This window comes from Saccoglossus kowalevskii, chromosome 5, assembly GCF_978046115.1.
Source record: "Saccoglossus kowalevskii chromosome 5, keSacKowa6.1, whole genome shotgun sequence".
Lineage (NCBI taxonomy): Eukaryota > Metazoa > Hemichordata > Enteropneusta > Harrimaniidae > Saccoglossus > Saccoglossus kowalevskii.
This window is the reverse complement of record NC_140645.1, coordinates 41,131,994-41,349,057: the sequence shown is the minus strand read 5'-3', so window position 1 is coordinate 41,349,057 and position 217,064 is coordinate 41,131,994. Positions and strand designations below refer to the sequence as shown.

Sequence of the window (217,064 nt, the reverse complement as noted above, 5' to 3'; positions counted from 1 at the left end):
TCCGTCATGCACGACAAACACGTTGTTGTCTCAATAAAAGATGAACGATATTGTTTCTTTGACAATGACAAATAGCACACCAGGAAACTGTTAGTTATTATTAACTACTTATGTATAATCGATATTAAAATGCACAATTATTGAGCTGCGTGAAAGGACTGTTCACGACCGTGTTTTATTTACAGCTACAATCGATAAAAGCATTGTTTCAAAACAATTTTTCGAAGCAGGGCAGCCGACTCCGACATGTTGGACGCAACCAACAGAAGCCGTCTCGTTTAGTTTGAACACTTATTTGGTCTATTTCGTACTAGCTTCCAAGATTGGAACAAACACACTTTCTCTATCGACCCAGCTAATTCCTAATAACAACTGATGTGCTGTGTCGCCTTATTCCACGCACACAGCCAGAAACCTAAGAAAAGTTGGGGGTCACCAGCCTTATTTTCGGGAAATTGAAAGTCGCCATTTTTTCACTATTAAAATGCCTTCACCATAGGTTCCTATGGCAGAGGTATTATGCAAGATTAGGCTGAAAAATCATATTTTGTTAAGTAATGAAGGACTGTTTTTTGTAGGACACGTTTCTCAAAAAACTTAACAGTAACGCAAAATAATGATATTTCATTGTACTATTAGCTTCATGATTGTACATAATAAACTAATGAACATTGTCATGCGATTTGTGGCCAATATTGTCAACAATTATAACACTCAGTCGACCCTGTGCACGCAATAAAAACCCTGTGTTCGAGGGGTCGATAAAATGTAATGTAAGTTTGGTTTGAGTTGGCTGCATGGTCGTGTCGGCTTGTTCGTATATACTGGCGGAAAATAACTATGAATCCGCAACCCAATTTTTGTTTAACACGTCTTGTACTAGAAATACCATGTTTGTCAGACGGTCAGATTTTTACACAGTAGCTTGTGTTCTACACCAAGTCATGGCATGCATTGGTCTGTTTTATACATGTTGTCTTAAAGAAAATTAGGACGACAATTCAATAAGTTAGTACTTGATTGGTCGTTACCGCATTGTTCATGGTTGGTATCAGATCATATACATTTAGAAAGCCACGTGGTATCGCTTCAAATCAACTTATGTTACTGATGGTGTACATGGAATTGAACAAATGATCACACGCCGGTACGATGTAATTAATTAGTAACAATTACCGTACTATAATTTCATATTTCAAATTAAAATTAATTTAATTATTTATTTAATAAATAATCCCAAACAATTAATACACCCTGTACAAGGACAATATATAATTGCATATAGCAAGACATATCGCACATAAAGTAGACAAATATTTACACACGTTTGGAATGTAAAATTTAGGTAAGTAATAGATATAGCAAAGTCAATTGACTAATTGAGAACAAATTATTATAACAATTTATACAAAGTTGAAGTGGTGAGGATTTAATAAGATTAACCATGCACGCATTTGATATGTTTATATACGTAGTTCAAATAATTAGATTGTGTATAAGGTAGATGTAATCTTACAATATATACGATGACGATACATATGAAATCATCCTTTTTGTCATACAGTGTATTATATTGTGTATTTCGTTTATAAAGATAAACTTTCTCATAGATTCATTTTATCGTTATGGGACCGGTATCTGCCACTCCGTGACCAATGCAATTTTCATTCAGTGATACAAAATATGATCCCTTGACGATAATAACTTGAATAGAGCCGAGGAGTACTCCATCGTAAATCATTCTATACATATGTGTATTGTACTTTTTCTAAAAAAGAGTTTTATAGTTCTGTGATTAGTTTTTCGCAACAGATGTACGCAAGAACCTCTTTTGGGAGTCATAATTGTTATATTCTGACAATATTTTGTATTTGGGCGAGGGATACAAATTTTCCTAAAGATATCAAGCAGTAGATTGGATCTTTGAAAATTTTGAGTTTGTTTCAAAGACGTTATTTTGAATATGTATCATAATAGTTGGATCAATAGTTACAAGTATTATACGATTATTTTTTTATATGAAGTAGGTGGCATATTGTAACAAACTATATGAGACTACCGCGTTAAATCCAGTATACAATACACACCACTAATAAAAGCAATGACTAATTCACATTCATGTGAACTATAAAAAAATTATCTTGAAGAGTATATTGCAAACTGAATTGAATACTGAAATGGATTTTCAATACGGATTTGCGGAATATGTAACTGTCGAGTTGCGGTGTATGATATTTTATTCATTTATGAGATAACACTCATATTTGAAAACCCCTATTATTATTTCATCCAACTGTGACGAATGGGTCTCGTACATTGCCGCTATATGACAAAACAGTCCTTATATTAAACATAAGCCGGATCGGAATAGAAAATAGAAATCTAGCATCTTATTCAAAAAATGTTTGTACGAACAGCCACAGTGACGCCATCAACTTTCAGCCTATCAACTGCATCATTTAATCCGGACGTGATAACCAGCAGTGGAGAAGATCTATGCCGGTCAGGCAACATCGAAGAAGACATTGACCCATTTGGTTGCTATGGGAACTACACATCATCAAGTGGAGTCATCAAATTCCCTTTAAGCGATGAAGATGATTATCCCAATAATATGAACTGTATATGGGTGATTTCCGTCAGTCAAGGTGGGTGCATGCAAGTGTTTAGTCAAATTATATTGCACAACTTTCTGAATACATTATGTGTTTTGCTGGGTTAATATATAAACATTTTTTTTTATATTGACACGTGACAGGTTCTCGGATACGATTGACATTTCCTCGTTTCGATATCGAGGGTGTCAATAAATGTATGCCCAATGATGAAAACAATTGTCGATATGACGAGTTGAATATTTATGACGTAATATCCGACACAGAACAAAATAAATTGCTACATTGGTGTGGAAACGAGCCACCTCATAAGGTAATTATGCACGCATTTGATACTAGATACAGGTCTTCTTCAATTAATCATCAGTTATGAATAACAGTGTAGCAAAAAAATCGTAAATGTCAATGATCAGGCATCTGAGGAATGTGTCTGAAGCATGTAATGGGTAAAGCATGAACTCGCGATGGTTACGGCGAGCAATGAGCTAAAAGGCGTGACGTTTATGTACCGTAACCACCAAATGACTGTGATTTAACTAATGTGTACCATGTTTTTCGCGAATTTGGTATCAAATTGTTGTGAATACGCGTGGTTTAATTTGTAGTCAATCGACATGAAATGTAAATCACGTCGAATTTGGATTTGTTTGAAACTTTTAGTTTTTTCGCGTTACATTTGGGACATTCGATTATAAGCAATCGTGATCAGCATGATATTGCTATGTTAGTAATATTATTGTTATGACTGTACCCAATACTACGCTTATTCAGGAACTGACGATGCCTTAGTATTGAGTGAGCAAAAGATTGAAATAAAATGCACTTTAAACCAAAATAGAAAACTCGTCCTAAAGAAAATCGAAAAATGGTTCAGTGACGTAGTTTTATTTTTGTTGTTTTTAAATTATGTAAAAATAATTACTAAATACTACAACAAGAAAACATATATTTTCAATGTGTTACATTTATTAAATACTACTTTCGAATACAAGCATTGAATCAATAAAACATCCTCGGAAAACAAACACTTCTACCGCATGTGGTGCACTTTTTACCGGTGAACAAAAGAAGGCGCAAAACATACAAATGTGTGAGCAGCGATGATGAGCACTACGGTCTAATCTGTGGTAGTTCAAGCACATATAATGCGAGGAATTGTTTACAAGTACAAGGCACGTTTTCTGATTCAAATATTATGAGGTTATTACGAGGATACCTCAAAGTATGCACGAAGACAGTACAGCGGGAGTATCGACCGTCGCGCAGCGATGTCGATGTGGCGGCGTACTGTCTGAGTGCAAAATTTGAGGTATCCTCGTAATAACCTTACTATTGTGCATCTTTTTCTACCAAGAATACATCATGGGTATGCCGAAATCTAAAAAGTTTAGAACAGAATCAGCGAATTTCTTTGTGTGGAATCCGGTCAAACCTTAGTGGCAGTCATGTTTGTTTTTATTATTAGAGGACGCTTACGCGCGTAATCATTCAATATTTGGAATTCGCATTTTCTAATATGGTAGGATGAAAATACCCCGTAAAATACCGCAAAATTACGGCACGCTGTAACTTATGGCGTTACGGTGACAGTTGTATAATAATACGCATAAGAACTGTGTGTATGTGACTCGATATGCTAACTAATTACACATTCGCTGCTATATGTTTTCTTCAAGGACATAATCTCAGATGGCAATATGATAATAATCAATTTTCTCAGCGACGACTCTGTACGTAAAGCTGGTTTTCATTTAAGCTATGACGAAATAAGTAAGTACATTGATTAGTTAGATAAGTCGTCCTATTATATCAAGTAGTAACCCATTTATATTAGATATTGTAATTATTTGTATTTGTACTTAAAGCGGAGGAGTCGTCACCTGCGCATGCGTCAGATGGCCATAGCGTTTCATTGTTTACAAACAAGCGTCTGTTATCGTCGCTTGGGACTCAATTCCCAAGCGTGCGTAGGTGACGACCCTCCCGCTTTAAATATTGAAGTTGCACATCCTTAAAAATTCTTTATAATACTAATGTCACAAAAGGGGCAAATGATATTTGACAGTCAAAGGTAGAAGCCTACCCATAAATGATGTTACCTAGGACTGTCTAATTTGCAATTTATTGTAATCATTGATATATTATAACATATAACTCAATGAACATTGTCATACGATAAACTTCCTCAAATATGGGCTTTTATCTTAAATGATATGTATCACATAATTTTAAAAGAAAATTAACCTAAATTTTGAAGAATTTAGTTAATTTGAATTGTTCGAATCATCCTCAACAAAATCGATATATTCATTTTTATCAGGTATCGATGCCAAATGCCCAGATTCGTTCGGACACTTGTTGCAGCCATCCTATCGAGAAGAACTCTGCTTCCATGATCATGCGCTGTACATTGATACCAGTTTGCGCATGCCCTGCAGCGGCACTGTGACTGGCTGGGAAACCTTCACGACAAACTTGAATCTTGGGAGTCAGTTGTCAGTGGGTATTTATAGAATGACCTCCGACCCCTGGATCTTTACCGAAGTTGGGATGAATGATATAGCGGTAACTCTGCTAATGCACAACGCCCAACAGGTCGTCCCGATAGAACGGAGAAAACAAATAGAATTTCAAAAAAACGACTTTATCGGTGAGTACAACAGTTCCATATAACTGATGTAGAATTAATTATTTGTGGGAAATGGATATTCTATGTAGTATTTGAGGTAAGGGGCGCGCCATTACGACAGTGTCATTATCGCTGTGAATAGTTGGTTATACGCATGAGAGTAACCCATCTGTTAGTTGGGCGGAGTCTGTGATGTTTACTAACCCTGTTTAATTCACTTCTACTCCGAAGGATTTGAAATCAAAGGTCAATCGTCCATTGCTCATACATATCACCACCAGTGCATGACAGATAACTTTCTTTACCGAATTGACGGTGATTATGCAAATAACGCGAGTTTTGACCTACGTTCTGCCCACGTGACCACATCAAACGCGGTATTTGCCATCCGGGCTACATTTACCGAGAGTAAGTATTCATGAAATGCAATATTAGTGTGTCTTATGTATACTTTAAAATATATATCAGATTTAACCAGATATACAGGCACATTGTAGCTTGAATAATTCAATAACATCATCACATAGCACGGGAAACAATTAATATTTGCCGAGGCAAAAGAAAGTAGAAACACTACCATGAACTTCTAATTAAATTTGTTTTGCTATATTTATTATGCTAGGTTGTGATTTGGACAGTTTTTCTGGGTGCGGTGGGTTACGTAATCTCCAAGATCCATCTTGTGGTCGTTATTTTGAAAGTATAAACTACCCGGAGCACTATATTGGTGATGTCACATGTTCCTGGGACATAGCGGTTTCGCAGGGAGCTTACGTCATGTTGAACTTTGTGACCTTTGACCTACAGCCACCAGACAATGACGAGCTGTGTTTGGATTACGTCAGTGTTTTTACTGTACATGAAGGTAATTGACCTCATCATTTTACATTCAGTTGCAGACATCATGAATTATTCGGCGACACATTTGAAAAGAAAAATTAACTACCTGTATAATATGTTTTGCAGAAAGCTTGACAGAACTTGTCAGATACTGTGGGTTCGGGGCGAAGACGTTAATGGCGCCAAGTGATAAAATCCATGTCAACTTTGTATCAGATTCCTCGGGTCATTACCCAGGATTCCGTGCTGTGATAGAAGAATGTGGTAAGCGACCTCTATTTTCTATTTCGACTCGCCTGCTGCTCGGTATACTTGGACCTCTCTTGGGTATCAAGCATAAAGTATCAAACGGGATTCAAACTGCATCTATTTTGCGAACTTATTTATTGATAAAAACATATTTTTTTTCAAATCGTCAGGCAGCACGCGTCGTGTATGTCCCATATAGAAGACGACGTGGTATTCCGATCGTGTGTTTTAGTTGGGCTATAACATTTACACAATAGTGTTTTTAGATGAATCGGTCATTATTACCAACAGGTTGTGGATGTGATTTGACCGTGAGTGTATCTGGCCAGTATCTCCAGTCTCCATCAACCGCATTGGCTGTTATAAACGACCCTATGATGTGTACATGGCACCTACGGCTGTCTCGTGCTGATATCGATCTTTATGTCGTCTTGCTTCACTTAACAAAGGTAAAGCTAGACAACACCGATAGTTGTCACAATTTCATCCTCGTGGAAGACGTATCTGGTGGTGAGAAGAAGACACTGACGAAGATATGTGATATTTCTGACGTCACGCAACTTGGTTACCAGTCGTCCGGTCCTGAAATGTTTATCTCATTCAAGGTAGTTTCCGGAGGCTTTCTTGAAAATCATTTCCAAGCTGTGCACCAGGAAGTCGAAAAAGTAATGCAATGTAAGTACTATGCTAAACGGTCTACAATTACTCACCCATCGATACACAAAACCACCCATCCGTTCATTCATCATCATTACTCGTTCGTACGTCCGTCCGTCCATCCATTCGTCTATTCATCCATTCACATGCCCACACATCCAACCATTCATCAACCCACCCTTCCATCCACCCCCCACACAGACACCCATTTATCCATCCACTATTTCGTCTAATATTTGCATATTGCTTATTAGCATATTGTACTAGTACGCATGCGCTGAATAAAAAGATGCTCCGGCACTTCTTGAAGTTTGTGTCATTCTTCCTGCAGTCCTTACTTAGCAAGCGTGTCCGTGTTAAATACACAGTCAACGCATCGTATACATCGTTTTTTTGAGTAAGGTGTCCGTGTCAACAAGAGACGGAAGATTAAATTCGTGTTTACAGTGTCGTCTGGAAGCAGAGCTCCGGCGCAAGATCTACCGATCGTCTGTAGTAACTTTTTGTCGTCTGTCACTGCCAGAATTCGTCTGAATCACAGGATTTAGGACATGGACACTGTAAAAATCAGTCGGCAGATTTAACGTAACGAACATTGTCATGAATTTAATTTTCAAAGGTGAAAATAACGAAGTCCTGGCGAATTTTGTAGCGACATTTCGGTAATTTTTTGTCAGGTGAAAACGACTTGGCTACTGGAGATGCTTATCTGGAAACTGTCTGTCCTTTCGATAATTCGTAAGAAGACTTTTATTTCTTACATTGATAGGTTGAAAATGTTCTTCGTTTCGAATGATAACCGAGAAGAAGATTTTAAGTCGGCGCTGTAGTGTATTCCGCGTATGACTATCAGTAGAATACAAAATCAATCAGGCCAGTAGGTAATAGAAAATTGTGACAATTTAATCCAAACAAAACATAATAATTATGACAGACTCCAGTTTGATTAGATTGTCACAGCACATGGGGTATGATTTAGATTTTACACTGCCTAACTATGCTGCATTTCTTAGCTTGCAGTGATATCTTCGTCGACAGTGAGAACATGACTGCTGTTTTGAAAGTTCCGCAGAATTCTGGTCAGTATGCAAATTACATGAACTGCACGTGGGACATTGAACTAAATGTCACTGGTGAATTGAGTTTCTACTTTGAAGAATTCAGTCTGGAGCCAGGTGCGTATTTAACGTCGCTACAAGTCACATGTGTACATTTGAGTGTCAGATTTGTTTTGTAATTGTGGTGGAACTACCTAGTCGTAATTTTCGTCAATATAGCTTTTCAGCAAGTCGGGTCATTTAGCGAAAACATTGTGATGACGCATATGTAAGTGAACAATGTCGTTAAAATAATCAACGTTGTTGTGAAGTTATTTATTTTTATATACCCTATATATAAACAAGACTCTTCGCGATGGGCTTCTTTCGCGGTCAGTAATATTCACGAACATTTTTATTCACTACTTTATAAACTGGCTTGGCAATTCACACCACCAATTATACAATGTCACGGCATTTCGGCTACTTTTATCGTGGATGCTTATCCACGTGTGTGTTTCTCGATTCAATTATATTTGTTGTTGTTTAATTATAGTTATTATTTTTCATTCGTATTTACTTTGTATCGATAGACAACCATTTTCTGTATTTGTTCGTTTTCGTTTCATTCGATTCCAAGCATTATTCTCTGAGTTATGTTTGTTAGAAGCCGTTTCATGCTTCATTTCACCTCACAATACATGTATTCCTATGACAAAGAAGCACAAATCAATTTATTGTAAGCCATTTACGTAATGTTCACAAACATGCTTTTATCACAGCGAACGCAAGAGAAGTCGCAACTTTGTAGCGGATTAAGCCGAAATGTTTATTCTATAGTGACCTTCTCACATGGCACACCAATCATAGCGTTTTTCCTCCAATTTTAAAATCCGCGGTGTAATCCTATTAACCCTATATAAAGGGTGTTTTAGTGCATGTTTAGTGTGGATTGTTCTAATTGTACTTTGATGCCAGACTTGTCTTCCGAAATAAACGACGTATTACAGTCTACCATAGTCTCTTGTTTTACCATTACACAATCACAGTGCTCACATTCTTTTTTGGACCTGATCGAATGTGTGCGATAGACAGTCACAACTTTTCCAGGAAATCCAGAATCACTCGATAATTTTGTTTGCTTTATTTACATTTGATCTAAAATAAGCAAAATGATACAAGTTTTACAAGAACGGCAAAACACTCACCTACACGTAACGAACGTCAGCGCCCGAACTCCTAGAGTCGCGAGAACACACAAACTGAGATCGATGAAGTTACGCGTACGCGTTCCCGTACACGTACAAATCTTAATCACTCTATTATGTATGTATTACTTTCTCACTGAATTGATTATGTACTGAACCACATTTGTGTTCTGTGCATATTTGTTTTGTGTAAATACAATTTGTAATTCGTGTACACCGGGGATTGTACTAACAAATTCGATCGGGATATAATACCTAAAGCCTCCAATGTATGCGCTGGTTTAAAGGGCGGCAGTCGTCGCGCCGCGTCCCGTTCGATATGGGACTCACAGCGACGTATACAACGCGTGTAAAATACATTGTTTATTTACATGAAATTCTAACACGCGCTGCGCGACGACCACCGCGCTTTAACCTCTGTTTATGTATATCTTTCAGATAGTGTACATACACAAAACTGCGTGCATGATTACATTGAAATAGTTGTAGAAGGACAAGGTGTCGGTCGTTATTGTGGCGACAGTCTGAGGAAAGAATTGTTGATAATCGAGTCCAGTAAGGCTACCATACATATGTACACAGATGCAACCGTTGTTGATGTTGGTTTTACGTTGTACGTAGTAGAGAATTACCACCACCCTACAACAGGTAACATAATCCTTGAAGATGTATGCCGAAGTTCGTGGTTGGAGGAATGTCATTATTCTATCAATACATATAGTTATGTAGGTGAATATTTGGCGAACATTGATCGGCAAAAAACATGGAAAATATGTGGGAAAACATGTTTGTTTTTTTACAATATTCGACTTGCATATTTTAAATTGGGGTTATAATTTTTAGTATGCAGTGAAACAAGGAAATTGGATTGCTCCACTGTATGACATACTTGTATTAACTACCACGAAACTAGCAGTAATCGCATCATAATTAATCGATATCCTAATTGATAATGGTGAATTGAAAACACAAACCAGGCGACTGACAACTAGTTAACAAATTCATGACAGAAAAACAAAAACTAACTGACAGATAAAGTATGTCGCATTTATGTATGTAATAAATAATACATACATATAATAATAATGCGTTATGAACAAAAAAATATTGAATAAAGTTTGCATTGAAGCAAGCATTCTCTTCAGAAAGGGAGTGTCGCATACGACTTATTTACCACTTCCGTGTCACTGAGAATGTTCTAGAACCGTACTGTGTCTGGGTGGAATATTCTATATTTTTTAGAAAATGGTTGAATAGGTAATAGAACACTGTAGGAGGCAATAGAAGGTAATGGAACATTTTAGAAATTTGTAGTAAGTTCCAGACTCATTATGTATGCTGATCTATTTATAGACAGTGGGGGTATATATAGGGGAGTTGTTCAGCACTGAGTTCAGATAGGAGATCTCGTTGAATTGTATTGGAGTTTAAGTAATTAGTTATTGGAGTAGTGGAGTTTTACCGCGTTATTGTACTTGATGTTTGCAGAGTATAATAATACCAGTACCAGTTTAAACCTCATCTGTTGGCTCCGTGTTCGTATTTTATCATCGCCGCCAGGGAAGTCTTTCTGTTACTGTTGCCATTTTGGTATTTGAACCATCACACCTGTACTATACGAATTACGGTAATATTACGTTGCGTGTGACAGGGAGCTTAATAATTATTTATAATATAATAATATACATTTACTCGCTTTCAGACCCTTGCCTTGCTGAGCACGAATGCTCGCACATATGTGTCAAAGACAACTATGGCTATCATTGTTCATGTCCAAACGGCTATTTCATCAGTGGGACGAATAAACATGTGTGTGAAAGTAAGTTTTAAATAATAATGATTGTTGAATATAATATTGCAAAATGTTGTTTTGAACCATAAGAATTCTAATTCCAATTTATTTTTTATCGTTTTTTCCCAAATATCAGGTATATGTCTGAGAATGTCTACCTCCTTTGCATATCCAAACTTAACGAATACGAACAAAGCATGCGTGTTTATATTGGAGGTCAGGAAAAACTGGCACGATGCCAAAGACGAATGTTCTCATCGTGGCGGCGACCTGTTCGATCCTCGAACTGTTAATGATATTGTAAGTGTGTTTGTAATTTCTTTATACGTTCTCACAAGTTATAGTTTGTGTGGTCATTGAAGTGTTAAATTTTATGTGATTGCAAAACGGAAAACTGAACAATAATAATAAATGATATCTCGAATATACCACATACTAAAGGATTATGATTCTTTTTTTAATAGGGTGATTGGATTGCTAATCAGACTGACATAAACGAGTTCTGGATTGGTGATACGACGAATGACGTCACAATATGTTCAATTTTATCCTTTTCTGGTGAACCTCTACTTTCAATCAAATCATGTGAAGAGAACTATGCGTCGCTGTGCTATTTACGTGAGTAGCGTTGGTCTGCACTCAAAACTGATTTGCGCAATAGTTGAATATTTTAAGTGAACGAATATACTTGATAACGACACTATATCTATGTAGAATGACATGTGTTCTCACGTGTCAACTAAACTGACTTTCCTACGATACAGTAGAATATCTGTTTCTAAATAGTATATTCCAAGTGAGCTAACCATTACAAACGCGTAATCGTAAAAACACTTTGAACAGACAAAGAGATTCTTGTTATCAGTTCACAGTCATTAATTACATGGAATGTCTGAAAATATTCGGAAAATTATAGTTAAACACAAGTAAGCAACAAAATAAATTCAGTGGTCCGAAAAAATAATATTTAAAAATTGTCCATACTTATTTTGTTTTCGGAAGCAATACTCTGAGCGAACGTGCTTTAATTCTCTGATAGCTTACAAGTTGTATCAATTCAATTAAGTAAAGGGTAACCAGACTTGTTTTCTTAGCAACAACACCTTCAAAAAACAGGATAAAAACTGAGATTTTTTCTTTGAGAAGTTTGAAATCGAAGCTGGATTATAGTACATATATGCTTCATTAAGCAAGAAAAGTTGTTTTTACAAATATTTTCTAATATCAAATACCTCTTATTTTGTGAATCAGAATAAAAACAATCTGGGACTTTTTATAGTCAATTATAAACAGACGTGTAATACGTTCTTAGAGATAACTATTATACTTAGAATCTAGAGATTATCGAACTTGTCAATCTGTTGTGTAATAATATGTGACAGTGCATCAATGACGTCTGATGCGTGACCTTTGTGTGACTGTCAGGAATACATTATTTATTGTATGATGTTTTGTCTTATTAGGTTATCAGAGGAGTTCGTGTGAAGGTCGTCGAACGTTGACCGCCCCTTTCGGTATAATAGAATCGTCAATATACTTTACGGATACATCTTGTAGTTGGTTAATACAAGGGCTTGAAGGAAGTCAACTGAGGTAACTTCAATAACTCAAATCATAGTAACAGTCATTTTGTGACGAGATTGTCAGATAACATAAACTATCAACTTATAGCACACTGTCTACTTTTGTCAAAAAGCGTTCAAACCGACCACATATTATTCTAATCAATTTTGCGAATCATAATTGTGCTCATACAAAAATATTCAATCAGTATTTGTCCGTTTGTCAGTTTAAAATGAACGTTTTATTAAACCCAACTAACCTGACCCTTTTAGTGCCAATGTTTCCCCTTGTTTAAATTTGGGTAAATTTGTTCACATTTCTTGTCATTTTCACTGAATTCATTCTTAAAGCAGGGGAGTCGTCACCTGCGCATGCGTCAGATGGCCATAGCGTGTTATTGTTTACAAACAAGCGTCTATTCACGAGCCTTTGCGTTCTTAACTTGCGTTGTTATTGTCGATTGGGACTCAATTCTCGCGCGTGCGCAAGTGACGGCCCTCCTGCTTTAATTTTGGGCCAAACAAACGAAGTGTGACATTGCTTCTAGTTTAAAAAAAAATTAAATTTTATATGGAAAAGAGCAATCTATAAATGCAAATATTTTGTATGTGGTGCCTAAAGTTGACTTCAGCGCTCAATAATAAATGTTTCATCTTATTTAGATTACTGTTCACCAAACTCAAACTACGATGTGTATCGAGCACAGTGTGTGTTGATCACGTGACCGTATATGATGGTAACACTGACTCAAACATGATTGGTCAGTATTGTGGGATGCTCGACTACGAATTAGAAGTTGTGTCTACGTCATCCAATCTGTATATTGTGTTTGTCCCTGGTATGTTCGACGAAGACTTCCAGCATGGTGATTACGGTTTTCAGGCGCTTTATCAATTGACAGGTAATTCACCTTACAGATTCAATCCAAATTGATCAACATAAATTGCACCAGTGATGTAAAAAGCTCAAAGAAATCCATTAACTTCCAATTGTTGTTATATATTTTACCATTTTTTATTGGCATTTCATACTCACAGCATGTCAGCTTTGTCAGCTAAATTTTTAAGCGATTTCGATCTCGACGTACGAGTTCTGATCTTTCCAGTTGCTAGGATACCACGCGTGAGATATTTTTATTCGTGGATATCACGCAATATTTGTTATGAATTGTTGTGAGAAAACATTCAAATATTCAAGTTTTCGACCATGTGACTTTGAGTAAACTTCGTTATTTGTCCCGTTTGGCGTTCTATTACAGATGATTCAGTTGGCGTGAGCACGTCGGGATGTGGCGGACCGGGTTATGTTACCGGAATGCGAGGAACAATAACATCTGGGGAATACCACTCATACAGCCGTTGTCAGTGGACGATACTTGGAGAAGTAGGAAAGTTCATTTCTTTGAAATTCAGGAATTTTCACTTAGCGAAAACAGAAGGCAAGTGCATAGACACGGTGAGCATCTACTCCGGTTACCATAGTGATTACAGAGAGATGGTTGGTGAATTCTGTACCGAACAAGCTTTAACAATAATCATATCAGAACCAGTTGTTGTAATCAGACTCAAAAGTGTGAGGGCGCCCGTCAATAAGGATGAGAATAACAATCATGGACCTAATAATAATGACGAAGATGAAGAGGAGGAAGAAGATTTAGGACCTTATCGTTTTGATTTGGATTATGAAATTGTTGGTTAGTAACATGGTACATATTTGAAAATGTTGTTTAATTATTAAATTATGCTATATAATATGTGTCGGTGTAAATAATGATTGTGAACGTACCTCTTTGTGCAGATTGTCCTGGTTGCGATCACGTCTTAACAGAATGTACTGACGTCATTTCCTGCGAGTCTGAACAATGTGGGATGATTGCATTCACCAATTATATCGAACAACTTCCGACGTCTTGGTATTTGATTGGTCCAAGGGGTAACTACGTCAAGATTACTATCCCGGCCGAACAATTCCAGGTTGAACCTAGTGATAACGGAGTTGGCTGCCAAACTGATATGCTGGAAATTCTGGACGGAGATTCAACCGGTGAAGTGATTGGACAGTTCTGCAACATCGACCCACCTCCCGATATAATTTTATCGAGCAAAAATAAAATGTTCATCCGTTTCTTCACCGAGTGGGAAGAATTTGATAAGACATTGTTCCTTTTGCAGTTTGAGTTTCTAGAATACCAGTCGAGTGGAAATCAGGGAGGTGGTGAAATACGCATAGGTGAGATTTTGTGATCTACCATATATGGTCATCTATTGTGTCACCTGCATGTCTTCACGTACATGTGTATTTTTCACATATAATGTAATTACTTCGTCAGGTGACTGCCCAGACAATGATTGGAGCTATTACAATGACAAATGCTATGTATTCATCCAAGAGGATAAACCGTTAACCTGGAACCAGGCAGAGCATCGCTGTGATCAACGAAATAAAGGCAGCCATCTTATTAGCATTGGGGACAGGAAAGAAATGATATTTATACATACAATGTTAACTACAAAATGGCTGAGTGAACTGCCGCAGATATACATAGGTATGCCAGACTGATTTGTCTACAACTTGTTATTATACGAGACATAGACTGATTTGTTCACAACTTGTTATTATACGAGACATAGACTGATTTGTTCACAACTTGTTATTATACGAGACATAATAATCACGTCAAATGAATGAAACATTTTTACGTACAAACACGACAGAGACATCAATAAACGATCGTCAGCCTCAGCAAGTTGTATATGGTTTGTTTCTATTGAAATTTCAGGTATATCCTGGACATATCATTACAATAACATTTCTACAACTGTAACAACGCATTATACTGCTGAAACTAGCGCATTTATACGTAGGGTTTGAGCACACTCTCTCTATAGAATAATGACCGTGACCTCTTGATGTATTAGCGCCATCCCACTACATCACATATATGACAAAAATATTTGTTGTACTATTCTACACTATAGGATTGACAGATCGTGAACGAGAAGGAACATACAGATGGAGTGATGGGAGTCCACTTAGTTATGCTGACTGGTAAGTGCGACTGTGTTTACAATGTATTGCCACTATACTTATATACATATATTGCAAAACAGTGTTTGATTTGATTTTGACACTAACGCTTTTCAATATAGACACAGTCGTCGCAATGCGCGGTGTTCGATGTGGGTCCCATGCGACCTATGTACAACGCGTGTATGATACATTGTAAGCGTTGCGCGACGTTGCGATTTAAATAGAACAACGCGAAACGGGATGAGTTTGTAACCAAAGGGCGGTGGTCGCCGTGCCGCACATGTGCGACATTTGTGTCACATGGCGCGACGACCACCGGTCTTTAAAAACCGAAATTACTAAAGGGACAGTAATTTATTTGATTTTGTGAAAAGACACAATCACATGACCAATTTACGTAAGTTAGTTAGTATAACTGGAAAATGTTTGCATAGTCCTTTCTCCTTTCTTCTTATACGCCATTGTTTACATAATTATACTCTTTCTTCCAATATCGTCGCATAGTGCAGCTATTTAGTCTCTCAAATAACAAGTGAGAAAGCACCAACACAACACCATTCTACGCAAGTTAGTTTCTACATCAAGAAAATGTCCGTATATTCCTCCCCTTCTTCTCATACGTCTAGTTTGTTTGTCTTTTATTTCCAACATGTCCACGATATATATCCATTATATTAATCGTAATGTCTTAAATAAACATGGAAATTAGCGTTTCTTCATCGATATACCTCTTCTCAGGGGCCTGAACGAGTACGGTACACAACAGCCATCGGGTGGTAGTTATGAAAACTGTGCCATGATAGATTTATCCAATTACTATTCAACAAGTCACTGGCAAGATGTACCTTGTGCTTCAGATAAGCTATCTCAATATATATGTAAAACCGAAGCGAATATACAGGAAGGTATGTAGTTTATAAGTTTATAAGACGGGAACATGTGTGTAGTATTGCTGTTTGATACTATATGAAAACGCTGTTTCTGTAGCACACATATAAGTTCGACATCTAACAATGATTTTTTTACCTCCATGATCACACTAATCGCGATTCTGAGCTTACGTCATGATTGTTTACAGATTATGACGTCACACATGAGACCACAACTTTATCTATGGTTAACAAAGGTAAGCTTATTGTTTCAAAATCAGTTCAACATTACTCAAGATCACATTTAGTTCACGTGACCTTTTCATAATCATTTGTTGAATATTCACCGTTCCCAGAATAAAATAGGCGATGAATCGCGCGTGATTGTGACGTCAGGAATGCTATAATAATAATAATAATAATAATAATAATAATGATAATAATAATAATAATAATAATGATAATAATAATAATAATAATGATAATAATAATAATCTTTATTGAAACCGTATCCCGGAGTGGGATCTTAGTTGAAAATACAATAAAGTAATACAAAAAAGATAGCAAACAAACAAACAAACAAAAAACACACAAGACAATCAAAGACAATAGAAAAGAAAAAAAAAATTAAATTATTTGGTGGTTGGTTGAGGCATCTGGCATTTTAAGATTTTTTCTTGTCGTAATTTGAAACAAGTGTGGATGAATTTTCCTAGTTCAATGATTGTTTTGTCATTTTTAATTTTTAGTATAGTTGTAAGTTTTTCGTCATCCTTCCCCAAGTTGCTTATATTGTATTTAATATTGTTGATCATGATTTCTCGTTCCTTCTTGTATAAATCACAATTGAGAAGAAAATGTTTTTCGTTTTCAATTTCCTGTTTGTCACAAACTGGGCAAATTCGGTCCTCCGCTAAAATGTTATTATATCTGCCCCTTTCGATTTGAAGGGTATGAGCACTTATTCTGAGTTTTGTCATAGCTGCTCTATGATTTGGATTTTCGATTGTGGTGAGATATTTTTCATATGCAAATTCTGTTTTAATTTTCCTATAGGTTCGTAACTTGTTTTTGTGGTTTTTACCTATATTGTCATCGTGTAATGTTTCTGTACTATGTATTTCAAAGGATTGTTCTAGTTTGCGCGTTACTGTTTCAGTGATTTGTTTTTCATCAATAGATTTATGGTTTTCCCAAATATTTCCCATATTTAAATTTTCTAAAATTTGTTTTATGTCTGTTACCCAGTTGTCTTTTCCTTTTTTATCAAGATGTATTCCAAGATTGTAACCTTCATGATGTACTAGCGAATTTGGGTTAGAATTATTTATTTTGATCCAATATTTGATCATATATTTTAAGCTTGTTGCTAGGAGAGGATATCTTCCCAACTCTAGTAGGCTTGCCAAATTACTTGCTTTGCTATTTACTTTTAGAAGGTATTTGCAGAAATGTATTTGTACTTTTTCCATTGGTGTTGACAGATTTGCCATTAGATGCGATTTATTGATGTTCTCACTCGTCCAAATTTCACTGCAGTAAAGCATAATTGGTTTTACAATTGCATCGAACATTTTTAATTGGAATTTGTTTTGATTGGAATTAGTTTTTCATTTTGAAACATGCCTTCATTGCTCTAGCTCTGAGGTCTTCTTGTGCTCCGATGAATTTACCTGATTTGTGTAGTTTAATGCCGATGTATGTGTAGGTTTTTGTATTTTCAAGTTCCTTTCCATCAACATAGAATTTTAATTTGTCCTGTGATTTTTTTGACCTACTAAACATGATGATTTTTGACTTAGAGATATTAATATTGAGTTTCCATTTCTGACAGTAAGTTTCAAGAGAATTTATGGCATTTTGTAAGCCAGTATGTGATTGGGATAATACTACAAGGTCGTCTGCATATAGCAGACATGGAGACTTGTGTTTAAGAGACTTGGTGGGTCATTACGAGCCAAGTCTAATGATGTTTTAATGTCATTTACATAGATATTGAAAAGGAGTGGGCTGAGTCCATCCCCTTGTCTAATTCCTCTATTAATTGTGAAGCTGTCTGTTACACCCTGTTTAAGTTTAACACATCCTGTTGAGTTCAGATAAATGGATTTTATGATGTTGTAGAATTTACCTGTAATACCACTTTGGATAAGTTTCCAGAAGAGACCTAGATGCCAGATGGAATCAAAGGCTTTCTGGAAGTCAATGAAACAAGCAAACAAAGTCTTTTTGTTGCTTAGGTATTTTGTGGTTAGTTGATTGAGGACAAATAAATGGTCTTCTATATGCTATATGTTGATAACATGAAGATTGTGAATTATGAATAGATGATCGACGACCGACAAATACCAGTCAAATGGCAAAATGTTGTTTTAAAATTGTTCACATACTTTGATATGCTTAGCAGTACTATTTCTGTCAATACATTCTTAATCATTGAAACTTTCCCTTTTATTATTATAAATATTTATAAATTCCAATGGCGACTGAACCCAATCAGCCAGTCAAACAGCACAGCGCACAACGATGTATGCTAGCACTGCAAACTGCTAACATTTACTATTATATTTATAAGCACACTTTCTAACTCAACATTGTAGCGATGTAGTATGGGTAATGGAAATGCACCAACCTGTTCTGTCTTTCTTACAACAGAGTGTGAAGAATATTGGTATTTATTTGGCGAGTTATGTTACCGTCTTTATATGTCACCAGACACGGTATCGCTGAAAAATATTCGTACATTTTGCGAGGAAAATGGCGGGGGCATTGCAATAATGACATCACAACAGCTTAAAGACTTCATAGTGTTCAACATAAAATACGTGTGGACTTCAGAGAAATTACGTCCGCGATTCATTGTAATCGAGACGATGCCAGAAGATATTAATACTGATGAGAACAACTGTCAAAGCTGCTTAGGAGGCAATGTTATTTGTATCATGATGGATGAGAAACATAACTGGGAAAGAATACCTTGTACCAATGATGAGCTCGAAGAGGGAGTTGGTGTGATTTGTGAGAAAGCTACGAGAGGTAAACGTGACTATAAACTCTTATATGCTCTTACGTGGTCCATATTGCACAATGGACTATTTTTCGTTCTCCGCGAGATTCCGTGTTATGCGTAAAATGCAACATATAAATAGGACAAACAAAAGTCATAGCGTCGCAGCGACGTCAATTCAAAATCAAATCTTTCGATTTTTGTGGCAGACGTTCGGTCCGCGCCTTTCACACAATACGCGAGATCTCGCAGTGCATGTTAAAGTACTTATTGAACTCGTGCGATTCATCCAAAATAAAATAAAAACTTATTTTGTTTTATATAAAACATACATGCTATACACATTACTACCACATACTAAATATAAATTATGTAAGTTTAACATGTGTGGTGTATGCTACATCCACGAACATTTATACATCTATGGTAACATTTTAACTTGTAATATGCTAACCCCCATCTCAGACAACTAATAGTTTATTAGTTGTCTGAACTCACATTGACCACGATTATTGTGGCGAGAGAATATCAATTAATTAATTAATTTATTTATTGGGACCTATAAGTTTTATATAAAAAATCCTTTACCATAATTGATAATGAAAATATGCGGAATATTTGTTTGCATCTGAATTCAAGCCCAACCCATAGAGGGACTGTTGTGTCAATATGTTTATATATATATGCAAATTCGGCTGACAATTGGTCAGTAATCATGGTCTGCTATTGGCCTGGCGTTATGTAGAGCTGTACATAAAAGCTACAAAACCCAACATCTGCGTTTAATGTACTAGTGTACATGGAATATACATATATGTGACAGTATAGTAACGATCAAATATGGCTTCAAATATTTGAAGTAATTAAACTGCTAGTGTATACTAGTATATATTCAAAAAATGTTCACGTCATGTAGTGCTCAGTATATAAATATTCAAACCAATCATTTATTTTGATAGATCACGTGTACGTAGATTGTGGTGAGGAATATCATCAGTGTAACAATGGAGAGTGCATTTTACCAATGATGTCATGTGATGGTCACATGGATTGCAGGGACCAATCAGACGAGATGAACTGCGGTAGGTTTTTGGTACATTTGCCTAAAGGGCTTTAGTATGTCGTGTCCGTTCCACTCTGGATCTAGACATAGAATTAGCATTTACAGAAATAAAAAATATAATGTTAATTGTCGGGAATATTGATGCCGCTATCATAATAGATACTGCATCGGACTCACGATCGTATAACCCTAATTATAAGCTTACCTGAGTGTACCATAGACTCAATAGGAAGGTCGATTGATAACCTCTTGCCGAGATTAATAAACTACCGGATGTTACTTTGGTCCAGGTGTGCAGGTAGTTGCTTGTGATCGATTGGGCTGAGTTGATCTAAACGAATGTATTTGCAATAATGTTATTATGATAGAATAATGTCCGAAACATGGCGCGAAAAATATAGGATAGATCAAGGTGACAAAGTATGAATTACTTTTAAAGAAATTTGGTAGTTTATGTATGTAAAGTTGAAGTGTACTACTTGTACCAAAGAGTGAATCTCTAATGACTATGTATAATATGAATGGAGCTGGCGCCCGAACGACACCATTTGATTACAATATATATATATATACAAGAAAATAGCTTTGGTAGACACCGAGTAAGCATATACAACATGATGACGTCACGCACGTAGAATATGCTTCATGTGACAAAATGTAAAAACACAACAGTCTATGAAAAAATCTCAACTAACGGAATATCTTAACTGTCTATAAACACAAATATTTTCAGGTGACAAATGCTCCAATACGAGTTTTACATGTGATAATGGACAGTGTATATCTATGTCGTTTTATTGTGATTTCACTAAACATTGCGAAGATGGGTCAGATGAAAGTTATTGTAGTAAGTATACATTACATTACATTGTATCACGCGATAAATGTATACAATGTGCACCGTACTAACATTACACATGACATATCATTTTACGATCGCAGTCAGGTAAGTTGAGCGCATCACGTCGTCTCGGTAAAATGTGAAATAGGGAAGGTTGAAATATGGCTCGAAAAAAATACTTATACTGATTTTAGACGACGTTTCCCCTTTAACTCCCAGCCTTGCAATTTTCCCATATTCTTGATTATGATAATGTGTATTATTTATTATTAAAAATCAGTCGTGAATTATTGAAGTGAAAGAAGAAAACAGTCCCAAAATAATTACGATTTTGCAAAGAGTCATTACAACATATGGTGAAATCAGTCATTGATATGCCCCGTCAAATTCCTAGATGGAATTCGTAATGTGCAATTTTATTACATAGAAGCTAGAAGGTAATATAATAATACAGATGTTGATTTAACATCTTACTGTAGCGTTATTAAATCGCTCAAAATTACGTTTTTCGAAGTACCCTATAATTACTTTTTAGAATATTTTATACAAACAACATTTTAAAGCATTTATTTTTTAGCGTTTTAATCAAACGTCACGGTATCATGATTTGTGATGCTTTTTTTCTGAATACGTCGTAATTATGTTTTAGCAGATGCTATAATAGTAACAATAAAGCGTTCTTCCAATATCGATATCATTATTTCTGGCATAGTGAGATTTCATTTGATAACTACGTTAATCAGATGTTTACTAACTAGGTTATTGTGTAATTTGGCAATGCTATCTATATGGCAAACACATATAGAATCTGCATCTCTAAGAATATCCTTGGGCGGACATCCGGGCATTTTCATCGCCTGGCGACCATCACGGTGAAAACCGGCAAAGGCCGAAAACTTCGGATAGTTGATGAGACTCTACTGAACAGTGTAACAAGATTACCCCTAAATGTACATCATATATACATTCTGTTGCTCAGGATTACTTCGAAGTTGAGTTTGTGCTGCTTTCTCGGCTTCAGCTGTTTTCACCGGCTATTCGACCGGCGTTCCACAGCAGCTCGCGCAGAGCCCATAGCAATGCATGTTAAAGTAGTGCGCACCTTAGCAACGTAGAACGTTCTGTGACGTAGCTCCGTCCCCGAGGATATGTAATTTCTATCTCCGGCGATGAATGCAATTGTAGGAGTTCCATCACCACGTGAAATACATATTTAGTATAGCATTCTGCAACTGCATTGCATTTCAATAACCGCATATAAGACCGTATATATATATATATATATATATATATATATATATATATATATATATATATATATATATATATATATGTGTGTGTGTGTATGCCACAGTCAGTTATTTTTCTATTTTAAAGCATACCCATTGTGTGGAGCTGACCAGTTTACTTGCCAGAATGGCGAATGTCTCAATCAGACTAAAGTGTGTGACCTTTACCAAGACTGCATAGATGGGTCGGACGAAGATGATGCAGTATGTACCATAACAGGTGCGTTAAAAATTACAGGGTTGAATTTATTTTTCATAATCTTGCTTCACTTGTACTTTGATAAAAGATGCAACTAGATTGTCATGTTCCAGTTACAATGAATACAAACCGATAATTCAACATAGACCAATGATTGACAAAAATGAGAATGAAACAAAAGCATAAATGTCGTCAATACACAATTTATCATATATATAAACTTGCTAAATCTCCACATGCAGATTGTCAAGGATTCCGTTGTTATGACGACCAGTGTATTCCATCATTTGCTGTATGTGATGGCATGATTGATTGCCAAGGTACAGTTGGTGAAGACGAAGACCAGGGCTGTGGTAAGCGATGTATGATACTAGGATCTTCAATGCACTAGTAATCTTTAATAAAATAATATGTAATAACATAATATGGTTGTCGATCGCCCACCCCTACACAAAAAGGAGAATGCAAACACAATCATATACCGTACAAGTGATAAGTAATGAATGCGATTGACTTACTGATATATACTATATGGGACAGTCGTCTTGAATGAGGCTTGAAAAACGTTTCAAATGCCCCAGTGAATTGTTTGTTTTAAACACCCCGGGGAAAGCGTTCTCCGTGTAATTAGGTGTTCGTGCAAGGAATTGTTTTTACAGGAAAACGAAGGCCGAATTTAATGCTGAATCACTCGTAGTTCTTCGGTAGGCAAGATAAATTAGGACAGTAAATAAACAGTATATATCTACTTATTACCTAATACATTTTGTATTGCTGATTCGTCTTAAGTTATTATGTTATAGGTGTCTGGGTCAAGTAATACGTGACAATTCTAGTTGAAACAAGCATTTGAAATTAACATATTTATGCAGTCTGTTGAACTGTTAGCTTGCTGCTGACCATTCCTGTATCTCACTTGCAATATTTTAACATAGAGTCTCACGGCGAAGAATAACCTGCTTCTGAATTAATTAATAAATCTTCGAAAATATAGATACCACTTATTTAATTTGACTTCATTATCACACTGCACTTCATCCACCATATGCTGTATTACTATCATTTTACAGAAATATCACTGTGTAGTAATATCACTGATCTTCGATGTGCAAATCAACACTGTACAGATAGAAAGCATTTATGTATCAATGATTACAACGATATAAAGTCACGTGACTATCAGGTTGGATGCCGGGATGTCACCCATCTTCGATACTGTGGTGAGTTTATCACATGTACTTTAAAACTGATATTTTAAAAATTCGCGTTTCAGTTTTCAATTATTATATCGTTAACAGGTTTATACATTATGCAAGTACACTGGGATTGATAGGCAATGTTATCATTTCAATACAATACAATAACAAAAACGACCAAACAAACACATAAGAAAAGCTAATATTCATGTTCTATATAATATTGTAAACAACGTATATTATTCCCGACCATCACCACACACAATGCAGTAAAGCCACAAATAAAAAAATATGATTTGGACTAATGCATGGATTGAAAATCAAAATCCTATCTGCACAGAGAATTTTTTTTGAGAAATACAATTCTTTGGGGGAAATTAAAAACATGTACTCATAAGCAATTTAACAAATGCATAAACAGGATAGCAAAACAAAATGTACGGCAGCTAGGCGAACTGTAGTTATATATCTCCCTGTCATTATTAGGCTATCTAATTATCAAACCATTAATTTACATATAGACGAGGAACTTTTACTAAACGTGGTTTTCTTCGACAGATGCCTTTTCGTGTCCGTTGAATACACTGAAATGTCCGAATTCTTACTGTATACCCCTGCGTTTACGATGTAATGGAGTTGCGGACTGTCCGCGTGGAGAAGACGAATTAGATTGCGGTGAGTGGAAACATTGTTTGATATTTTTTTTTCCCGCAGTTTACACCATTATGACGTGAGATTACATACATAACCGAAAGATTTACTTTGGCGACGACAGTTTTCTCTATTGAGGCATTCGAAACTCGAGACCGAAATATGTCTCAGTCTCAAAATGTCGCAATGCAATGTGCAACACGGATATGGGAAAGAAGGATGTAAATATGATGTAAGCAACAGGTGCATTTAGGCTATTCCTCAAATGTGGTTCTTAGTAAAAGGTTAATGTTCCTAATCACAGAAAGTAGCATATCACATTTGACCTTGTAGCATTAATTTTCTTTTTCAGACTCGTTCACGTGCCCTGGGGCTTATAAATGCTTCGATGTGGAATATTGTGTACCACTATTACAGAGATGTGATGGAATACAGCAATGCAAATATGGAGACGATGAACAGTTCTGTGGTAATAATTATGTGTTAAATTTATATGAACGATCAAACGTCATCATCGTCGTTAATCGTTCTGATTACTGCATGTCAATGTTTTTTTCCAATCCTATGCCAGCACATTAAGTCTTAATTCCCATCCACTGACTTCCATTCTTCTCTTCACATCTCTTTATACTATTCCCTGTTCTTTATACTATTCCCTGTTCTTTATACTATTCCCTGTTCTTTATACTATTCCCTGTTCTTTATACTATTCCCTGTTCTCATGTCGCTTGTTTTTTCTGTTCTGTTCTTCCATATTATTAAAACTGACATTTTGTTCTTTGTCCAATTCTTCATGTTTCTTATTGTTATGTATTGAGCATAGCTCTGTCCTAGATTCTTCGTGTGATAATATACTGTTTACGTATTAAGTTATTAAGATGATTTCTATCATTGTCATTATAGATATTACCTGTCCAGATGAATGTGAATGTCAAGGGTTTGTTGTGACCTGTCACATTAGCTATGGCTCGACTATACCACATAATATTCCAGACAATGTCAGAAAACTGTAAGTTGTAAATCGTCATGTTCAACGGATAAGACTGTACTTTACATTATTTTATTATGACGATTGTCCCATTTGAAGCAGGATCGGCTCTTTTGAAACATCTGACATCACCTTTGTGTTGTATACCTCGGGGTATCATTATTTCACTGATTTGACAATGTTTTGTAATGTTTGTTTTATAGTTGTCACGTGTTTATTGTATTTTCCCAATGCGACTTTTGATCTAGAGTTGGGTTTATCATGATTTCACATTCTACAATATCAGAGGATACATCAGTTAGCCATGGCACATTTATATGGCGTTAACGTTCAGTTAATATATTATAATAAATTTTGTAAAAAGTAGCATAACCTGGATAACAAAAGAATGTTCGCGACACACAACTGATGAAGGGCATGAACTTAAACGACACAGCTCTTCCGAATATTATTTTGATATGTGCTTTTATATAATTATACATATTTTGATATTTTCGTTGTAGGGCTATCGGCGATATGATGTCTCGAAGAAAAAGTGGAGTAAAAACTGTTGCCAATGTGACATATATTACATTAAGACACGGCGATTTTATGAACTATCACTTTCTTGGTGAATTGTAAGTTTGATATCAAATTATATTTGTACGTTGTGTGAATGGTTTTCTATGAATTATGTGTTCAATATAGCAAATATATGTTAGATATTTCCCAATCAGAATCTGAATTGTTCCGCAGAACGGGGACATTTGCATAACAGAGTGAGAAGTTTACATCGATATCAATTATGTTTGATTAATCAGTGGGCGTGTTTTTCATATAATGAAATGTGTGAATGTATAGTCTGACTTTTTATTATAATATTCTAAATATGTAGTATATTTGATTTTTTACTCACAGGGATATGTCACATACTGGTATTGAGTATATACCAGCTGGAATATTCTCAAATTTAAGTAATTTGTATCATCTGTAAGTAACACTGTATTTATATCATGTCTAGTATTTTTGATACACCAATATGTTCATGGTAAATAGATAAAACAAGGCATATACATTGTGTATAGATTAGTTAAATTCACAACAAATTGCACTATACTAGCATGTGTTTTCAACGAACATTGTTCTTTCGCTTATAAATTACCTTGAGTTGTTGTGGGAGTCATAACGTCAGTGGTGAACGAAAGCATTGAGTAGTGATTTTCAGGTGTACATGTTGTAATCACCAGAACAGGAAGAAACATTATTTTTATTTTACATTAATTTATGATTTGTTTTCGCAGAGATGTAAGCCATAATAATATCGAGATTATATATAGTTATACATTTACTGGGTTACATCAACTAAAATCACTGTAAGTATAGATCATTTAATATTTTAAACAATGTGTACGTAAAGACGGCTCATAACTTTCACTCATGAAACAGGAACATTGAATGTTATTTGTGGCTTCATTATATCACTGATACAATTTACTAACTTCACTATCACGTCTCGTAAGTTCGTGATACATAATGTTGATAATTTTAGATGCATTAGTATTTATATGATATATTTGCAGGCGTTTGCGTGGAAATCCGCTAAAGGTAATTGAAGACGTTGCTTTTGTCGGACTTGACAATCTACCAATTCTGTAAGTGTGTCTGTATATTTGGATAATGTATTATATAATTGTATTTAATTGGATATACGCGATTTTATATGAATAGTGTTATGTATCAATACTTATTATAAAGGGACATTGTGGAAGTTCCCTACTTTCACGATAATGTAAATATAAAACATGTAAACATATGTTATTCTGATGTTATATTTATCCGACATTGCAATTATCTTTTTAACTATCGCATATCATGATAGTATGAGTTTATCACGTGATATCACTCAGGTTCACGTGAATGGCATCAATGGCTTGTATTATCTGCGAACCAATGCCACTAGTTAGTTAATTGATTTTAATTAGTAGAAATCGTAATGTTACCAACACAACGTTAACTACCATTGAAAAAGTATAACTATAAGTTTAAGAATGTATTTTTTACAGTGATCTAGGGAGTCTTCAGTTACAGACCTTAACAAACAACGTATTTATTGGACTCGATGCTCTGAGGATACTGTAAGTAATAATTAAATACATGTGTCTTTCTACGTATCTGGCAATGTTGAGTGTATACGTCTTTTCTAGTATAACAATGATCTTCGGAATAATTTGTTGTTCCTAGGTGTGAATCTCTGTCAATCAGTTTCAACGTTAAGTAAATACAAAATAATGATAATTATAAATGCGATGATTATAATAATATATATGTTATTTGTGTTATTTCGAATCATAATAATATTACTTTCAATCATTAACGATGTCTTTTTTCAGTAATATTTCCGATAATAATATTGTGGTTGGAGAAGAGTCGAATTTCTTTTATCTTCTCGACAATATGAACACACTGTAAGTCCAACATTTTCATATCATTTTACACTTATGCTTTTGTATTAAATCATTTAAATCTGCTCTTTAATTTGAAAATTTAATATTAATTACAAGTTAAGGCCTCTTCACTGCAAACGAGAACGCGCTAACCATTCAACTGTACTAACTGACCAACAAATACTAGTATTTCTATTTCAATACATTATAAATGGCATAAATGGTTGAAGAAAATCGACAGCTATGTTTGATTATCTTATCGTTTATCATTTTGAATTGAGTAAAATCTCTCGAATTTTTTTTATTGATGAACGACTGCATATCAAAATTATTCAGACGCTTAGAACGGCTTACGTCTTAGAATTTTCTCGCCATTAAACGGCGCGATTTAAATGAAATGCGTGTTAACGGGGAATAGTTCGAAATGTCATTTTAATATTTCAATTATTATATTATCAAAACTATATATTCGTCTCAAATTGAAATCCACTAATCATTATTGTTGTTATGACCAAAATTAATTTATAATTTCCAAATATTAGTGTGTGAATTGTTCGTAAGTTTCCTTCTTGTAAGTGCCTGGTACATCGCAAGGATAAAATATACTGATGTGTGAATATATTATAATATTTTCAGATACTCAGATAAATACTCGTTTTGTTGCCTTGCCAACCGGAAGCAGGCAAACACGCCACTTTTAGAATGCACTCCACCCCCTGACGAGTTCTCGTCTTGTAAAGATCTGATGGCGAACTCTGTGCTCCGTAGCTGTATGTGGATATTGGGATTTTCTGCGCTCATTGGCAATCTGTTTGTAATAATATGGAGACTAAAGTCAAAAGAAGCGAACCAAGTTCACGCATTTCTCATCCTGAATTTAGGATTTGCCGATTTCCTAATGGGGGTGTATATGATTATTATAGCGTCTGTTGATATGTATTACCGTGGTATCTACATTGTGTATGACGAAATGTGGCGGCATAGCGCCCTCTGTCAAACCGCCGGCTTTCTTTCTACGTTATCCAGTGAAGTTTCTGTGTTCACGCTGACCGTCATCACTGCGGATCGCTTCTTTTCTCTGGTGTTTCCGCTGCGTATTCGACGTCTGACTGCAAAACGAGCAAAGATAATCTGTACAATAGGTTGGGTGATTATCATAACTGCTGCTTTTATACCAATTACACCCATCCCTTATTTTAACGGTGAATTCTACGCACGGGCAGGAGTATGTCTCTCACTTCAACTTACTCACAAAAAGCCACCAGGATGGCAATACTCCGTGACAATTTTTCAAATCATTAATCTTGTGTCCTTTATATTCATTTTCATCGCTTATATAATTATATTCAACGTCATAAAACAATCGACAAGAGCTGTTGGCAATAAACAAAAGAAAGCCGAAATAACAATGGCTCGAAGGATGATAGTGATTGTGATGACAGACTTCTGCTGTTGGATACCCATTATTATTCTGGGAATACTGGGCTTATCAGGAGTTCATATTCCCAGTGAGGTGTTTGCATGGACGGCTGTGTTCATACTGCCATTAAACTCTGCTATGAACCCACTATTATATACCATATCATCACTGAACACAAAGACTGTGAAAGAAAGACTATTAGTGCCAAGTAAATCTAGAATTGTTGCCAGCAATATTTCTTCGGATATATACAAGTCGTCAGATGAGTTTGGTAAGTCTGTACACGTTACCCACAATGCATGATCATAATCACATGAAATGCAATACTGTCTGAAAATCACGTGACCTTCGCGAGATTACGAAACTTATGTTTAGTAATTTGTTTAGCCTGACATGTAGGCATGAATGATGTCGAACGGCATCAGACCCCACTTGGGTTTGGAGCACCGCGGAGGGCGCAAATCACGCGACCTTGTCAGGCTGTGATTTGTTATACGATTCTGAATATTGATACATACACAACGTTCAGTTTTTATTTAATGGTTACATAATTATTATGTGGGATTACGTAATATAGTTTTCAGTACAGATTAAGACACTTGACTGTGAGTCTACCTGAACCACTCACCTCACAGGTTGTAAGAGACGTGCGTCGTTATTTTGAAGTTCGTGTTATAGATTTAGTTGCAGTTTTTCTGCATTTTCTGACACAAAAATTAAATCAGTTGTTATAATTATACAATATCGGATTGTACACAACGTTTGAGACGTGGGTTTGGCAGTACTTTTTGAAAAACTTTTTCATCCGGTTGAGTATGCACAAATAATCCCTCGGAATATCAAGAAAAAAAAAGACGGAAGAGTTATCCAACAAGCACCGAATAATCACTACCGCACATGATCGATATTCAGAATATTGAGAAAGTGGTTCATGTACGTTTTTCCTTTTTCCACAGATCAAGTGTCAGTATTCCAAATAGCGAAAGATCAACTGGGTAGTAATTTTATCCCTTACGTGCCTCATAAGAAAAAACAAATGGTATCTCTTGATCGTTATCTGAAATCATGTGACCAAAATATTGCATCTATATGGAAGATAAGTCGAGACATCGCGATGGCATTACAGTATTTACAGGAAAATAAGATAGTTCATAAAAATGTTAACGAAGTGCACGTACTAGTGGAAGTAGGGTCAAAGGTAAAAACGAATGTGTTATGTTGTACATGTGATCTGTCAATCGATGATAGAGCATACTTCAATAGGTGATTGCCGTTCAACTGCGAGATCTCGCGAATTGCGTGAAGGACGCTCGCCGAACTTCTGCCGCAAAAATCGAACGATTTGATTTTGATCTCGAATTTCTTTATTTCGTAGCTCAAATCGAAAGGCCCATCTTTGACAGACGAATAATGTGTTTGACGATGCAATGACCTTTGTTTGTCCTGTTTTTACGTTCGATTTCACGCATAACGCGGGATCTCGCAGTGAACGGAAAATCTTCTAGTTCATCTAGTTGCATATCTTTATATGAATACGTTATAATTGTTTCCATTTTTAATATAAGTGTTTCGAGTTTACGGGCGTGCTCTCTTAGAGGGGTGGGATGCAACTTGTCGTCGGAAGTCAGTTTACCTCTATGCTTCCCCCAGAAATAGCTTACAAAATGTACGTACGGTTACCAAAATGTTATATATAATATGTAGCAGTGCCGGTTACTGGTAGCATAGTGGTACCGTTGTTGCTTCAGATTCATGATCGGTAGACCTTAGGCTGAACTCCGAAAATGATTTGCAGTGCGTCCGATTATTGACGATTACTGACAATTACTGCTTAAAGCGGGATGGTCGTCACTTGCGGGAATTGAGTCCAAAGCGATGATAACAACACAAGCTAAGAACGCAAAGGCTCATGGATAGACGCTTGTCCGTAAACAATGACACGCTATGGACACCTGACGCATGCGTAGATGGCGACTCCCCCGCTTTAACTTTAACATTTTGGCCAGTGCTGACTGAATGATGTATGCTTTTCCATTGCAGGGCATTGTTTTAAATGCATATTTAACAGATCTGGCAGAAGCCCGAGAAGTGCGAAACGCAAAGACAAAGGTGTCATTTCTGGGCGATATTCTGGATTATGGACATTTACTTGAAAAAATGCTGGAAAGCTTGTGAGAAGGAATAAGTGATCGGAGACAGAGTCATGGCTATGAATTTGAAAGTCAAGTTTATCTATTACGCTATTGGCGAATAAAGCACACACGAATGACCATGTGACTTATATGCGTGTGTTTAGTAAATCAGTCGAAGAGAATTCCTTTGTAACATAACTATGTACGAATGAACTGTAATGTGTCACACGGACTGTAAATGCAGAAAAGTGATTTTCAATACACTGACAATTAGCCTGAGGATTTTAAACCGTAAATGAACTTTTGAATTAATAATTAACGAGAAATATGCAAATTATTATTATTTGTTTAACGAGCCCAAGTGACATATCAATAATTATCATCTACATGTATACTTATTTTACCAAAATATTTAATTAGCAGCAAGGCAGTTTTATTTTACATATACATGCATGTGGCTTACTGTGAGTGCAACAAAATGAACCAAAAACAGATCTGCCAAATTATTTGTATATTAGACATAAGCACTGTGTAATATAGTACCAGAGTATGGCCAACCAACTTTAATATGCGCTTATTTTGTTTACCAATATTTCTAAGATATTAAGCTGTCCTTTAAGTATCAGGAAATACATAACAAAATTGGATTGTATTTTTTGAAAACTATAAAAATATGAAATTGTCGTGCCGACTTCTTCAGACATTTTGTCATGATCAGTACAGTTACCTTGTCTTCCACATCGTCAGTACAAGATGACATTTCCGACATGATATTCACCACGAGCACAGTTAGGGACTTTGTTCTCGAGAAACAAAATGGACTGACGATAAGATTCCGCAATCTGTATTTTCTGAATTTGTATTGTTATTGTTTTTCAACTATAAAAGCAAAACGTTTGCTTCTCTGGTTTCTGTACTGAGTCTAGCCTACTGTAAAACGTGTCTTTTTAGCTGTTATCTTTTTATTTTGTTTTTACCTGAGAAACTGTGTGCGAGCGTAACTGTTGGTAACAAAATCGATTAATTACATAATTTAATATGACTTGTTGCCATGACAACAATCTAAATTGCTTAAAAATCCATAATATCCATACTGATTTTAAAATTGTGACTCCAGTTAATACATCTTTCACGAATATGGCATTCAGATTTGAATAATTAAATAGACACGTCACAAGAAAATTGTCGGCATTAAAGTTCTGTGATTGACTACTTTAGTGGAGATTGTTTTAAAATATTTGCATAATGATACATGGTGACAACAGACCGGTTATTGCAATAAAAAATGTATTTCACATTTTTCCATAATTATTTCCTTTATTTGATAATGCATGAATTGATGGTGTTCACTGGTCAAGACAATGATCGGTTTGCCCTGAAAAGTCTGCATGTAGCAATGATATCAATCAATCTATATTTTGGAGTTTTAGATTAAATAATGTTACTAAATTGAAATTCATATTTGATGAAGACCCATTGGCTATTAGATGTAGTTTAACAAGGTTTTGGATCAGAGATACACGTATGCAGAAATTACAAGCTTTGTTTAGCTGACGACATTGGAAACGTCTATATCCATTATCTTTTTTTTTTTTTTACACACTAACTCCACAAAATCCACGATGAGAAAGATTACAAATTGTTGAGATGTCATTGCAGTCAAATGCGTAGTTTGGGACTCATATCAAACGTGCGTAATTGTGTAAACTTCGACATTGAAATGTGTCTTTATGATTGCGACGTTCAACTTCAACTATGGCAATGACGGCTTTACTTTGTAGAATACTGTGTGTTCTATTCAATTCATTAAACGCTTGTATGTGCAGCCAATACTGAACGCCGAAATATAAAACAGCCGTCCGCAATTTACTTGTATTGCTGGTATAGTCGTTGAACCAACAAGAACAATACTCCTGAATCTAACGCCCTCTATTTTGAACAAAAGAATTACATGATTTCAACTTAGGAGGGCGCTATTCCCATCTAGAGTGAATATTATGGCAAGTTCAGCAATATTTGAAAGGTAAGGCAGAAATATATCCAAATTTATAGTCAAAAAATTACAAATCGAACACAAAACAATTTACTAACAGCAAGGAATTACAGACATAGTCAAATCGGTAAAGAGAAAATTATGAAGTGACATCAGTTTATTTGAATAGAGCGAGTACATCCTGCTCCATGTGTGCCCCCCCCCCCCAATGTTGGTATTCCTAGAATGGCTAAGGGGTAAACCAACATGAGACCTTTTAGATGTGAATATTCATGTCATACCTATCCAAATGCAATGCATTTTTGAGAGACCCTGGGGACGATGGTTGGGGGGGGGGGTTATTACCATAGGCTGGTGTCTCAATGTAAACAAAAATTACAAAATGTATTGACATTAACACAAAACTGCAAATGCAAAGAAACAGGAGATGATACATTTCTACCTTGTTACCATGGAAACAACACTAATTACATGCAAAAACATATTTGTTTGATGCAGCGCCCATCTATAATCCTGCTTATTAGTTGAATTGCAACCATCGAAATTTGGAGAATTCCTTAATTTCTTTGGTTTGCACATAGCCCCTAGACTTGTTGACTTCTGAAGTGTTTACCGATCACAAAATTGTGCCATTTTTGATTCACGAAAATGTTGTCATTCTCAGATTTTTCTTCTTGATTGTATGCTTCAGCAGTAATTTAGGCTTTAAATGATTAGAACAAAACAGTACACAGTTAGGGACAGTGGAGGAAACAAACATCTCACAAACAATCATGTAGACTGCTGTGAAACACTTTATTTTAGCTGGAATTAATTTTTGCTGAAAAGACTTTTTGGGTGTTTTGTATGAAATTAATTTTTATTTTCACTGAATTATTCCTTCAGCGAAAATAAAGTATTTTACAGTACCAGGTATATCCTACACACAAACCCGCTATTCTCAAAGTTATTCACCATTGTTATTCCTATGGTTTGCTATGGTGTATATATGTAAACTTAAACTTTGTTTTATCATGAGCGACTGTTTCAAAACACCATAAATTTTGTACAAAGCCAAGATCTGTTGTGACCTTTGACCTGTTTGTCCTTTGACCTGATAGAGCAATAATGCCATTAACGAATCACAAAGCTGACACTCGGCACCATATTTAGATGTTGTAATATGATATGCTCCCTTTGAGCTGGATTGCACAGCTTGGTGGTTCAAATGGCACTATTGTACAATCCGCTTCCTTGTGCACTCAGGTAATGGCGATTCAATACTAAGTGGGCACAAAATGTATGGCAGTCCTGCAGCAACATGCTTTTCAAACAGCTCAGAAATACTGCAACTATTTATGTATGTGGTATGAAAGAAGTCAGTTATGGTAGAATATTAAATTTATTGCATTTCCACCGTCTATTATCTTAATTAGAATTTATGATTTCCTAAACACGGATGATTTTGGGTTTACACAAAGACATAGAACACTTTCCGGGGTATCTGAAACCGAAATTGTCATCTAACTGTAAGGCCATCCCTGATTGGCTGCTGAGTTGGAATGACAAACACCCCAGGAAAGTGTTCTATGGTGTTCGTAGCTAGTGATTTTTTCCACACCAACAAAATTTGAATTCGACCATTCGAATATGATCCTCAATGGATTGTTTGGCTGTGAAAGATTGGCATTTTTTGTCCTGATATGTAGGAATCTGAAAAACACGTTTCACAACTTGTCTTTAGTTAGTTTCATGTCGTATTCAAGATGGCGGCCTCCATATAGTAATTATTGTATTTATTTTACTATCAATTGTGCGCCAGCTGACTGTGTTTGTATCCTACAACATTGATACACTCTGGGGCATTAAAATTATTAGTTATGTAGTTTATTGATTTTACTACATGCACTTGTAATCTAAATCAAGATATGAAAACAACAAAGCAGAGGAGAGAAACAAACACATGTACAAATGTTCTGCTTGCAACCGAGGTGTTGTAACTTTGCACGTATATTTCGGCGTTTCAAGATTTATTCGTGTAGTTTCGTGTTCGCGGCAACGTTGATGTATGAAAAAGCATATAATTCGACAAAATTTTGAAAAAACTAAATACAGACGCAGATATGTATTGTACGCCCAATCATGTTTTCACGAGCAAACAGCTACTCTGGGGCATTAAAATTACAAGTCAGGTTTTTATATATTTTTCTTTTCTAATATGGGATGTCCGAACTTTTCTACTTTACATCCTGCAATAATGAATTAATAATACTGGGTAGGCAACTGAAGCAACAATGTACAAGTAGCAGTCGACCAACTGCTTTAGAACCAGCTGGGCAATGGATGTGTAACATTGTCATCATTGTCTTTAGAACCATTTATGGAGTGGCATCTGAGTGAGAACTTGGTTGTCCTCAAAACGTGTTCTGGGAACACTTAGTTTTTGATATTATATCTAGGATAGTTGATTAAAGTACTTGGATCGTGGTGGAAAATCCATTACATACCAGATTTAATTTTTTTTTCATTGTTAGAAAAAACACATTGCAAAAAATTGGAAACTCAAATTGTAACTACCCAAGGACAACATTCAACAATTCAAGAGTCAGGTGCTAATTTGCATAATAAAAGTTAATCCAAAAATGCAAATGAAACTTCAAATCATCACAACTATTAAAGGAATTAAATTAATCTTTATTCCAATAAAAAAAAATAATTCAGTCCAGGATAAAAAGTTCAGTATCAACTTTTGTACTTGGCATGCATTGAAATAAAAATATCAAACACTAAATTTGATTTATTATAATTTCAGGAATTACTCAAACATTAAATTGAAGTTTGCAAGGACTTCAAAAACTCAATCTCAATCTCAAGTTAAAATAGAGCATTCTGTGGCTTCCTTAAGGCCAAAATTACTATCAGACAGGTCACAGTTGAAGACTGTGGTCACATGTGATCCCTTGTCAATCAGAATGTTATGGTTGCCTGAGCATCTGCTCCCCAGGGTAAGGGGGCACATGGCGTTCACACTAATTTGATTTAGTAGATTTGAATGTTTTTGATTTAACTGAAGAACCTGGTTCTCATTAGTGGTTGATGCTTTGGATTAAGTGTGGAATTCCTACTTAGGGAAGGGGCGGGAGGAAAAGGTGGATCCAGACCCTAGACAAGTTATTTATTAAACAAGTTAATTTATTGAAATCAAGACTTTTTAGCATTGTAAGATACTGCTTGTTTGACTAGAGATAGAAAACTGAATTGCCATAATTCATTGCGATAGAATGGTGGTCACACAGCCCTGTTATGTAGTGCTGAATATAAAATATGGTTTATGTGGCACGATGCACTGTAGGAGAAACAATAGTGTCAACAATAGCAAGTTTCGTGCTGATATTGTCCAAGAATTTCAAAGAAAAATTGTGAAAGCGGTTAAAAGACATGTCCAACAATAATGTGGTATCTTGCTTGGTCAGTTTACAGTGCCATTCACCAAAAGTCTGCTTTTTATTCAGAGGATAAAAAATTATCAACCAGATGCTTCATCTTTCAAGTTTTCTTTGTCAGCTTCCCAGGGTCCTTCACTGTCAATGTACACCTTAAATATAAAGAAAAATTTAAAGAACGCCTAGAAAAAAAACTTCCATATGCTGAGGGTATGGGAGGCATAGGGAATATTTAAAATTTATCAATTGATTGATTGATCAGACCTCAAACAGGAAGCCTATCAATTAATACAGATCTGCTCCACACAATATGATACTCATCTGATCCACAGTATTAAGTTTATAATACTAAGAGAAAACTCTAGAAATATTAAAATAAAAAAAAAAATTTGATTTATTTCACTCCATATCACTTACTTGGTATGTAATAAATTTCTTTAAAATTTGTAAACATGCTTCTTGAGATATCATTTTTATGCAAATTAGGTATTCAATATCAACAATGTTTGTGCATCATCACAGAGCATTCACGCATTAAGTTTCATTTAAATTTTTTTGAGTTGTTCTTGAGTCATTGTTGTATGAGCTGGAAACTGACTAATTCAATTATTATGCAAATTTGGTAATTATTATGCATAGATTACACAAAAAATAATCAGGTCTGTGCATTATCCTTAAGCATCTATGTACTTAGTTTTCTGGTAAATTGAATAGTGGTTCTTGAAATATCAGTGGAGAAGTGGACAAGCATACACACAGACAGGTTAACTACAAAGAATTTCATTGTGTGCTGCAATCAAATGTACTTAATTCTGACAGCCATTTTGCAATGGAGAACTGCTCACAGATCATCAGAAATATTGCGAAAATTAAATCGAATCAGAAAACAAACAGTATATTAAAGGATAAGAATTAATTGTGAGATCATTTAAAGACTTTCTCACAGAACAGTGAGTGGAGGTCTGAAAATTCACTATTGAAATAAAACTTGACGAGAAAGAATAACTTTTTTTTTTCAAATGTTTATTATGTGTCAATAAAATATTTGGCAAGTCAATCTTTGCAAACCAGTATGTCTTAATGTGATACTTAAGGTTTCTTGAGAAGGAATTCCCCCCCAAAAAATTCTCAAACTCATAATGTGAAAGAAAATTGCTGAATTTCATTAGTATGGATTTGGAGATTCTTTGAGTAATGTGTCGTTGTCGCTGGCACTGCTACTACTACTAGTACTATATTTAAAAATTCATAAATTGAATCAGTATAGCAGCCAATCAAAATAATTCAGGCACCAGAATACAAGAGTACCTAGATTTGCAATGTCATGTGCATAACTAAGATATTAAGTCGGCAGATTTGCATACTGTATGCAACACCCTATTGTACAATCAAGTTCTGTGTGTGTTATGTATCAATTTAACGTTCAGGTTTTTGTTCCTAAAAAAATTTGAAATTACTACGACATATCTAGCATGTAAAAATAAATTATTCAATAAAATGAATAATCTAAAATTTTACTGATATGCAAAGTAATTCGGTTTGCAAATTTTCTAACATTATATTATCGTATTCAGAGCCCTTGAAATTATCAGCCCTTGAAATGATGAATATTCAATAGAGAATGTATTCCTACTTACAGGTTTACTGGCCCTTTCTTCAATTGGTTCCCATGTTGTGTGATGAATCTAGACAAAATATGGGAAATACACTGTCAACACATTCTAGTGCAAATTATGAGTACCGTATTTGCTCTATTAGTAATGCAGTATGTAAATGATGAGGTGTATATGTACATAGGTGAGGTGTATAACACCTTGTCCTTTGATTACCAAGGATTTAATGTCAGTGTTTGGCATTCATCCCTTATCTTATACAAACTCATGTTAATAGACCCTTTTCTGAAGTCAAGACCCTTGCACTTTCCTGTGGGAGAGGCCTTTCAGGGAAACTCAAAAAAGAGACATAAAACTTGGGACTCACGAAAAAGAGTCTATAGAGTTGATTATTGCACGTCTTCCTGCAATAACTGATATGTAAATGTATATGAACAATGGGAACAAAGCCTGAACAACTGTACGTATTGATACCAACACAATCAGGTGAATGTGATTGATCAGTATGTAGTCCAGGTATAGTGGGGACAATTGTGTGTCATGCAATCATTTAGATATTTAACTTTATTTCGGCGGTCATTTAGTATCTGAATTCACATCTTTTAGGCCAAGTAAAATATGCGCATTTCTAGTAACAAAATAAACAAGCAGCCTGTCGGCTGAGATAGCTCCGCTGTTAGCAATGCACATTTCAATTAAAGAACTAAAGATATCATTAAAAAATGAACAATATGTATAGTATCAATGCAATGGGACTTGCTGTTTTCAACAGGAATTCAAAAATATCACTTTTTACCAAAAATGACAAAAATATTCACTAAAATTAGGGAATTGAAGATATCATCATGAAATGAACACATCTGAGAGAGGTCCACATGTAGTACCTATATATGTAATATCAAAGCAATTGGACTTGCGGCTTTTAACAAGAAGTCGAAAATATCACTTTTTACCAAAAATGACAAAAATATTCACCAAAATTAGAGAACTAAAGTTATCATTAAAAAATGAACAAATCTGAGAGTGGTCCACATACAGTACATATATTTGTAATATCAAAGCAGTTGGACTTCTCCGAACCCGCCTATTCACAAAGTTCATACCCACCATAGACTCCGGTCAGTAAAAATGACTATTTTGAACTGTAGGCATTAATCAGCGATTCTGCCGGTGATGGAGAGATAGAATCTAGATCAGGGGAAGCCCCATAACCTCAAGATTCTTTTACCCCTTACGTCACGAACCCACATGACCGAGGCCACATGGCAGCGCCATAGGTAGCCGTCAATCACTCTGGTTTCTTTCTCCGCCTCGAGGACTTAGACCAACGCGACGGAAAGAGTGGAGAGGTTGGGGGGTACCCGGAGTCTATGGTGGGTATGAACTATGTGAATAGGTGGGTTTGGAGAACCCTCGCCTAAATTTACTACGTTCAATTACCCACCATAGACTCCGGTCAGTCAAAATGACTATTTTGAACTGTAGTCAGACACCGATAGGTGGCGGGTTTTTCCGAGCAAACAGAAAAAATTATGAAAGTCTTTTCCCAGTCCGAGATGAAAACAAACTCAACATCCTAGTTAAGACCCAAAAAAGGATGGTGTCTTACCTTGCCTGTGCTGTCCCCAGAGCAAGGAGCCAAAATGCTGCTACGGTGACAGGGTTCGGTGTGCCCGAGAAAGTTAGACCCCAACCAAAGTCTGGGGGGTAGTAAGCTTTCGAAGTAAAGACCGAAACAGTTCTGCATGAGGGCATAGGCCGCAAAGCAGGACTTGGGAGCTCCCAGGGGAGTGCTGATGGTAGAGAAATCTGTCTGCATAAAATGCCAGACTGACTTATTGCCTATGCGCAGGGACCCTAGCAGTCGTTCGGGCTGGGTCAGCAAACCAAGACTGACCCGCTACGACGGGACTCAACCTAGAGAGACCTTTTTCAATGGATTCGATGTCTCATAGATGGTAGTTGATAAAGATGTTCTCCAGAAGCCCGCCCTCCATGTGTGCTCGAGGGGGGGGCGCCTGACGCTAGCACTAGCGAGTTAGCCATCACACAGACCTCATGCGCTCATACTTGGTGTCTTTGCGAGCTCTGTGTCGAGGAATATAAAGTATTAGACCTCTAATACAGTCGCAGTAAACCACCTGGTTATGGAAGTTGGGGAGGCCGGCCTATCCTGCCTGCCTGGGCCATAACACAAAAATGTGTGCCTGGCACCCCGTTCCAAATCCTTAGTACGGTTTGGTGGCAACTGCATGCTCGAACCTGGTGGAGAAGGCAATTCCTCCTGACCCTCCGGGGAGACAACATTTGACAGCCGGGGGATGACGATCGCGTGAGGATCATGTCCTGGGATTTAGTTCTAGGCGAGAAACCCGATTCGTGTCTTTAGCAAAACTTGATTGTCCATAACAGCGGTCCATCATCCTAGAAGGACAATGCCCCCCCCCCCAGCTCTGGCCGACGCCTACCTGAGGCGAGGGCCAGTAGGAAGACTATTTTCCACGTCAAAAATTTGAGTGGTGCTGATTGGAAAGGCTCAAAGGACGGTCTGCTTAGAGCAGACAACACAGCCGACGAGTCCCAGTTGGGTGGCTTCATTGTATGGGGTCCTGGCATCCGGAAAGCAGTAAATAGTCTCCTAATAATAGGACAATCGGCTAGTCTTGTTACCGTACATTTGAGTGGTTGGGGACAAGGCCGACCTGTAGCCAATGATCGCTGCGTAGGACAAACCCACTTCGTCAAACAGGTGGACGAAGGAGCCTGCTACCTTGCCAATAGAGGGGTGGTATGGATCAATCTCCCTTCCGCTACACCAATCAGTGTATGCTCGCAGCCTAGAAATGTAGGCTGCGTTGGTGGAATCCCTGTTCGCCCTGGCCAGGACATTGGCAGCCCGCTCAGATAAAGCTTTCGTATGTGCGGGTCTAATGAGAGCCTCTATGCGGGTAAGTGATACCCCCGCTGGGCTCGTTGGTAGTGTGCCCTCTGGTTGAGACGGCAGGTCCGGTAAGTCCGGAAGCACTGATGGTGTTTTGACTAGCATTTCCAACAGAAGTGGAAACTAGGCCTTGCTTGGCCAATTGGATGCGATCCATGATAATATACGGGTGTGCACCTGTCAAAGTTTTCTCCGGTGCCCGGTGAACTAGCGGGAAGGGAGGAAAGGCGTACACAACTAAGTGGGTCCACGGGGTTAGCAAAGCGACCCTGGCCCAGGCTCCTGGAGTCAGCAGGAGTGTTACGTGTGTCGGGAGCTTGGCGTTCCGGGGTGCGGCAAACCAGTCCAACCTTGGACCGTCCCACAGCCGAAACAGCCTGGAGGCTACCCACTGGGGTAACAGCCACTCCGTGCCCTGAAAGGGCGTCGCCAAACTGTTCCTCATCCCTGGAAGGTTGTGTGTGGTTAGCTCCACATTGTTTTCCAGGCACCAAAGGAGGATTCTTGAAGGAGACCACCGCTGCGTTGCCTGTGCGAAGCAGGACTCTGTGGTCTCGAACTACGGGTAGAAAGCGTGGTAGTGCTAAGTACACTGCTCTCAGTTCGAGCCGGTTGATATGGTAGTCCCAAAACTAATGCGGGGGCCATATTCTTGGGCTTGTTGGCCCAATAGATGCGCTCCCCAACCCTGGGGGAGGCATCTGTTACCAGGGTAGACGTCCGCCCAGAGAGGGTGAGGAGCCACCACCTGGCTCTTTCCTCCCTGGGGGCGCGCCACTACTCTTCCCTCCCATAGAAGGGTATAAGCGCTTGCCTCCTGGCTGACTCTGGCTAGCGGACGATGCCCTAGGGCGCTGTGTTTTCGGTGCTTGGGGTGCCATTCGCTATCCCATGGCAGGGCCAACTGGCTAGCGGATTCGATCTGAACCCTCTGGTTCATTGCACTTCGAAGCTCCGAGACTGTACCCACCATTCCCTGAACAAAGAAGGTGGAGAATGTCCAGTCTGCGTCACTGAGGTGAGGACGTACCCCGGCTCAGCTTGTCGGCGAAAACACGTGCATCTAAGGGTGTGTCTAAAGCCGCGTCTCGTAGCACAGAAGTGGCCCCGGCCAAGAGAGCATGTGTGTCGCATGTAGATGTGCGGTGGCCCACCAGTAAAAATGTCACCTGGTCTAGGAGGCTGGTGCGTTCTGCCTCCAAGGTCTCCAGAATCCTGGGCACGCACAATAATGCGCTCAAGCAACTCTGCCCTCAGGGCTGGATGGGTTGTCGTCAATTGGCAAAGACACCCATGGAACGCGGCTATCCCCCTTTGCCAAATTCGTGGTACCGGGTCTGGGGAAGGAGCCTTGGAATCCGGTTGGGGGAGTTTTGGTCTCATCCCACGCTATGGGGTCTGATCCCGGAACCACACCGACCGGGTAGCGTTTGGTCCAGTGGGAAGCGTTGCCTGATGTTATCCCCACCCGGGGGCCTTAAACATTACATCCTCCGTGGCTGACCAACGCCGCCCATCAACACCGTTTGCATGCTCAGCACCCCACTCCGCACTCCGACGGGCAGGGAGAGACGTGCCGACGGGGTTGCTTTGGATCCCGACGCCAGTGATTCCATAAGCGTTGAAGCAACTTTAGGTGGCCGCTTTAGGATCAAGGATGAGGGTATCTACATAGTATCACTGGGATTGATGATACTCCGCCTCACCCCAAAAGCATGGATCACCGAGTCATACAGATGGAAGACTCTGGGACTGCCCGGAGTACCGGCTGTATCAGACGCGACGGAACTGTGTCCTCTTTCATTTTAAATATGTGAGAGGGAGCGTGTTCGACTGTGCTTCTCATGACAGGGTCAGTAAGAAATGAATCAAAACCCACAGCAGAGACCGGACACAAGGATAAATTCGGTACCATTGCACCGGTACCGCGTGACGAACCCTAGCTGGCTGAAAGTAGGGGGGGGGGTCAACGTGTGCCCTGCCCTGCCCTGAAAGCCCTGCCCCGAGATCGGAGGCTTGGCTGCCAGCACCCCGTTGGCATTCAGTGCCCGAGGCTCCAGAGGGGGCCCGGTGCAATTAGCCTGAGCCTCGGCTTCCCCCCAAAATCGTGGGAGAGTCGCGACTGGGAACGGGGGTTCCCCGGAAGAGACGTGTTTGAATGCAAACATGCTTTCGTGTCTCTTCCTGCTTGCCCACCAAAGGGACACAGTGGAGACAGCTCGCTCCGACTGCGTCTGATCTACCCTCAACTCGGAGGCAAACCCGGCGCCGTGCGAGGAAGGGTCCACAAAAGGACTTGCAACGGGCTCCATAGGAGTAAACCACCACCTGAAAAAACAGACTGTGAGGATGCCCTCCGATCAGCTGGGGAGGCCGAGAAAAATATCGGTAGCTCCACCGTCGGGCCTCTTACTCAACGTCCCGGTACACGAAGTACCGGTAGCCGAGCGCGAGGACTTTCCACTCATGCAAAACACGCAACTCACTTTAACCGATTTGTTTACTGGACACGCGACATTGCTCTGAAAGAAAATCTCAGGCCTCAAAACTCCAGTGAAAAAACACACACCTTCACACAAAAAAACCCGAACCCCGCACGTAGCTACGACAAAGTATCTCAGATGCGGGTTCTATGATGGTAAATTCTGAATATAACTACTGCACGGTCGACTCGAAACACAAGGAGATCGGAAAGAAAAATGGCAACGAGCCCTGGTGCTGTCATTAAATCTATATATTGCTAAATACATTGAAAATAAAAGACGACATGCATGAGGGAAACGAAATACAGTTGTAAAAGGTGTCGCCATGAAACCAACATGTGGTTATGTAGTGGTGCCGGGTTTTAATTTCTTTGTTGTGGAAAAGCATAACACACAAAAGGGAAAACGACACGAGGGTAAAAAGACAAGGAAAACTTATCCTACCAGCTAGAATGTCGGATGCCGTGGCTGCGGCGACGACCCACGCTAGAAACCCGGACAGGAAAAGCAACAGAGCCGCTCAGAACCATTCCCCGACGAGGCAGAGAAAAATGAAGAGTGATTGACGGCTACCTATGGCGCTGCCATGTGGTCTCGGTCACGTGGGTTCGTGACCTAAGGGGTAAAAGAATCTTGAGGTCATGGGGCTTCCCATGACCTAGATTGTATTTCTCCGTCACCGGCAGAATCGCTGATTAATGCCTACAGTTCAAAATAGTCATTTTGACCGGAGTCTATGGTGGGTAATTGAACGTAGTGAATTTGAAGATATTATCATGAAATGAACAAATCTGAGAGAGGTCTACCCAAGGTACATATACACCAAGTATCAAAGCATTCAGGCTTGTAGTTTTCAAGAAGAAGTCGAAAAAGTAAAACATTGACATGGACGACGATGATGGACGACGATGGACAATCACTCATATGATAAGCTCCGCTCGACAAAGTCGACAGCAGAGCTAAAAACAAGTCATGATTGCTTTTCATGACAATTTTACAAAAAAAAAAAAACATGTTCATAAAAATACAATTTACATACAGTCCGAATTTATGGTGTAAAAATGGGTAGGGTCTGTGGAAAAACAGTTGAAGACAAAATCTTTATCATTATTTTCATTGTGGGATGTTTTCGATCGAAAGTAAACTCTTGATGTCAGGTCAATTCCTTCATTACCCAACTAAAATGCTGTGTTCTGGTGCTGAAGTGAATTACCACGATGTTAAAATGTGAGCAGTGATTTTTTACCCCAAAAAAATGGTGATTCACAATTTTCGAAAGGTAAAGTGGAGGATATATTTGAACATAAAATAGTTTACTTGTTCACACCCCATTCACCATAGTCTCAATGGATAGGATTATTCGGAAAGTAAAACTATGTCAATGACCATGTTTCATGACTTTACGGTCACATTTTGGCATTTTGAAAGCTACCACTCAAAGATTACTTCACTATTGCAAAATTGGGATTCATCCTGAGTAAATAACAGAATAGAAAAGGGGCGAACCATGTTGCGTACATTCACTATGTAGTTTAAAATTAATGCCAGTTTTCTCAAACGTATGAACCAAACTACTGTACCAATCACAATTTTTATGTAAAAATAGGAGTGGGATTATATTCGGGGAGGGGCTTATGATTGGGGAAGTACGGTATGTAAATAATCTATTTTCTCAGTCATGTTCTGGTCATCCACTACACAGGAGTAAACGAATAATTTTTTTATGTGCAAAATATATGTTTGTAAGGTTATAGGAATCATTGATTTCCCTCTCATTCTTCCTGGAAATTTAGGGTAACTAACATGGTCAAATAAAATACTAAATGAAGTGATATGTGTAAAGCACTAACCTTGTAAAAGTCTCTTGGTAATGCTACTCCCTGGAACCTCTGAAGGCAACCCTGCAATAGATTTGTGGATTTGCTATTACATCATTACATGGTGCATACATGTCATAGTAAGTGTGAAGTACATGCATCACTAATAATGTAAAACATATACCTTCCTCAGATGACATATGCACATGTTATGTAAATAAGGAGTTTTTCTTTTGTCAAAAAAAGTAATATTTTAATGATTCAGTAAAACAGATTTTTGGTTTATATGCGTTCCTTAGAGTAGGTATGAGAACACAATCACTCAACTTACCCTTGATGAAGTTTTACTGATGATGTCATGCACCTGTCAATTAATAAACAAAATATTAATATTACTGTTTACATAAGATTAATATCAAACTCTAAAATCATTAGGTATATTCATTCATTATTTAAATAAGTAACAATAAATTTAGTTTGGGAAACAAAAATCACCACCAAATCATCTTTGAATAATCTCTTTTCCACACGACAATGCCATTGATATTTTTTACATTGCAGGGAGTCATTTTGGCAATACATGTATTCACATCCTGCTAGGGTGCTATCTGTTTTATTGAGAAATTGCCCCCCCCCCCATTTGACCACTTAGGTCACTCTTTACAAAGCCAACATGGCTGAAGCTAATGTCACAATCTCTTTTGCATTTTGTCTTAATGATATAAGGAAAATAGATGCTTTTTGATTTTGACAGTTTGTTTTAGTAATTAAACCTTACTGCTGCTACAACTAAACACTTGCTTATTGCAACTAAACACTCGCTGCAACTAAATGCTCGCTGCAACTGAACACTCGCTTGCTGCTGCAACTAAATCCTCACTGCTGCAACTAAACACTCGCTTGCTGCTGCAACTAAATCCTCACTGCTGCAACTAAACACTCGCTTGCTGCTGCAACTAAATCCTCACTGCTGCAACTAAACACTCGCTTGCTGCTGCAACTAAATACTCACTGCTGCAAATAAACACTCACTTGCTTATTGCAACTAAACACTCGCTGCAACTAAACACTCACTTGCTGTAGCAACTAAACACTTGCTGTAGCAACTAAACACTTGATGCAGCAACTAAACACTCGCTTGCTGCAACTAAACACTCGCTTGCTGCAACTAAACACTCGCTTGCTGCTGCAAATAAATACTCACTGCAGCAAATAAACACTCACTGCTGCAACTAAACACTCACGGCTGCAACTAAACACTTACTGCTGTAACTGAATAATTGCGTGCAAATCCTGTATTGGTAACCATGGGACCATCACTGATATCTACAAAATCACCACACCTATATAACACTATAGAAGACCTTCCACATTCTTCTATTTGTTGCTTTTTATATCTGTAAAAAAAATACACATTGGTTACACAGACATGCCTGCAAGATACAATCAATGATATCATTCAATAAAATGAACCCCAAAATATGTTTATAAAATATAATACAGGGGTTTTCTGAACCGAGGAACAGGGGCGCAGCGCCCTGATACTCTCGGCTGGTGCCCTCTTACTGAAATGCCGATTGAGCTTTCAAGTCATAAATATATTTCTTGAGCCACACATTTTCGTGCTGCCTGACTACATGAAATCTTTCTCAAATATATTTTTCTCTGTGAAAACTTCCCAGCAACACCAGCTGACAATGTGTCTGGACACCAAATACACTAAAATTACTCCAAAAATATTACAATGGTGATAGATACACCGTTAAAACGGCGCAGAAACCTTCCAAAATGGCATTTCCAGGTCAATCGCCTGTGTGTGCTGTGTGTTTATTTTTTCTAGAAAAACCCCTGATAATACACATTTCCACATAAAATAATAAGCAAAAAAATATAATGGTCATGCAATAAAAACTAAACAATTGGTTTGAATTATCTATGAAGAATACCGTAAATATAAGCTCATGAATATTCATGAGCTAATGTCATTTTCTATAAGTTGAAACATATACGTATTATCTGGTCAATGTAATAATACATGTACATATTGATGGCTGGAACAGAACAAATAATTCAGACTTCCCAGCATCTTACAATTACCCTGTCAGAAACTAAATACGTTTTGATGTTCGTTTTGATAAATTCAGATAATTCTCCAACTTTCAGCATGATTCATAGTTTGTAAATTAAAAGTAATGTAAATACTTCCTGGCATGTCTGTACATGTTATACACTGAACACGAGCATAACAGTATCAGGAGTTTTTCTAGGAAAAAACTGCAAGAGGGAGCACTGCAATTTAGCGGCGCCACCAAGTGAGGGAGATGGGGTTCTCTCTACCAGGGTGTGGAGTTTTTGATAATTCTAAGTTAAAATGAAGCATTCTATGGCTTCCCTGGGGCCAAAATTACTATCAGACAGGTCACAGTTTAAGACTGTGGCCACATGTGATGCATGGTCAATCAGAAGTTTATGGTTACCAGAGGATCTGCTCCCCAGGGTAAAAGCCACATGGCCATGGCATGAGGGCACTGCGCCCCTGTTCCCTTGTTTAAACAAATTTCTGCAGTATTGAATTTACTAATCACGTGTATGACTCTACCACTAGACTTGTTAGCGAACTTTACTTACTGATTGTGTTTGAAGATCTGTAAAGCTATACTCGTGTCTACTTCTAATCTTTCAAATGGAAGCGACTGTTCATATAAGCGGAATCCCTCCTGACCCAAACACATCAATTCTTTGGTTGTAGGTTTCCAGGAATCCATTTTCAAATCAGCATCATACGCAAAACAACCGGCAGTGACTGCAATAACAAACATAATCAGAATTTTATAAATCATCAAAAAAGCAAAAAGACATTTATTTCCCCCAAGCAACGATCGATGAGATAAAATCCAGCAGTGCCAAATAGAATGAGAATTTAAATTGCAGAAATAACACTGCACAATGCTCAATTGGAGGTAGAAATACTATGATTTATAAATACGGTGTAACATACACAATAATACAATGCTGAATTTATAAATACTACATACACAAAAGACAACTTTACTAGGTTTGTCTTGCTAACAGATTTCATTGTTGCATATTGAAATATCTTACCAGGAATATCAGGAACTTTGACCAATTCAATAAAATAATCATTTTTAAATGCACTATCTATTATATTTCCCAACATATGTGAGCATGATCTCCAGTATGCCTACAAAAAAACAAACAAAATTTATTTAATTACATAAATACATGCAAATGTCATAAGCAGTGTAATTATGTGAAATATTATGATGGTATATCATTATTTCTATGAAAATGAAATAACTTGAACAAAATTTTAAGCCAAGAATTCAGATTACAATCATACTGCCATCTAGAGGTGAAATACACCTGATCTTTTGTTTATGCTAAGTGAAATGAAATAAAGTTTTACATTTAAACATTGCTCAAATGGTGAACTGGATAATGTGACTGATCATCTGAGCTAACTGGGGATTCTAGATGTAGATTTTACAGCTTGTAAAATAAGGTAGAAGAAAGATTCTTGATCTAATGAATTTAATGGTGTTTACACTAATCCAAGAATAAAATGCTATGCTACAATACAATTGCCAAAGCTGGCAACAATTCACTGAATTGTAAATGAATATAAAAGGTACAAGATAATTATATACTGCAATATGCTTTTGACACAGGAATTTAATTATTCACTTTCACCACAGGGAGTTGGACAAACTTATGTATTTTAATAAATTATTAAATAATAAAATGTTATATAACTTTTCTTTTACCCCCCCCCCCCCCTTCCTGGTATAGATTTCAAGTAATCACTGGTCTTTGTTTATACCACTCTTTCCTTTATCTCAATCTTTGTTACGCGCTAATGTTATATGTAAATTTTAATGCGCGTTGTAGACACACCCTATTATAGTAAAATATCCCACGGGTTGAAATGCGCCAGGACTGTGGCATAAGCATAGATACTGTGGAATACTTTATTTTCGCTGGAATTAATTTTCGCTGAAAAAGCTTTTTGGGGCGTTTTGTAAGGAGTTTATTTTCACTGATTTTTGATGAGTTTAATGTGAAATGTAGGAAAAAAGTGTATATTCACTGGATTTTATTTTCACTGAATCATTCCTTCAGCGAAAATAGTGAAAATAAAGTATTTTACAGTACATAAATATGAAATACAAATCAGAGAAATTATTCATAAACAAGTCCCTGTCCAATTTTTAATGACTGGAAACATTAGTGATAAAAAATCATTTACACTCATTACTTGCATGAAAATGACATAAGTTATTTTGAATCAGATTCTGAAACAGATCCATGTGCAAATGTGTTACATGGTGTATGTAGAAAGTCTGAACATGTTGATGCGTGTATGAAGTTTGAATGAAATCGACCCAGACATTATTGAGATACAGAGATTGATGGAGGCAAGGAGTTGTAATTATGAGTCCTCATTCTCAGACTATCTCTGTTGCAAGCGCATTTAAATTATTAAAATTTTGACCATGTGCATGTTAGGACAGTAATTCACTGGGGTTTTTGTTGACCAGGAATATCCGATCTTGCACATTTATGGCAGAGAAAAATAAACACAGAATGTGTAGAACGTGAAACTATCGTATTCATTTGATTGGCACCCAAGGTAGTCAATTCACAAGATTGTGTTTTAGGGGTGGGTGCTTAGACGAGCACCCAACTCAAAAAATTGGCTGAAAGAAAGAATTTCATTCATTAGGGTGAATAGAACATCTTAGCCGATCAGAATGCAGTTTTGTACAACATTCTATGAGAATTCCCAAGACATTCTGGTAACGCAATGTGCGGTAACTATCAATGTTGAAGTATGATCTGTTGAAATTGAATTCGCCAAAAAATGGGGTGGGTTGGACGCCCAGTCAAGCAGGGACGCCGAGTCAGGCAAATATGGTGAAATACTTACCTTATTGACTTCCCTTGGATCATCAGATTTGAAATGTAATAACGTGACTTCACAGTCATCTGTTAATGGTCTCAACATATCCCATAATTCACCATTTACTAATGCTAATGCCGATCTGTCTCGGTAAAATTTATTGAAATCTGAAACAAATATTTTATGATTTAATTACAAGATGTAAATTAATTTTGATCCAAAATAAAATGTAAATGGCATCAACACAGACCAACTTTAGTTTCATCTACGCTAGGAACCATAAAAACTATTAATATGTGCAAAAAAATAATATTAAAACTATTTTTTTATGATGTTCAAAACAAATATTCAAATTTGTGTGTTTTTTAACTTTTTAATACAAAACTTATCACACAAATCTTTGTCAAGTGAAATGAAAAAAATAGCTGTAAAATATGACATCACTTGACGTATGCATGCGTCATCTTGCATCTCCAGCGATCACTGACTGATCACAGTCAATGTGATATAATTAGAAAGCATCACTGACAGCTTGAATGACTTGTGCACCATTGAAAAGTTGAAAGTTCATTACTACCATATAAGAATACCACACATGATCCAATGAATGAATACACAACTTTGGTTTGATAGCTTTGATTTCAAGAACCGTCTGTGTTTTCAGACAGACACTTTATGTTTTGTCTGGCTTTGACAACCTCATGCCCCATGTTGCAAAGACACTCGTCTATGTTTTCTTTCCTGTAATTCATTCTGTTGTATTCACTAACATATACAACGCACTAGTGGCATTTATTTCACCTCGTATGCAAAGTAGGCATTTTGAAAATGATGCGAGTAGAGCTTACAGTGCCGGAAAATTCGAAACTTGATGGTTTTAAAACACATTTTTCGGCAAAAGTAAATGGTCTAGCTGTCAAATTCACTACTATTTTTATTTATGGCTTCCCTGGACATTCATGGTATGAACCACTGTTTCTTGTGTTTTTGTTGAGCTTTTAGACACCGTTGTTGATGTGGGCGAGGGTGACTTCATTTGACCCTTCATTTGAAGTCGGCTTGTGCCTGTTTATTTACCATGTCAGTCTTTAACTCTATGTTAATATAAACTTGCCAGATTTTGAATTTCTGATTGTTTTAAAATTATTTTAACAACAAGCTTGTATTATATTTTTTAGGGTAAACTATAGAGTATCTCATTTTTTTAATGTACATATTGGTCATAACTTTGTCAGTGTTTTTTTGTTTTGTTTTGTTTTGGTAGATTTGCATAATTTCTACAAAGCTCTACAGCACCAACACTTTTACACCACCCAAATTCTTCGTAGCCAATAGGGGAATGTATTTATTTGGTTCAAAAATTATCAAAAGAAATGCATAAATCAAAGAAAGCTTAGAAAGAACTCCCGTGTGCTGAGAGTTTTGGAGACACATTAAAAATTAATTCAAAATTACTTATACTTGAGATATTGATGGAATAGCTGAAAACTAATTATGCAAATAAGGTAACTAATATGAACAGATTTAAGTGTAAAACTAATAAGGTCTGCACAATGTACCAAGTTTCATTGAAATGTGATTAGAACCAAAAAAATATTAATTATTATACTAATTAGAGAATTAATATGAACAGATTTTAACCCACAATTAATCAGACTGTCTATTGTCCTAGAGCATTTATTTACCAAGTTTTATTCAAATGTGATGATCAATACTTGAGATATCAGTATTAATTAATTATGTTAATTAGATGATTAAGAAGCATAAATATTTACCAAAAACTAATCTGGTGCATAGTCTTAGGTTCATTGAAATGTGATGGGTACTCTTTAAAAGTTTCATTGAAATCCAATGAGTGGTTTTTAGACATCATAGAACAGCAAAAAATTAACTAGTTATGCAAATTAGGTAATTAATAGGCACAATTATTTATCCCAAAATTAATCCTAGAATATCTATGTCGCAAGTCTCATTGAAATGTGATGATTAGTACTTGAGATATCAGGTGAAAAGCTGAAAATTAACTAATTATGCTAATAAGGTGATTAATATGCACAAATATTTACCCAAAAACTAATTAGGTCTCTGCACAGTCCTCAAGTAACTATGTACCAAGTTTCATTGAAACGTGATCATTACTACTCGAAATATCAAAAGCTGAAAATTAATTAATTATGCAAATTAGGTAATTAATATGTACTGATATTACCCTAAAAACTATCAGGTATGTGCAGTGTCCCAAGTTTTATTGAAATGTTATGATTAGTACATGTACTTGAGATATCAGTGGAAAAGCCGAAAATTGATTAATCATTATTTAAATTAGGTAATTAATAATATTAACAGATTTTTACCCAAAACTAATCAAATCTGCGCATTAGTTCAGAGCATCCATGTGCCAAGTTTCATTGAAATCCAATGAGTGGTACTTCAAAAATCAGTGGAACAGTCATAGAACAGCTTAAAATCAGTTAATTATCATGCAAATTAGGTAATTAATATTCATAGATTTTCACCCAAAACTAATCAAATCTGCGCACTAGTTCAGAGCGTCCATGTGCCAAATTTCATCAAAATCCAATGAGTGGTTCTTCAGCGATCAGTGGAACAGTCTTGGAACAGCTAAAAATCAGCTAATTATCATGCAAATTAGGTAATTAATATTCATAGATTTTTACCAAAACCTAATCAACTCTGCGCATTATCCCAGAGCATCTATGTATCAAGTTTCACCAAAATTTGATTAGTGGTTCTTGAGATAACGGTGGAACAAAAAAAACAGACATACAGACAGGGTAACTGCAAAGACTCCCTTTTGTGCTTCGCACACGGGAGTCAAATATAGGTAATATGTTGTACTGAAATTCACAAAATAGGCAGTCCTGTTTATAAGTCTGCACTTTCCTTCAGAGGATTGGGACAAAAATAGCAAAAAATTTTTGAGTAGAAACTGAAAATATACTAAAATTTTGTCTGTTGGCCCTAAAATTAGGATTCCATGCATAAAACTGAGAATACAATAACAAAATAAATACCAAAACACCACACAAGTATTTGTAAGTATTTGATGGTCTGAAATTGTTTAAGAAATGTGTACAAAATTGGTCCACAATAATCGAAATGGTAAATACACAAATACATCCCAAATTTATAATTATCCAAAGATCAACATCTCCATAATCTATATGAAACTTCAAATGTTAAAATACAACAATGTCTTAGAATGGGATGTTTCTAAAATTACTCCTATATCAGAACTTTGTTGGGAATTTAATTAGCATAGCTCAATAATTAATCTCACTGGATTATTCAAAGTGTTGGTAAAATTCATAAAAGGAGAGCCAGAAATAGCCAACTTTTCCCGCATACATACTATTGTTAAGTATATACCGGTGGTAAATGTATAATGTAATTTTCAGGAAAAAAAAATAAAACAGAATTTACTATATTTTACTACATTTGCTAATGACAAAAACAGCATAGATGTAGATTACAAGTTATCTTTGGTGGAAAAAAGTCAGAACATATTAAACAGACTCACAAAAAACCTAGTCTTCATCTTAGAATGCACATTGCACATGCTCAGTAATGTAATGACTTGAAAATAAAGAGTACTGTGAAATGATTTATGTTAGCTGGAATTAATTTTCACTGAAAAGATTTTTCGAGCGTATTATATGGAGTTTAATTTCACTGATTTTTGACGAGTTGAATGTAAAACATTGACAAAAAGATGTATTCGCTGGATTTTATTTTCACTGAATCATCCCTTCAGCGAAAATAGCGAAAATTAATTACAAGCGTAAATAAAGTATTTTACAGTATTGTATAGACAGATACATATTTAATTACTTACGCATTGCAATATTGTACGGCGTTGATAAACCTTTATTCATGATAAGTTTACATGGATTTATGTCATCAACATTTTTAACTTGTATTTTCTCAACTCTTGTTACCAGTGCCATCTGTCTTTGTTTCTCATTCTCAAATATCTCATTTCTCAGTGCTCGGACTTCAGAATTTGACAGAGTAGTTTTACTGCAATACCCTCCTGCAACATACGAAAAATGTATTCAAGTTAAAAAAACTCAACTGAAAAAAAAATTGACTGAAAACACTTTTGATAAAAATATATCATTACTATTGAAAAAGGCACACATGAACCCTGATGCAGGAAAGAACGACCCTTAATCCTAACACGCCTGTCCCCCAATATAATTGTATATGCCCCTCCAGATAACTATACGTGTCCTAAAGAGGATTAGCCAAGAGGGTATATTGAATTACATTGGGGGCTGCAGTGTTAGGGATCAGGTAAGGGGTGAGGCAAGACAATAATTTGCATATTCGCTTTAATCAGTTTTGATGAAATTAATCCAAATAGCCATTTTTTATAGGATGATTGACGAATGATAGAGGCGTACTTAATATATAAACATAGTCTGGAAATGGACAAAACTTAGGAAGCACTAAGCATCAATCATTTTTCAGTGTTTTGTTTTGGCAAGGACAGGTTTTCAAACATCGTATTATTTACTAAGAGTTATACTTACGAACAGTAAACAACTTTGAAAAGTCCCTGAAGACCCGCCTACTGCACATTTTTAGTAGATATGTGCGTTTTCTTAGTGAATGTCAACCACAACACCATTCACACATGTGGGATGTTATCGTATTTGACCCCAGAAGTGACCTCTTGTCCAGCCTCTGTACTACAACGATTTCAATAAGGCTAGGTCTTTCCGGTACATTGTGATAGTTCAAGAGCTATAATGTTAGTACTTCGTCATACTTTAATAATTAATTATTGTTATCTGTTTTTATATTTATATGTTGGAATCTACACAAGTTATTAGTGTTTGTAAACGTTCCTATTGCATGAGGATGGAAACTTGTCCCTCAGACATTATACGACAACCCCCACGTGTAATATTATAAAGATCCATTTGTATTTCCGGTTTCCTTCAAATCTCGCAAAGTCTCGCAATTTCTCGTGATTATTCATGTGATTGTCATGGTGACGTTGGCGTAAATAAGAGTCTCCCATTGGTAACTCGGTGTCGAGCAGCTCCAACCATCATAACATTGCAATCGTTGAAAACACGACTATTATCATAATTTTAGCTGAATTTACAGATATCAGGCAACATGGTGAGTTTCTTCTATCTGTTATGCTTTCCTAAGCAGCGTTTGTCGTGGAAAATTCAACTATTTGTCGTCGAATTCGTAACGTTTTGCCAAACATCCAAACCGTGTTTTTTTACTCCATACACCGTTTTTAATATGTCGGCGAATAAACTAAGCCTACATCATAAAAACCTTAGTTCTTAAACCGACCTAAACCATCACTTCTTCGTGATCTATGGTCTTTTCGAAAGCATGGATAGCTTTGTTTTAAAATCGGTTATTTACATGTCAAATTTCGACGCCGAAAGTCGATCTCCAGACAAATCGTTCCAAAATGGCTGACTCCGCCACCTGGATGGTGAAATAAGTGTCGATTTATTTTAGTCGCAGCTTTACTCATGATTTTGTGATTGAATATTACATATATATGTGGAATCCATATAAACGCGTGTGAATTATTAACCATCTCTCATGACAAAAATACAATATTTCATTTTCAAATTGCATAAATATTACTGTAACTTTGCCTGAATTTGCTTGGTAACTTATATGAGACTCTACAAAATAACGTGACAGTGAAACAATGTTCATAATGTCATGTACAGTGAAACAATGTTCATAATGTCATGTACAGTGAAACAATGTTCATAATGTCATGTACAGTGAAACAATGTTCATAATGTCATGTACAGTGAAACAATGTTCATAATGTCATGTACAGTGAAACAATGTTCATAATGTCATGTACAGTGAAACAATGTTCATAATGTCATGTACAGTGAAACAATGTTCATAATGTCATGTACAGTGAAACAATGTTCATAATGTATTTGGCCATGTATATCTTATTCAGGCTATCAGAAATAGCATCTGCATAGTAGTTACATGTATATCAGCACCAAAACGAACTTGGCACCAAAGTGTACTGTAGATCGCGGCAACACAATACATTTATCCATACAGTTAAAATATAAATATGTGTGTACGTACTGCATACAAGAAAAGTTTAATTAAATATGCTAGCGGTGCAAGCCTTGCTACTGTAATTTCTGCGTGATATACATTTGTATCAATGATCAATTTAATACACTGTAAAATTGTGGCGAAATGATTGTACACGAAATGTGTATTTTATTTCAGACTTTTACCATATTGGCTAATACTTTGCTCATATACTATTTTATGTTTTCTTCCTCAGCCCCGCAGTGTGGTTAGTTCTGCTGGAAGCTCTTCTGGGGGCTCATCAGCATCCCGTAGAGCCAGAACTCGTCAGTATTACACTGTCAATAGAACCTCAGATGTTGATGAATCGCTGTTCGGTTCACCGCATAAAGACACCCTGATTAGACAGCGGAAAGAGAAGGAACACACTGAAGACATCTTTGAAACCAAACCAGCATCTGGTAAAACTTCAGGTCGACGAGCAAAGCCCAAAAAGAAAGAAGAGGTGCAAGTTATAACTAAAGATCTTATTCGTAAATTAATGTAAGTACATGGATTGGCTGTATGTGTAGTAAAAATATTAACTCATTCACATACTAGTACTAGTAGTATAATTTAATATAATGCTGTCTTTCTCCTGCAATGCTGTTGGTTGAGAGAAAAGGGGTACTGGACATCTCAACCAAAAAAAAATCTGTTTTTCATTGGACAACTCGACCCAGTACCGCTAAACATCTCAATCCACTGGGCAGGGACTGGTTCGATCAGGCTCTCTGTGGCCGATGTTTCAAATCATTAGATGACCATGTCAACCATTCAAATACAGCACGATGTATATTTAGTTTTCAAGGGCGACACTATCAATGTTGAACTAGATAGAGGTTTGCATCGGCACATTGAGATAGGATTGTGTCGATGCGGTAGGTCAAGATGTCCAGGGTGTTTGGGTCGAGATGTCCAATTTGGGTCAAAGTGTCTTGGGTCGAGGTGTCTAGAAATCAGAGAAAAGTGTAATTCCACATTCTGTCATAAATTACACAGGGTATTTATTATAATATGTATGCATTTTGTTAATATATGCATATCTGTTATAAATTATTGCCCGTCTATATTTCACACATTCTTGTACAATCCACTATTAAAGCTGTAAGAATTATCTCTGACTTTTTAGTGCTATTACAGTTAGTGAATGGAAACTGAAAAAGTTTTTATTTTGATTTCAGTGTACCAAGTGAAGATCCATCAGGTCAGTCATGTATCTTGGGACGGTCAGAGTATTCAAGAATCTTAAATGCTGCCAGAGTACTGACAGATGAAGAACGTGAGGCAATGTTTGGTAACATCAAAGAAGAAAAAGATGCAATGCTGGTAAGTGTCCAGCTTTTCTATCTTTACTAATGTCTCCAGCATTCGTCAGTAAGGACTGAAAACAATGATGGTTGAGGTCTGGGGACTGATAGTTATTCCAGTGAATCATCATAATAATTAGACCTACAGACTAGTAGGACTTGAACTTCATTATTTTGAAGGCACTCTTATTCAGGGACCATGCTTCTGAAAATGCTTTGAAATATTCAGTTAGTAAGGGGCAACTAGGCAATAGAATTTGTGACCCTGAACATTGAAAATTATAAAACTATTGGCTGCAATAGTTCGTTCTCATTTGTTGATTGGTACCATGTGCTGTCTAATTATCAGATACTACCATAGCTGAATAGTGCTCGAGGACATATTTTAATATTTTCAACATTTTGGGGTTTTGTTATTGAAATGTCAGACTCCGTACCGCTTACTATCATGTGATATCAGGGCTCAGACAGGAATGTTCACCTGAATAATAGGCTGGAGAGCCCATTACTGTGCACATCTGTTATCACACAAAAAATCATTGTTGAGTGTGCACCTTACTTAAAGTTAGAATAGAAATATTTTCCGACAATATACAATGTAGTTGGTGTAAATATCCTATTGTCAGATATCCATGTAAAATAATATAATACATAGACTCTATGTCATAGAGAATAGTTAAGTATTATTCAAATACTACTAATCAAAGTTCATTGTCTGAATGTCTGTTTATATTGAGTAATTATTAAGTAACTATTACTACTGGTATTACCATTTTCTATATACATGTAGATGTATTGTTCTGAAAACTTGCATTTTGACTCAATGTCCATTCGTAATTGATCTGTTAAAAAGCACACTAAGCCTTCAGTGAATCCTAATATACTATTATTCATGCCATGACAGAACTTGAACTTCAAAATTGAGAAGGCACCTAATTCCAAGGTCAAAATTTGGTTATAATGGCTTGGCATAGGCATGTAGGAATAATATGTTTTTCTAAGGGCAAAAAGGGAATACATTGATCATCAAGGCAAATATTGCTATTTATTTTCTATGTCAGCAGCTACTTCATTTGTGAGCCGTAGCTGACAGGATTTACACTCTGTATAATCTAATTTTTTATTGCAGGATGCACACAGTATATGTTTACTTTGATTTGACATTGTATTTATCATTTATTCAGTATTATTTACTTGCAATTATCATCTTTTGATGCTTTTGTCAACATAAAGCCCTGTATCATCAAGACTATATTTGACCTATTACATATGTGTAGTTAAATTCACCAGGTGTTTATACTGTTATTTGCAGGATGCTGTCGCAGAACGTAAAAGATTCATACAAGAAATGGACCGCAGTAGAAAGAAAAATGAGAAGTTATCAGACTTAGATGAGGAGGCCAAACGGCAGGCTGAGTATCTTTTAGAGAAGGCCAGAGAACAGAGAGAAGAACAAGAAGATGAAATTAAACATCTCAATGAGGTAGGCAGGCTATTAAAAATTTGTAAAAGTTTACCAGTACATGTACTCGTACAAGTTCACATGCTTCATATTTCAATTCATGAGAAATCTCACTGAACACAAACCAAAATGATTTAAGTTTTGATAGTTGATATAAACTAATGCATTTTGTGGACACATGTTTGATTACATTCTTGTTTTACTCTAGACTCATTCCACGCTATCATAAATAATTGTTAAATCCCCGACTGTCAATCAAACAAACTGGCTGACTTACAGATCATACTTACACATATCATCTTTCAAATAGCTACTTGATAGTGCCAACTATCATCTTGGGGGGGGGGGATCTGGGGACGTAACTTTTTGAATGTCAAATATATTCTAGATGTGTTTCTGAGTTAAAAGAATAAAAAACACTGCATGTATATGCGTGATTCACCTTGGGACTACATGTATATGTTCAAATAAATGAGATTTCTCATTTTCATAGTCATGGGGCAATCAGACACATATGAGCTAACACTGTTGCAGGATTGACTTTTGTTTTTATGTTAGTTAGTGGTCAAAAAGATATGTTTTAACCCATAGTCAAGGAAATGTAAGTAAATGTCTCTTATTTATCTGACAGCTTATCCTGAATGCCAAGTGCCATGCAATTAGAGATGCTCAGATCTTAGAGAAGGGGCAGGTGAAGGAAGAGATGACAGACGAGGAGAAACGCCTTGACCTAATGATGGAGGTCGACAGACAAAATGCCCTGAAACTACAGGAAGAGATTGAAAGCCAACGTAAAGAGGAAAGATTGGCAGGGAAACATGTTATCCTGACTCAGATTGCAGAGAGAGAGGAAGAACGACTTCTCGATCAGGAAAAGAAAGATCAGGAAGCACACCAGATGTTGAAATATCTTGAGAAATTACAAATAGAGGACTTGAAGGCTTTAGAAAGGAAACATGAACAACAATTAGAGTCACAGAAAGAAATTATGCGAGCGAATATAGAATCAGAGAAGACACGTGAAGTGAGAAAAGAACAACAGAAACTGGAAGAGCAGAAGGTGGTGGAGTATATGAAGCAGAAAGCTGAGCGAGAAGCTGCATTTGAAGCTGAACAGGAAAGAAAGCGAATTGAAAAAGAGAAGGAAGTTGCTAGGTTGCGCGCAATGCAGGAGCGTGCTAAAGATTACCAAGCCGAGAAAGATATGCTGCGTGCAAAGCGAAATCAGGAACAGCTGGAAAGAGAATGGAGAAAGAAGGAAAGGGAGGAAGCAATGAAGAAAGCAGAGACTGAGAAGATGTTGAAGGATGCTCGTGAAATTCAAGTTATGAACAAAGAACACTTCCTGGCTGTGCAAGCTGCCAGAGAGAGGGCAGAGTTTGAGAGAGTATTACAGTAAGTGTTTATTTTTCAATTTCTTGAATCTCATTTCTTGAAATAATTGTATAATTTGAGTTCATCAAAGAAACAAGGACCCATCCACATACACAATTTGAAGGTACCGTAGTCAGTACTTTCTAAAGGTGCACATAACAAAGCATGATAGATTATCTGTAGGATGAGTGATGTGATATACATTTTTTGTAATATGAAAATAAGATTTAATATAGTGGCAGTCTGATGAAGTACTTGGGGATCAACATTGGCTACTTGGTGAATAAAACTAGGAGCATGCAGACTATTCTAAGAGCATGTGGTTTCTGGGTATGTAGGCATGTTTGGCTTCTGGGATTCACATGGAAATGCAAATTAAGTATGAATGTTACTTTTTAAATTGTAGAGCACAGAGAGAAGAGATGGATGCAGAGAAGGCAAAGGAGGAACACTTCCGGTATAGAAAGCTTGCTCATGCAGATGATGTGCGTAAACAGATCCGTGAGAAAGAACAATTGAAAATTGCAGACAGAGATTCATTCTTTGAGGAAGGAATTAAATTGGATGAAGAAGCTAGAGCTAGAAGAGCAAAATTGGATGAAATTAAGAAAAAGAAACTTGATGAACTGAGGTATGTAATTGTGTGTACTGTACTCATTTGTAAAATATCATGGAGTATTTCCACAATCCTAAAAAAGAAAATGAGAAGCGTTGAAAGTGGAACTATTGCTGAAATAATATTGAATACAAATATATCATTGCGTACACCTAGTATGTTAATGCATTGGTTTTCTATTTACCAAATACCGTGAGTAGACTACTAGTGATTCTGCTCGATTGCAATATTTTCTTAAATTTGAAATTTGAAATTTTACCATAATCTATAGTTATATGGTCATATACAAATCCAGAAAATACTGGCAGCCCAGGGAACAATCTATTGTTAGTGGATACAATAAAAATATGTTTGGCAGTCATGTCACCTATGTGATATGTGTTTTATATATGTTCTATATTATGTCACGTGGAGATATGCATATTTTTTATTTGCTAGTTTTGCATAAATTACACACTCACATGCCCTTTAAAATATACCAGTAAGCAATCAATATTATACAGAAAAAATAAAATGCAAAAATTTGATTTGTACATGAATGTGGAAAATTTTTGTTGCCATTTACAATATAAAATTAACCGGGAACTTTTATTTTTGATATTTTCATCAATAACATGGAGACTCACTTGGTTCACACGGTCAGATTAATTGTATAATACACATCTTATCAGATATCTTCAATCTGGTGGAATACATCAGTTCAGTGCCTTCCACAGTGGGAATCGATTCAGCTCAACATTCTGCAACATTCTGTTTCTTTGGTGATTTAGTAACAAAATAATTGAAAGATTGTCAAATTAATAAGGATCTGTTGTCAATTATCTGGTGCTTATTTATCAACACTGGCAACAACTAGTGCATTTAGAGTAATCAAAATCGATTATGTTTATAATAGTCATTGGTTAAATTGTCTCTGGCTTTCTTTGAGTCGGGGTGTTTGTTATGTCTAAAAACTACATTATTTTGGCTCATGTGTCATTTTTCAATTATCGAATTGCACTAATTTTTGCTGTGCGGCATTGTCAGATTAATCTGAAGTAAACAATCTGATGGAGCACGGCAGTTCCTATTATACCAGCCTTTCATTCCAAAGATTTGTCAGTAAGAACTGTGGCTTAGAATATGTACACTTTTTATAGTGGTTTTTACTAGATGTCACACTAACATATTACCTGTTTGCTCTGTTTCAGGAATGCTGGTGTTCCCGAGAAATACTGTGCTGAAGTTGAAAGAAGGATAAATGCACCAACGGTTACGTTAGTTATGAAATAAGTCCCTTTCCCCAAATGTGTAAAAAAACTCAAATATATTTTAAAGACATTTCAATTTTGTTGATTTCACTACAAATGTATGTGAACAGCAAAAATTTTGTTGATTTTTTTAAGAATATTTCTGCGATATCCAAACTGTGTGAAATAAATTGTTGAGTTGTCTATATGCAGTAGTCATTGTAATTTAATTCGACTAAAATTGATATTTTTACAACTTATCGTACCTTCTGATTCATGACTGGGGCAATGGGACTCATCCCCCATCTGCTTTCAATCGTGCATTAACAATAAATAATCTACTTCTAGTTGTTTACATCATTTCCAAGTTGTTATTAGAATTACACGGTTTTATTTTGTAATATATGACGTGTAATTATTTCTAAGAGAAATGTTGATATGTGTAAATAATTTGTATAATATTAAACAGTTTGTTACCAAAATTGTCAATTGTTAACAATTCTTTTCCTTTATACCATATTTAGTACTAGACAACAATGTGTAAAGAGCAAAGTCTGTGAAGTTTTGAATATAAGTTCCCATTAACACTTTATTCAAACTTGATTGGGGTGGTTACATAATCAGCTGACTTTCAAACAGGATTTGAATATTTTGGGGTTTTTGCTACAAAATTTACCCTCTGATTCAAACCGTTGATTTGAGTCTGCAGACTGACATGATTTGCAAAAATGATCTATCCATCTCCACTGAGCATCTTTTAATTGTTCTCCATCCATAGCTGTACACAGTCCTCCGAAATCCCCATGGTAATTGGAACAAAGGTCGGAGTGATATTTACCGGCGAATCAGGAACTTTTGTAGCTTTTTTTCTGCATGACATCTCAATTCCATGAGTCTGAGAAATTCATTAAATATTGCAGTTGTGATAGAAACTTTGTAAAGTGTGGGCCTTGTGTGTACTGTCGAATTGTGGACAGGAGTTGTTACAATAGAGTATTGAATGATTGGAGTTTTGTAAACATCCAAGTCCGATTTTATTCCCCGCACAGATGTACGTAGTGCCATTTTTGTTTGGTATACTGCCCTCAACGGTTATTTATTTGCTGCGACAAGGGACTGCAGCAGAGTCTACTTTCGTCATCATCCGAATCAGACAGTTATGCTAAAGCCGACTATCCATGGCCGGCTTCTTGTTTGGAGATATTCATAGCGAACTAACTTAAGGCTTGTGTGAAATGTGTGAAATTTATTGTGACACGACTAATTAATATCATATTACCATGGTTTCGCATCTATCAAAATACAATTATTACTAGATGCCGAGTATTGCTTAAAAAAAACCATACAATTCATCATCTCATAAATTTGAAAATCAAATGAAATATTAAGAAACTAAAATACAAATTTTAATAAGCTTGGTGATAAAAATATTAAGTCTGTTTTTTTTTAAATCGCGTATTGTGCATGGTTTCCTCTACACATGTACGGTGGTTATGGTAACTAAAATAAATAAAATGGGGGCATAAGGTTAATTTGTATCCCATCACACATGACCAATAACATACTGAATGGATGGTTGATCATTCATACAGATCCACCTTCCTGGCCCTCAGACAGTACAATAAACTATTTTTATATGACAATCCTGAGACAGATAAAGGTGAATTTGCCAATTTCTATGGTGAATCGCATGTCATTATAATTTGATAATAATTGCAGCATCTTTTGAACAAAAGAATATTCGATGGAATATTGAGTTATATTATTGAAAAATCATTCCCGAGATTACTGTTTCCACGGTAACGGAATCTCTATCAACATTTAATGGATTATATCAAGGGTAACCTTTCCTTAAAATTCCTAGAGAATTTCCAGGGAGTGTTGCCTTTCACATGAAGACATTTGAGTCAATTACCGGTATATTTCATTGAATTTCAATAAAATTCTTAGAGATAACCCTTACCGTATGTACCAATCAGTTAGAGGTTGTCTGAGATATGGTTGCCATGGAAACAATAATATTTTCACTGACTATTCCGTGTCAGATAAACGAAGGTTACCCGTCAAACATAAACCAAGCAGTGGGATTTACGAGAAATCCAGACCCAGTTGCTATGGAGACAGCATGAGTAGTATTTATACGTAGGAATTTACGATATTTTTGCTTGAACTCGAGAATGCGGTGCAATTCCTTTATATCGACGGAGATATTATTTGTAATGTCTACTGAATTATATAAATAGGTTCACTGGTCGATATTTCATTTAAACTAGGGGGCATTTAATCTGTATAGTCAAGTGTATTCCTTGGATATTATTACAATTTCTTCATTAATAATTAATATTTCTTTACTATTTCTGTAAAAACCCTGCTTCACCTTCCCACAATCACAAATCTAACATTCCTGCATCCTAGTGTTAAATGATCCATGTCACCTAAAATTGTTTTTGAGAGATCGGGTGGCCAAAATTAGAATCCACTCCAAAAAAATGACGTAAATAATATATTTATGATTTTTTTTTTCAATTTTTATCTTAATTCATCTCTCGGTCAACATCTAAATAAAACTGGAGGCCGATTTGATCGCGTGATTTCGTGTCTGCTCATTTCTTTCAACATGGACATTCGATCATATGACATTGACCGAGAGATATTTCGCCAAAGGGTCAAGGTTAGGCTACTTCGGCTTTCTGCACTGAGGGTGTATACGAATTAAACAATCATCTACGAATTATGATTAAATTCAGTAGGTTTTATCAAAAAAATATTTACAAATTTACATTTTCTACATATCACGGAGAAATCTCCCGCCAATGTAAATGTCCCGACAAAGCAGATGACATGACGTTACTTCTAGGTGATGTATCAGCCCAGCTAATCAGAGAAGATTTACTAAATATAAAAATGTCTGTGAAGATAGCTACGGCTATTCACGTAATAAAGGAACAACGTTTATAATACATTTCAAAAATATGATTAACTTTAAAAAAAATACTTTAGGTAAAAAAAATCGCTGTCTGCTTTACTCTTTGTTAATTTTAATTCCAATGAATAAAAGTAACATACTGTAACACTAGAAAAAATACTTTTTAAATTATATTTTCATTTGATCTGATCCCCCTTTTCATCTCAACTATATACATTTAAAAAAATATTGTTACAAAATCAATACTCTATGTTGTTACAAAAATATTATTATTATAGATAATAGACACTAAAAGTAACAATCACAGTGGTTACACAATGTGACAAACAATGGACAGAAATACACGGAAGCTAGTAAATACTAAATAAATTGAAGTATCTTTCCAAGTTCGTCACTTCTATCTATGATTTATATAATTTTGATAAGAAGTTTAAGGATCCAAAACATTTTTTCTTAGAAAACTGTCTGTCTGTCTGTCTTTCTTAGAAAAATAACAAATTATACCGCCACAACCTAGCATCTACCATTATTTCGAATTGTCTTTAGAAATCAGTCGTTATCAGTACAGGTGAACTCATTAGAATAGATTTCACTGCATTAAATGCATGTTCCTGTGCTGACCAAACAAATTTTGCTCCCCTTTAAGCAAATCGGTCAAGGGACACGTCAATTCAGCAAATTTTGTGCAGAATTTACGATAATAGTCCACTATTTTTTTATTTTTTTTGCACGAAAACATGGTTTTAGTTATAAAATTACAAAAATACTATATGTGTATTCTTATCCTGGTGCAACACTTCTGAAATAAGCACCATCGATTCAGTCGTAGATCAGATTGGTATTGTGTGTGTACATGGTAAAGCTCAACTCATCACAACTACATACATTTCATCATTTCCATTTAAATTATATTGTTTTTATAATATTACACTTACTTAAGTATTGCAGTGTATTATATACCTTAATAACATAAAATAGTATCTAATTAATACAAAAAAAAAATCGACAAAATGCAATGCGCTGCAGTTGCCACGCAGAGTGCATTCGAATTTCATGTGAGTCACGTGACGCACTGACATCTTAAACATGCATGTATGTATGCAATTACTACTAAAATGGAATTTCACCAGATAAACGCGTAATTAAATAATCCGCATATAATGCTTGATTTTGTACAGTGAACATCAAGTGTAAGAAAAATATACTTTTTGCACACAAATACCTCTCACCTCAGATATGTTAGTAGTAACTGTTCATACTGAATATTTAGAATACGTCAACATTCAAATTTGTATTCTATGATGTCATGGGTGCACTAGTTCAAACCTTTTTTTTTTTATTATTGCTATTTTGTTAATTTACAATTAGAATAGTTTTTTTTTCTCAATTCTGTCTCAACTGGGTTCGTTACCACCAGGGTTAGCTGTTGCCACGACTACGGTCCATATCCACTAGACCTTGATCGACGACTTTCAGATCGGTGGCCGGGCTCGGAACGACTTCGTTGTCTGTCGCTATCTCTTGTGCGTCTGCGTGTCCGTCTCTCGGTCCTTGTGTACACATCCTGATTCCCGTCGTTGTCGGGATATCTCGCCTCAGATCGGGACCTCCTCTCGTTTTCCCGATCCTCTCGGCGTCTAGACCGACGTTCACCACCGTCATCATCACGCCGGCGACGTCGACGCCTACTTCGCTCGGTCCGGTCCCGATCTAAATCATCATATATATTATCTTCCCGTAACTTATCTGACACGCTGTAAGGGGGTGGAATGTCTAATGGCGTTGGTGGCAACGATCTATCTAACATAACAGCGTCCCCATCCGGATAAGGTCCCACAACTGGCTCCACTTGACGTTTCCTACGTCTACGATTATGACGCCCTCTACGTCCATCACTATGTATGATGTAATAATCATATTCGTCGTCTTGTCCGTAAGGTTTCACCTTATCCTCTTTGTTATAGCCGTTTCTTGCAGCTTCCTTCGCTTTCTCTGTTTCCCGGAGAGTTATTCGCAATTCCTCGTCTGTGTAAATAAAAAAAGTATCTTCAGTCACAATGTCTAAGATCCAATGACACCCTTCCATTGGACATTGGACAACTTATTTAGAAAAATACTGAAAACATATTATTCAACAAAGCCTAATGCGTGCGATAACTCCCCCGGCGCCTTTGAACAGAACTTAGTTTTCGATCAAGGCGCTTTATAAATGTTTATGATTGATTGTAATACATGGATAATTTATTCAAGATCTCATAACAGAGATTGCACATAAAGCAATGACGTCAAAATGGTACCAACCTTCTCTTTCTTCTCGTCTTCTCCACACGCAATAAATAATGACACCAATAACAATAAGTACAACAATAACCAGCGCCACCAGCGCCACTATAACAGCGAGGAATGTGTAACTTACGCCAAAAATGGTTAATTCTAAAGAAAAAAAGAAAAACACCAACAGTTTAGGCTGAGTAACAGCAACTCATAGAGGACGCTCATTAGATGGAGTTGTCGCAAGACGTTAAAAATTTGTTCTTGTGAATATTTTTTTATTTATATTTATTCACTTTGCTTCAATCTCATTATTCACACCGCATATCTGAGCTAAATCACGTGCTTTTGTCAAAGTTTTGTAAATTTATTTTTTCACGTGTAATGTATTGCACATCTGACACATATACAAGTTGTTTATGACGTCATGACTTACCAACAATTTTAATACTGGAAGACATTGACCTTGAATCAACAGAACTTCGTGCATAGCAAGCAATGATGGCGTTGTCCATACTCTTCTCAACGTTCACAATATGCAAAGTAGATCCGCGGCTCGTGCTCTCTTTCTCAAATCTTTTATCCGTGTCGTTGATTCGGCTATGTTCGTAGTACCAATCGTATGATGTCACTTCCGGGTTGTCATCGATTGCTGTACCATTACACGTCAACGCTCCCTCACCACCCTCCTCTACTTCTAATATATCTGGGTAGATGTTGACGCTCACTCTCGGTACCACTGTCAAAAAGAAACAAAAATGTCGTTGTTGATGAGATGTCCATCGTAGATGGGTATCCTAACCCTACTCGCAACCTGTTTTCAATGGATTGCCAGGCCTGCGCAGAGAACATGGGTAGAATATTTGCTAATGTTCATGCAATATATTTTCAAACAAAAAATCGGATTTAAATACAATAATCCGGAGCATATCATGCTCTATAGTTTATATTGTTACAACATGTATTTCATGTCTGTTATTTGCCAAACGCTTTACTTTCTCCCCCTTAATTCTGTCCCGAAAACTTTGAAATAAGTTACTAGGCAAATGAGTGACGAAATAATGTGAATTAACTACTATTAATTTCACCATGAAAATACCAGTATTTCATGCACGGAAAATACAGCGTGTATCACAGATAAATTACAAGCCAGTGTTTATATCATTATATTATAACCAACATTATAACGTCTATGTTCTGTCTGGCATTAGAACATGAATGCTTACATTCGATATCCATGGGCCCAACACTGCACGTTTTCCCTCCGCTTACAGTCACGTGATTCAATGTGCACGTGAAAGTCTCTCCTTTATGAATTGGAAGAAGCACCATTTGAAGACCAACTCTTGTTGTACCGCCGTGCGATGATTCTATCACTTTGCTGGGCAGATCGACTCCTCCCCTGCTCCATTGTAAGGTGGGGGCTGGATCGCCCTCTTGTGAGCGGCAAATCAACGTAATGTTGTCGCCTTCTTTTAGTTTGCCTTGGGGCAACACGCACGTCGGTCCACCCTCGACTGGAGGGATAGCATCTAATCGTAGAACAACAAAGTAAAATTAATGAAATGCATAATTCAAAACATTTTTAGGGAAAATACACACACAAAAAAAAATTTCAAGTTTAGAGGGCGGCAGTCGTCGTGCCGCGTCCTGTTCGATATGGGACTCATAGCGACGTATACAACGCGTGTAAAATACATTGTTTATTTACATGAAATTCGAACACGCGCTGCGTGATGACCACCGCGCTTTAACCTTACATATAATGTCACATACAAACCCAGAAAATGCAATCACTATATCAAAACCATAGCATTGTCACTGCCTTAGCATTAGCATTTCCTCAGATTACTATACAATCTAATCAAAGGAAAAGCCGCGTTTCTAGTCTGTTCTATAGTTGTCTGAGATAATTCCAACCGTGACTCTAGGTAAACTCAGGTAGTTACATTAGTTATGCGCATGCTCAAATAACTTCTTACCTATCACTGACAAGGTCGCCTTCGACGTCCAAATAGTTGGTTGAACATTGTCTCCGACTAGACGGCATTGGTAGTCGTCAGCGTCGTCGTATTTGATATTTTCAATGTGTAATGCGTATTCATCGTTTTCTGGGTTACCGGTTATTGTGAATCTGTTAACAATATATGCAAATTCAAATTTAGTCCCAACAAAAAGGTTGACATGTTTCAAAAACAGTGCGGTGATTTTATTTTTTTGTTAATTTTTCTTCAAGTTGTGTTATCGCATTATTGAGAACTTTGGAAGTGACGCGCGCTAAACAGAAACAAATCTATGTTAAGCTTTATACATAAATTACGAAATATAAATAATATCAATTAATATATGGATATAAAGTTGACAGCTAGTTGGCTAATTTGACAATTTTATTCAATTTATCAGCTATTTGTAGATTCCACTCACGATTTAGATTATTTGCATTAATCATTCATTGCGGAGAGTAAACCCAACTTATGGATTTCGGGGAGTATGACAAATCATGACGGGTGGTATAATCATGAATTGGACACCAGCGACAACAGTCAATAATAAATCCATTTCATACCTGTCTTCATACGCCGCTAGTACCGTTCGTTCATAACTTATTTGCTTCGTTCCATCGCTTCTATACCATTGTACAACTCCGACTTTATTTGCAATGGTGCATTGAAGAGTGGCAGTGGAACTCACTTTTTGAAATTTCTTGTCAGTAGGGGTTACTGTTATTGCCTGAGCTGATGAAATATAGAAAAAAAAGAAGTCATAATCCAAATTTCTCGACAAAGTGTGACTTCAGTTTCATGACACAATCGATTGACGTCATCATTGACTTGCGCATGTGCACTTCAGATTCAATCTCATCAAAAGTGCTTACCAGTTACCACGCTCAGTTCTGCGGATGCCGAGACTTCGGGGTCAGAACCAGAAGCTGACACAGTGCACTGATATGTACCAGAATCGCTCGCTTTAGCATCGCTGACTTCAAGATTGTATTCCGTTCCTACGATGTTAGTTGTCACGGAGAACCGCCTCGAGCCGCCAATATTCATCGTATAGTCGGTGTTAAACTCTGTGGTTCCCTTCTTCCATATCATGGTCCCCAATTTATTGCTAATTGAACAATATAACGTCGTCGTGCCCCCTATGGCTATTTCTGTATCAATGGGAGGTATTGATATTGCTTGTTGTCCAAATACTGGTAAATGAAAACAAGAAAAAAAAGGAAGTTAGTATTATTTTACAGGGATTCCAGTAATTCTGTTCCAGGCATTGGAACACAAATGGGCTTACGCTAGCTCATGCTTAACCTTATATCAAGGGCAGTAAACAACCAATGTATTTAAAAATAACAATATTTTATACTATATCATATATAATATCCTATAGTATTGATGTTTAGCTATAAGCCTGAAACACAACTTACAAAAAAATCACTTACCACTGTGAAAAAGAAGAGCTGTAACTATGGATATCAATATTCTGCTATGCCCCATTTCCATCATCGCTTTGTATTTTTTATGAGAAGTTTCTATAAAATGAACAAATATAGACTATCACGATGACGTCATCCCAAGAATGCGGCAACTCACGCCATTAGGGCCATCATTTGTTTAATTCGCCTGTTCCAAAGCAGAAGTTCCAGCTGACTTTTAGCATGTTAATACAATGTACCAAACACTTAGTTACTTTAAAGAAATATACGCCAAATTACCATCACTAGTGTATGTGTGTAGTGTGGGTGTAATGTTGTTATGATAACATGAGCTCGAAAGAAGTTATTTGAACTATGACCATGACAACGCGGAGTTCTTCCGTGCTCCCACCCATCTACGATAGTAACATAACACTGTAGTTTAAAGCGGGGGAGTCGTCACCCGCGCATGCGTCAGGTGGCCATAGCGTGTCATTGTTTACAAACAAACGTCTACCCATGAGCCTTTGCGTTTTAGCGTGCTTGGGACTTAATTCCCGTGCGTGGGCATGTGACGACCCTCCCGCTTTATGGCTGAGTATCAAAACACTATACAGTGTGGATTATACCTGCTATCGAGACATGAAATATACAAATACCGTAACACTGTAGGTGTACATTTCAGTACATGTAAAGTCAAGGCGAATGGTATTTGAGTGTATACATACTTTTTGTTCACAAAGCATTCCCCTAAAAAAATCTTACCGATGTTACGACTAATTAATTTTCACAAATTATGTTACATTGACTTCAGATATTGTTTTTTTCGATTTCCTTATATGAAGTGAGAATAATCTAAGCTCATTGTGGATGTATGTTTTATCAACATGTTGTCACATTGTACTTAAAATGTAAGTTTATGATGATGTGGTTATATTAAGAATATTTAACTCCGCCGTATTTTTAGCAAATTGAATATACAGTATAATGCTTCATTTCACGAGTCATTCAGTGTAAACATTGTCGGCATCTCTTGTATACGGCATACTATGAATATATCGTATAGATTTGATAGTATTGGTATGTATATTTATATAGACCGTACCCATATCATATACGTCGGATCAACAGGTTTCATGATAGCGCCATCTACGGCAAACCCTGACAGTTACTGTGGAGTGCAGTGATTATACGAGTCTGCTAACATGGTGCATTGCATCATACAAACCTATCAGATATGATGCTAAGTCGTTCAATATATTCATTACGAACTGTACAAACCGTGATGTCATTCAGGCAAACTGTGACGAATTCTGCGTTGGAACTCAACACTGGCTAAATGTTTGTCGTGCAATTACGTTTTTGGGGGTAAATCCACAAAACTCACCGGATTGTTTGCTTAAAAGTTCAAGATCTGTGTTTTCTGTGAACATATTTCTTGATTCATGTATTACTTTTGTGTGTTTTTAGATATACACGTGTTAAAATGTTAGAATACATATGATTATTTGCATGTAAACTACACTCTATTTACACCATGGCTGGGTCATGTGACGTGACATTAATTTTGACAGAGTTTACTAAATGTTCCCTGTAATTAAAAAAAACACGGATATACGTTATATGATGTCGCCACGGTAATCTTTGCATTCGTCATTCCACATTGAACGGAAGTGTTCGACAATAAGAATGAAACAGGGTGCATTCTACAGAATATTGTGAAATAAACGAAGTATTTTAATGCTATAGAAAATCGAAGGCGTTGACATTCACCGTGATGTGATCAGTGAGCCGTCTTGCCGCAAATGTTATCTTATAGTTGGCAGCTTATTCTCGCATAAACAATTTTTCACGAAAACGCGGCAAACAAGGCAGTTTCATCACTGGGCATCAGGAATGAAGTATCCTAAATTGGTGGCACTAGCAGACAGCGCTGTCTAGAATATTAAAAAGATTGATTTGTGCGCGCACTGATAAGATCATATAGAATAGACCAAATCTATACGGTGATATTATTCTTGCTGGGACAAACGAACCCTGGATGAACCGTGTATCGATCGATCGATTGTCAGAACCGAAGTGATGCATTATTAAGCTGCGATCAATTTAAAAAAAATCAAGAGGCATTTTTGGTAGACATGACGTCATAAATAACATATGGCCTCCCATAATGCACTGCGTGTGGCCATACGCTCCGGTGATTTTAGCGTGATCGCATTGTGACTGGCACTGAATATCAACTGCACATACGTTTACAGCGATACGTACAATGGACGCCATAGAACTAATCCAATTTAAGTCTTCTCGCGTATCCCCTCGTATAGTTAGCATGCATATATGTCGTCAACCCCAAGCATTCCCATGGCATTTGTTCTGGGATGTTTTTAGTGTGATAGAGTCGATAATGAATGCCTACGCAATGGCTGCCTTTATTCACATTTACCGACTTATACGTAATAGAATGGTGGTTAATAGTCTAAACATTTACACCTAATATAGTCACATTTGTGTTTTTCACACTTAGTATATTAGGACCGTATCTAGCCTTGAAATAGTATGAAACTTCTTCATTTTCTGGAACGTGCCCGCTTAATACTAGTATATCGTCTTATTTTTAAACAAGGTATGTTATGGCTTGTATCGCAAGCTAAATTCGATTTCAATATTTACGCCAAACCCGGAAGCATCCCGATGCATACATACAATATGGGGTCGACTATTAATTTATTACGGCTCAGTGACATTGTATTGTCGTACATTTTAAGGAGATTCGAACCGAATTGAATATAAAATGTAATTTTTTTCATAATTTAAAAAATATCTGACTTCATGGCGTGACGCAAATTTCGAGAAACCTGAAGCTCTGCTAAGATGTATGTTTACATCGCTCTGTTTGCATCAGTGTCTACGGTGAATGTATTTTAGCAAATCATGTCCAATGACATACTAGTATACTGAAAGGGTCATGTATTGCTATTGATACGAATCTAAATACTGATACAAGTATATCAAAAATGATAATGAGTTTCACATTCAAATGGATTTCTCTCTCATTACAGTTTGACATGATGTCCTCTGCGCGCGACACGCTATGTGGATGTGAAACATGAAAGTGTCGTATGTAAGTTACGTTTACTCATCTCGCAAGAAGCGTGTGTACATATATATTCATACAGATGATTGTTTTTCTGTGCATATTTAATTATTTTTAGGATGGTTGTCGCGATTTAAAAAAAAATAAAGGTCACCCACACAAAAAATAAAAACATATTTAAAAATGTTTCAACTGCAGCCAATTATACATGACATCTAAGGGGAGCGACGACATGTTGGAACGTATACTGAACGAATACAAATAAGGGAACGTGCCTTACATGGTGTACTTCAATCGTCATTTTTAATATGCTTCTGTGTTTTTTGAGGTGGTGATAATGTTTGGTGTTTATGATTGAGGTAACAAATTGGTTCGTGGATTCCACGTAACAGTGACTGAAACTTCTAGCTATTTAGTAATGCAATATTTGTCATTTGGACATGGACGTGTGTAATATTCCCCGAAAATAAAAAGTACCAGAGTGTGATTGATACAAGTGAACAAACACAAATTGTAAGAAACAAATAATTTCACGACGATTTTTGTAATTGTTTCATAACTTAATAATATAAATATTGGATCCGAAAAAAAAGACGAGAAATAATTTAATAATTTGCGACCGCTGATTGTAACGACCGCCGTAACGTTGCTAAGGTGATACACTGCAATAACCCATAATGTATAATAAAACTGTCTCTCTTTATTCTAGCTGATTGACACACGGGGTAATTGTATTGTATACGTTCTTTCCACCATCATTAAATCCGAATTTCCGATTCACACTTGAACGTGTATTGTTAAGATTGACAAATGTGAAAGTTGTATTCCAGACGGGCATGCATGCTAATGATATTGAAATAAGTTAATTATTTAATTAGTATCAAAGTTAATTGACAAGATAATTAATTCGCTTGATCACAGATGACAAGAGACGGTCAAGTGATTCAATGCATATATGAATATGTGTGATTTAAAAATGGCGTCACGGATCCCTCGGACGCTACATGTGTAAACTTTGAGTCCTGTCTCTGAGATCAAGACGAACGTCTACGGCTAGCTCTTTTTCGAGGTGATTACACGTTTTTGATAGATATCGGTTGATTTATGCCTCTTAAATGACGTTTATAGCAAGATCCCGATGCATATCGCGGCAACAATAGAGGTGATCAGTGTGACTCCACTGGATTATAAACCATTATAAGCACAAAACGGAGAGCTGTCGGGTAAACATTCACCCAACAACAGGATTTCTTGTTCTGAAATCACATCCGTTCTCAAAGACGTAAACTTACGCCTGCCCTGTAGATAAAATTACTTGATCCCATTATATTGCATGGTCTTACCTTTCCCGCTAAGTGAAATATGCTCCGATCTACTATACAGTTGCAGATCACGGTTCGATCACTTTCCCTCTGGGTGTGTTCAAATTTCGGGTGTTAACAACAACGCCGTGTGTACATTTCACCAGTACATCGTGTTACCAGAGTTGCTACATACGATTACGCTTATACGAAGTACGTACTGTCTATCGTAGACTTCGATAATCTTCACAGAACGGCGAAAGTCGATGATACTATGGCCGTATGACCACCCATAACACTGAGATCGTAGCAACCGTATCCAGGTAAAGTCAGTGTCTGAAGGAAGGAAGCCGATTTCGCGCATGCGTAAAGCATTCACGGAGGATTTCTCAATGTTCGTATTTGTTTAGGCTGTCAAAAGACCTTGAGTACAAGTCATTGACAATAACATCGAGAACGATTGCTCTGTTTCGTCGTTTCTCGGACCTATCTTAGAGACGAGTGTTTCGTGGAGATGATTGAAAAATAAAAGCTAAAATGACGACCAAAAAATCATAAACGTTATGAAACAATGCAAATGATGGATGGAAACAAATTATTGTTTGTATCACACATGTATGATAACTGAGATTGTAATCATTTATATACGTCGATATGCATATAATCAAATAACTCACGTGATCTGTGACAATAATAATCATGATACATATCATCAGACTGGAAACTTGGCCAGCGACGTCACTGTGTGTGTCTAACATGAGTGAGATAACATCGTTTTCATTATTAATTACATTTTATATTCAACTTTTAGAACAACACAGTTCTATGCTGGAGTTAAACAAGATTTGATTCATTTATCTTTGGGGCTAACAACTTAGCAAAAACATTTTAAAAAAAAACAAGATTGCTCGGTGAATACACGGGCTAGATGCATGATGACGTCACAGATAATACATTTGATACAATTTATAATGCAAATTATTTTTCAGCTACCCAGATTCAGCAAATCTACACGAAACTCCAAAAGAGCACAGTCTCTGCACATCGCGCCCCTTTGAGTTCAGTCAAGAAATTAAACAACAAATCTGCCCGATTATTATGACAGGTCGATCCATTATAAACTAATAGGTCTAATGTGTTTGTTAATCTGTAGTTTTATTATTTGATCGCGGCGCCGTACTTCTAAAGTAATTAATTTTAATATATGTCAATTTTACAATTTATTAACAGCGGCGGTTGGCAAATGGGCTAGCATTTTTAGAGGTTCCTCCAGGTTGAAATCCAAAATGACGTGTTCTCACCAAAAAAATAATATTTAATTCACCAAATGAAATAAATATGCAGTGCCATTGACATTAAAGCCAAATCAAGAAATAATTTATTCTGACGATGATTAATAGAGGGCGCTGCGAGTATGAAACCGAAGCTCGCATGCCCCTGGCTCCTTAATTTATCGTATTATACGAAATGCGTATTTTCATTTTATATACTTCCCTAATTTTTCTAATTGCACTACAGGGTGAATACTGTGATGTAAGTTTTCCCGCGTCTTGGCGCTCAAAACTCTATGTACTAGTATACAATATTTAGAAGATTGTGAACACAATTGTGGTGGTCTTAGGATTTGGACGCCGTGAAATCATTGTTCAATTTTATCACAAAAACTGAACAATCTGTTTCTTTTGCCGCTTGTTAGTATTTCTATTGCCACAGTGACTTCAGATCACCCAGTTTGAAGGCTTCAGTGAATGCAAGTGCACAGGGTTCGTCCACGCCTTTCTTTGTGCATCCCATGAAAACGAAATTCTATTTAACGCTAACAATGCTTCTTTCATGTTACCCGGCATTTAGGGTGAACGAGAAATTTCCATATGAATCAAAATGAAAGGGGGTTGTTGTTTGTCTAACTGTTGAAAAGAATTCCCCCAGATCGTTCCACAAACAATCACGTTACTATAGTTTCAAATAACGACTGTTCCAATTGGTTTTCCTAATCGCAAGGTTTTGTCTGTAGCCAACCGCGAAAGAGGTTACACACAGGCAGTACGTGCATTTTACCCGTGTTTTGAAAGAAAATTGACGCATGCGCAAGATACACTTACCTGGATCGGATATATTTCGCCTTCTTACCAACAGTTGCTATGAGGGCTTGTATATTTCTATTTATAACCGGAAGCTGAGGTGTTCACAATTTTACCGATAATTTCGACACCTCGTGTATGTATAATTTTTCCAAAGATGTGACTGTCACCTGGACAACAAGTTAGAGGTTCTAAGACAACCAAGTAGCGACGTTTTATGTCGTGTTTTACACGTTGTATACGCGAGTTTGAGTCTTGGAAGTTTAAACGTGTCAATACTTCGTCGACTGTTCGTTCGCCGTTAACTGTGCACTGCAACGACGGACGAGTGAAGTGAGCAGAGTCAACCACAAGGTAAGACTTGTTCGCGTTGAATCGTGTTTGTATCTCCACTGCTTATCACGCCTTCCACTAGTAGTCCTGAACGGTATAGCTACCTAAAACCTAAACCTATAAGAGCACGCTTACTGGGATTACGAGAAAGACGAACATTTTTTACAGTTAATATACATCTCGAAGTAATGACAAAATATAGATGTTTTGTCATCTTGTTGTGTATTTGCACCACTTAGTGACTTTGTTTCTATTAAGAGAAAGTGAATTGCTGACCCCCGTGTTCTTGGTGACAAGGGGACGCCATTTTGATTATCATTGTTATTATCACTATGCTGTACACACTGCCCGATCAGTGATCGAAATCTTGAATATTATAACCTTAAATTGGTAACTGGAGCGATGGCGTTTCTTTACCGTAGCTTTGTATTTGGAATACATTATTTTGAGATTTAATGAACCGAAATGTAGGAAATTTCGCCACGGTATGGTTTCTAAGGCATGATGCATAGCACACACCACTACGTACTCAAATATCATCTTGTCAGAACCATGACTACTCGTGACTATCACAGTATCACACTACCATGTCGATGTCGACTGCTCTTATACGTTCCGTGTTTATACGACGCGTTCCAACACAAGTAGAGTGCTCTGTAGACAGTTGCTGTGTACGTATTGCATGGTTGATTAATCAAGGTATATTAAAATAATAATATAATCATATTATTACCCACTCACGTCAAAGTACATTTCACGTGTGGCAGGCCGTCGATGCGATATCATTTCCCGCCAAATTCAGCTATTCCAGCTTTAAAATAATAATATTTATGAGTAGGAAATATATCAATCAGACGTCATTAAAAATTAATTAATTGTGCCTAATTTGTATACAATTAATTAGCCACATCAGTTGATGCAAACACTACAAATAGTGAATGCCCGGATATAGAAATGAGAAATAATTTATCACCCAATAGGCGCTGTGAATAATGACATTTTACGTACACTGACTACATACTTCATATCGATATTAATAATACAAATAGAGGAAGCAATTCATCGATTTACAACATACACTGATAAACACAGAATATGCAAAACTGTCAGTGTCAGTATTTCTATTATTTCAGGCATGTAGACCGAGTGTTTGTATTTATTTATTTATTTATTGTTATATGTGTACGGTATTACAGGTATTATTTTGATGCCCACGGTATTCCCTTTATGTACCCCATACTGAATAATTCAAGGCTGCATTGCTATGACTAGAATGCAGATTATGCAAGATAATACAGTGGATGTACATCGTATCGCTAATATCAACTACACATGCGCAGAATACTGTTTCCAGTCATATATGTAAATTACTGGCCATCATACTATCATTTCCACGAATAAATTTGTTCAAGTATAAATGATACATTTAAAATGTTCTGATCAATAGATTGACATGGGCGTTGATTTAATGTTGATTTATACGGAAGGACATTTAATCAGGAACCATTACCTGCAGGGAAAGTGTTTTAATTTCTGCATGTATAATTGGGGTTTTATTTTTTAATTACGATACAGCAATTGATTTGTGGAATCTATTCACGATGTATCAATATGTCTGACCCATCGGGGTCAACATACCCGATCTCAAACGAACCATGGAAATGCATGTATCTAGACTCTACGTCGGCTCATTAATATTCAACTTTGTAATAAAATACACTAGGTCACGAGAACAACCGTTTCACTGTCATTGTCAACTATGGTAATCTTCCACGAAATAGTCCTGTTCCAAATTTATCTTTAATTCAGATAAACTTACAGAATAATTGCTCTAACATATTGGCTCGAGCAATAGGAAAAGTGGAGGGGGAATATGAGCCTAAGCAACGACGCAGACGACAATAATACTGCCCAATTTGCCTTATGCATGACTCCAAAACGGTACATATCGCGGTACTTTTGTTCTTATAACAACGGAAGTCTTTAATATGATCATTTGAACAATAACAGCTTCTTGATTTTTTAGAATTTTTTTTTTTTAGAAAACTCTCATTTACACTTAAGTTTTCCCCTAGACTAATCGCTGTCATTTGAACGGTATTTGAGTTTCAAAGGGAAATTCTTCAGTGAAACGAACATAGTCCTCGTCTGCACCTGCACGTGTTTAAAGTTTTAGTTACGTTTATTTGTATTATAAAAACAAACAAAATAAGATTTAAATCTAGCGAAAAATGTCAGCTCGTCACGAAACAATGGCAACGATGCATTCAATATGGGTTCTCCTTGAGTAGCCACGTGACAATTCAATCAAGGATATACCATGGAAACGGTGTTGCTATGGCATTAACCTATGTACAGGAATAAGAGCTGAAATGAATGAATACATAAAATATGAATAATGAAACAAATTGCAGTTTGTAAAACGTCAGACATATATTTTGCATAATTACCCCCCCCCCCTAACAGGTTTAGAACATAGAGTTGACACATGCACGAACTTAGACAAACATTACAGAGTGGTGCTAACTGCAGAAATGACTAAAAAGTAGAAGTCTGTGTTATCAAATCATTAAGAGTTCAGAAAAACCACCAGAAGTGGACTGAATCACCATCAACATCAAATATTCATTGATTTTACAGATGTATGAATATCTTTTCGTGAAATGTTATGTCAGGATATTCTAGCCTCAATAACTTCAACTCAGACAGTAATGTAAAACCATTTATTTTCACTGTCATTTAAATTCACTATTTTGATGTTTTGAGCATATTCACTGTGTTTTAATTTCATGAATTTGTCAAGGAAACAATGAGTTTTATTGTTATTTTAAATGTTCACTTAGATTTAACAACTAGTGCCCCAAGTTTTATTCGGTATTTAAAACAAGTCAATCACAATGAATAATTTAGCACAGTTTTAGTAAATTCTCTTCCAAAAGGAGTAGACAGAGAAATGAAATAAAATATAGTTATCTTGGTAAAATAAAAATCAATTACAATACAAGAATAAACCAAATGACAGAACTTTCGTATACCACTCTCTCGTTGTAAAAGTAATAATAGAACCAATTCACGACAAAATCAATTACATTAGCATTACTCGAAAGCCAACACAAAAGAAGAGGGGGGTACTATGATTACCTTTTAAAATAGAATTCATTTCACGCAGGTGTAACCAGTTACCGGAAGTTGACTCATTCTATGCATATGAGGTAAATGTCGTCTTACATTAGCAATAAATTAACTTCCTTTGCATTCACATCTTATATATAACCAATTTAATGTGAATACCGAGACAAGCCGTGCTGTTCTCGTAATTAGCATACTCACAAAACGACCCTGTGGAGTTGAGAGTGGTATGATTTGCTATCCATGATATAATAACATTACTGTCACACCTGTACGCCAGCACTTTGTGAATACACTACTGGCTTTCCGGGTGTTTTGATGGAATCAATATAACCATTTTAGTCTTCATTTAAAGGATGGGATTTCTCAACGAAAACATGAATTTCTAAAAAAAAACATTTCGTATTAAAATTTCAATATATATATATATATATATAAATATCTGTTGTAGAACGAGTAGATGAACCGTACAAATGCTAAGAAGTGTGCTGATATTATTCATGTGTATTTTGAGTGTAATCAACACTGTTTTTTTCTTCAATTGATAGATTTGAATTTAGATATTTTCCTATCATACAAATACAATCAATTAGATTGTGCCGAACACTCACCATACATTAGTGTACCAAGGTCAGAGGTCAATCAAGCGACGTAATGGCAGCCTCTCTTTGTCTGTAGACATTTAACCTGAGGAAAATAGGTGGTGAATGTAATTAACTGAAAACAATCTATGTTACGCCATTTGTTCTGAAGTAAATGTTGCTACACTACTAAAATCTCACTCAAAGAACCAGCTAAAACATTAAATGTTAAAAAATGATATTGTTTTTTGCTATAACTATGAGATATTACATGTAAATATACTTACCTTTCACATATTTGATTTTCTGAGTACTGAGGTTATTGTCGTGTACACAAATATACTTACCGTACAACTGACGTTCAACGAAAATCCCAGCGAATTTGATATATTTAAGGGGCCCACTTAAATTTACATTCTGCAGTTAATTTGTATTACTTACCACAATCACAAGATGTCATGGTGTAGATTTACAAAGTGCGAATGCGGCTTTCTTTGCTTCTATTTTTACTCCAATGATAAAACAATGTATACAACCAAAGTGAAACACTCGAAGCCCTGCCCATTTTCTTTTGTGACACTCCCACACACAAATCACTTTCTCCCTTACCTAGATAATAGCTATATGGAAAGGTACACAATTTAGTTAACAAGTTAATAAACATATGTATTTTCTATGTTCTCGTGTTATACATGACCAACCATTTCCTTTGTCTTTCAGGTGAAAGTGAATGAATTCAAAAATGGCGGAAAGCACGTTTTTGCAAGTGTTGATACGTGTGTTATTATCTACATCAATGCTGCAATTAGGTAAGCGTGATAAATTTGCACATTGTATCACGTCAAGCGTATGCCTATGCGATTCTTACAAACCACAACTCGTATTAGTAAATTTACTAACTACTGTAATTTCGCTGATTTACCATTTCAGGCAAATTCAGTGGGTTTTAAATTCATGGTTTTATCATTTAGATAATGTGTTCTATGCTAAATTTTACATATTCGGTAGGTATTTAGCGCATTTTCCAGTCAGCGAAATTAAAACCCAGTGAATAATTAACCTTTTTACAGTATTTACTAATTACTTACTAACTATTTACTAACTACTTACTACATATTAACTACTCACTAACTATTTACTAACTACTTACTAACTATTTTACTTTTACTACTTCGAGAATATCAAGTTAGCAAAGTAGAAACAACATCCTAACAAATTAATACATTTAAAATACTAATCCTTAACAGTGAATTTTTTAAGAACGTAGAACAACAAAAACAACTTATGAACACATGAGAGAAAGATACACGGACACCGAGGCATACAGCCAAATAGTGATGAGGCAAATTTACTAACACAATCAATTTCTTGTTATAGTCGAAATTTGCAGGAAGGTTAGGTTAGCCAACAACTCACTAAACCTAAATAAATCCCATTGGATGATGGAAACAATCATTGTTCACCCGCATTGTGGAGGCTGACGGTTGCAATCACAAAATGGCCGCTGCCTGCTTGTAAGTGAAATCCAAGCATGAAATTCACAAAGACAGAAAACAGTACGCACCGCGGGGAAAATAAAATAGTTACACTACTATCACACCTTTACACTATTCGCCAACATGATTCCGCCTGTTTTTTTAAACCCATATTTTTTTTTTAAATTGCAGTTTTTGCACAACAATCGTTCAGAGCGCCACTACCCACTGACACCCCGGCTACGGTAAATGCGGTAGTAACGTTTGAATGTACAGTGGACAACAAAGCCGGGATTTTGACTTGGAGCAAAGGAGGTGTCGAAATAAGTAGTGACGCCGCCATCACCAACGGAAACAGTCGCTTAGCGATAACTGGTAACCATCAGTCAGGAGAATACAACTTGCAGATTTCATCTATTGTTAATGGCGACGCAGGCACGTATGACTGTGCAGTGAGTGCTAATGGTGCCATTGCAGCGATTGGTCCGGTTAGTGCTGTATTGTCAGTTGGACGTAAGTACAACATACTATTCAAGTTTGATATGGTACAATTTTAATAATGCAGGATCCTGAGAGACTATGAAGTTATTTTTACCTTAAGAATCGAAAGGCAGAATTGACACATTTTTTTCTCACGTTTCGGAGTTCAACATATGTCATTGTGAGAGCATTCTGGGTAATTCATTTTATGAGTCATTAAACATTGCTCGAACAATTGTTTTCTCGTCAAGGACAATACAATTGTTTTCTCGCCCACAATAATACAATTGTTCTCGTTCATAACAATACAATTGTTTTTTTGCCCACTACATTTTTTTCCTCGTTCATAGCAATCCATTTGTTTTTTAGTCCACACCAGTATTGTTTGAAGTGGTGTTGATAATTATTGGTTTCAAGTTACCGATACAAAGACAATTATTGTTTTGCAGTATATTTCTCTAAACAAACCTGAAATAATTAAACCATTTTCTTCAGCACCTCAAGCTTTCCTAACACAACCTTCTGACGTTGACGCCACTGTTGGAGATACGTTGACACTAACCTGTTCCGTAAGCGATAAAGTAGACCAGTTAGTCTGGGTCAAAGATGGCGCCGTGCTGTCACGTGATTATACGAGACTGACATCAGACACACGGATCAGTGTAGTTGACGGAGGGAATTCGGGAACAGTGTTCAATTTACAGATAATAACGGCTGTGGTAGAGGACAGTGGGTCGTATCAGTGTACGGTCAGCGGCACAACCACTGGTCACCCGGATTTAGATTCAACTACAGCCACTGTCACAGTAAACGGTGAGTTTGAAAACAATACGCATTGATTACACAAATACTACGATGAAGACTTTCCGTTTTTAACATTGTGAAATTCTTTTGTTTTTATGGAGAAAAATACATTTTTTTCAGTAAAATCATTTTTATTAAAGTTATTGTTCATACATGAGTTGTTGAATAAGCTACATTTTTTGGTAATGGTATGCATATGGGATCATATATTTCGTTATGAAATATTCCTAATATATTACTGGATTCTCTTGTCAAAATCTGTTGTTTTCAAGTTTTTGTTTCCAAAAAAAGAAAGTATTTTACAATGTCGAAAACGAAGTCTTTATCGTAGTGTTCAAGAACAATAACAACACAATACGAGCTTCTTCAAAGTTTTTCTCTTTTGAAACAAAACTTCTTCATCCAGTTAGTGAAAGCAAATTGATACAAGCAGTGTTGTACAAAGTTTAAACAGTTGGGCTCAGGAAGTTTCGATGTTAGTTTTGATTATGTAAAATAGTTCACTCCTGTCCAAATCTTAATAAATCTTAATAAACGAATAATCAATTAATAAGAACGACGTGCGACGTTTCATAGAAGGGCGGTGGTCGTCGCGCCACGCATGCGCAAAATATCGGGTCTCATATATACAAAGATTTGACTGTTGCGCACACCGACGAGTACAAACTGAGACGTTACCAAGCTTTAATTGTGTAGTTCTTACGGTGATTGCATGGTATCGAAGAAGTCACCGACGACAATTAGCGCATGTTGCATTCAGATCAAAACTCGCACTTGTGAATTCATTAGAAAAGCTATGTTTATCAACACAAACTTGAATATCGTGACGACCGCCGCCCATTAATAGCGAAATATGGAAATCAATCGACAAACATATTTTTACATCTCTATATATATGTTTACCTATAAATAGCGTTTCAGGCATTTGTCAACCAGCCATCTGACACCATAGTCTTTTCTGGCAAGAGTGCTGTTCTGCGGTGTGAAGTCAGTGACCTTGTAGGTGAAGTCACTTGGTACAAAGATAACGTAAAGATCAGCGACGGGACGAATGTTCTCTTGGCTGGTTCGAGAATTACCATAGAGGGAGACACATCGCAAGGAGAATACAACCTGAAGATAGTCTTAGCCAGTGAAGACGACGAGGGGGGTTATCACTGTCAGGTGTCTGCGGTTGGTAATAACGATAGACTGTTTTCAACAGTTGGTCGACTTAGTGTGAATTGTAAGTATAGAATTGGCGTTGATACAATGTTCGCATAATAAGTGCACAATCAATTTTCATTTATCGGTACGTACCATTGAAACAGTGCGCATGCGCACAACAGAAACCTGCCCCACAATGACTAAACTCAATGATAGATGTACCCTTTCACAAACTCCACAAACAGAGATGTTGTTTTGTCAGCAGCTCTCACCGTTTGTATTGCAATATTGAGCGAACAAGAATACATTATTACGTCATTAATTATTTCGGTATTATGAATTAATTTTAGCTGAAGGTCAAATTTTAACTGTGGTGCCAGATGACGAAACTGTGCGAGTCAGTGAGACAACTACAATGAACTGTGCAGTCGCAAATAAACAACAAAATGTTATCTGGTTAAAAGGAGGTGACATCGTCAGCACGGATACTGTCGTTTCAGATTCATATAATGAAAGGTAAAACATTACTTTTTTATTTTAGCATCTAATTTTTTGTTATCTATGTAATATGACGATAAGGATTATGTTTATTGCCAAGAAGACCAATCATGGTCAAACCTGGTTAAGTTCATATTTTTATTATATAATTGGATCACAGTTTTTGAAGATAAATCACCCAAATTTGAAACTTACAATACACGGCTTAAAAGTTGCGCCCTCTAGCGTCAAAACGTTTCTATGATGTAAATGGATGGCAGGAAATTCATAGAGTCGATATTGTTTTGATCACTAGTCACCCGTCAATGAACAATTAAAGCGAGAGGGTCGTCACATGCGCACGCGCGGGAATTGAGTCCCAAGCGACGATAACAACACACGCTAAAAACGCAAAGGCTCATCGGTAGACGCTTGTTTGTAAACAATGACACCCTATGGCCATCTGACGCATGCGCAGGTGACAACTCCCCGGCTTTAAGAGTCCCACTCCATTCTAAATGACGAATGATTACACAAACTACCAGTGTCATTTTGGACTACATGGATTTCACCAGTTTACGTCATTTGTGACGTCACAGAAATTTATCGCCACAGGGCACGATTTTAAAAGAACGATATATTGTTTGAATGTAACAAAAGTTGATATTTGTTTTGGCATCTATGTATTCAAGCAGGTGTAATTTTAAAACATGAGTATATTTAATAGGACACTGCTTCCACAATATAATTTGCCTGAGAACTTTCCTAAATCGATTTACTCGTGGTCGGTTATAAAACTGATAATTCTCTTTGATATACCAAGTTCTATTATTAACTTGATATTGTACGTTATACTAAAGACACGTGTCATTTGAAGAGAATAAACAGGGAACACATAGAAATTTAGATTTTGGACTCGAAGGCGAAAAATAATTATTCTGGAGTACACACTACATCGACATTATGATCGGGCACCAATACCGGAACACATATTTAAATACAATGAACAACTTTCAAATATTTGAACTCATATTTATTTAATTCTGTGTTTAGGTTCTCCATCACAGGAGACCAGACTGAGGGAGAATACAATCTCCGAATAACGAATATTGAGATGGAAGATGGAGGGGGATATTATTGTGGATTCGGCGGCACCCTCTCATCATTGGCTACATTGACAGTATTAGGTAAGTCACTTGTTGGAGGTAGTTCCAGTCCCCGATCTTCTTTCTATCACGTGGCGCACATGGAATGCCGTGATTCGGAAAGAGCGAACCAGTTCACTTATGTGCAAAATGTATGTCCGTGGTCACAGTCATTGGGAATACGTTACTGTTTTCTCTCACTCGTAGCATATTTCCCAGTACAAGGTACAAATTGGTGGACAACGAGTAAACTATTATACAGAAAGAATAAACAAGTGACCATCTCCTATAGGAGGTATAGTTCATCACTTAGGCAAATACTCAACCAATCAGGAAACTTTTTACATATATTGTACCGGCATCGCATATACAAGTTTCCAGTTGCCTGACTTCTATATTTACATGCACGACAAGGGGTAACTTTTATGACCAGTCGTCCATGGACAAATTGTCCTCAGCTTATCACAATTTGAGTGCACATTCATGTCTTATATTTCTCAGACAATGTACTTACATACAGCGCGACGCGTTGTTTTTGAAACTCCTATTTTGTATGGACGTTGGAAATAAATTGTACTCAAAAACAAACAATAGTTCCTATTTTAGATTCAGAAAACTAGAAGTCATTGATTTGTTTTCAGAATAACCCGAGTAACGTGTTCGTTTTTCAATCTCTGTAGCTGCTGACCCACCGGCAAGTGGCAACCCACAGTGTTTTCCGCCACAGGGAGAGTTGGTCGAAGATGACAATGTCACGTTAATATGTTCAAGTCAAGGCGGTAACCCACCGGCTACGTTGACCTGGAGTCGATCTGGGGTCGATTTGGAGGGTGTTGTTATGCAGTCAGCTTACGGTATAAGGATGGGACTGCCGCTTCATTTGATGCCTGATTTGCAAGGAGCTGTGTTTATCTGTACCTCGAATCACGTGACACACACGGAAATTCATGCATGTAGTGTTGGACCTCTTGAAATTCAATGTAAGTTAACAACATCAGCACCATTGCCATCACAAACAACAACAAAGGTGATGATGATGATCCACTTTTATTTTTATGTATTTATTTCAGTGATACCACGCATTACTATTGATGTAAGTCCAAGTGTGATGGAAATACAAGAAGGCGCCCAAGGCCACTTTACGTGCAACGCAACTGGCAACCCACCGGTGACTAGCTACTCGTGGTCGTATGAGGGCAGCACAATCAACTCGACTGACAGGAGATTTCAATTTGAGGAAGACAAAACCGTACTTCGCTTGCTCAGCGCTGAGAAAAACATGGACGATGCGAAAGTTTGGTGCGTGGCAACGAGTGACGCAGACACACAGAAAGCGACTGCTAGTATAAAAATCCAAGGTGAGTTTTTTTTTCTTTAGTATGGTAGCCATTTTGGATTTTATTTAACCAAAATGTCTTACATTCACGAGTTATTTAACTTCATCTCCAAACATCTTCCTTGGGGGTTGAAACCATTTCTGTTTCATTATTATGACTATGGATTAACTCTTAGGTTTTGTACAAGACGAGGAAGACACCTTAACGTTCAAAATATTAGCAGCGGTTGTTGCTCTGGTTGCTGGTATCATAATCGCCGGTGTAGTCATAGCAGCCATTGTATACTGCGTCTGGAAAAAACGCACCGAAGATGATGATGATGATGATGGTGAGCGAGTATACTAGTATACTATTTCCAATACGCCCTAATCTGAATGTTTACGTCACTTTGTGAACAATAGGTGATTTCAGTTCAACTGCGAGATCTCGCGAGTTGCGTGAAACACACGCGCCGAACGTCTGCCTCAAAAATCGAACGATTTGATTTTTACTCGAATTTCTTTATTTTGTAGCTCACATCGAAAGGCTGGTCTTTGACAAGGGAATATTGCGTTTGAATACCCTTATTTCATCAAAATTGACCATCATCAAATGTGGACAGCACATTATTAAGCATAAAAATATCCCCCAAAATACTTTTGCGTTTGTCGAATTCCACGCGATGTTTGTCGCCACTACGACGCTTGACTTTTGTTTGTGCCCTTTTTACGTTCGATTTCACGCATAAGGCGGGATCTCGCAGTGAACGGAAAATGATCTATTGTGTTTTATTTATCTGTAAATGGCGTTTATTTTAAATGACATCACTAAATATTACGTAATATAATTAATATGCATGATGATATTCGATTCGGACAAAAAAAAATGGCTACAGGCGTACTTATATGTAATGTTGCATCAACAAATCAACCAATCAATCAATCAGATCGATCGATCTGTCAATCAAATAAACATTTTGATTTTTTTCCAGATGACGACGATGAAAACATCATAGTACACAAGGATCGTGCCGTTATTTCACACATGGTGGGCCCATCAAACACAACTAAATCAGGTGGGATCGTTACCAAAGCTAACTTTTTTGCCAGCGGATCGAAACCTAAAGGTCTCCCTCCTTTGAAGAACGGCTACCCGGGAGCACCAGGCGATAACGATTATTACGAGGTAGTCTACGAAAAGCACGGCAAACGACGACGACGAAAGAAGAAATCTAGACGAAATGTCGTTGACCCTAGTGATAACGACAGCAAACCATATTCCCATGACAACAAAAGGGATAAAGCACATAACAATCATGTAGACAGCAAACGTCGTTCAGACCATAAGGATGATGACGAAAGACGTCCAAGGTCTTCAAAGCGTCGTCATGACGATTCGCGCAGATCAGATAGAGGTTCCAAGTCTCATTCTCGCCGCGATGACGTTGAGATGAGGGAGGTAGACGGGGATGAAGAGAGGCCAAGACGAAAGGACAGACGAAGTAGATCAGAACCGCGGCCGTCTTCCAGGTACGACGACAGGTATGACGGCGAATACCGTGCAAAGTCTCAGGAGAGGTCGCATCGAAGAGACAAAGATAGGTCTCGGTACAGAGAGAGGGACAGGTCGCGTGATCGTGAGGATAGTGACAGGCAGAGGAGACGTCATCGAAAACAACGGGTTTGTATAACATTTTCCTAAAAACAAAAACAAATACATATAATTTGATAAAAATACCCACTACTCAAACTAACACAGTCCTCACTCCAAAGTAAAAAACGGGAAAAACGTATTATCCATCTCGTCCGCTTTAAACTAACCCCGACAATGACATCGCATTCTATGCCTAACTCCTTTCTCTCTAATCTTTCACAGAATTCCCGGTCAACGCGCGATTGAGACTACTAATATTTGCTAAAGATTAACTCAAAATGTTCACGTCAATATTGGGGTTTTCGTGTTCACAGAGATCCAGTGGGGACGAACTCATTTATCAATACCGGAAAACTCTAGAAGAAATATCGGATTAAATGCACGAAGAAATCTTCTGCTTAGTTCAACTTCGTGATTGGATGGTTCGTCTGTGAAACCATCGGATATGATGCAAATAAACAAAGACTTACAGTATTTTATTTCTGTTTTTCATATCACTACTGTAACAAATTATTTAAATGTGTCGATTTATAGAAATCGTTGAAAGCTAAATATCTATAATTGTTCTTATCTTCTACATAAAACATTTTTTCTCTAAGCTTGATTTGAAATTATTTTTATAATATGGGGCAGCGAGATTAGATATACTAGTATTGTAAATTATAGTACCCCTTAAGGTAATGGTTATTTACAAGAATAGTACCCCCTAGAGTCAGTGTTATCAATTATAATTCGTAAAAAGTCAGTCATCTCATCTGGCCAAGTTGGTTAAGTTGAAAAATAGGTCCTCTATGTTGTACACAAGACACAGTCCCTAAATTTACTCAAAACAGAAAAGGTCGTCGAGTGTAAGTCAACCAGATAGATTACCTGACTGTGTGTACCTACAATATACGTCCTCAATGCTAAGTCGAAATTGGCAGCTGGCTTCTGTAATTACCCCGGGTAATATCTTAATACCGAAAGTGCATTCCTATTGTATGTTTTTATATGTGTTATATTTGAGCACTGGATGTTTAATGAATGATAGCATGCCATTCATTTTGACACACACCTTATTAACCCGTGTAAATTAGTTGTATGATCATTAGTAATTTAAGTTTTGAAAATGGTTGTTAGACACAAGTATACGGGAATATCACAAATATGAATTAATAGTGAAGATAAATATTCATAAATATCGTATACATTTATAATACGGTCGTTTGTGTGTTTGTATATTATGAACTAAATATGCCATCATCAAAGACGGCGTTTTCAGTTACAGCAAAAAACGTGCCAAATTAATTATAAACAATGTTCATATCGTCAGTTTTTTGCAGTTATACTTCCATGAATGTATTAATAGATGGAAAGGCTAATTTGCATGCATAATTAAAATATATTTTGTATTATGTATTTGTATTATGTTGATTTTGAATTGATTATTGGTAATATGTACAAATGTAAATTAAATAGTGTTTTGATACAGATTCTGACAAATACATTTCATGAATATTTTTGATAAATTCAATAAAAAATGCAAATATTACAGTTTGTATGACCATGTGTTATATTATACCCAATAACATCGTCTCAACTCTATATCCCAATGGCAATATGTAGGAGTGAACCGTATGTCTTCGAAAGGTCACTGTCCAGGAGACCAGAATTCTGAAAGACCCCCTAGTTTATATACAGAAAGTTCAGACGATGGTATAGGTATCCCTAACTCTGTCTGTATATGTATATTGTTGTTATTTATCGCGTTGCTACCTGCGTCACCCGAGTCTGTTGTTTGTCGTCGCCCGGACAGGACTTATGTGTATAATGTTAAATTATTTAACTTATGTAGCAAAAAGTTAATCTCAATATCACGACTTGGGCTCTCAAAACAGAATCACGCCAGAAGGCCTTGATTAAATTGAATTTGCAATAGACTATTTTGCAGGTTTCCGCTTCATGCACATAAATGCACTAAATTGAAACAGAATTCCTACAGTAAAGATGAAAACAACCATCACGGCGGCTGGCACGTGACATTAATGTGTTAAATATGAATCATTAAAAATATACATAGATATTATCATCTTCTAGCAAAATTTCATCTATATGACTTTATATTTTTTTATTTGGTCCAAAATTAACACAAAAATTGAAGAAAGAAAAACGTAAAAAATTGCAAAATATTACACAGACAATTTGGCGGTAACAATTATGATAGTCACGTAATGGTTAATGTATGCATGAGTGTATGCCGTGACGTAACTATGATTTATCACATTTGTACCACGATTATCGTGAATTTGCGAGTTTTATACTAATCGAATCCTGTTGCTAAGAATACACTCCTTGAAAAATATTTTCAGTTTGTGATTTATTTTGATCTCAAATTAACAGGCTACGGCAGTTCTATGACGTTCATTAGCGACTCTAGCCATGATGCAAACAAACAAATAAAAGAATATACATCCGTAATAGAATTATCGGCGTCACAGCAATACACTGACGATTATCTAAGTCATTTACGAGATAAATGTTTTTATGAGATCTAATTTATTAGCTCGGTAAGTTAATTTAATTTAATTTAATTTAATGGGACAGGGAAATAGGCATTCACGCTAACATCTATATATAATGGGTGCAGTATCTGGGCCGTGGATGGCGCGTGTTAACCAATCATGAACGTACTTGTCTCAAGGTGATGTAATGGGGCGACGCTGGTTTCACGGGGACAGCACAATTTATATTCACGCATGCGTAGTTGAGTAGAACATGTTTTTGGCAACTGCTTAAAATAGTAATTCCACCAGAACATCGGCGGGATTCAACATTGTCTCCACAGTTAGTGTATCTACTAGTCGACAAAATGAATACGACGGAATAGCACTGAATGCTGGGGATGTGATTTAAAACATTGTGCTGATTGGTTGTGTCTGAACAACTTTATCGCTAAGAAGTCACACAAGTAAGTCTGACCCCAAATCACTAGATAATCGACTCACACATACTTCGCTCCACCATGGCATTGTTCAACGAACCAGCAGTGATATAAAACCACTATGTTGTTGTTACGACAGTCTGCGTTGTGTTATTGATAGCATGCTCCAGTTGCAAATTATATCACACGACCTTAAAAGGGCGGTGGTCGCCGTGCCGCGTTTGATTTGGGACTCATAGCGACGTATACAACGCGTGTAAAATACATTGTATATTTACATGAAATTCGAACACGCGCTGCGCGACGACCACCGCGCTTTAAGTCAAATGTATGTGCGCTCACAGTGACTGTAGATCGCCTTGAACTCGTGCTGTAAATATCACTTTAGTGTAATGTAAAGATGATTTGATTTCCGAAAATACATTTTTACGATTTCCTCAATTGTGATATATGGGGGGGGTCATGCAATAGCATGGCTGTTGTGTTTCATCTTTCATCTTCATATTTTCACGACTGGGTCATATTTATACCGGTAGAGGCTATGTTAAGACAGTCAAGAAATAAAGTTAAACACATACAGAAACAATACAACATGGCTCAGACTACTTGCGCATTCTTTGAAACCATTTAATCAGTATCAATTTCCCATCAATATAAACGCATTAATTTCATTTAATTACCTTCCGCGTGGAAGAAACACGCTTATACATATATTTTGAATATATTTTATGGACGCATAAATCACAACTAGTAGCTTTTATGTGACGTATGGGGGTAATTTCCTATTTGTTATCAATATAGTGTTTCGGTGCAACATATTTCGGGAATTTGTTTATTTTGTGTGTGTTCATGATCTTTATTTGAACTAGTTACTGAAAACAAAGTAGAAATATGTACCCAACAATAAAAGATTAAGTTTATGACAAATATAGTTCATTCTAAATGATAATTACATTAATAATATATCAAACACCAGCATTTCTAACTGCAAATACACCTGTCTGTGACTTCAAAGTGTTGCATACTTCGCTCTTCGAAGGATAACTTACACGTGCACGGACAACAATGTTCACATTATCCTCTTATCTATAAGAAGTTACGCCATATGCCATACATGATTTGACTTATATTAGTAGCGGTTTCGACGAAGCAGTATAATTACTGAAATCTTCCAAAATAGTGCATTTATTCAATTTTAAAAGAAAAATGAGAAAAACATGTATTTGCTTTAGAAAGGGCTTATGCAGTCTAATGATCTTTTATTAATATTGTGCATATCTATTGCATCGCATTCTCTGACGCGGCGTTACCGCATATTATATTAAGGACGGTACATTCGTAGAAATATAACTCGCCTTGGCTAACACAATGCATTGAAGGTATGTTCTCCGTGTCGAGGTAGAAGAAAACATTTGATGAATGGAAGATTCGTCTTTTGTCAACATTGCACATTGCCATGACGACGATCCCAAACAATCGGAGGTCACGTAGAAAAATACCAAACACCAACAGGAATACTAATTAGTTGAATCTAGTTAATATAATAGATGGGTTGTTCACAATTGAGTCACGGATATTTGTTTTCACGATTTATTCGTAAAACTGAATTTTCGAACAATAATTTGTATCTATGTGTATATGGGCATTTAATCATGATCAAAATATACCAACCGGTGGATTTTTTGACAGTAGAACATATTATTTTTTTAGATTGGCAAGGCTAAAACAAACTAATATTATCTATATATATGCAGAGAGCGCATGCAAAGCAATTGTTTCACAGGAAGGGGAGAGGGGGGGGGGGTAATAGAATCTATACACATTCTTCTTCGATAAGGGATGACGTCAAAAGATCGATGTCGGATAAAAAAACTTATTTCTTTTAGTTTGGGGGTGGGGGGGGGGGGTTTGACCTAAAAAAGTTTCCATCCTACAAAAACGATTTTATTTTTTAATGAAGTCAAAAAAATCTTGGAGTATTTTTAGTTCGTTTTTTATCTATCCAATCATGGACAGAAATAACCGAAAAGGGAAAAAAACAGAAAAATGGTTTGGTTCAAGTGTAAATCTGTGCGTCAAATGAGGTGCATTTGTAAAATTGTTTACATCCACCCGACAGCCAACTGCTATGCAATACTACTGTCCGATTATCAATTTGTATTTAATGGTGAATGTAGTCTGACGCCATGACCAATATTTATCAATTAAGTTTCAGTGGGGGGTAGGGAGGTTTGTAAAAAATTAAAGGAATTAAGTTTTTTATCCGACATCGATCTTTTGACGTCGTCCCTTAGCGTACGCGTCCCATCATCACTATAAACTGACCACCTTGTGGGCATTGTTCTCGAATCTTAGAAGTTTGTATAGAGTGCTTAAAATATCGGTTGCAAATCAGTCATTAATCACTCGACCACCGACACTCCCCTAGCCTCTTATACTGAATCCATTGAATATACGAGAGACATTATTTACCTTGGCAGTCAATAGACGTCCCTGAATTGACATAATGCGGTCATGCATGAACCGACGTGACACGAGTCTCAATGTTAGCCTGCTATTTATGTGCACCTAAACTATAAGTACGTATTTTCTAGGTTGCCAAAACAGTCTCGTGACACTATAGACATGGTGCATATACCACTAACACTAGTACCAGCATTATTGGCGGTGTGCATCACAGCAATCGGTGAGTTCAATTATCATGTACATAATTATTTGTTTTATCTATTTCCGGGATTGCTCAGCCCCCCCCCAAAAAAACGTTTTCTTGAAGATGATGACATTCTTGTTGAGTGTGTATGTCTACAAAACAACAGTAAGTTAAGGAGTCGATTGTTGTAACGACAGTTGTGATAAAACAATTCTATTAACACAAAGGATCGGAATTGTAGTCGTGCAAACGCATTGTCGTTTTTTACTACTCCGGAAGTGATATTATTAGATGTCCACTATTGTCACACCGGCATGTTGTGTGGAGACTTTTAAAACACGTGTTTTTTTTTTCTCGCAATATTTTTAAATTGTATCTAGCTGGACAACAGGATATAGTCACATCACCAAGTAACGTGACAGTAGACGAAGGCGACACCGTAATACTACAATGCAGAACCGTCAATAAAGTTGGAAATCTCTATTGGATCAAAGACGAAGCAGTTTTAATTTCCTCTGAAACGGATATTCTTATCACGGGTGATAGGTATGTCAAAGGTCATTGCGTGTGCGTAATACATTTTTGCAATTTGTTGATCGTCTGCTCAAAATTTGATTTTAATTACGATTAATTATAGATTATTAATTATTAATTATAATTAATTAAAAATTGATACATGTTTGAATGTCAAGTAACAATTTTCTGTTATTGGTTGGTTTATAATATTTTCTTCCAACTTTCGCTCATTGTGTCCGTCCATTCCGACAACCCTATCCAGGCACGTCCCTACAGCGATCTTCAAAAGCCAAGGCTCAGTCCTCCGACAGCCAAGCCATTTGAACTTCATGAATACACTATCAATTTCTTGTGTGTGGTCCTTTTCATCCCACACCGGGACATAAGGCTGTAATCAGGTCCTTCCATTCATGTCTATCCTTGGCCACCATTTCTGCACTACTCAGGTCAGGTTTGCTTGGGCAAGTTCTGTGGTAAAGGCAACCACTGTGGAAAGATGATAACTTTGAACTTCATGAGAACACTATCAATTTCTTGTAGTCAGATATATTTATTTTTCACCAGACACTCCATTTCTGGTAATGTTGGTGAAGGCGAATACGATTTACAAATCGTTGGTGTCACCGGCAGTGATAGTGGAAACTATATGTGTCTTCTTGCATCCGCTGGTGAACAAGATCAAAAATTAACCGAGCCTGCCAAGCTGACAGTTATAACAAGTACGTTGTATAATATCAAAAGTTGCGCAGGTTGTTTAGTTTTATTCATAATAGTTAATTTTTATTTACAATATTTGCCGTGAAATATCTACATGTTGCTCATGAAATACTCTTCTGAAATGTTATTAAAAGTGCGACACCTTCAGTCGTCATCTCTGAATGTATTTACACAGTTGCCACGGAATCACCTCAAGTCACAACGACCAGGGACGTACCGATTCAAAGTTTTTCTTTGGAACCTACGGACGCAGAGGTAGGATACGGAGACACGGTAATATTCAGATGTACTATTGCTAATAAAAGAGGTACGCAGGTGTGGTTCAAAGAAGCTAACGGTATCGCCATCGAAGAACTGGTGATCAATAATGACGAAAGACTATCAGTGACCGGGAACCAAAGCGAGGGTGAATACAACCTAAAAATTGTGAACGTCACAGAAGAGGATGCTGGGAACTATTCATGCACCGTCAGGGCTATGGGAAATTCTCCCGTCATTTCATCAGAAGCTACCCTAACTGTCAGTAAGTGTTGCTTGGCATTATATGCCTTATATGGTCACGTGACTTTGTATTCTATAGGTTAGCGCATTAGTTAGTACCTTCCATGGTCAGGTAGTTTTGCATTTTAATTTTGTATACTCCGGGTTTACGTTTTGTACAATTTCAAATTATAAAACCAGTAAAATGACGGTAGACTAAATGTCGTTTATAATCGCCGGGATTATGGTCTAATGAAGTGTTTGCGTGGGCAATACACTAAAGTCATAGAGACAGCCAATCAGTGATGACACAGAATTCCATGGCGACTGTGTAGTTATATAACGATTTAGCTGGTCATTTATAGATGTGCTCGAAATGACAGGATTTCAGACTAATAAGATGGCGAACGTTTTTGAGAAGCAACTGTCCTGTATAAATTGAACATGATACGTCCCGGTATTTCCATTGCCTGGACCAAAATGTTGTAATAACTTGTTTTGATATTCTACGTTGCCTGTCTAATAATTCTGGTTTACACTCTGGTAGTTGAATGCGTTAACATTTTGTGTTATGAACGACAAAAACATATTATCAGCTTCTCAAGAAATGCTACTTTTGATATATTGCTCTAGTTCAACATTGTAAAGATCGATATTCTCATCCCATGGTAACTCGTAATACGGCGAATTATGATTCACACCCTCATTGGTTGTTATAAATGGCTATATGAGTTATTGTGTTCTTTTCTTAAGATGTTCCATCTTTTGCGGTGACACCAACCTCAATAACTGCGAACGAGGGTGACGATGTGACTCTGAAATGCACAGTTTTAAATATAGATGAGAACTGGCACGTAATATGGATGAAGGCCAACATCAAGGTCAGCACAGACACAACAATAGAGATTGGTCAAATTGCGAGGTATGTCTCAGTATGCATCAACACTTTATATAATGACGTTTTGAACAGTTGTGTCCAAATTATAGAAGAACGGAACAAATTCTCACCGTGGTTTAAGTTGCTACTCATCAAGTGGTAAATCAAGTGACCACTGTAATACACACGTACCCACTATTGCAACTTTACAGGTATTCTATCACTGGAGACGAAGCAGCTGGCGAGTATTTTCTGCAAATCGAAAATGTCCATCCAGACGACGACGGTGATTATTATTGTATTTTGTCGGGATTCAAGTTGTCAACAAGCTCTCCTGTGGCTACGCTGGTAGTCATCGGTAAGTTACGATAACGTAAAACTCCCATATTGATTTGCTGGAATTCATTGGTAAGTTACGGTAACGTGCAACTCCCATATTGATTTGCTGGAATTCATTGCTAAGTTGCGGTAACGTGCAACTCCCATATTGATTTGCTGGAATTCATTAGTAAGTTACGGTAACGTGCAACTCCCATATTGATTTGCTGGATTTCATTGGTAAGTTACGGTAACGTGCAACTCCCATATTGATTTGCTGGAATTCATTGGTAAGTTACGGTAACGTGCAACTCCCATATTGATTTGCTGGAATTCATTGGTAAGTTACGGTAACGTGCAACTCCCATATTGATTTGCTGGAATTCATTGGTAAGTTACGATAACGTGCAACTCCCATATTGATTTGCTGGAATTCATTGGTAAGTTACGGTAACGTGCAACTCCCATATTGATTTGCTGGAATTCATTGGTAAGTTACGATAACGTACAACTCCCATATGATTTGCTGGAATTCATTGGTAAGTTACGGTAACGTGCAACTCCCATATTGATTTGCTGGAATTCATTAGTAAGTTACGATAACGTGCAACTCCCATATTGATTTGCTGGAATTCATTGGTAAGTTACGATAACGTGCAACTCCCATATTGATTTGCTGGAATTCATTGGTAAGTTACGATAACGTGCAACTCCCATATTGATTTGCTGGAATTCATTGGTAAGTTACGGTAACGTGCAACTCCCATATTGATTTGCTGGAATTCATTGGTAAGTTACGATAACGTGCAACTCCCATATTGATTTGCTGGAATTCATTGGTAAGTTACATTAACGTGCAACTCCCATATTGATTTGCTGGAATTCGTTGGTAAGTTACGATAACGTGCAACTCCCATATTGATTTGCTGGAATTAATTGGTAAGTTACGGTAACGTACAACTCCCATATTGATTTGCTGGAATTCATTGGTAAGTTACGGTAACGTGCAACTCCCATATTGATTTGCTGGAATTCATTGGTAAGTTACGTTAACATGCAACTCCCATATTGATTTGCTGGAATTCATTGGTAAGTTACGATAACGTGCAAATCCCATATCGATTTGCTGGAATTCATTGGTAAGTTACGGTAACGTGCAACTCCCATATTGATTTGCTGGAATTCATTGGTAAGTTACGGTAACGTGCAACTCCCATATTGATTTGCTGGAATTCATTGGTAAGTTACGGTAACGTGCAACTCCCATATTGATTTGCTGGAATTCATTGGTAAGTTACGATAACGTGCAACTCCCATATTGATTTGCTGGAATTCATTGGTAGAGTTACAGTAACGTGCAACTCCCATATTGATTTGCTGGAATTCATTGGTAAGTTACGATAACGTGAAAGTCCCATATTCATTTGCTGGAATTCATTGGTAAGTTACGGTAACGTGCAACTCCCATATTGATATGCTGGAATTCATTGGTAAGTTACGGTAACGTGCAACTCCCATATTGATTTGCTGGAATTCATTGGTAAGTTACGATAACGTGCAACTCCCATATTGATTTGCTGGAATTCATTGGTAAGTTATGATAACGTGCAACTCCCATATTGATTTGCTGGAATTCATTGGTAAGTTACGGTAACGTGCAACTCCCATATTGATTTGCTGGAATTCATTGGTAAGTTACGATAACGTGCAACTCCCATATTGATTTGCTGGAATTAATTGGTAAGTTACGGTAACGTACAACTCCCATATTGATTTACTGGAATTCATTGGTAAGTTACGATAACGTGCAACTCCCATATTGATTTGCTGGAATTCATTGGTAAGTTACGATAACGTGCAACTCCCATATTGATTTGCTGGAATTCATTGGTAAGTTACAGTAACGTGCAACTCCCATATTGATTTGCTGGAATTCATTGGTAAGTTACGGTAACGTGCAACTCCCATATTGATTTGCTGGAATTCATTGGTAAGTTACGGTAACGTGCAACTCCCATATTGATCATGATTTGCTGGAATTCATTGGTAAGTTACGGTAACGTGCAACTCCCATATTGATTTTCTGGAATTCATTGGTAAGTTACGATTACGTGCAACTCCCATATTGATTTGCTGGAATTAATTGGTAAGTTACGGTAACGTACAACTCCCATATTGATTTGCTGGAATTCATTGGTAAGTTACGCTAACGTGCAACTCCCATATTGATTTGCTGGAATTCATTGGTAAGTTACGATAACGTAAAACTCCCATATTGATTTGCTGGAATTCATTGGTAAGTTACGTAAGTTACAGTAATTTGCAACTCCCATATTGATTTGCCGGAATTCATTGGTAAGTTACGGTAACGTGCAACTCCCATATTGATTTGCTGGAATTCATTGGTAAGTTACGATAACGTGCAACTCCCATATTGATTTGCTGGAATTAATTGGTAAGTTACGGTAACGTACAACTCCCATATTGATTTGCTGGAATTCATTGGTAAGTTACGCTAACGTGCAACTCCCATATTGATTTGCTGGAATTCATTGGTAAGTTACGATAACGTAAAACTCCCATATTGATTTGCTGGAATTCATTGGTAAGTTACGGTAACGTGCAACTCCCATATTGATTTGCTGGAATTCATTGGTAAGTTACGATAACGTGCAACTCCAATATTGATTTGCTGGATTTCATTGGTAAGATACGGTAAAGTGCAACTCCATATTGATTTGCTGGAATTCATTGGTAAGTTACGGTAACGTGCAACTCCCATATTAATTTGCTGGAATTCATTAGTAAGTTACGATAACGTGAAACTCCCATATTGATTTGCTGGAATTCATTGGTAAGTTACGGTAACGTGCAACTCCCATATTGATTTGCTGGAATTCATTGGTAAGTTACGGTAACGTGCAACTCCCATATTGATTTGCTGGAATTCATTGGTAAGTTACGATAACGTGCAACTCCCATATTGATTTGCTGGAATTCATTGGTAAGTTACGATAACGTGAAACTCCCATATTGATTTGCTGGAATTCATTGGTAAGTTACGGTAACGTGCAACTCCCATATTGATTTGCTGGATTTCATTGGTAAGTTACGATAACGTAAAACTCCCATATTGATTTGCTGGAATTCATTGGTAAGTTACAGTAATGTGCAACTCCCATATTGATTTGCCGGAATTCATTGGTAAGTTACGGTAACGTGCAACTCCCATATTGATTTGCTGGAATTCATTGGTAAGTTACGGTAACGTGCAACTCCCATATTGATCATGATTTGCTGGAATTCATTGGTAAGTTACGATAACGTGCAACTCCCATATTGATTTGCTGGAATTCATTGGTAAGTTACGATAACGTGCAACTCCCATATTGATTTGCTGGAATTCATTGGTAAGATACGGTAACATGCAACTCCCATATTGATTTGCTGGAATTCATTGGTATGTTACGGTAACGTGCAACTCCCATATTGATTTGCTGGAATTCATTGGTAAGTTACGGTAACGTGCAACTCCCATATTGATTTGCTGAATTCATTGGTAAGTTACGATAATGTGCAACTCCCATATTGATTTGCTGGAATTCATTGGTAAGTTACGATAACGTGCAACTCCCATATTGATTTGCTGGAATTCATTGGTAAGTTACGGTCACGTGCAACTCCCATATTGATTTGCTGGAATTCATTGGTAAGTTACGGTAACGTGCAACTCCCATATTAATTTGCTGGAATTCATTGGTAAGTTACGATAACGTGAAACTCCCATATTGATTTGCTGGAATTCATTGGTAAGTTACGGTAACGTGCAACTCCCATATTGATTTGCTGGAATTCATTGGTAAGTTACGGTAACGTGCAACTCCCATATTGATTTGCTGGAATTCATTGGTAAGTTACGATAACGTGCAACTCCCATATTGATTTGCTGGAATTCATTGGTAAGTTACGATAACGTGCAACTCCCATATTGATTTGCTGGAATTCATTGGTAAGTTACGATAACGTGCAACTCCCATATTGATTTGCTGGAATTCTTTGGTAAGTTACGGTAACGTGCAACCCCCCTATTGATTTGCTGGAATTCATTGGTAAGTTACGCTAACGTGCAACTCCCATATTGATTTGCTGGAATTCATTGGTAAGTTACGATAACGTAAAACTCCCATATTGATTTGCTGGAATTCATTGGTAAGTTACGTAAGTTACAGTAATGTGCAACTCCCATATTGATTTGCCGGAATTCATTGGTAAGTTACGGTAACGTGCAACTCCCATATTGATTTGCTGGAATTCATTGGTAAGTTACGATAACGTGCAACTCCCATATTGATTTGCTGGAATTCATTGGTAAGATACGGTAACGTGCAACTCCCATATTTATTTGCTGGAATTCATTGGTAAGTTACGGTAACGTGCAACTCCCATATTGATTTGCTGGAATTCATTGGTAAGATACGGTAACGTGCAACTCCCATATTGATTTGCTGGAATTCATCGGTAAGTTATGGTAACGTGCAACTCCCATATTGATTTGCTGGAATTCATTGGTAAGTTACGATAACGTGAAACTCCCATATTGATTTGCTGGAATTCATTGGTAAGTTACGATAACGTGCAACTCCCATATTGATTTGCTGGATTCATTGGTAAGTTACGATAACGTGCAACTCCCATATTGATTTGCTGGAATTCATTGGTAAGATACGGTAACGTGCAACTCCCATATTGATTTGCTGGAATTCATTGGTAAGTTACGGTAACGTGCAACTCCCATATTGATTTGCTGGAATTCATTGGTAAGTTACGGTAACGTGCAACTCCCATATTGATTTGCTGGAATTCATTGGTAAGTTACGATAACGTGCAACTCCCATATTGATTTGCTGGAATTCATTGGTAAGTTACGGTAACGTGCAACTCCCATATTGATTTGCTGGAATTCATTGGTAAGTTACGGTAACGTGCAACTCCCATATTGATTTGCTGGAATTCATTGGTAAGTTACGATAACGTGCAACTCCCATATTGATTTGCTGGAATTCATTGGTAAGTTACGGTAACGTGCAACTCCCATATTAATTTGCTGGAATTCATTAGTAAGTTACGATAACGTGAAACTCCCATATTGATTTGCTGGAATTCATTGGTAAGTTACGGTAACGTGCAACTCCCATATTGATTTGCTGGAATTCATTGGTAAGTTACAGTAACGTGCAACTCCCATATTGATTTGCTGGAAGTCATTGGTAAGTTACGATAACGTGCAACTCCCATATTGATTTGCTGGAATTCATTGGTAAGTTACGATAACGTGAAACTCCCATATTGATTTGCTGGAATTCATTGGTAAGTTACGGTAACGTGCAACTCCCATATTGATTTGCTGGATTTCATTGGTAAGTTACGATAACGTAAAACTCCCATATTGATTTGCTGGAATTCATTGGTAAGTTACAGTAATGTGCAACTCCCATATTGATTTGCCGGAATTCATTGGTAAGTTACGGTAACGTGCAACTCCCATATTGATTTGCTGGAATTCATTGGTAAGTTACGGTAACGTGCAACTCCCATATTGATCATGATTTGCTGGAATTCATTGGTAAGTTACGGTAACGTGCAACTCCCATATTGATTTGCTGGAATTCATTGGTAAGTTACGGTAACGTGCAACTCCCATATTGATCATGATTTGCTGGAATTCATTGGTAAGTTACGATAACGTGCAACTCCCATATTGATTTGCTGGAATTCATTGGTAAGTTACGATAACGTGCAACTCCCATATTGATTTGCTGGAATTCATTGGTAAGATACGGACGGTAACATGCAACTCCCATATTGATTTGCTGGAATTCATTGGTAAGTTACGGTAACGTGCAACTCCCATATTGATTTGCTGGAATTCATTGGTAAGTTACGGTAACGTGCAACTCCCATATTGATTTGCTGAATTCATTGGTAAGTTACGATAATGTGCAACTCCCATATTGATTTGCTGGAATTCATTGGTAAGTTACGATAACGTGCAACTCCCATATTGATTTGCTGGAATTCATTGGTAAGTTACGGTCACGTGCAACTCCCATATTGATTTGCTGGAATTCATTGGTAAGTTACGGTAACGTGCAACTCCCATATTAATTTGCTGGAATTCATTGGTAAGTTACGATAACGTGAAACTCCCATATTGATTTGCTGGAATTCATTGGTAAGTTACGGTAACGTGCAACTCCCATATTGATTTGCTGGAATTCATTGGTAAGTTACGGTAACGTGCAACTCCCATATTGATTTGCTGGAATTCATTGGTAAGTTACGATAACGTGCAACTCCCATATTGATTTGCTGGAATTCATTGGTAAGTTACGATAACGTGCAACTCCCATATTGATTTGCTGGAATTCATTGGTAAGTTACGATAACGTGCAACTCCCATATTGATTTGTTGGAATTCTTTGGTAAGTTACGGTAACGTGCAACCCCCCTATTGATTTTCTGGAATTCATTGGTAAGTTACGGTAACGTGCAACTCCCATATTGATTTGCTGGAATTCATTGGTAAGTTACGATAACGTGCAACTCCCATATTGATTTGCTGGAATTCATTGGTAAGATACGGTAACGTGCAACTCCCATATTTATTTGCTGGAATTCATTGGTAAGTTACGGTAACGTGCAACTCCCATATTGATTTGCTGGAATTCATTGGTAAGATACGGTAACGTGCAACTCCCATATTGATTTGCTGGAATTCATTGGTAAGTTACGGTAACGTGCAACTCCCATATTGATTTGCTGGAATTCATTGGTAAGTTACGATAACGTGCAACTCCCATATTGATTTGCTGGAATTCATTGGTAAGTTACGGTAACGTGCAATGCCCATATTGATTTACTGGAATTCATTGGTAAGTTACGGTAACGTGTAACTCCCATATTGATTTGCTGGAATTCATTGGTAAGTTACGGTAACGTGCAACTCCCATATTGATTTGCTGGAATTCATTGGTAAGTTACGGTAACGTGCAACTCCCATATTGATTTGCTGGAATTCATCGGTAAGTTATGGTAACGTGCAACTCCCATATTGATTTGCTGGAATTCATTGGTAAGTTACGATAACGTGAAACTCCCATATTGATTTGCTGGAATTCATTGGTAAGTTACGATAACGTGCAACTCCCATATTGATTTGCTGGATTCATTGGTAAGTTACGATAACGTGCAACTCCCATATTGATTTGCTGGAATTCATTGGTAAGATACGGTAACGTGCAACTCCCATATTGATTTGCTGGAATTCATTGGTAAGTTACGGTAACGTGCAACTCCCATATTGATTTGCTGGAATTCATTGGTAAGTTACGGTAACGTGCAACTCCCATATTGATTTGCTGGAATTCATTGGTAAGTTACGATAACGTGCAACTCCCATATTGATTTGCTGGAATTCATTGGTAAGTTACGGTAACGTGCAACTCCCATATTGATTTGCTGGAATTCATTGGTAAGTTACGGTAACGTGCAACTCCCATATTGATTTGCTGGAATTCATTGGTAAGTTACGATAACGTGCAACTCCCATATTGATTTGCTGGAATTCATTGGTAAGTTACGGTAACGTGCAACTCCCATATTGATTTGCTGGAATTCATTGGTAAGTTACGGTAACGTGCAACTCCCATATTGATTTGCTGGAATTCATTGGTAAGTTACGATAACGTGCAACTCCCATATTGATTTGCTGGAATTCATTGGTAAGTTACGGTAACGTGCAACTCCCATATTGATTTGCTGGAATTCATTGGTAAGTTACGATAACGTGAAACTCCCATATTGATTTGCTGGAATTCATTGGTAAGTTACGGTAACGTGCAACTCCCATATTGATTTGCTGGAATTCATTGGTAAGTTACGGTAACGTGCAACTCCCATATTGATTTGCTGGAATTCATTGGTAAGTTACGGTAACGTGCAACTCCCATATTGATTTGCTGGAATTCATTGGTAAGTTACGATAACGTGCAACTCCCATATTGATTTGCTGGAATTCATTGGTAAGATACGGTAACGTGCAACTCCCATATTTATTTGCTGGAATTCATTGGTAAGTTACGGTAACGTGCAACTCCCATATTGATTTGCTGGAATTCATTGGTAAGATACGGTAACGTGCAACTCCCATATTGATTTGCTGGAATTCATTGGTAAGTTACGGTAACGTGCAACTCCCATATTGATTTGCTGGAATTCATTGGTAAGTTACGATAACGTGCAACTCCCATATTGATTTGCTGGAATTCATTGGTAAGTTACGGTAACGTGCAATGCCCATATTGATTTACTGGAATTCATTGGTAAGTTACGGTAACGTGTAACTCCCATATTGATTTGCTGGAATTCATTGGTAAGTTACGGTAACGTGCAACTCCCATATTGATTTGCTGGAATTCATTGGTAAGTTACGGTAACGTGCAACTCCCATATTGATTTGCTGGAATTCATCGGTAAGTTATGGTAACGTGCAACTCCCATATTGATTTGCTGGAATTCATTGGTAAGTTACGATAACGTGAAACTCCCATATTGATTTGCTGGAATTCATTGGTAAATTACGATAACGTGCAACTCCCATATTGATTTGCTGGATTCATTGGTAAGTTACGATAACGTGCAACTCCCATATTGATTTGCTGGAATTCATTGGTAAGATACGGTAACGTGCAACTCCCATATTGATTTGCTGGAATTCATTGGTAAGTTACGGTAACGTGCAACTCCCATATTGATTTGTTGGAATTCATTGGTAAGTTACGGTAACGTGCAACTCCCATATTGATTTGCTGGAATTCATTGGTAAGTTACGGTAACGTGCAACTCCCATATTGATTTGCTGGAATTCATTGGTAAGTTACGATAACGTGCAACTCCCATATTGATTTGCTGGAATTCATTGGTAAGTTACAGTAACGTGCAACTCCCATATTGATTTGCTGGAATTCATTGGTAAGTTACGGTAACGTGCAACTCCCATATTGATTTGCTGGAATTCATTGGTAAGTTACGATAACGTGCAACTCCCATATTGATTTGCTGGAATTCATTGGTAAGTTACGGTAACGTGCAACTCCCATATTGATTTGCTGGAATTCATTGGTAAGTTACGGTAACGTGCAACTCCCATATTGATTTGCTGGAATTCATTGGTAAGTTATGATAACGTGCAACTCCCATATTGATTTGCTGGAATTCATTGGTAAGTTACGGTAACGTGCAACTCCCATATTGATTTGCTGGAATTCATTGGTAAGTTACGATAACGTGAAACTCCCATATTGATTTGCTGGAATTCATTGGTAAGTTACGGTAACGTGCAACTCCCATATTGATTTGCTGGAATTCATTGGTAAGTTACGGTAACGTGCAACTCCCATATTGATTTGCTGGAATTCATTGGTAAGTTACGGTAACGTGCAACTCCCATATTGATTTGCTGGAATTCATTGGTAAGTTACGATAACGTGCAACTCCCATATTGATTTGCTGGAATTCATTGGTAAGTTACGATAACGTAAAACTCCCATATTGATTTGCTGGAATTCATTGGTAAGTTACAGTAACGTGCAACTCCCATATTGATTTGCTGGAATTCATTGGTAAGTTACGGTAACGTGCAACTCCCATATTGATTTGCTGGAATTCATTGGTAAGTTACGGTAACGTGCAACTCCCATATTGATCATGATTTGCTGGAATTCATTGGTAAGTTACGGTAACGTGCAACTCCCATATTGATTTTCTGGAATTCATTGGTAAGTTACGATAACGTGCAACTCCCATATTGATTTGCTGGAATTAATTGGTAAGTTACGGTAACGTACAACTCCCATATTGATTTGCTGGAATTCATTGGTAAGTTACGATAACGTGCAACTCCCATATTCATTTGCTGGAATTCATTGGTAAGTTACGATAACGTAAAACTCCCATATTGATTTGCTGGAATTCATTGGTAAGTTACAGTAACGTGCAACTCCCATATTGATTTGCCGGAATTCATTGGTAAGTTACGGTAACGTGCAACTCCCATATTGATTTGCTGGAATTCATTGGTAAGTTACGGTAACGTGCAACTCCCATATTGATCATGATTTGCTGGAATTCATTGGTAAGTTACGGTCACGTGCAACTCCCATATTGATTTTCTGGAATTCATTGGTAAGTTACGATAACGTGCAACTCCCATATTGATTTGCTGGAATTCATTGGTAAGTTACGATAACGTGCAACTCCCATATTGATTTGCTGGAATTCATTGGTAAGTTACGATAACGTGCAACTCCCATATTGATTTGCTGGAATTCATTGGTAAGTTACGATAACGTGCAACTTCCATATTGATTTGCTGGAATTCATTGGTAAGTTACGATAACGTGCAACTCCCATATTGATTTGCTGGAATTCATTGGTAAGTTACGGTAACGTGCAATTCGCATATTGATTTGCTGGAATTCATTGGTAAGTGACGGTAACGTGCAACTCCCATATTGATTTGCTGGAATTCATTGGTAAGTTACGATAACGTGCAACTCCCATATTGATTTGCTGGAATTCATTGGTAAGTTACGGTATCGTGCAACTCCCATATTGATTTGCTGGAATTCATTGGTAAGTTACGATAACGTGCAACTCCCATATTGATTTGTTGGAATTCATTGGTAAGTTACGGTAACGTGCAACTCCCATATTGATTTTCTGGAATTCATTGGTAAGTTACGATAACGTGCAACTCCCATATTGATTTGCTGGAATTCATTGGTAAGTTACGGTATCGTGCAACTCCCATATTGATTTGCTGGAATTCATTGGTAAGTTACGATAACGTGCAACTCCCATATTGATTTGTTGGAATTCATTGGTAAGTTACGGTAACGTGCAACTCCCATATTGATTTTCTGGAATTCATTGGTAAGTTACGATAACGTGCAACTCCCATATTGATTTGCTGGAATTCATTGGTAAGTTACAGTAACGTGCAACTCCCATATTGATTTGCCGGAATTCATTGGTAAGTTACGGTAACGTGCAACTCCCATATTGATTTGCTGGAATTCATTGGTAAGTTACGGTAACGTGCAACTCCCATATTGATCATGATTTGCTGGAATTCATTGGTAAGTTATGGTCACGTGCAACTCCCATATTGATTTGCTGGAATTCATTGGTATGTTACGATAACGTGCAACTCCCATATTGATTTGCTGGAATTCATTGGTAAGTTACAGTAACGTGCAACTCCCATATTGATTTGCCGGAATTCATTGGTAAGTTACGGTAACGTGCAACTCCCATATTGATTTGCTGGAATTCATTGGTAAGTTACGGTAACGTGCAACTCCCATATTGATCATGATTTGCTGGAATTCATTGGTAAGTTACGGTCACGTGCAACTCCCATATTGATTTGCTGGAATTCATTGGTAAGTTACGATAACGTACAACTCCCATATTGATTTGCTGGAATTCATTGGTAAGTTACGGTAACGTGCAACTCCCATATTGATTTGCTGGAATTCATTGGTAAGTTACGATAACGTGCAACTCCCATATTGATTTGCTGGAATTCATTGGTAAGTTACGGTAACGTGCAACTCCCATATTGATTTGCTGGAATTCATTGGTAAGATACGGTAACGTGCAACTCCCATATTGATTTGCTGGAATTCATTGGTAAGTTACGATAACGTGCAACTCCCATATTGATTTGCTGGAATTCATTGGTAAGTTACGATAACGTGCAACTCCCATATTGATTTGCTGGAATTCATTGGTAAGTTACGGTAACGTGCAACTCCCATATTCATTTGCTGGAATTCATTGGTAAGTTACGGTAACGTGCAACTCCCATATTGATTTGCTGGAATTCATTGGTAAGTTACGATAACGTGCAACTCCCATATTGATTTGCTGGAATTCATTGGTAAGTTACGGTAACGTGCAACTCCCATATTCATTTGCTGGAATTCATTGGTAAGTTACGGTAACGTGCAACTCCCATATTGATTTGCTGGAATTCATTGGTAAGTTACGATAACGTGCAACTCCCATATTGATTTGCTGGAATTCATTGGTAAGTTACGGTAACGTGCAACTCCCATATTCATTTGCTGGAATTCATTGGTAAGTTACGGTAACGTGCAACTCCCATATTGATTTGCTGGAATTCATTGGTAAGTTACGGTAACGTGCAACTCCCATATTCATTTGCTACATTGTCATGTTATACTGTTTTTGTAGTTGAGTGGGCTGGCCCCCATTCGAGTCTTATTGAAGACGTCCCAATTTCTGTGCAACTTTAAAAATAACAGTTCAGTGAGAATTAGCACATTTTCACTAATCTGTGATATATTATGTATATTGCCAATTTAATGAGCAGCCGAGTTCCCTGGGAATGTTCTTTTAATATGTGGGGGATAAAACATGCTACATTAAAACAATTAAATGTTGCAGTGATCCTACCAATAAGTATATTAGATGTAATTGGTTTATAGCACATCCTGAGTGTTCTGGTGTCAGTATATTGATTCTCAGAAATAACAATTGGCTCTAGTTAGATACTTAGTCGCAAGTTGCTCGTATTGTGGATGTTATCACAGTCCCTCTCGAAGAACGTTTTATTTCATCCCTTCATCACGTCGGCTGTCCCACATTACCACGGTTACATAGATAAGTAGTCAGTAGAAGCTAGACTATCGACAGTCCCTCTGGCCTAATGATTTTGTTTTCAAATTAAATGATTTAATCAAATGCCACAAAGCGTTTGCGGCTTGAAATGACTTCGGATCATTTGATTTGAAAAAAAAAATACTCCAGATGGACTGACGAAAGTCTAAGTAGACGCTATCATAGGAAAGAATGTAACACTGTTTGAATGACAAAAACAAGTCTCGCAGGTCTCCCGCTCTTAACGAGATTTCGGCCGCAATTTGCGCCTAAAGTCAATGCTCAGACAACCAGCCCAGGTTGGTTCAAGTTATCTGAGATCTATGAGAGATATACTGTGTTTGTACACAATATATAGTTGACTGACCGTAATGACCGAAGTGCAGAACGCACTACTGATAATATTTGTTCTTTTCTCGGGCAGAGATCGTACAACATACTTTTGTGAGCGAACCCGAATCGGAGACAGTCGAGCTGAACGTAACAGTAACTCTCAACTGCCAGGTAGACAACAAGGAGGGTGACGTAATATGGTACAAAGATGACATCGCTATATCAAATGATGACGTAACTATAATTGAAGATGACCGTTATAGTATAGTCGGTGACAATACTATTGGTGTGTATAATCTGCAAATCGAGTCTACAGTTGGTGGCGATACGGGCAACTTTCAATGCATTGTCACTTCCGGGGATGACAGCGATCGGTTAGAATCTAACGTTGCGAGACTGACTGTTTTAAGTAAGTTGAAATGTCATTGCCAATATAATCCAATAGAGTAACGGCGTAAATATTACAGAGTGATGGGTGTTAATAAGCAATATATAATTTTACCATTTTGTTACCGAAGCTGCATCACAAGAGCAAATTCGAAACCGTAAAATTTAAAATAAAAAAAATATACAAAATCCCATTTTTTTAAATGATTGCACTAATCAATTGTACCACGGTACCTAGAACTATTTTTAAAGTACGAAATGAGGTCTTCTTAGTCAGTAAATATTAAAGGTTTACGCTGAATGGCTTAATGATTGGGATTTAAGAATATATAGTCAATCAAGTTTTAATCGTTGAACTCATCTCACGGAATGTTAAACTTATTGAGTCACAATAGTACACTAAGTAGTGTGTACCTTTCACCCTAGCAATCCCAACCATAACAACCGCACCGATGGACCAGACAGTTGAAGAAGGCGATGACGTCATACTCCAATGTTCAGTTGCCAATAAAGATGCTGAATTGGTATGGACTAAAGATGGCGTCACTATCAGTACAGATATGACAACTCATGACGTCAGGTAGGTTCATTAACGGTTCATCAATATAATACAAGTACATGCACGCCCTCTATAAGTTCTTGCATACCACATGTATACATGTTAAAGGGGGAGGGTCGTCACCTGCGCACGCGCGGGAATTGAGTCCCAAGCGAGGATAACAACACACGCTAAAATCGCATATTGTATTGTTCACAGAGCCTAAAAAAGCTACAGGATGGATTTTGTTAATCGCGATATACTTGAATTACTAAAACCTAATGCTTCTTATTAGGTATACTATTCTCGGCAGCCAGTCGCAATATAACCTCCACATTGATGACGTCACCAGCGCAGATTCTGGGGTTTATACTTGCCAAATGGAGGGTAACCCGCCAGTTGCGGCATCGGCCAATCTCAACGTTGCTGGTAAGTGTCCACACCATGTGTGCAAGGAAGCGGATCGGGAGAGTTGTTGTTTTCAAATGCTTAGCATGTGAACCACCTTTTTTCAATTTTTCTAAATTTTGGATACGTGATTCACCTAAGCCGTGTACATTAATGCCAGTAAACATTATCATCTATGGATAGTTTATTTATGGTGTAAGACCTTTAACCCAACTCGTCCTGAGTTTTTTTTTAAAAACGCAATATGGACGAAATAAAAATTTGTTTTAATTATTTCTTTGGATTACAATAATGGCAATCTTAAACCGATGTGGTATCGTAATGATTGGTGTATCAACGCAACACAAGGGAAATGTCTGGTTTGACCTCCGAATGTTCGCAACATCTCAGGTAGTTGAACGTATAGCGGAACTTAGAGAGGAAGTGAAAGTGTCGGCTCTGTTTGTTGTTCCTGTTTCCAGTGCTCGTAAAAATCAATGTATTCTTGGTGGGACGATACTTGATTCCAAAATTACATGTGTAATTCTTTAAAATGTTAAATTTTATCACAAAATCGATATTTTTTTTTCTCTGCATAGTTTTTATTCCGCCCGATAGCAATGGTCCAATATGCACCACAGATGCTCCCGTCATATATGCAGGTGACAGAGTTACTATTACATGTGAAATAACAGGCGGCGATCCTCGTCCGACTCTACAGTGGAGTAAAGAAACCACAACACTGCAGCACAACCCGATAAACTCCGATACAGGTGTGAAGATATCGTACATTATCGGGCCGCTGACACAATCACAAGTTGGTGACGTATACGTATGTACGTCAGACCACGTGTCATACACTGAAGCCAAGACATGCCAAATTGGTCCCATTGAAATAGGTATGTGTACACATTGGTACGGCAGATGTGATTGGAAAGACCAGTTCATATTTCGTAACTTTCCGTAGATCTGGATGTTCAGATGAATACAATTTTTCTTGTTCAATACTGGCAACAAGACTTTGTTGTTTAAGATGATTTTTTTTGTCTGTGGCACGCTTGATATAAAACTTGAATTGTTATTGTAAAACAAGAAGAATGCTACATATACCAGTTGAAATTAACGTCTAATGCGCCATGAAATTAAGTTTCGCCACACTGCTAACTTCGATTCGTCAGTAAATCACCTGTCAGTCTGAGAGTAAACACAAATCCTGTATGATTTAAGCTAGTGGTGAGTCGAAGTACTCAAATTCGTATGCACGAAGGAACAGCGGTAGCGTAGTTGTTCTCCAGAGCAATGATTAATATTAATACCTGTGGTCACGGGTGAACATTCAAAGGGATCAGACACTGTATTAACTAGCAACAGTGCGATTTTGATTGGAAGACTTTTACACTTGAAAACATACATTATAATTTCTGACAATTTGCACATACCAGTATTAACATGTTCGGATACTGAGACGACAGTGATATCGCATGACCCTTAACAACGCCTGACACTACATTTAGGAAGTAAAGCATGAGCCAGTCATTCAGTATGTAAACCTACTTCATTGTGTATGTGAAACAAGCAAAACGACAATAATATTTAACATTTACAGAATATTTCAGGGTACAGCCTCAAGCCACACGCGTCTTGCCATATGAATCCACTACACTACAGTGTCAGATATCCCAAACGTCAGGTCAGGCTGTATGGTCGAAAGAAGGGGAAGAAATTAGCGTAGGGCCCACCATAACTAATGGTAACAACAGATACGATGTAGTAGGTAACCATGGTGACGGGGAATATAACCTGAAGATAGATGACATTAGCGCTGACGATGAGGGACAATATGCATGTACAAGGTTATTAGTTACAAGGGCAACCCAGAACTCACCATTCGTTACTGTTTATTTGGATGTTGATAGTAAGTGTTTTACAAGTGTGTCAAATTTAAGGCATAAACTGCTCTCGGTAAATACAATGAGAAACTTTGTATCGTGGGATCATGGCATGACACCAGTGCGTTATTACATTCGAAGACATTATTATGACGTTTGAGTTATTTTACATATTTCAGTAGCCGAAATATAATGTTCCTGTCATTCAGAAACTGTATGTGTACACTTCATTTACAGCGGAAACTCCACACCTCTACAAAACTCCTATCAGTCGTAGTCCTCGTGAAGGATACCCCGTACAGCTACAATGTGCCAAGGTCAATACTGATGAAGACGACCAATTACAATGGCGTAAGGATGGTCAGCTGATCAGTCTGGACCAATCAGTGGAAGGAGCATACCAAGACAGGTAATTATAGATAAGACGATTATTTAGCATTTACGAAGTAGTCATTAAACAAGTTCTAAACGATTCACTGATTGGACAACGAAATATGATATCTGACAGATTATCCAATCAAGGAACATATTACATATTGTTGTAATAAAATATTGCCCCCTGTCAAATTCTATACAATATTACTTTCATCCAGAATAATGCATTAATATATCACACGGTACAGTATATACTTATTTAGCCAAAATAACATGCCCAAATAAGGCATTATGACATCATTTCATCTCATTGAATGTAGGATATACATATCCGGTGATCACAGTAAAGGGGAATATTACTTGAACTTTTACCCCATATTGAAGTCTGATGGTGGTTCATACACGTGTCAGTTGTCTGACGTCTCGTCAACATCTGTTACACTCAGTGTCAGAGGTAAGCGTATATCAATAAACTATTGTATTTTATTCTCCAACACGTGCTTTAATTCATACATTTTCAAACAAACATACATGTGAGATATTTGGAACAAGTACAGATGCCCTGAAGATTTTGTGGTACGTACCACCAGTTGTCAATAAGTCATAAAATAAAAAAAGTACAAATCAACACAAATCACGAACAAATCGATATCCACTTCACCACACCGCATTGTGAGTTTTATTATTCAAGTAAGGGGCGGACTATTAGAATCTCTGGGGCGATGGCAAAAAAAAAAACAACAATGCAAAATACTTGTTTCCTTCACTTCAATGATGAATTCGCTGTAATTTGCTTTATTTACTCTGTGTGTAATACTTATTCCTTAAGAATTATTTATTGTTATTGATACTTGCAGGATATTCCTGTGTATATTTTTCAATTCTGCCATCGCCCACCAGTTTTTTATGGTCCATCCCTAAGTCATTATTGTATTCTTTGAACATTTTTTCGAGGTGCCCCATACTTTGAGTTAGACGCAACTCTACCCCTGACTCTGTCGTTTCAGACGCGTTACCTCCGTCACATGGCTTCCCGTCATGCACTGCTCTGGACACCGAACTGGTGATTGGTAGTAACATCACTCTTGAGTGCTTATCACGTGACGGTCAACCCCCAGGTGAATTACATTGGATGAGAGATCACAAGCGAGTGTCAAGCTACGTCGTCAACAGCGATGACCCAGATGTAATTATAATTGGTGTGTCTTTAGTGTTGACCTCCGATGATAACGGCGCAACCTATACCTGTACATTAGATCACGTGACATATGACGAACCACTCACATGTGTGACTGGTCCACTGAATGTCACAGGTAAATGAAATTCACTGTTAGTAATTCACACGAACATTGCATGTATAGTCACGCCATATACATTTGTCCTCGACTCACATAACGAACGACACAGAAGTATATACCACAGCACATACCACCATCTTCCCAGTTTACACTAAAGTTGATCATATGAACGAGATATGGATTCAGTTATCAAACTGTTTATTTATTTATACGCAACATAATTGTATGAAGTCTTGATTAACTGCAAAAATTAAATCTTTTGTATATGCCAATTATCAAATGTAATAGTTACTATGACAACAACATTCAACAGGAAGCACTTACGATTGGTTTAAATTACAACCGCACCCCTTTTCCCCAATCATTTTAATAATTATGTCGAATTTTTACTTTCATGGGTACATATTTTCGACTTAAATTAACATAATATTGAATGTGCAGACTTTATAAATTTTTGGATTTTGTTCACATTGATTATGTGCCAAAAACTCGTTTTACGATGACATTACTTTTGCAACAATAACGTGAATTTGAAATAAATGAAAGCTGTTTTGAACAACTAATGCCAGAAATGGAATTCAACAACTCAAATAGTGTCATAATTGATATAATTGTTTTAAACTTTGCTATAGGAACTGAGACCGACTGGCGAGTTTTAGCGATTACATTCTGTGTTCTGCTCGGTGTGGCGATAATTATCTTTATTGTTGTATGCATTATTATTATATGGTGTGTCCGAAATGCCAACAAATCTATTGAAGGTAAAATATTTTATCATTTTAAAATTATCAGATGATAGCGTGTAATGAATTAAATAATTTTGTTCAAGTCCAAGTCGTCTCAATGTCTTTTCTAAATTAGTGGTAATGATGGTTACATTAAATACACAGACGTTGCGCATTTGCTGAGTTCGTAATTCGAATTTAGTGCTCCATGTTCATTTGTTCGTATATGTGCCTGTAATTGTAATTACTCTGGTGTTCTATATTGCTGGTGGAAATATTTGTGCCCGCCGAGGAAGTTCGTAACTGGGTTGATCGTTCTGACCATGATTATGATTACGTCGACGTCGATGGTGATCAACTAGTCAAGAGTGCATTCATAAACAGGATGCTGTATTTTGGGGCATTACGACGAGGCGACTGCAATTTGCATAGTTCGAGTTTCATGATTATATATGCCTGTAATTTCGATTAACACTAATTCAATTTTGGAGTGTGTGTGGTATTAACAAATCAGTATGGCATTCATTTAGTTAGATACAATCAAACACACACAAACATTTAATAACATTTAAATATTTTAGTTTCATTACTTCTGTTGCAGCCGATGAAGAGAATGTAGAAGTGGTAAATGCTGATGATAAGAAAGATAATAAGGCACACCCTAAAAAGGATAACGTTTTACTGAACAATCTCGACGGGTCTTTAAAAAAGAAGGGCAAAGTAGACACATCTAGGGACAGAAAGACACCCGGGAAAACTACATTAACAAACACGTATTATCCCCCACCCTCTGAATACTATGACGAAACATTACCATCAAATGGTATTGGAAAACGGAGGCTTCATTCTAAAAATGTAGTAACCCCGTCAAAAAGTAAAAGGATGACTAATGTTGTGAGAAACCACCAAGACAGCCCATACGATGTGCCTTATAAGATTGTAGATAAAACAACGGATGACAAACCTGCTGCTGATGATGATGCCAGGTACTCACGACATGACGACTATCACAGTTACGACGGTAGTCAGCACTCTAGAAGTGACGATGAACGCAGTTATAATAACAGTCATTACTCACGCAGTGACATTGAACGCAGTTATGATGGCAGCCAACACCTCCCATATGATGATGATCTCAGTTATGATGGCAGTCAGTATTCGCGAAGTGATGATGGTGATCGTAGCCATGACGACATACGAAGAAGTGAGTCAGAGAATGAAGACAATGACAATAGAGGAAGTGTAATGAGACAGACCGGAGAAAATAAAGGATACAAAGAAAGAAGATACATTGACGAGGAAATTGATAGTGACAGTCAAGATAGATATGACCAACGATTAACTGACAGAAGCAGCATAAGTAGTGACCGGCAGAAATATGCTAGACACCAAGATAGTGAAAACAGCTTGTCAGATATATCAAGTGATCATCTGCCCAAACTAGAACAAGCTTCTGGGAATGACAAAATCGGCCATAAACATCGCAACGAGCCGCGGACATATATAATACATTCACACTCATCGAAGCAGTCAAGTCCAGAACATGAGGGTCAAATGGACAAGGTTGATAAGCAAGAAGTAGATGATATCAGTAATGACGAGAGAGCAAAGAGTAAAGAAAAAAAGACGAAGAGAAGACATAAGGATAAAAGCACAGAGAGTCCATCCTCACAGGTTATGAAAAAAGAGAAGATGAAATTAACAGAAAAAGATAGCAGCAAGGAAAATAAACGACATTCTCGGCCAAAGCATACTCATTCAAAGCAAAAAGATAGGTCTAGAAGTAAGAGCAGTAGTTCAAGGAGTAGTAGCAGTAGTTCCTCATCAAGTGGTGATGAAAGTGCAAGGATATATTCAAAGCAAAGCCAGCCTAAATCTTCTGCTGTAGAAAACACTGACCCGAAGATTGTGAAAGATAGAAAAAACGTGGATGAATTCGCAATTGAAAAAGACAGGAAGAAGCACAAAAGGAAGAAAGACAAACATCGCAAAGAAAGGACGGACAGACATCATAATACGTTGCCAGTTGCTACCAGTAACGTAAGTGGAGATAACGAGCATGTGGTAGTTGAAGATCCAAACATTGCCGAAAAATCTGGGGATCCACAAACACATGATAGAAGTGTCAAGCAAGAAGGGAATATTGTATTGGAGCACAGAGTAGGTCAAGACACACACAAAGAGAATGACCCTTTTAGCCATGATGAGGATAAGGTAAAGAAGAAGAAGAAAAAGAAAAAGAAAACAAGAGAGCATACAATTAGGTCTAGAAGCCCTTCCCTCCACAGTAACAGTGATCAACAGAGAGTCACCCCAGAAGAAGTCGACGAGGATGAAACTCCTAGACACAAACACAAGGTAAGAGCAATCACATGACCTTCTTGAACACTTTAATTGTGAGTTTAATTCCTTACAACGGAATATATCATGACATAACACTAAAAGACGTAACATCTGCAGTCCGCTTAAAAATGGTAGACACGCCATTTGTTTAATAGAATGTTATGGCATTATTAGGTAATATACGCTAATACCAAACTATTTTTTTAATTAATACTTGTAGAAATCAAAGAAGAAAAGGAAGGAAACCCAGAATAACATCTTCTAAGCAAGACTTACATAACAGGTTCTATATTATGCAAAGTACATTTATACTTATATACAGGTCTATATAATCATTTGACATCCAGCTTTAAAAATGAAAACATATCCAAAGATCATATATAATGGTTATATCTACTTGAGTACAGTACAGGATGAAATGCACAAATAGTGTTGACGAGTAGGAGACTGTGCATTTCATTTGAAACAATATAATGACTATTGTATGCGGATCTACGTTAACATTTGGGCATTTTATTTTGAAATTTATGATGAAATTCAGCTGACTGACTTGACTGACTGACATAATTTGGTTGGAAAATCTACTCAAGTATAAATACGGTAAATGGGAAGTAACCATTAAAGGTAAAGGGTTGTTGCAAAATGACGCAGTATTGTTTTAGGATTCATACACAACATAGGGATTAAGGAGACTGTGTTTGTCTAATGTTAGTTCACGTTGACAATAATGTCATAAACTACAATTATCCATCCGTCTCTGTTGATTACAATGTAACCACATTACTTAAGCGAATAATGTTGTAATTATAATATATATTATTAACAGATACCATATGTATTATTTAAACAGATGATTATGATTGTAATATAATGTAATATTAACAAATACATATTTTTGTAAATACTTTGATTATGACGCTTTTCATGTATAATAATTTGCATTTTTATAATAAATATATTTTAAGCACATTTCCTGGCGATGATGTACACAATAATATAAAAATATAAATGCATATTTCGCCTTTGTAGAAGGTCATTGTAAAACGAACTTTCGAACAGTGGCGTTCACAAACGTCTGACCCTAATTGTATTATTTAATGCTGTAAACCCGCGATAATTAAATTCTTTATAACTGTTGAAAGTTTAAGGTATTTGCCAAAATAAGTCCCGTAGCCCGTCTGTACCTGATTTGTAGCATTTGTCAGTTTAAAGTAAATTCAAAACTGTCTATGATTGAACTCAAGGTGACACATTATTTGAATATGTTAATTTGTACTCCTCGTCAACTCGTATCCACCATTGAAAAGTTGCAGTGTTTCCCACGTTTGAAGTGTTAGTTCGAATTCGTCACTTCCACAAATTTTCGCAATTTCCCGAGGTGTAAATGAAATAATTTCATTTTATAATTTGCATATGAATAAAACTGAAACTTTTCACCCTACACAAAAAATAATTTACATTGACAAAAAGCGTGATGCTGGGCCACATGAAATGCGCCATTACTTTCGTCAAGACTCGGCAGAAGTGTTAAGAAAACAAACAGTCATGAAAGTGTACGGTTATAAAGTGGAAAACGTGTCTTTATGACCGGGTAGAGGTTAATGGCGACTGCATCACATCTATAAGCAATACCGTGGCCATAGAGATTGGTATGTGCTCTCTAGCAACGATCTCGTTACGATGTCTAGGTATTTCGCGGTAAGTTAGTAGTCAGTAACGACCGTGAGATTGCAAGAATCTTATATGCTATGCACTTCACTTAGTATCAGTCTTTTTGTGGCGATATGCTTTCAGTGTATGTTACTGATTTGAATATTATGTAAATAATTCTGTGTTTCTCGAATACGAACGTTGTCACGGTGTCATGTACATTGCATCATGGGAAAACATCAACAGAGAAGTCATTTAGATCGAACAAAATAAATTAACCCCAAATTCATTCGTTTTTTGGGAGAGAAAACCTTAAAAAACTAATTTTGACAAGATAATTTAGATTTTTATATTAAGAATAGTTCATAACGAAATGTATACCCTATGCACCCATAAATCATTTTTTTAACCGATTTCAAAAGAGCATTACAGGAAAAAAAATAATTTGCTATATTGTTGTCTTTTATTTGTCTTGAATTGTGACTGAAAGGAGTTGAATGAAATTACAAACTATGTAGTGTGTTCAACAACTCCTGTATGAACAATAACTTTCATAAATATGATTTTACTTTGTAAATATACTGTACTGTAGTTTTCTACATAAAAACAAAAGAATTTCACAATGTCGAAAACGGAAAGTCTTTATCGCAGTGTTATTTTAGCATCCTTTTTGGCTTTAGAATGTTGTTGTGCAGATTCCTCATTCTGAACTCACTGTAGAAACACCAGTTATAAATCCCGGTAACTGTATGCAACAAATTATGAAAGCTCGTGCTACCGCCTGAGTGGGATATAAACCAACTGAGGGCGCATACCACCCTGGTTCATGTCCTTAAAAACAAAGAACTATGATATCCGTTGTTGATACCTGATGACACATTCAGTATACTAGTAACTATGCGGTGTGTAACTATACTCCCATGTTTATTATAGCGTTCAGATTATATAGGGTGACTCCATTCCAACAATGAAATCACGCTAGCTGGGCATAAGAATGGCACGCCTACAATGAGCACAACAAAGAAGGCATAACAATTAATTAAATTCCATGCCAGTCTGGGAATTCGGATATGTAACTAAGTGATATGGTATGTTTAACGCATGCTGGCGCAATAGAAAAATTGGTAATAATGTTGGACTATTAGAGTTTACACATTGTCACGTCAGGTTTTCAACGAGCAATAAGAGTTAATAAAAATTAAATAGTCGAAAACAAAACCGGTAATAAGTGATCTACTCTAACATGCAATGGGTTTGAACTTAATTTAACATACACGTTTTCACTGGCATACACAAGTGCTTCGAATGTGTATTCAAAATACTAGTAAGTTATTTATCGTGATAACTTTTTTTTTTCATTTTCGTTTATCAGCTCATGATTTTTAGAAATATTTGTACTAGTATATTGATTTCATCCCTGAATGCAAAAAAAGCGCTTTGCCAATGGAATCACTTCTGATTGTGCGTACTGTGTCGCACTCACTGGCAGCTTTTACTCGAATGTTCCTTGATGAGATAACCTGGGATTGGTAGGGAAGTTTAATTGTAGATTATCAAACGACCATATAAACGACGCACGTGGAAACCTACGCGATTGTTAATCACATTGACGATAAGCGATCGTTTGAGTTCATTAATGTCTAGCCTAACATGAACCATGACGTCACCCAAATAGCGAGAGTTACCAGGCATGCGCAAAGCCCTTTCCAATAAATATATTCAGGTGGGGTTGTTACGCATGCGCAGGCGGAGCAGTTCGGGTCATCTTAGCAACACAACAATCCACCAAACATAAAAACTAACCACTTTCATTGCACAGTGTGGCGTGAAGTGTCGAAGAGACACGGTCAAAGCAAGGCCTATATATCCATTCACACCATGAGGTGACGGGTGATTCCCAACGCTTCCAGATCATAGACTGATACTTGATATTTGCAATAATTACGGTGTCTAATTTTTAAGATATTTTGAAGATTTTCAAGAAAAGCCGTGGACGCTTAAAGGTGAGTTACCACCACGTACTCCTTGATGTCATTTTTATTACGACATTTCCGGTCATGGGTGTCATAACTGTCATAAATACGACTCAATACTTTCTCTTTCAATTTACAAATCTTTAATTTAAAGTTTTGATTAATTACCGATTAATGACGGTTGTTATTATAGTAGATGTAAATACTAATAGTGGGACTGATAAATGTTTTGTATATGCAAACTGTACTATTCGGAACTTATAAGCAAGCACGATTGTGCCTCACTATGTGAGATGGTACAACCACTTAGATTTCTATATCATGCTGAATTGGAAGCAACTATCATACCTATTCCATGGCGGACTCGTCGATATGACCTTGCACAGTGTTAGTGTGCGGAGGTGTTATCATGTGCTATTGGCTTAGGAATCCGTCAATTTAGCGCAGGCATACACACAGGGAGCATAGATTACGCTTCAGTGTTAGCGCCAGTATGTTTAAAATAAGAATGATACTACCTTCGAGAAAAAAGACCCGTGTTTAACGAGTGTTTGGAGGTGAAACGTTTGACACCGTTGGCCATGTCTGAATACAGCATTGTACAGCCCTGCCTACGCTGTATACTCAGAGAACAAAGCACAGACTGACATTCGATTCAGAACAGAGAGAAGCATATTAAATTTCATGCATATATTGGTATGTACTCATTTCAAAACTGCAACTCAGAAATCGCAGATAAAACATTAAATAAAAAATATAATATATTATCCAAATTACTGATCGCACCCATAACGTGTGAACGCGTTATTTAAATGGAAACGCACAGTATTATTATTTCGCTAAAGGCCGAAGCACAATAGAGTCAGAAGAAAGGTCATTTCACGGCGACAATTACCCGACAAACTGCATTCTATAGAATTTTGTGTCGTCTTAAATAGTGTTGTAGGTGAGTAGAAAATCCACAAAAACTTCCCTTCCATACCACATTGTTTAGAATCGTCGTCACACAGGCGAGTGACTAGTGTGGTAACAATAGATGCAACGGTTGTACCACGGTTGTTAAAAATAATAAAAAAGAAACACCCACACACCCACACATACATACATACATACCATTGCTTTGCACAATGAGACCAGAGTCGTAAACGTGCCTGCGGCGAATTTGACAGATGGCGATGTCACTGTAATGGACACCAAGGTACATGTGGGTTGGTGAGCTTGATGCATTGTTAGTATGAAAGACGCTTTGTATGAACTAACGGAGAAGTTTTATTTTCTTGCCTTCATGCAGATTCCAATCAACATGGCCCACAGTAAAGCAATATTATTCCTGTCTCTGATAGTTACGACGTTATTATGCATAGGTAAGAATATATTATTACTAATGATTTCAATAATGTCAAATTCAGTTGATCTGCACAGAACATGTTTTTGCTCAAAAGATGCGACATACCGTACCACCGTACTGTCAGTATGATGCCTTGTATTGTATTGTGTTGCTCATGTGTAATATTGTATTTCATCATGAAGATAAATAACAGAAGCTTCAAACGATGGTATGGTTGTATAAAATAACAAATAGATAAATCTAATTCTTAGTAAAGACGATGTTACACACCAGATAGATAAATAGGATACAAACTCCAACCATGTAAAACAATTTCAGTTTCTAATTTGGCGTTTAAAAATGAATTAAAGTTGATAATAAAGTTGGCTAAGCAAATAATTAGAGTTAACAAAAGGAAACAATAAAAATATATGATATTGCCGAGTGTATTGTTTGTTTGTTCATTTACTGTGTTTCGGGTATACATACAAGGCTATAATAGTGTTTTTTTAATAGTAGTATATGAAAATGATTTAAAACGTTACAATTTAGTAGGCCTTATAGTTTTTTTTCACCCTCAAATCGCTTACACCTTTAGAAAGAATGATTGTGTAGGTTGCAAAATCCACACTTTGTCACATGGCAAAACTGAAACACTAATTCTCTAACCACACTGCTTCACTCTGTTGTGCGAAAATAAGCATCTCTCACAGGAAACTATGAGCGCGCCCAAATCTATGAAAAAGGGTCTACCGATAGGTGAAACATTCCCGGTGTATATAATATTTGAATGCATCCATCTGTGACACAAAATGAAATAATCAAAGATATTACACACTATTGCCTCTTTTTGCAGGTGCACAGCAAATTGATGTCGGACCGTCTGACGAGACTAAAAGAGAAGGTAGTGACGTAATGTTTAATTGCACGGTGTCCGACAACAATGGAACGCAGGTTAAATGGATTCATAATTCAGAAGGGCTGACTACAGAATCCGAAATTATTACCGACGATAATCGGTGAGTTCATTAACAAATAAATACCGTCTCCTAGAAATGCATTGTCGTCTGATTACATTTTGCCATATGCAATCAGTTTACGAATGTTGTCTTATTTTTTTTTATAAACAACTGTGACTGGTAGCAAAAAAACAACAACAACAACACACTACCTCATCGAAAACTCACTTTTTCGATGTTTGGATATTAAGTCGTTTCTATGCAATCTAGTGGAGGAATTATCGCGACACTGTAAGCCAAATCTCTCACTGTAAATTAACTTATATACATCTCGTCTGAATTAACGCGTCACTGTAAGCCAAATCTCTCAGTAAATTAACTTATACTGGATTAAAATTACACAAAAATACATAGTGCAATCCCAAAATTGAAAAACGTCTGATCATTCTTAATCAGAATAAGTTGACATCAATGAATGGAAATGACTCACAACCCGAAAAAGTTTCTGTGGTTATTGTTGTTCTATAATAGGGACACTTTTTAATATACATTCGTGTCTTGTAAGATTTTAATGCCAATTGCTTGCATTTATGGAGGTAAACTAATTGAGAAATTCTGTTAGTGAATTCATCATCACAGAAATACGATGTATAGCCTTTAGCGGTCGCACGTAAGGCATATGAGATTGTCAGACATCGGAATCGCCGTGTCAGTATTTTTCAAATATTGGTTGTTAAAACTAGATGGAAACTAGTTGAAACTAGGTAAAAGACGACGCACATTCGTACATGTCATCCAAATATTATCAGTCGCTCACATTTAATCGAATGACAAAAATGTATTCATATGTCGCTAGAAGTCGTATGTATTTTTCGTTGCTAGGGTATCTCTCACTGGCGACCAATCACGGGGCGAATACAATTTAAATATTGTGAATCTCGGAAGTGACGACGCTGGCACGTATATCTGTGTAATCGATGAGGGCAATCCTAGTGGCACTGATCCAAGTTCCAGCGCAACACTCATTATAATTCGTAAGTATATGTGATTCGGCATTTGAGCACCAACGTCAGCTTTTGTCACCATTAACAAAATGATGTTGTATATTTGTTTCCATATTTCTTTTCCAAATTAGATCAAGATCTGTAGCTAATGGGACATCGTGTCCACTCGGTCCAAATTTAATAAAATGCATGAAACTATTTAGGAGGCAACATGCATGGAAAGTATGGATTAAATTTGAGTTGTTAAGCTCTGACTCTATTATTTCTCCTTTGCAGCTGCCATTGCTCCAGACAGTGGCTCTCCGACCTGCGAAGCTAATACCCCAAGCTACGACGAAGGTGTTACTGCAAATGTTGTGTGCACATCAAAGGGTGGTAACCCCAAGCCTGACCTTATTTGGAGCATGGGAGGTCAAGATTTAGTGGCAGTTGCTAGCAATTCGGCCGATGGCAACGAGTTGACGTACAGCTTCGTCCTGAGCCCGGTATACCAAGGTTCTACGTTCACGTGCACGTCACAACATCCAACATATTCAGTCGCAAAACAATGCAGTATTGGGCCGATTTCTATAAATTGTAAGTATGTCTGAATTATCTAAAGAAGTGTTCCCATATTCAGGCCCCTCGTTTGTATATTAATTAATAAATCATAATTAAGTGTAATATGCAAATTATCCTCTTTATATGCAGTTTGATGGACCACGAATAATCTTACACTATTAATATATCTGTAACTATTTTTAATTTATTCACTGGAATTTGGACATGCGCAGAATGTATTTGTGAACAATATAGTGTTCGTGTTTTTTTAGATGTTCTGACTTTAATTAACACATTTTGTTTGTTCACAGTGATTCCACGAGTTCAAGTCAGCGTCAGTCCCGAAATGTTAGAGTTGTACGAAGGCCAGGAAGGTACCATAAATTGTCTGGCTACTGGCGACCCACCAGTCACTGGCTACACCTGGCACTATGGGAGTAGCCGCATCAACAGCACCGACAAGAGATTCCGAGCGAATGAAGGCGACAGCAGTCTCACTATAGTCAGTGCTGTTAACAGTATGGATGGCGCACAGATTAAGTGCGTTGCAAGCAACAGCATCGACTCGCAGCTAGCGACTGCTACCATCACGATAGTTCGTAAGTTCAATGATCAGAAACAAATTTATATTCGAATATTAAAATTATCGCGTAGTTTAAAACATTTGCACGTTTTGACGAAAACCTAGAATAACTATTCTACTTGTTTATCTGTAAACATGGCAAGAGACAAAATATTATGAATAATTCAATAATTACCACAATTGACTAATTCTAACTTATGATGTTGACGTATTTGTATGTGATTGGGTTGTTACCATGGTTTCATTATTTCTCTTCTTAGCCGCACCAACCGAAGAAGGATACAGCCTGAATTTCATTATTGCCATTGGCGCGCTTATACTGAGTTTAGTAGTGTTTGTTTGTTGTATCATTCCTCTTATAATTTACTGTTGTTATAAACGAAACCTGAAAGAAAAGAAAAGTAAGTATTGAATTTGAATGTATTTCAGGAAACCGGGATAATAATAGTAATAAACCATTCAATCATAAATATATTTCTACATAAATTCCTTGATATAGGAGAAGTAAAAAGACCATTATTCTTTTTCATTAGAAAAGAAAGAAATGCGACTGACCATTAAAAAAGAAAAAGCTGCTATCGCCGCCGAAAGCGCAACTGGACAAAACTACTACGTAGAATACGAGGGAAAACGGAAAAGGCGACGAAGGAAAAAGCAGAAACATTCAGTTGTCATCAAGCACAACGTCGTGGATCCAATTAGCGGTCAGGTAAAGAGTACAAAGTCGAACGGTACCGCTAACAGAAGAACTAGCGACGATTACGAAGCGCCGATTCGAAGCTCGAAGCGTTCCCGATCTGAGAAACGATCGCGGTCCGAGTCCCCAAGTAAATCTAAATCTCTAGGTGACACCAACCGTTCACAGAGTGAAGACCGGTCATCTTCCACGAAAGGAAGGCGCCCTCTCCACCATAAGGTCTCACTCTCCCCGGGTGAGTATCTCGCGAGAGCTGACTTGGAAGATAAGGTCCACCAAGTCGAAGATCTTCAGAAATCGCTGACAATATCGCCGGAAAGAGAGCGAAAACACCGTCGGAGACGTCACGAAAGGTCACGAGACAACAGACGTAACCATGAACGCCGGGACAAAGCACAGAAAGACTAAATACTTAACCAAAGTTGAAGTGACTCTAGATGTAAAGAAGGGTGGGACTATATGTATAACAACGAGTACCAGGAAAACAAAATTATGATAGTCAAGAGAAAAACTTTTTCTTTATGGTTTTTTTGTCAAGATGTTAGTGAAGGGTGTGCCTTAATTCGCGAATTAGAACCTCTTTGCAGTTAATTTTGCCAACGACTTACAGTACTGACTGAATACCTGTAAGTTCCAGTATTGACAGAACAATACTTCTTTGAAGTTAGTGTGTGAACATTTCTAGTGTAAATACTCTGTACATAGTCTTTATTGTAAAATAATTAATGACGTATTTTTTCTATTGGCTATAACCATTTTTTTAATCGATTAGTACAATGGTTAGGATATACAGAGTTATGAAAATGTAAACAACACGTGCACAGCTGGAAAGTCGAAATTGCCTTCTTTGTACAAAATGGGTATACACAAGATGGTACATCATGTAATGTGCTAACATTTATCATAATATAATGTAAGATGATTTGAAATCATTTTTGACTACCAACAAACCAGTTGTTTATATATGAATACCAAAAATCCTTCTAAATGTTACAATTTTCTGTTCATTTGGCACCACAATTTTCATTTTATCTATGAGAAACATTACATAAATAAAGCTTATGCCCCTTTAACGCTTTGTTACTGGCAGTATGCATGTCATTAGTATAGAACACGTGACTTGACTTATTACACCTGTTTTATAATTTGGTACACAGGCACGATTCATTCGGTATGAGCAGAGTATTATCCAATTTTGTTATCAATGCGCATGTTTTTTAACCATGCATAGAGTCGACCTTTATGACGTCACTTTTCGTGTCAGTAGTGACGCTTCAGGGGACCTAGATGGAATAATCATTGCAGAATATTACGTCACCACAATCACGTGGCAGGTGTTTGAAAAACACTCATAATTGTATGAAATGTTTAAAAAAAATAGCTATCTACAAATTCGGGTAATTGGTTTCCACCCCTAAGCACGTTCTATTATATTCTGCAGGTTATGAAACAACGGATTATTTTAATTAACGCGTACTAGACTTGAATTTGCACACAATTCACGATTGTAAATCTTACCTTAAAAATGAAAAATTCACTTAAAAAACTATTTGCTTCCAATTATGCCTGTTTTCATGTATTCGGGGTCTTAGCTGCCTATTGTATAATTATATATTATTACCCGAGCCAAAGGCGAATAACTTCCTTATACGCATGTAATGTACATCTAAATGTATATTTTATACTGTCACTATTAATTTATCATGTAACCATGGCGATTTTTGAGGTGTCATGGGAATTTACAAACAATATACATGTTATCTGAAATTAAAAGAATTTGTTTTATTTGGTCTGATATTTTCGGACTGGAATATTTGCCCAGTTCCTTTTTGTTTTGAAAATATAGTTATTTTTGTATATGACAAGAAATATATTTTCATTAAGGTGGTGGACTACCAATATAAACATTTTGAACACTGATACCATGTTACAATCGCAATTTTAAATTTTAGGGTTGAATGTTACCAAATATTGAGTCGGTCACGTGACCCATTCTCTGTGTATTGCGATCATAACTCACGCTGTTTGTATCTTTTCAAACCTCCCAAAGACTAGATTTTAGCTAATTCAATTTTATGTATAAGCAGCTGTTTCAAAAATATTAATGACTCAACTTCACTATAATAATCTGCATGCAAATAAACAAATAAATTGTGTAAAAGAGAGATTCGGTCGCACGATGAAATTACATTTTTAATTTAGTCCATATTCATAAATTATTTACATAATAATTATCATAAATTATTATGTCACGGCAATTAACTGATTTTTGATTTACAGCGATTTAGGAAAATTAGTAAAAAAATTGTATACCGATCCTAGAATAGAATAGAATAGGTTTATAATATAAAAATGGTCAGTGTCTTGTATATTTTGTTTATTTTCTTACTTTTATTTTATGTTAATTTTTAAACACTGGTCTGTGTAGCGACACTGTGATTTTTTAAAATAAATACATCGAAACCTAACTGTAATTGTTCGATTTACATTCCATGCAATATACACATGCAAAATAATTACATTGCACTGAACTCTCAGTGTACTAATTATTGTTTCAATACTTTTCTGATTACCGGACGTGTATCCCTATATCGTCACCGATCTTCGGCAGTAGTGATAGTCGGCACTGGTCTCAGGACATGGCGTTTAGTGGCCCTACCCGAGGAACGAATACTGCAGATTCAACGGGGAGGTCAAAGCCAATGTACTCTGGGTGAATGTGCCACATACTCAATGGGGAAGTCAATACAACTGTGTCCTGGGTGTGAGTGTCATGGACCTAATGGTGACACTAAAACCATTGTACTTAGGGTGAGTGTGCCACATACTCCATGGGAAGGCCAAAGCCATTGTGTTCTGGGTGAGTGTGCCACATACTCCATGGTAAGGCCAAAGCCTCTGTACTCTGGGTGAGTATGCCACATATTCCATGGAAAGGCCAAAACCACCGTACTCTGGGTGGGTGTGCCACGTACTCCATGGGAAGGCCAAAGCCATTGTGTTCTGGGTGAGTGTGCCACATACTCCATGGAAAGGCCAAAACCACCGTACTCTGGGTGAGTGTGCCACATACTCCATGGGAAGGCCAAGGCCTCTGGGTGAGTGTGCCACATACTTCGTGGTAAGGCCAAAGCCTCTGTACTCTGGGTGAGTGTGCCACATATTCCATGGAAAGGCCAAAACCACCGTACTCTGGGTGAGTGCGTCACATACTCCATGGGAAGGCCAAAGCCACTGTACTCTGGGTGAGTGTGTCACGTATTCCATGGGAAGGCCAAAGCCATTGTACCCTGGGTGAGTGTGCCAAATACTCAAGTGAAATAACAAAACCATTGTACCTTAGGTGAGTGTGCCACATACTCCATGGGAAGGCCAAAGCCACTGTACTATGAGTGAGTGTGCCATATACTCCATGGCAAGGTCAAAGCCATTGTACCCTGAGGGAGTGTGCCACATACTCCATGGAATGGCCAAAACCACTGAACCCTGAGTGAGTGTGCCACAGATTCAATGGGAAGGCCAAAGCCACTGTACCCTTGGTGAGTATGCCACAGATTCAATGGGAAGGTCAAAGCCATTGTACCCTGCGTGAGTGTACCACAGATTCAATGGGAAGGCCAAAGCAACTGTACCCTGAGTGAGTGTGCCACAGATTCAATGGGAAGGCCAAAGCCACTGTACCCTTGGTGAGTATGCCACAGATTCAATGGGAAGGTCAAAGCCATTGTACCCTGCGTGAGTGTACCACAGATTCAATGGGAAGGCCAAAGCAACTGTACCCTGAGTGAGTGTGCCACAGATTCAATGGGAAGGCCAAAGCCACTGTACCCTGGGTGAGTGTGCCACAGATTCAATGGGAAGGTCAAAGCCACTGAATCCTTGGTGAGTGTGCCACAGATTCAATGGGAAGGCCAAAGCCACTGTACCCTGGGTGAGTGTGCCACAGATTCAATGGGAAGGCCAAAGCAACTGAATCCTTGGTGAGTTTGCCACATACTCCATGGGAAGGCCAAAGCCACTGTACCCTGGGTGAGTGTGCCACAGATTCAATGGGAAGGCCAAAGCCATTGTACCCTGCGTGAGTGTACCACAGATTCAATGGGAAGGCCAAAGCAACTGAATCCTTGGTGAGTGTGCCACAGATTCAATGGGAAGGCCAAAGCCACTGTACCCTGGGTGAGTGTGCCACAGATTCAATGGGAAGGCCAAAGCCACTGTACCCTGGGTGAGTGTGCCACAGATTCAATGGGAAGGCCAAAGCCATTGTACCCTGCGTGAGTGTACCACAGATTCAATGGGAAGGCCAAAGCAACTGAATCCTTGGTGAGTTTGCCACATACTCCATGGGAAGGCCAAAGCCACTGTACCCTGGGTGAGTGTGCCACAGATTCAATGGGAAGGCCAAAGCCATTGTACCCTGCGTGAGTGTACCACAGATTCAATGGGAAGGCCAAAGCAACTGAATCCTTGGTGAGTTTGCCACATACTCCATGGGAAGGCCAAAGCCACTGTACCCTGGGTGAGTGTGCCACAGATTCAATGGGAAGGCCAAAGCCATTGTACCCTGCGTGAGTGTACCACAGATTCAATGGGAAGGCCAAAGCAACTGAATCCTTGGTGAGTGTGCCACAGATTCAATGGGAAGGCCAAAGCCACTGTACCCTGGGTGAGTGTGCCACAGATTCATGGGAAGGCCAAAGCCACTGTACTCTGGGTGAGTGTGCCACAGATTCAATGGGAAGGTCAAAGCCACTGAATCCTTGGTGAGTGTGCCACAGATTCAATGGGAAGGCCAAAGCCATTGTACTCTGGGTGAGTGTACCACAGATTCAATGGGAAGGCCAAAGCAACTGAATCCTTGGTGAGTGTGCCACAGATTCAATGGGAAGGCCAAAGCCATTGTACTCTGGGTGAGTGTGCCACAGATTCAATGGGAAGGCCAAAGCAACTGAATCCTTGGTGAGTTTGCCACATACTCCATGGGAAGGCCAAAGCCACTGTACCCTGGGTGAGTGTGCCACAGATTCAATGGGAAGGCCAAAGCCATTGTACCCTGGGTGAGTGTGCCACAGACTCATGGGAAGGCCAAAGCAACTGAATCCTTGGTGAGTGTGCCACAGACTCATGGGAAGGCCAAAGCCACTGTACTCTGGGTGAGTTTGCCACATACTCCATGGGAAGGCCAAAGCCATTGTACCCTGGGTGAGTGTGCCACAGATTCAATGGGAAGGCCAAAGCCACTGTACCCTGGGTGAGTGTGCCACAGATTCAATGGGAAGGCCAAAGCCATTGTACCCTGCGTGAGTGTACCACAGATTCAATGGGAAGGCCAAAGCAACTGAATCCTTGGTGAGTGTGCCACAGATTCAATGGGAAGGCCAAAGCCACTGTACCCTGGGTGAGTGTGCCACAGATTCAATGGGAAGGCCAAAGCAACTGAATCCTTGGTGAGTTTGCCACATACTCCATGGGAAGGCCAAAGCCACTGTACCCTGGGTGAGTGTGCCACAGATTCAATGGGAAGGCCAAAGCCATTGTACCCTGCGTGAGTGTACCACAGATTCAATGGGAAGGCCAAAGCAACTGAATCCTTGGTGAGTGTGCCACAGATTCAATGGGAAGGCCAAAGCCACTGTACCCTGGGTGAGTGTGCCACAGATTCAATGGGAAGGCCAAAGCCACTGTACCCTGGGTGAGTGTGCCACAGATTCAATGGGAAGGCCAAAGCCATTGTACCCTGCGTGAGTGTACCACAGATTCAATGGGAAGGCCAAAGCAACTGAATCCTTGGTGAGTTTGCTACATACTCCATGGGAAGGCCAAAGCCACTGTACCCTGGGTGAGTGTGCCACAGATTCAATGGGAAGGCCAAAGCCATTGTACCCTGCGTGAGTGTACCACAGATTCAATGGGAAGGCCAAAGCAACTGAATCCTTGGTGAGTTTGCCACATACTCCATGGGAAGGCCAAAGCCACTGTACCCTGGGTGAGTGTGCCACAGATTCAATGGGAAGGCCAAAGCCATTGTACCCTGCGTGAGTGTACCACAGATTCAATGGGAAGGCCAAAGCAACTGAATCCTTGGTGAGTGTGCCACAGATTCAATGGGAAGGCCAAAGCCACTGTACCCTGGGTGAGTGTGCCACAGATTCATGGGAAGGCCAAAGCCACTGTACCCTGGGTGAGTGTGCCACAGATTCAATGGGAAGGTCAAAGCCACTGAATCCTTGGTGAGTGTGCCACAGATTCAATGGGAAGGCCAAAGCCATTGTACTCTGGGTGAGTGTACCACAGATTCAATGGGAAGGCCAAAGCAACTGAATCCTTGGTGAGTGTGCCACAGATTCAATGGGAAGGCCAAAGCCATTGTACTCTGGGTGAGTGTACCACAGATTCAATGGGAAGGCCAAAGCAACTGAATCCTTGGTGAGTGTGCCACAGATTCAATGGGAAGGCCAAAGCCATTGTACTCTGGGTGAGTGTACCACAGATTCAATGGGAAGGCCAAAGCAACTGAATCCTTGGTGAGTGTGCCACAGATTCAATGGGAAGGCCAAAGCCACTGTACCCTGGGTGAGTGTGCCACAGATTCAATGGGAAGGTCAAAGCCACTGAATCCTTGGTGAGTGTGCCACAGATTCAATGGGAAGGCCAAAGCCATTGTACTCTGGGTGAGTGTACCACAGATTCAATGGGAAGGCCAAAGCAACTGAATCCTTGGTGAGTGTGCCACAGATTCAATGGGAAGGCCAAAGCCATTGTACTCTGGGTGAGTGTACCACAGATTCAATGGGAAGGCCAAAGCAACTGAATCCTTGGTGAGTGTGCCACAGATTCAATGGGAAGGTCAAAGCCATTGTACTCTGGGTGAGTGTACCACAGATTCAATGGGAAGGCCAAAGCAACTGAATCCTGGGTGAGTGTGCCACAGATTCAATGGGAAGGCCAAAGCCATTGTACCCTGGGTGAGTGTGCCACAGACTCATGGGAAGGCCAAAGCCATTGTACCCTGGGTGAGTGTGCCACAGACTCATGGGAAGGCCAAAGCCACTGTACCCTGGGTGAGTGTGCCACATATTCATGGGAAGGCCAAAGCCACTGTACCCTGGGTGAGGGTGCCACAGATTCAATGGGAAGGCCAAAGCCATTGTACCCTGGGTGAGTGTGCCACAGACTCATGGGAAGGCCAAAGCCACTGAATCCTTGGTGAGTGTGCCACAGACTCATGGGAAGGCCAAAGCCATTGTACTCTGGGTGAGTGTGCCACAGATTCAATGGGAAGGCCAAAGCCATTGTACCCTGCGTGAGTGTACCACAGATTCAATGGGAAGGCCAAAGCCACTGAATCCTTGGTGAGTGTGCCACAGACTCATGGGAAGGCCAAAGCCATTGTACTCTGGGTGAGTGTGCCACAGACTCATGGGAAGGCCAAAGCCATTGTACCCTGGGTGAGTGTGCCACAGACTCATGGGAAGGCCAAAGCCATTGTACCCTGGGTGAGTGTGCCACAGACTCATGGGAAGGCCAAAGCCATTGTACCCTGGGTGAGTGTACCACAGATTCAATGGGAAGGCCAAAGCCATTGTACCCTGGGTGAGTGTGCCACAGATTCAATGGGAAGGCCAAAGCAACTGAATCCTTGGTGAGTGTGCCACAGACTCATGGGAAGGCCAAAGCCATTGTACTCTGGGTGAGTGTGCCACAGACTCATGGGAAGGCCAAAGCCATTGTACCCTGGGTGAGTGTACCACATACTCCATGGGAAGGCCAAAGCCATTGTACCCTGGGTGAGTGTGCCACAGATTCAATGGGAAGGCCAAAGCAACTGAATCCTTGGTGAGTGTGCCACAGACTCATGGGAAGGCCAAAGCCATTGTACCCTGGGTGAGTGTGCCACAGATTCAATGGGAAGGCCAAAGCAACTGAATCCTTAGTGAGTGTGCCACAGATTCAATGGGAAGGCCAAAGCCATTGTACCCTGGGTGAGTGTGCCACAGACTCATGGGAAGGCCAAAGCCACTGTACCCTGGGTGAGTGTGCCACAGATTCATGGGAAGGCCAAAGCCATTGTACCCTGGGTGAGTGTGCCACAGATTCAATGGGAAGGCCAAAGCAACTGAATCCTTAGTGAGTGTGCCACAGATTCAATGGGAAGGCCAAAGCCACTGTACTCTGGGTGAGTGTGCCACAGACTCATGGGAAGGCCAAAGCCATTGTACCCTGGGTGAGTGTGCCACAGACTCATGGGAAGGCCAAAGCCATTGTACCCTGGGTGAGTGTGCCACAGATTCAATGGGAAGGCCAAAGCCATTGTACCCTGGGTGAGTGTACCGCAGATTCAATGGGAAGGCCAAAGCAACTGAATCCTTGGTGAGTGTGCCACAGACTCATGGGAAGGCCAAAGCCATTGTACCCTGGGTGAGTGTGCCACAGATTCAATGGGAAGGCCAAAGCAACTGAATCCTTAGTGAGTGTGCCACAGATTCAATGGGAAGGCCAAAGCCACTGTATCATGGGTGAGTGTGCCACAGACTCAATGTGAAGACCCAATCCACTACGAATATACGCAGAGTGACTAAGGCTTTGAAAGAAGTGTGGCGAATGTCCCACAGATGATTGTGTTCGACTGGGCCTAGTTGACGCCGCGGGTTATAGCACAGGTTCCATCTACAGCTCCAATAGTGGGATATTGTCAGTTGCAATGCACGTGACTAGATTTGACAGGGGAGACAACATTGACATTCAATGTCGGGATCTTTCACCTGACAAGAGACAGTATTTAAATAAAAACAGTTTTAAATCTAAAAATCTCCCGTATCATTATTTGGTTGGTAGAGCACGATATAAATTAATTGTGAACCCATACGTACATCAATTACCCGCAACATATACACTAATGTAAGTGTTTATTTTTCACGTTATTGAGCTCGTGGTTGTTGGGATACGATTGGAAAAAGGCATGTACACCGATTATTCAACATATAATACAAATGTAACGTTACAATTTGTCCAAAAAAATAAACACAATTATATTTCGGCCATCAATCAAATTGCCGCTTATCCAGCGATGACATAAGAAACATAGGTACGTACAAATTCAGTGAAAACATATTCCCTGTTTGCTTGCTGAAAAAAATGTGGAAGTGTAATTAGTTCAGCCTAAATTATATAGGTATCATGATCTACATGGCTCAAATTTGCCTTGGTGCTGTGTTTTGATTTTGAGACAAAAAATAGAATGTTTGACAATACTGACTTGTAGCTTGACGGACGGCCGGGGCAGGCATATACCACGGGCATAAAGTAGCATTGACACAAACCGTCGGTGGCGGCGGTGTTTGAATTAATGCCAATTCGTTGAGTTATATATTCATATACAGCGCTTATTTTATTAGTTTAGAATTAATGTTAGTTTATAATTAATGCTTTTGGTGTTATTTTTAAAAATCTGATTTGATTGAATTTTTGTTTGAAATAAATCACTCAGAAAAGTATTGTTCACTACGCAAACACACACAAAAGTGAGATTGTTCACTTGTTCGCAGTAAACAATAACATTATCGTCTGATAGTGTGATTTCTTTTACATTCAGATATGAGGTGCAACTGAGAGTGATAAGCGGTGAGTCGTTGGTCTGTGTGAATCCTTTATTCTGTATGACACACGGTGTATGTTTTGTGTATAACATTAATAACGAAAGGGTGTGTCTTGATTGATGTGCACTCGGTAACTCATCGATGCTCTAAGACGGTAAACAGAAATAAACACAAATGTACCCATGGCTACGCCATGTAAAAGGGTGTATGATTGGCCTGTAGTGCGCATGCGTGGGTGTGGCTAGTGAGGTCATATAAACTTTCAAACATCTTCGCTATTAAAAACCCTGGAATGCCATACCTGAGCTCTCAGTATACAGGAGACACCGGGACATATTGATCGCACGAGGCGATGTCTTATCGTGTGTAAGTGTGTTAGGAATCGATCTCTTTATTGAACAACGACGGGTATCTCGTATTCGCCGGCAAAACGTGTGATTTACGATCGGCGAAAGTGAAGGTGACTAAGGTTTCAACGGTTATTTTCAGCAAACACACGGTAAGTACCCCGATCATACCTCATATAGGGCTTCCAGGGAATATTCCTGTCGCGATGTTTGTTGTTTTCATTAGCTTTTCACGGTTTTCATTTCCTCGATATACTTTCTATTTCATCACGTGTTTAACGTACAGGGTATATCGGTAAATAGAAGCCGCTGTCAATGACAGGAAGACACTAGTGTTATGGCTGGGCTGATCTGACGCATTCATGGCGTGTCGGTAACAATGAATGAATAAATCAGAGGCAATAACCTAAACCGCTGAAACTTAAAAACTATGTTATTACCCAACCGTATAATATATATAGCATCGGAAAAATCAGTTTAATTTCACCTCCGTGCTGCTACGTACTCGGATTTAACCATGGAAGTTTATACCGTGGATAATCGCCAGTACATCGATTATCGATACGAGAGAATGGCTCCGCTCGTTGAAGATTTGCCGTGAGCGATGTTCTTACTGAGCGTCCTTCGATTTTTATTTTTGTCAACAACAGAAATTATAATATTTATAATATGAACAAGAATCTGTGTTTAATACACCGACGGTTTTTAATTTTCCCGTCGATACTTAACGTATGGTGTGGAGAATTATACACAAATACCGTACGTGCGTGTTGTTTATTTCCAACATCTGTCAGTTATCACTAATTTGTGCTCACCGTCTTCAATTACCGCGAGCAATTAGTATTTTAGTTGATCACTTTTAGAATGAGGTTTTTAGTTGGACAGGAATTCCAACCGTTAGACAACAATACATATGCGAGTGCTTGTTCTCAGTGCACCCACAGTGAAGGGAATAAATTAAACCCATTCATCAGGAGTCCTTCGGGTATTGTTCGATAACAATGCAGACGGCCATTTCATTTCGGCTGTCATATTTTCCGTGGCTTGATTAAACCACTCTCTGTAAAATCAACAAAATCATTGAGAATACAAACATACACTGGCGTAAATAAAAATCGCATTTCACGGAGAATATAATTTAAAAATAAATTCGCATATCAGATAAGCAATTTTCAATTTTTTGTCTGCTACATTTGGCAATAAAATTGTCACACCGTTAAATGTCTTACTCCTAGTGAACAAATTGACACGTAACATTAGTCGTGTTTTCTCGTTCATATTATCTGCTTGAAAATCGATAAAATCACGTGCACCATGTACTCGTCCTTTCTGCTCACAAGTCAATTCATAATACCCCGTGGAATAAAAACAACGCCACTACTGAGATGAGATTATGCAAACCCATTAACGGTTACCATACGTATACTAGTATTTATTCCACCTTGACATTTGGCATAATACCAATTATTGAATTTTAAATCCTAAATATCAATTAAATTTCGTATTTTAAATAAATATAATTGCGATATTATTGTTTGGATCAATTCGTGGCAAAAACGATTGACATAAAAATTCATCCAAAAAAATTAGTAGGAATTCTCCCAATTTCTCCCTTACAACTTGAATAATTCTATGTCTCAAACCCTATGTCTCACGTGACATTATTGTTTAGTGTTGTCACTTTGTAGAATGACATCTCCTTATAAGCCCAATCTTACAACTATTTTACCAATTGAGTTAACGATTACAATGGAAATCAAACACACATATAAACAGTAGTATTCCGGGGTTTTACAGGTTTCCGAGTAATTTACCCCTTGCTCCACCGTTGTAAATGAACAGATTAATCTGTTATGGGAATTGGCTTTTATTGTGTACGTCACGAGTCACGTGGCGTGTTAGCAAACCGTTTGAAGCCAGGAGGTATGTGTAGCACCGTCGCATTGTAATTTATTAAATCCTGAGTCAGGAAGTGTACAAACCGTAGCCAAATGCTATCATGTTTTAAGCATATGTCGTTTATTTTTACTTCACAATTCAAGAAAATAAAGTATGACGTAGAATTCAAAAGATTTGTACAATACTGCTGTTGAGTTGAAGCATATATACAAGGCAAAGTTTTGAAAGACCTGTCATAAGAGCTGCTCTCTGATTGGTCAGATTGTTAGACACAATCTAGTAAATAGCTTCGCAATGACTCCGTTATTGTACAGAAAATATATGTCACAAGTTTTGTAAATTAAGAAGATGTTGCCCGTTAATATCACAATTAATCGCTGCACTGGAGTGTTAGGGGTCACCTGTATAAAAGCATGGGGGTGGATTTTTGTTAGCGCTGTCTTATCTGTATATTTTTCTTGCATGCGCAGTGATTTATGTAATATACGATGTCATAATGGCCTTATGTTGAATTCAAGTGCCACAGTAAGTGACATCTTTACCTGACACATGCGACCCTGGAAATATGGCATGCGCAGTTTATGCTTCTGATGACCTCAGTAAACCAAAGCGTTAAACTGAAATCAATATTTCATTGAACAAGGACTTTAAAATCGACTGGCCTTTCATCCAAGGTCGCAGACCAGGGACATATTGTTTAAAACACAAATAAAGCAATGACCTCAGTGACCTTTTTTTACTTTCTTGCAGACTTATGTAAATTAGAATCATGCAAACTCTTGAAGTCATGCCAAGAATTGTCGTTATCGTTGTTATGGCGATCGCCATAGTGAGATTCGGTGAGTAACTATACCTTGCATATCAGATTCATTTAATTTGACGTCCACTTATTCAAACGCGGCACTGCAAACCAACGTACATTTCCTCTTAGTAGAAATGAACATTCAGAGACAAGTAGATTGAAATATGTAGGTACAAATACATGTTGTTGTTTTTTCTATGAAGTTTCGAGCATTCAATTTATTACAAAAAATCGTGTGTGTTGTGACATGGTATAGTGCAGCATTAGAATATATTGTTTGGTTCACAATCATAGGGTCGAGAGTTGGTACTTTGGAGTCAGTAGAGCACGACATACAAACAAACAAACGTTGACACGTGACACTGGACTATCCAACCCTGCATTGCTTTTAAAAAAATATACACTTGTATCCATGCCAACAATAATGTATTGTAGTATATTTTATAGTAATTTTCCTGCAAATAAACATCGCATTTATTTCCAATTCTCTCGTGACAATGGGATCATAATTAGGGGCATCTGGTAATTGGTTCATTTCCGCAGTTTCTGTGTAAAAGCAGGCATTAATATTGATTAATAGGGCTCAAGTTCAATGCACGCGACGTCACTTCGATCGACGCATTACGCTTTAATTCGCCACACTAGTGCATGATAGTAGCAGACAAAAATACTTTTGTTACGTCATTGGGTCATAGCGCTGCTAGCTAACGCTACGAAACGCCCGTGAAGTTATTGTTGAAGGATCGGGCGATCACGAACATTTCCCTAGATGCACGCCGCTAACCACTCAACAATTTGGAAATTTTAAAATCACTACAAATTCTTGACATTTTACTGAGTGGACGATTCCTTCAAACAAATGATAATAAGGAAATAATAATCGGACGCTATCTGAACGGATTTCCATGAAAACAGTGACTTTGAAATTTCCCCGTACCGTGACGCTGGCGGCCGCTTTGGATTGGAAAATAAGTACAATAATAATTCAAAAACTAGTTTAGACATCTCAAGTTTTTTCTTCCGAATTTAAAACAAGCAATTACAAATAATAATTTAGCAAGGTTTCGAAGAAATTCTATTCCCAAAAGGTCTAATAGTCATTAAACTACACAAATCTGTATTGTGTACTCTACGAACAGTACAATCATAGAAATGGAAATAATCTAACTGGTGTACACGTGACTTGAGAAGGCAAAGCATATACAAGCGACTCTATGAATACACAAAGAAAATTGAGAATGAGAAACCATGTCTATTTTTTTTGTCCTAAAATTTCTAGAAATTGGAAATATGTTGACAATTCAGTTTATCGCACGCCACACTAAAGTTATATAGCTCTATCTATTATGCATATTTGAATATTATTTGCATAATTAACAAGACGTGACAATTAAATATTTATCTATTCGAGTTTATCTTTGCATATCTTTTACGCGGCATTTACATAATGATTTCGACGGGTTTACGACTATAAACAAATCATTGTCAATTTCACAAAGTCTTCATCATGATGCTAATTTACTGCCTGTCAAACTAAAATGTTATATTCATGAGTACAATTGCGATAAACTGAAATAAACGTGTCGAAACTTGTATTTACTCATTTGAATAGTTCACATCACTATTAAATTTTTACATTCGTCTGTTTATTTTTATATTATATATATAAAATTTATAATATTTATATTGTATTTTATTATATTGGATATTGTGATCACCAAAATGGTTTTAGTGTGTAGTTAGTTGTATATGCGATGTTTTTTCATAATGTACAAATACTTCACCATGTAGATCGTCTTTCATCCGGGTTATTTGGCATATCACTTATGACATCGACAAAACCTCAGATAACATTGTCACACTGGTGAACTCTGACCCCATACAAAACACTCACAATTGAAATCAGATGCAAATTGAGATTAAACATGAAGTGCCATTACAGTTGTTATGCAAATTAGGGATGTGAAATTCAGTATTTGTGGCGATGTACAGTGTGAATATCACATCGACGGTGATTTAATAAATATTAGCTCAATTCGCGAGTAAGTAGTACCTTCATTTAGTGAGTATACACATTTTGCTAAATAAGCTTGAATAAACGAATGTGCAGATTTTTGAATGGTAGACAGAAACGACATGAATGTATTATATATAAAAAGATCACAGAATGAAGTCTGAAATGATGACATTGATAGTTCAAATTCCAAGAAAACACATCTTATATTATTTTAACACCAGATGAAGACATATCTACCGAATGTAGTATTACCAGACGATGACATATCTACCAGATGTAGTATAGATGAGATCTTAAATCATAAAAACTCTTCTTTCAGCATGACCTTGTTCAGAAACGCAGCATAGCTAAATACACGATCTTCAGAAGCGGGGTCGTGACCCGCTACAATACTAGTAAACAGAATTGCCTGACGGAAACTGAACCAACGCGACATTTGTAGCTACAATACTAGTAAACAGAATTGCCTGACGGAAACTGAACCAACGCGACATTTGTAGCTACAATACTAGTAAACAGAATTGCCTGACGGAAACCAACGCGACTTTTGTAGCTACAAATTCACTATGATGCTTCTCGTTCTAGGTAAAACTAAAATGATGCGGTTTTAGATCTGTATTTTCAAGCATCAGAAGAAGATATATTTTTACCCTTTAAATTTTATTAAATAAGGCTTTTGAAAACAGAAAATGAAATTTGTTTCATTCTGTTGTGTGTGACCCACTTCAGTTCACTGGTGCGTGAAATCGATCTATTTGAACATAATTTTGACGCCATAAAAATACTTTGTCGCTAGAGGGCGCACCCTTGAAAATGCCCCTTTTTACAACATACGTATGTTTTTGTTTGCAGGTGAGGCTGTGCAAACTTTCGATATTACTCCCCAGAGCGAAATCACAGGCTATGTCACAGGTGCTGTTATATTACAGTGTGCATCTAGCGACAGAACAGGAACGGTGTTGTGGATACGGGATGGTCAAGTGGTTAGCCAAAACACCCTGGTAACATGGAATCCGAACAGGTAAATATTGTGTGTTAAAATCGTCTTGTTCCGATCGCATTAAGTAAAGACCGTCCACGCCTCAATTTAGCTGCATTTTGTTTTTGTTATCAATTTCAATACAAGTCAAGAAGTAGGTATCAGATAACTTGTCGTCTGGAGTAGAGTGAGGCGATCATAACACCAAATACAAAGTGCGCGTACATAGGTACAACACTGATCGTTACATCTGACATAAATTTTACTCTCATGTAGTCGATTTATTCAGTTTCATTATTTTTATCATTTCACTTATGGTAGATTCCATGAACGGATTTGCTTTTTTTTTCATTTTCGTAATTATTATAACTATGATTTTTTGCATAGGTGCTTTATTTCTGGAGATCAAAGCCAGGGAGAGTTTTTCCTTACGATTACTGACCTAGTGGAATCAGATGCAGGAACTTTTTATTGCATTCTTAGCGGAGATGGTGGCGACGCAGCCATTGCTTCTCCTCCATCTCTAGTTACAGTGTTACCAGGTATGCATTTGTCTGTTCAATCGGTCGTTATGTTTTCCCAGCCTGATATGCATCTAAGCACGTGTCTGTATGTCTGGAATGTATATTTCGTTCGGTTTACACTTTTCTATTTTTAACGTTTAACAGATCCTCCCCAAATCTTCACAATTGAACCGAGTGACACAACCGTCGTAGAGGGCGAAACTACAATTTTTCAGTGCGCTGTGGAAAATAAAAAGGGGACAATATATTGGTCACAGGGCGCGGCCCTCATCAGCATTGACATGCTTATACAGGACAAGTTTGCTGACAGGTTAGTGCAGTCCGTATTTTTTTCAACCTATCAGAGTGATGGAAAACCAATAATTTGCATAATTATAACATTGAAACAAAAACTATAAGCGCAGTTACATGGTGATCATGTTACAATGTATTTGCAATAATGAGAACATAATCACCCAAACATATGTTCCATGTATACAACAACAATTGTTTAAAGCGGGGAGTCGTCACCTATGCATGCGTCAGGTGGCCATATCGTGTCATTGTTTACAAACAAACGTCTACCCATGAGCCTTTGCGTTCTTAGCGTGTGTTGTTATCATCCCATGAGACTCAATTTTCGCGCGTGCGTAGGTGACGACCCTCCCGCTTTAAATTAAACGAAACTTTGACAAAACAAATAAATCTTATTGATTTTCATTTTTCCTGCAGGTTTTCACTCATCGGTGACCATGCAAATGGGGAGTATTTTTTACAGATAAACAACACACAAATCAGCGATGATGCTGGGTATAGATGCTTCGTTAGCAACTCAGACGGTAGTGCCACCCTCATGTCTGACCTGGCACAGTTAATAGTAATACCAGGTAAGGTACCACAGAATTGTGTTTCAAAATTACAGCATACACCCTCTATCGAATTGTCTGCATTCCAATCGGGAGGCTTTTCTCACATTGGACTGTTGTTGAATTTGATTGGCTGTAATTGATTTATAGTGTTTGAATGCATATAATTCCAATTCTTTCAATACTAAGGTGATAGGCATACTTATATGACAAGATCAGTAATTCGGCAAAATTGCCATATCTCAAGTTATGGAACTTCTTGTGACTTGAGTCTAAGAAAAACGCCAAATACAAATTAAATCAAATGAATGAATAAATAAATAAATAAATAAATTGTTTCCATGATGCTGTGAACGTAACTCACAACGTAGCGTTTTTAAAGATGCTGATCAACATCAGTTTGCAGTGGGTTGTTTTTTCACCCATCACAACCCATTTTTACCCATTGGAGCTTTTCTCTGCAAGGACATAATTCCAACAAACCTCTCTTGTCCTTCACAGAAATTCAATAGCTCCACACTCATCACCAGTACATTTAGTAGATATATTCGTCTAATAATAGGTGATTTTCCGAACAATTGCGAGATCTCGCGAGATGCATGAAAGACGCGCGTCGAACGTCTGCCGCAAAAATCTAACGATTTGATTTTGAACTAGAATTTCTTTATTTCGCAGCTTACATTGACCGGCCGATCTTCGACAGAGGAATATTGCTTCCGAATACCCTCACTTAATCGAAATTGCCTATCATCAAACGTGGACAGCACATTATTAAGCATGGAAATGTCCCCGAAATACTTTCGCGTTTGTCGAATCCCACGCGATGTTTGACGCCACTACGACGCTATGACCTTTGTTTGTCCTGTTTTTACGTTCGATTTCACGCATAACGCGTGATTCTCGCAGTGTACGGAAAATGGTCTATTGATATTCTACCACCTACTTGTAACTTAGTTACTGCTATGTGTCCCTTTATCATAACTATCCACTTGATAGTCTTTCTAGTCCCTATCACAAACTTTATCTTACAGTCACCACAATGAGTATTACTACATCCGCTGCGTCGACTCTCGCTGACGTCACTACCCTCGCACAAGGTATGAAATACATGTGTCACATTTGAAGTCACCTATCTGTTTTTCTGTCTGTCTGTCTGTATGTATGTATGTCTTCAACAGCACCCAGTCGTTTCTGTCTATTTACGCGCACATGCATCCTCGTCATTAACCAGGTTACCATGCAAACGCATTAACGAATCAATTCAAACATACTTGTCATATAATAACAATCTCACGCTGGTGCACAATTATTTAGTAGTCACAGTTCAACCTTAATATCCCTACAGTAATGGGAACTACTCTGTGACGTCATCCAGTGTATGAGTCATGATATACTGCGCAACTATTTCATATCAACTTGTTTTTACAACAATACACCGTAACAATCATGCGTGTAAAATAACATTTCATTGGCTTCATTTGACTGAATCGAGTAGTATGCTAAATGACAGCACCACTCAAGAATAAAACTCTCCAATATGCAAACCAAAACTTCGGTTCGATTTAGATTTGTTATTTTGAGAATTAAAAACGGAAACAAGTTTATAAAACGTGTTTCATCATTCAGTGATACAGAAACGCCTAAATCAATAATACACGATCATTTGAAAAATGCATATTGTCTAATGAAATAGTAGCTTACTAATGCCAGTAACCCATATATTTTCTTCCCGCAAAAAATAATGTTTTCACATTTTGATGTATTTTTGATGTATAATTACTTTGTGGAACTAATTCTTAATTGGCCGCAGATCTTCATCAAAAGTATGGAAAAAATGCAAAAAAAAAAAAAAAAACGATTATGAGAATTCTTGTTTTTATCTATTTTTATATTTGTCACAGTAACAACACAACAACAAACTACTCGTCCAACCACTAGTAAACCAACGACTAAAGCACCAACACACGCGCCACCAACTCAGAAACCATCAACGAAAACACCACCCACTACTCAAGGTATTGTACACATTTATTGTTCTCTTTTCATCATGATGGATTGTGAAATGCCAGCATCTATTCAAGCCTAACGCACTGGATATGTCTGTGTTATTAATAATTTTACGTTTTAAAGCAGATTAATTCTAGTAATTATATACTCCTATTTGTATTACCGCTTAAATATGATGCCATAACTTTATCCCCTAGTCCAGGATATTACACATTTTCTACAAAGTGCGCCCTCTAATTATAAAGCGTTTATAGGTTGTAAATTAGCAACACGCGCCGTTCAATTCGTTTGATTTTGTGGTTGCTCATCAATGAACGAAGATTATGTTTTAAGAGATTTTACTACATTCTAAATTAACAACTTTGTCGATTTGAATCACATTGCCTTCAACCATGTACTAGTAGGTCATTTCGGCTTCTGAGAAGCACCCGCTACTAGAGGGCGCGATTCATAGGAATTGTGTATTTTACGTCCACCATGAGTAAGAAAAAAGTTACTATTTGAGTTGGGATTGATAAGCTCCAGTTTCTAAACAAGAGACGTGAGATGTAATCTTATGAGAATTCTTTGATTCCGGCATATGTGCCATGAGCATTTCCAAACACAATGGACAAACTGCGCACACAGCTACTGTAGAATACTTTATTTTCGCTTGGAATTTATTTTCGCTGAAGGGATGATTTTGTGAAAATAAAATCCAGCGAATATACTTTTTTTCTATATTTCACATTAAACTCATCAAAAATCAGTGAAAATAAATTCCATACAAAATGCCCAAAAAGCCTTTTCAGCGAAAATTAATTTCAGCGAAAATAAAGTATTCCACAGTATATGTGTAAATGTTTGCAAAGTGGAAGTATCTTTCACTACTTCGATACTGCTTGCATTAAACCACACCATGGTTGAATAAAACAATGCTATGATTTGTGTTTTACTGAATAGTTGATAATCAATTTAATTTCATAGCGTTACCTTGGTTTGCGCAATACTCATCAAATCAAAATTTGCATTCTTTTTAACAGGACCGGTTGCACCAGGATCGTCATACCCACTGTGTTCGTTGACAGGCAATAATATGTTTGAAGACGAGTTGGCAACTATCGCGTGCCGGTCTTTAGGGGGTGAACCTATAGCTAACATAGAGTGGAGCAAAGATGGTGAAAAGTTTGAGCCAACACACACGTCCTTGTTTATGAACGAAATTGTGTCATACATAAGTCTGAATCTAACAGAGGATCTTCTCGGTGCTGTGTTCATATGCACCTCGAGTCACGTGTTGTATGAAGAGCCAAAGACTTGCCAAGTCGGACCATTAGAATTTGAATGTAAGTTCCAGTTTACATTTCCCGGACAATGCCTTATATGTTACTTACTTGAGAATTGTGCCCGGAGACAAAATGGCGTCTGGACGTTTCGAATACTGAAATTAAAGCGGGGGAGTCGCCATCTGCGCATGTGTCAGATGACCATAGCGTGTCATCGTTTACAAACAAGCGTCTACCCATTAGCCTTTGCGTTTTTAGTGTGTGTTGTTATCGTCGCCTGGGACTCAATTCCCGCGCGTACGCAGGTGACGACCCTCCCGCTTTAAAATGAAATTATATGTCCAAATAATAAACGTTTCCAGACAGCAACATATGTAAGAGGTGATCTTTAATGTTTTACAAAATGGATCGCATTCTACAAATGGTTTCTTAGTACCTAAACCGTTGTGTAACCAAGTGCCAAGTAATTTCATGGCCGAAATATTTTGTATACATTATATAGTATATATTTTATAGTCATGTTATATTCTAACATTATATATGTTTTTGATACTTTGCAGTGAAACAATTTATTGTGGAGATCGAACCAGCTGTACTGAATGCACGCCCAGGTGACGAAGGAATGTTTGAGTGCATTGTTGACAGCCATTATCCCGTCTTAGACTACGTTTGGCGATTCGAAGGCGAGGAGATCAACGAAACCGATAATCGATTTAAATTTGATAAAAACAATACTATACTGCACGTACTGAACATAACCAAAGATATGGACGAATCGGAGGTTACGTGTGAAGTAACGAATACACATGAAAATGAATCCGCGTCTGCAATAATCAGATTTGGCGGTGAGTGATCGTGTTTTCTCATCTAATCACACTCAAAAATTGCGTCATGTGATATTTTTTTTCAATTTTAGCATAAACTGTTCTCCTTCTAAAAGTTTAATATATGTTATATTGCAGGACACCATAGAGGATTGGACGCTCTTTCAGTCGCAATAATCGCTGCCATAATGACCTTTGTATTTATAATGATCATTCTTGTCCTCATACTGTTTTATTTTTTCTGGTGGAAGAAGAGGAAAGAAAAAGAAATACCATGTAAGTAAAACTTCACAAATAATTTTCAAAATATTGCTGGAAAAGTAATAACATGTAATTTCCGTTTAAGGTTGTGATTTATAGCATTGGGATGGTAATGGTTTGTAAAGTTAAATATTCGTGGGGTCGTCATCTGCGCATGCGCGACAGTATAAAAACGCAAAGGCTAATGGCTAGACGCTTGTTTGTAAACAACGACACGCTTTAATCTTTTCAATCTTATATTCGCAGCCAATCAACCAGTTGTAGAAGACGGGAGTTCAGAGGTCAGAAAGAGTACTGATAGTAATCTGGATGGTACTATATCGCCCAAAAGCGGACAGGCCAACCCTGCTTACGTGATAGAGAGTGACATTCCACTCGAAAAGAACGGAAAGCTACCGGCGATTAGAAGTCACACACCCGTAGGTGGAAGACCTAACACTGCGGATATTACTTACCACCGAAGTGAACATAAACATTCTCATCGACGCCATAAGAAGCACAAGAGAAAGAGGATCAGGCCAACAGAACCCAAGAGTCCTCGCTCATATGACAATGGGAAACCCCGTGTACTGGACCATTTTGTTGTAAACAGCGTAGATCAGGAAACTCTATTGGAAAAGTCTAACGAAACTGGACGAGATAGTCCCCAAAACCACGTGTACGAGACGCCTTTGGATGCACAAGCTGAGACACACACTCCGAGCAGGGGACGCGAACGGTCGCGCAAGGAAGTTGAGGAGGACAATTTACGGCCTCGTTCGCCAACCCCAGAAAGTCACCGACCGAGAACTGGTGAACGAAGACATAGACACCGTAGATCAGTGGATGAAATCGACGACCGTGCAAGGGAGTCATCCGAGAGAAGAAATCGTCACCGCCGTCGCCGCCGCCACCACGATGAATCCGAAGATGAAACGAGAAAGTCCGGAGAACGCCGAAAGCGGCCGAAGTCCAGTCACCGTAGGAGTTCTTCGCCTGAAAATAGCGATATAGGTTTACGGAAACCTAAAAAAATGCCTCCCATTAATAGCGGAAAAGCAGAACTTGAAATGAAAGTACACAGAACAGAAGAGTCAGACATCGGTACAACTGAACACGACGACGACACGAAAGAAGTACGGAAATCACACAGCAAACCACGTCGACATCACAGATCACGTGAATCACATGAAAGACGGAGCAGTTCATCACGTGACCGACACAGGTCATCCATACAAGATAATTCATCTGACCATAATTCTTAAATTGCAGTTTCGAACATTTGTGTATTCTGGGGTTTTTTGAATACCGAACATGAAATTAGTTTGCAAAGTAACAGTGTACATGACGTCATTTGAATATCTCAGTTCGTGTACTTAAAATGCTTATACATTAGGAGCGCCATTTAATGTTATTGATATGTAGTGGCATTCTTCTTAAATTTATATACTTAATGTACACATCGTTTAATTTCAATATTTCGCATCGTCCCACTGTCTATGATTTTCGATCTTCGATATTCAGTCGCGCAAATGCAAATATGCATGTATGTACGCACAAACAAGTCCGTTGCGAGTCCTGGCTTCTGACAACAACCAGTACTAACTAAGGATCTAGCTCAAAACCGGAACGTTTCCGTCAGGGCAGGGGACTACATTAAAGTGGGAAAATCGAAAACCAACTACAATTAAGCAGTATTTTAATATTGTTTAGAAATAATCCAATATTTTTAAAAAGACGCTTTTTCTATACTTATACAGATTGTGCCAATAACATTTTGAAAACAATAATTTTTTTTTGTTTTTTTACCAAAAAAAAAGAGAAAAGAATGATGTCTTTTAATCCACATGTGTATATATGAAACGGTGAGGTTTAGTCTCTAAAATACGTCTCTCTTTAAGTGACAGTGGCCAAACCTTCATACAAAATGCATTTGTATGTTTAAACAATTCACGAACACATGTATAATAAAATGTTTTACATTAATACGATAGACGTTGCACCGATTACGATAATGTTGAATGTTTTTATATTAGTATTTATTACAATAATTGGAACCAATATATGTATATAAGAAATGTGTTCTATTTTTGTAAACAGTTTCCAAATTAATATGGGGATGATAATTCTTAATTTCAAGTTTCCAGTGCAAGTTTTTCCAAAAAAAGTGAAAGTAAACAGTCGTATATAAATAATAGTTTTAACAACATAAATTATAGTGAAACGTAAATCGACATTTAAATAGGTCAGTGACATTTGAATTGTGGGAATGCGTCACCTATATGACGTCAACTCTAGGTCTTGGCAATTGAAACTCGAAAACAATATTTAGGTGACCCCGAGCGGTCTCAAATCATTCTTGCATTTGAAACTCTAAATAGTATTAATAGATAAATAACCAGACTCGAATTCGCGGAGAACGCGCTTAAGTGCTGATGACTTTTTTGTACAAGAAAGTAAATTAACACAAACGAAATCCAGTGAAAACAATGTCTCCTAAATTCGGGTTTCATCGGGGTTATTTAGCTAGCTCGAACTTTTCAATACTAATTGGGCGAACATCCAGTGGTTTCATAATATCGAGTTAGACATATTAAAAGAGCGTAAACAGAATTAATCCCAATTGTCAAGTATCAACATTTACAACAAAATTACAAAAATCACGTTACCATGAAAACACTCATACTTTTTGACCATATCACTTACTTCATGTAAGTCACACATTGTACAATTTGCTATGTCGTCATAATCAAGTTATTCATGTATATTTCAATTATTTTATTTAAGTTTCAACATTATATAGTCATATTTTTACAACGTATTTGTAATTTGAATAAATATTCAAGTATAAAACTCAGTTTGTCTGTCCCCCCCATATATTCGACTGGGAAGGTTTACTATAATAGTAACTACATTTGCAAATATTTATATATGAAAGATTTGTGCACATACTGAGATAGTGATAAGTATCCCAAGTCTACGTTTTCTGGAAATAGATTTGTTGTCAGATATGCTGAACCATTCACATCTGTATGGTGTCAGCTTAATGCTGAGTGAATCTGACGTCAGTGTACTCCTAACAGTCTATCAAATTTTACTAAAAAGGTTCAATTAACATACCTAACCATAGATACTTCAACAAAAGTCGTATAGGAAATTTACAAGTTTAAAACACAAAAAAAAATGAGTGACAACAATTGACAAAATGATCCACAAAAACAGACAAGTACACTAGAGTATAAGTCATATCCTTAAAATAGAGATGGTATACATGATATGCATTAATGTTTAGTGACACTCGCCAAATATCATTTTAGTCATAATCAAGTGATTTCTGTATGAAACCTAGTGTCTACATCAGACATTGATGTCATCTGAGATAACATTTGTATTGCGTTAAGATACAAGCTTATTATATCTTCCAATACAACTTGAATGTTAAAATGATCTTTCTCTACACAACCCTTGGTTTAATAGTTTTGACAAAAAAGTCAATGTCTCTTTAACAAGTCTATACAGGGTCTGGGACACAGAATGAGCTGGGAAATAAATTGGTATTGCTGCAAAGATGTGGAAATTAATGATATTAAAATCATCTATCTTGTTATATAGTCTGTTGAAAGCTGACCTTCAAATTCAAAGCACGAATATAAGTATTAGTCAGAAGAAGGCGATTCAGTAGTCACATTCGTTTCAAGTTCATCTAAATATATCTTTGGGATATAATCACACAATTTAGGATTGTTGATGGAAAGTTCTTCGCTAATAAAATAAAAATAAAAATAATGTAATTAAATGATTTGTCTTTTCGCTCCTTTTGTGTTCAACTAATGTCGTATTTAACTAATTTGCATAGTATTCTAAACAAATAGTATGCAAATGATGGTATCCGGGATTAACGACCTGTTGTACATTTGCGTTTATTGATATATTTTATCTGGCTGCATTTATTGTGTTTAGTGAAACAATCTTGAGGGCGCTATGTCATGTAATACCTCAATCATCGAGGTAGCCCTTCATGTATCTGAGTATGCACTACACTTTGTGTGATATATGTGAACCTATATAATAGAGCTATTGCATAATTAAATCCATAAGTCTGTCATCCCTTTAGGATTGTCAAAGCGCCGTAGACGTCTCACCGCGTCGTGTTGAATACGGGTCCCATGACATCAACTACTCAAATACGTTGTTTATTCACACGGAATTCGAACGCGTGCTTAAATTTGTCATATGTTGATGATTTGTATTTCTACCATGTCATACATTTAGTTAATTGTTTAATTAATTCGAACATGACCTCTGCGCCGTACCAATACTGACAAGAATCAGCAGAACTTCATTATTTATCTGAACAGGCAGTGTTTAGAAAAGTTTGTTCACTACTGCAAATGACGCTACTATACTGATTGGCAACTCAGCTGTAGTGGAATGTGCAATCAGCGATAAAGAAGGCACTGTCATTTGGTCAAAGGACGGAGTTGACATTAGCAGCGACATCACGATCACCAATGCCGTGGCCACTTTTACTTTCAAAATTTTGTCCGACGCGAAATTGCCACGTGATGACTAATCTGTTCTGCGGTGTATTCATCGTATTCAACCCGGGAGTTGAACACTTCCAAGTAGGCAGGGTCGTGCGTGCGTCATGGTAGAATAGGTCAGATCAAAAGCTACTTTCTCATTGTTCATATGCTTACGTTTCATACCACGCATTAACATAGTTACCCAGTCGAAAAACAACTTGAAGGTGGTAACTATAGAGTTCGCGGCTGAATAGACCAGTCGTGGATATCTCGTTAACGCCAGATATTTTACTGATTCGTTCGTGAATGCATTTATCATTCTATCTTATAAAATAATAGCGGCTGGACCTCTCTGTACAAGTTGGCCAGACAAACGTAATTCAGGATCATGGCGTATGCTTAATACACATCATTGGAAACCAGTCCATGAGGAATAGCTCATAGAAATCTAATATAAATTAGGCAGACCTTCACTGTTTTTTATCATTCGTGAGTTCATTCGCTATAACGTTTTATCAATGAAGTGATGTTTTAGATACCAATTAATTTACACTAGATACTCCGTTGTATTTGTCCAGTGCCTCTGTTAAATAGTTTGGTTGGGGATTGGTCACAGGAATTTCAATGACTCTAAACAAATACCGGAATATTCACCTACATTAGAAGTGAAAAATCCGTGACACAACTGAGCGACAGGCGCTGCATTAAACCGTGTCACGGTGAATGACATTCAATGCAACACAACCCATATATATGCCTGTACAATAATGAGAGGTTTGTCCTCAATACGCATTGTATTCAACTTGTACCATAGAGCACAACACGGTTGTCGTTAGCAACCGATGACAAACACATGCTAATGCATCAAATATTCCAATTGGTTTCATATACTAATTATCCACACTTTACCTGACGGTGAACCAATCAGCAAGATTCTTTCAAACGGAAATGCATTTTTCTTAAACATGGCGATGGACGCCTTAGCGCACGCGCATCTTGTACTTATTAGAACCATGAATCACTTTCTATATCGCAATATAAGCGAATCTGTCATCATGACCCACCTTTAACGGATACCTAGGCGTTAGCAATAATTCCTGCCAATTCTTGTCTTGATGACGGTATCAGGTGTGATATATAGGACAGCGGTTTTCGCAGAATCGACCCACGATATAACTTGTTTATATATTAATGTGAGTAGGTAATATTTACTTTTACTCTGACGTACGCACGTGCCAAATTCAAATACACGACAGCAACTTCATTCCGTCAACTCACGATATTGTTCAGGTATATATTGTTATTATGTTTCTCTAAGCCCAATACTCATATCGCAATCGACGATGCATTACATGTCGAGGCCGTATCACAATTTCCTCGACACTATGTCATCATTTTATGACAATTGAAATGATCTCGATAGATGTATAATAACTCAATTATTTTCAAATACTGCAGCCTGATTACGTATACGAATCAAATGTAAAATACTAATTTTGGGGAGTTAAGGGGTCTTACTGTGAATTAAGTAGTACTTTCGGCTGCGTTTGTAAACAGAGTAGTATATGGTTACGGTGTAGATATAGAAAACAATACAATCGTGGCCGTCGTTTAGAAGCTAAATATATGCCTTTGACCATGACTATAATAACAGTTCGAGCGTCAATTCACGCATTCATTCAATGTCAAGAATAGAGCGCTTGTTTATGAAAAAAAATGGATGACCTTGTTTTACTGCCAATGAGAAAATCGACAAAGACCGTACTTGAAAACACAACTGAGCAGGTGAACGTAAAGAAACACGGCAGAACAGAAACAGATTCGGTACACCACGGCGATATATTCACAGTTCTCGATGTTTTGAACGAGAACTTTTTACACGGCTTAGCGTGAATACTTTACACAGTGAGTGTGAATTGTTTTATCACGATTCCCATAGTAACAATAACACACAAGCGTTGTCTTTAAAGTATATTAATATTCTTATGTAAAAATATCAATATTATTATTAACACTAATTTCTATATCAATGTTCTTGGACATATTACTGACAAGGCCATTTTCAAAATTAAAATTTAACAACAAAAACGTAGTCACGTTATATGATATGAATAATGTTGGTTTAATTGATTATTTTACCTAATTTTAGACGCCAATAAATCATCGATATAATGAACGTAATCTCGAGGGTCTCCACATTCTAACGTTAGCCCATTATACTCGGGCAACAACAGCATATGAGATAGCACGCCATCAATACAACTATAAAGAGAGTATAGATTTTTATTTTCTTTGTATTTACGGCGTTGGTTGCACGTATACAACATGTGTAGGTCAACGAGTAAGCGAAGTTATTAATATTGGTGCAACAATGTCTCCGGCTTCAGGGTATGAGACCAAAAAGAAAGAATAAGGAAAATCACATACATTGAGTTGGAGAGTTGATCTGAATTCATATTTTGAATCGACTGGGTTTGTTATATAAAAGTTTCCAATAAAAATGTGGATGAAACATAAAACATGCAAAATAGAATATGAAACAATACATTATAACAATATATTATGATGAAAAAAATCTCAAAAAGACAAACATGTAAGATTTTCGACTTGTTTTTCGAAAATTTTTATATGGATTAATGTTATTGAAGGCATGCCACAATAACAATTAATTATTTTGTTTCGAGCTTCATTAAAGTCACCTTGGTTACAGCGAATATAGAATACACTATATATGCAATCATATAATAAAATTATTTTAAAAATAATAGCTAACTGTTTACAAAACTTCCACGCTAGGATTATTGCTTTTGGAAAACTGCTGTAAATACAAAAGGTCAAAATAACGCCAGAAGAGTTATTTACGTTGACCCAAGTCGCGTGACGTTGCAGACATAGTTCAAACACTGTAATAATGCATTGTTACACAAGCCATGGGACATAGTAACAACTTACACAGCGAACAATAGGAACAATGGTCAGAGTTATAGGACGGCATTGGTAGCGATAGAATAACAAGTCGCAATGTTATTGGGAGAAGAATAGGTTCAGTTCGTAACTCGACGCGAATAACGTATATTGCCTTGGATTTATTGTACATAATATTGATTGGTTAATTTATCGCACGATTCAGGGGCGCATGATTACGTGACACCATAATAGGACATGTTGTTGCGCCGTTTACTTCAGAAATAAGATAAATAGACCATGTTCTGCCTTCCACTGTTCAAATTTAGTTGAGTCTTCGATGTGAGCAGTATTGGGAAAATTCATGCTATATTAATGAAGCATTGCCACGAGTTGTTTACATTAGTTGAAGAGAATAATTCAGACCCAGGCTTTAATTATCGAAGTAAGAACTTGTAATATCGACGTTTGTCTGATTTATATCGCTGATTCGTCTTTCAGGAACCATAGCCAGGTATGGCTTGTAGAGTTAGCTCGTGGTTGCTCATACTATGTGTATGTTCCTCTGTAGTGACGTTAGGTAAGTAACCGCGCTTACTACCCTCAATAATAATCCCTCCTTACCCTGTTATACGAATACACCAATCGGTCCCACAGAAATTTATATTAAATTCATTACTTCAATAGAGTTTGTGAACTCTATTCTTGGTGACGGCCTTAAAATGTCGTTTTAATCGTAAGCCAGTCGTAAGCACTGTGTTCTGCAAAAACCGATGACACGGATTCTGATTACCAATCCATCGACATCGTCCACGGCCAAATGTATTCTTATGTTTTTGTGCAAACCATTCTCACCAACAGCTTAGTTTCACCTTTCCGTAAACAGTTGGATAGCAACAGTTACTAGCACTGAGCCAGACGCCATTTTAATGATTGTTATTTTCCATACAGTATTTGGCGCACAGCATTTAACTGTCATGCCAACCGATCAGACTGCTGTCGTTGGTGATACTATAACATTTCACTGTACGGTCGCTGAGAAAAAAGGATTTGTCACGTGGTTACAGGGGGGAAGCCCTCTGAATTTTGACACCATGATGAGCACAGGTAATACAGACTATACCATTGTGTACAGTACTACCGCTGAGGGCGAAGCGTATGATTTACAGATAACTAATGTTGGACACGATGACGCAAATACATACGAGTGTACGGTAACACAGGGAGGTGGAGACGGTGGTGCCATGTCTGGGCAGGTGGTTCTCACTGTTATAGGTATGTCTATGTCAGTTGATTGTTGTTTTTCTCCAAACATGCAATTAAGTCTGCATCAATATATTATGCATAGTGATCCCTCCTTGTAAGAGCATATGCCAATAAAACCATGTCATATACTTAATCAATTATTTAATTAGTTCAAGTCAATCCTAATTAATGATCTTGTCACAATGCGACCTCTGTGTCGTACATCTTCTAACAAGAACCAATAGGACTTCTTAATCATTTCTCTGAACAGACAGCGTTCCCCAAAGCTTCTCCAAAACCCCAAGTGACGCTACTACATTGGTTGGCAACTCAGCTGTAATGGAGTGTACAGTCAGCGATAAAGAAGGCACTGTCATTTGGTCAAAGGACGGAGTTGACATTAGCAGCGACGCCACGATCACCAATGGTGATAACAGGTTTTCAATTACTGGGAACCAAAATAATGGAGAATATAATCTACAATTGGTAACCGCAGACACTCAAGACACTGGGACATATGCTTGTCGTGTGACAGCTGCAGGCTACAGTGATCAAATTGGACCCGATGAAGCCCAGGCATCATTGTTTGTACAAGGTAAGACCACCATTGATGATAGTTGAACGATTGGTATTTGCACATGTTGCATTGTTGCTCATAATATATGTCATGGTGTCTTTATTGAAGAAATAAACTAGTAAATTTTAGTTGTTGAAATATTGGTTACGTTTATCTGTTCGAAATTCAACTATTGCACATGCTTGTTACAATTAAAAAAACAAAACAAGAAGATCGACCACTCGTGTTTTCTGTGTGATTTGACGCCAAGTACAGCACAGTTATCTGAGAAATTACCCAGCATATATTGCCATTCCACGATGAATCCCCTTTTCCAATGATTCGCTAAAATATTTGTGTTATTGGAAAATGTGTGTAGGAGTAGGGGAGGGGCGTCCAGGCTTAGTGATAACGATATAGAGCATGACATTGGTGACATTATGATGTCATAATAGAATATATGTGATGAAACGATGCATATTTACTTTTCGACAGCGCCTCAAGCATTTACTACTGAACCCACAAACACCGACGAACTGGAAGGCAATGACGTCACGCTATTCTGTTCTGTAAGTAACAAAGCGGGGCAGATAGTATGGTCATTGGACGGTGAAGACATAAGTTCTGATTCTACAATTACAACATCTACATCCGGGTACACCATAAATAGTCCGATTCCATCAGTTGATTACAATTTGAAGATTGAGTCGGTGAGACCAGAGCACGCTGGTAATTACGTGTGTTCAGTGACATCCGCCAATGGTCATCCTGCAATTACTAGTGGTACTGCTGTACTGACAGTCGAGCGTAAGTGAACAATTACAATATATTATACTTATATACCAAAATAATGAAACTGATGACAAAATAGCAATCACGCAAAAATATTAATAAATTTCACTTTTTTGTAAATCACAACAGTACACATATGATTGAACTTGATTCAAGTTTCGCCACGGACACTTACGCCCATGTTCTTGCCTACAGCTCGACAAACCTTCCAAACGGAACCATCAGACACCACAGTCGTCGAAGGCGAAGCAACAACGCTACAATGTTCAGTCAATAACAAACATGGCACTGTATCCTGGAAGAAAGGAAGTGACATCATAAGTGAAGATACCACGACAACTTCACATTACGCAATAGTTTCTACCACTCCGGGGTTCGACTATGACCTATATATAGACAACACAACGTTAGACGACTCGGGAGACTACGAATGCTACGTTTCTGATGCTTTAAATGGAGATACCGCCATCACAAGTCGGTCAGCTATATTGACAGTCTATGGTAATTATGATAACACAAATATGAGAAACAGAAAAATACATATATACATATATATATATATATATATATATATATATATATATATATATATATATATATATATATATATATATATATATATATATATATATATATATACTTTCACTCTTGGATCAAAATAACCAGAAAAAAACAAGTTAACCAGATAACGAAACAAATTGTGTATTTGTGGTAATCGTTTCTTTTTAGAATAATTGTGTCTGGAATGTGAGATTGCAGAGTGAATTCAAATTATTATGATTTTAAAAAGCAGAATTAATTATTATGAACATGATACAATTAGGTTCATTATATTTAAATACAAAACTGTTCTCATCGTAATTGCAGACTTAGAAATTCAGAGTTTCGCAACGACGCCATCAGACGCCGAAGTTGTGGAGGGAAATGTGATCATTTTGCAATGTACTGTAGATCACAAAGAGGGTTTCGTGATATGGTCCAAAGACGGAGTTGACATTACTAATGACGCCACGGTTACCAATGGCAACCCGAAGTACTCGGTAGTAGGAGATGTTGGCAATGGAGAGTATCATCTACAAATCGATAGTGTTGCGTTGTCTGATGCCGGCACCTTCAAATGTCAAATCACCGAAGCAGACAATAGCCCGGCAATTGAAACAGCGGAAGTGACGTTGGATGTCATAGGTTAGTGCTCATATTCAGTTTGTTACTATCTTGGCAATGCATATATTTTCTAACTCAGTTAGAAAGTGTTATGATTTGGTTATTGTGTGTGCTGTGATAACATTTCTTAAAAAATAATTAAATAAGAAGTCATGGAATGTATGTGTTGTTATTTATGAATAGGGCGCCAAGCATTCACAGACGAACCAGTGGACATTACGGCCGTAGAGGGAGACTCAGTAATCCTAACCTGCTCTGTCAGCAATAAGCATGGTGCACTCTCATGGATAAAAGACGGTGACGTCATCAACTTTGATTTAAACATCACCAATGATGATGAACATTTCAGCATTATGAGCACATCGCCAAATACGGAATATAATCTAAAAATAGACAATATTCAAATTAGACATGAGGGAAGTTACATATGCAAAGTGTCAGATTCAGTTGATGGCGATTCAGAAATCATCAGCCAATCAGCGATTGTCACAGTTCATGGTAAGTAATGTGTACGTCATTTCCGCTCACCTATAATTATACTACTTTCTGACATTTTCAATAATAATAATAATTGTGTGTAAGTGACTGTTAGCAAAATGGCTGATTTTTTTTCTACAGATTTGGAAAGCCAGAATTTCACATCATCACCAGTCGACGCAAAAATTGTTGAAGGCAATACACTGACTCTAAGGTGCAGCGTTGAAAACAAAGAAGGCAGCGTCATCTGGTCTAAAGATAACGTAGACATAAGTACGGATCACACGGTTACTAACGGGGATTCCAGGTACAGTATTAGAGGAAATTCAGACAATGGAAGATACAATCTACAAATACGAGATGTTGCTTTATCAGATGAAGGCTATTATGAGTGTCGTGTGACAGCAGCAGACAACAGTCTGGAGATAAAAACACCGAAAGCCTTCATAGATGTCTTACGTAAGTTTTATATTTATTTTAAATGTTTTACATATTTGTCACTGATTACTATATCGTGCATATACATAATGTTAGTGGATACTTCAATTTGATTCGGTATGTTACTAACGAAGAGGGCAAAAGATCAGATTCTTATTAGTTTATTAAATCTTGATGAGAACTATTTTGTTGATGAGAAATATTCCATGAATAATATATAATCAAGGTCCTCGCGGTTTGGTGACAATTACGTGTGATTTTTGAAGATCTAAAAAGTAGCTATATATATCTTTGAACTAAACCTTCTAAGATTCAGAATGCCTATATTACAATGAAACACCCCGTTCCAGGTTCGATATGTACTGGCGGCCAATCAAGAGTAACTAAACATCGTACATACTAATTAATTGTTTCGCTATTAGCTTCGCAGAGTTTTACCGTGGTACCCACGTTAACAGTGGCCGTTGAGGGCCAAACGATCATCTTCGATTGTGCTGTGAGCAATAAACATGGCGTATTGTCGTGGAAAAAAGATGGCACCACTCTTAGCAACGACGCCACTATCGTCGCTGCTGACTCACGCCTGACTATTCTGAACCCGTCTGTTGGCGAATACAACCTACAAATCGATGATGTCAGCGTAAATGACGTAGGAAGTTACGTGTGTTTCGTGTCTGAGGATACCGCAATTGGGGATTCGTCAATTCAAAGTAATCCCGCGAATTTGATAATGCAGGGTAAGCCTATTTTAAAGATATACGTAGTAGTCAATTTCCAACCCAGTCTTCTCTGATCACTTGCACATAGTATGTATGCGTTTGCAAATTGCACACATCTTCGAAAGATTGGCGTTTCACGGGAGAGCAAGATTATAATATTATGTTGACATAGTGTACATTGATACTAGTGAGTTGTTTTCAAGTACAAAAACGTAAAATATATATTTGGTCAAACTCATTATAGATGCTGCTGTTCAAAATATGACTAGCGTTCCTGAAGATACAGAGACGATCACAGGGTTGGAAGTTTCACTCGAATGTTCCGTGTTCCATAAAGAAGGCAATGTCATTTGGTCTAAAGATGGCGTCGATATTAGCAACGATGTGTTCATTACAAATGGCGATTCTCAACTATCAATTGTTGGTGATCAATCAGCTGGAGAGTATTATCTAAGAATTAGTAGTGCAGCTCTATCAGATACAGGCGTGTATCAGTGCAGAGTAACACCAGCTGATAACAGTGAAGAAATTATATCACCACAGGCCATATTAACAGTGGAAGGTTTGTAAAAACATATATTCACTATATTCAAGAACAGCTATCAGAGTATAAACCGCCCGACGCAATTCTTTCCAAAATAGTTGTCAGGACAATCGAATCCTTTTTTTCATCTTCCAAGTTTTCGTCAGTGCTGCTAGCTCAGAAACTGTTACTCGTGGTCATTATATAAGTTATTCTGAAAGTGGAATTATATCTCAATTTGCTATTGATTGATTTATCAGTTATGCATATCATAGTGCACAATTTATGATTAAATTTAAACATCACATATGGCACAATGCTTCATCTACAGAACCACAATCGTTTATCGTTGAACCAGTTGAAGAAGTGGCAGTAGAAGGTGACGTCATAGTCTTGACATGTTCTGTAGAAAACAAGCACGGAACGCTGCATTGGAAGAAAGACGGCGCCATTTTAACTGAAGATATGCAAATAACTGCCAACGATCCAAGTCTCAGTGTAGTGACGTCACAGCCAGGAAGAGAGTACAACTTGCAAATCAATGCCCTCAGCATGGAGCATATGGGAGAGTATTTGTGTCATGTAACTAGCGCAGCCAATGGAGATGTTGCGATTGACAGTGATTCAGTGAAATTAACAGTGTATGGTAAGTGTTGTGGGTAGATAGACAAGCGGGTTTGGGGCCGACAGAATAACTTTGAATCACTAGATTTAAGTATTGCATTTTTATGTAATAATTATTTACAACATGATTCTCTAAACACATATCTCACCCACTAAAGACACATGGTCCTTGTGATATCTGTGGTTGTATAAAAGTTTCCAATGCGACAGTAAAGTGACGTAACTAATTATGATCGTGTGCGTAATTATTATTCATTCACAGATGCAGCTGTTCAAGATTTTACCACTGTTCCTGTGGACACCAACATCGTGGCGGGGAAATCAGTTATGCTTGATTGCGTAGTCAGTAATAAGGAAGGTGATGTAATCTGGTCCAAAGATGGTGTTGATATTACTAAAGATGGGACAGTCATCAACGGCGATGCCCGATACAGCATTGCGGGTGACGCGACAAATGGTCATTATAACCTGCAGATAGACGACGCTGAGGTCACTGATACTGGTGAATTCCAATGCCGTGCAACTGCAGCAGATAACAGTGATGAAATTAGTACGCCCAAAATAGATTTGGTAGTAGACGGTAGGTCATATTATATATTATTCATGAATAGAACACCCTCATTACACTTTCATGAAGAATCGTTAGATTAAATGTTTAAAGCTGTGTTAAAAAATATAAATTCTAATTAATAAAATGATTTTCAATTTATTAATACGCTTTCAGGTTTGTAAATGTTTTAATAATATCCATATCGAAACCCTTATTGCTGTAAATTTATATTTGTAGATCCTCAGACATTTATTGAAGAACCAGATGATGCCACTATCACAGAAGGCGAAACAGTAATATTTAATTGCTCTGTGAGTAATAAACATGGCACTCTACACTGGAAGAAGGACAGAAACACCATCAGTACTGACATGACTATCGATGTTAATGACCCCAATATAGCCATTGTTTCTGATAATCCGGGGGTTACATATAATCTAAAGATGAAGAATGTTATTCCTGATGATGCAGGAGTGTATGTGTGCTACGTCACAGAGGCAACTAATGGCGACTCTTCTATTGAAAGCCAGGCTGCAACACTAACTGTGTTTGGTAAGGCAATTTTTGTTGAATGTCATATCATGGTTTAATCTATAGTGTGCCAGTGGTTTACATGTTATACACCTGTTATTCATATAAAGCTGCTAACAGTCACACAACGAAAAACTATTTAGGAAGGAAGGCCAATAATAATGTTCATGGTGAACATATTTAGGAGGTAGCTTTAAATAGTACACAGGTAATATGACAAGAACATTAATGCAATTATTCTTTGTAGAATATAAGGTCACAGTTTAACGAATCTAATACGCATTATCTTAGAACTCAAAGCAACACACTCATGAACAAAGAAACAAACAATTCAGAGACATACATACTGCAACACGTGGCCAAATAAAAAAAATTACATGTGGACATCAAGAATCAATAAGAAAGTTTCAAATTTCATAGTCACAGTAAAAAGAACCATTTGAGTCTTAAATGCTAATTCTTAGTACTATACCTTTAGATCTTGCTATACAACAGCTTGGGACAACACCATCAGACTTGGACTTGGAGGTTGTTGAAGGAAGTACTGTGGTACTACAGTTTTCTGTGCAGCACAAAGAGGGATTTGTTATTTGGTCAAAAGATGGTGCGGATATATCCAATGATGTCACTATTCTCAATGGAGATCCACGCCTAAGTATGGTCGGTGATCACACGTCTGGTGAATATAATCTGCAGATTACTGATCTTTCTGCAGAAGATTCAGGCAGTTATCAGGCCCGGGTAACATCAGCAGATAATAGTCCAGAAATTCATGCTGAAGCATACACTTTAAGTGTTGAAGGTAGGAACAAGTCAAGCTCTTATATTCTAACTATAGTCTTGACTTCTTTATGTATCTCAGTGGGTCTGATTCATAATATAGTTGTAATTGTTTACTGGAAATTCTATTTATTTCAGCAAGTCAATCATTCACCACAGAACCAAGTGATATTGGAGAAGTTGAAGGGGAAACAATTACGTTACCATGTTCCGTTAGTAACAAACATGGCAGTTTGTCATGGAAGAAAGATGGTGTTGTCATCAGTAACGATGGTGTCATATCAGTTTCCGATCCTCGTCTCAGCATAGTGAGTCCAGCACTTGGAAGCGATTACAACCTACGGATTGACAATATCAATCTCGGTGATGACGGAGAATACACATGTTATGTGTCCGAAGCTGATAATGGTGACGCTGCAATTGAAAGTGGTATTGCAAAGCTGACTGTTTATGGTAAATTTACCAGTCTTTATACACTCTTCTGAAAATACTTACAAATTAAAAAAATATATATTATGACAAGAAATGTGAAGTGTGTTACTGTTGTCAAATATTAGTATTAAACACATTTTCTTTCTATTCAAGATTCTGAAGTACAAAACTTCACAACCGTTCCCAGTGATGTCATCTTAGAAGTTGGTGAAACAGTTCTGCTCACATGTACAGTGTACCACAAAGAAGGCACACTTATATGGTCCAGAAATGGAGAAGATATCAGTAATGATGTTACCATAACGACCGATGATAACAATTATTCTATTATCGGAGATCATGATAGTGGGGAATATAATTTACAAATCACTAATGCACAGCCAGTCGACTCTGGGCAGTATGAATGCTGGGTGACAGAGGGTGACAACAGTGACCAGATTCGAAGTGGAGAGGTGTCTGTTAGCATCAGGGGTATGATATTCATGAATACATTTCTCAGTAGTAATCCGCATTTCTCAGTAGTAATATGCATTTCTCAGTAGTAATATGCATTTCTCAGTAGTAATCCGCATTTCTCAGTAGTAATATGCATTTCTCAGTAGTAATATGCATTTCTCAGTAGTAATATGCATTTCTCAGTAGTAATATGCATTTCTCAGTAGTAATCCGCATTTCTCAGTAGTAATATGCATTTCTCAGTAGTAATATGCATTTCTCAGTAGTAATATGCATTTCTCAGTAGTAATATGCATTTCTCAGTAGTAATTATCATTTTCACAGTTCCTTATCTTTCATTGTCAGTATAATTATTATCCGTACACGTGTATAAATTATAAAAGTAATTAATCTTAGGTCCAATATCAATGGTGTTTCGGGATTATGTTCTGCGATTATTTATGGAACCCATATTTTCATTTATTTATTGTCAATCGCATTTAGGACCCGACTCGCCACTTAGAGGATACCCTAAGTGCACATCAAGCACAGAAGATAAACTTATTCTCGGGGAAACACTCATCTTAGTATGTGAATCTATTGGAGGCAATCCAGCAGCGAATTTACGTTGGGTCCAAGATGGCATGATACAAGAAGGTATCGCTATGGATACGAACACAGAAGTGCGTCTGAGTTTGGTGCTGACTGTAACAGAAGACTTACTGGGGACAGAGTTCATCTGCCAATCAAATCATCCAACATTTTATATTCCAGAGACATGCAGTATTGGTCCATTGGATATTGACAGTAAGTGAAATGACTGCAATGATTGTTATTATCTTAATGAATATTGTCAGACACATTAAATCATAATTTCAAATACTTTATTTTTGTTTCTACAGTTTCTCAGACACAGGTTGCCCTGTTTTCAAAAGACACTGACAAAACTACTAAAGAAGGAGCCAACATGGTTATGGAATGCACTGCCCTGAATAAAGCAGGCACTCTCCATTGGATTAAAGATGGACAGATGATCAGCAGCGACACTGTCATGGAAACGGGACAGTATGACGCCAACAGGTATTTGTTGTTGAAATAGTAAACGAGTCATTAGTTAACTTGACCTGACAGAGAAGTATATTGTTGGTCACAGTATATAAGATATCAATATTCGTTCTGTATGGTGTTGGTCACAATACACTTTAATATATAAAAGAATATCAAAAAAAAAAAAAAAAGAATTCATAACACACCACACAAAACAATACCTAGCACTGTCAACAACAACATTTAGACCATTCACATAGCAGGGACAATTTGTCGATGGAGGGCGTCCTCTACACGTTTTTCGTAACTAGAGGGCGTGATCTGAAAATTGTCTTACAATGTATTCTAGTTTAATGAAGTACCTTTGCCCCAGGTATTCCATCCGTGGCGATCAGTCTGTTGGTGAATACTTCCTAAACATCGACGATGTCAGAAAGTCAGATGCTGGAACTTACTACTGTTTGTTGTCGTCAAACGAAGACGGAATGCCGATGATGTCATCGAAAGCAATCAACTTCCATATAGACGGCAAGTAATTAATTTATAATTGAAATATATATTTCTTTAATATTCATATCTATAGGCAGCTCAATTTTAAGAGGGCCGACATGAGAGAATGAAAAAAAAAAACACACACGCTACATTCTGATACAACTATATGTAAGCGGACATCAAAGTGTCCCGTTACCCATATTCGAATTCTATTTCACTTCATTAATTCCGTTCTGAATATATCAAAATGTCTTAATTACAGATTCTCTCGTCTGAGTTCATATCAAAATACCATCGAGATATGTAAATAACTAACAAGATCTGCTTTTTGACTATATTAACAAAGTCAATGCATGAAGATGTATATATTTGGTTCCGTTATCCTTCATAAAATATGTACTTACATTTCATCTAATTTCACCTTATATATTTTGTTTTTATAGATGCCATTCCACCAAATATTAACTTTCCGCAATGTACAATATCCAGTGATTACGTCATTGATGGAGATACGGTGTTATTGACATGTATTACTAAGGGTGGTGACCCTCCAGCAACTTTACAATGGGATCAAGATGGTCAGAATCGTGAAGGCATTTACATAGATGAATCAATAGTGGGGTTACAAATCAACGCTAGTGCCGAAGTTAATGGAAATACATTCACGTGCACATCAAGTCATTCAACATTTGAGAATCCGCGAACATGTGTTATTGAGCTCAGAGTTGAAAGTAAGTCGCACAATACCACATAAGTGGCACATTCTTTTCAATGGTTTCACTTACTATATAGTGCATACACTTAGATCCATTTCACTGTTTAAATGTTCATGTTTACTATTCAGTACTTTCAGTACAGTTCTTTAGGTGGTTGCATTTGTACAGTTACACTTTTCATGTGTACCATGCACTACTCGCCAATAAGTTGACCGCGGTGCCAAAGTGGCACTGAGAATTATTAGCGTAACACTGCTGGCATATCGGAACACCATTGTGACAAAGATATTGTTCTCACTTCATTCATTCACAGGTCGACCAACAGATACTGGCACTTCAGTCGGATTTTGGATAACCCTAATATTTTTGATAATAGCACTAATTGTGATACTTTTGATACTGTTTTTCTGTGTATATAAAAGGCGGGAAGACGAAAAAGGTAAAACAACATACGCCTATTATTCCAGTACTAAGATACTAGTACGCAATATTCCATTCATTATTTTATCAAAATATATAACAGACATGGCGATAGATAGTTCTTTGTTTAAGTTAGTTTGTTTGTCTGTAATTTATATTGTTCAGATTTGTGTAATACTTCGGTAGATTTTCGGACACCATATATACACATTGATATGAACAACAGTTTGCTTCACTTACGATAAACACTTCACCATGTCACAATATCTAACGAGTAAACATTACTTTTCAGACACCAATCGTATGAACTGAAAGTAGTAAAATATAAATTGTAATAACTTATATTTTGATTTAATGTTGTTTAACAGAATATAATCAACAAGGTTACAAAAGAAACAATGACATCGAGTCAAGTTTAGCGTCATTACCTTCGAGAGATGAGCTGTATACTCATACTGGTAAACCTACGGGAGACGGGTTGTACATTAACCGACCTGTCATAAATACTGACTTCACGGACGTCCCGGCGGATGCCATGAATGTGGGAGCCGGGGTATCACAGACCGTGGAAAATAAACCTGTACAAATCCGAGAAAAACGTAAGACGGACGAGGCGACTAAAAAGCCAAAAAAGAAGAAGAAATCCAAGAAGAAATCAAAAAGAACTGAACGCTATGCAATAGATACAGAAGACACAATTGATAAGCTAGAGCGACGTAGCAAACACAAGAAGAAGGATAAGTATGAAATACACCCTCCGAGTAGAAGTAATTATGCCCGAGCAGAATCCGAAAGTGAAATGACTTTTCCTTCTTACAATGAAACCCACGATTCCGGACGGCATCACTACGGATTCTCCAACGGAGGCGTACACAAACATCGACGATTTCTGACGTCAACGCCCAACCAAATGGGGTATCTTAATACAGGCTATTCGCCGCTCATGCTACGACCTATGCAAAGAAAACCAATTAGGGTAACTCCTTCGCCAGTCGATGGTGGGTTAATAGGACAATTTCCGCAACCAATGTTAATGAGTTATACCCATCCAGAATCTGTGTCAAATGTCCTATCAGGAACGTCTGACAGAAATGAACACATTAAGATGTTGCGGGAGCAGCTTAGGCAGTCTCGTACTTGAACCAAGCAAACAAAGTCTTTAACTTGCTCTCCAATAGTGCATACATGGTCATATATATCACTCATTTTTCAAATTAACGATATATTGTATACATATATATTTTATCTAATGACAGAAATCTCGTTTGAGCCATTAAAACAAATATTTCAGGAATAATTTTCGGGAATAATAATTTGTTTGTATAAATGTTTAAGAAAATAATGCAGCTCCATTACAATTTTGCAAATCACTAGCACCTAGTTTATAGAATTTAAATGCCACATTTATGCTTTAAACAGTTCATCAATGTATCTAATTTGATATCACGTCCGCACATTTGGTTCACACACCGTTACACTATTTTTTAAAATCAACAATTTCCATGTTTAAAGTAGAGTTTTTAAAATTTTCTACCTATTTATTGTCACTTTTCATCGATAATTCAGAAGTCTTATGATGCAAATTTGAGTCTTCCATGTATTTTATTCTTCGATTTTATCCAATAAATTATTTTATTTTAGTAAATAAAACACATTTGCTCTCAGGTTGTTACGTATTGAGTTCGGAATGATGGATTGTTGGTAATCTGATTTCCCTTTTTCAATTCCCCTCCTGTACCCTATTAAAGGCGCGCCTAGTTTTCGTTGGATCTACAACCAAGCAAAACTAGTGTTGCATATTATTTTAGGGTGTGCTCTAATTGGTTTACACATCTCGTCAAACATAAGCTGTTATTTGATTTGAACGCGATTTGGATAGTGATTTTGAACGTCAGGCGACGCACAACAAGCGACCGGAATTTAGAGCCAACGGAGCCTCAACGTAATGAGGTCTGAGGTCTGACACCAATCTCAACTTTTTTTTAGTACTGATGGTTGACGGGGTATGTTCTTAATCCTACTTCTATCAGCCCCATAGATTTCTAAAAACTTGGTATAATTAGGGTTAATGCTACATTTGCCACGTTATTTTATATGCAAATGTCGAATTAAATAGACTACAGTATTTGCTAACTATACTAGTATATCAGCGACCGGATTTCCAATCAATAAAACATGTCAAGACACGAACGAATGAAGTCATTTACACACATTAGTTGTATTTCCATTTCACGTATAATAGGCTCGCTTTCAATAAATCAAAACTTACACCGCCGAAACACGAGATTAATAGAACATGCCCCGCCTCCTACAGGGAGTGTGTAACACGCGAACTCCTCTCAATAGGACCACATCCGCCTCTGGTAGATAATGGAAAGTACAATGAACACCTTTTCAGCTACTCAGTATATCAAATAGAATATTCAACAGTCACGACATCTCGTAAGATACGACCCACAATCAATTGATTGTCATCAATTAACAGCATCCGTTGTAAAAATAAAATAACTCGACCGTGACATACGTGACAATAGAATAGTCAGAATGCGGGAAATGACATACACTATAAGGAAACAGTGTTGGTGAACAGTTTAACAGTCAGATACACTATAAGGAAACGGTGTTGGTGAACAGTTTAACAGTCACATTGCAGCATTAAAAGTCTTGGATTAGTACATCAGAAATCGCAGTATACGGAGCTTCACATTAAAGTAAGTAATAAGTGGTTTCTTTCCTGAAAATGCATGTCATAGGTATATCACATGACACAGTCTCGTTCAAAGTTAAAGTTTACAAGACTTATCAGGAAGTGTGTTTCCTTCATTTAACCATTAGTACGTCCATGATTTAACTGTCTTGTCCTGTCATTGAGTGCATATAGTCGACACAATTCACCCCTGGAACATCAGCGGTATCAGGGGCGGATACAGGATTTTGTTATGGGAGGGGGGGGAGGTCCAAGCTTTAAAATCGGCAGACTAAAATAATGATTTTTTTTATATTATACAAAAACAAATTGAATAAATTTGTCGGGGGGGGGGGGTTCCCGGACCCCAAGAACCCCCCCCCCCCTAGATCCGTCACTCGGTAACATAGGTAGGCAATAACATTGGTGATACGATTTGACACCAGCACGTGAACTTGGTAACATCCTTGAATGAACTACATAATATTACCACATGATAGTTCTGTCATATTTCTATGCCATGCTCTGTATATCCTTACGTTCAATCGACCACTAATAAGATGCCCCTACGACAGGTCATTACTTAGACTGGCGCAGTCGGGGCGATTAATTTGTTTTTGTAGTTTAAATGAAAAAAAAAATCGCGAAATGGAGGTGTTAGTGCGAACACAGTTACAGGTGATTTCGCGCTAACACCTCCATTTCGCGAATTTTTGTATTTTATTTGAACTACAAAATTAAATTAATCGCCCCGACTGCGCCAGTCTAGTCATTACTGTATATCTTTGCAAAACGAGTTTATCTATCACTTTTACCTGTGTTTATAAATATTACATGAAATAATTGCGTATTGGCCTAGATTTGAGACAAAGTACGCTCCACACGAAAGGAAGCGCGTTTTATTTGAACCCTTGACAAGGATAATATCATAATAATGCTATACTCGGGGCGGACATCCGTGCATTTTCACCGCTTGGTAACCATCACTGTGAAAACAAAGGCTGAACACTTTCAGAAAACGGTACTTTGGGATGGTTGTTGAGACTCCCCTGAACAGTGTAACAAGTTACTGTTTTCTCTAATTTTCACCGGCTCTTCGCTCGGTGTTCCTCAGCAGCGCGCGCAGAACCCGTAGAAATACGTGGTACAGTGGTGCGCGTCTTAGCGACGTGGAATGTCTTAAGACGTAGCTCCGCCCCCGAGTATATAAATCGTCGTAATGCACGTCAACATTACGATATTGTACAAACGCACGTCACAATCATGGGACTGTTACACAATGGATACATCTATACATACTGATAGGTAGCGATACGTTGGATTAGTCATGCGTATCTATTATAGAATGATGTCTGTACACGCAGAACAGTCGCAACATATATTGTGCATATTTGATTTATGTTTGTTTCTCAGAACGATTAATGATGACACAGACAAGTTGGAACGTTATTTTTGTTATATACTCTGCTTTTGTTTGTAACTTAGGTAAGTTGATGAATACAACTTCTACAATCACCATTTTCCAATTATCAGCACAGATGATTAGACATTGTTGTTGTTCACACCAACTTACTTAATGTAAACAGTATCTACGCAATGTATATGTTTGGCAAATCTTGAGCATTTACTTGAGATTATTGAAAACCCCGTCAACCGTACTTCCGTTTTGACACCACGCTCGTTTGTGACCTCAAAGTGACGTATATGGGTGTAATTAATGGCGTGTGTCACAGTGTAAGGCCTGCTTATCGCAATTGAGAGGGCCGCCCACAAAACTCACACTGGACAGGGTTTTTTTCACCGCTAGAATGGGGTAGACAAGACAATAGTACTGGAAATGATATACACATACACCAACATATCGAGTTAAAGCTCCTGGCTTTAATACCTCTCAAAATAATTACAAGAAATAAGCACAGAAAAATACAATGAATAAAGTCACTAAAATAGGGGATTGCTTAGGGAAGTGTGCATTGGTGATAACTCACAGTTCCAGGATGTATTAAAGAGGAGCAGAGGTGTGGCTTTTGTCACTCTGTACATGACATTTGAGATCTATGGATGAATTCTGTCAATAAAAACAACGTGTATGTGCTGCGAAATGCCCCAAATATCTGGTATAAAACGGGCTGTGAAGCAGACGACAAACTTCCGCTTTGCCTGGCGTCATTTCGCCTCTAGAGGGCCAGTCAATGATGTCATCAGTGAACACTGATAATTGAACCCATTCATTCTAGTACGTCAATCCCATAGAAATGCTACTATGAAAGGCCTTGTTAACTGACAACTCAAAAGTTGTAACATGGCGAGGTGTTGTGTTATGAATGCCATAACGATTCATGTTAAGTTTCTCGAAATCCCAAATAAAAAATCATGTTGTTAGTTGCGAGAAATCGGCAGAAGAACTATCCTGAAAGAGAAGACACGTACAGCGTTCTGGCTATAGTAAACAGTGAGTGAATTAATATTGTACTAGTTAGAAATATGCTTACATCACTTGAACTACAGTACTCATTTCGCCCAACTTCCTACTTTTTAATGTTTTTTGTCACTGGCACAGAAGTGGTCAAAATGTTTGGGGACACAACGAGTGTTAACTATTATAAATTCTGAACGGCTCTTCAAATCTATACCACTTTGTATCGTTCGCGAACGCAACTTTATATGTGTTCAATATTAGAGCCGGTACAATATTGTAACAAATTCCATATCTCAGCGATATAGCTATTGTATACACATACCTTTTTTTATTATGGTTCGCAAAAACGTTGAATAGCCGTCAAAAATTCAAATATATTTAGTTTTTAACTATCTATAATTATATGCACGCAATTTGACCCTTTGGCCTAGATTTGATTGCCATGGAATATTTTATTTTAAACAATATTCTGACGTTACTTACTGCCCCAAAAATGTTTCAACACAATTGCGCTATGACTGTCCGATTTTCAATGTACATCGGGTAATATATTAATAACCATTCTCACCAACGGCTAGCTTAGGGGAGAGTAGGAAATTAAACGGCCGCAGGTCGCCCGCCTTTTATGCATGGATTTCATGACGCCGTCTAACCGCGGTCGGGAACGAAAGGCTCGCACAGCAATTCACACTTGTTGTCAAGACCATGAATGAACAGAAAGGATTGGGAAATTAAAAAGATCATATTGCCACAAAGTTAAATAAATTTGTCTGCACAAAATCTTGGAAACTAGTTTATAATAGAGACCGAGTGATCAACGACATCATTTTGGGACGCAATTGCGTAACTTACTGCGCGGCGATGCTGACATCCAGTGTGTGTTGACCGAAGTTTGACCCCCCAAGTCACGCACTGAACAGGCGCGTTACCTTAGCAATCTTTTTCTTTCACGCTCCGCGCGTCGATCTTGTAAAATTGTTATTAGTTTTGACGCGATGTGCTGTACGCAAACTTGTATATTTTAAGGTCGTTTACTTAGTGCGCTGCTTTTCTAATTACGCAAATTTCAAGTTGTTTACAATATTGTACTGCTCTAAAAATTTCAACATTGTAATATATCGCTTTCATAATAATTACGCAAACTCAGTTATTTAATATTGGACACTGATGATGTTTCCTCCGCGAACGATACAATGTGGTGTAGATTTGAAGAGTAGTTCGGAATTTTAAAATAGTTAGTACCAGTTGTATCCCCAAACTGTATCACTCAAAACCACTATTTCGATCACTCCTGTGCCAGTGACCAATGTTTGGGCGACCGGTCGGTGTTTGCAATGAGACAACAAGAGAAAAATTACGATAAAAATGCAGTCGTTTTCCGGTCGGAAATTAAGCGATAAGCTGTCGATTAAAAGTGGGAAGTTGGGCGAAATGAGTACTGCAGTTCAAGTGATATTAGCGTATTTCTTATTCAGTTTTTAACTCGTACAATATTTATTTACTCACTGTTTACTATAGCCAGAACGCTGTATGTGTCTTCACTTTCAGGTTAGTTCTTCTGCCGATTTCCCGCAACCAACAACGTGATTTTTTTATTTGGGATTTCGAGAAACTTAACATGAATCGTTATGGCATTCATAACACAACACCTCGCCATGTTACAACTTTTAAGTTGCAAGTTAACAAGGCCTTTCACAGTAGCATTTCTGTGGGATTGACGTACTAGAATGAATGGGTTCAATTATCAGTGTTCACTGATGACATAATTTTACTGGCCCTCTAGAGGCGAAATAACGCCAGGCAAAGCGGAAGTTTGTCGTCTACTTCACAGCCCGTTTTATACCCAATATTTAAGACATTTCGCAGCACATACAAGTTATTTTTATTGACAGAATTCATTCATAGATCTCAAATTTCATGTCCAGAGTGTCACAAGCCACACCTCTGCTCCCCTTTAATGGACGACAGTCAATGGCTTCTGCAACACAACAACGAAGAAATACGGGAGTCTTGCATGTAGAGGAACGCTGGTATTCTGGAGGGCATCGTCAAAAGCAGGAGATCGCAGAGCAGTTCATACAAGTCACACAGAATGATGGTTGTAGCCTGTATCACTTGTCACACTATATCGTAGCAGAACACACTGGAGTACCCAAACTGATGATGGACCCAAACTGTCCTTCGTCTGTCCAATTCATAGGCATGATTCAGTGTTACCACCCGGGTTTCCACATAAACCAATCAGAATGTGATCTTGCTAGCAGCTGTGTCACGTAGGCAACTCAGTAGATCATAAACATCCTTTGTTATTCAAATAACAGCACACCTGGTAGATTCCGATTTTCCTTCCAAAGTTGTAAACATCCTTCTTTATGTAAATTACAAGCACACCTGGGAGAACCCACTGTCCTTCCAGAGTTGAAAACAAGTATGACCTGTCAATCACCTTTATGACAGTTATGACAATGCACACCGCTTCTTCCCATGATTCCGTGCACACTTCCATTTGCAGGGTTTGAGATAATATGACAAAAACATGAAATAAAGGATGTTGACAGCGTGCACATTGACAAATCTGTTTGATTGTTATGTAGTTGTTTTGCAATTAGAATACAGGTAAAATTATAATCTATATTAATTTTTGCTAAAACAATAATGCCGCTTAGAACGATTTTCGTGACATATTTACAAACGCTTAGTCGCTAGGATCGCGAATACTTATTTAGAATATCCATTATGCACATGTGCTGTTTTGTTATTTAAATCCCAGACCGGGAAGTACTTAAGAGTACTGGCACAAAAGGCATGAGTAGGCGTTATCTATTCATCACCGCCGCAAATTACGGGTCATAAATGTGTTTTGTGATGGAATGAATCCAATTGAAGCCCAATGACCCTTAGGTTAAAGAATGGTAGTAGTATCACTAGATGTATTTGTGATTCTAACCAGACAAAATACCTCGACAGATTGTGACGGCTACCGACTATTGCCAACTATATATATGACAGATTTTGTGATGATTAACGTCCCAGTGAAAACGGATTGTTTCAACGTGCATGCATGCTAAAGCCACGATAAAACCAACCAACTTTCAACTATGTTACATCATGGTCAAAGTTTGGTTTATTGGTTTAACCCAACACCGTGTTCAATGTCAATGAGGGAGGAATATGTCACCTGAATACACTTCACATATTTTGTTGTTCATGCATGACTTTTTTGATTTGTTTGTGTTTCAGTTTTTGCTGCCCAACATTTCACGGTCACACCCATCGACCAATCGGCTGTGGTCGGAGACACTGTTACATTCCATTGCACAATTGCTGAGAAAAAAGGTTATCTCACGTGGTTACAAGATGGGAGTCCGCTGAATTTTGACACAGCAATGAGCACATCTAATGCTGACTATTCAATTGTGTATAGTATCTCAACTGAAGGCGAAGCTTTCAATTTACAAATTTCGAACGTTGGGCATGATGATGCCAAGAACTACCAATGTACGGTGACACAGGGAGGTGGTGACAGTGGCGTCATATCTACACAAGTTTCATTGACAGTGACTGGTATGTGCAATGAATCGAAATATTTAACAATAAATAAATTGAACAGAAATAATTTGAATACCGAAAACTGGAAGGGTAACGAATTAGCTTTGCCTTTCCTTTCTTCTTTTTCCAACTCGTAATAAGTCACTTAAGTCCACTTTTATGACAACTGTCTGAACTATTGCAGCTGCCCCAGACTGACTATAATCGTTTGAGGAAATTATATGTTATTAAGACTCCTGTCGAAAATTAATTAGTAAATATTTATATACCGATTACCAAAGGTTAATAAAACATATCACGCGTAAACAATTGAAGAACCATTACTTATAATTCTCAACAGACAGCGTTCCCCAAAGCTTCTCCAGAACTCCAAGTGACGCTACTATATTGGTTGGCAACTCAGCTGTAGTGGAATGTGCAATCAGCGATAAAGAAGGCACTGTCATTTGGTCAAAGGACGGAGTTGACATTAGCAGCGACGCCACGATCACCAATGGTGATAACAGGTTTTCAATTACTGGGAACCAAAACAATGGAGAATATAATCTACAAATTGTAAACGCAGACACTCAAGACGCTGGGACATACGCTTGTCGTGTGACAGCTTCCGGTACCAGTGCTCAAATTGGACCTATCCCAGCATTATTGAGAGTTCAAGGTAAGATGATGTTCTTTGGGTTCTTGGGATTCACATAAATGTACACGTGATACTTAATAACCAACGATAAGGTGTATGGCGATCAAAATGAGTTGTTGCTCCTATTAATTTAGAGTAGTGTTCATATGAAATAATAATTTACATTCATTTTGAATTATTAGAAAGGTATGGATAAATAGATTCGTTCATCTGAACAACCATCACGGCCACGAACAGTTTGATTTAATTTGGAACGTGTTTATATTGTTTTCCTATCTCCGAAAACGGCAGAAAAACCTTTGTGATTTATTGATATTGCATAATTTGAATATAGCTTATGCAAATATAATCACAAAAATATAATCTTATTTTTCTAGCTTGTTAATTAGGCATTTAGGTTATTTTGACCTAACCTAAAGTCTTGGCAATTTTATGTGTGTCTTTACAAAATAAAACTTTCATGCAACAGGCGTTATGTTTGGCTGAGCTGTATTCGCATCAGACCAGTTCCGCAAAGACAAATTGTGTGATTATGTTTCGACTAAATTGTGTGATTTTTTGACAGAGCTCCAGTCATTTGTTATTCAACCTGCTAGCACTGATGCCCTGGAAGGCAGTGACGTCACGATATTCTGTTCTGTCAGTAACAAAGCAGGACAGTTAGTATGGTCATTGAACGGTGAAGACATAAGTTCTGATTCTACAATTTCAACATCTACATCCGGGTACACCATAAATAGTCCGATTCCATCAGTTGATTACAATTTGAAGATTGAGTCGGTGAGACAAGAGCATGCTGGTAATTACGTGTGTTCAGTGACATCCGCCAATGGTCTTCCGGAAATAACCAGTGATACTGCTGTTCTGACAGTTTTCGAACACCCCACTGAACTTCCAACTGAACGACCAATCAGGAGTACCACCGACCATTCAACCACACGTGGCACTGACTATCAAACTTTACATCTAAATGAACATCCAGTTGTATGGCCGATCGAAAGTAGCATCGAAGTTACAATTGTACGTGCCACCGAACGCCACACTGAACTCTCGACCGAAAGTGTCACCGAACGTTCAACCGAACGAACAATTGAGAGTACCACAGAACACTCATCTGAAAACGCCACCCAACGTAAGCACGTTTAGCTTCCATTCACACAATTTGCCATTGCGAAGTTGCATTTTTATTTGTAATAATTCATCTCTCGCTATCTGTAGTCAATGATTGATAGATACATAATTTATTAGAAGGACATTAGAATAACAACACCTAAGTGTACAATATATATGGATATGTAACGTATATTTAAAGAACTGTCATGTCGATTGTGTCTCCGCATTGATTCATATCATCGAAATTTAGATTTCGAAATTGTGAACAAGAAAGATAATCGGAAAACATATTTTAGTTCTTTTTAGGGCTCCAACATGTGCACCAAGTACAGTAAGTACACTTATACTTGGAGAAAATCTAATCTTAGTGTGTGAGACTGAACGAGACGAACCAGCAGCAATATTACGTTGGATTCAAGATGGCGGTGACGTGCGAGAAGGTATCACCCTAGAAACCAGCACAGCAATCCGAGTTGGTCTATTCCTGACCATAACAGAGCACCTACAGGGGTCAGTATTCACCTGTGAATCAACACATCCAACACTTCATATCAAAGAGGCATGTCAGGTTGGACCAATTGAAGTAGACAGTAAGTTGTACCGTTTTTATTATTTAAATGTGAACTTCAATGTCTGTAGACTCACCAATCTACTCGAACTCAAAACGATGTGACGTGATGTAACCCACGGCACAGCAAATATGATCACGTGTCACTATCCCATCCGTTTTTATTGTAAGTCTTTGTTTGGTCTGTCCCATAAAATGCATTTATTTACACGGTATGAATGCAATCGGTGGCCAGAAAATGTGGAAGACAATGTTCTGGCGAAAACTCGTCATTGTCATTACATTTGACACTAACGAGATGTGAGAATATCTTAAAGTTTAGCCTAAACGTTTTGCTATTTGATAATCAAATAATTGCAGTTAATTTACATTAGGTTTTGCATTGAATAACATTTCCACATTGCCAAATACAAAGTACACCACATAAAACGCCCAATTGTTTACATACATACACATTTAATCACAGGTTCACGGACTGAAATAAAACTGTTCTCAAAGGAGGCAGAGAAATACGCCAAAGTTGGAGAGCATATCATCATGGAATGCAGCATTCAAAATAAGCTGGGTACCATTCAGTGGATTAGAGATGGTCATGTGATCAGTAGTGATACTGTCATGAAAGATAACGAACATGAATTCTCGAGGTATGTTTAGGTTTAAGTTAAAATTGGATATATGTTTTATCGGTACATATTTTTAATAGTGCAATGATTTATAGCATGTGATTATATTTCTTCATTTCACCATTCTTTTCCGAACCCAAATATGTTATTGATAAACATAATTCCACTATGACCTTCACAAATTGCAATAACCACTATGATCACATTAAATACATTTTAGGTACTTCATTGGAGGTGACCAATCCATTGGTGAATATTACTTGAATATCGACAGAGTCAGTAAACACGACGCTGGGATATACTATTGTTTACTGTCATCGTATGTGGACAGACTGCCATTGGTCTCATCAAAAGATATTCGACTACAAATTGCGGGTAAACATAATATTTTTCCATTCACTTTGAAACTATGAAACTACAACGACAATAGGTTTGATGGACAGCCTTCAACAAACACATTGTTCATAAATTGAGTAAAAACATACACAAGTACTCATGTACTGAGCGTCATTATTACTTATTCACATAACAACGAAAATAAATATCGGTTTTCTATTTTCTGGCAGACCCCATCCCACCAGAAAGTATATATCCGCAATGCACAATATCCAGTAATTACGTCATCGAGGGAGATACGGTGCTACTGACCTGTATATCTAAAGGTGGTGACCCTCCAGCAACTTTACAATGGGACAAAAATGGAAACAACCAAGACGGCATTCATATAGATGAATCAACACTATCACTGCATGTCAACATAAGCAACGAAATCAATGGTGCAACATTCACTTGTACGTCCAAACATTCAACATTTAACCAATCACATACGTGTGTAATTGGACCATTGAAAGTTACCAGTGAGTAGAGTTTAAATCATGTTTCAATGCAATACAATGTCATAATTCGTGAAGGATATTTACATTCCACGAAGACGCAACGATAGAAAACAAGGAAACACTGATAGCCATAATACATTACTGAATCAAATGACTGAGAGCAAGATTATTGTACCTCCAAGTTTAGAACAGGTATTGTAAAAGAGTGACCACACCCTGCTCTACATGAAACTACGTCATTAAATATATCATTGAACATAATTGCAAACTTGTATTTATGTATTTACAGGTCCCTGTTGTTTGTTTGTTTGTATTCACAGGTATGCCAAATGGAAATGACTGGTACATTGAATTCGTGGTGACATTGATAATTCTAATTCTTACCATATTAATTATAGTATTTCTATTAGTTATTCTCTTAAAGTGGAAGCTATCATTTCCAAGAATTTTACCAAGTAGTCATGTGTAATGTCTAATGAATTGATATTTTCTACCTCAAGAAGTTAAAATGATAAGTTATCTGGTTTCACCATAGACCCTCCACTGTAAAGTATGTGGTTTCACTTTATAATTTGGACTCGTGAAACAAGCAGGATCGTCCTGGGGGGGGGGGGGTCAGGCCTGAACCCACTTAGTAGGTCATATGTAATTAGCTTCAGGATACAGTGTCGAATATAGAATGGTGAACAAGAAAGGGTTGCCAAGTTTCATGCCATAACGGCAACGACTTTCATTATAACTGATTGTTATACGTGTTGAACTCAGTTTTATGGTATCATAATTCCACCCCCAGAATAAAGTGAATTCGTCTGGACTGTGGTAGATCCACCTATGCGCATTACTACCACAGTATTCTAGTCAGTGTACTTTGGTGTAAATGCTAGCTTCACCATGTGTTCGGGGTTCCTTTTCATTTTGAGTTCCGGCCATTACAGACAAACACGCCTACAGTTCAGCCAACTGTATCTTTCTTTATTTTGACTGGCATGGAAATTATTTTATGTCGTCAACTGTTTTTTGTGGCATTATTTTTCATGAATGAATTATTAGTTCATATGTCATATTGTAATTATTTCAAGTGGATGGAGCCTTGCCCGATTTATTTGTACAATTAGGAGTTCAAACTGGTTCAGTTGGATTGGTACTTGTGCATTTCTCAATTGCTTATTTATGTTATTTGAGATTAAGTTATATTTATTAAAAGTACCGTTAATACTAAAGTTTAGCATGGTGTGAGTCTGTTATATACAATGTATACCGTATTACAAAGATACAATAACCCTGGATTGAAATAACGTGGACACAGAGATTGAACAGACTGTTGCAACTCACCTCTGGGTCAGAATTCTAAACACTCGACGGAATTTTCCATGGAATGGAATTGTCTAGAGGGTGAGTCGACCGAATCACTATGTTGTCTGGTATGTCAAAATACAACGAACTCGGTGTACTGTCTAGACAACGTTCAACGAACTCGGTGTACGCTGATGGTACATGTTTGGTGATAAAAAATATTAAATATAATTCAAAACAAAATTAATTCATGCATTAAAGTGATAATATTTTGCTGATATTTTGTGAAGAGATTGCTCATTGCTAAACAAGGTCATATGTGAGAGCATGGAAGGTAATATCTTCCATGGTGAAAGTAAAAAGAATCAGATTTAACCTGTACTTAGAGTTTTTGACTTCTTAATACGTGCTAAGGAGCTGTGCGCGTACGCAAGTAATAAGTTGGGGTTCGGACCATTTTGTCATATTAACGTGATATTTTTTTAGAAAATCACATAATATATATAGGCTTCTGAACAACAGGGATTATTTCCTTGCAAGTAAAAACTGTATTAAACAGCTCCAGCAAAGCTCCAGTAAAATCATGTTTCCTTCAATTTATAGATCGATTACAGAGTAACAAACTGCCTGTATGTGGCTATTAAAGCGGCAGGGTCGTCACCTGCGCACGCGCGAGAATCGAGTCTCAGGCGACGATAACAACACACACTAAAACGCAAAGGCTCATGGGTAGACGCTTGTTTGTAAACTATGACATGCTATGCCCATCTGACGCATGCGCAGGTGACGACTCCCCCGCTTTAATAATATTACACACTGATTCACTGATGTTGTATTTATGACAATAAATAGAGTAAAGATTGAGAGTTTGTTGAAAAAATCAACAACATGAACCGGAAATCCGACGCGCTGCTAAAAATGAATAATTAACTGCTGACAATCAATGTCACGTGACGTGGATGCAATTAAACATGATGCAATCTTCACAAATATTTACACAGGTCCTAAAACGTTGCTCATTACCATGTTACAGGTTCAACGACGACAATGAAAATCGTGTTCGCGAATTTGAAACGTCACTGCAAAGAGCCAGAAATATCCCCAGTTGTTTGATATGAACTTAACACTGCGTTTAGTGTTGTTCACTGTTCCGAGTGTGTGTGTGTGTGTGATGATACAGAGCGTACTTCGAAAATAAAGCAACGTACAACTATAAATGGAACGGAAATAAGACTCATTCCGGGTCACACTAGTACTCAATACGTCCATGATCGCACGATATTTAGAGTTGACGATGACGGCAAATTCAACCAATTTTGTTACATGTGGCTCAGTAACTGGCGTCGTTGTAGCTATTTTTACGAAAATGACAAATTCATGCTGGAACTGATCAGCCCATCCTAGAAACACGTACGAAACCGAAATGAGTGTATTGTTAACACTCACCAAAATATTCACACCTGTGTTCTGCATACAGGCTCGTTATATGATGTTGCAATTTATCACCATACTCTATTGTACTCAGTATCTTGAGTACAATTTCCTGTCCTGTGTTAAAACGCACCAGTGTATAGTAAGATAAATCACAGTTCCTCAACACTGGATAAATAAAGACGTCCCGTAACGCAATGTTAGAATGACTTCAGTCAGAGAATAGTTCAATTTAGAAATTAGTAACATCTTCTAAATTTTGCGAATTGAATTGTGTACACCACCATTTCACAATTATGTCCCAAATTTCAAGAACTTCACGTTTCGCTTATTCTTAGTGAAATAGAACTAGTAATCCCATAAGGATTATGTAATCGTAGACGGAAATTCACGTAGTAGGCGATAAAGCCAAACTGACCTTTGGATATGTAGCTTTCTAGTCAATAGAAAGTAAATTATGTCTATTTCACCACAGCACTCGTCGGAAATGCAGGCGCGAAAGCTGTAGTGAAATAAACTTGATTTAAAGAAATTGACAATGCTAATATATTACACACATACAGAATGTGAACGATATACACTGATGATTAGTGTTATCAGCTAGTAAATGAACAACTAGGGGTTCTGTAAACATACGCTGTGCAAGTGATTAACAACATGCATTTATCATAGCCAAACCCCAAATAAACAATCGCCTTGATTGACCCTATGGAGTAGTACATAACCAATTCAGTTAGAACAATTCATCCCGTTTTATTAACACTTGAAAAAATGAAACAATGTGCCAGAACATATATGTTTAAAAAATAAAAAAGTAGTATTCGTAGTTTGTCATATGCTGACGTGGGCAAAAGTACGTGCTCTCGTGTTAACACTCCCATGCGTTCCAATTAGAACCAACCCAGATGTATCAAACTGTATTCATCAACCTTCTAGAATGAAATCATATTTCTAGGTCGGTAATATAATGTTACAGAGTGTGGCTATCTACACAGTACAACTCATCTTAAAACAATAAATTAACTCCAATATAATAATTCGGTCAACCTCCACATTCATGATGCTTGCATTGATATTGTTTGATTTTCACCTATGCCAAGACATCATGTTTGACAGCCCGTAAGAATCATGTGATTGTCTGTCAATCATAACACGATAATTACTATACACATATCGATACAAGACATATCGAGAGAGTTTTTTAACGGATCGTATATTATTTCAGTAATAACACGACCATCCGTGTAATCCAACGACTTGTTATGTCAAAGGTCACGTTGCACGCCGTGTATCGCGACATGATGTCCGTACTTTCAGATACGTTACAATAGTTGTTCCGTGTGACGTATTATTTCGATATGTTAATATGCTATTCATATTTATTAAAGTGTATCATTTGTGTTGCATGTCTCTTTCCAGGTGACGGAACAACGATGTTTGCGACGAGTGTTAAATGCGTTATATACTCTGTTTTAGTTTGTAACTTAGGTAAGTAGGTTGATAAATTAACAATTCCTATCATTCTTTTTATTACATCACTTCCCAGTCGCAACGAAGTGAAAAGTGATGACGAGTATAGTTTTTTGTCGACCATGCCACGCCTACGTGTTGCTTATTATAAACTTCATCTATGTTGATAAAGAATGACTATCAGGGCCGACTATTCAGTGTTTGCAAAAATTCAACGAAGCCTATGAATATCCTGGAACAACTGACAAGCGCTTTAGCATAAAAAGTGTGTGCTGTTGTTTTCTGTGTTTCGATGATAATATTATGCATTAATCGAATAAGAGTAGTCTCTAAATAACTAGCATACTTGAAAGTCATTTAAAACCGCTTAAAACAATGTAATATCACGCGATCGTCAGGAAAGTACTAAGGGTAGGCGGTGAAATAGATGCTCATGAATCGCATGAAAAATTAACGAATAACCTAATTATTATCAAGTTAAAAGTGTGGCAAGTCTCCGCATGCTATTTGTTTAGAACTCGTGAAAATATTAACATTATTCAATTTTTTTAATTTAGTTTTATATAGTTTAGTTTTCCCATGTATATGGAATTTATTTAACTTTTATTTTCGCGTAATTAAATTTGACACACACAATTCTAGGCGGTATCCATTCTGCAAATCAGGAAATTAAAATGAACAGATTTTAACCCAAAACTAATCAGATTTGTACATTGTCCTAGAGCATATTTGTACCAAGTTACAGTGAAATGGAATAATTAGTACTTTATGTATCAGTGTGAAAGCTTAAAATTGGTTAATTATGCAAATTAGGTAGTTGATATGTACAGATTTCAACCCAAAATTAATCTGGTCTGTGCAGTGTCCTAGAGCATCTATATACAAAGTTTAATTGAAATGTGATGATTATTACTTGAAATATCAGTGTAAAAGTTGAAAATTTATTAATTATGCAAACTAGGTGATTAATATGCGAAATATATACCGAAAACTACTTGGCTCTCTGCATAGTTTAGAAATATATTATTAACACATTAAGTTATTAATATGCACAATAATTTATCCCAAAACTAATCAGGCCTTTGCATAGTCCTAGAGGATCTATGTACCAATTTTCATTGAATGTGATGATTAGTACTTGAGATATCAGTGGAATAGCCGAAAATTAATTGATTAAATGTGATGATTAGTACTTGAGATATCAGTGGAAAAGCCGAAAATTAACTAATTATATAAATTAGGTGTTTAATATGAACACATATTTATCCCAAAACAATTAATTTCTGCATAGTCGTTGATGAGCTATGTACAAAGTTTCATTGAAATGTAATGCTTACTACTTAAAATATCAAAAGCTGAAAATTAATTCGTTATGCAAATTAGGTAATTAATATTTAAATTAATATTTACTGATATTACCCTAGAAACTATCAGGTCTGTGCAGTGTCCTATGACATATATGTACATGTACCAAGTTTCATTGAAATATGATTAGTACTTGCGTTATCAGTGGAAAAGCCGAAAATTTACTAATCATTATGCAAATTAGGTAATTAATATAATTTCATCTATGTACCAAGTTTCATTCAAAAAACGATGTATGGTTCTTGAGACATCAGTGGAACAGACAAACTGACAGACACACGCATACATATACTCATACAGACAAAAAGATGTCCAGCAATCAGGGTCCATTGCTAATGACGACCAAGTGAGTTTCTAATATTTTCTAATGTTTCGGTTTTTTATTAATTGGTAAATATCAGATCTTTAATTTAGATTTTAGCTGTAATTTGTGGAAGTATGTAAGTCGATGTGGTGGAGATATTTCATTTTCAAACTGTATGATTTTGTAAAACCCTGTTTCACACAATGGAACAAAAAATTTGAAATCACGATTATGCTGTTCATGAACATTCTCATTACGAAATAAAGAGCATGCTAAAGGAAATTATAACTGTATAATAGCTGCTAAACAAACAGTTCAGTTGTATTTTATCCGCGGTTTAGTTATTTTGTGTTATAAAATTGCCTTATATAAAACACTACAAACTCACATTTTTCAGTTATGTTTTAAACAATTACGTAGTTGCATTCCCAACCCTATATAAAAAGTTCTAGAACACGCAAACAAGAACGACTTTGAATTTATGTTTTACAAATATAATGTTTTAAAACGCTGGTAAAATTTTGATAATTTACATTTAACATATTTCAGATGATTTGAACTCATTGTTTTAACTTTTGAAACGGGTTTGAATCATTTTTTCTACAGTTCTCGCAGCTCAACATTTCACGGTCACGCCCATTGACCAATCGGTTATGGTCGAAGGCCTTGTGATATTCCACTGCACGGTTGCTGAAAGAAAAGGCCATCTCACGTGGTTGCAAAATGGAAGTCCAGTGGACACAACCAATCGTGATTATTCAATTATTTACAGTACCTCTTCTGACGGAGAAGCTTTCGATTTACAAATTATGGATGTTGAGCATAATGATGCCAAGAACTACCAATGTAGTGTAGCACATGGAGGTGGTGATAGCGCGATCATCTCCGGACAAGCTTCTTTGACAGTGACAGGTATGTATAATGAATCGAAATATAATTTGCAGAGATGTTCTTGTCCACCTCTTCAGATCGTCAATGAACTTCACTTTTTGTTTCCATTTCTGTCCATTTTTTTCTGTTATTAGGATGTTTTCAAAGAATTTCAGTTGTCTATTTCAATATCTCATGGCATATTTCGTGAAAAAATCATGTCTTCTTTCATTATTATTATCCAACAGATCCTCAAAGGTTCCATACGATTCCAAGTGACATTACTGTACTGGCTGGTAACTCAGCTGTATTGGAATGTGTCGTCAGCGATAAAGAAGGCATTGTCATCTGGACAAAGAATGGTGAGGACATTAGCAGCGACGCCACGATCACCAATGGTGATAACAGGTTTTCAATTACTGGGAACCAAGATAATGGAGAATATAATCTACAAATTGTAAACGCAGACATTCAAGACACTGGGATATATGAATGCCGTGTAACAGCTTCCGGTCAGAGTGCAAAAATTGGTCCTGATACAGCATCATTGGCAGTGCAAGGTAAAGCGCTATACTGTAGTTAATGAGAGGTAGCCAGACTGGCAAGTTAGCGCCTCGTAGGTAGTGCCAAGATATACGAAGCTCGAATTAAATTGAAGATACAAATTTGTCAATTGCTCATTGTTTACACACAATAGTTAATAGTATTCACGAGTGCACTTTTGTGATGGTAGGTGGCAGTTGAATAGAATCATTTACATTTACATTTCCAAACCTAAGAATAATCCAAGATGCTAATGTCTCCACACAACAAGAATGGATTAAGGATGTAGTAGCGGTTTTAATAAATTAAAATTCACACTAACTGTTGTCATAAAAATAATATTTTAAACCACATTAAACTATATATAAAAGCTGATAATTCACACTAATTCAAAATCGATGTTACGTTAGATGTGGTCACGTGACTGCTAGTAAATAAATCCTTATTTGAAGATTCAAATGCGTACTGTGAAGAAATTAAAAGCAATATCACAATTTACCCCTTGAAAATGTACAAAAAAAGTACAATAAAATCACAGCTACAATTTCTGAAACAAGTGAAGGTATCTGATGAGTGATCGTTGAGTCTTACTTATTTGTTTGATCATTTATGATGTCGAAAATAGAACAAAGATTTACACTAATTTGCATATCGATAGATAAATAGTGGAGTGACTGCATTGATTATTTAAATGATAATGAAAACTTTTTTACCAAAGTTCGTTCTGACTTTCAGTAAAATGTGAATGTATGGTAAGCATCTAAAGTTGTTCTAAAATCATTTTAATATTTGTGAATTATTAAATATATAATATACATGCAAATATGCAATTAGGTATCCATAACAACGCGAGCTGTAAATTTTAACAACTGTTTTAAGCATGTTCCAATGATGATGGAGCTCGGAAATAATTAGATATGGCTATGGATTAACGTATGTAAACAGTAAAAGGTGAATAATGACACTTTGCTTTGATTTAACTTACTGGTACGTACTAATAATCATAAAGGTCAATTAATTGAATAAATATTACAAAAATATACAACTTTGCTGCTCTTCAATTAAAATAGCATATTTTAAGAATAATTAAACCTTTAAATAATAAAACGAAGTTAAATTAATAATATATCTCACATAGAGTTGCTGGCAGACATTACACTGTGAATATGCACGACACGACATCTCCGGGCGACATCTATGCCACGTAAATTATGATTGGCGGGGAAAAATTAATTTTTTGCATTTATTAGCGCAAAAGTTTGGATTAATGTGTGAAAAGATTTAATAATACAAAATAATCGCACGATATATTGTATGATTTTCCGACAGCACTGCAGTCATTTGATGTTCAACCTGCTAGCACAGTTATCCTTGAACGCAATGACGTTACGCTATTCTGTTCTGTTAGTGACAAAGCAGGGCAGTTAGTGTGGTCATTAAACGGTGAAGACATAAGTTCTGATTCAATCTGATTAAAATCTGATGTAGTGTACGGGCTTTAATTATTGTGGCTATAATTTTATTTTTTATTACTTTTGTTATTAATGCCCTTTTATTTTATTATTTTACTTTGATTTTGATTTTGTGATTTTTTTTTTAATTCTGCCCTACCTACATCTGATCCGACGCCTATGTAAGTCCCGTTCAAATCTCGCATAAGTAACAACCAATCACAGCCCCCCTTTTATACAGGCTGTCGGTTGCTTACTTTTCAGTGTAGCGATACTACGGGCAATCTTTCTGTACATTATATTTTGCCCACTTGAATAAACCATTAATAGAAAATTGCTAGTATATTTTTATTTGCAAAAGAAATTCCACAGCATTTTACAATTTTTGTCATTACATTTAATATTTTTTTCACTTCCAACAAATGTGTACACTTCCAGATACATCTTCACCAGCCAAGGTTCGTTCATTCAGTCATCGCTTCAATTTTACATCACTGAGCATAATTATCTAGAATGGAAGCAAAAAAATAAGTAAATCGTAATGATTAGAACACTGTAAACAGCTATAGTAAACAATGCAAACTGATTTTAAATTGTATGACGGTCACCGGCCCACGGCATCGACGCAGAAAATTGGAGCAAAAAAATATTTCCTGATCAATTGCGATGTGTTCCAATAAAAAATATTTTATTCCAAATCAGCTCAATTACTTTAATAAAGAGTTATTGTATAATGTACAAAATGATGATACAATTTGATGAATATTTACGGCTACGGTTTCAATACCGTAGACGATGTTGGCCCGATCTTCAACAAAACATCACCCGTCTCCAGGGCAGGCGACTGGAAAAAGACACTGGTGTTCGGTCGAAACGGCGGAAACAAAATCGTCACTCCCAGAATAACTATGCAAAATAACGATTTAAAGTCGAATCATTCGAGCCACAATATTAACATAAAAATGACTTTTGTTGCATTTGACAATGATAAACTTACCGAAAAGCCGTGTTATTCTCGGTCGCTAACGTCGGTATAATCCGCCATTTTATTTGAGTGTGTTTGCCACCCGACTCCGCCCGGTGACGTCATCATGTGCGCTATAGAAGGAGGTATGTGATTCGTTGACTAAAATCGTCGATAGTGGGTCTCGTTGAAATCTCGTTACATAGGCATCGGCTCAGATGTAGGTAGGGCGGAATTAAAAAAATCACAAAATCAAAATCAAAGTAAAATAATAAAATAAAATAAAATAAAAAGGCATTAATAACAAAAGTAATAAAAATTAAAATTAAAATAACTTTATAGCCAAAATAATTAAAGCCCGTACACTACATCAGATTTTAATCAGATTGGTTCTGATTCTACAATTACGACATCTATATCCGGGTACACCATAACGAGTCCGACTCAATTAGTTGATTACAATTTGAAGATTGAGTCAGTGAGAGCAGAGCATGCTGGTAATTACGTGTGTTCAGTGACATCCGCCAATGGTCATCCAGAAATCACCAGTGACACTGCTCTTTTAACAGTTGAAAGTAAGTAAATAAATATGATAATGCCACCTTGATATGCAGTAAATATAAAGGCGAGACATTGCAGCAAATTCTAAATCATGCAGGAAAGTAATTTGTAAACTCAGTTACATACCGATTACAAATCACACTAAAAATAATTTACACGTCGCGTTTTTTTTAAAGTTCAAGAGCGGTGGTCGTCGCTCCACGCATGCGTATGATCATATAAACGCAAATAGCGACTTTGACTGTTGCGCAGACCAACGAATACAGACTGAGACCTTACTAAGCTTTAATTAGGTAATCTTAAGATGATTGGAATGTATGGAAAGAACGCATTGGAATTTGGAAAAATCAATGTTTATCAACACAAATGTCGATTATTATTATTTAACAGTAAGGGACCCCCAAAGCTTCCTCACGACTCCAAATGACACTACTATACTGGCTGGTAATTCAGTTGTAATGGAATGCGCCGTCAAAGATAAAGAAGGGATTGTCATCTGGACAAAGTCCGGTGTTGACATTAGCAGCGACGCCACGATCACCAATGGTGATAACAGGTTTTCAATTACTGGAAACCAAGACAATGGAGAATATAATCTACAAATTGTAAACGCAGACTCTGGGGTTTATGGATTGTATACTTGTCGTGTGACAGCTTCGGGGAGGAGTGAACAAATTGCTTCTAGTTATGCAATTTTAAGAGTACAAGGTAAGGACATTTATTGTAGTAAATGGATGGTAGCCAGATTGGTTGGTTAACGCCTCGCACCAAGATATATGATATTCAAATCAATTAATTGCTCGAGGATTACACACAATAGTTAATATACTGTATTCAATATTGCACTTTTGTGATGGTAGATGGCAGTAGACTACAATCATCACATGTTTTTTTGACGAACCTAATCACGAATGATCCTTACTTTTAATGTTCCCACTGAACTAGAATGAATCAAAGGATGTATTAGAGGTTTTCAGAAATTCACGCTAATTGTTTTCATAGAAATATTGTGAGCTATATCACAGCTTAAATTCACACTAATTAAAAATCAATGTTACGTTAGATGCATATTTCAAGTGGTCAAATGACTACTGAGTAAATAAACTCTTTATTGCAGGAAATTGTTTGTTTTTACATTTGATAGTCAAATCTTTACCATGCGTAAATTTAACAAAATTCGCTGACGAAGTATTGTATATCACATCTACAATCTCTGATATAGTGATCACTGAGTAGTGATTTTTTGATTTGATTTCGGATTTAGAACAAAGATTTAGCCTACTATGCATACCGATGGATAAATAGTGGAGTGATTGTGAAATGGTTTTGACAAACATGTTGACTTCCTATGAAATGCCGCTGGCTGCTAACTATCTAAAGATGTTCTAAAATAATTTAGTACTTGACTGTGTGATTAATTAAATATTTAAAATATATGCAAATTAGGTATTTATAAAAATTCGAGCTGTCCATATTGACAACTGTTTTTAGTATAGAGCTATGAATTACTCTTGGAATAAATAGATATTGCTATGAATTGTATAATATATAAACAGTTCAGTTTAAATAACATATGTAAAAAACTCTACTATACATATCCTTAATGACATTTTGAACAGCAAAATGCAAACAATGACACATATATGCTTAAGTCATTTGAATTACTGGTACGTACCAATAATCCAAAGTTCAGTCACGTGGCTATTTATTTTAATGAATATTACAGAAATACTCAACCTCACTCTTCAATTGAATTAGCGTATTTATAGACTAATTAAACATTAATATTGTAAAGAGTAGTTAATTGAATAATATATTTCACCTAGAGTTTTTGGCAGCAATTACGGATGGATATGTACGACATAATTGCTAGGTAAATTATAATTGGCTGTGAAATATTACACTTTTGGCAGTTATTGACCTAAGCGTTCGGATTAATGTGAAAACAGATTTTGATAATAACAAATAATTGCACAATATATTATATGATTTTCCGACAGAACTGCAGTCATTTGTTGTTGAGCCGGTTAGCACAAACTGTCTAGAAAGCAGTAACGTCACGCTATTCTGTTCTGTCAGTAACATAGCAGGGCAGTTAGTATGGTCATTGAACGGTGAAGATATAAGTTCCAATTCTACGAATACAACAACTACATCCGGGTATATCATAAATAGTCCGACTCCATCAGTTGATTATAATTTGATGATTGAGTCAGTGAGACCAGAGCATGCTGGTAATTACGTGTGTTCAGTGACGTCAGCCAATGGTCATCCAGAAATAACCAGTGATACTGCTGTTCTGACAGTTGAACGTAAGTAAATATAATAAAGGCTGTATTAATCAGTAGTATATATCAAGGTATAAATCTGCAGCAACAGGAAATGTGATTGAGAAAATGCCATCTAATAGGTAACTTTCTATGAATCTCTCCACATGCGCAAGAAATCTCTGAGAGAATTACCATTTATATTAATCAACTTGCGTGTTTTTAGAAATGGGTCACAAATTGTTTGGAACAACATCTAATAGGGGGTCGCAGAACCCAAGGCATAGTGGATGGTTTGCATTAATTTTGGCAAAATTCCTTCAAAATTTGGTCGGTTCACGCTCTTGCTGGTTGTTGTGTGTGGCACACTTGTTTTTATGTTCGTCTTCATGTTTTTAACATATTATGTTTCTAAATTTCTGACAGACCTACAAGATTTTATTACTGAGCCTTTGAGTATTATGGAACATAAAGGCGATGACGTAACACTATTTTGTTCTGTAAGTAACAAAGCAGGGCAGTTAGTGTGGTCATTGAACGGTGAGGACATAAGTTCTGATTCTACAATCACGACATCTATATCCGGGTACACCATAAACAGTCCGACTCCTTCTGTTGATTACAATTTGAAGATTCAGTCAGTGAGAGCAGAGCATGCTGGTAATTACGTGTGTTCAGTGACGTCAGCCAATGGTCATCCAGAAATAACTAGTGATACCGCCATTCTGACAGTAGAACGTAAGTAAATATGATATCACATATCAAATTGTAACGCCAAACCCGCGACCAACTGAACTTCCCAACAAACCGACAGCCGAACTAATCATGCCACTGAACGTGCCTCTGAAGGTACAATCGTACTGCTAACTGAACCTCCCATCGAACGTAAGCACGAGTCGACTCCATTCATCAAATGCCCGGATAGGAACCCATATTTAAATATAGAACGTAATCCTGCAATTAACAAAAACATAGATAGCAATTGACCATTGACTTGGTGGCGCTATTTACAACTCATTACTCACACTCATTCAACGCATGTACTAACACAATGTTAACATAATGTTCGTGATAGCGTTAAACATATGCTTGGTCACAGAACTATGTCAACTATTTATAAAACATTTTGCATAAATTACGTATCTTACTGAAAATTTCTTATTAAAATGAAGCCGACAATTATTATTACGTTATCAGTATTTAAAGTTTATGTATTTTTGCGTTGTTTATTACTGATTGAACATTCTTTCATTCACAATATTAACATGAATTACTAAACACATTTTTGAATTACAATTATTTTTATGTGGTGAATATAACACATTTGTTTTTCATAATTTAGCACCTCTTCCTACATGTGCACCAAGTACAGTAAGTACACTTATAATTGGAGAAAACCTGATCTTAGTATGTGAAACCGAACGAGACGAACCGGCAGCAATATTACGTTGGATCCAAGATGGCGGCGAAGAGCAAGATGGTATCACCTTGGATACTGACACAGAAATTCGAGTTGGATTAGTGCTGACTATAACAGAAGAATTACAGGGGTCCGTATTCACCTGTGAATCAATCTATCCAACACATCACACCAATCTAACATGCCAGGTTGGACCACTCGCAGTAGACAGTAAGTAATATATGTGGTCTCCCATGTAAAAACTCGGAAGTGAACTAACCAACCGGTCAATACTAATTAAAAGCAAAGCAGATGGTAGAAGGCAAATAACAGTATAAACAAAGTGGAATTACTAGTCAAGCATCCAAAACACTGGATCAGTAAATAAACTAACTACTGACAGAGTGTATCATGTCTGGCTGGCTGACTTACCAACAAATAAAGTCTGACAAAGATATATCAATACACGATCAAATTAGAAAAAGTAGACCTAGCGACGTCGGCGGCGCCATTGTTCCATATATACAAAATTTACGTGTTGCTATAATAACTACAAACATAAATGACAATTGTTGACAGATGCAGTAAATACGTTCATTTCTCATCATTGTTCATTTTTCATTAGTTTTGCAGACAGAAATAAGACTGTTTTCAAAAAAAGACAACATATATGCTAAGGTAGGAGAGGATATCACTATGGACTGCACCGTTCAAAATAAATTAGGCACCATTCATTGGATTAAAGATGGTCAGGTGATCAGTAATGATACAATCATTAACAATGACGAAAATTACGTAACAAGGTATGCTTAGTTTCAGTAAATACATTTATTCAATCGACAATTAACATTAGTAAATTTTACTGAGATAACGACGAATTTAGACAGGTGTGGCGGTTTGAACGCCGTCATTGTTGCTGGCACACAAGTGTTTTGAGCAGTTATAGGTATTGTACATTTACACATTGTATTGTGTTGTATTATATGGCACAATACCAATAAGTGTGTTCTCATGCTAGTGTTTGGTTGAATATTACCATTAAAACATATTTTGAACCCAAACTGATACCCATAGCATTTTGGCGTGATAAATGTAATATTTAGTACATAGCCCCCCATAACACTAATTCTAACCCACCACTCCATTTCTACTCTCCTACTTATTTCCTAATTATTTGCCCTTCTTCGGGACACCAAGTTATCTCGCGGTGTCAGGGTTAGGATTCAGGTTAGAGACGGGGGACTTAAGGGACTCTTTCCCAAAGTACATTCAAAATATATAATCTTATTTCCAAAAATAGTTTGAGCAAGTTAGAAAAAGATAATTAAGTTCACTGTACCTTGGTACACAGTCCCTCTATAGAGGGATAGAGGGACTGTGCTTGGTACTACTTCCCAAGCCACAGTGGAAGGATATTGCGTTGTGTGGCTGCCAACACATGTTGTGATACCAGAGAACAGAAAGTGAAGGTGTAAGTTATATAATCCGTAGGCAACAAATCAAAATTATTCATTTCCGGCCTTAAACTCTACTTATCCTTCTAAATAATTGGAACTTTCAGGAAGATTTGTGAAGTTTAGGATTGCCTTAAAGCGCGATGGTCGTCGCGCAGCGCGTGTTCGAATTCCATGTAAATATACAATGTATTTTACACGCGCTTTACATTGTTTACAATAAAGCAGTATACATGTGCACAATTATGATTACGTCAAACATATTGTAGGTACTTCATTGGAGGTGACCAATCCATTGGTGAATTCAACTTGAATATCAACTCAGTCAGTAAACCTGATACTGGCTCATATTATTGCTTACTAACATCAAGTGTAGAGGAACTGCCAGTGGTCTCATCAAACGTCATGCAACTGAACATTGGGGGTAACTATGCTTATAGTTATTCATTTGGTGATGGTAAACAAAGTGATGAATATTATTTCTCTAATATAGTATTTTGTATAAAACGACACGGGGTTACTGCAGCAGATTTCAGGATGTGAACTGGTGATATCGTTGGACAAAGGGGACAAGAGCGCAGAGTGCACTAGACAAAAGGCTTCATCACTCATAGTGAAATTCCTGGAAAATCGCAATACCATAATTTTAAGTTCTGATTGATGTGTAGACACTAATATCGTGTCATTCATAAGATGGTTACTGCCGTTTTTATTAATGCTTATACCTGTTTCCCTTGAAACATACAGGTGAGATGTTAGTCCTGGACAACTGAAATCAACATGTTCTGCATTAAACTGAATCTGATATAGTAATACAACTTTCTACATACATAAAACATATCTTAGCCGCAAAGACTTGTTCAGTGCCCCTCAAACAGTGTTACATTTTCCTACATTTTTTTTTCTTTTAATTTGTTTTTTTTTATTCACATATATTCCCACAAAAGTACATTACTTCAAAATAATCTTACATGTCAAAAAGATATACATAAAGGTAATTAACAGCATAAAATGAAGCAATATTAGAAAAAGAAAAAGAGAAGGGGGGATAGGTGGGAAAAAAAATGGTTGGGGGAGGGGCTGTTGTTGTTAGTGTGTACATTTTCCTACATTACCACATCTACATTGAATGCTAAGACATGAGAGAATGAAACAGTATTTAGGGCAAAATAAACCACGTGACTCTCGAACTCGGCGAGAGATCGGCGACCATTTGCGCTCAGAGTCGATTAAAATAATCACATGCATGGTAGCCAAGCAACTGTAGATGTAAACAAGATCATCTTCTGCGAAAATTTAAATGTGACACTAGTTGCAAAAATCCGATACACGTAGCAATTTGGAAAAAATTAAATATAATCTACTTTTAGTGACATTTTAAACTATACATTTTTCTATCTTCTGATAGATGCCATTCCACCAGAAGATAACTATCCACAGTGTGCAATATCAAGTAAAAACATCATTGATGGAGATATCGTATTACTGACCTGTATGTCTAAAGGTGGTGACCCTCCAGCAACCTTACAATGGGACCAAGATGGGAACAACCAAAAGGGCATTCAAATAGACGAGTCGACACTATCACTGCATGTCGACATGAGCAACGAAATCAATGGTGCAACATTCACTTGTACGTCCAAACACTCAACATTTAACCAATCACAGACGTGTGTGATTGGACCACTGGAAGTTAGAAGTGAGTAGAGTTTAAATCATGTTTCAATGAAATACAATGTCATAATTCGTGAGGGATATTTACATTCCAAGAACACGCAGCGATAGAAAACAAACCATAATACTATACTGGATCAAATAATGGAGAGAAAGGTTCTTGTACCTCCAAGCATAGAGCAAACAGGTATTGGAAAAAAGTGATCGCATCCTGCTCTACATGAAACTACGTCATTAAATATATCATTGAACTTAAATGCAAACTTGTATTTATGTATTTACAAGACCATGTTGTTTGTTTGTTTTTATTCACAGGTAGGGCAATGAAACTTGAAGGTTAGTAAATTTGAAATAACATCATACCCGATTGAATACAAGGTAATAACCAGAATATTTAAATCGTAAAAACAAAACAGATGACAAAGAGGACAGACACTGTGTTGCAACACATGACCAAAGAAGCGAAGTCATGTCTTTTTAAAAGCGTAAGGCATCCCCACCCGTTCGATCTCCACCTGATATATCGTTGAATGTCTATGCCTCAACTAATCAATGTTTTATTACTTCAATTTATAGGTACACCAAAAGGCGATAGCTGGAGTGTTGGATTCGCGGCAGTCTTGGTATTTTTAATTATTACAATACTTATTTTAATAATTCTAACAGTTCTTCTCGTGAGAAAGAAACATAGAACAAAAACACTAAATGTAACTATCTGATCGATGAGTTGTGGCAGTATTTCTACATTCTGATCATAATCAGGTAATTGTTTCATAACACTGCGGCAGTTCAATTTGTACACGCATGGCCGTATTCCACTTTAAATATAATTGTATTTCTACGGATGCAACAAATTATTGTTATTCACGTTTTTATACAAATGATCGTTTTGGAAGTGGTAAATCTAGACTAGTTTACTGTAAATGTCACATAATGTCTTCATTAAATGATAACATTTATGATATGATATGATTACATACATGCAAAACTACTAATCTATTTCGAATATTTTAATATGCTTTCATCCAATGAGTTGATACGCTGTATTTTTTTAATTCCATAGTTAAATAATTTTGACATTAACAGTTATTGAGATAGTTACAATACAAAAGTTCTGCATTATGTTTTTACATTTATTGCAATTATTTTCAATATTGGTGTCTAGTAAAATGCTGAAGAATTGTGATGTTAGGCAATATTACTTTTCCTATATATTTTAACGTAACTTAACAAATAAATAAAATAAAGATATCCCAAAACTGTCACCATTAGTCCATATTAAGTTATGTGTTAGGAGACTAAAGAAGCATGTATCTTACACACTGTTAGAAGGTGGATAGCATTGAAAGATGTATGTCTTACAATATTTTGATTCAATATGACTAATTATTAAGTAGATATTGTAGAGATGAGATGCCCCAAGGAACATTATTATTTAGCTAATTGAGTCAAACTCGTTAAAAATTGTATAAATAAATATCTCCTTTTTAACTACACATTTTAAACCAACGAATACAAGATAAAATGGAATGACATGTTTTTTTCAGAAATCTTGTGTATGGGATATTGCATGAGTTGAAAACAATAATTCAGATATTGACTGGTATGAGTGCACAATCTGGAGTGGTGGTCAAATATTTGAAAAAATGACTGACAGTTTGCAAGTGTCACCACCTGGATGTAGGGATGATCATATGCTTGTTTGTCTTTCAATTCATTGGCGGCAATAGGTCCTGTGGCAGAATTTAAATTCCTTACGTTTTATTAAAAACGTTATCACTGCTGGCGGGGGAATTAACCTATCCCCAGCTGTTAGCTGTACAGATTGAGTTTTCTTTTATTAATGTTATTTGTGTGCGTTAACACTCACAATTCTGTATAGTTTTGTGGAGACATCACGTTTGGTTCACACGATTTAGTAGTGTTATAAGATCCATGTTTAAGGTAGACATTAAAACATAAATTGCAGTAATTTTATAAAAACAGGTTGATAATTGTGTTCAGTAGTGACAATTTCTCAATGCTCTAACCGTTGAGACACATTTCCGGTAACCACGTGATTATATCAACGGCTGCAACCATGTTACTCTGCCACGCCTTAGATTTTTTGGAAAGTTGGTAAGATGTTGTAAGAGAAGGGAACAGCGAGGCGTTACCTCAGCTGACCGTTTGGATGAACTGATGTGTATTCCTTTGATTAGAACCTTGTATCTCTACGTGAATTATTTGCCAAACTCCTTTCATTGACCAATGTAAGTTTAGTAGATTACCAATGCCGGAGTAGTTGACCGATGCCGGAGTAGTTGACCGATGCCGGTGTAGTTGCCGATGCCGGTGTAGTTGACCAATGCCGGAGTAGTTGACCGATGCCGGTGTAGATTACCAATGCCGGAGTAGTTGACCGATGCCGGTGTAGTTGACCGATGCCGGTGTAGTTGCCGATGCCGGTGTAGTTGCCGATGCCGGTGTAGTTGACCGATGCCGGAGTAGTTGACCGATGCCGGTGTAGTTGACCGATGCCGGTGTAGTTGACTAAAGTCAATGTAGTTGACCAATATCAGTTTAGTTGATAGCCAATGTCGTCATATTAAGAATAAAGGATTATGAACTAAAGTTCGTCATCACAAACTTGTTTTGACAGAGCCATAGTTATAAACTACCTAATATACTACAACTACACGTTTAGAGTCGTTTGCTGCTTCAAACTTCTGTTAATGTTCGCATTATACTATTTCGACGTAAAGTATCGACATCACGCAAATATTTTGTTTTGTTTAATATGTATTTAATGGGTTCTATCAAATGTAATGGTGTATACATTAAACTTATATTTTTATTTGCATAATGGTTTGGCCCAGACTCATGTGAAATCATATCACATGTCGATCATTGGATGATGATAATTAGCTAATCCCATGATTCGAGAGATACCTTGCGGTAAAGTACCTAGAAATCCAACGTCGCCTGTTAGAGAGTCGACGTTCGTATTTCAATATCACATATATCTCATTATGTGAAACATAGACTGGGAGTTAGACTCCTACAAAAACAACAAAACAATCGCACACTTTACAGACAAAAACATGATGTACTCCTAACGTATATGTAGATTTTTTGTTGAAATGTGATCCCTATATTGTCAAATTCATGGATGAACTTGGATAAAAATGCCTACAGAAATTCACAAATCTTATGTTCACTCGGAGAAAGATGTCTAGCGCTACGCGAAATTTCTCAAAATTACTTTAAATAAATGCGTTAGTTGGTATCAATGGCATATGTTATGAATGTCAAATATCACTATATTGTTTTACAGTTTTTCGAAAGATTTGAAAAATCGACTAAATTACATTACAGATACATGCTCCAGCGGAATTTAGAATTTTGCTGTGATCCATGCAGAATTCAGAACCTGGATTGAGTTATATAAATATCCCACATTAATCGCCTTTCCTTCTCCGAAAAATATCTAGGTTTCATTGAACGTTCAATACTAGTGGAAATAAATACGGAAAAGTTTCAATCGGATAGTTTTTTCCCCGATACAACTAGAAGTGAAAGATAGAATATTCGGTACAATTATGGGCGTAGAAGAGTATTTTCAACACGAATTTTTTGAGTGCTACTAAAACGAAGGAATGCGAAGGAACGTGTTTTTGAATGGAACGCGTGACTATATAATGTAGATTATTCCATTGAAAGAAATTGTTTAATGTGACGAGCTTGACCGAATATATAATTATCTGGGAAGGATAAAAAATTCCTATGCTTATATTTACTATATATATGGAGAATTTTTCTGATACAGAGAAAACAATGTTAGTCAAAAGCAAGTTTCCAGTCAGTTATGTTACCACGCTTCGTTTACCTGGTAATATGTACCCTATGGAACAGTGACATTTTTCATTATCACAAAATTGATTGTCTATCCAGAAAATATGAGCCAAAATAAAATTTGGGGACGTCTGAGTTAGTATTATCTGATACGTTTTATATTTTTACGTAACATGTAGTTATTTTTCTTTTACAAAACTAGACATCAAATAAATGAATATATGTACATTTCGCTGTTCCCATGCGGAGAATAAATCGGTCATTTTGTCGGCACCTTGCTATATCCAAGCAAAACAATTTGATCACAATTATTATTATTTAAAGGGGAACCCCCTTTTTGGATATCGTCACTTTAGTGCATGAGCATTTTAAGTCGTAGTTTCGTTTTAGGTTGGCATTGAATCGTCCAATGCCCATCAGATGCATGAGAACTGGCTGGTAACATTGTAAATTGCGGTTGTTTTTGATTAGTTGTCATTTAGGCTCGTCGTCGACTTAACATGTGCGATTAATGGAATACCCTCGAACAATGAAATGTCCTAAAATGAAAAAGGTTTTTGAACGATAAACGTCGCCACCACAGGCATAAGTTCGCTAAATTGTATTTACGCCAATTCAAGTGAAATTACGTCAATAGCCAGGAGGTTAGATTCCATAAAATAGTAGAAATTCACTTTGCCGTCATTATCACAGACCCATAACATATATGATTTCAACATAAAAAGTAGTATTCGTAGTTTGTCATATGTTAACAACGTGTTCTCACCTGAAAACGTTCACTTTGATCCATTCCACGTCCGTGAAACGTCCTTCCAGAATGAAATTATGTCTCTGAGTCGGTAGTAAAATGTTACAGACAGAGTGTGGTACATGGTGGAACTAAATAACTTAATTCGATCATCGCTCAAATCTGCATCAGCATTGATAGATTTGAACTAACAACAATCCGCACACGAGAGGCGGTAATCATGGTCTGACTGCTAATACAGCATAAATGAATCAAACCCAACTCGGGGAAATCCCTCTCAGCTCGGCTATACTCGAATGATCATCTAACAGATCTGCAATTGAACGTTGTGATTGGCCGGGAAGTATTGGATATATTTCAAGTAATGATATCAACATTATTCACAGCAGATTAACTCACCATACTTTGATAAATGTCTATAAATATACACCTGATTTAAATATGTATTAATTTGTTTTTCATGAATTCCACCCACGATTATTGTTTGAATATGCGATTTGGCAACTATGTTTTTTGGTATCAAACTTGTAAATGACTGAACACGAGATAAAAATCGTTTAACAAATGAGCCGAAAAAATAGATTATTTGATTCTAACGAGGCTGGTGTCCATCTCAATCACAGGTACAAAAACGACAATTTGGCATTCAAAAGATGATATCAGCGCCTAAATAAGGGAAAGTACAACATGAATACCCTGTATATAAATAGAAAATACAGCTGTGACGACAACTCACAAGACACAACGAACAATAAAACGTGTCATCAACAAACCGCGTTATCTGAAAAGAATAACTCGACTCTGACCTTAACACAATGGGGTGACCTGAACGTGAATGACACACACTCTGACGAACGGTGCTGGTAAACAGATTAATTACGACATTACAACTTACGGTACAAGAATCGGATCGATATATTGAGAATACATAAAGTGCATCGTATTAAAGTAAGTAGAACGTATTTCCTAAATACCAGCGACTGTTAATCTCTCTCACAAACCGCGTGTTTGTTTGTCCCGGTATATTACATGATACATGTCGATTAAGGTCAGTGATTTAATGATACTAATCATGCACTGTGTGACTGTTATTTTAATTATCAACCAGAGTCTATCATCGTCGAAATTCACTCCCAGATGAGCTAGTCACCTAGGCAACAGTATTGACTGCAACATTTAAAATAATTCGATAACTGTACGTTAGTAACTAGCTATAACCTTTGAATGAACTATGCATAATTAACATCATGGTTGTGTATCTGGTGAATAGATAGGACGTATTATACACGTCATCGACCTTATTTAATAATCAAAACACAATCATTCTTAATTGATGGTTACGAACAGACACGCCTTTGCAATAACGGGGCCCATTCGACCATTGTTTCATGAAAAAACATCGGCTGCACACTATCATACTGTATTCGACAACGGCCCGCGGGAATCATGTGATCGTCTGTCAATCATAATACGTGTTAAACACTATGTAATGATACATTGGCATGTCGACACATAACGTATCCGGTTTCTGTGACGAATCGTATATTGTTTCATTTATAATATGACCATTCGAATACATCCAACGACTCACTGTATCGAAGGTCACATATCGACGCCGTGTATCGCGACATGATGTCCGTACATGTAGATCAATTACAATAGCTGATTCAGTATGAAGTATTATTTCGACGGGTCACAATGTTATCCATGATAATTAATCTATATTTGTGATGTATTTCCCTGTCAAGATCACAGAACAATGATGTTTCCAATAAGTGGGAGTGTTACGTGTGTTGTATACTCTGTATTAGTTTGTAACTTAGGTAAGTTAACACTTTCTATCATTATTTGTTATTTTACCGCCTCCAAGTCGTAGCGCGGTCAAAGGTAAAGACGAACATAGTTGATTCCACGCCTACTTGTTGCTTATTATAAACCTAATCTATGTTACTAAAGAATGATCTTCAGGGCCGACTATTCACGTTTTTTTTTTCAAAGATTCGACAAAGCTTGAAAGAATATTTCGAGACAGCTGACGAGCGGGTCAGTCTAACATGTGCGTGGTGCTGTATTCATTTGCTATTTTTGGTGTGTTCAGATGGCACTGACATGCATTAATCGAATAAATGTAGCCTATAAATAACTGGCATACTTGAAAGTCATTTAAAACCAAATTAAAACACTGTATTCAATGCCATTCATTTTTATTCCCAATAAAGTACTAAGGGTGGGGCGGTGAAATGGAAACCCGTGATTCGAAAGGTCAATGTTATTGATGGAAAACGCACGAACTCAAAATTATTTCATTTTAACAAGGGCGAAAAACTTAATTATCAGCAAGTTTAAAGTGTGACAAGTCTTCACATGTTATTTGTTTAAAACTCATAAGAATAAATATATTATTTGACTTCCTAGTTAAATTATTTAATTATTTTTATATAGATCTAATGTATATGCAATGTATGTACTATAACTCGTATTCATGAATTCCGGGGTTACATCTATATATATATATATATATATATTCAGGCTACAACCCAGTGTCAAGTAATATTATAAAAGTATATTGAAGAAAATATAATGCCGAAAAGTAATTAGTCAGGATTCAGAATAAAATCAACATGCCAGATATTTGTATTAAAAACATTTATCCATGATATTTAAAAACAAACAAACAAAATTATTATGCATATTTCCTAGATTTTGCTAAGGCTTTAGAGAATATATGAAGAGTAGGTTCATTATATAAATTATTGCAAATAACATGATTAAAAATGTTAAATAATTTGAAACATATAGTCAACCACTAACATTAGCATACATAATTATATAAACAATACCATTCATCAGAAAACAGAAGTAAAACAAGGATGTATCATGTGTTAATTATTGCAATTGGTGATGTCAATTGCAATGTGGGCACTACACATTCAGGACAATATTAAAAGGTAAAAAACAACAATAGAAACATTTAATTATAAATTTTGTAGCAGCAAATGGCACCAAGATATTAACAGATTTAACAAATTAGGTTACTTGAACAAAAACGATTAATAATATACAATACAAACGGTTAATTGTAATACAATTTCACAAGATGTTTATGTGAGTTACACTGTGAAGAAAAGATGCATTTACAACCATAATTTGGAAAAATTTTTTATAGTAGACACACAAAACTAAAGATTTCAGTAAAATGAGATTATTATTTATTTGAAGATAAGGAACATTTATATGTATTGGTTTGTCAGAAATATAAAACAATTATCATATTCAATTTTAAGCAAAAATTTAGATATTAATAATTTAGCTGACTATATTTTTACAATTTAGCTTTATATACATTCTTTTATTGACATGCGTTTTAATTTTTGTTATAACACAATGTAAACTTATTCACAAGGACACCGTACGTTTTTATGATTATTGGTTTTGTTCGCCATTTTTCAGTTCTTGGGTGTATTCCAGCAAACTTTCCCATACCCATAGTTTAACTAGGTTAATGTACCCATAAGGGTTTGATAGCTAACAGGAAATCAATGCTTTTCTCTTATGCTTTATTCCAAACTGATACAGTTGTATTTAAATGGGGATTGTAAACATTATATTCATATGGAGATTGTAAATGTTATGTTTTAATTCATATAATTTATATTGCACACCATTAATATCTTGAAATACTGCAGTTTGTATATTTTAAGTTAAACACTACATGCTATGAAGGTTGAGGCGGACTGAGAGTTCTGTTTCAAGTATGGGTTGAGTTTGAACCAACTAACCATGAGCTATTGTGAACTCAGCTAAACGACAAATGAAATTTAAAGTATTACATTTTATTTAAAATAGACAAAGGGGTATTGATTTATCAATCAAATTAGCAAATGACAATTTTACAGTTTCCAAGTTTGTTTTAACCTCGGTTTGAATCGCTTTCTGCAGTGCTCGCCGCTCAACATTTCACGGTTACGCCCACTGACCAATCGGCTGTGGTCGGAGACACCGTGACATTCCATTGCACAGTTGCTGAGAAAAAAGGCTTTCTCACGTGGTTGCAAGATGGGAGTCCACTTAATTTTGACACAACAATGAGCACAGGAAATGCTGACTATTCAATTGTATATAAATCTACCGCCGACGGCGAAGCATATGATTTACGAATTACGAATGTTGGGCATGACGATGCCAAGAACTACCAATGTACGATAACACAGGGAGGAGGCGATAACGGTGCCATATCTGAACAAGTTTCATTGACAGTGACGGGTATGTGTTGACTTGTATTTTACATCTCTTGTAACGTCATCAATCATGGTACTCCAGGCATATCTGCCTTCCACGAATCTCAAATATTTCTGCTAGTGTGTTTGTCCATCTCTTCAAATTCTTTGTCTCCTGCTTGTTTCTCCGCTCATTGTTTCTTATCATTAGGCGTTTTTCATTTCAAAGAATTGCATTTGTATCTTTTAATATCTGATGTCAGTAACAATAGTATTATTTGCACATTTCAAGTGGGCTATAATAAATAGTAAAAAACAGTTACATACATATTTCAAATCAAACAGAAGATAATTAACGCATCTAATTTTAAGAGAGCTAATGACTCATTACTACTACTGTTATTATTCAACAGATAGCGTTCCCCAAAGCTTCTCCAGAACTCCAAGTGACGCTACTATACTCGTTGGGAACTCAGCTGTACTGGAGTGTACAGTCAGCGATAAAGAAGGCACTGTCATTTGGTCAAAGGACAGTGAGGACATTACCAGCGACGCCACAGTCACCAATGGTGATAACAGGTTTTCAATTACTGGGAACCAAAACAATGGAGAATATAATCTACAAATTGTAAACGCAGACACTCAAGACGCTGGGACATATGCTTGTCGTGTAACAGCTTCCGGCAACAGTGTTCAAATTGGACCTAGTCAAGCGTTATTGACAGTGAAAGGTAAGAAGTTATAATGTAGTTAATGGGATGTATTCAGATTGGAAAGTTAACTCCTCGTAGGTGGTGCTAAGATATATGATGCCCGAATTAAATTGAAGGTAATAATTTATCAATTAGTCGTCGATCAAATACAATAGTTAATACATTGTAATTAATAGCATTCAAGATTGCACTTTTGTGATAGTAGATGGCAGTAGACTAGAATCATTCTCATGTTTTCACACTTTGCACGAACCAAGGCATAATCTATGATTCTAAGGATTATTGTTGTAATAGAGGTTTTCAGAAAGTAAATTAAAACACATTGTTTTCATAGAAGAATTGTTTTAAAACTTATCAAACTATATATTTTATGAAAACTCCTAATTCACATTAAAATCGATGTTACGTCAAAAACTTTCATATGTTGAAGATTCGAATGAGTACATGTACTATGAGAAAATTAAAAGTTATACCACAACCAAGCAATAACTTGTTATTAAATGTTTTTATTGGAATATGTTGTTTGTTTAACAAATTTAACATCTACAATATCTGAAAAAGTGAAAGAATTTGATGAGTGCTTGCTGAGCAGATCTCATTTGATTCATAATTTTCATGTAGAACTTAGAACAAGAATATTTTGCATATCGATGGATGAATAGTGGCTTGATGAATTAATTATTTAAACGGTCATAACATTTTCTGTCATCAACGTTATGAAGTCCAGTGAAATGTAGATGGCTTGCAACAATCTAAAAATGTTCTAAACTAATTCTAATTGTAATACTTGACTACGTGAATTATTAAATACATGACATTAAGGTATTTATAACAATACCAGCTGTCAGTTTTGATCAGTTTCTAAACATGTTTTATTGATAGAGCCCTTAAAATTTTCTAGGAATTTGATATTTTTCTGCGGATTCTATAATCTATAAAATGTTAATTTTCATTAACATCTATGAAACAACTAGATTCTTAATGGCGCTTTGGTCAGCAACAGATGAATGCCACTCAGATTTATATGATTTACTGGTATGTACTAATAATCCAAAGTTCATTTACGTAGCTATTTATTTGAATATTAAAAAAAATACTCAACTTTGCTCTTCATTTAAATTGGCATAATAAGAGATTAATTAAAGGGTAGTTAAATTAATAATATATCTTATAGAGTTGCTGGTAGTCATTACACTGTGGGTGCGTATAACACAACATGCCACATGCGATTGACTGTGAAGCATCACATTTTTTTAAAGACAAGTTCGGAAAATGAGAAAACAGACTTTTAGTAAAAAATATAGTTGTATGATATAATGTATGATTTTCCGACAGAACTACAGTCATTCGGTGTTGAACCTGTTAGCAAAGGTATCTTGGAAGACAGTGACGTCACACTATTTTGCTCTGTCAGTGACAAAGCAGGACAGTTAGTATGGTCATTAAATGGAGAAGACATAAGTTCTGATTCTACAATTACAACATCTACATCCGGGTACACCATAAACAGTCCGACTCCTTCTGTTGATTACAATTTGAAGATTGAGTCAGTGAGACCAGAGCATGCTGGTAATTACGTGTGTTCAGTGACGTCAGCCAATGGGCATCCAGAAATAACCAGTGATACCGCTCTTCTAACAGTTGAAAGTAAGTAAATATAATAAAGGCTGTTTTCATCAGTCATATATATCTTGGTAAGACTTTGCACCAACAGGAAATGACATTGAGAAAATGCTATTAAAAGGTTAACTTTCTAGGATTCTTCTCTCATGTGTGAAAACAGTATGCGAAGAACATCGCATATGTCGATTTATAATTGCCAGGTACTTTCAATTTATCTTTCACTAATAGCAGATGACAGTACCATGCTGGATGGTTTGCATTTGTTATGACGACATCACTTTGTAATTTGTTTAATTGATACTACTACTTGTTATTACGTGTGACAGTTTTTAAAATAATGTATATTGAAATTTCTGATAGAGCTACAAGATTTTCTTACTGAGCCTTCAAGTATTGAGGAACACGAAGGCAGTGACGTCACGCTATTCTGTTCTGTCAGTAACAAAGCAGGGCAGTTAGTATGGTCATTGAACGGTGAAGACATAAGTTCTGATTCTACAATTGCAACATCTACATCCGGGTACACCATAAATAGTCCAATTCCATCAGTTGATTACAATTTGAAGATTGAGTCAGTGAGACCAGAGCATGCTGGTAATTACGTGTGTTCAGTGACATCCGCCAATGGTCATCCAGAAATAACCAGCAGTACAGCTGTTCTGACAGTTTTGGAACGCCCAACCTCACGACCAACTGACGTTCCAACCGAACGTCTAACTGGACATGCTTCCGTAGGTCCAACCGAAACTCCAACTGCACTTTCAACCGAGCAACCAACTGAAGAGCAAACTGAACCTCCCATCGAACGTAAGCACGAATCGACCCCGTCCATCATATGGAATGTATAGAAACGATAAGTGAACACAGAACGTAATGCTGCATTTACAACAAATGAGATAACAATTGACATGGTTGCACTATTTACAATTCATCACTAACCCTCATTCAAAGCATGTACTAACACACTGTGTTAACAAAATGTTCATGAGAGTATTTTACACATGAATACACGTTTTGTCATAAATTACATTACAAAATCCGCATCTGTTTTATGATAATTTAGTATTGAAATAAAACAATTTGTAACATTCCAGATGAGAGGCACTTGTTTTTTGAACAATGGAGACGACAACATCAATCAACCGTCTTTGTGCTGGGCAAGAATGACGTTAAATGGTTGAATCAAACTAAATCACCAGGTTTTCTTTTGTTTGCTTTCCTCTAGATTGTTCAGAAATATACTTGAATTGATCACCCTAACTAACTATGTTAGCCTATTCATCTACAAATACCAATGCAACCAGTGATATATAAAGTTTGTCATGTTCATTAATAGTTTTTAATTGTGGAATGCACTGTAATATGGATTGCTTAATATGCATGGTGTATAGAAATATGTATCGAAACAATCATTTGAATGTATGACCATGTTTTAATATAATGTGTACTATCTGATTTAGCTATATCATTACGACAGCAAAATAGGAATTAGTGGCTATCTGAACAAATGTTTCATTGTTCAATATTGCACACTGATAGCATTTGTCTTGCTTCTTGTGTTGTTAGATTAAAATATTACAATAAAAGATTACGAGGCAATGACAGACATATTTGCCTGAACATTTGACCCTATTTATCAAGCGAATAGTACAAAACAAACGCATCAGGTTAATAAGGCATAAGGGCGTTGTCTTTCCTTCACATGCTTTTTCGATTTTTAGTACATTCAGCGCAATTTACTGTACCGTCGAATAAACATAATTTCATTTACAATATCAACATGGAAACCCAAACACAATATCCAATATCTGTTGTTTTTATACAGTTATTATAACACCAGCTTTTATATTCTAGTTCCTGTTAGGGTTCCAACATGTGCACCAAGTACAGTAAATACACTTATACTTGGAGAAAATCTAATCTTAGTATGTGAAACTGAACGAGACGAACCGGCAGCAATATTACGTTGGATCCAAGATGGCGGTGAAGAGCAAGATGGTATCACCTTGGATACCGACACAGAAATTCGAGTTGGATTAGTGCTGACTATAACAGAAGAATTACAGGGGTCCGTATTCACCTGTGTATCAACCCATCCAACACATCAAAACCAGGAAACGTGCCAGGTTGGACCACTTGCAGTAGACAGTAAGTAATAGTTGTATCTAATCGTCAATACTAATTAAAAGTAATATTACAAATGAGGTAAATAACCGTATACATAATCAATACTTACTAAATGCATTATCAGTAAAACAGAATTACTAGTCAAACACCCAAAACAATAAATATATCAGTAAGCAAACAAATTCTGTCTGTCTCAATGATTACCAACAAACAATGCCTCACAAACATATTTCAATACATGATCAAACAAGTGGGACAAGTCGACATACAGCCAAGAAGCAATGACTGTTCACACATCGTACCACTGTTTTTTCATTGTATTTGTTACAATTTGCTGTGTTCTTAAAAAACTACAAACAATTAATTATAACATATATGGGCTACCAAAACCACTTTCCAAATTGTTTGCATATGTGTTAAATAGATTCATTTGTCATTAGTCTTGCAGACAGAAATAAAACTGTTCTCAAAAGAAGCCAACAGAAATGCTAAGGTAGGAGAGGATATCACCATGGACTGTACCGTTCAAAATAAATTAGGCACCATTCATTGGATTAGAGATGGTCAGGTGATCAGTAGTGACACCACCATGAACAATGACGACACAAGGTACGTTTCAGTAAATCAATTTGATATATTTATTTAATCGGCAGTACTTCACGCTAAAGTGTTTACAGCATATTGTATATTCCTTCCCGATTGTATATTCAAAATACCTCGAGAAATTGCCAATAAACAATACAGCCTTGAATAATGACAATATGGGAATGTTTTTATAATTACTCAACATATATATAGTATATATAACTTATAATATACGTCTCAATAAAATTTAGGTAACACCAACATATTCTGTTAAAGCGAGATTGTTTCAGAAAAAAACATAATGTATCACAGAATTTATGATGACTTCATACTGAAAAAATATATAAAGGATGCATGTAGTGAATATAAATTAAATGACTACCTATGCAGATAAACATCTCATTTAATGGAATTTTCAGTAATGGGTATGATCACCTCCTACAGTAACACAACTCACTTTTTTGGATGTCACTTTAAGGAAATAAGTTGGCCTATCAATAGTGTCCAATTTGTGAAGTTGAATATTGGGTATTCACCTATATTGTATAATAATGCCAGACACATTTTCTCCATTATGATTACATCGAGCATATTGTAGGTACTTCATTGGAGGTGACCAATCCATTGGTGAATTCAACTTGAATATCAACTCAGTCAGTAAACCTGATGCTGGCTCATATTATTGCTTACTAACATCAAGTGTAGAGGAACTGCCAGTGGTCTCATCAAACGTCATGCAACTGAACATTGGGGGTAAATATGCTTATAGTTATTCATTTGGTGATGGTAAACAAAGTGATGAATATTGACAAAGATGAATTCTCCAATTTCGTATGTTTATATAAATACAGTATAAAGTTTACTCAAAACCATATACAAGTTATGACACCCCTGGAGCAGATTGCAGGATGTGCATTGGGCAAAACGCTGTGTCATAGTATCATTCCCAGTGAGTGCCATGGAAAATAGCAATATTTTAAGTTCTGATTGATGTGTAGACACTAATTTCATGTTATTCATAAGATGGTTACTGCTGTATTTCTGTATTTGGATGCTCGTATCAGTGTTCCGTGAAAGATAGATGTTGGTTTTTAATCCTGGATAACTCAAATTACTTCAGGATTTTATAGCATTTACAGAAGATGGTATATATTTTTTGCATCTACAGTTGCTTTGCATGTGATTATGCTGATCGAGCTTGGACGGAACTGATTGCCGAGATCTCGTTGAGAGCGCGAGATCCACAAGGCTTACTTTTGCCTCTCAAAGTGTTTCGTACTCTACCATTATCGCATCAACGATAGAGTTGATAATGGGGGATGAATGTAACACTATTTGAAGGGCAATGAACAAGTCTTTGTGGTTGTCTCGCTATCAACGAGATCTCGACGGCCATTTGAGTCTAAGTTCTATTTATGTGTAAGTAGAGTAGTTTAGTGCAGAATATTAATTTAGCACAAAATGTTGAAAAAAAAACATTTACTTTTAGTGACAAAACTTGGCAAATTTATATTCCCCGGTTTACTATTTCCTGATAGATGCCATTCCACCAAAAGATAATTATCCACAATGTGCAAAATCCAGTAAAGACCTCATTGATGGAGATACTGTGTTATTGACATGTATATCTAAAGGCGGTGATCCTCCAGCAATATTACAATGGGACCAAGATGGAAACAACCAAGAAGGCATTCATATAGATGAATCAGCACTATCACTGCAGGTCAACATAAGCAACGAAATCAACGGTGCAACATTCACTTGTACGTCCAAACATTCAACATTTAACCAATCACAGACGTGTGTGATTGGTCCAATACAAGTTGCAGGTGAGTAAATTTGAAATAAACTCATGCTCAATTGAATATAATGTATTAACAGGAAAGGAACAGATGACAAAGAGGACAAACATTGTGTTCCAACACATGACTAAATCAGTGAAAGGACAGGAAGCGAAGTCAGGTCTTTTGAAAAGAGAAGGACCAACCTACTCATTTGATCCTACAATCTCCACCTGATATATCGTTGAATTTCTTACTGCAATTATATATTTTTTTAATACTTATTATGCCTCAACTAATCAATCTTTTATTACTTTCATTTATAGATGCATCAAATGGGGATAGTTGGAACGTTGGATTCTGGATAGTTTTGGTATTTTTAATCATTGCAATAATTATCATATCATTTCTCATAGTTTTTCTTGTGAGGAGGAAAGGTAGAAAAGAAAGAACAAGTGTAACTATTTGAAGGCATTATTTATTACAGTGCACAACTGTGATATATAAGTATTTGAGATTTGTATATGCATGGTCATATTCTACTTTAAGAGTAGTCCTGTACAAAAATAAAATTGCATACTGTAAAAGTGTTAATTATTCACTAGATTTTAATTTTGCTTATTTCGCTGACTGGAAAATGTGCTAAATTAAAACCCAGTGAATATGTAAAATTGAGCATAGAACACATTATCTAAATGATAAAACTGAATTTAGAACCCACCGAGTATGCCTGAAATGCTAAATCTGTCAAATTTAAACCCAGTGAAAATTAGTCATTTTACAGTAATATTTGATAACAAAACAATTGTTATTTGAATGTGTATTGCTGTCAACTAAGAGACATTGTATTTCTACGGATGCTACAACTCATTATTATTCGTGTTTTTATACAAATGATCAATTTCCAAGTGGTAAATCTAGACTAGTTTATTGTAAAACCCACATAATGTCTTCATAAAAATTTCTTAGATTTTTAGTACATGATTAAAAATTTTCTTTTACGAATATTTTGATATGCTTTCATGTCTTGCACTAATAAGCTGAAGAGTTCCATGGTTCAATCAATTTGACATTAGTTTAAGTATGAGTGCATGTTAATTGCCAATATTTGTGTCTAGACAGATACTGAAATATTGGACTGTTAGTTAGCAATATGTAGATTTTTGCTATATATTTTAAAATAAAAATTATAAGAATAAAGAATAATATCCCAGTAGTCCATATTAAGGTATGTGTTAAATCTATTTAGTAAATAAAAATTGTATACTAGTACTACACATTGTTTGAAGGTGGATAGCATTCAAAGATTCTTCCACTATCTTGCATCAATATGGCTACCAATATATTGAATACATATTACAGTTAAAGCAGAGATGCCCCAAAGAAGTTTATCATTTTGCTAATTGGAGCATCCTTGTTAAATACAGTTTATATAAAAATATATCCTTTTTTTAAAACACATCTAAAAGTAATTGGTCAGCACAAACCCATGGTGCAGTTTACTACAATCTGATTAAAATCTGATGTATTGTATCATGGTGTGTATTTTATCTTATATATTTATTTTACTTGTGATTCGGTATATTTTTAACTATCGCCACATTCGCAGTTACCAAAACTTTAAAAACCTATCAACAAATAAATAATAGATCCAGATAAAATAAAATTAAAATAAATAAAAATAAAATTAAAAAAAAAAATTAAAAAACAAAACAAAAACTAGGATCTTATTTTAATCAGATTGTGGTTCAAGAATGTTATTTTTCTGGTTTGCCTCTATGTGAAAAGAAAAATTAAAGCTACAATCAGCATCAGCACGCCCAATCTATCAGAAATCTATTCCATACTTAATTAAGTCACCTGGTTTCTATTAGGGTAGTTTGAATGAACAGTGTAAGTGGTTCCATGTATTTACCTAGTTTGATTATCAAGATATGGTTTTCAGAATATATATGTACTTATGCATATTAATGAGGTTACATGATCGTATACATCGTCTCTTATCTTTTAACAATCTATGGCCATATGTTATTTACAAAATATTCAGTTGATCGGCTGAAGCACCAATAAGAAACAAATGCTCAAACCTTTGGTCATTCTTGTCAATAATCCAAAATGGCAGCCAAACCATGTGATTCATCGATTTTTTTTATCTTTTCGTGTAAGAAGCTAAGGTAGTACATGTTATATGCAAAAAATCTAGTTGATTGGTTGGAGCATTCAAGAGAAACAAATGCTCAAACTTTTAGTTATCTTTGTCAAAAAATCAAGATGGTGGTTTCTAAAGATTTTCTAGCGTTTTTTGCCATTTTTTGGAGAAAAAGCAGCGGAAAAAGTCATGGGACCACTGATATCTATTACACACGAGTTTTACCATATGCCATAAAAAGTCTGAT

General features: G+C 37.0%; 13 protein-coding genes and 2 long non-coding RNA genes across 17 annotated transcripts; 12 read left to right on the top strand and 3 right to left on the bottom strand.

Annotated features, from left to right (window-relative positions):
- Positions 1 to 2,401: 2,401 nt before the first annotated feature.
- LOC146746144 (tolloid-like protein 2) lies at positions 2,402 to 10,165 on the top strand. Its single transcript, XM_085499012.1, has 11 exons — positions 2,402 to 2,648; positions 2,759 to 2,928; positions 4,292 to 4,385; positions 4,936 to 5,265; positions 5,476 to 5,652; positions 5,867 to 6,109; positions 6,211 to 6,348; positions 6,625 to 7,008; positions 8,004 to 8,165; positions 9,674 to 9,960; positions 10,079 to 10,165. Exons 1-11 carry the CDS (start codon positions 2,402 to 2,404, stop codon positions 10,163 to 10,165), a joined length of 2,319 nt encoding a protein of 772 aa, XP_085355138.1.
- Positions 10,166 to 13,343: 3,178 nt separating this feature from the next.
- LOC102805134 (uncharacterized) lies at positions 13,344 to 33,006 on the top strand. Its single transcript, XM_085499011.1, has 23 exons — positions 13,344 to 13,491; positions 13,849 to 14,283; positions 14,388 to 14,819; positions 14,920 to 15,135; positions 15,569 to 15,638; positions 16,359 to 16,525; positions 16,699 to 16,746; positions 19,145 to 19,525; positions 20,456 to 20,578; positions 21,293 to 21,406; positions 22,778 to 22,909; positions 23,131 to 23,241; positions 23,959 to 24,108; positions 24,643 to 24,759; positions 25,088 to 25,204; positions 25,639 to 25,744; positions 26,227 to 26,340; positions 26,621 to 26,692; positions 27,283 to 27,354; positions 27,766 to 27,837; positions 28,783 to 29,837; positions 30,523 to 30,764; positions 31,607 to 33,006. The coding sequence occupies exons 1-23, from the start codon at positions 13,344 to 13,346 to the stop codon at positions 31,739 to 31,741; spliced, it is 4,629 nt and encodes a 1,542-aa protein (XP_085355137.1). The 3' UTR covers positions 31,742 to 33,006.
- A 3,835-nt stretch (positions 33,007 to 36,841) lies between these two features.
- LOC100367893 (large ribosomal subunit protein mL39-like) lies at positions 36,842 to 55,593 on the bottom strand. Its single transcript, XM_002738912.4, has 10 exons — positions 55,445 to 55,593; positions 54,745 to 54,942; positions 50,916 to 51,055; positions 49,070 to 49,169; positions 48,596 to 48,770; positions 47,232 to 47,364; positions 46,299 to 46,331; positions 46,001 to 46,051; positions 38,751 to 38,798; positions 36,842 to 37,265 (listed from the first exon to the last, which is right to left on the bottom strand). Exons 1-10 carry the CDS (start codon positions 55,491 to 55,493, stop codon positions 37,197 to 37,199), a joined length of 996 nt encoding a protein of 331 aa, XP_002738958.1. The 5' UTR covers positions 55,494 to 55,593; the 3' UTR covers positions 36,842 to 37,196.
- A 320-nt stretch (positions 55,594 to 55,913) lies between these two features.
- Positions 55,914 to 63,472, top strand: LOC100367739 (cilia- and flagella-associated protein 45-like). The gene is made up of 7 exons (XM_002738911.3): positions 55,914 to 56,042; positions 57,217 to 57,503; positions 58,184 to 58,328; positions 59,622 to 59,792; positions 60,403 to 61,166; positions 61,552 to 61,776; positions 62,952 to 63,472. The coding sequence occupies exons 1-7, from the start codon at positions 56,040 to 56,042 to the stop codon at positions 63,031 to 63,033; spliced, it is 1,677 nt and encodes a 558-aa protein (XP_002738957.1). The 5' UTR covers positions 55,914 to 56,039; the 3' UTR covers positions 63,034 to 63,472.
- Positions 63,473 to 65,721: 2,249 nt separating this feature from the next.
- Positions 65,722 to 76,348, bottom strand: LOC100368954 (uncharacterized). The gene is made up of 9 exons (XM_002738919.4): positions 76,037 to 76,348; positions 71,627 to 71,716; positions 71,063 to 71,383; positions 70,754 to 70,922; positions 70,170 to 70,321; positions 69,414 to 69,719; positions 68,624 to 68,926; positions 68,218 to 68,349; positions 65,722 to 67,941 (listed from the first exon to the last, which is right to left on the bottom strand). The coding sequence occupies exons 2-9, from the start codon at positions 71,688 to 71,690 to the stop codon at positions 67,352 to 67,354; spliced, it is 2,037 nt and encodes a 678-aa protein (XP_002738965.2). The 5' UTR covers positions 71,691 to 71,716; positions 76,037 to 76,348; the 3' UTR covers positions 65,722 to 67,351.
- A 1,737-nt stretch (positions 76,349 to 78,085) lies between these two features.
- On the top strand, positions 78,086 to 92,145 carry LOC100368802 (hemicentin-1-like). Of its 2 annotated transcripts, none has more exons than XM_006821688.3 (12): positions 78,086 to 78,429; positions 82,839 to 82,927; positions 83,786 to 84,106; positions 84,569 to 84,886; positions 85,791 to 86,102; positions 86,374 to 86,539; positions 87,554 to 87,687; positions 88,326 to 88,625; positions 88,716 to 89,003; positions 89,158 to 89,310; positions 89,953 to 90,641; positions 90,929 to 92,145. In XM_006821688.3, exons 2-12 carry the CDS (start codon positions 82,849 to 82,851, stop codon positions 90,989 to 90,991), a joined length of 2,823 nt encoding a protein of 940 aa, XP_006821751.2. In that variant the 5' UTR covers positions 78,086 to 78,429; positions 82,839 to 82,848; the 3' UTR covers positions 90,992 to 92,145. The 2 variants fall into 2 exon arrangements, with proteins under 2 accessions (XP_006821751.2, XP_085355555.1); XM_085499429.1 differs by having other exon boundaries at positions 90,837 to 92,145.
- A 1,225-nt stretch (positions 92,146 to 93,370) lies between these two features.
- Positions 93,371 to 131,315, top strand: LOC100367434 (uncharacterized). The gene is made up of 25 exons (XM_085499010.1): positions 93,371 to 93,561; positions 96,129 to 96,220; positions 96,565 to 96,730; positions 97,265 to 97,419; positions 97,593 to 97,940; positions 98,651 to 98,819; positions 98,987 to 99,132; positions 112,264 to 112,581; positions 112,986 to 113,139; positions 113,393 to 113,526; positions 114,084 to 114,383; positions 115,091 to 115,399; positions 115,611 to 115,782; positions 116,069 to 116,202; positions 116,756 to 117,061; positions 117,679 to 117,807; positions 118,373 to 120,129; positions 123,738 to 123,767; positions 125,029 to 125,101; positions 125,921 to 126,083; positions 126,906 to 127,057; positions 127,304 to 127,603; positions 127,879 to 128,166; positions 128,411 to 128,551; positions 128,684 to 131,315. Exons 2-25 carry the CDS (start codon positions 96,160 to 96,162, stop codon positions 129,253 to 129,255), a joined length of 6,477 nt encoding a protein of 2,158 aa, XP_085355136.1. The 5' UTR covers positions 93,371 to 93,561; positions 96,129 to 96,159; the 3' UTR covers positions 129,256 to 131,315.
- A 7,400-nt stretch (positions 131,316 to 138,715) lies between these two features.
- Positions 138,716 to 153,045, top strand: LOC100368646 (uncharacterized). Its single transcript, XM_085499428.1, has 12 exons — positions 138,716 to 138,942; positions 141,440 to 141,528; positions 144,361 to 144,529; positions 144,875 to 145,029; positions 145,156 to 145,321; positions 145,723 to 145,877; positions 146,888 to 146,953; positions 147,758 to 147,871; positions 148,886 to 149,188; positions 149,689 to 149,973; positions 150,091 to 150,228; positions 150,460 to 153,045. Exons 2-12 carry the CDS (start codon positions 141,459 to 141,461, stop codon positions 151,455 to 151,457), a joined length of 2,619 nt encoding a protein of 872 aa, XP_085355554.1. The 5' UTR covers positions 138,716 to 138,942; positions 141,440 to 141,458; the 3' UTR covers positions 151,458 to 153,045.
- A 2,787-nt stretch (positions 153,046 to 155,832) lies between these two features.
- LOC102804455 (obscurin-like) lies at positions 155,833 to 171,227 on the top strand. 2 transcript variants are annotated; one of them, XM_085499426.1, is made up of 23 exons: positions 155,833 to 155,911; positions 158,124 to 158,202; positions 158,574 to 158,897; positions 159,139 to 159,462; positions 159,919 to 160,230; positions 160,411 to 160,716; positions 161,083 to 161,400; positions 161,563 to 161,877; positions 161,998 to 162,315; positions 162,717 to 163,031; positions 163,258 to 163,575; positions 163,868 to 164,182; positions 164,423 to 164,740; positions 164,948 to 165,262; positions 165,720 to 166,043; positions 166,160 to 166,474; positions 166,607 to 166,924; positions 167,393 to 167,695; positions 167,791 to 167,968; positions 168,309 to 168,463; positions 168,871 to 169,158; positions 169,457 to 169,582; positions 169,932 to 171,227. In XM_085499426.1, exons 2-23 carry the CDS (start codon positions 158,139 to 158,141, stop codon positions 170,702 to 170,704), a joined length of 6,642 nt encoding a protein of 2,213 aa, XP_085355552.1. In that variant the 5' UTR covers positions 155,833 to 155,911; positions 158,124 to 158,138; the 3' UTR covers positions 170,705 to 171,227. The 2 variants fall into 2 exon arrangements, with proteins under 2 accessions (XP_085355552.1, XP_085355553.1); XM_085499427.1 differs by lacking the exon at positions 155,833 to 155,911 and having other exon boundaries at positions 157,961 to 158,202.
- A 955-nt stretch (positions 171,228 to 172,182) lies between these two features.
- LOC146746143 (uncharacterized) lies at positions 172,183 to 178,044 on the top strand. The gene is made up of 3 exons (XR_014929590.1): positions 172,183 to 172,274; positions 173,663 to 173,734; positions 177,909 to 178,044. It is a non-coding gene; the product is annotated as an uncharacterized LOC146746143 (long non-coding RNA).
- Positions 178,045 to 178,054: 10 nt separating this feature from the next.
- LOC144359864 (uncharacterized) lies at positions 178,055 to 183,214 on the top strand. Its single transcript, XM_078012815.2, has 8 exons — positions 178,055 to 178,232; positions 178,558 to 178,875; positions 179,420 to 179,986; positions 180,264 to 180,557; positions 181,002 to 181,179; positions 181,379 to 181,533; positions 181,725 to 182,015; positions 182,315 to 183,214. The coding sequence occupies exons 1-8, from the start codon at positions 178,055 to 178,057 to the stop codon at positions 182,461 to 182,463; spliced, it is 2,130 nt and encodes a 709-aa protein (XP_077868941.2). The 3' UTR covers positions 182,464 to 183,214.
- Positions 183,215 to 186,154: 2,940 nt separating this feature from the next.
- Positions 186,155 to 190,742, top strand: LOC146746142 (myosin-binding protein C, cardiac-type-like). Its single transcript, XM_085499009.1, has 4 exons — positions 186,155 to 186,206; positions 188,464 to 188,769; positions 188,976 to 189,287; positions 190,600 to 190,742. Exons 2-4 carry the CDS (start codon positions 188,511 to 188,513, stop codon positions 190,740 to 190,742), a joined length of 714 nt encoding a protein of 237 aa, XP_085355135.1. The 5' UTR covers positions 186,155 to 186,206; positions 188,464 to 188,510.
- A 313-nt stretch (positions 190,743 to 191,055) lies between these two features.
- On the bottom strand, positions 191,056 to 191,941 carry LOC146746141 (uncharacterized). The gene is made up of 2 exons (XR_014929589.1): positions 191,719 to 191,941; positions 191,056 to 191,229 (listed from the first exon to the last, which is right to left on the bottom strand). It is a non-coding gene; the product is annotated as an uncharacterized LOC146746141 (long non-coding RNA).
- A 650-nt stretch (positions 191,942 to 192,591) lies between these two features.
- Positions 192,592 to 200,305, top strand: LOC100368492 (neogenin-like). The gene is made up of 9 exons (XM_006821697.3): positions 192,592 to 192,954; positions 194,247 to 194,558; positions 194,940 to 195,251; positions 195,856 to 196,143; positions 196,538 to 196,715; positions 197,636 to 197,790; positions 198,775 to 199,065; positions 199,356 to 199,376; positions 199,617 to 200,305. Exons 1-9 carry the CDS (start codon positions 192,597 to 192,599, stop codon positions 199,757 to 199,759), a joined length of 2,058 nt encoding a protein of 685 aa, XP_006821760.3. The 5' UTR covers positions 192,592 to 192,596; the 3' UTR covers positions 199,760 to 200,305.
- Positions 200,306 to 205,289: 4,984 nt separating this feature from the next.
- On the top strand, positions 205,290 to 215,889 carry LOC100368344 (hemicentin-1-like). Its single transcript, XM_085499008.1, has 10 exons — positions 205,290 to 205,445; positions 207,562 to 207,885; positions 208,253 to 208,570; positions 209,888 to 210,199; positions 210,536 to 210,982; positions 212,030 to 212,323; positions 212,743 to 212,911; positions 213,486 to 213,640; positions 214,426 to 214,716; positions 214,995 to 215,889. The coding sequence occupies exons 1-10, from the start codon at positions 205,382 to 205,384 to the stop codon at positions 215,135 to 215,137; spliced, it is 2,517 nt and encodes an 838-aa protein (XP_085355134.1). The 5' UTR covers positions 205,290 to 205,381; the 3' UTR covers positions 215,138 to 215,889.
- Positions 215,890 to 217,064: the final 1,175 nt, after the last annotated feature.

Bases quoted from the DNA above. Each gene is read 5' to 3' on its own strand.
- LOC146746142 (XM_085499009.1), top strand. From the start codon at position 188,511: ATGGTCGAAGGCCTTGTGATATTCCACTGCACGGTTGCTGAAAGAAAA. The intron at 188,770-188,975 runs GTATGTATAATG...ATTATCCAACAG, and splicing joins AGCTTCTTTGACAGTGACAG to ATCCTCAAAGGTTCCATACG. The intron at 189,288-190,599 runs GTAAAGCGCTAT...ATTTTCCGACAG, and splicing joins AGCATCATTGGCAGTGCAAG to CACTGCAGTCATTTGATGTT.
- LOC102805134 (XM_085499011.1), top strand. From the start codon at position 13,344: ATGATTGGTCAGTATTGTGGGATGCTCGACTACGAATTAGAAGTTGTG. The intron at 14,284-14,387 runs GTTAGTAACATG...CTCTTTGTGCAG, and splicing joins TTTGGATTATGAAATTGTTG to ATTGTCCTGGTTGCGATCAC. The intron at 22,910-23,130 runs GTGCGTTAAAAA...CTCCACATGCAG, and splicing joins TGCAGTATGTACCATAACAG to ATTGTCAAGGATTCCGTTGT.
- LOC100368492 (XM_006821697.3), top strand. From the start codon at position 192,597: ATGTTTATCAACACAAATGTCGATTATTATTATTTAACAGTAAGGGAC. The intron at 197,791-198,774 runs GTAACTATGCTT...ATCTTCTGATAG, and splicing joins CATGCAACTGAACATTGGGG to ATGCCATTCCACCAGAAGAT. The intron at 199,066-199,355 runs GTGAGTAGAGTT...TTTTATTCACAG, and splicing joins TGGACCACTGGAAGTTAGAA to GTAGGGCAATGAAACTTGAA.
- LOC100367434 (XM_085499010.1), top strand. From the start codon at position 96,160: ATGGTGCATATACCACTAACACTAGTACCAGCATTATTGGCGGTGTGC. The intron at 117,062-117,678 runs GTAAATGAAATT...ACTTTGCTATAG, and splicing joins TGGTCCACTGAATGTCACAG to GAACTGAGACCGACTGGCGA. The intron at 127,058-127,303 runs GTAAGTATATGT...TCTCCTTTGCAG, and splicing joins CGCAACACTCATTATAATTC to CTGCCATTGCTCCAGACAGT.
- LOC100368954 (XM_002738919.4), bottom strand. From the start codon at position 71,690: ATGATGGAAATGGGGCATAGCAGAATATTGATATCCATAGTTACAGCT. The intron at 71,384-71,626 runs GTAAGTGATTTT...TTCATTTACCAG, and splicing joins AGCTCTTCTTTTTCACAGTG to TATTTGGACAACAAGCAATA. The intron at 69,720-70,169 runs GTAAGAAGTTAT...TTCTACGATTAG, and splicing joins GGCGACCTTGTCAGTGATAG to ATGCTATCCCTCCAGTCGAG.
- LOC100368344 (XM_085499008.1), top strand. From the start codon at position 205,382: ATGATGTTTCCAATAAGTGGGAGTGTTACGTGTGTTGTATACTCTGTA. The intron at 210,200-210,535 runs GTAAGTAAATAT...AATTTCTGATAG, and splicing joins CGCTCTTCTAACAGTTGAAA to AGCTACAAGATTTTCTTACT. The intron at 214,717-214,994 runs GTGAGTAAATTT...TTTCATTTATAG, and splicing joins TGGTCCAATACAAGTTGCAG to ATGCATCAAATGGGGATAGT.
- LOC100367893 (XM_002738912.4), bottom strand. From the start codon at position 55,493: ATGTGCAGTAGGCGGGTCTTCAGGGACTTTTCAAAGTTGTTTACTGTT. The intron at 54,943-55,444 runs GTAAGTATAACT...CGTATGTTGCAG, and splicing joins TTCAAAGTTGTTTACTGTTC to GAGGGTATTGCAGTAAAACT. The intron at 51,056-54,744 runs GTAAGTAATTAA...TATTTGTTTCAG, and splicing joins GCCGTACAATATTGCAATGC to ATTTCAATAAATTTTACCGA.
- LOC102804455 (XM_085499426.1), top strand. From the start codon at position 158,139: ATGGCTTGTAGAGTTAGCTCGTGGTTGCTCATACTATGTGTATGTTCC. The intron at 158,898-159,138 runs GTATGTCTATGT...TTCTCTGAACAG, and splicing joins GGTGGTTCTCACTGTTATAG to ACAGCGTTCCCCAAAGCTTC. The intron at 169,583-169,931 runs GTAAAACAACAT...GTTGTTTAACAG, and splicing joins AAGGCGGGAAGACGAAAAAG to AATATAATCAACAAGGTTAC.
- LOC146746144 (XM_085499012.1), top strand. From the start codon at position 2,402: ATGTTTGTACGAACAGCCACAGTGACGCCATCAACTTTCAGCCTATCA. The intron at 5,653-5,866 runs GTAAGTATTCAT...TTATTATGCTAG, and splicing joins CCGGGCTACATTTACCGAGA to GTTGTGATTTGGACAGTTTT. The intron at 9,961-10,078 runs GTAGGTGAATAT...TATAATTTTTAG, and splicing joins CTATCAATACATATAGTTAT to TATGCAGTGAAACAAGGAAA.
- LOC100367739 (XM_002738911.3), top strand. The intron at 57,504-58,183 runs GTAAGTACATGG...TTTTGATTTCAG, and splicing joins GATCTTATTCGTAAATTAAT to TGTACCAAGTGAAGATCCAT. The intron at 59,793-60,402 runs GTAGGCAGGCTA...TTTATCTGACAG, and splicing joins AAATTAAACATCTCAATGAG to CTTATCCTGAATGCCAAGTG.
- LOC100368802 (XM_006821688.3), top strand. From the start codon at position 82,849: ATGAATTCAAAAATGGCGGAAAGCACGTTTTTGCAAGTGTTGATACGT. The intron at 86,103-86,373 runs GTAAGTATAGAA...AATTAATTTTAG, and splicing joins TGGTCGACTTAGTGTGAATT to CTGAAGGTCAAATTTTAACT. The intron at 89,311-89,952 runs GTGAGCGAGTAT...ATTTTTTTCCAG, and splicing joins AGATGATGATGATGATGATG to ATGACGACGATGAAAACATC.
- LOC100368646 (XM_085499428.1), top strand. From the start codon at position 141,459: ATGCAAACTCTTGAAGTCATGCCAAGAATTGTCGTTATCGTTGTTATG. The intron at 144,530-144,874 runs GTAAATATTGTG...TTTTTTGCATAG, and splicing joins GTAACATGGAATCCGAACAG to GTGCTTTATTTCTGGAGATC. The intron at 146,954-147,757 runs GTATGAAATACA...TATTTGTCACAG, and splicing joins CGTCACTACCCTCGCACAAG to TAACAACACAACAACAAACT.
- LOC144359864 (XM_078012815.2), top strand. From the start codon at position 178,055: ATGAGCACATCTAATGCTGACTATTCAATTGTGTATAGTATCTCAACT. The intron at 178,876-179,419 runs GTAAGATGATGT...ATTTTTTGACAG, and splicing joins AGCATTATTGAGAGTTCAAG to AGCTCCAGTCATTTGTTATT. The intron at 180,558-181,001 runs GTAAGTTGTACC...ATTTAATCACAG, and splicing joins TGGACCAATTGAAGTAGACA to GTTCACGGACTGAAATAAAA.